The sequence below is a fragment of the Chrysemys picta genome, chromosome 9, assembly GCF_011386835.1.
Source record: "Chrysemys picta bellii isolate R12L10 chromosome 9, ASM1138683v2, whole genome shotgun sequence".
NCBI classification, from domain to species: Eukaryota; Metazoa; Chordata; order Testudines; family Emydidae; genus Chrysemys; species Chrysemys picta.
The window spans coordinates 61,082,824-61,319,301 of record NC_088799.1 but is presented as its reverse complement, the minus strand read 5'-3'; the positions used below and the strand labels follow the sequence as shown (position 1 = coordinate 61,319,301).

At 53.4% G+C, this 236,478-nt stretch overlaps 5 protein-coding genes across 23 annotated transcripts in view; 2 read left to right on the top strand and 3 right to left on the bottom strand.

Moving 5' to 3' along the window:
- The window catches only part of OCRL (OCRL inositol polyphosphate-5-phosphatase), a 33,492-nt gene extending 8,465 nt beyond the window's left edge, over positions 1-25,027 (bottom strand). The window contains exons 1-19 of one of the 5 annotated variants that reach the window (XM_065557212.1): positions 24,876-25,027; positions 24,581-24,653; positions 22,090-22,169; positions 19,460-19,498; positions 18,067-18,177; positions 17,896-17,991; positions 17,225-17,351; positions 16,975-17,136; positions 16,150-16,251; positions 15,533-15,647; positions 13,812-13,928; positions 13,378-13,565; positions 11,685-11,796; positions 10,472-10,581; positions 8,931-9,066; positions 7,816-7,926; positions 6,006-6,171; positions 5,532-5,767; positions 3,333-3,356 (exon numbers count right to left, since the gene is read on the bottom strand). In XM_065557212.1, the coding sequence (XP_065413284.1) occupies positions 3,333-3,356; positions 5,532-5,767; positions 6,006-6,171; positions 7,816-7,926; positions 8,931-9,066; positions 10,472-10,581; positions 11,685-11,796; positions 13,378-13,565; positions 13,812-13,928; positions 15,533-15,647; positions 16,150-16,251; positions 16,975-17,136; positions 17,225-17,351; positions 17,896-17,991; positions 18,067-18,177; positions 19,460-19,498; positions 22,090-22,169; positions 24,581-24,653; positions 24,876-24,912 (2,142 nt within the window). In that variant the 5' untranslated portion in view covers positions 24,913-25,027. Of the gene's footprint in view, positions 1-3,332; positions 3,357-5,531; positions 5,768-6,005; positions 6,172-7,815; positions 7,927-8,930; positions 9,067-10,471; positions 10,582-11,684; positions 11,797-13,377; positions 13,566-13,811; positions 13,929-15,532; positions 15,648-16,149; positions 16,252-16,974; positions 17,137-17,224; positions 17,352-17,895; positions 17,992-18,066; positions 18,178-19,459; positions 19,499-22,089; positions 22,170-24,580; positions 24,654-24,819 lie in introns of all 5 variants that reach the window. The other 4 variants (XM_008175168.4, XM_065557213.1, XM_042853375.2 and 1 more) reach the window with 4 other exon arrangements.
- A 10,444-nt stretch (positions 25,028-35,471) lies between these two features.
- Positions 35,472-42,077, top strand: ERCC6L (ERCC excision repair 6 like, spindle assembly checkpoint helicase). Its single transcript, XM_024111683.3, has 2 exons — positions 35,472-35,627; positions 37,871-42,077. Exons 1-2 carry the CDS (start codon positions 35,593-35,595, stop codon positions 41,664-41,666), a joined length of 3,831 nt encoding a protein of 1,276 aa, XP_023967451.1. The 5' UTR covers positions 35,472-35,592; the 3' UTR covers positions 41,667-42,077.
- A 6,506-nt stretch (positions 42,078-48,583) lies between these two features.
- On the bottom strand, positions 48,584-56,081 carry PIN4 (peptidylprolyl cis/trans isomerase, NIMA-interacting 4). 4 transcript variants are annotated; one of them, XM_065557217.1, is made up of 5 exons: positions 55,817-56,081; positions 55,146-55,219; positions 54,469-54,588; positions 51,117-51,231; positions 48,584-48,765 (listed from the first exon to the last, which is right to left on the bottom strand). In XM_065557217.1, exons 1-5 carry the CDS (start codon positions 55,845-55,847, stop codon positions 48,680-48,682), a joined length of 426 nt encoding a protein of 141 aa, XP_065413289.1. In that variant the 5' UTR covers positions 55,848-56,081; the 3' UTR covers positions 48,584-48,679. The 4 variants fall into 4 exon arrangements, with proteins under 4 accessions (XP_065413289.1, XP_065413288.1, XP_042709312.1 ...); XM_065557216.1 differs by having other exon boundaries at positions 55,808-56,052; XM_042853378.2 differs by having other exon boundaries at positions 51,135-51,231; positions 55,808-56,050.
- A 6,132-nt stretch (positions 56,082-62,213) lies between these two features.
- NHSL2 (NHS like 2) lies at positions 62,214-236,157 on the bottom strand. 12 transcript variants are annotated; one of them, XM_024111679.3, is made up of 10 exons: positions 235,794-235,932; positions 209,651-209,789; positions 91,581-91,733; positions 89,164-89,300; positions 88,462-88,657; positions 83,022-83,153; positions 77,581-79,884; positions 76,078-76,210; positions 71,811-73,285; positions 62,214-64,283 (listed from the first exon to the last, which is right to left on the bottom strand). In XM_024111679.3, the coding sequence occupies exons 2-9, from the start codon at positions 209,664-209,666 to the stop codon at positions 72,970-72,972; spliced, it is 3,387 nt and encodes a 1,128-aa protein (XP_023967447.2). In that variant the 5' UTR covers positions 209,667-209,789; positions 235,794-235,932; the 3' UTR covers positions 62,214-64,283; positions 71,811-72,969. The 12 variants fall into 12 exon arrangements, with proteins under 12 accessions (XP_023967447.2, XP_023967443.2, XP_065413278.1 ...); XM_024111675.3 differs by lacking the exon at positions 209,651-209,789 and having other exon boundaries at positions 235,794-236,157; XM_065557206.1 differs by lacking the exons at positions 209,651-209,789; positions 235,794-235,932 and adding an exon at positions 199,479-202,820.
- On the top strand, positions 98,178-100,800 carry LOC135973525 (uncharacterized). The gene is made up of 2 exons (XM_065557215.1): positions 98,178-99,303; positions 100,132-100,800. Exons 1-2 carry the CDS (start codon positions 98,766-98,768, stop codon positions 100,632-100,634), a joined length of 1,041 nt encoding a protein of 346 aa, XP_065413287.1. The 5' UTR covers positions 98,178-98,765; the 3' UTR covers positions 100,635-100,800.
- Positions 236,158-236,478: the final 321 nt, after the last annotated feature.

Below are 236,478 nucleotides of genomic sequence, written 5' to 3'. Positions count from 1 at the left end.
CGCCCCCTTTTCAGAAAAAAAATTACTCAGCGCCCCCCTTTTCAGAAAAAAAATTACTCAGCGCCCCCCTGGAAATCTACCTTCTTTAAGCGAACAAACAGAAAGATGCAGTGACAAATTTGTGTTCTTTTATGTATCTATATTTCTACCTATGTCCTACAATATAGTAAAGAAAGATGTGTTATTAGAATATCGCCCATGACATCAGGTATACAGTGGTTTTTGCGTAAGATGGCAAAAGACAACCAAACTAAAATACTAATGAAACTAATAAACTGGGTTTTGTTCTTTGTTCAGCATTAGATATATGTATTTGATATTAAACTGTCAAATATCAAACTAAATTTATCAAGAAATAATTAATTAAAAAATAATATGCAATTAAAAATCAGTTAATAGTTTTAATTTAGTTTGCCCTTATTTAAATAATTGTTCCTTATTAACACACGCCTTATTTACCAATTAACACAGATGATTCGATAGATATAAATAAATGTTAATAGTTAACAGTTTTTTTACGATTTCATTCCCGTTTTCGTTAATATTGTAATAAAAAATGACAAATATATTGACTGTACACTTCAAATAGTACTGTACCGCCACAAGCCTGCTACGATTTTATTATTAGTAAGCACTAGAGACACAGAAACGTACGGTAGATATGTAAGAAAATGTATAAAAATACTCACGTGTAAATTGCTGTTTTATTGAAACAACAATAATACAATTTGCTTTGTATGTGATCCGTAATCCGTAAAGATCGAAGGTATTGAATATGAATAAAAAATTTTAAATACTTATTGCACTATTGTTAACTGCTTTTTACACAATTAAGAAACAATCTAAATTAGATTTCATACATGTTGCCTATTTATAGTATCGTATTGTAAACAAGTCATTACACGCACATATTCCTGCCGATGCATGCTGGACTTCCCGACAATGCGCGACACGCTCGCCTGCCAACACTTGCTTGTTAAGAGCTGTTGGCGGACTTGACACCTGATCTGTTATAATTTGTGAATTTATTTGGAAAATAAAGTAATCACTACAACTTTAACTCTATGTTACACAACATATGAAACATGTACGAACGGTTTTTCAAAATTTTCTTATATTCTTTCTTTATGCTTCCACCGCCCCCTTATTTTTATTCAACGCCCCCCAATTGCACCCGAGGCTACTACTGCCCCCCTGGATCATTCCAGCGCCCCCCAGGGGGCGGTATCGCCCACTTTGGGAACCTCTGCTTTAGACTCTCCATTCACTTCCCAAGGGAAAGGGCTTCACCCACAGTGTGTGTTCCCGGTTTTAGATCACCCTGGAGGAGTTCTGGTGCAGCGCTGACCCGCAGGCACTGTTGTTGGGAATGCACCTGCCATCCAGAGCAAACCCTGCCCTCTACACACACGCACGTGGCAATCCAATCACCAAGTGCACTTGCTTGGCAACTGCCCTTTTCCAGCCCTGCTGGGTAGGGTTTCCCATGCGCAGCCGTAGGGATTCCCCACAATCACAGGACGCACTTTCACAGAGGCTGTCTGAATAAGCAGGACTCATTAGCTTTACAGTGCTAGAAATCTAGGGTTACCATACGTCCGGATTTTCCTGGACATGTCCGGCTTTTTGGGCCTCAAATCCCTGTCCGTGAGGAAATCCCAAAAAGCCGGACATGTCTGGGAAAATAGGGAGGGAGGGCCCGGCGGTGCTCGGCCGGGGGTGTGGGGCCGGGCTGGCAGTGGTGCCAGGCCGGGGCCAGGGCCGGTGCCAGGCAGGGGGCGGCGGTGCTCGGCCGGGGCCAGGGCCGGGCTGGCGGTGCTCGGCCGGGGCCAGGGCCGGGCTGGCGGTGCTCGGCCGGGGCCAGGGCCGGGCTGGCGGTGCTCGGCCGGGGGCCAGCGCCCCAGGGCCCGAGTCGAGAAGGAGACGCCGGGGCCAGAGCCTCTTGGCCTGGGCCGTCCGTCCGCGCCGCACCCCGCCCCAGCCCCAGCTTACCTGCTGCTTCCCTGTTTCAGGCTTCCCGCGAACATTTGATTCGCGGGAAGCAGGGGAGGGGACAGAGCTTTCAGGGGAGGGGGCAGAGTTGGGGCGGGGACTTTGGGGAAGGGGCGGGGCTGGGGCCCCATGGAGTGTCCTCCTTTTTTAAAACTAAAATATGGTAACCCTATAGAAATCATGTGCAGGTGAAGGCAGGCTCGCTCGCTCTCTCTCTCTCTCTCATGGCTCTAAACACGCAAGGCCACAGATCTGGAGCAGCATGTTCACTGCAGTGAGCATGCTCCAACTACAACTTTGATCCTGTAAAGCAAAGGCCAGAGCTTGAAATCCTTATCCCAGGGCTGAATCTACACCACAGGCTGTTACGAAATATCCCATCTAAGGGCTCATCTACACTTAGCAAGCAGGAGGAGTTCTCCTGTTGGCATCAGGACAGGTTTCAGAGTAGCAGCTGTGTTAGTCTGTAGCCGCAAAAAGAACAGGAGTACTTGTGGCACCTTAGAGACTAACAAATTTATTTGAGCATAAGCTTTCGTGGGCTACAGCCCACTTCCCTGACAGAATTCTCCCATCAACTAGTGCTGTCTACACCAGGAATTAAGGCAGTTTAACTGTGTTGCTTGGGGGAGTTGATTGTTCACACCCCTGAGCGACAGTTATAACAACCTAATTTCCTATTGTAGACCAGGGCTAAGGGATTACATGGATGTGATGGCTGCATAACACTGGCAGGTGCCAACTCATGCCAAGACCCAGGCCTCACTGAACACTGAAAAATGCATAGCTGGACTCTGGTTCGCCTGTGGGTTAGTACAGTTAAAACAGATAGTGTTACAAGAATGTGTTTAGTGTTTGTGGAACAAGAATGTGTTTAGTGTTTGTGGTTTGCTTGTAGGATGCTGCATGTATTAATCCTACTTAGAACAGCTGCTCCCATGGTACAAGGTAATGTTTAAACATTTGCTCAGACTGTAAATCCCCACAGGCAGGAGAGAAGCATCGCCCAGTGTGAATTACTCATTCACCACAAGAGGTGTTATCCCCTGCCCATCAGGAAGGATTACTGTGTCCAAAAGTGTCATTGTGGAGTAAGGACTTTGACTGTTTCCCCCACAGCTCTGAGGAGGGGACGCAGGGGCTAATTCAGTACTGTAGAGTGTACCTGTCTGTTCTAGGCCCACAGCAGTGCCTTCTGGCACGTCTGGAGCCGACACTCCCTCTGCAGCAGTCTCCCCCTGCCCTTGCCAGGAAAATGGGGAAAGTCTGAGTTCTCATTTTTTACAGCGAGTACAAACAAAAACCACTGAGAAAGCCCCCTCAGCACTGGCTTGCATTACCTTCTCTAGGAAGCTGTCTTCTCCCTGAGAGGAGAGAGAGAGGAGAGGAGAAGAGGAGAGAGAGAGGAGAGCATCATTAACAGAGAGAACCTGATTTATGATTAAGCAGAAAAGAAACAGAGTCGGCAACCTGAGACCCCACCAGCACTGACTGGCAGCTACTTCTCACATGTTTTGCTGACACCACTGCTGTTAAAGCTGAAGCAGGAGATTTAGATCCCAATTAGCAGGAATGCTGCTCACATGATGTAAAGGCCTGTTAGGACTTCAGTGAGCACCCCTAGTGACCCTGTAGCACTGCTTAGCACACAGCAGACACCCATGGCCAGAGGTGGAAACAGGCGCCTACCTGGAAGATTTCTCTGCCCACTCCCCGAGTCTTCACAATCAGCATCAAGTGTCCCTGTAAAATCTGACCTGCCCAGTTTCTCCTGTGACTATTTCTGCATGCCTGGCAGAGGGTGAATTAAAGACGGCCATGAGGAACTTTGTGCAATTAGGGGCAGGAAAAAGCATGCTCCAAAGGCCCAGAGCAAGTCAGCCTCAACTTAACAGTACTACATGATAACGCCTCCTCTTTCAACTAGCAGGGTTCTCCCGCACCTTCCAGCCTGTGTACATAGGGACCCCTCAGCCACCATGGAAAGGCAGCAAAGCCCAAGGGGGCCTGGGGTCAGGAACCCCCAAAACCTAGAAAGTGGGCTCCCCTTCCACAGCACTAGGTGACTGGAAGCAGAGATAGGCAACATAATCTTAGGCTCTGGCAACACCCGACAGCCATGTATTTATACCTGCTCCTGTATCTTTTACTTCATACATCTGATGAAGTGGGCTCTAGCCCATGAAAGCTTATGCCCAAATAAATTTGTTAGTTTCTAAGGTGCCACAAGGACTCCTTGTTTTTTAATCGCAGAGAGAGAGTGGCTCACTTTACTGCCTGTCCCATGAGGGCACTGGCCTTCTGCTTGCCTGCCCCTTTCTGTGGTCAGTACAGTTACAGTTTTTTTATTTTTTCAATTTTGCTGTGTGAACGCCATCTGCTCCTGTGGATGCAAACCCTCCAATAGGCTGCTCTGGGTCCTGGACTGGCATTCCAGCTGACAGCAGAAATGGTGCGGGTTCTTAAATCACAACAAATCATTATCACCTGGCCCCTGCAAGCACATTCAGAACTGGAGAGAACCACGCACAAACACGTCTCCAGATACACTTGCTATTCCACACCAATTCAATTTCCGGACTCTCCTTCAACCATTCTGTCCTGTTGTTTTTTAGAGATTATCTCCATTCTGGGTCACAGTCCAAGTCAAATTGGCCTTAATCTGAGTAGAGCTTTTGATGCAGTAGGCTAGTTTCACTATCTAAACCAAACAACACCAGAGAGATAACAGATCTCCTCTCATGACCTCCTACAGCCCAATTTCTGGATCTATAGGAGGAACTCAAGATCACTCTGCTCATACATCGAACAAGCACATCTGCCAAATGTGCATGCTTGGTGTGAAGCCATCATGTGTGTTGAGGGTGCTATCGATACTGTCTGTTGCTATCACTCTCTCTGAGCTTGTCTCTTAGCCTCGGGGCAAGCCCCATAAGTCCAGAGCCAGAATAAATATGGGGAATTGATTTTGGCTTTAGAAGCGCCCAACAGTTTGTTCAGGTAAGTCACTGGCAGCATTTGGAAAAGACCTGTATTTCCTTGTGCACCCAAATCAGGGCCAGACTCTGGCATTTTCTGACAGCCTCTCTAACAGCTACTCACAGGACTGCTTGGAGGCAATGTCTGGAAATGACAGACTCCTCTTACACTGTGCCCTGAGCTGATCATAATCAGCACCCCCTAAAATAAAAGGTTTCCATAAGGAAACCCAGGCAATTCTGAAGATGCAGCAGGAACATGACCATGAGGGTCTGGATTAGCTTTTCAGCCCATTAAATATTAGAAGCGAAGCCATCAAGAGAGGGTGGGATTGAAGGCACAGAGCAGTGAATAGTCCTTAGGGGAATGTGAGGAAAGCCAGGGTGCAGCATGTGGAGGGGAAGCAGTGGCAAGCCAGGACCATTACCCCAGTGAGGGAGGTTAGCCCTTGGTAAGTGCAGCCATTTTTAGGAGGGGGGCAGTTCAGTGTCTGGTTAATAAACCACAGTGCAAATCTCAGGGAGCAAGCTCCTAGGAGCTTCAGGACCACTGCTCCTTACCAGATCGACAAGTTTGGTGACAGGAACTTCGCGGATTGGTCGTCTCATTCGGCACAGAGCCTCCAGGGAGGTGCCGAAGCAGCTGGGTAGGTAGCTCCCACTGATGGTGAGGAAGTAATCCTTGCCTCGGTCCAGGTGAAGGACAAGGATATCCTCAATTCTGTCCTCACCCGAATTTAGGAGGGTCACAGAGTCCTTACTGACATACACATCCAGTGAGATGTCCACAGTCTCATCTGAAACAGGCAAGGGGCACACATGGACGCACAGAACCCAACAGTGGAAAAGTAATGGAGACCTCCATGGACAGACACAGCACAGGAGAAAGCTGGTCAGAGTGGCAGAAATCCAAAGGGGAAAGGAAGACAGACGGTGCATGAGGGTGGGAATGGTGACAAACAGCAGGAGAGAGGGAAAGGACAGAATGGTGGTGGCCTTAGCCAAGACACTACAGAGACAGTGCATAAAACTCACTCGGCTCCAGATACCCCTCACAGGGCTCGGCCCGAAGCCATGGTTTACAGTACTGGCTATCATTGAGTTTGGGGATGAAGGAGAAGTGACAGGTGACCTGCCCGTTGTTGGTGATCTGGAACTTCTCCTTCTGTAGCTGCCGGAACTTCACCTTCTCAAACACAAACTGCAAAGAGAAAACAAGTCTTATTACCTTCAGGGAATATAGTTAGGTATAAGGACTCCGCATCTCCATCAACAATGGGAAGTACAGTAACTCCTCACTTAAAGTTGTCCCAGTTAATGTTGTTTTTATTGTTACGTCACTGATCAATTAGGGAACATGCTTGTTTAAAGTTGCGCAGTGCTTCCTTATAACATCTTTGGCAGCGGCCTGCTTTACCCACCGCTTGCAGGATTCTCTGGAAGAACAGCCCCTCCTTGTGGGGATTAGAACCCCTAAATTCCCTGTAAGGTATGTGGCTTGGCAGCTGCCCAGCAGCAGTTCAGCTGTCCCTCCCCCCCACTGCCGTGCAGCTCCTGACCTGCCCTCTGCCTTGGAGCTGCTCCTGGGAGCTTCCTACTTGCTGGAGGAGAGGGGTGCTGATGTCCCCGATCCATACCCCCTCTCCACAAAGTGGAGGAGGGGGACAGGGCTCAGGGACAGAAAGGAGGGAGCTTGCTGGAAACTGTTGCTTCCCGTCTGAACTGGCTGATCTGCTTAAAAGGGCAATGTACTTGAAGTGGGGTCAGCGTACTTAAAAGGGCAATGCACATCTCTCTCTTGCTCACTCTCACTCATGCATGCACCCCCGCCCCAGCACTTTGGAAAGTCAGCACCTGTGCAGCTGTGCATGTGCTGTCAGGAGGAGGGATTGGTGCGCTCCAGCTGGATAACGTGGGCTCATCATCATGTTCAGTTTTTGCAGGGAAGTGTTTGCAGCTACTGCCCTGCATCTATTGTGTTTCCTCCCTCCTGCCTCAGTCCATGCTGCCTTGTAGACTGTGAGGCTACATTAACAACAAAGTATTAACCCTTTAGGGCTCAGCCGAGTGCTAGTTCATCATTTAGCAGCAAGACATTCCTGGGAAATATTCCACCCTCTGACTCCACCATCTCAACCAAGCTTCACAATCATTCATTGCTGTGTACAATATTAAACTGTTTGTTTAAAATTGTTTAAAACTTATACTGTATATGTATATAATGTCTTTTGTCTGGCGAAAAAAATTTCCCTGGAACCTAACCCCCCATTTACATTAATTCTTATGAGGAAATTGGATTCGCTTAACATAGTTTCGCATAAAGTTGCATTTTTCAGGACCATAACTACAACGTTAAGTGAGGAGTTACTGTAAGTGTACCCTACCAGCGTGCTTGCTGAGAGGTCTGGGCAATGCACAATTTCTAACCCAATATCTGGTTGTGGGGAGGTAACTGAAGTTAGTTTTTGGCACATTTGTCCACGTTGGAGTTTAATAAAACATTATCAGGCCATGTCTACACTATAGCTGCTATAGGCTGTGCAGCTGTGCCACTGCAGCACCGTAACGTAGACGCTTCCTACACTGATGGAAGGAGCTTTTCCATAGGTGATAACTAGGTTGACAGAAGAATCTTTCTGTTGACCTACCTGTGTCTACATTGGGGTTAGATCAACCTAATGGTGGTACTCACAGCGTGAAATTTTTCACAGCCCTGAGCACTGCAGCTAGGTCAGCCTAAGTTTTATGTGTAGACCAGAGCCTCAGAGTCCTTTTAGAGAAATTCTAGTCCTTCTGCAGCTGCTGGTCTTCAGGAAGCAGACAAAGAATCCATTTATGTTCTCACCTCTCTCCGGCTAAGCTCCAGTGAAGGAAGGAAGTCATTCTCCATTCTGTCCATCATGCGAACAATATCCTCAAACAACCTCCGGTACCTCTGCTCATCCACAATCTTCACCTGCAGGAGATCAGATCATACTCACTGAAGGTATAGGCCTCAATAGTGTAAACTCCCTTAGTGGTTTGTAAATAACTGCAGCAGAAGCTGAGGAGATTCTTGGGCATTTCGCGTGTGCAGCTTTGAAGACTGAAGATTGGCCCAGTTGCTCCTCCAAGTCTCATGGGTAATTTCATGCAAGTTATTATACCTGCAGTAATGGTGTCTTTTTCTGGCCAGTGGGCACCAGGAAGGATCTGCTATTTGCAGGAAATGCTCTAAGGGCAGCCTGCAACTAGTAGCACAGGCACTCTGCAGTCTTACCGAAAATTCCTTAGGATTTCAGCTTGCTTGATTGGGTAAGAGGAGAAAGCAATGAGATGTCTAGGAGACCACCCTAGTTCAGAAGTGGGGGAGAGGAATACTGGACACACATGCTGGCTCCACCCAACAGGCCAGGGATCTCAAGTCTCTTCCCTCCCACAGCATATATTCAGCCATTCACAGCCGCACCAAGCCAGAAACACCCCAGAGTTCCTGTTTCTCCAAGCAGAGCAGAAGCAGCATCATGGGAGTGGATGCAATTGTTTACAGGTAGCTCATGGCCATAAGGAGGAGCCAGCTGCAAACAGCTCAGCGCATCAGTCCCAGTGGCAGACACGTTGGGTCACACCTCAGAGCCTAAGAAAAACTGCTAACGCAATCAAAGGCTGGAGCCTTCCTGCTGAATACTCTGCATGTCTGCTGTGTAAACTCCAACCATTGTCTGTGTCACCATGGCACAAAACTGCTCTGGTTGCACAGCCAATCTGTGCTGCATATGAGAACAGCAGCTCTTGTGAGTCCCCTGCTGCAGAAACTGAGGTAAGTGAGGCTGCCCAGCGGCTATTACTCATTTCTGCTCACCCCCCTCCTTTTTAAATCAATACAAACATGGTTGTTTGTATCCCTTGCTTCAGCAGATGGATCCTTTAACTTGGAACTTCAACCAAGCGTTCTCCCCCAGCACATCAAGTGACAGTTACCCCAATAAGGAACAGCGAGCTGACTGGCTTGTGGTCGCTGGTTTTCAGGTCCATGTGACTGCGGTACCGGAGCTGATTAATGTTCCCCCCTCTCCAGAGGATTCGATCGCACCAGGCTGGCACACGACACTTCCCGCTGCAGATATACAAGTTACAAGGCAATCAGACAGTCCTCCTGTCCATCTGACCATTCCCCTCCTCAGCCAGATTGGTCCCTGCAGGACACACTTTCTAAGGCAGCATCTCGAGTGATGGGGCTCTCACCACTTTCCTCATCCGAAATGGTACCGTTCTGAAACCGCATCCCCTTACTTCTGTTCTCTTCTCTCTGCCCCCTACCAGGGCTACAGTCCTACACTGGGGGTGGCACCCTCCTAATACCTAGTTAGGCTCTCTGCCTCAGTTGTCAGCTAGCCCATATACATGGATTTAGTGCCCCAGATCTATTCATTGTTCCCGCAATCACTGGGGTTGCTCTTCTTAGTACCTGTTAACATCTTGCTGGTACTGCAGTGATAAGAAGTGGAATGGGCTCAGCGGGGGCTATCACCATAACCTGAGGCTTTTGTATATGTGGCCCCAATTTGCATTAGCTTCTTTTGTTGCCACACTCCGGTGCAAGCTACAGTTTAATTTACTGCCCACTGCCCCCACTGCTGAATGTCTAGTCAGCTGTTCCTGCTTTCCAGGGTCCTCGAGTCTCTGTGTTTTGGATTATCTTTCCCCAGATGAGCTTGCATGGGCAACAGTAGCAGGGCAATCTTCCCCTTTAAGGGCCTGCAGAGCCAGGGAGCAGCAAGCCCTGGCCTAAGGAGAACCCCAATGGACAGGTGTTGGGATCCAGTTGAGCAGCAGCTAATGATTGGCTCTGATTCCCAGCTGGAAGATATAAGGACCCAGTTCTGTAAGGGAGGAGGAAGAGCCAGTAGAGAGAGAGACACTTTCCTGAGCAGCAGCAGAAGGCTGCAACGGGGCAGATAGGACCCGTGGTGCCCCTGAGGCTAAGGGAGGTCCATGATCCTTGAGCTACTGGGGGAAGAGGACCCTGCAGTGCCAGCCTAGGTCAGGACTATCATTTCTGTCTCCTGTTAATATTTCTTGCCTTTGTGTGGCAGAGGAATCAAAGAGCCTATGCTGAAGGCTAAACCAGAGTTCGGCATGGCTGACTCTTCTGTCTCCAGGCCCACCAGACTACAGCAAAGCTGACTCTTTCTGAGACTATCTGCACTTACTCCTAACCCCTCAAGTGCCTTTTGTGTTGTTTCTCTGTCCTCAGAGGTACTCCCCACACCTCTCAGAGGAATATCAACTGTATGTTTCATTCATTAGCCTCACTGACATTCTGCATCAGCAAAGAGCTCCGTCCCAGGTAATGTCTAGTCCATTTATGAGGGATCCACTAGGTTACTCAATGTGATGCTGATGGCTCCAGACGTGTTTCCAGGAGAAGGATCAGAGCCTAATAATTCAGCCAGGGAAAGAAGCTGTGTGCAAGATACTGTTGGCATCACAGGTTAACAGGCCATCATCAACAGACTTACCTGGAATCCCAGCGGTCTGTTTTAGAGTCAAATTTGTACGTGGGGATGAATTTAATTTCTCCCTCTGTGAAATCAGCAAAAGCTTTCTTATGAGTCCGCTGAATATTCAACTAGAGGCAAAAAGGTACAGCCTATTAGCACAACAGCAAAGTCTTCACAACTCCGCAGAGCAGAGTTACAGGCAGGGCCCTTTTACTCCACAGTCATGAACTCTGTCACAGAACCCACCCCTTCTGACAGAACCGTGCCCCCAGACAGACACATTCATTACAAAACAGAGCTACTCTGAGTGCAAAGAAAACCTTCGAAAGACAAACCAGGTGCAAACTGACATAGTGCAGCCTGCCTGAGTATGTAGACAGCATGAACCAATAGACAAGAGAGATATGAACTGCTCCGTTCATCTCAACCAAGTGTTAACTTTGAAACCTAATGATGACAGTTAAGCAACTCCATTGCTAACTACTTCACTGGTGATCATTTTAGCAGAAACCTACAGCTGGTGCACTTGGCTGACAATGCCAAACCAGCTCTCATAAATCTCCTATCCAGTTGCAAAAGCTCCTAAGTTCCTCTAAGAGCATCAAAAATTCAGTTTGTTATTTTCAATACAAAAATTCTGTGGCATCATGGAAATTAAGATGTAAGAGGCAGCATGAAGTCAGATTTACTATCACCATAAATGCTCTGAGGGACACTGCACTGAGTATTGTTCCTTTTGTGTTTCACTGGATAACCCCCCCTTTTTGAAATGTATCTAACGCTGCCCTGGAATTTCCAATGTGCTGCAGGGACATACTGCACAGCCCACGCCCGTCACAGAACTCAGATCCAGCTTGTTGAGGAGCACACAAGGCCTCAGTTACAGGCAGGAAACCCCAGTGCTCCTGCAACACACTTTCCAGGGTCCCTCCGAGCTGTGACTGACCTCTGTCATTGTTCCCCCTCTGTCCTCAAGAGCTGGTGAGAGGAGCTGTTGAGCATGCAGGGTGCATCTCTTAGCTTTCATACACATTCCTACAGCCTAAACATCACATTTTGGCCAGAGACACTTTTTAATATTTTTAATGGGAACTAAAACGGCAAGTAACAAAAACACCCGAGAGCCGTGTCTAGATCTCGTCACCACAGGATACATGCCAGCCCTCCCAAGCGCAGAGATATATTAAAACAGGATGACCCAATTTGACCCACATGGCTGAAGTTCACTCACCTGGTCATATGTCAACAGCTTCTGAAGCTCATTCTTACTGATCAGAGTTTTCACCTCACTGGCATCAGGGAGGCACAACCTGTAGTTTAGGTCTCCCAGCCAGATGACAACACTACACACAAAGGCAAACATGGAAAAGAAAAGCCCACAGTTCATATAGAACTCCCTTGGGAGAGAGAGATGGGGATGTCAAGTTGAAAAGGGGGTCTCTCGGGATAGCTAGAGCACAACAGAACAGATAAGAGAATCAAAATATGATAGTAGCTGTCTCTCCTGTAAGTGTCTACAGAGACAGCATCCCAAAGGTGGGTGATCTATATGGAATCGAGCAGTTAGCTAGCTAACAACTCAGAGATTCCAAGGACAGAAGGGCCCATTGTGACCATCCAGTCTGACTCCCTGGACAGCACAGGCCAGAGAACTGCCCCACAATAATGTTTGTGCGAAACAGAGCAGATCTTTTAGAAAAACAACCAATCCTGATTTAAAAATGCCAGTGATGGAGAATCCACCACGATCCTCGGGAAGGGCTGGTGACGTTTTCCTCAGCCTGAAAACAAAGTGGTAAAACCCACCAATGTTTTCATGAAATGAAACAAATAAGAGGTACAACACGATTCACTGCGCAGTGGTATTTATCCCACCAACACAAGGCGCACACATCACCCACAAGGAAAAGCTTGCACTTCTGTAAGGCATACATAAGAACAGTTAGGCCTTTTGCTTCTGGCCTTGGATCCCATACAAGTCTACTAGTTTGTTTGCTTTTCCAGTACTTAATACATTACCGAGATCTGACCAACCCAATGCACCTATGCTGAGAACAGACTGATGCTGAGCTGGTAGGACGCACATGCAGGTCTCTTAAAAATCCACAAAGATCTAAATGCAGTTGTCCTCAGGGCCGGCGCAACCCATTAGGCGACCTAGGCGGTTGCCTAGGGTGCTACAACCACAGTGGTATTTTGGCTGCGGGACCTTCCGCCGCCTCTGTGGGGGGGCAGCATTTTGGGGCGGGACCTTCCGCCGCTTAGGGCGGCAGAAAAGCTGGTGGCGCTCCTGGCTGTCCTATCTCATTGTTCCACACGCTAATCACACCCCTCTCTGTTGCCCTCACACATAGGCTTTCAGACAGTCCTATAGCCTTCTCATCACTTCCCAACAGGTATAACAAAAACTTTGACACTCAATTTTCTTAGCCTTTTACAACATTTATATTCACAGATTGAAATCTGAGCCCATTTCTGGAATCAAAAACCTTTCAGACTGAGAGAGCTGTTCATGTAAATCCTTCCAAGTAACAAGAGCTCAAAAATGAACAAACCAGAAAAACCTGGAATAAAACCCACAGTTTGTCTGTTGTTCTAGAAACACCCTAGGTTTTCCACAACTATGTAATAATCAGCCTTTGACTCAAGACTGCCAGCTGCTGAGATGAGCACATTACAGACTTCTTGCAAGGGAAGGGTACTAGAGACAGGCTGGCCCTGTGAACCACTACAAGAACACTGCCCACCAGTGCAATCACTGGTTCAACTGCACCAACAGGAGTGTTAGTGTAGACAAGACTCTGGCATTTTCCTCACCTTGTCGATTAATCTGCAGATTTGTCTACACTTGGGCTCTTGCTGGTAGCAATTTCTAGCTAAGATTTCCCAGACTTTGGAGAAGGAATGTGGAATTGGAGACTCACTCGTGTTTCATGATGCTCAGCTGAGGCAGGCCCTGGTCAGGGGGCAGGAAGCTTAACCGGGCACAGATATCCTTGTAATCCTGGTTCCGTCGCTCAAAGTCCTCCACGTGAGCAGCGAGGTGGGAATTGACGATGCAGAAGGTGGTGTTGTGGAATACAAACCTCACGGCCACACCGCCCTTGTTACCCTGGTGACAGAGTTACTGGTGAGACTGTTACACAAACACATACAAAAGAGGTTGGGTAACAGATTGAACAGGAGAGAGCTGGGGAAAGGCAAGGAGACAATGAAAACAAAAGGCATACTGACAGAAAAAGAGGCAGCAGGGATGAGAGAGTAAGGCAAGACACTGTACCACAGACCACATTTCACACAAACATACACCAGAGTCAGCTATTCAGAGGCCATGCACCCACTGACCAAGAGCACTCACCATTTTCCCCATTATTCCAGTCCCCACAGTCTCTGCCATGATATCTGTGATATAACTCAGTTGATCCTTCCTGGCAAACACAACCAGCATCATCCCAACCAGACGGACCACCTGCACCTGCAAAATAAATAAATAAAAATTCCATGAGTTTCCAGATCAGCTGTAATGCAATCCCTGATTTCTCACCCCCTGTGCTTATACAGAAGTACAACAAACTGGCATTGGAGCTCACTGTTTAAATTCGCAACTCTTTGCATGAGTGATTTCAATGTAGGGGAAACAGCCAGCAAGTGAAGCATCCACAGAGTCAGATATGCCTGACCTGCAGGCACCACAAAGCAGCATCTCTGGGGTCCTACGCACTGCCTGCCTCCCAGAGAGCATTTGCTCCTTCTGCAAGATGGAAGAAAGGAGATCATTCTCCACTGTTCAACTCATCCTACAACCATTAACATGGCACCTGTGTGCACCGTCTCTTGCTGAATGGATCCTGGCTCTGCCACTGTCTCTTCTGGGTGACTCGGGGCAAGTCACTTTACCTCCCAGTCCAGGAGTTCCCCATCTTCTAAATGGGGGTGTTACTTCCCTCAGCTCAGTAGGTTGTGAGGCATAATTGGCCAGTGTGAAGTGTTTGAAATGCTCACTAGAGAAGTGCAAAGTGTTATTAATGTTAATGGGAAGGAAACCTCCACATCAAGAGGGTGCACAGAAATGCCCCATCAGCAGGTGTTACAATCCCTCACTGGAGGAGGAGCTAGAGACATTGTAATATTTTGCAGGATTCTGAATTCTGCATCTTTAACCATGAACCTTATCTATGATTTCAGTCACTTCCACCTTGCCTGCAGCTATCTCCTGTGTGATCAGCCTTATACATGTGATGGAGAACACTGTTTTTAAATTTAAATAACGCAAGAGGGGGGAGACCAGGCCTCTTTTATCAATTCCCCAAGTGCTCAACTTGCCTGCTTTCCGCACCTGTAACTTGTGTCACAGGGCTCTACAAAAAATAGTAGTGCATGGATGTCACAGCAAAACATGGTGGGGGAGGAGAAAGGGGAAATTAATTGATGTCTTAAGACAGAGCCACCTGCCAGAAGGCCTGCTACGCCAGCAAGAAAAGCTGTAGTGACTCAGTCCTGACACGTCAGGAAGGAGCCAGCTAGCAACATTACAACTAAAGTTACTCTTTCCCAAGGCACAGTCTCCTAGCTAACTTCCCCTATACAAGCAATTTTGTTCCTTCAAGGAAAAGCTATTCACTTGGCTCCTTAGAACAAGATACACCTGTTTTTTATAGTTGCGGCGCTACCAGAACAAGGCAAATGTGGAATTTGACCTACCTCTGCCTCTTATTGCCTGCCTGTAGGAGGGCGCACATCTCACACTGAGTACATGTCCTGTCAGCTCTCTGGAGGCATTTTTTGGTTGTTGTTGCCCCACTCATGAGGCACCCACCAAATGGCCAGGGAGGTGTTATTGGAGGATTTTTCTGCCCTACAACTATCTCCAGATTTATTCTAGTCCCACAGTGACTCTCCCTGCCTGGAAAACTATTCCATTAGCGGTGTCAGGTACACATCCCTAGGGACTCTGCTCTTGGCCATTTTGGTTGGGTGACATATGGACAATCTGAGTTGGGAAAGTGTGAGCTTCATTCCTGCCCCCCTTCCCAGTCCCATCAGCTTGGATGCCAGAGGAGATGGTTGAATAGGACTTACTTTCTTATACTTCGCCTTGGGGTGCAAGGCCTTCTCCACAGCAGCCAGCCACTCTTGCTCCTTCACAGAGTCAAAATAGAAAAAAGCCTCTGTGCTGAGGTCCAACTCCTGGAAACTAAAAACAAGTCTATTTAGGACATTTCCCCTCTCCCCCAAACCAGTCTCCCCTCTGTACCCCCATCAGAAGATGGCACTGCAGGAGGTCCAGTCTGAATCTCTCTATGGTCATTCATCCTGGAGGAAGGTCAACTGGGCCTAGCTCAAAAGAAGGCACCATGGCTCTCTTGCAGTGTCTTACAGGCCCCTTCCAGAGACCATTTCCCTGAGGGGCATTAGTCTGGCCTGCTTTCCTAATGCCGGGGATGAGCTGGGTCTCTGTTAGCTCAAGAAATCTACTTGACTTTTGGCTGCTTCTTTGCATCGTTCTGACTACTCCAGCCCTGTGAAGGAGATTCCCCTCCCTTCTGAGTCCCAGGGTACATGCTAGGCACCAGTGTAAAGTTTGGAGTCCACTAGGAAGCCTGGGAATTTGAAATAAATAAAATCCACCAGTGTCCAAGGGAAGGGAGTGAGACTGAAGATGTGTATGTGTAAGTGAACAGGAGTTCACGCCTCACCCAATACAGTAGACATCTGGGGGGTCTGAGTCACAGACTAGCCAGGGTTCCAATCCACTGTCCGGAGATTGGCCATTCACATTCCACGTTCCCACAAAAAACCTGCAATACACACAAGAGCAGCCATGCTGCTGGGGCAGGGCTTTACTGAATAGGTCCAGACTCTCTAATGCACACAACATCAAGACAGGGAGTGTCTGAATTGCATGAGGGTCCTGTGTAAAAAGGCCCATGAACTAGCTAAGGAGTGTGAACTACACATAACATGAAGAGCTCTGTCAAAGACTGTAAAACACAGAGAATTCTGTGCATGCCACATTTCTAATGTACTAAGGATGTCACAGAGCTCTGCAAAGCAAGGGACACCTCACTGGGGGCCTAGCTACATGATACACACCAGGCTTTCTGCATGCTGAAAATGAATTCCATGTTGGCAAAAAGGCACCAGATTGGCAACCATGAAGCCCTTTGTCTTCATAGGACAATGCAGCATGGGCAACAGCAGTGCAAGCTCCAGTTACTGCACCTCTGCCAACATGCCTCAGTTCTGCTTGGGGGAATTCAACCCCCAGCCCCTGGGCTGCGATTACCCATAAGGACACCGGGAAGTGCCAATATGATGGCTGTAGGGTTGTACTGTGGCCACCTATGAACTGGACTGAAACCCCACTACTTGTTTCGCATAGGCCATCCATCAGCAGAAGCTGATTTTGAGACCTGGGCTGGGTTCAAGGCGGTAGCCCACAGAAGCTGGGAAAATCTCTGCTTCTCACTACTCCTACATACACTGTGCCTCGTGGCTATGGCTCTGGGGGCAGCGCTGACCTGAAGCTCTGAATGTTGACGTATTCCTTCTCTCTTTTGGCAAGCAAGTGTTTGATGAGACCCTCTCTTTGCCCAGACTGCGTGTTGGGCACAAACAGCTTGCGCATGGTGTTGGTTACTTTTGGCTGGTCTCTGGCCACACTTTCCCTCTCTCGATGAAACCTAGACAGGAGACAACCATAGACTTCAAACTGGGGTTACTGCCTAGGATACTGGAGAGTAAAGGCAACAGCTCTGGGATGCTACTTACTGCCTATTTTGCGGAGGAGGAGGAGGAGGGGGCGGGGGCTCCCGGCGAGATCCCATTTGCTGGTTTTGTAAGTTTCTTTTCTTCTCCAAACTTATGGCATTGAAATGATCTTCAAAGCCTAGAACCCCTGTAATGACAGAAGCTTGGCTGTTGAGATTGAGACCCAGGCAGATGTTCTTCAAAAAACAGCTTAACAAGAACCTAGAGGGGGCAACCTAACTCCAGGAGGGGGAAGAGAGATCTCCACAGGAATGTGGGAGGGGCAAGGGGTAGCAGTGTTATACCAACCCTGATGGTGCCAAGCGGGTGAGGGGAAGAGATGCTGACAGAAGCAAGGGGGAGCAGAGAGTGAGAAGATGAACAGACAAAGGGGTGGAGAGACAATTATGAACCAAGAGGGACTTTCGCAGAGGGAGATACAGTATGTCAATAAGACATCAATCCATGGTAACACCACACTAGGAGCAGGAGGTGGGTTTTTTTGTGGGAGTTAGTGGGGGGATGGGGGAAAAGCACTAACCAGGCTCCTACCTAACAGGAACAATGAAAATCAAAGCTCCTGCAGAGGCCATAGTTTTGTATGTATCTCACTCAACTATTCAAAACAAGGGCCCTATGACAGTGTCCTGAACATAGGGTAGTGACTGCAGAGGTGGGACTCACTCCAGTACCTGAAACAGATGACTGAGGAGGAGCTGGGAGGTTTTTCTCCACCTGATACCAGCTGGCTGGCTCGCTGTGCTCAGGAAAGGGCGCTTTCGATTGGGCTGGAGAAGGAAACATTGCTGTCAGAAACTGCTCTTGAGCCCCAGAGACACACACATGGCTGTAAGTGTGGTTACCTTCTTGTACATTCAGCACTTCGGTGAGGAACCCCAGGCAGCGTTCCTCATCGGGGATCTCAAAGAGGCGCTCTGGTGTGCAGTCTCCCTGTATTCTGATCTTGCAGCCAGCTTCAGACATACAAAACACACACACCAAGACACAGACAGGTTCGGCTTCTTGACCTTTAAGCCCCTCCAGTGAACAAGCCACTAGCTGCCATTTGCTCCTCTGGGCTCATGACTGAATTCCTCATTTATTTGCTGTTATCTTGACATTTAGTCTATTTTAAAAAGTGAGTCTGAGGCAGTCTCAGGTCCTCCTTGTGCCCGAGACTCCCACCAATTTGTGGGTGGGAGGGGGTTCCAATGCCATTTTCCTGATTTTTAAAACTACTTCTCTCCCTTGCTGCTGTGTGAAAGACACTCAAAAATAACAGGGGAAGCTGCCTTCACAAAGGAAACAGTGACACTGCAAGCACCAAATGCCGTGTCAAATGGGGACAGGGATCCAAGATGGTATTTGTAGCAGTAGACACACATTTTCAGACCATTAGAGTGATTCCAGATCCCCAAGACAAGCAGCCCACACGCTACAAAGATAACCTAATCATTAATTGCATCTGTTCATAGAATCATAGAATTAGGGTTGGAAGAGACCTCGGGAGGTCATCTAGTCCAATCCCCTGCTCAAAGCAGGGCCAACACCAACTAAATCATCCCAGCCAGGGCTTTGTCAAGCCGGGCCTTAAAAATCTCTAAGGATGGAGACTCCACCACCTCCCTAGGTAACCCATTCCAGGGCTTCACCACCCTCCTAGTGAAATAGTATTTCCTAATATCCACCTCCCACTGTGCAAAGCAAAGTAAAGACTACCTATACCTGTCTATGCTGCATGCAAAGCACCATGGGACCCTGCAAGGTATGAAAACCTCCTAAGAAGCCCTGATCGGGTTACACTTCCAATGTGGGCATCATCTACTGCCCCTGCACTCCAACCATGGGGTTGCTTCTGTGGCAGCACGGAGTAGAGCAATAATATAGTACAGAAGCAGGAAAGCGAGAGGCTGGCAAGTTAAGTTCCGGGAAAAGTCAAACAGCCTCACAGGGAGGGGTTTTGGGAGAAGCATTAAGGGAGAAGTCAAAACTCAGCCAAGTGACACCTTTTGATCTAAGTATTTAGATCACACTCCCTGTGGCAATGAGCATTTTCCAAAAGAGTAACAAAGCCAGCCAACCCTCTACAGCCTTTCAATCCATAACTAGCACAGGGACAGCAATAGGGGTAGAGCAGAGGGCACAAGGGGAAGAGACAAGAGGGGGAGGCAGAGTGGGTGAAACAGGAAGGAATGTGTGTCAGTGATGGAGAGATGATATATTTGTTGAAGAAAGCTCTCATCATAACAGACTCACTGTTTGTCGCTATATCAATCAACAGAGTTTCTTCAGCCTCTGGAAAACAAGAGAGAAAGATCAGGAAAGTTCACCCTGTCCAGGAGCAGAGACTCAGTACATACAACACAAGCACAGTGCCTGCCCTCAACACAAGGAGATCCCAGGCCCCAGCAAAGGAACCAATCCATGTCTCTCACCACTAGTAGTGGCACTACTGGAGAGAGTTACGACCCCTCAGGCTGGGCCAGACTGGACAGAGGTCCCCCTGCAAATGGGTCTCCAAATTCAGGGAAGTTATAAAGCGGTGTGTTTAAAATGAGAGGTACCAGCCTGACAGTCCTGGAGATTGACTCCCCAAGTGCAGCATGAGCAGTAACAGCAGTGCTAGCTCCCCACATACACAGGTCCACCAACAAGTCTCTGGCTTGTCTACATGGAGAAATTTACAAGCAGAAACATACCATAACTACACTGGTATAATGCCCCTTGTGGACACTTACTGCAGAAAAAGTGTTCTCTCCCCCCCCCCCCCCCAGGAAGTATCACAGGAAAATTATAAGGTATAGTTCTGCTGGTAAATGTTCTCATGTAGACAAGCCCTCAGTCCGTTCAGACCCCATTTCCCATACTATCTTTGGCCTCTGTGGAGTTGCCAGTAGAGAGGGCCATTTGATGCCATTCCAGGCAGTAGTTTCTGACACCAACACCAAGGCTCCCCAACCCACATTGTCACAAAAGGGGACAAATAGCCCCTGATTTTCAGTCACTACTGATTCATGCTGGATATTGGGGTGCTCACAGCATGGAAAAAGGCAAGCACACGTGGTATGGGTTTTAACCAGGTCACAACTTTATTAGTCAAATTACATAAGGTTGCACTGGGGGAAGCCCAGGGCAGTCACTGGCACCCCAGTGATCCTTTGCCAATTCTTGGGGGCTCCCTGCACAGTGAGAGCCAATCATCACACTAGGATGGTCTCTGGGCACCTCCACTTGCCCACTAGCAGCCCACCCCCTTTCAGAGGCTGAAACAAGAGGGGACCTCAATCCCAAGGCAGTACTGCCGTCAAGCACATTGAGATAGTTCCCCGGCCCCTGCTGCCCACAGGGGGCTAGACACGATGCCCCCCTCTCATAAGGAGATGCCCTTGGGATGCCCACTATGTTACCTTTTTGGATCTGGAGCCTAAATTAGCGAGTTCCTGCACTGGGCACCTGCCAAATATGCAACAACTAAACAATGCTCACATAGGTCCAAACTGTGCCTTCTAGCTGCCCAACCCCAAACCCAAGATTTCACTGTGAGGAAAGTGAAAAAAGCCAGCCAGCCTTGGCAAATCTGGAGGCATGAGGAAAAATTCCATCCCCACCCCAAAGCAGTGACTAGCATAAGCCTGCAGCTACAGGGATAAGAGAGCGAGGGTGGGCTGACTGCTGGAAACCAGCACACAGGAAGTGGCTCTGAACACATAGCTCTTTTCATGGCTCCAAATTGTGTGCAAAATCCGGTGAGCTCTTGTCACAGAGTGGGAATTTTCTGTAATCTTTTGTATGAATACTGTGCCTCAGTTTCCCCTTTATTGTTCTCTAGGTGGGAGAAAAGAGCTGTTTGCTCTTTGGGGAGGCCCAGTGAGGCAAGTGTGACTGATGCCTAGCTATCTGGGGTTGGGGCCCCAAGTCCATGAAGGCAATAGCAAAGCCAAACACTGGGACATTTGGCACATAGCAACTAATGACCTTGGATGGCCCACCCCCTCTACAGGAAGCCAGCCATGTTTGACCAGCTGGACAACAGAGGCCTAATGAGGGTCCAGGTGGGACTGGCCTGGGAACTTGAACACGGAGGGTCAGAGCAGGAGCCAAGGGAGGGGACATGGTTTGGCTGGGGTCCTGGGCTAACTCGGACGGACAATGCTGTAACTTTCTTCTCTCTGTCCTTACCAAGGACTTTTTATGCTGTATTCCAGTTGACTAACAAACCCTTCTGTTTTTGACAACGCTGGCTGAATGTCACTGCAGATGCTGTTGGAGGGGCGTTGCTCCCTAAGATTGTACAGGGGTCTGCCTCAATGGGACTCAATGAATGGAACTCACAATGGGGAGCAGGAGTGCTGAAGGACCAGAGAACCAGCCCAGGGAGGTGGTGAAGCTGCGGGGCTTACCCTCAAGGAAGAGTGAGACCCTTAGGGAGTCTCGCTCACTGATGGGATCCTCCCAGAGGCTGTTCCAAAGCTGGGGTCATAGCACCGGACCTGTGGATCCATGAAAAATCTTATGGCTCCAAATCCCAGGCCAAATCCCACAAGACCTCAAGCCTACCCTGAAAGTCCTGTGGGGACTTGGAATCTCATGAGACCCAGCCTGTTCTGTGCTTTTTGCCCTCTCCCATCATGGGAGCCACCAAAACGCACCCCTCTAAGGGGTGCGTATGCCATCCTTCATGCTGACAGCTGAACTAGCCAAGTATCCACACATCAACATTGATATCAAGATGGACCAAATCGCCACACCGGTTTGGGAGAAGAAAGAAGTAGGAAGCTGTAATTGTAAGTTCTGACTTTTAGTTCCATGGGGAAGTCCCCATCTGTACAGCTAGGAAAAACAGCAGTGGATTTCTGGCTGAGGAGCAGGTGTGGGAGGGTCAGTACCTTGCACACATCTAAAACGGCTGTTGATGGGAATGTTATCCTGGTCAGATGGGTCCTTTTCCTGTGAATGGATAATCAACCTGGAAACAGAGAGAAGCCTCACAACAGCACAAAAACTAAAAGATTCTAGAGCAAAAGGTGTTGCTGACCTCATGACTGTATTTCTCCTGGAACCAAATAGACCACAGGCCCTGCTCTCTATCTCTACGTTGCTGGGGACAGGGAGGAGGAGCATTTATCACATGATATACGGCAGGGGTAGGCAACCTATGGCACGCGTGCCGAAGACAGCACGCAAGCTGATTTTCAGTGGCACTCACACTGCCTGGGTCCTGGCCCACCAATCCAGGGGCTCTGCATTTTAATTTAATTTTACATGAAGTTTCTTAAACATTTTTAAAAACCTTATTTACTTTACATACAACAATAGTTTAGTTATATATTATAGTCTTATAGAAAGATCTTCTAAAAATGTTAAAATGTATTACTGGCACGCAAAACCTTAAATTAGAGTGAATAAATGAAGACTCGGCACACCACTTCTGAAAGGTTGCTGACCCCTGACATACGGGGAGATGCATGCAAATATATGCATATGGAGGAACCGCTCCCAAAGATGCTCCCTGATCCGCACATGATAAAGGAAGCATGCTAAACTCCCTGGCCATGGGTCCACAGACTATACCAGAGGAGCTGGGGAGTTGACTGGGCACCCAGCACCAGGAAGCAAGGCCACTTTTCTATCTGTTTAGAGCAGCGGTTCTCAAACTGTGGGTCGGGACCCCGTTTAAATGGAGTTGCCAGGACTGGCATTAGACTTGCTGGGGCCCAGGATCAAAGCCAAAGCCCAAGGGCTTCAGCCCTAGGTGGTGGGGTTCAGGTTACAGGCCCCCCACCTGGGGCATAAGCCCTTAGGCTTCAGTTTTGGCCCCACCAAGCTTTGGAATTGGCCCTCCAGCCCTGGATAGCGGGGCTCAGGCTTCAGAAGTCCCCTCCTCCTAGGGTAGTGTAGTAATTTTTGTTGTCAGAAGGGAGTCATGGTACAATGAAGTTTGAGAACCCCTGGTTTAGAGGACAGCACTCCAAAGTGAGAGGGAAGACTCCAAGAGCAAATATGCTGATAGCAGAGGGGCCATTCAATTTCTCAGGCCTTTGCTACCCACAAAAGTTGTATAGCTTTAACTCTTCTAGTGATATAACTGCCTCCACAGTAGAGGGGTTGTATTGGCATAAAGGGCCTTTACACTGGTAAAGCTATTCCTGTATGGGAATAAGTTATATGGACACAAGGTACCAGTATAACACTATGGCTGTAGCCACACTAGCAGAATAACGACTTTAGTTTAAAAAAAATCACTTTGTTAAGTAAACTAGTTAAATTGGCACAAAATCGGTTTGTAGAGCAAGCCTCAGTGCTGTTCCATCTACTTGTATGTGGTGCAGGGAAGATCTACCCTTAAGTCCTGCATGGAAAGGGCGTTTCCTGGGAAGCTCCAATATAAGTTCCTATTTTCTCCTCTTTATGTTCCTCAAAGAAAAAAAAGTCAAAAAACCTTCAATCGCCTTTTCAGACACGCGAGTGATCTTCTCTTTTCACATGGATTTTAATGTGGTTTCATGAACGTTAAAGCTTTAACTATTAATTGTAATAGGCTCACAACAATAGTTGTCAGTCTGACATTAAGAGTTCCATCTCAGCACTCAAGAGCATAGGGATGATCTGATTTTAATTCCAAATGCAAGACAGGAGTTCAGCTACCCAGAGCAAAGCATCCCCAAGAGTCACTGCAAACTTTCCAGATAGTTGCCTACCCACTAACAGCAAGTAGGAAAAAAAAATCCATCTGAATTTTCTTTTCTTTACTACTATAAAGAGATAAAAACCAAAGCAAATAATGAAATGTTTCCTGTAACCTCCAGTATGACATTACCCTGGGGGTGACACCATGGGGATTTCCCTGATGCACCCCATCTCCCAGAGAGCAACACTCCAGAAGACTTCTCTTCAGGAAACAATATTCACATAATGCTGCTGAGTCTATTCCAGAAAGACATAATTGAACTAACCAATCACCCAGGCCCACACACTGGAAGTAAGGGAGACTAATGGAATCAGAGCAAGGGCAGAGATGCCCAAACAATAAAGGAGAGGAACACAGTCCCACCAAAGCCGACTCACCCCCTACAATAGCATGGGATATGCCAACCTTCTCCCAATACACTAACCCCTGGTGGGACCCTCTACACAGCCACCCCTGCCAACACAGCCCAGGTGAAGACTGAATAATTCCTGTGCTTCACTCTGCCAATGGGCCCCGGAGGGCGGGGGAATGAAAAGGCCGCGCCATGACTCCAATCTGTCAGTATGCCCCAAAGAGGGTCCCTGCCACCTGCCAGCCTGGAGCCGTGTTCAACCCTGCACCTGCGAGCAAGAGTCACGGTGGACAGGCAACCTCCCTGCGGAGCCGGGGCACCCGTGTATGCTACTCACTCGCACTGCCCGTGGCGTTGGGAGAGGCTCAGGACACAGGGCTCCCTCCGTCCTGCTTTCACCTCCACAGCATAGGCACACAGCTAAGGAACTCAACAATGCCACGGGCACTAGTGTCCCGCCAGCCAGCCAGCCAACCAGCCCCTTCCCCCGCACCCTTCCCCCAGACACCGGGGTCCCCCCCAGCCAGTCCCGCACCCTTCCCCCAGACGCCGGGGTCCCCTCAGCCAGTCCCGCACCCTTCCCCCAGACGCCGGGGTCCCCTCGGGCTTCCCTTCCCGGCCGGCGGATACATGGAGGCTCCAGGCCGCGGACGGTGGCGGCGGCTCCATGGAGAGCGGAGAGATCCGGACCAGGCCACTCCCCGTCTCCCGGCGACTCACACCCGAACCGAGCGCGCAGCGAGCGGGGCCGGACAGAGCGGCGCCAGCCGGGCCGGCGGTGGCCGCTTCCCCCTGCCGGACGGAGGAGCTCACCGCACCGAGCCGCGCCGCGCCGGCTTCTCCCGCCCTGCCCCGCCGCCCCAGCCTCAGTCAGATCTGGGCCCGCAGCTGTGATGTCCTTGGCACGGGGCGTCGCACGGGGGCTCAGAGCAGGGCGACCCAGCCACCGGCCCGCCAGGCAAGGCCCCCTGCCTCAGAGCCGCCGGGAACATGCTGGCTCACATCAGGGCCACCCAGGCACAGGCTGATGCCACAAGGCCCTCATCTCACCAGGACTGGTTGCAAAGCCCTGCTACAAACATGGAGGCTCTAGAACTCTCCCAATGAGCCTGCCATGCCACCTACAGCAATGATAATGACGTGTGTCTCTGCCCTGCAGAAATGGGTGCAATCGCTGAGTGATTCCCAGGCAGTGCCTGTGAAATGCTGGGTTCCTACAGCAGGATTTATTACAAAGCTTGAAGTCGCTCTCCAACACCTCATTTAAGCTGCCTTTTGGGTTTCCATATTTAATAGGGATTAAAAGCTTGGTAACCCTGCTCTGAAATGAGAACCAAATTGCAGATATTGGCTCAGCTGTTCAAACCCTAGGCAGCCCTGGTGATGACTTGTGGAAATATTTGCAGTTATTACCAAATAAAAACACTGCTACATCCTATCCAGAGACTCCTGACAAATTATTCCCTGGTTCAGTCACAATGAATTGGTGACCTCCCAGAAAACACCATCCTAGCCACCATGGATGTAGAGGCTCTCTACACAAACATCCCACACACAGATGGAATACAAGTGGTCAGGAACAGTATCCCTGATGATGACACAGCACAACTTATTGCTGAGCTCTGTGACTTTATCCTCACGCACAATTATTTCAAATTTGGTGACAATATATACCTCCAGACCAGTGGCACCGCTATGGGCACCCGCATGGCCCCACAACATGCCAACATTTTTATGGCTGACCTGGAACAACACTTCCTCAGCTCTCATATACTCATGCCCCTTCTCTACCTACGCTATTGATGACATCTTCATCATCTGGACCCATGGGAAGGAGACCCTGGAAGAATTCCACCATGATTTCAACAGCTTCCACTCCACCATCAACCTCAGCCTGGACCAATCTACACGGGAGGTTCACTTCCTAGACACCACCGTACAAATAAGCGATGGCCACATTAACACCACCCTATACCGAAAACCCACCGATCGCTATGCCTACCTTCATGCCTCCAGCTTCCACCCCGGTCACATCACATGATCCATCGTCTACAGCCAAGCACTGAGGTACAATCGCATCTGCTCCAACCCCTTAGACAGAGACCAACACCTACAAGATCTTCACCAAGCATTCCCAAAACTATGATACCCACACAAGGAAATAAAGAAACAAATCAACAAAGCCAGCGGTGTACCCAAAAGCCTCCTGTTACAAGACAGGACCAAAAAAGAAACCAACAGAACTCCACTGGCCATCACCTACAGTCCTCAGCTTAAACCTCTCCAACGCATCATCAGTGATCTACAACCCATCCTGGACAATGATCCCTCACTTTCACAGACCTTGGGAGGCAGGCCAGTCCTCGCCCACAGACAACCTGCCAACCTTAAGCATATTCTCACCAGCAACCACGCACCGCACCATAACAACTCTAACTCAGGAACCAACCCATGCAACAAACCTCGATGCCAACTCTGCCCACATATCTACACCAGCAACACCATTACAGGACCTAACCAGATCAGCTACAACATCACCGGCTCATTAACCTGCACGTCCACCAATGTTATATATGCCATCATATGCCAGCAATGCTCCTCTGCTATGTACATTGGCCAAACTGGACAGTCACTACGCAAGAGGATAAATGGACACAAGTCAGATATCAGGAATGGCAATATACAAAAACCTGTAGGAGAACACTTTAACCTCCCTGGCCACACAATAGCAGATGTAAAGGTAGCCATCTTATAGCAAAAAAACTTCAGGACCAGACTCCAAAGAGAAACTGCTGAGCTCCAGTTCATTTGCAAATTTGACACCATCAGATCAGGATTAAACAAAGACTTTGAATGGCTATCCAACTACAGAAGCAGTTTCTTCTCCCTTGGTGTTCACACCTCAACTGCTAGCAGAGCACCTCACCCTCCCTGATTGAACTAACCTCGTTATCTCCATACTGATTTATACCTGCCTCTGGAGATTTCCATTACTTGCATCTGAAGAAGTGAGGTTCTTACCCATGAAAGCTTATGCTCCCAATACTTCTGTTCGTCTTAAAGGTGCCACAGGATCCTCTGTTGCTTTTCATAAAATCATCTCTGTGTCATTCAAGTAAGTATGAAGGAGTGAAACTAATTTTTATCATTGTAGGTTAAAGTGTTCCTGGAACCACCCACCCCCAAAGGTGTTGTTTTGTTTTTTTATTATTATTATTATGTGAGAAGATGTAAAAGGTGAAAGAATGGACAGGTATTTTAGGGAAGCTCTTCCTGGTGTCGAGACTTTGCAAACACGTAGCCGGATCTTCACCCCGCTCTCTTTGGCTGCTTCTTTTCCTGCTGTTGCATCAGCTCCTGCTCTTTGATAGTTTCCTTTCCTTAAGCTGCAGCCAGTACTTCTCCCTCTCCAGGTTGCCCTTATCTTGGTCACTGTGCCTAGGGGAGTACTGTGCTGGGTTTGAGATGCAGATTTTTAACAAGAGGTAGGTAGTTAACTATTGGAACAGCTTCCTGAGGGATTCTCCAAGCATTTGGAGAGTGACTATCTTTCTAAAACATGTACTCTAATACAACCACTAGTTGTGGGAGCTGATGGAGGAATTTCTATAGCCTGTGTTACGTAGAAGGACAAACTAGATGACTATAGTGGTCCCTCCTGGTATTAAAATTAATGAACCATCTTGGTCTGTTTCTATAGCAATTTTGTAATGTGGCTGAAAACCTCAAATCTCCCCCTGCAAAAAAATGGTTTAGAGGTTGGCTTATGCCCTGATTCACAAGAGTTTAACTCCCTTCCGAACCACTGCATTATTTGATTATTTGGCACCCTCACCACTCTAACTTTGGATAATCTTGCTATGCAACACTGCTTTGAACACTGCTAAGCTCTTGGCCTCCTAATGTCTATCTCCTAATGCCACTGCCATTCCCTTGCTGAGTGCTCATTCTGGATGGAGCTGCATCCTGTACGTCCAGGGATCCTGATGACAGTTGGAAGGCACATTGTTTTAGGAAGATAAACTGGTGGGAAGCCCAGTGGTGTCACATGAGTCAGTGTGGTGGCAGAAGTGGACAGGCAGGAGGGCTGGCCTGAAATAAATCATCCCCATGCCATTTGGATGAGTGGGACGGTTCCTGTCCCTCGTAGTTACATGGTCAATGGCTTGTGCCCATGAGGAAGTCATGGCTTGGTGGGACTGTGAGGTCACAAGAAGTTCCCCTCTCCTCCCCCTCCCCCGTCCCCTGCTTGTTACTTATTGATGACTGGCAGGATACTGAGGTCACAGGTACTCGGCAGCGAGGCTGGCCCTTGCTCAAGAAGCAGAGCCGTTGTTTGTGACTGGCCTTGAATTGTGAATCTGAAGCCATACTGAACCACCGCGCCATCCACACCCAAGCTGGTGAAGAAATGGCAGAGCCTTTCATTTCAAATTGACTCAGGCCCATGAGGAAAATGATCAAACAGGGTCCTGACATGCAGCTTACTCAGTAAAACAAGGTTCTCCCGCAGTGACCAGTCAGTGAACAACCCCAACGGGACCGTGTTAGTGGCTGAAGATGTACAAATGCAGGAGATAGCTCTGGCACTGAGAGCATGGGGCAAATCACTGCAGCCCAGCAGGTCACATCCTGCAGCTAGGTGTCTGCTGATGCTACACTGATCTGGGACACCCTGGTGTACGTACACACACACACACACACACACACACGTTACATGCACATGTGTGTGTGCACATCACTGCCAGGTTCTGAAGTTTTTCACTGTCCTCTGAAATGTTACAGTCTCTCTCTCTCTAAATAGTTGTGGAAAGTTAAGTTATTTATGATTGCAAGAGTGAGGGGCTAATAGCATGGACTAGAGACAGTTACAGGATGTACCACAGGAGGGTGCTATGCATGCAGCTCAGTGCACCTGAATCCTGGCCTCATAGCATCCCTGTAAGTGCAGTCTTGGGCTCCCAGAAAAGCTCTGCCCTCACATCTGTCCTGAGATACAGCAGTGTGTATGTCCTCCAAACTGCTGCCAGTGCAAACACTGTCCAGGGCCACAGCACTCCCTGCTGTTTCCATCTTGGTCCTGTGACGTGGTGTACCCGGCCTTCTCTGCCCCTGCTGGAGGCGTCACTGCCCTGACACACCCACCCACAGAGAATTGTCATGTAGGAAAGAGGGGCAGTGAGTTCAGAACTCCAAGCTCTGGTACTGGCAGAACTAACAAGACTTGGTCCTCTGGTGGCTGAAAGGGCTGGGAGGAAGCAGTAGCCAATCAGGACCCATTAGGCAAGATAAGAAGGCTTGCCTACTTCTTAAGGGAGAGGCTGGGTCACTGGGTGGTGGATGAGCAGATCAGCTCCCTGGTCTTACCCCAGAAGCAACTGCGTCAGGCCCTCAAAATCCAACAGCACCTTTGATTTAGGCCAGGTCCCCACAAACCTTTGCTAACGTACCTCAATCCTGACTTACAGCTCCTTTCATGGGGCCTCACAAATGTCTCCCAGTGCCTCTGACTCCCAGCCTGCTGTGCTCTCCCTGCCACTGAGTCTTTTTTGCGTCTCTTATATTACTCAAAGTCCATGGTCTCTGCCTGAAGAGCCAGGAAGTCTTCCTGGGGTGCAAATTCTGTTGAATAGTTTTCTCCCCCACTTGTTTAGTTTGGTGGCTTTGTTTACCTTATACATAATCACATTTTAATTGTTCTTTGCCTGTAACCAAGCCTGTCAGACAGGTAAATACACATTCATTTATCTAGGGTAGGTTAGTTTTATTAAGAACATATTTCCAGCACACATCTATAACTCATGCACAACCCATATGTACATCATGCAATGATTTTGGGATCAGTGTGTCACCTGTTTACATCTCATACCTTACATGACACCTTTGTGATATATTTATGATAAGAGTGTGTTGAGGCAATGAATGTATCAGATTTGAGGTGAGTTACGGTATGGGGAACCCTCTGCTAGTTGGCATTTAGGGGTTCCTGGGATCACAGAAGCCCGAGGATCAAGCAATTCCAGCCAGTTTGTCTCCTGCACTACTGGAGAATCCAGCATCAAGAGACAGAGCAGATGCCATGCTGCTACATAGGCCTCGGACGTTTCTTGGAACTAGGGGTGCAGCAGCACCCCTGGCTTGAAATGGTTTTTCTGATATCCTGGGTTTACAGGTTTGTTTAATAGCTTTCAGCACCCCCACTATAAAAATTGTTCCAATGCCACTGCCTGGTACTGAGAGATTTCCCTGCTGCTGCTGTTGTATCATTGAAGGGATCGGTACCACAGCAGGGGTCAGCCTTAATGGCCCAGGCACCAGTACCAGGTCGATAACCCTTGACTAGGGTTCTGGGCAGAGTCTCTTCACAGGGGATGCTTTGCCTTGTGTTCCTGCTTGTTTCCTGATGGACAGTACAAGGGACCTTGACCTCCTAGAGTGGCTTGGCTCCTTTGAGGAATGTGGTCTGTGTTTCTTTCTCTGCACTGGACAAGGGGCTCAGTGCTGACTCTCTGCAATGTCTGGAGGGGCACTCCTAACTGAGCTAGAAGTACTCAGTACCTTCCCCAAGCAGGAAGGTGTGACGCTGGCAGACCAGGTGCCAGCTCAGGCCAAAGCCCCAAGCCAACTCACTTGTGTATTAATATAGGTCAAAGTAATTGTTAAATGTATAAGAGTGTAGTTGGTGTTTAAACTTCATGAAAACAAACGGGATGTTACTTGCATTGTTTTTACTTATCTGTATCCTGTTATAATGTAGTAGCAAACATTTTCGTTGTGTATACCACTGTAACTAAACAACCCATGAAACAGGAAGAGGCCTTGTGGCATAGGTGCCGACTCCGTGGGTGCTGCGGGGGTGCAGGACCCATGGGGAAAAATTAGCGGGTACTCTGCACCCATCGGCAGCCAAGCTCCCCCCACCCCCATCCCTTCCTCCTTCTCCCCAGAGCTCACCGCATCCCCGCTCCTCCCCCCCTCCCTCCCAGCACTTCCCACCCACTGCCTAACAGCTGTTTGGCAGTGCTTAGGACTTTCCAGGAGGGAGGGGGGAAGCGGCGCGCTCTGTGGAGGAGGCGTAGCAAGGACGGGGACTTGGGGGAAATGAGTAGAATTGGGGCAGCGCGAGGGTGGACAGGGATGGGACTATGGGGCGGGGGTGGAGCACCCACAGGGCAGAGGGGAAGTGGGCACCTGTGCCTTGTGGAATGCAAATGAAGAACAGAAAAGAGCTAATTTCAAAGCAAGTGATCATTGTGTGTGATGACTGGAGGTTAAAGACTCAAAATGTGTTCCTCGCTCTCTGTCATCAAAGGAAAAGCCCATGTGGGTAATGAGCCTGTCAGCTTGTTTTCTGTGAGAAGAAGCTCGAAGTATGAATTCAGGGAAAGACTCTTCATCTCTGGACTGTTTGGACTTTTACAGAGAAGTGTACCAAATGCAAAACTGATATCCCCAGAGACAATCTGGGAACCCTAAAAGGACTTTTTGGAAACTCACAGTTTATTACATCACTGCCACCATTTGGAATTACAGTGACTTACCTATACATATATTTTACCTGCTTTAACCTCTCACTCATTTCCTTTTCTTAGCTAATTAACCTTTAGTTAGTTTACTATAGAACTGGCTATCAGCATTGTTTCTAGCGTAAGATCTAGAGTACCAATTGATCTGGAGTAAATCACTGGTCTCCTGGGACTGGGAACAACCTTATGTGGTGTGATTTTTGGTTTAAGTGACCTTTTATCAGTTCTCAACCTGTGGCCTGCTTGAAGCCCAATCAGCACACAGCTGCGGCCCATGTGACATCCTCAGGGTCATACAGGTAGTATTAGATGTGGACTACATAACACATTGTGGACAGCATATGGGACCCACAATGGTAAATAGGTTGAAAACCACTGAGAGTCTCAGGGGACTGTCTGTGACTCCATGGTAAGACTGGTATAAATTTCCAGGAGATTATATCTGTTACTGGCTTGGTGAAATCTAATTATAGAATATACCACCAGCTGGAGGTATCTGCCCTGTTTTCTGACAGTATGCCCTGAGGTCGGCATTCACAGTTGTGAGCCATTCCAGACAGCGTGACAGAAGGTGGATGCAGGACAGCCTCCATAAGAAGGTGACACAGTCACACCCCCTATCTTGCTTCATCAGGGGTTGGAAGTCCCTGCATATCAGGCAATGGTCTCAGCTGTGACCCTCATCAAGGCACTTTAAGTACCTGGAATGAGGGTAACTCATCGGCATAAATTTTTTACAGCCAGCACAAGCTTAAAGTGCAGAGATTGAGACATACCCCAGTACTGGTCAACGGTACTCCTTGTATAGTAGGGATCCGATGTCCAAAACTGATAAAGAAAAAATAAAGAAAACCTGCACTGAGTACTACTAACTATTTACAGACAGGAGATAAGCCCTCTGGAAGGAGAAAATTCACAGTAGCAAGCTGACATGCCCTTGTGACGGGTTCGGTCACAGAGACTCCCCTCAAGACTGTCACTCGATGAGCTGGGATACCACGGAGAACAACCCTCCTGCCAGAACAGGTGCCCCTCCACTCCTGTCTTGCTGAGTTAGACACTCCAGTCAGCTCCAGCACAGACCCAGAGGTTGGGCCACGCCTCTCTGCAGTTCACTGAAGCTGAGATTCACTCAGCCCAGGGGCTTTTCAGTTAACAGGGACTTTCCCAGTGTTCAGCCTTTCTGGGAGCCTGAACTCCAAATAAATCTGTTTTACTCTGTATAAAGCTTATACGGGGTAAATTCATAAATTGTCTGCCCTCTGTAACACTGATAGGGAGATATGCACAGCTGTTTGCTCCCCCAGGTATTAATCACTCTAGGTTTATTAATAAACAAAAGTGATATTAAGTATAAAAAGTAGGATTTAAGTGGTTTCAAGTAATAACAGATGGAACAAAGTAAGTCACCAAGCAAAATAAAGCAAAAACATGCAAGTCTAAGCCTAACACATTAAGAAACTGATTACAGGTAATATCTCACCCTCAGAGATGTTCCAATAAGCTTCTTTCACAGGCTAGACTCCTTCCTAGTCTGGGCCCAATCTTTTCCCCCGTTACAGTCCTTGTTAGTTCCAGCAGACATCTCAGGTGGTAAGCAGGGGTTTTCTCATGACTGGCAGCCCCCTTTGTCCTGCTCCACCCCCTTTTATAGCTTTGGCACAAGGTGGGAATCTTTTGTCTGTGCTTGTCCCCATCCCCACCTCATCAATGGAAAAGCACAAGGATTAAGATGGATTCCAGCATCATGTGACACAGTCACATGTCACAGTGAGATCCCAGCTTCCATTCTTCCTGGGCTGGCCTACATGTACACAGGAAAGTTTGCAAGTAAGCAGAGCCATTTACAGTTCATTGATTCTGAAGCACCCTTAATGGCTTCCACTTAATATGTTTACATCAGTAATACAAGTTTATATCTTATTCTCCTAACTCCAGACATAGAAATAATACATGCAAACAAATAGGATGAACACACTCATAGATAAACTTTGTAATGATACCTTACAAGAGACTTTTTGCATAAAGCATATTCCAGTTACATCATAGTGACATTCATAAGTGTATTTTCATAAAACATATGGAGTGCAACGTCACAGCCCTGACTACCAGTCTCGAGCAGTAAGAAGGAATTGATGGGGGGTCGGGGATGGCTCGGTCCTTTTCTTGATTGTGCAGCAGCACAAGGATGCAGAGACCAAATGCACCACCCCAACGGGTATCGCTAAGGGAAAAATCTCCGACTCTGGTGCACTGGGTGTGCACGTACCTGAAGTAGAATGGATATATGTAATCACTCGAAGGACTAATGATTATATTCACAACTTTCTAGCATTCTGGTTCCTAGGGCCAAAAAATCCTCTATTTCAGTTACTATTGCCTTTTGTACCATGGCCAACCTGGGACTTTTCCAAAAATGACCATGGCAACACTAGAGCTTATGCTCAAATAAATTTGTTAGTCTCTAAGGTGCCACAAGTACTCCTGTTCTTTTTGCAGATACAGACTAACAGGGCTGCTACTCTGAAACATGGCAACACTGTAGCTTTCTCCTTTTAACCCTGCCCTCCTATCCAGATCACCTACACCAGTGGTTTTCAAACTTTTTTTGTGGCGACCCAGTTGAAGAAAATTATTGATGCCCATGACCCAATGGAGCTGGGGATGAGGGGTTTGGGAGGGATTCAGGGCTAGGGTAGAGGGTTGGGGTGCAGGGGTGAGGGCTGCAGGGTGGGGCCAGGAATGAGGGCTCAGGATGTGGGAGGGGGCTCTGGGCTGGGGGTGCAGGCTCTGGGCTGGGGCCAGGATTTGGGATGCAGGAAAGGGCTCCAGGTTTGGGGAGGGGCCTCAGGGCTGGGGCAGGGTATTGAGGCATAGACTTACCTCAGGCGGCTCCCGGTCAGTGGCACAGAGCGGGTGCTAAGGCAGGTTTCCTGCCTGTCTTGGCACCACGGACCACGCTGCACCCTGGAAGTGGCCAGCAGCAGGTCTAGCTTCTAGGCAGAGGTGCGCAAGTGGCTTTCACCTGCAGGGACCCCCCACCTCCCATTGGCGGGTTCCTGGCCAATGGGAGTGCAGAGCCAGTGCTCGGGGCAGCACATGGAGTCCTGCGGCTCCCTTGCCTAGGAGCTGGACTTGTTGCTGGCTACTTCTGGGGGCAGCGCAGTGTCAGAACAGGTAGAAACTAGCCTGCCTTAACCGGGCAGCACCTCCAACGGGACTTTCAACTGCCCAGTCAGCAGTGCTAACCAAAGCTGCCACGACCCGCTGCCTTACATTCCATAACCTAGTTGCGATCCACAGTTTGAAAACCACTGACCGACACCATTTCCCTCTTTTGGGATCACTCTCGTCAGATCCAGGTGTGTGCTGGGAGACCTTGAGAGCTAGTCTGAGTGACATTAGAGAACACACCGAAAGGAACAATCTGGTCCAGATACTCAAAGGTACGTAGGCTCCTAACACCCACTGGTTTCTGACTGAAAACCTAAGGACATGGGTGGGGAACCTTTTTTCTATCACGCTCCATTGACCCACAGAAAATATCAATCGCAGTCCACACAGCCCCCTCTGACCCCTTCTCCTTCTTCCCGCGTCCTCTGCCCCCGCGGTCTTCCTCCACTCCCTTGCCAGGACTCATCGTGGCTCTTCCCCTTGCGGCGGCCGGGAAGCGCCGATTGGCTGATGTTACCGGCTTTCATTTGCATGCCGCGGATGATAGGCTGACGGGGCGGCCGCACGCAGGGCAGGTCGGGAAGGCGGCGGGCATTTTGAAAGATCGTGCGGCGACTGGCGGGCTGCTGTCTTCCCTGAGCAGCGCGCTATGGCGGGGCCCGGCCCGGCGGGGCTTTACGAGAGGTGAGGCCGGGGCGCCGGCAGGCGGGGCTCTGGCGTCAGCGCCGCGGGCTACCCGTTTCCATCGCTCTGCCTCAGCCTGGCGCGTGCCTTCGCTCCCTCGCGTGTGAGCAGGGGCAGGGCTGGGGTCCCCCTGGGTCCGCAGTGGGGCTCACGGAGCTCTACTGCCTTCTCCCGTTGTACAGAGAGGAAACTGAGGCACGGAGAGGCTACTTGCCCGAGGCCACCCAGCCGTAGAACCTGGCATGGTCCTAGCTCAGTGCTCCTTCCGCTGGGAGGTGGGGCTGGTCTGTGATTGCTCACAGAAATCTCATCCGTGCTCTATGTCCCAAATCCTGACAGATTTATGGCAGGCTTGTTACAGTAACTGTCACACCAGCCTGCTTTCACCTGCTATCTCCTCCACTCCCTGCCCGCCCCTCCCCGTCCCACTAAGCCAGGGGGTCGGGACCCCTCAGGGGGTCATGAGGTTATTACATGGGGGGTCGTGAGTTGTCAGCCTCCACCCCAAACCCTGCTTTGCATCCAGCATTTATAATGGTGTTAAATATATAAAAATGTTTTTTTAATTTATAAGGGGAGGGGTCATACTCAAGCTTGCTGTGTGAAAGGGGTCGCTAGTACAAAAGTTGGAGAACCACTGCACTAAGCCATGAGCTGGCCCTGCAGAAACCAGGGACATGTCTGAAGTTGCTCCTTGTTGTCTCCTGCCCAGCGCTGCTGCACACACATCTGTCACAGACTATTACTGGAGGGCCTCGCGCTACCTGGTTATGTAGCACAAGCTGAGCACTCCGCTGGGCCCCTCACTCCCTCTCCTCACCCCCAGCTGGGACTCCTTCCCCTGCTTCAGCCAGGCTTCCCTAGCTCTCCACCTGCATCCCTCCACCCCACACAGGGGGAATATGTATCTTAACTATTTATTTTCTGGATTTCAGATGTTTAAATTTGTTACCTTCATTCCCTGTGCCCCAGATCCCAGCTCACATGGAGGGGCAGGGAGAGGGACTCAGACATCCCAGGGGGAGCAGGGTCCCCCAGACTTTAGAACATATAACAGGTAGGGGGCTCAGTCCCCCTGCAGAGGGGTAGGGCTCCCCCAATCCCAGCACATACAAGGAAGGGGAGAATTCAAGACTGACAGCCCCACCCCTAAACCCCCAACTTCCTCTGCTACACCTCATATTCCCCAACCTCTCCTGTCTTCTCCCCTCCTACTTCCCCAATCCTTCACCTGAGTCCCCCAACTCCTTCCCTCCTCTCCCACCCATTCTCATTTATCTACCTGCCATAATACTCCCATTGCTCACTGGAGACCCAAACCTCTCTTCCCACATACTCTTGCATCCCTAATCACCTTCCCCTCCCAGTGACCATTTGCATGTGTAATTTATTTTCTTTCAAAAACAATTTCAGCATCTGCTGAGTATTCTGCTGTACTTAGATTACATTTCCCAAAAATAGAAATCCCCCTTTGATGGAGGCAAACTGGAGCAGCATGCCTGCTTTTTTACTTCAGATATTACTCTGGGTTGGATTTGAAGAACAGTGCATGGGTTGGTGCACAGATTTGATTACTATAACATATCCTCACAGACACCCAGGTCCTGTGATATGGAAGTGGTTTTCCAGATGGTTAGACCCTCTCTGCACATATTCACTGTAATTCTGTAGGTGTGTAAATGGGCATGTGAGCTGTAGTGTGCAAGAGTGGAGAGACAAACTCTTTTTCAAATAATATTTTAGTTTGACTTCCCCCTCAAAGTGCTGTTGGGTGCCATGTGCTCTGTTGGGATACTCTCAAATGTTTTTAACCCTGGTGTGATAATCTGAGCCCTGGTTTGATCTCTAGCTATGGGCAAAAAAAGTTGCCAGATCATGTCAACTTTAAAAAAATCGGTTTTGTTTTTATTTTCCCTTAGCAACCTCTGGGTCAAATGCCCTCAAATTTGGATCACTGACTGTATCCTGTGCCCCCCATGAGGAAAACTAAATTTCAAGGCAATCTGATTAACTGTATAGCGTTTAGAGCACTTAGAACAGTCAATCTTTTAAACAGAAAGCCGGTCTTCACCTTAACTATGGCAAAGCAGCTGTTCTGCTATAATGAAGTTCTTGGATAGTTAATATATTCAAAGTGCTGTACAAACAACAGACTTAATAATGTTAAAACAAATGGACTTGTGCATGTTTGTGTTAATTGTTTGACTCCTGCAAATATTGCTCCTTTGTTTTGTGTTCTACAGGTATGTGACTCAGGCAAAAGAAGAGGCCAGGAATGGAAATCTGGAAGAGTCTCTTAAACTCTTCAATCTTGCAAATGAAATTCATCCCAGTGAAAAGCTGAGGAGCAGAATCAAAAGGCTTGAGGAAACACTTGCAGAGCTGGCACTTGCCACAGAGGAAGAGCAGGGATTTGTGGATGTATGTAACAGTGGTCTAATGATCTATGGAGAGATGCACAACAAACTCTTTGAGTATCAGAGAGAAGGTGTGGCCTTCCTATACAGCCTCTACCGTGATGGAAGGCAAGGAGGTATATTGGCAGATGACATGGGTTTGGGAAAGACTATCCAGATCATTGCATTCCTTTCTGGGATGTTTGATGCTGAACTCATAGAGTTTGTATTGCTAGTCATGCCAACCACCCTTGTTAGTAACTGGATAAGAGAGTTTGCCAAGTGGACTCCAGGACTGAGGGTGAAAGACTTTCATGGCACCAGCAAGACTGAGCGTAACAGAAAACTAGAGAGAATCCAAAGAAAGAATGGCATAGTGATCACAACATATCAAATGCTGATCAATAACTGGCAGCAGCTTTCTAGCTTTAGTGGACGAGAGTTTGTCTGGGACTATATTATTCTTGATGAAGCCCATAAAATTAAGTCCCCATCTGCTAAAACCACTAAATCTGTATATGCTATTCCTGCAAAAAATCGCATCCTCCTCACAGGGACACCAGTCCAAAATAATCTGCGTGAGATGTGGTCCTTGTTTGACTTTGCATGTCAGGGGTCCCTCCTAGGAACAGCGAAGACCTTTAAAATGGAATATGAGAATCCTATTACAAGGGCAAGGGAGAAAGATGCGACTCCAGGAGAGAAAGCACTTGGACTTAAGATCTCTGAAAATCTAATGACCATTATAAAACCATACTTTCTCCGAAGAACTAAAGAAGACATACAAAAGAAGTACAAGTCTGATGAAGTGAAAACCCATCTTCCTGAAGTTCAGAGTAAGAACATTGCTCCTGTAATGCCTTCTCTTACCAGGAAAAATGACTTCATTGTGTGGGTGTATTTAGCACCAGTTCAAGAAGAAATATACAGGAACTTTCTCTCTTTGGATCATGTGAAGGAGGTGTTAATGACAACGCGGTCACCTTTGGCTGAGCTGAATGTCTTAAAGAAACTATGTGATCACCCCAGGTTATTGTCAGCACGAGCATGTAGCCAACTTGGCTTGGAAGGAGGTGGTTACTCTGAGCAGGATGATGAGAATGAAGGGGATGCATTTTCAGGAGCTAACAAAATTGATCATCTCTCTGATGAGATTCTGATTCAGGAGTCTGGGAAATTGCTGTTCCTCATGGGACTTCTAGAAAGGCTGCAAGAGGAGGGGCATAGAACTTTGGTATTTTCTCAATCAAGAAAAATGCTGGATATCTTAGAGCGCATTTTAACTCACAGAAATTTTAGGACCATGCGTATTGATGGAACAGTGACACACTTAGTGGAACGAGAGAGGAGGATTGGTGTGTTTCAGAGTAATAAGGATTACTCTGTCTTTTTGCTTACTACACAAGTAGGTGGTGTTGGCATAACCTTAACGGCAGCTAGCAGAGTGGTGATCTTTGATCCCAGTTGGAATCCAGCTACTGATGCCCAAGCTGTGGACAGAGCTTATAGGATTGGACAAAAAGAAAATGTAGTGATTTATAGGTTGGTTACCTGTGGTACAGTGGAAGAAAAAATATATAGGCGACAAGTCTTTAAGGATTCATTAATAAGACAAACTACTGGTGACAAAAAGAACCCATTTAGGTATTTCACTAAACAGGAATTAAGGGAGCTCTTTACATTAGGAGATACTCGAACCTCTGCAACGCAGATTCAGCTGCAGTCCTTGCATGCCACCCAAAGAAAGACTGACTTAGAGCTGGATGAACATATTGCTTATCTGCACTCACTGGAAATGTTTGGCATTTCAGATCATGACTTAATGTATACACGAGAAATAGCTCAAGAAGAACAGGCTGAGAATGAAGAAGCTCATCAGTATATTAAACAAAGGGTACAGAAGGCCCAAGAACTGGTCCAGTTAGAATCTCAGCTCAAAGACCAATTGATGGGGAGAATCAAAAGTGATACTGAGGGAGCGTGGCTGAGACAACCAGTATCGTCTTCCCAACCAAAAAAGAAATCACCAGAGTTTAACACAAATCACTTTATTTCACCACCTGTATTAGTTGAACCTGCAAATGATGAAGCTGTTGATCTTACAGAGGATGAAGATGTTGCTAATGTCAGTGCTAGAATGACAAGTTTGGTTATTGTAGATTCAGGGGAAGCGAAGCCGGCTCAGGATGTGTCTAATATGGATGTTAATGAATTACTTACTAGCAGTAAGGTATTGAAACAATCCAATATACATGAACCTGAACAAAAACTTGATCCAAATTTTATACCATCTTCCCTTGGAGTTCACTCATTTGCTAACAAAGGGAGTCCTAGTCCTGAATCAAGAAGACACTCTAATTGCTCACATAGCATAAACGATGTCCAAATTACCTCTTCACTGTTTTCACAACCTTCGTTTAATGGATCTGTCATTGCCGATCCTAAAAGATACAAAAAAGCAGAAATGTCACTTCAAACTCATGATCCTCTTACTAACCCAAAAGATGATGGGAATGAAAATCCTGAGATAGCTTCTCCAGTAGCATCCAAAAGTCTATTGAACGTCATATCAAAATTCCCTAGTGGACTCCAGAAGTCTCATGTGAGTGAAGCCAGCTTGGAGGCTACATCTGTCGCATCTTCTCAGTATCAGGCTGACTTCAATCTTGTTTTGGAAGACTCTGAAGATGGACAGCAAGACGTCTCAAAAAGGGAAAAATTACTGGAGTGCACAGAAAACACAAGCTTTCATCTCCAAGTAGGAAACCATGGCAGTTCTGCAATGAATTCTTGGGTAAGAGAACATGATGATTTTGAGAATTCCTGTAACGTAGCCATGGATAAGCTAAATGACTCTCTACCCGTGAGTGAAAGTGGTGATGACATGCCTATTGGCAAAAAGAAGCGGGTTCAAAGAATTATTTCTGATAGTGAAGATGAAGATAATTCAGTCATGATTTTGGATGAAAATCTGCTTGAAAAAATGTTCTCACCCTTAAACAGCCCTCTATGCCCATCTCTGATAGGGATTACTTCATCTACTCCCAAATGTGATACATCTATAGTAGACCCCATTTTTTCCCCAAGAGGAAACAGGTCTACAGCTTCTAGAAGATCTCTTATTAATGTAGTGTTGGACCAGGTTGAGGATATTGAAGAAACCATAGGAGTTCTCAGCCAAAGAGAGGATAGTGATGAGGTGCAAGAAGAACTTGTGGTAGAAGAAGCTGAAGAGCATAGTGTGGAGTCTGTGGAGCCTGAGGAAGAACCTATTGGAGAAACACTTGATACAGAAAATACAACCAGTTATTTAGACGATACAGAGTCTGTCATATCTGAGGCAGATGAAATTGAGGAAGAGCCTCAAGAGGAATCTACTGGTGATCCTGAGCTGCTATCTGGTGAGCAAATGGACTGCTTTTCAAAGGAGAGTGCAGGCCAGAAAGCTAATCAGACTACTGTGGATTCTCTTCATGCACCAGATAATTATGATGCCCTGATAGAATGTGGGAAGAAACTGAAAGACAATGGAAAACTACAAGATGCATTGAACTGTTTCCTGCAAGCTCTTGACATAAAAAATGGAGATCCTGAAGTTATGCTTATAACCTTAAATTTGTATAAACAACTATCACAGAGTTGAGGATTTTGGTTACAAGTCAATTCCCAAAAGAACAATCACAAACCCAATCTCACTTTTTCTGAGGGGAAGGACCAAAACAAAACTTTGATCTAAGCTACAGAATTTACTTGGATAATGGACAAGATTTGACTTTTTAAAAGGCTGGCACTGACAGAAGCTACAGTGAGGTGAGACTAAAACTACAAGAGAGACTTGGGAGGTAACCATACTCAATTTTTTTTTAAGAGGATAGAGCAAATTTTACAATTGCATCTCTGTGAGCAAGGTATTGTTTCAAGAGCAATTTGTAACTAGCACTTGGGTGCTGGAGAGAAGGGTCTTCATTTTGCATGCAGTTCACAAAGGCAAAAAGTCACACTAATTGTATGTTTAGAAAAATGTTTAAAAAAAAAACACCTACTACTTTCTATACTCCATGTCTGTTTTATTTGCAATATACTAACTTCACAGTTACAGCCTATGTCGGTCATTGAAGCATGTGGTCATCTGATTTAATGCTGGGAAACTGTTTCAGCTGGGCCCCTGAACTAGACTAGGACAAGGGTTCTATGGTACCCATTGCTACTCACTTGTGTCCTTGATGTTATGTCTCATTAACTATGCTAGGAGTGCTGTGTATCTGCCCCAAACTTCCTATGGGGGGATTACTGAACTTTTCATCTTGGCACAGACCTCTTCAGAACAGTCAAGAGTAGCTTCAACCCATCTAGCTATGCTGTGGATTTAACTTGCCTTCCCTGGGAAGATGGGAGAGAGCAAAGCACTGCCAAGTTGGGAGTATCTGGTGGTGGGAGCAGGCTGGTACACTGTCTTGGTAGATGCTGCCTTGTCCTATGGCTACCTCTCTAGCTATTGGGGAAGGGCGATGTGGGACAAGGGTTCTTTTCCTAAATCCTTGTAACCAAAATACACAATGTTTGTTGTAACTAAGCTACATCTCTTTCCAGGGTTAGGCTCATGCTCTGACATGAATTCAAATGTGGGACTAGGCAACAATCAGCATGTCCCCTCCCATAAGAGGCTCAAATGAGAACAAGCCTTCTGGCTGCTGTGCCCCCTTGCGGTCTGTTTGGAAGAGCAGATGTGCCTTCTCCCCATACCACATTAAGGGGGGCATCTGCCTGAGCATAGTTACTGAAGTAATTCATATGTTTACTGAATAAAAACAACGAGGAGTCCTTGTGGCACCTTAGAGACTAACACATTTATTTGGGCATGGGCCATAGCCCAGTTTTCAGTCTTTGCTTAGACAGACCAGTGCAACATCCAAGCAGGAATTAACTTAAATTTCACTTGTGTGGACTGCATTTGTAGTTGTCTTGTGCTGTGAGACAATAGGTGTGTGACTTTTGCCAGAGGTAGTGAGCAGCCATGCATCTTGATGATCAGAGTCTCTGAAAATTAGGCACAAGGATGTCCTAAACTTGGTTGCCAGTTTCATAGATTCCAAGGCCAGCAGGGACCATTATGATGATCTGCTCTGATCTCCTGTGTAACACAGGCCACAGACCTTCCCCAAAATAATTCCTAGAGCAGATCTAGGAAAAACATCCAATGTTGATTTAAATATTGTCAGTGATGGAGAATCCATGTTCCTTGGTAAATTGTTCCAATGGCTAAAAATTACACCTTATTTCCAGTCTCAACAAGTTTCTGACTTGACAAGGAAATTTAGCTGGGTTCTGGATGTCTTGGTTTCCTAACAGAAGTGCTGTACAGCAGTGGTTCTCAACCTTTCCAGACTACTGTACCCTTTTCAGGAATCTTATTTGTCTTGCATACCCCAAGTTTCACCTCACTTAAAAAGTACTTGCTTACAAAATCAGATATAAAAAAACAAAAGTGTCACAGAATGGTGCTACTGAAAAATTGCTTACTTTCTCATTTCCACCATATAATTATAAATCAATGTAATTGGAATATAAATATTGTACTTACATTTCAGTGTAGAGAGCAGTATAAACAAGTCATTGTCTAGATGAAATTTGTTTGCACTGATTTCGCTAGTGCGTCTTATGTAGCCTGTTGTAAAACTAGGCAAATATCTAGATGAGTTGATGTACGCCCTGGAAGACCTGTGTACCTCCAGGGTATGTGTATCTCTGGTGGAGAACCACTGCTGTACAGCCCTGCTTCCTGCATGGCTGTGGTAAGTATAACCATCCTGGTTCTTACAGGTGCACAAATAGCTTGTCATAGCTACACAAATCAGTGGTAGAGCCAGCTAGCGGCTCAGTTAGTCCACTGTATCATAGTACCTGTGTGCTTATCTAACTCATCTCCCATATTAGATAATGTGACCCAAATTCTGCTCTGGGACATGTGGACAATTCCTGTGCCTTCAGTGGAAGTTAAGGGTGGGGGTTTGAGATCAAAATCTGGCCTGTGGTTGTGGGGGCAGGTGCTAGCTACCTCTCACTCATCCATGCTCTTCTGGCTTGAGATGGCTGTGTCTAGTCCACGCAATCCAAGATAATAGATTTAAAAATATTAAGATGATAAAAAAAATGAACAGAGTTTGAGCATAGAAGTTTCTGGTTATCAGGGAATAACATACAGATTATCAAGGGTGCAAAGTTTGGTTTAACATCGGGTGGCATAAGGAATACATAATCTGCAATATCCCCGATTTGGGGTAAAACGTTGATGGGTCAAAGTACAGGCATTGAGATATGAGGATATGAAGTTCATAGAGTGGCTATATTCGGGTGTGGTGTATAATGAGTGGATACGATGATGAGGATGGATTGACCCTCATTTGGTGAGATTTAATGTTCAGGGAGTTTATGGTTCCAGTTCATATGATCCAACGGAGAAGGTCTCTTGGTCCCTTTCTCGTAGTGGGAGAACAATGTCACTCTGGCTCACGCCTACTGGTACTGTCGGTGGCCGGTGATGTGCTCGATGTAGATGTCCCTGGACCATCGGATGGTGTCTGAGACCATGAGGTGCCACATGAGCCATGCGTTGCGTCGACTGATCCGGCAGGTCCGCAGCACGCACTCGTTGCAGGGGTCCCAGGGCTCCGACAATCAGGGTGTCCATCTGCACCTCGTAGCCCTTCGCTCTCAGGGTATCAGCCAAGGGGGCGTACTTTTCCAGCTTATGAGCTCTGGCTTCGCAAAATGCCGGGGTCCTGTTCTCAAAGGAGACCATGACGTTGACGAGGATGAAGGACATAAATCCACACCGTGTAGAGGTCAAGCATAGGAGTTTATTACACGCAGCACTGGCGGAGTGTCACCTGGCTTATTAGGCTCAGAGACACTGTCAATCAATTGATTACAATAGAATATATAGATTTTCCATGGGCGGGGGAAAGTGACAGGGTAGGCAGTTCCACACCCCGGGATAGGTTTTGCAGCAAGACAAGATAGCACATTAGCCAATGGTTAAAAGGTTACATAATGTCTCCACCCATGCTCTCAAGTTAGCAAGTTAACATTTAATTAATACTTTGATCAAAGGTTATTAGTATAAAATATATATATATATATATATATATAGAATTCTGATTTGGGGTCCATAGGAAAGGAGCAACTCCTTTGATTGTCCAACAGGTACATTCCTAGGGGTTAAAGCAAAGAAACAGTGAAAGGATATGGTAATACAGATTGTCTCCTTTATGTCTTAAGGCAGGGCATTGGTTCCTTGGAAGGGAGGTGGAAGGATGCCATATCTTATACTGACGTGCCAATTTTCATAAACTCAAGGTTGGATTTGTGGGAAGGCTGTTTTCCCTTCAGGAGAAACACAATAGGAACAGGGATCCTTTGTTCAATTTGAAACATTGGATGAAACATAATTATTCAGTTATTGCTTCAACATCTGGCATTTCTACTGACCAAGTATATCTTAGCAAAGGCAATGTTATCTTGTTTATTGTGCTTTTCTCTTAGTTAATCACTATTTGCTAGGCCTCTGGTCTCTTGACCAAACTCTGGACTTTGGGTCTGGAAAAGAGCTGGCACAATCCATATACCAGGTTGTTATATAAAATGCACAAGGACTTTAACCCTTCAAGGATGATCTTTTTTATGCCATCTAAGCACTGAGCAGGGCCCCTGTGCCCTGACAGCAATGAATTGCACTGTTCCACTCTGGTACTCCCTACCACTCCAGGCCATCTCTGCCCAACTATGCTTGGTTTATTTCCTTTGTGCTATGGAGTGAAGAAGGGACATCAAGGGGCAATGCAGAGATGCCAGTGTGAGGAAAATGATGTCCCACATTGCAAAGGGTCACTTTCCCTTATTGTTATGGAGAAAGTTCATTGTGGCAGTGGGACACAGGAGTCAGAAGCACCATGTGGTAGAAGTACATTAACCAAACGTCTCTGCCTCCAATTGCCAAACTCTTCCATGGGCATCTGATGTGCTTCCATCACACCCCTACTCCAGTTGCCAAAACTGTTCTCTCTGCCCATCCTCTGTCCTTCCCATTCTTCAGTGGCTTTGCTCTAGTCACCTATTCTGCTGAGGGAATGGTGACAAGACAGTGATGCAGCAAATGTTCCCCAGGTCCACTGCAGAACACTTAGCTGTAGATGGTTCTTCAACAGCTGAAAAATCTCTTGGAGTACCATTAATCAACAGCTACTACCTGCCCTATTAGAACTAGTTCAAAGGCCAAACTAGATGCAAAGGGGTCCTGTCACTGCAGTGACCACTCACAACTGAGCTGTCCTGCCTTCCACAGCATTTCAGCACTATGTTCAGTTAAGCTTGGTTAACTAGAGTTGTATAGTTTTTACGTTAATTTGTGGTGTTACTCATTTCTGAACCACCTGTCTCACTGATAATGACCTTAGTGAGAAGCATTGTGGCCATACTACTTCACAACATTATTGATGTGAATAGCAAGGACTCTTAGGCATGTACACAGCTAGGCCTCCTAGCTTGAGCAATCAAGTGAAATATTTTGTAAACTCATCAGTGCGGAGGTGGGGCCCTGAGATTACTTCCCATCTGGAATGGGTCATACTGAATGCAAAAGGTGCTAACTTATTCTATTCTTAAGAACAGTGCTGGTGGTGGAATCTCAGGGGGTTGAATTCAGGGGAGGCCAGATTTCAATTCCCCCTGAGAAACCAATGTTGGGGAAAATATGTTAGACCCAGGCAGTCTATTTTGCTATATGTAACCTTTGGAAAGGCAGTCTTCCCTCCTTTCACAGTTCCTGCTCATGTGGCTAAGCCCTTGCCTCCAGTAATGCACAAAGCCAAAGTGACCACTTTAAATATGCTTCTATTCTCAGCACCAACATCTACATGGCTGGCTTCTCATTTGCACTTTGCAAAAGCAACAGCCAACACACTAATAAAGTACTCCTATGTATTAGATTCAAGAGATAGGAAACCGATTACAAATGTGTTACAAGAGGGTTGCACATTTAATTGCTCCTGGAGGCTGAGCTCTAAGTGCATGCAGGTGTGGGGCGGAGGAGTGTGCGCTCTGGAGGGTCTGAAGGGGATTGGTGGGAGTTGAGGGAAAGGATATACAGCTTTACCTACATAAGCAATTAAGTGTGTGATGCTCTAGTTACTGCTGCCTGTGATGTATGTGGGCAGCAGCAGCAGAGGGTGCCAGAGCGCTTCCTCTGCCTGCAGTACCAAATAGACACTCTGTGGACTTGACTTGAAATCAGGCTTTTTTGGTTTTCACCCAAATCAATAGGATTTTGCCTATTAATGCTTGGAATTGATCAGATGTGGTTTTCAAAAGTTATCACCTTATAGACAAATGCCATTAAACAGAATGTAGGGCCTCAGTTTAGCTGGCTAATTAGTGATCATAGCAACACTGGCTCACAGACACTTCACCCAAAGGATGTTCTCTCAAGCTGATCTATACTTGGGTATTTATAGCACCTCTCATTGCAAACCATTTACAAAGCCAGTCCAGAATCCTCCTTTTCAGAATAAATCCAGAGCACTCCCCACTGGCAAGAGAAGCTCCAGTGATATGATGGGCTCCTTAAAGTCCAGTGCTTTTAGTTTTAATTTCTAAGAAGAGGGGATTCTCAGCAGGAATGCTGGGGTCATCATGTTCCCCTCTCTCTGTCCTGGAGAGAAATGGTTGGGAACCACAGGGAAGTGCTGAGACAGGGCTCCTTTTTAATTCTGTTTCCTGATGTATGCAAGGACTGTTGTTTTTGAGTTCTTGAGTTTAATACTTCCCCCTTTGCTGGAAAAGAAGGAAGCCAGTTTATATAATGGAGTGAGTGTGACTGTTTCTCCCTATGTTCATTAATTGCTCCCAGTGAAATCTCCTTCCAATCTGACTGCTTTGCATTGTGGTGCCTCTGATTTGCCAAATCCCTTGCATGGAAATGGAATGTGAAACTACTGCACAACTGTCATACAGCTGATAAATCCACTGTAGGGAAACCTTTACTACTTTAGACCATCTAGGTTTACAAACTGAGGCTGAATTAGACTTCTGGATTTTCCTGGATAAACTAGGCTGGTAAAATGCCTTTCTCCATGGACCCAAAGTTGCAACTGCAAGGAGATTTTTTCCATGGATTTTATATGAAGTCTACTAATACTATTCCAACAGGTCAACCCATCCACGTCAGCAGTCCAGGAAAAGCAAGGGCTACTCAACTGCTCCAGTTCTCATGAAGTAAGAATCTCACATGCCCCACACAACAAAGGAGATTTCAATAAGTGCCTGAAGACATTACGTGGAAGTGCTTTGCTAGGTACCGACAACTTCTTTCTGTTGGCTCCCACCCTGCCACGTCTATAATCTGTAAACTGGGGTAAAATTGTACAAAAGAAATGGTGTGGACACCATCACCAAACATGCTGCATGCATGCACATACACACCTGAGTCCTATAGATCCCCAACCCTAACAACTCCCACAACAAATCTGCTGGCAAGTTCCTAATCAGTGAATAGAACAGTAAGTGTCAGCTTCACTCTTTTTTGTATTTTATTTTCTCCCTTCAATCATAATTATGTGGTATCCAAACTTCGTTTTGACAGGAGGGTCTGTGTACACTGGCTTATCCATACTGCTGACAGCCAAGGCGAATGCTGCTTCCTGGAAAGGTCCCACCATAGAACCTCTGGTCATCCAGCCCAAGTCTCCCTGAAAGAGAGCCAACAAAAATGGCCAGGTCTGAAAAACCCATTTCAAAACATGCCCAGAGCTGCATTGTGAGACAGAGTGGGTAACATTTCTATAAAGCAGAGAGAAAAATCCAACAAACAGGGTTTTTAAGAACAAATGACCTTTTTCCATTCAGTGCTTGGAACCTTAAACTTTGCAGCTGTCTACTACTGCACAGATGTGCGTGGAATGACAGTATCATCAGATACTATGGCAATGTGCGCAGTATAAAATCCTATATAAAACAGAGCATAAGAATGGCCAAACTGAGTCAGACCAATGGTCCATCTAGCCCAGCATCCTGTCTTCCAACAGTGGCCAATGTCAGATGCTTCAAAGGAAATGAACAGAACAGGGCAATTATCAACGATCCATCCCGTCATCCAGTCCCAGCATCAAAGTCTTAGGGACACCTACAGAATGGGTGCATCCCTGGTCATCTTGGCTAATAGCCAGTGATGGACCTATGCTCCATGAACTTATCTAGTTATTTTTTTAAATTTAGTTATGGTCTTCACCACATCCCCTGGCAACAAGTGGCACAGGTTGACTGTGCAGTGTGTCAAGAAGTACTTCCTTTTGTTTTAAACCTGCTACCTGTTAATTTCATAGGGTGACCCTGTTTCTTAAGTGAAGGGGCATTTAATACTTCCTTACTCACTTTCTCCATACCATTTATGATTTTATAGGCCTTTATCATATCCCCCCCCTTAATTATCTCTTTACTCCTGGGGGAATTCTGTGTCAAAGTATTAAAAATTCTGCACCAAAGAAATTAAAATTCTGCACATTTTGTCAAAATAATGCAATATAATCATGCCAGTTTCAATTATTTTGGTGATTTATTTAAACTACAATACAATGGGTGGAGAATGGGAGTGGGGAGCACTGGAGGAAATCCCCAAACCCCCTTTGTCTGATAGTAATGTAGACAGGTTTGACCCTTTATTTCTAGTTATTAGTCAACAAATATATGCAGCCATATGGTCAGTGTTGCATCATAGGCAACTGAAGAGCAAGTGAGGACTGGGGAATGAAACTCACAATTTATATTGGCTACTGACCATCTCCAGGAAGGTAAGTACCAAACAGTTAATGGAGCACGTTTTGATAGGAATTTTTTTCAGTCCAAAAATTTAGACCAGTTCTAGTCACTAAAGCACCATAAGACTTTATAAGGCCATGCTGTCCTTTACACCACTCTGGCAATGTAAAGGAGCCTTAAAACTTTTACACCTGTTTTATACTCCTGGGGGAATTCACAAAGACATTGAGAACAATTCACTAAGCAGGCAGGCTGCTACATTCTGTTCTGCCCCATGCCCACCTCCTCAGAAACACCCCACAGCCAAAACTCTCCACAGCGAACGTGCCGCAATAGCGAGCAAGAGGGACAGTGTCTCTCTCCCTCTCACATGCATGACTGCCCAGCCTTCCGACCCCATCCCAGTGGTTATTTACGTCTCTACTGGCTGCTCTGGGCGCCCGAACCAACCTGCCTACGCTGCCAGGGAAGGGTACATGACCGCTCTTGTGGGCTTCCCTTTGTTTCCGCATCAGAAGTCATTTTTCTGCGGGGAAGCAAAGAAATCCGCAGGGAACATGAGTTCTGCACATGCGCAGCGTGCAAAATTCCCCCAGGAGTATCTCTTTTCCAAGCTGTACAGTATCTTTTTAATCTCTCTTCATATGAAAGCTGTTTCATACCCTTAATCATATTTGTTGTTTGGACCTTTTCCATTTCTAATTATCTTTTTTGAGATACGGTGACCAGGATTGCATGCAGTATTCAAGGTGTAGGCGTACCATGGATTTATATTGTGGTATTATGATATTTACTATCTTATTATTTATCCCTTTCCTAAGGGGTCCTACATTGTTAGCTTTTTTGACTGCTGCTGCATATCAAGCGAATGTTTTCAGAAAACTATCCACGACTCCAAGATGCCTTCCTTGAGTAGTAACAGCTTATTTAACCCCATCAAAAACATTTCCTGAATCTTTGTTGTCTGTATTGTTAGAATACAGAGGGGTAGCCGTGTTAGTCTGTATCCACAAAAACAACGAGGAGTCCGGGTGGAATTCTTCAAGGGCCTCCTTCCCGTGGGGCCATATGATGAAGATGTCATCAATGTAGCATAAGCAGAGGAGGGGTACTAGGGGACAAGAACTGAGGAAGTTCTAAGTCAGCCATAAAAACATCTTGGGGACTCTCTTTCTGCCCCACCACCCCCACTCACATGATACATTTCTGCGGTGATCTGGAAGCCTACTTCCACCATCTCCGACTCAAAGAATATTTTCAATACACCACTGAACAGAGCACTGACCTACAGGAACCGTCTTACCAACACTACAAGAAGAAGAATTCTGCGTGGACTTATCCTGGTGGTCAAAATGACAGACTGGACTTCTACATAGAGTGCTTCTGCAGATGTGCACAGGCTGAAATTGTAAACAAACAGCATTACTTGCCCCATAACCTCAGCTGTACAGAACGCAATGCCATCCACAGCCTCAGAAACATCTCTGACATTATAATCAAAGTGGATGACAAAGGAGGTGCTGTAGTCATCATGAACAGGTCGGATTATGAACAGGAGGCTGCCAGACAACTCTCCAAAACCACATTCTACAGGCCACTATCCTCCGATCCCACTGAGGAGTACCAAAAGAAACACCATCTGCTCAAGAAACTCTCTGCTACAGCATGGGAACAAATCTACACAAACACACCCCTAGAGCCCCAACCAGGGGTATTCTATCTACTACCCAAGATCCATAACCCTGGAAATCCTGGATGCCCCATCATCTCAGGCATTGGCACTCTTACAGCTGGATTATCTGGCTATTTGGACTCTCTCCTCAGACCCTACACTACCAGCACTCCTAGCTATCTTCGAGACACCACTGACTTCCTGAGGAAACTACAATGCATTGGTGATCTTCCTGAAAACACCATCCTGGCCACCATGGATGCAGAAGCTCTTTACACCAATATTCCACACAAGGATGGACTACAAGCTATCAGGAACAGTATCCCTGATGAGGCCACGGCACACCTGGTGGCTGAACTTTGTGACTTTGTTCTCACCCACAAACATTTCAGATTTGGGGACAACTTGTATCTTCAAGTCAGTGGCACTGCTATGGGTACCCATATGGCCCCACAGTATGCCAACATTCTTATGGTTGACTTAGAACAATGCTTCCTCAGCTCTAGTCCCCTAGCGCCCCATCTCTACTTTTGCTACATTGATGACATCTTCATCATATGAATCCACGGGAAGGACGCCCTTGAAAAATTCCACCAGGATTTCAACAATTTCCACCCCACCATCAACCTCAGCCTGGACCAGGCCACTCAAGAGATCTACTTCCTGGACACTACAGTGCAAATAAGTGATTGTCACATAAACACCACCCTATACCGGAAACCTACTGACCGCTATACTTACCTACATGCCTCCAGCTTCCATCCAGGACACATCACACAATACATTGTCTACAGCCAAGCCCTAAGATACAACTGCATTTGCTCCAATTCCTCAGACAGAGACAAAGACCTACAAGATCTCTATCAAGCATTCTTAAAACTACAATACCCACCTGGGGAAGTGAGGAAACAGATTGACAGAGCGAGACGGGTACCCAGAAGTCACCTACTACAGCACAGGCCCAACAAGGAAAATAAGAGAACACCACTGGCCATCACGTACAGCCCCCAGCTAAAACCTCTCCAGCGCATATCAACGATCTATTCTGGAAAACAATCCCCCACTCTCACAGGCCTTGGGAGGCAGGCCAATCCTCGCTTACAGACAGCCCCTCAACCTGAAGCAAATACTCACCAGTAACTACACACCACACCACACAAACACTAACCCAGGAACCAATTCCTGTAACAAACCCCCTTAGCCTTCTCTGTCCCCGTATCTACTCTAGCAACACCATCATAGGACCCAACCACACCAGCCACACAATCAGAAGCTCATTCACCTGCACATCTACTAATGTGATATATGCCATCATGTGCCAGCAATGCCCCTCTGCCATGTACATTGGCCAAACCGGACAGTCTCTATGTAAAAGGATAAATGGACACAAATCAGACATCAGGAATGGTAGAAAGCCAGTAGGAGAACACTTCAGTCTCCCTGGACACACAACAACAGATTTAAAGTAGCCATTAAACAAAAAAAACTTCAAAAACAGACTTCAAAGAGAAACTGCTGAGCTACAATTCATTTGCAAACTTAACGCCATCAATTTGGACTTGAATAGGGATTGGAAATGGCTGGCTCACTACAAAAGCGGTTTTCCCTCTCTTAGTATTGACACCTCCTCATTAATTACTGGGAGTGGACAACATCCACCCTGACTAAATTGGCCTTCAACATTGGTTCTCCACTTCTACGGTAACTCCCTTCTCTTCATGTGCCAATATATATTTATTCCTGTATCTGTAATTTTCACTCCATGCATCTGAAAAGTGGGGTTTTTTTACCCACGAAAGCTTATGCCCAAATAAATGTTAGTCTTTAAGGTGCCACCGGACTCCTCATTGTTTTCGTGTATTGCTAGACATACTTGCTGACAGGTATTTTGAAATAAATTACTAAAATAATTGAAACTGGTGTGATTATATTGTGTTATTTTGACAAATAAAATATGCAGAATTTTAAAATGTGAGCTGAATTTTAATTTTTTTGGTGATGAATTCCCCTAGAAGTAAAGAGCTAGAGATAGTGTTCTGTCAAGGGGGTCTGGCTATGGATTGAGTTTCCTGAGAGGATCAGATTAATGTGAAGTCGAAGTACTTTGAGTGCATACTGTAACACCCTCCTCTGTGACAGAGCATTTCCCTGCAAAACTAGATTGATGGGGCAGGTGGAGAAATATGGCCCACGCAAAGACTTTTATTTCAAGGAAGGGGGAAGAGCAGGAGATCCAAGAAGTCAATAAGAGACTTCTTCCGCCTTCCTCCGCAGCATGGGGCAGGGGTCGCTTGCTGGAGGATTCTCTGCGACTTGAAGTCTTTAAATCATGATTTGGGGACTTCAAACAGCTGAGTCAAGGGAGAGAATTATTCCAGGAGTGGGTGGGTCAGCTTTTGTGGCCTGCATCATGCGGGAGGTCAGACTAGATGATCATAATGGTCCCTTCTGACCTTAAAGTCTATGAGACTTCCCAATGCAATCTCATTTATCTGCTAAGTGCTATGACACCACTGATAAGTACTAGGGAACTTGGTAGATTTCCCAGAATCCCAGTCTCCTGCTAACGACTAGATGAGGGTGGCCAAACTTACTGACCCTCTTCAGAAGTTCAAGAGCTGGGCGTGCCTGCTGGTGCTCAGGGCTTCAGCCCCAGCAGGCTCCTCCTGTAAGGCTGAAGCCCCAAGACCTCCCCCTGCCCCCCAGTAGGGCAGAAGCCTCTAGCCCCACAACTCTGCCACAGGCAGAAGCCCTGAGCTCCCCCTGCCCCAGTCTGGTAGGTGGAGAATGGAGGGAGTGGGTGTGGGTGGGGAGGCTTCGCAAGCCACACTTTAACTGTAAAAAAGCCACATGTGGCTCACGTGCCGCAGTGTGGCCACCTCTATACTAGCCAATAGTGCCTCCCTGACATCAGGTAGTCCACCTAAGAGCTGTCAGCACAAGCCTGACAATCAGTGATATGTACCCCTTGTCTGGCTTTATCTTCACTGTACTGTGAGGCTACTTCACTGAAGCGCACTCCAGACTTCAGCTTCTCCATGGCCTCCATGATTTTGCTGTGCTTTTCACATAGGATGTGTCTAACCTAGAATGCAAAAACAGAGGGAAGTTACATTTTGGGGGCTTGGCTCCCTACAAAACAGTCATTTTATTGCAGTTAACTGAATAGGTTCCCGTCAGCGTGTTTCTCAACACAGTAAAACTGAGTCCATTGGAGGGCTTCCCACCTCCACCCCAGGACATTCCGTTCAATTGCTGTCCCAAACAGCAGCCAGAGCAGAGCGGATGAGTCCTCTGCCCAGCATGCCTCCTGCTGCTGCAAGTGGCATACCAGCTTGGCAGTGGCCCAGTCCCAAGCACTGCACCCAGTCCCAGAGACAGACTGCACTTAGCAGCTGCCTCTGAGAGGCACCTTCATCCCTCTGGATCTTACTGAGCAGTCAAGGGTTGCTGCCATGTGGGCCGGAACACACCCCTCAACTCCGGAGCCAGACCAAACTCCAGCCCCTGGCTGGGCACACACAAACTGTGGTATCCTTCATAGCTGGCCTTGTGCCACCTGTGCACACCACGTGCTTGGCTGAAGGTGGCAGCTGGGAAGATGAGCCTATAGCCCTGCTACCCCTCCATGTCCACACTCACCTTCACAGAGCTACCCCCACCCTTCGGGGCCGGGGCCTGCCTCTCAGCACTGCCCCCGCCGCCAGCAGCTCCTCCTTAGGAACAAACCAGACCATCGTTAACAGGGCTTGGCTCCTGGGGTGGCACCATGGTCTGCCACAGACCAGGGCCAGCCTGGAGAGGACACAGACTGTCCTGGGCTGGGGGAATGGACTATGGTCACCCCATCAAGGCAACTGCCCATCTTCCTCTATCCCTCCCCTGGCCCAGGGCGCTACAGCCTACCCACCCATCCCTCCTTCCTCCGACCCGGGGCGCTACAGCCCGCCCACCCATCCATCCCCCCTTCTCCGACCCGGGGCGCTACAGCCCGCCCATTCATACGTCACCCCTTCCCCGACCCGGGGCGCTACAGCCCGCCCGCGCGCCCACCCTTGCTCCGACCCGGGGCGCTACAACCCCCCCCGCCTTCCTCCAACCCGGGGCGCACATCCCCCCTTCTCCGACCCAGGGCGCTACAGCCCGCCCACCCATCCATCTCCCCTTCTCCGACCCAGGGCGCTACAGCCCGCCCATCCATACATCCCCCCTTGCTCCGACCCGGGGCGCTACAGCCCGGCCGCCCGCGCACCCATCCCTCCCTCCTTCCCCGACCCAGGGCACTACAGCCCGCCTGCCCTCACCCTTCCCACTTTTGCCGCCGCTTTTCCCTTTGGGGGGCATCTCCTCAGCCAGGAGTCGCGCACGTGACGCCGCTGAGAGCTAGAGGGCCCCGCTCAGGACCCAGCCGGCGGCCTAGCGCGGCGCACCCCGAGCCCGGGCTGTCCGCGCTAAATGCCTGGCGGGGACACGGCGGCTCGCCTCGTGGCCCGCTGGGAACGGCCGCTTGCCGGCTGGGAGTGGGGATCCCGGCACAGACCCCCCGCCCTCAGCGCGGGGAGCGCCCGCGGAGGCCCCCGCCCGCTGCCCCCCATGGGACTCGATTCCGGCCAGCGCCCTTCCCCGCTCTGCCCCCCCCATGGGACTGGGCCCGGCCCCCCACAATGGGCTGTTGCAACGCTTGGATTGAAGTGGTTCAATGGCTCTCACTGCCCAACTGTACAGATTATCTGGGCAGGGTGATGAGACAATGAGAAGAAAATGTTTCCTGATCTCTTGTATGGCGTTGTATTGTATCCTGAGTCTGCGTCTTGCCAGTCCTCTAACGCCTGAGTGCCTCAACTCATTAGGAGGCTGTAGAGCACTTAACGCACATCTAGGTGTTCTAGAAATAAAAACAATAAGCATGACTAGTGTGGTGTTTAGATGCTGCATGTGATTATTAGAACTGGGAGCACTGGCTGTTGGAAGTCTGAAAGGACAGGAAGGAGGGGGGAGGAGTTGAGGCTGAGTGAGAGTTACAGAGGCTGCAACTGCAGCAGCTTGGTAAAGAGGTTTCCACTGTAAAAATAAAAGTCCTGTTGAAGTTTGTTAGTACCTTGCCTGGTTGATACAACAACTAACATATTTTATAACAAGTGATTCCTTATATAATCATTCCTCTTCCTCACCTTGGGAGAACTGTATTTTGTCAAGCTTTACTTTTCAATAACTAAAAAAATAATCTTAAGCGTTCACATTTTTATCACACTTACTACAAGGGCACCTTACAATCTCAGGGAGATTCTTTATATTTACCTGCCTTTTTCCCTTCTTTACTTCCTTTTTTTTAAATTTAGAGACTTGTTTGCCATGTTGCAACATGTGTACCGCACCTGTAAAGGATGTGCTATTGGGTAAAATTATTGCCATGCTTTCACTATTGATATCTTGCTTCTAGGTGCTGCTGAGGGAAGGAGAGAAAGCAGCTATGTAACTATCTAGGTATGTAGTGGTGTATATAGGGGACTTTCAGTGAGTGGAATTTCTGCTCAGCTCACCTGACTCCTGAAATGGAGGCCTTATCTGTCTATCTTCCCATGGACATTCCTGCTGATTTGTCCCTATCTCAGAACCCCACTCTGTGTCTGGTGGGTTATTTTTAGCGAGGCTGACCAGAACTGAAGGGAGTATTCCAGCTGAGGCCATTCCACTAGTGTACATGGAATGGCATTAGAACATTCTCAGTACTTTGTCCCATTATTTGATATAATATACCAACATTTTGTTTGCCTTTGTGACTGCTGGTGCGCGTTGAGCAGAATTCTGAACTGAACTGCCCACAGTGACTCCCAGCTCATTTCTCTGAATGGTCAGTCAATGTAGCTCTCAGAATCGTTGATGCATAGTTCAAATGATTCCTTCTGCCTTGCATCTGTTGCTATTGAACTTCATCTGCCAGTGCTTCCAATTCTCCTACCTTGGATAGATCCATCTGAAGTTCCTCTGAGTCTTCTCCAGTCTTGACTAATCTAAATAATTATGTCAACTGCAAATGTGGCCACCTCCCCATTCTCTCCTTTTCCCAGATCCCTGTTTCTGGGTGGCTCAGACTGACAATGAAATGCACATTCTCCTATTCCATACAGTTCCGATTTATCACACTAGAGCTGACTTTACACTACTCTTCACAACTCCAGAACCTTAGGGCCCCAGTCTGAGCCTTTTGCCATGTTGAAAATCCATCATTTATTCATAGAATCATAGAATATTAGGATTGGAAGAGACCTCAGGAGGTCATCTAGTCCAATCCCCAGCTCAAAGCAGGACCAACACTAACTAAATCATCCCAGCCAGGGCTTTGTCAAGCCAAGCCTTAAAAATCTTTAAGGATGGAGATTCCACCACCTATTCTTATTCTTTTGTTTCTTGGTCAATTTCTGATCCAGACAGAACTTTGCCTCTCACCCCAGATTGCTTAGTTTCCTTCATAGCTTCTTCTGAGGGACGTTGCTTCAGGCTTTTTGAAAACTCCAAGTGAATTATGTCAACTGGTTCTTCATCTACTCGTTTGTTGATAAAACCTCCACTAATCCAGTGGGAAGAGTGAAAATTGTAGCACAGTGGTCAGAAAATGCCCAAACAAAAGTTGCTATAGCAATAAACCCAGGGTTGTGAGTTCAATCCTTGAGGGGGCCATTTAGGGATCTGAGGCAAAAATCCATCTGGGGATTGGTCCTGCTTTGAGCAGGGGGTTGGACTAGATGACCTCCTGAGGTCCCTTCCAACCCTGACATTCTATGATTCTATGATATTAACGCAGCCAGATTGTACCTAATGGAAACTAATTTAGAGCATATATAGCATTCTAACCAATCATATAAAATGCTCCCTCTGTAGGAAGTGGTTGGGTTCCTGTTGCCTGGAAAAAAAACCCACCTTTACTTTTCCTGATTGTTCTATGTATGTATGTATTTTTTGAGTTGGGCAGCCTTGGAGTTGCACTGAGCTAGATGTTTGCACTTCTGTTTCTTGGAGTTTTAAAAGCCTGGGGGGGGAAAAAAAAAGCTGCATTCCCAGCTATGACCCTGTGGAGTTGTGCAGTGAAAAAACAGCTCTAGGCTGATCTATCTGTACAGAGTAGGAGAACACATATTAGGGAAAGGGAAAAAACATTTTTAGTAGTTATTGGTTAGCGATTTCCCAGGAAAGACACAAATGAGAGGAAGCCTAAAGACTGATTGAATCTGAACCTCTGAATTGGTGTGAGGAAGGGACCCTGCTGTCTCCTAGAGCTGCCCCTCATGATCCTCTCTCCTCTTCCCTCCCATCCCAGCAGCACCTCATAAAGTGCTTGATCATCTCCTCACCTCACTGAGGTCAGCCTATGTCCCAGTTTTGCCCAGCTGGGTCTCTGAGACGTTCCCAATGTCCTTGGCCAGATGCTGATGGGCCAGGCTGGCTGCTGCTCCCAGCTCTGATCTCACTGTGGGAGGCCAGAGGGGCTGCTCTCAGAGACAGCAGGGTCGTGTCCTCTGTTCACACCAATTCCCAGGCTCGGATTCAATGGGTCTTTACGTTTCCCCTGCTGTTGGGTCATTCATGGGAAAGGTGCTGCTGACTCTTGCACTTTTCCTCTCTGCTCCTACCCCTTGCCTTCTAGTCACCCTCTGCAGTGTCCCTGTATCTCCTCCCAGCAGATGTTTCCAGCTGCCACTGAACTCTCTGGTCTAGATGCCACTTATGGTTGTGCTGGCTAGGGGAATGTAAGCCCAGTGATTAAATAGGCAACAAGTCCCCTCCCCAGTATATCTGCTATCTTGAGCAACACATGAGAAGCGAGGGCTCTGTGTTGCCAAATGCCAGGACACTCACTGGCGAGCAAGGAAGGGCAATTCCTGAGGTAAATGGAAAAACGCCCACTGGCTTAAATGGGGTCGGGACTTCAAAGAGCATCTCCATAGGAGTCAGTAGCTTCAGCTCAGGCTCCCAGTCATAGTTGAGCAGGTCTGATTCTGTCCAGCAGAGGGCAGCATGTACCTGCACACACCAGCCTCTTCAGCCACACTGCCTAGAACAGCTGTCCCGCAACGGTGGGGTGCACCTCCCCTAAGCCGGGGGGGGGGGGCAGAGGGACATTTTGGGGGCTCACAGGTGGGCTGGGCCAGCCCCCCCAAAGGGTGCGGAGGAAGATCCCCCTCACTCCACCCTGAGCCCAGCTCTGCCCTTATTCCTCTCCGCCCCCAGGCCAGTTACTCCCTCATCCCCAGTTCAGCCCCCAGCTCCAGCTCCTCTGCTGAGCCAACTATGCAGTAATGAGGGGTGGGGGGTGGTTTGTGGACAGATTCCATTACTGGACCAACAGGAAAAGTTTGGGCACCACTGCCCGAGAAGCAGGGTGGCTCGTACTCCCTGCCCCTGGAGCCCCAGCTTGCTGCCGACAGTATGTGGCTAACCACTGGAAGCTCAAGGGTGGCGGGGTGGGCAGGGTGGGGCAGGGGAGAATCTGCCACAGGGTCACTGCTTACTCTGGGTCTCCCAGGAGGCAGCCAGTTCAGTGCACTTGGGGGCTGCTCTTGCCCATCAGAGGTGATGGAAGTCTCTCCCAGTGGCAGCGGTGCTGCTCCCCCCAGGCAGTGCATGGGATGGGTTCCTAACCCAGCAGGCCTGGCCTCCACAGACATAGCTCTGTCCTGCCCCAGGCCATACCAGCATGCCCAGGACCTACCCCGTGTGGGCCATTATAGATGCGTAATCAGATTGGACTCCTATGATGTGTCAGGTGCATGCAGGGCCGCCGAGAGCGGGTTTGGGCCCCGGTGAAAATTTTTTTTCGGGCCCCCCAGCAAGGGCGGACTGGCCGGGCCCCATTCCGGACCGCCAGGCCCCGGTAATTTGTAGGCCCTGGGTGCATGCAGGATGCCTAACTTGGCTACTGACTCACTAAGGCTGTGTGTACATAGCAATGTAAGCCTAAGGTTAGTGGGACTTGGGTCAGCTGACCCATGTCAGGGAATCCTGGGCTGGAGTGTCTACACTGGCTTTTAACCCTAGATTAAGAATTTCCTGACCCATGCTTGAACCTAGGGTCTGGCAGCCACACTGCAGTGCACATACCCCGGGCAAAGCAACCATATCCCAGCATGCCTAGTGCTCACCCCTCCCCGCATTGACACTCTAGGCCTAGGAACGTGGTGCACTGTGGGAAAACTCTACTGTCTATGTTCATGGGCCAGCTGGGCCACTATTCCCACCAAATGCCATTGAAATAAATGGTGTTATGAGCTGGGGGGGCGGGGGAGAAGATGGCTCATTTTTGGCAGGAGGGCAGTGCTGGGGGGAGGAGGGGAGTGGGTCTTGAGTGCCATGTAGTGTAAGACAGAATGACATGATGGAAAATAAATGTATGGTTGGGGGTAGGGTGGAGGGGGGCACAATGGCTTTACAAAATGGCTCAAGCTTATCGGTTTGCACTGAAACCCTGGAGGCTCTGAGTGTGCGTGTGCCAACCACAGCTCACCCCCACTGCAGAGGAATGCCCCGAGTGGGACATACACTGCATCAGAAACACCGCATCTGACTAATGTCCTGTAGCCTGGCCCAGCTGGACATTGGTGCAGAAGCAGCCCCTAGTGTGCCTTCTGACTCCCACTTTACTGACAAGTCTCCTGAAGCAGCAACATGGTTGACCCATGGGTCTGCCTAATAATCAAGGTCTTCAGTGCTTGGCACTCCCCCCCAGGAGCCCCAGAACTAGCTACTTCCTTCCTGCTCCACTCTGCCCAGGATGTGTGGCCCCAGCCCACATGACACAGCTGGGGGATCGCTGCACTCCTTCTAAAGATCCCGTCCCTTAAACACACACCCAGCCTGGCTGCTGCCAGCTGCGGAGTGGTGAAGTGCACCCCCAAGGATTGGGGTGCAGTGTGCTCCAGCACCTCTGCCCCACTCTCTTATCCCTGCCCCCACTGCACCCCAGGAGGTTGCAAGGAAGTTTTGGGGCTAGCGCCTGGCAACTTTGATCCCTGCTCCAGGCAAACTCCAGGCAACAGCGAGTTGGAGCAGGAAGGGAGAGCAGGCTCAACCAGGCAGCAATGGCACTTCTGGCCGCTGCGTTGGCTGCCTGCAGTGCACTCTGCCCCCAGGAGCTGTGGGATACATCCGGACGACACCCGGGATCTGAGTCAAGCCAGGGCTGTGCGCACAGGAAAGCACTAGGGCTCAGACCCTAGGTCCCAGCTTAACTCAGGCTCAGTCCCTCCAGCCCTACAGGGACCTGGGACCGAGGCCTAGGTTAGCACAATTACAGCACAGATGCAAGGGGGGATTTGCCTTGAGCTCAGGCTCAGAACTGGGCTTACCTGGCTGTGCAGACATACCCTAAGTGGTCTTGGCCAAGCTGCTTTACCTCGCTGGATCTGTTTCTCCATCTGTAAAATGGAGCTAATGACACCAGCTTTGGAAAGCTCTGTGAGGTCTTTTGGCTGGACAGTGCTAGCTAAGTGCACACTATAACTGCTTTTACACACACACACACACACACACACATAGTTTACACTTCACACAAGTGCACCTGACAAGGCTTGGGATAGGAACTGTGTAGTCAATAGGGTTTTAATATTTCCACTGGGTTTAAAATGTCTGAACCCCCTCTACCCTGCCCTCTCAGAGCTCGACTCTAGGACCTTTGCATGCAAGGGCTCTGAGGAAGAAAAGCACACACACAGCCAGTGGATCTGACAGTTATTGGAGTTTACCAAGCTTGCAATAGTTAAAAAGTACAACATTCAGAAATATAAAAATGTGGTTTCCCCATCTCTGAGGGCTGTCGGGGGCAGGGATTGGGCTGACATTGCAAAAGAGGCCACTTACGCGGGGGGTGGGGGGAAGAGGAGAGGAGAGGGGAGGAAATGTTTGCATAACACACAAAAATAGTTCACATTCTTTCATCTCGCCCATGGCTGGCCCACTTAGGACAAACAAGTCCTATATATCTATAGGGCTTACTTCAGTCTTTGCTGCACAGAACCAGTCTGAGAATTTCATCTTAAGTTCAGTTGGGTGGTACATAAGGAAACCCATCCCTAGCAATCCAATTAATTCCCTGTAGTGCTCCAGATCTGCAGTGACAGTTCTATCCTAGGTGCAGATGTTGAACTTGGCAAAACAAGAGCCGCGTTCTCTGTTAAAGCATTGTGTGGGGGATGCCCTGGCCCCACTGAAGTCTAGGGCAGACCTCCCAGTGACTTCACAAGAGCCAGGATTTCACCCACAGGTTTTTAAGGCTGGGATGTGGTGATTCAAACTTTTATTTTTTTGTTTTAAAAAAAGTGAGTTTTTGATAGTGAAGAAAATCCAGGGAAGATTCTTTTTCTGAAGCAGCTATTTTCATTAGAATCGCTTTGCAAAGTCCCTTTCTCGCAGGACATTTACAATCCAAGTGCTAAAAATCACACCTCAGTCACGTCATACAAAGTCATTGCTAACTGCTGTGTGTAGCATCTTTTTCCTGAGCAATCGTGTGCAATACTGTACATGGTTATTGGCATTTTTTCTTGGACATAAATTCCAGCAGTAGCTTCTCTTTAACTTTATGCAACTAAACATGTTATTTGTTAAGCATTCAGATTTTACCCTGCAATATGCAACACTTCCCTAAGGACATGTTGCTTCTACTAAGGCTTACGTTTCTGCCTGGCCAAAAGCCAATTGAGGAATAAATGTCTATGGAAATGCTGAGGCATCTATGAAGCTCATTGTATAACAACTTTGCACAAACTGTTCGAGTTGTTCAAGGACTGGAACCCAGGTGGTGCTGGTTTTCGCAGCCACAAATCCAGGTACTGGAACCGAGCAGGAATATCAGATGACCTCAGACTACATTCTAATTGGTCAACAGCATGTTAATAGGGCGAAGGAATCATTTTTCATTTGTTCCACTGACCGAGTGAGGGGACGCTGGCAGCAGACGGGCTATGGCACATTCCCAGGTGGGTAGCAGTTCCAAGAGAAATCTGGGTTCTCATCTCACCTGTTCTTCCTACGCCAGACACCATTTCGGAGGTCCTGTTTGGGCAAAACCAAAATAAAATTGGGGCCTTAATTGGGGGCAGACATGGGCCTCAGCAGGATGCTGATCTGCTGCCAAAATCCTGCAAAATGCCACAGTTCAGTGCATGAAATTGAAATGAAGAGCAGCGATTCTAAACTCTGCCCTGGAGGAGCCATCTGGCAAATCTAACAGGAAGCTCCAGTGCTGTCTCTTTTGCCTTCCTTTTAAGGTGGAGATATTAGGCATAGACCAATTGCTGGGCCACATTTCAAGCCCCAACCCATGATGCTTGGACCCAGTCAACACAAATGAGACCAGGTAAATAAGCCAGCTCCTTGGCACTGGAGTCAGCAACCATGTGAACAGCAGGAGCCCATGCCATGGTGACAGACCCAGCTGACTGATGTGTGTGTAGTGACTCTTCGCCTGCCTTCTCAACATGGCTGTGATTACACGTGGCACTTTATAACCTTGAGGCAGGTGCGCTTATTCAACAGAGCACAGTGATTGGCTTGCCTCGCTTCATGTGACGTAAGCAACTTTGTGAGTCACATTCCATGTCTCAGATACACAGGGGACAGAGATGGGAAAGTCCTTCTGGGCCACTGAATCCATCTCCAGGAACATGTGGGATGTGAACTCCAGAGAGAGGAGGTCTGCGATGGGAGACAGATACTACCATGCAGCTGGGAGAATCTTCAGCCTCAGCGGCATCTGAAGTCTTTCTACTGGAGACAGCAGGTTGAAGACTATTGGTGGCAGAGGCAGAAGAAACAACAGTGAAGCTTAGAAATTTTTATGATCTATTTTTCCTGAGTTTCTCAGTCTGGATGTTAATTACAGGCTGAAATTCTGCAATTCCATGACAATGGAAGGAATAACATGTAATTAAAGAGAACAGAACTGGCAGCATGAAGAGCTGAGCCTCCTTTAGAGCAAAGTACAAAGTCATCTTGGTAAAAATGGGCCAGCAATGCTTCCCCTGGGATAAAGACAGAGCGAGGTGTCAACACAAGAAAGCCTGGTGCTTCTCCAGCAGGACTTCCCTGCCGAGGGAGAAGAGCTGGCTCTCTGCTCTGGGTGAGCTGCGTTCCCAGGAAAGCAGTGGAGGTTCTAAGACAGGGTCTAAGAGTATAATTTTGCTCTACAGACTGGTCCTCCAAAGATAACTGTCTAGTGCTGCTTCAGTCAAATCAGAGTGGGGAGGAAACTGTCCAACACCAAATGCAAGACACCCAGGTTTTGTCAGGTCTCATCTGGAACAGGGGCACCCCCCCCACTCGTCCCGGAATCCAGTTCAGGTTCTGCTACAGCCACTCACGTGGGTTATTCCCTTCCCCAGAATGATGGGTCAGGCACCAATCCTCTGTCTGCACCCCCAGGGCTCAGAACCAGCCGCAGGCGTAGGCCATGTGAGTGCCCGCCAGGAGCACTGCAAAGATAGACACCATCACCATGCTGTGTGGACCCCTCAGCTTGCAGGGGACTGGAACTTGTAAGATGCAGTGGGGCTGTTGCTGGGGATTGGAGCTCAGAACTCTTGCCAGTGCTGGATTCAGCAGCCTATTCACCTGAGAGTGGCAGTGAAAACTGAGCCTGATCACAGCCCCACCCCCATGTCATCTTCCCAGGCTGCAGGAACCCACCTGTTGCTAAGGACACATGGCCTGCCATTTTCACAGCCTGACTCCCCCACTTCCTCCCTGCTGAATGGGCACAATCCCAGCTCCCCCTGCACTGAGTTTGGAGCCTGTTTTCCTGACAGAGCCGCAGGGGCCTGATTCTCCTCACACAGCCACCAGGCTAGCACAGTCAGCTGAGTACAATCCATTAGAGAGAGAACAGAAACAGGCCCATTGTGTCAATCATGTACCACACCCTGTGCCAGAGAGGGACTGTTCATTCATTTCAACACAGGAGCCTGTGACACCAGCTTGGTTGCTTTTCCAGAGACATACCACATCACCAGAGCTCAGTTCAGGGCAGCTGCTGTGCTGGTGACAGGAGCAGCACCTTGCATGGTCAGGTACAGCAAGGAGAGGTAGCAAACAGTGACTGGTGAGCCAGGAAACCCTTCAGCATGAAATCTCCCAGCAGGGCTTTTAGCATCATGTTACAATCCATAGTTGTTCATGGACTGAGGGCTGCCATAAAGCTAACGCCCATGCTCACTGCAGAGTGTCCATGGAGCGTCCACTCCACAGGGCCTTGCCCATGGTGCATGCTGTGAAGATGGAAACATCTGCTATCCCCTGGGCTGGCTGATAGGTGAGTAGCCTAAGAACTCATGGAAAGGGCACGATTCTGAACAGATCCTGGGGGTGCTGAGGGAAGCGGGTCGAATGATTCATTGTGAATTTAGCCCTTTTACCGGTTCACAAGCAGTTCCTGGGTTTCTGGCCTTCACAAATATTTGCTGATTAGTTTGGACCAAAGATTTCCAGCTGGGTTGTGAGCAATTTACTGTGACTGGCCACTAGCTGTTATTCGTGGGGTGTGACTGGTCCTTGAAGTCACATGGCATCATTTTGACTCTGATTGGATACCTGAAACTTAAAACAGAAGAACAGCACCCACCACCTAACGTGTCCTTCACCTGCATGACTATCCAGACAAACCCCCCACCTGTGCCAAAATGCATGGTGCCACCAGGACTGGTGTCTTCCTGCATACCCCACTGGAATCCAAATCTTCACCAGCTGGCAATAACGGCCCCACAAACCCAGCATTTTTGTCTGTGAAAATATCACAGCTCTTTGCATTATACAGCCAGCTCTGGTGCTAAGTGCCAGTGCTCCTGCTGGAATCAGCGTGACAAGATCAGGACCTTGAGTCACTGTCGTTCACCATGGTCTGCTGCAGGGTCCTCCTTGTACCATCACATTCCAAAGGGAAGGCCACTCATGGCAGGGCATCCCTCTCGGATACCCCGCACCTGTTTTGCCTCAGCCGGTCCTGGATGAGGTGGGGGAGCTTCTGGACATGTGCTCACTTGCTGCGATGAGTTCCTTTCACCACGTGCAAAGGGTCATACACAACAGCACATTGGTATTTAGAAAAATACAGAAGGAAGCAAATTCCAGTTCCCCCCCTCCCCAAAATCCTCCATTAAATGTCAAGTTCTTGTCCACCCATTAGTCATCAGACAGCAACTACTAACTACCCTGTGTCCCTCAAGTCACGGTTTGATCATTAGGGATCAGGTAGATGTGTATGGGCCATGCAAGGTTCTTATTGGTGCCTCACACTCTGGGTGCTTCCAGCTGAAATGTCCTGTCCTCCAGGGATCGTGTGTGATGCAAGCTCTGAGCCAATGGACGTTTGGCCCTGAAGTCAAGCAAGGAAATGTTTAGATAGAGAACCCCTGGATTTCAGTGGAGACCCTGCAAACTGGGACAGGTAAATGAGCAAGGCAAGTCTTGCTGCTACCAGTTTGCCTAGCAGGGGTTGGGAACCCCCTGGTCAAGCCAGTTATTCATGCTGTGGTTTGCGCCCCACAGTTTGTGAGACCCACTTTCAAACACTGTGTCTATGTTTTGTCTAGAGCAGGGCCTGAGAGGCCAGGGCCACCTCAGGGGTCTGGGCCTGGTGAATCTGGACTTTGCTTTTGAGCAGGTCTCTAGTTTTCCCCTTTGGCGAATGCTGGACTCTGAATGGGGATGTTTGTAATGTGAATGTCTGCCTGCCTTCCCCCACCCGCAGCTGGCCCACACTGTGCTGTGTGTGGATTGTGGATGGTGTCTTTGTGGGTACATCTACACTGGAGCTGGAGAGGGAATTTCTAGCTCAGGCAGCCAGACCTGCGCTAGCTGGAATCGAGCAGGCACACTAAAAATAGTGGTGTAGCCATAGCACCGGGCCTGGCAGGAGGGGCCAGCTATTTTGAGTGCACTGCCATCTGAACCCTAGGCCGGGCTTCAGTGCCTGGCCCCCACTTGACACTGCGGCTACACATAGGCACTAATTTAGTCACTAACACCTCCTGACGTGCCCGGGGCCTGGCTGTGGGGAGCTCCTGGCAGTAGGTTTTAGGATTTACAGTACAATTGGCTAACCTGGCTAGGTTTTGGGGGTTTAATTCTTAGAAATGGAAGGAGAGATTCCAAAGAAAAGCCTGGATAGGGTCAAAGCCCGGAGCACTTCCCATCCCATTAGCACAGCTGTAATGCGCCTGTTAGGACTGTCTCCCCCATGTTGCTGGGGCTGCTAGTGGGAAGGTGCCAGGCACGGACATTGCACACAACATAGACATGAAAGTTACTGCTGTGACTCCGTCCTCTCCAGAGCTGCAGTGCAGGGACAGCACAAGGCGCGTGCACGGCCCTCCTCGTGGGAATTGAACCAACAATAGGTTTGTACAAGCGCCCCTGAAATGCTGGGCTGAGCTGGCTGAGTGTGGGGATCCCTGGAACTGGCTCTCTGGTTTGCGAGCCCTGAGCCCTATTCTAGGAGCTGGTTTGTTGCTTGTGACAATGCCCAAACCGGAGGTCACTCCCAGGCTACCTAATTTGGCTTGACCTCGTTTGTGAGACTGGGCACATGGCAGTGTTTTTGGATGACAAACTATTTAAGCAGGCGACTCAGGAATCACACCATTTGCAGGGTGAATAAACCTTGGTGCTTCAATCCCTGGGACACTGTATCCGTGAGGCATTTCCCGAATGCCTGGCCATTGCCAAATGCCTACCAACAACGGCCCCCTTGTGACAGCTTTGCTTACACAAACAGCAGCCTTGAAATTACCAGGCAGAGTTGTGCTGCACCAGAATAAATAACCCTATCACAGCAGGTCAGCTCTGACTTCGTTGCCCCACTGATTTCCTGTTCCTCACAAGTCTGGCCTGCGCGCAGTCACAGGAAAGTGCGTGGATCTCAGCAGAATCCTGGCTCCCACTACATTCACCTGCCTTGTTTTTAGTTATTACACCTCTACCCCGATATAACGCTGTTCTCAGGAGCCAAAAAATCTTACCGCGTTATAGGTGAAACTGCGTTATATCAAACTTGCTTTGATCCACCAGAGTGTGCAGCCCCCCCCCCCCCCCCCCCGGAGCGCTCCTTTACCATGTTATATCCGAATTTGTGTTATATCGGGGTAGAGGTGTACTTGACCTAGCTGTGATGTCTAGTTCAGTGGCAGTAGGGTTACCATATTTCAGCAAGCAAAAAAGAGGATGGGAGGAGCCCCGCCCCTGCCCCTCCCACTTCCCGCCCCCCCTCAGAACCCCCAGCCCTCCCCCCGCTCCTTGTCCCCTGACTGACCCCTCCTGGGACCCCTGCCCCTAACTGCCCCCCAGGACTCCACCCCCTACCTAATCCTCCCTGCCTCTTGTCCCCTGACTGCCCCCTCCCGAGACACTCCCCCCATCCTAACTGGCCCCCTAGGACCCTACCCCCTACCTGTCTCTTGACTGCCCCAACCCTTATCCACACCCCCAGACAGAGCCCTGGGACTCCCACGCCCCATCCAACCACTCCCCACCCCCTGACAGCCCCCCCCAGAACTCTCGACCCATCTAAACCCCTCTGCTCCTTGTCCCCTGACTGCTCCGATCCCTCTCCCCACCCCTGCCCCCTGACAGCCCCCCCCAGAACTCCCAACCCCCACCCCGCTCCTTGTCCCCTGACCACCCCTCCTGGAACCCCTGCTCTTAACTGCCCTCCAGAACCCCACCCCCTACCTAAGCCTCCCTGTTCCTTGTCCCCTAACTGCCCCCTCCTGAGACCCCCCACCCTAACTGCCCCCCCAGACCCTACCCCCTGTCTGTACCCTGACTGCCCAAAACCTTATCCACACACCCCCAGAAAGCCCCCCCCACTCCCAAACCCCCCCCCCCGCTCCCTGTCTCTTGACTGCCCCCTCCAGAACCTCTCTGCCCTTCTCCGACGCCCTGGCCCCCTTACTCTGCCGCTCAGACCAGTGTGCTGGGGAGGAGGAGCAGGGGGAGGAGCTCCAGACTGCCGGTGCGAACAGCCGGCTGGTGATCTGCGAATGCAGGAAGGGAGGGAGGGAGTGCTCTCAGCTGCAGGGGAGAGGAGGGGGAAGTGGAGAAGGGGGCTTTCTCTGGCTGTCGGAGCCCCATGTAAGTGGCACCATCCGGCTGCCCTGTCAACCACGCGCGCTCTGCATGGGGGGGGAGTCCGGACATTTACAAATTCCCCCCGGACGCTATTTTTAACTCTAAAAGCCGGACATGTCTGGGGGAATCCGGACGAATGGTAACCCTAAGTGGCAGACCCAGCTCTGGTCTGTAGAGGGCTCAGTCTCTGAGCCTTTCCTAACAACTCATGGATTTGCCAATTATGTCTGCTTTTCCTTCCTTTTGCCACTAGGTGTAGCCAGAACAATTCACTGCTCGCGCTGACCCTGGCTACTAGAAGCTCTTTCTCGGTGGTGTGACAGCATCCTGGCCTATCAGCAGGGAGTTCTCTCTGCACCCCTGTAGCCTCACACACATGTCCACTGTCTCTGCCTCTCTGCAAAGCATCATGCATAGCAAGTGCTATATAACCAGAACAGGGACATGATCACCCATTGCTGCCCACTCCTTCCGGGCGTCTCCCCAGGGCCTGGATCTCCCAGCTGCTGCAGAAGGGCTGCCTAGGGAATCAGACCCAGCAGCTAGTTCTGGGGGCATGCTGAGGATTGGGGGCTGCCCTCAGATGAATGTGCTGCTGGCTCCTTCCATGCTGCCAGCTCCTTCATTGCTGCCATCACCCCATCTCCTGCTGTGTGCTCCTTGCATGGAGCATGCCAGAGCCTGGCGGGGGGGGCTGATGGGAAGCAGACAGCTGCACCTTTGATCACAGCACTGGCAGGTTGTTTCCCCCCACTTTCATTATTATTATGTTAAAAATATTAAGTGAGCAGGCTGGGTGTCTCTGATCAGTATGTTCCTTCGGTAGCAGCTCTTGGGACTGACAGGGAGTGAGGGGAAAGCAGGCTGGGGAAAGCATCTCATTTGGTAAAATATCAATACAGGCCCTTGGGACTCTGTAAGGGGCTGAGTCACCAGGAGTGCAGGGCGCTCCCAGGATTGGGCCCCGACTCAGCAATACAAAGACCGCACTTGGTGCTGAGAACATTTCAGTAGCTTTGCTTTAAAGCGAGCAATTCCCCAAACCCACTGCTGATTCACTTCCGCGAGAGCACAGGGGCTGCGCGCGAGGGAGCTCACAGAGCTATGCGTGTGAAGGGGGGGACCAATGCATTCACAGAAATCGGACTTGTGAAAGCCCGTTGTGATTTGGGGGCATTTTGTATCCAACCCAGGTCTGCACAGCAGGAGGAAGCTCAGGAGAGGGGAATCTGTTATCTGAAAGTCAAGAATGGGGCCAGAGCAAACCCCTGACCCAACACCCCTCACCTCGGAGGGGTCTGAAATCCAGTTATGGCTCAGGCACCTCTCAGACAACCCAAAGCTGTCTAGCAGGGAGCAGGCCAGCCAGCCCGGGGGCTTGCAGTGCAAGTGCCAATGGGGAGTAGGGCACTGCCTGAGTGTGTGTTGGGGGCTGGGGATGGAAGCAGGCTGGGACCTCGGCTCTTCAGTGATTGTCACCGCATTCAAGGGGGGTTGGGCTGCTGCCAAGTAGCCTGTACACGACTTGGCCAGGATTTGTGCATCCTTGTCACATCAGCAGCACCCACTGTGCGTGTGACAAGTTTGCACGGAGCAGGATGGCCCAGCTGTGCGCACATACAATGCTCCTGTGTCGCAGGAACATGGCACCTGGCTCAGCCCAGGCATAACTCCACTGAACGGCAGCCTGCCTGCGTCGGAGGGACACACCAGAACATGGGTAAAGTGCGTTTAGTGAGCAAAGTGACGGACTCCTCAGATATCCTAGAGGGAAGGCGGGCGGGCCGGTGGGAGATAGCTGAGGTCAGATCAGATTGATAGGTAAGAGTTTGTCTTACGAAGGAAAATAAGCCATGCCTAGCACCTCCTGAGACACGACTCTCATCTGATTCACAGGAGAGGAGTTGTCTCATTCCTCAAGGCCAGCTACAATATGGTTTGGGCAGAACTCCCGGGGCTGGTCCCTGGGATGCTTGGTGTCTGGGCAGGGAGGGCCATGCCGTGAGTCCCTCCCGTGCTCCATGCCTTTCTCAGTAGGACCCTAGACTCTCTAGACTGTTTCCAGCAGGGGCAGGAGGAACCAGGCTGTGAAGATTCCTGGTGAGGCTGAGTCCATGGCCTCCTATGATGCCCTTCAATCCTATGAGACACACAGAGCCAGCGGAGGGGAGACAAGCCATTTTGCCAATGACTCACCAAGTGTCTCTAGCTAAGTCGGTCTTCAGCAAGTTGCTTCAGCCTTCACATTTCCTTTGCAGAAAAGCACCTCCTTTCGTAGGTGGACTGGGCCAAAGTCATCCTGAACAGAATCCCAAGGGTAGCCAGGCTACACCAAGGATCAGTTTGCCCCAGGCACTTGCCATTTCAGGCCTTGGTCCTGCTAAGAGCATGTGGCCCCTTGTGCCCAGACAGATTCCCACTGGGCTGAGTATACAGCACTCATGGCAGAGCTGGGCCTGGCCTGGGCTTGCTCCCTCTCTGAGCATCAGTGCTGGATGTTCCTTCCTTTTGGCTGACAACAGGCCCAGTTCTCTCCCTGCAGCATCACCAGGGGCTGGTATCGAGTTGACAGCACCGGTGGAAGCTCTCAGAAGAGCGTTAGAACCTGGCCAGTGAGTGACTGAGGGTCAATTTGGTTGAACAATGGGTCTGAAGCATCTCCGTTTTTCCAAAGCAACCTACATTCTAACTGGCCCTTCCGTCTCTGCTGCCGGGAATTTCCATCTGTTCAGCTCAACTCAACACTGGGGACTTTGCCCAGGGAATGAAAATTACAAGATCAAATGAAAGAGAAAAAACATCATCAACATTTTGCATGATCAAAGCCATTTAAAGTACCACTTGCCGAAGCGACTGAACTGTTTCAAGCTAGCTTCGTCGTGGACACTGGGTTACAACGGGGGCTGAACTGGAGTCCGTTTGCAGAGCCCCAAAGAGCAGGAGGGAAGTCCACACTTGTCATCAGACCCTGGGAATGAATGGGAAGCCCACTATCATCTGATGATGGCCCTGCTCATGATGACCGATGTCTGCCTTCTCCATTCCACAGCCATCTCCTTCCACTGTATCTCCACCGGAAACAATGCCAGGAGCTGACTGCACAGGGGGGCAGGCTCTGTAGTTAAGACATTTACCTTCCATCTGCTGGAGTCCCCAGGGAGACACAAAAAAGATTCGTAAATTGCCAATAAAGAAAGGAAAAAATTATACAAATCCCAGCAGGACAGGATGTCCTCACAGCACCCAGCCTGGGAGGGTGCAGCCCCTGCAGCTGGAGCTGGGCTTTGAAGAGCCAGCATAAAACTCCCAGCAATGCTGTCTCCACCCCTCCCTGGCCAGGATGAACTCGGGGTGGTCAGGGCTGGGTTCTGGCACCGCTTGGGTTGTCTAACTCGGGGACAAACTCCATCATGACCCGCCGAGCCAGTGGATTTGTGCTCTTGAGAAGTTCTGCTGCGGAGGTGCGAGTCCCGGGACTGGCCTTGCTGCCTTTCTTCTGTAGCAGGGCCTTGAAGTCTTCATTCCGACTGGAGGCTCTGCCGGGGCCACCCCCCGCTGGGGGGGACTCGCAGGCCGGGAGCCCGGCTGGGTTCTTCACTGGGGAGTGAGAATTCTGCCTGCTGCCAAAGGCGTCTCCTGGCTCCTTCCAGCCCAGCAGCTTCCTCTTCGACCTAAAGACAAAAGAAGCCTGTGGTTGGCGTGGCTGTGGCAGTGTGTGCCAGCTCCTGAGGTGGGGGCGCTCGCAAAGGGGCATTCCCCACAACCCCCAGGCAGGTGGCTGCATCCCACCCATAACTGTGGTTTATGCTTGACCCCCAGACATGTGGCCGTGCCCTCACTGCAACCCGGAAATGTTCCATCCACTGGAAACTTACGTATAACAGCAAATCCAGCATGGCCAATCAGTGCCGAAAAATGCAGAACCCAGTTACTTCACTGAGCTCCATGGCATAACATAGAATCACAGAATCATAGAGAATATATATACATCACCGAGAATAGGCCAAATTCACCCCTGGTGCCAGCCCTTGAAGTCAGTGGTGCTGCTTTAAGTATGAATCTGGCCCAACACTGCCTGCAAAGGACTCTCAGGCCGGTGAGAGGTCCTGGCCTGGCAGCTCTGGACCCTGACCCTCTTCCCGCTGGATGCAGAGAGCAGAGGCAGAAGCAGGGAGTGCTAAATTCTGCCATGGTGCTACCCTCCTGCTTGACCCAGTGCCCGGACCAGGAGGGGAGGGGAGTTCAGCCTCTAGGTCACTTGGCACATCCAGTGTTTGGCCAGCAAGGGAGACAACTGGTGCCACTGGTGATAGGAGGGATGCGCTGTGGATAGCAGGAACTGCATTGAACACACCCACTTCCCTTCCAAGAGGCCACAGAGCAGCCAGCAGGTGGTGATGACCAGCGAGGAGCTACAGACTTCCCAGTCTCCGAGTGCCCCACAATCCCGCCAGCACAGAGACGTCCAGCTCCTGTGACAAGCCCTGGCTCCCTGGCAGAACTGAATGGGGCCTGGCCAAAGGGCTGCTGCCTCAGCCAGTGCAGACAGACGGGAGCCCTGGCCTGGTGCCATTCCCAGGGTCATCTCTGTGGCTGGGCCAGTCCCAGGCACAAAGGGCTCCTGGGGGCACAGGGTGAGACTCAGGTTCCATGTCTGGTCCTGTGCTGAGAGCGGGCCAGGAACACAAGCTCTGAAATAAAGGCAGCTGGCTGCCCAAGGCTCTTCGTGGAGCGCCGCCCAGCGTCCTAGAGAGAAATCCGTCCAGGCTTTTGAGCTGTGTGACAGTGCACTCTATATGGTTTTATGAAAGTATGCTGATGAGTGTGAATATAATGTAACTAAAATATGCTTCATGCAAAAGGTCTCTTGTAAGGTATCATTACAAAGCTTATAATCTACTGAGTTTGGTCATCCTATTTGTATGTCTGTATCATTCTTGTATCTGAAACTAGAAATATGAAATATAACTCTGAGGGCCTATTGTAATTATGCAAGATGTGGGCCATTAATGGTGGTTTAGAATCTTGATGGTTCCCATCAACCAGGACAATTAACTGTGGATGGCTCTGTTTGCAGGCTTTCCCGTGAGTCAGGCTGGGAGGAATGAAGGCTTAGGGTCTTACAGTGACATGTGATCACGTCACCTGAACTGGAATCCATCTTTAACCTGGTGTTTTTCCATTGAGAAGGAGGTGTGGGAACCCAGAGGGAAAAAGGATTCCTGCATTATGCAAAAGCTATATAAGTGGGTGGAACAGAACAAAGGGGGGTGGCCATCATGAGAAATCCCCTAGCAACCACCTGAGCTGGAACAAGGGCTGTACCAGGGGAAAGGACTGTGCCCAGACTAGGAAGGCGTCCAGTCTGTGAAAGAAACTTATTGAAACATCTCTTAGGGTGAGATTTTATCTGTATTGAGGTTTCTTACTGTATTAGGTATAGACTTGCATGTTCTATTTTATTTTGCTGGTAATTCACTTTGTTCTGTCTGCTATTACTTGGAACCACTTAAATCCTACTCTCGGTATTTATTAAAATCACCTTTTACTTATTAATTAACCCAGAGTATGTATTAATACTGGGGGGACAAACAGCTGTGCATATCTCTCTATCAGTGTTATAGAGGGTAAACAATTTATGAGTTTACCCTGTATAAGCTTTATACAGGGTAAAATGGATTAATTTGGGGTTTGGACCCCATTGGGAGTTGGGCATCTGAATGTTAAAGACAGGAACACTTCTTAAGTTGCTTTCAGTTAAGTCTGGCTCAACTGGCATGTCTGGCTCAACAAGACAGGGTGCTGGAGTCCCAAGCTGGCAGGGAAAGCAGGGGCAAAAGTAGTCTTGGCACATTAGTTGGCAGTTCCCAAGGGGGTTTCTGTGATCCAACCCGTCACACCGGCCTCTCGATGAGCAACAGGCCCAGCACCACCAAAGTGGCTAGGGCTTGCTGCAGAAGACCCCAAGTGCCCTGAGACAGACAACTAGAACCGGGGTGCCATGGCCATCTCTCTTGCCCTGGTCTGCTCAGGGCACTCAGTGCTTGGGGTGAGGGCCAGGCCAGTAGCCCTGGAGACAGAGGGGCCTTGTTTATCCTTGGAGCCGGGACTAGCCTCACCCAGATGAGTTTATCTGTATTCAGGCTTGCTCAGTCCTTGGCTCTGCAGAGACCAGCCCCCAATAATTGGGCTGGAGACTCCCAGAGGCCAACAGTGGGGGGCGGGGAAGGATAGCTCAGTGGTTTGAGCATTGGCCTGCTAAACCATGGGGTTGTGAGTTTAATCCTTGAGGGGGCCATTTAGGGAACTGGAGTAAAAATCTGTCTGGGGATTGGTCCTGCTTTGAGCAGGGGGTTGGACTAGATGACCTCCTGAGGTCCCTTCCAACCCTGATATTCTATGATTCTATGGTGGGTAAACGCGACGGGGGTGTGGGTTTTCCATTCACAACGTGGGCTGGTACCTGTGGATGACGGTAAATAGATCCTCTGTCGTACGGGTCGTCACAAATACATCATCATCCTCTTCCACTATCGACTCGGCTGTTTTGTCACTTACAAAATTCCTCTCATCAGCGCTGAGCTCCACAGAATTGCCTAGACAGAGGGAAGAAGAGCCGTGAGCTGGGCTTGCTGAGAGCAGGATGGAGGGGAATGTCCCCAGCGTGGCGGTGGCCTTTCCCAGGAGATGCGTGGAGTCAGCCCGTTGGAGCAAGCTGAGGATACCTGTATCCATATGTGTACCTGGCTCTGCACATTCCTGTGGCTCAACAGGAGCAGAATCCCAGAGTTAGTAACAGCAGCACCTGTCCTGCCCGCCTCCCTGGGCGCTGCGACTGACCAAATGGCATGAGTGTGTAGCTCCGCTTCCTGCACACACGCACTGCCTGGGAGACACCTGGGCTACAGTGAGACTCAGGCAATGAGCAGGCAGGGCTCTGATCCTGCAGTCCTCGCACAGGCAGCTCTGGCTGCTGGCCATGGGAGGTCTCAGGCTGGGCGTCCCAGGGTGCCCTGGCCACATCCTGGCATGGGTAGCTTCCCACCTTTATACCCCCTCTGGGGAACGCACCCCACCCTGCGTGGGCTGTGGGGAAACGCGGCAGAGAGGAGCCAGTCGCTGCAGCCAAAGCCCAGGCTCCTCACGTGCACAGAACCAGCTGCGGCGCGGCTGGACATTCTCTGCCCTGTGCTCACTGACTGTTTGTCCAACCCCCCCCCTTCCTCCCTCAGCCTCACTCCACATCCGCCCTCTTACCCTTCCTCTCCCACCGAAGTAGCTGAACCCTTCTTGAGTGCCGCCCCACTTGCTGCCCTGCCATGGGTCATTCTGCTGGGGTGTTCTACCCCTTCCCCATGTCTGCCCTGGCTAATGGACCATGAGAACTGTCTGCAATGCTGTGGCTGTACAGCGCCTAGCACAGCAGGGCCCGTCGGCACCATTGCAATGGACATGTTAGCTAATAAAACCCCCTTCCCCTCCTCAGCCGAGGGAGCCTTCCAGTGCCCCTGGGGCGGGCAGGCCAGGAGAGACCTGCTGACAGGAGCCCAGCAAGCCAGGACCAGGGCTAGATTAGTCAGCTGCTACCTGCCTGCCGGCGCTTACTCCACCCTGCCCTTTGGGGCAGCCCACTTCTCTTGCAGACACATTCCTCTCTCTACCAGGTCTGTTACATCTCTGGGTTAGTCAGCAGCTGTCATGCTCTGCCACAGAGATGGCTGCTTTTCAGGGCTGGGTGGGGCGATCCCTGTGCAGCGGTGTGGGTGGAGCTCTGGGGTCTAACACCAACGCTGTCGAATGGTGTCTGGCCATGCCGCAAGGAGCTGCGTGGCCAAGGCTGTATGCCCGGGTGTGCAGTGAGCCATGCAGAAGCAGCAGCCAGACGCCCTGGCTAGCTGCACATGGCAGTGATTCCCAAGCCATGCCCGGGCTGCTGGGGGGGAGGCAGAGCAGCTGTGACACTGACCTGCAGGAATCTCCCTGGGCATGGCAGCAGCTGGGGGGCTCGAGTTCTTCCCCATGGCCTCGGGTGATGGCAGGTAGTCTGCGTCTGGGTCGCAGCAGCTGGTGTCCTCGTGCAAGGTGATGATGGGGCTGGGCGTTAGCCTGGGATCCCCCGGGCAAGCTCCTAGGTGGGGTGGAGGAGGGGTGAGTGGCAGGTACAGCACACTGGGCTTCTTGGGGACAGGGGGTGGGACTTTGGCTTTCCTCTTCTCCCCCTCGGGCCCACGGGGGGCGCCACTCCTCTCCGGCTGGGCTCTGGGCTCCTCCTCCAGGTTGCTCTGGGACAGTCGCCGCAGTCCTGAGAAAAAGATCCCTGGGCAGCCCTGGGAGGGCTCCAGCAGAGAGGGGGGCTCTCCGGGGCTCCTGGCCTCTGGGCTCCTCTTAGGCTTGGGTTTCCGAATGACCATGTAGCTGTCCTGCAGCCCCCTCTCCTGGGCAGAGATGCCCTGTGGCGTGGGCGGGGAGGTGGGAGACACCAGGGGAGACTCCTCCTGCAGAGGCGGGGGCTTGGCCATGATGTTTGGGGGACGTTTGGCCAGTGGTGGCTTCTCTGCAACGGGCGGCTTCGCTTTCCTTCCCGGAAGTGGTATGGCATCGCCCCCATGCTCCTCGGCGTTGTCTGGGCTGTCCAGTTCATCCTCTGGCTCGGACCTGCTGACGGAGCGCAGGCGCACGGACCTCAGGTCTGACTGGGTGACCACGGGCATGACGGGCTGGATCGGGCTCGTCTTTGGGCCAAGCTTGGTCCCGAAGGTGGAGTCTGAATGATGCCTGCTCACCTTGGTCTTCCCCTTGAGTGAGATCTTCAGCCCAGAAAGGTCCAGGTGCGTCAGGGGTGTGACGGGCAGGTCGAAGGAGAGCCGGGACTTGGGGCTTTTTTCCCTGGGCGATGGGGGGGGCAGGGACGACTTCCTTTCGGGCACCAGCGGCCTCACCCTGACAGTCTGGTGGGGGGAGTGCCCGAGAATCGCCGAGGTGGGGATGGTGGGTGTCGGGGTCTCTGACTGGCTGGAGTAGCCACTGGAGGGGGACATCAGCCTCACGGGCCGCCCTGGGGAGGAGATTTTTAGCTCCACTTCCGTGGAGAGCTGGGAGGGCGTAGTGGCCCTGGAAATGGAAGGGGAGGGGAGGGACTCGGAGCTGCCCTGGGCCTTCGTGCGTTCGATCACTGTGGTACCCGTGGCAGTACTGGAACCGGACAGGGACCGGTAGGGATCGCCGGCTTTCCAGTCTGCGAGGCACCAGTGCTGGGAAAAATGCCCGCCGTCCAGGTCCCTGGCAGGAGGCACTGCTGTGTTACCCTGGGTGTCCGTGGGCACCATGCCACGGCCCTGAGGATCTAAGGGGAGACAAAGGCTCTTGGGCCGCAGCTCCTTCGGCAGCGCTGTGCCAGGCTCTGCGCTGAGCCCCTGCCCGTCTTTAATCAGTGAGACGCTGCGCATGGGGGGAGACGGTTTCTTCTTCGCCTTCTTGAGAGAGATGCTCTTGGAGCGGCGCCTCTGCTGGGCATCCTGCTCCACCCCCAGGGAGACATTCTCCGTGCTGGTGCTGCCCTCGGAGCTGACGCTGGGGTAGCTCAGGGCGTAGGTCCCGCTGCCTCTTCTGTTCTCAGGGTAAGTGATGTCCACGGAGCAGAGCGAGCCTGAGTCTGTGGGCACAGACAGCGACCTCTCGCGGAACGGGCAGGCCCTGCCCCCCAGCTCCAGCCGGGAGGGTGCAGCCTCCTCTGTGCCACCGGCCAAGAAGGTCACCTTGGCCTCTCTCCCCTCAGGCATCTGGCTGCTGGCAGCATTCAGTGGGGACTCTGGAGCAGTGCAGGAGAACGCATGGGGCCCATTGCTTCCTGGCTGCTCGTCTTTCGCGATGAAGAAGGAGGCCACACCGTCGCAGTGCTCAGGCGAACCCAGGGCTGGGGACCTCGGGGAGCTGCTGGGCGAGGGATACGCTGCGTCCTCCTCAGCCGGGCTCAAGCAGTTGAAGGAAGCTGTGTTCCAGGGAGGAGAGAAGGTGGTGTCCTTTGGCCCGTTGCAGGCAGGGCTGGTGCAAGCCGTGGTTGTGTTCTCCATCCTGGCAGGAGGCTGGTAGCAGCGTGCCTGCAGGCCTCCCCCAAGGTCACTGAATGTCTTTCTCAGTGGCGCTGCTGGGGGCGGTGGGGTGCAGGGCTGCCGGGGCACGCTCTTCCCATTTGCAGCCTCGGGGACAAAGCTGCAGGAGACTGACTCCCCGATGGTTGCGTGCGGCGTGAATGTGGGGCCGTTGCTGCTGCCTGCAGGGACAGACACAAGGACAGATCAGCGCTGAGCGAATGGCTAGTGGAGCTCTGGCCGCAGGATGGGCTAGCAAGCTGCACACTCACCCACTGCTCACAGAGAGCCCTGGGAACGACATTCACACCTATCCGCACCACTCGGCAGGCGCGGGTCTGCACGGCACCCAGAGCCCCGGCTGGCCTGCACTCTGACCCGCTACCGGGTGTCAGCGTGGTGCTGAGCTCTGCCTGGCCTCTGAACAGAGCGAGAGCTGGGCCCGCCCTGAACAGAGGAGACCCTCCACACGACAATCTCCTTCTTGCCATGCAAGGTGGGCTCAGCCATCTGCAGCATCAGTGCCCCACTCTCCACAGTCCTGTGTTCATGTACGGGAGGGGTGGGACAGGGCAGGCAGGGGGATGGATGAGCTGGGGTCAGGGCAGAGGCTCTGCAGAAATCGGCCTGGGAACCTCTCTGTCCTCCTGTCCCAATAGTGGAGCAGAGACCCTGGCCCTGCTAGGTCAGCTGCAGTGGAGCCAGTGTGGAAGGCCAGGGTTCCTGTAGGAATGACCCCTGTTCCCTGGGGTCCAGGCAGACCCTTAGGGATGCACCAGCTTTGGGAGCCTGCATAGAGGGTTCCCCTAGGGAGGATCTGACCGGCGGGTTCCAGTCTGGACAACCTGGCTATGCGGGTCTAAAGGCATAGCTGGTCTAGAGCTGTGCCCAGCCCTTGCCTTGCAGCAGAATGTGTGGCTGGGGACTGCTGACTCCCAGGGAATCAGAGCCACTGCTGGAGGTGGTGGGGAACAGAAGTGCCCCAAATCCACCAGGGGCAGAGAAAGCAAATGCTGGGGAAAGCCAAGGGCTCTGCACTGGCACCTGCAGCTTATCCCTGAGCATTAGGAAGGGGCACAGGAATGAACCCCCCAGGTGCCCCCAACATTGCAGATTTAACATGGCTGGATGCAAGCCCCATTCCTGGGCGCAGGCTTTGGCATCGCTTCCCTACCCCAGGGATGGGAGAGCACCCATTGTCCAGTACTGTCTGCTGGGCCTTGCGGTCCCCCGCGGTGAATCCACGCAGGTCTGCAAGTGCCAGAGGGGCTCCCCCCAGCCGGGCCAAAGCAGGGGCCTTTCCAACGGGGGTGAGGGAGGGCAGGAGCCCTGATAAAGGCATCAGCCCTCACTTTCTGCCCCCACTCCTAAGGTGGGAGGTACTTCACCCCACTGGTGAGACCAGACTCAGAGTCGCCCTCCCTCCTGAGTTAGCTGTTCAGAGCTCCTGGCAAAGCGAGGCACCCTCCTGTGCTCTGCTCCCTGCTCATCCCTAGAGCTTTCAGGGCAGAGCTCCCTGCACAGCACAACAGCACCTGGGCTAACGAGGGGCCAGGCCTGAGAACCGTGGAGCAGCCTCTGCTCCCAGTGACAGCTGTGCATGCAGCACCTCGCAGGACCGGGTTCCCTGGGTCAAGCACATGGAGCCATGTAACTGCTGCTCCCCCAGCTTCTCCTGCCCTGGACTGGTTGGGGGTGGGTGGGGGTTTACAGCTGCAGTCAGGTTAGGGGCAGGATCTGGCTGGGCTGAAGTCTCACAAGCTGTTCTCACCAGGTTCTGGCCAAATCCAGCTCCAATGCTCTTCTCAATGCATCCTGAGCCGTGGGGTGGGGAAGTCTGATTGCTGTCTCCCCAGGTTCCTGTCTCTGAGATGGGTCCCAATCCCAGCCACAGCTTCCTCTGGGGCCGGGCCTGGCCTGGCCCACACAGAGCCCAATGTGAGTGGGGTGATGGTGTTATCATGAGGGGTGTGGGGAGCAGGACAGGTCCCGAGACCCAAGGAGCCTCCCTTCCCATGGCTTGCAGCATGCCTCCTCACTCCTGACCTGCCGGGTGACTCCCGCCCTGCAGCCCACAGCACAGCTAGCAGCTCCCTCTGGCCTCTCTGGAGGGTGGTGCCAAGGCCTCTCCCCTCTGAGCTGGAGTACAGGCCAGCCGTGAGTGATTTCCCATCCCAGAGGAACCCTCCCGCCCTGCTAACTGCTGCCCAGCCCAGCCCAGCCAGCAGCACCAGCCCTGGTGGTGAGCAGAGCCAGGACTGGGCTGGGCTGCAGCGAAAGGGAATTCTCTGTGTCCAGGCTGCAGGACTCACCCCATGAGGTTCCCTTGGGCTCCCTAGAACCAGCCAGTGCTGCTGGGTGGCTCCCGACATCCTGCTCTGGAGTCATGGAAGAGGCTGGACTCCAGGGCTGTGAGGTGCAACTCTCTGGGGAAGAAGCTGCTTGTGCACCAGAGATCTAGCTGTCATTTTACCTCCACTCCCTTCCAAGAGCCAGTGTGAACAGAGCCCAAATTATCCCTAATCGCTTGTCAAGAGAGCATTTCACAGAGGAGCTGTCAGGAGCGTGAGCCCAGAACAAAAAAGACTGGCTTCCTGGCAACAGCTCCCCTCACACTCCCAGCAACTGCACTGCCAAATCCAGCAGGGAGCCGGTGCTGCAAACCAAGGGCCATCAGGGCAGCAGACCCTGAACTCTGTCCTCAGCCTGGGCTCCCCAGGGCTCAGATCCGAGAGGAGCTGCACACCCACCTCTCCTGGTGCTCAGCACCCTCCAGCCAGGCCCCTGGTGCTCACCCGGGGCACCCGCACCCAGGGCCCTCAGAACTAGTGGGCACTTCAGAAAACGGTCACACGGCAAGGCCCAAGTGAGGTCAGGAATCCCACCCTGGGTACCTGTTCCAGCCTCCTTCACGATGGACCAGCCAGCCCTGCTCCCCAGCTCAGGGTGTCAGGCTGTAGCTCCTGGGCTGGGGCAGCCAGGGGAATGTAGGACATGCCCCTGGAAGAGGGGTTCTGGCTGCCTGGCCTCAGAGCTAGAGAAGGCTGATCAGATCTCTGAGTTGTCCAGCCTGGCCTGAGCTCCCTAGGGTGTTAAACCAAGGTTCTGTGTGGAGTCCCAGGCTGCTTCTTCAGCCAGCACATCTCTGGCAGCGGGAGTGGCCCCGCCTGCAAATGAGGGCAGCCTGCGTTCGGCTCTGGCTGCACGGCCCCTAGCATGGCCTGGGGACACCTGCCCTTAGGAGCCACGTTCCTGGCGGTCTCGGAGTGCTCTCTAGCCTGGGACAGGGGGAGAGCAGCTGTACAGTTGTTGTTGTCACCTTGGTCTCGCAGCGCGAGGTTAGGGAATCCGATAATGGTCCGTCTCCGCCGCAGCGTGGACTTGGGGTTCACCGCGGTCTCTGTGTTAAACAAGGAGTGCCGCACACTCGCGTGCCTATCAAAGTGCTGTCCTGTAGCCAAAACAAACACACTGTACGTGGCAGCAAGCAGGGGGTATGGAGAACGCCCAGCCCGGCCCTGGCCTGGCTGCTCAGGCCACGTTCTCCCTGCGTTAACACCCCAACTCACTTGCATAAGCCTGCGTTGCACTGGGGTGAATTTGGCTCTTGGGATTTATAACAAAGGGCTCTGCCCTTTCCCCTGTGTTGTTCCCATTCCTACGTGAGCTCGAGGGCTCTCTGCTGGAGCATGCAGGCAGTCGTGGGGCAAGGGCCGGGCAGGGAGGGGGTGCCAGGGTTCATGAGTGGTGTTTGGGGAGGTACCAGGCATGTGCGGGGGAGTTGGGGGGGAAGAGGGGAGTCACACTAGGAAACTGCAAGCACCAGCACAGCAACACAGATGGTGAGCCACAGTCCTGGAGCCAGCCAGGCTGCAGGGCAGCACATGTGGCAAGGTGTGGGGACACGCACAGAACAAGGCGTGTGGTCACATATGTGCATATTTACACGTGTGTGAGTGTGAGGTAGACACATGCTGCTGGGTACAGCGTTTTGGGCATGTGCTTGGGACGCATGCCTCGGTTATGAGTGACATACTCCAGGGGAATCCTACGGGTCACCCACATACTGTCTGCCCACCCCCACTCTGCTTTCGCCAGGAACTCCAGACAAGCCGCTCTGCAGACCTGTCACTCAGCCAGAGTGTGTTTATGGGCATTATCTGGAGGTGCCGGACTCTCATGGGCCCCACTGCATGGCCTCAGGAGAGGAATATGAAGACCCCCAGAAAGGCACTGACGGGGCAGACACCAGGTCACAAGCTGCAGGGCTAGAAACCAAGGCCTTGTCCCACTGGAAAGGGCACTGCTGGCTCCCTACGGCATAGAGCTCAGGTGTGTGTTGGCAAGCGGCCCTCACACCCATTGCTGGTTCGGAGCGCTGGACTTTGGGGCAGGCGCCCTCACCCCATCTCCCCAGGGATCACACCGCACCTCCTGGTGGCAAGCCAATGTCCATTTTATAATTGCCTGCTGGACAAAGGGGGAAGGCGGTCAGGCCAGTCCCTGCTCTTTGCTCTGGGAGCCAGCCCTGGTGGCCCAGGGCAGGCCCCACTGGGCGGGGGAGGGTCACTCTTGGCCATGGCCAGGCAGTGCTGCCTGAGGGGGCTGTGGCTGCCAAGGGCCAGCAATGGCAGCGCCAGAGAAGTAGGTCACCCCTGGCGTGCAGCAGCGTTGCATCCCCCCTGCCTGCCCGTGGCTGTCCAGGAGGCTGAGGGCTCGATGCCAGGATCAGGTTGGCGCTCAGGGAGAGGGGCTGGTTAGCAGTGAGACGCAGGCCTTTGGAGAGAGATGGAGTGATGGATGGGTGAATGACTCCCGTGGGGCCTCACACATGCTGCTGGGCAAGCCAGCCAGGGGGAACACGGAGACAACGGAGATGTGTTGATGGAGACACGATGTATCGGAAACCACCGAGACCCGTCCCCACCCTGCTTGGAGACCCTGGTGCTGGGCAGGAGGGCTCAGGGGCAGTCCAGGGACAAAGGGCCAGAGACATGCTCGGCAGGTTCTCCCCACAAGAGGGGCTCTGGCCACATGGCTCAGAGCCCCCTGGGCCGGGCTGAGGGCCTGGCTCCAGGAGTCTGATGGGGTGTGAAGGGAGGAGTCAAGGGGCCGAGCAGGCTCCTCTGGGGCTCCATACAGGTCTCGTGTGGCTCCAGCCCTGATCTCCAACAGGGCCTTATGGCAGCCTGGACACTGCTAGGGAGGGGCAGGCGCCTCAGCAGGCCAGCAGGAGGGTGCAGGGTGTCATGTTATTGATTTGAAGTGGGACCATATAGAACATGGTTGCAACCAAAGTCTTGTAGTGGCACCAAATCTTGCAAAAAGGGGGGGGTCAAATGAGGTGTCTAAGACAAGGTTATGGTTTGCTGGTTATGATTATGCTGTCTATATGTGTGTATCAATTTTGTAGTTGAAGTTATGAATTGGCACTCTCAGTTGGGTCCCGCCAGAACCGCATCGTTACAGTGGCGTAGTCGTGCTTGGATCCACAGAACCAGGTCAATTTAACTTTGGGTCAGAACCCCACGCTATCCAAATTTGAATTTTGGTATTGAGAGCTTTGTTGGTTAAAGATCAATGACCATGAGCCAGAAAGCACCAGCAAAAGCAATGAAACTGCAAGCCCTAATGGACAGCCTGCAATTTGAACATGAACAAAAACTGGCAGAAATTCGAATGGAAGAGAAGCAAGCCTTGGCCCAGCTGGAGAAAGAAGCTGATGAGAGAAAGAAAGAAGCTGCTAAAAGAGAAGAAAAAGCACGTAAGGAGCTTCTGGCTGCTGAGAAGAAAGCTCAACAGATGCAACAGGAGACAGCTAGACTCCAGCTCCAAGTCAAAAAAGCAATGGAAGAACAGCAGAAACCGTATCCTCTTGAAAATCCAATTTATAACTATGTTGATATGTGGTATTACTCTGGGCAGTTTTCTGTGTTTAACCAGTTTTGCTATGGCCACGGAGAGGGGGATTCTAACCTGATGGGTAATAGCTGTTTGTCTGTGCAAGAAAGCAGTGTGTCTGTGAATGGAGTTTCTGAATGTCTATCTAATGTCTCAGAAGTGAATCTGGAATTAGATCAAGCACAGAAAGAGATAATTGGTCAGGAAAATGTTTCTCAGGAGCAGATTAAAGTAAATTGTCAGGTGGAAGCCCTAACTGAGGAAGGAAAGAGTAGATTTTTGATGGGTGAAATATTGGGGGCTAGTACAGCTTGTAAAAGTGAACCTGAAAAAGGTGACTGTGATTTGCTAAAAGTAGCTCAGTGTAGTGAAAAGAGCAGCAGTTTATCTGTTAGGAGTAGCTGTATGTCTGGTAAGGAAGAAGGTGTCTCCAGCTCTTCTTTGTCTGTGGAGCAAGCAGAGAAGTGTTCCTTTAGAGCAAGCCCTAGGTGAAGAGGGTAAGGGCAAAATTTCTGTGAAGGCTGAACTGTTGCTTAGAAAAGCTCCTGGGGAAAGGAACCTTCATGGTAATCTGTGCAAGCAGTTTACTGCAACTGAAGGGTGTGAAAGTGATTTAATCAAGAAACTTTCAGTTCCTAACAGCCAGAAATTTTCTGTTGTGAATGGATCCACTGACATTCCTTTTGAAAGATCCAGTGTGGGTAGCTTTGAAAAGGTCTCAGATGGAGTAAAAGCTATTAAGAAAGTTAAACAGTCCTATAACCAAGTGGCTGTGTTTGGCCAGCTTGTCAGGGAGACAAGGTTGTTGAGAGAGGAATGTCTCCATGCTGATTCTGTAAGTGAACAGACTGTGTCTCTGGTTCAAAGGGAAAACTGGGTAGCTGCGTCTGCAGAGCAGAACAGCTGTGTAGTTAATCTCTTGAGAATGCAGGGGATGGTAAGTGTACTCTCATCTCTAGACACTTTGGATATGACTTGTGGTCTCTCAGTGAACTTAACATCTAACCCCTTGGAAGCAAAGGTTGCTAAGGGAAGTCACAGAGTAACCCTAAAAGGCCCAAACCCCAATGGTATTGAGCCAAAGGTGTGGTATGACAAACATGATTGTAAATGGACACTTGCAATGAATTTGTTGGTATTGCTAATGGTAATTTTTGTAACTAATGTGTTGCTATTACCAAAAACTGTAAAAATATACAATGTGCCTAATCTTTTGGAAAATCCCTTGAACATGTTAAAAGGAGTACATGAAAACACACTTTATGTTAAAAGGCCTTGTTATACTGATGTTTCACAGTTAATGCCTGTAAACAGTATTGGAACTTTTCACAGGGGAAAAGACATTCCAGACCTAATGTGCTGTTTGAAAAGGGAAACTGAGGCACACTACCATAGTGCTTTCATGGCTAAATGCCAAAATTCCTATGCTATAAACAATGTTAATATCTACATTGATTTGATGTTAATTGGGTTCCAAACATTTGCCAGAGCTTGTATGGATAAAGTAGCTGTTTTCTTTAGTTCTTGGCAAGATCACATAAGACATACAGGAACCATGCTGCAAGAGCAGATCCAATCCACTATTGTTCTAACTAAGTTTTACCTTGAGTTTGTAAATAAATTCAATCATGTTATTGAACATGACTTTGATGAACCATTTCTGTTATACACTGGTGCGGCTTCTAACCCAATACTAGCTGTAGTGAGACAGACCCAAGGATGGGGAGCTCTTGGGATGCAGTCAGTGATGTTTGTGTCATCCCTTCCTGCATCCATTTTGCGTTGGGGGTGTCACGTTATTGATTTGAAGTGGGACCATATAGAACATGGTTGCAACCAAAGTCCTGTAGTGGCACCAAATCTTGCATAAAGGGGGGTCAAATGAGGTGTCTAAGACAAGGTTATGGTTTGCTGGTTATGATTATGCTGTCTATATGTGTGTATCAATTTTGTAGTTGAAGTTATGAATTGGCACTCTCAGTTGGGTCCCGCCAGAACCGCATCATTACACAGGGGTATGTGCCCTCTCAGCCAGCTGTGGAGCAGGGTGCTCATGCAGTGCCTGGGGAGGGAGGGCATGGGCGGGCGGAGCTAGTTTCCTCCAGAACCCAGGTAGTTTGGTGCTGCTGAAGGCCCCATGCTGAGCAGAGCTGCTGCCCGCAGCCAGTGCCCTGCAGCCTCCCGTTCCTGCCGAACACACGTGTTCCCCTGCACGGATGGATGGGTCCCAACCACTGGGAGAACCAAGGTGACAACAGAACACACCAACCAGTTAGCTCGGAGACACTCGTTAGCTGATGCAGATGAGACTGGATTAACTTAATGAGAGTGGCTAGCAGCTCAAAAATGAAAGGTGATGTTACGGGCGGTAAAATACATGGGCAAAAACAAAGCACAGAAATGCTGCCCTGCAAACTGCCCCCTGAGCGCTCCCCTCGGCCTGGCTACTGAGCGTGATCCCAGCATCTTTATAACCCACAGCACATGTGGGCCAATAGCATCCCTTCAGGCCAGCCCCACCTCCCTGTGCCTGGCCCCGCCTCCCCACATCGCTGCAGGCCAGCCCCACCTCCCTGTGCCTGGCCCCACCTCCCCACATCGCTGCAGATCTCCCTGTGCCTGGCCCCGCCTCCCCACATTGCTGCATTTCGGTTTTACAGGACCTATGCACTTTCCCTGGCGGTGGCATCACAGCGCCTGGGGCTCAGAGCCAGCGGCACTTGCTGTGCCCAAAGCCGCCCCGCGCAGGCCACAGAACCCCAGCGCCGCTGCTGGGAGCTGACTGAAAAGATTTAACTCCTTGCCCCCCATGCTTCTACACACACTCCCAGGGGGGCCTGGAAGGGGCACAGCCCTACCAGAGACATTGATGGGGACAATGTTGGCTTGGATGGAGCAGGATTGGTGCCACCTCTTCTCCTCCACGGTGGGCAAAGGGAAGGCTCGGGTCCAGGCCGGCTGCTTGTCTGGGGTGGTGGGCAGGCTCAGGAATGGCTCTGGGGGCCTCACCCCCAGTGTGGTGGCCTCGTCCTCATTCACGCGCCGGGCTGCGGGCTGCCAGGGAACAAAGGAAATGGATTGAGACACCAGTGTCCTGGTGGGGCGATAATAAGTGTGGGGAAGGGAGGGATTGTGGGAGTGTGGGGGAGGAAGGGGGGATGTGGGGAGCAGGAGGTGACTGTGTGTGTGTGGGCAGGAATCTAGTGCTCAGAACAAGGGACTGAGTGATGGTTTGAGTCAAAAACCTTGTAGGTAGGATTATCCCCTTCCCTCCTGTGCCACTCCCGACCCGTAGTCCCTGGCAATCCCAGCACAGGGCCAGCTCTTCGATGCCCCTCACTCCCGACCCAGAGCCCCCCACTACCCCAGCCAGTCGCTCTCCCCTATCATCAGCTCTGCCGATGACTCACAGCTCCCCCCCGCCCCCACCTACTGCTCTGCAGTAACCTCTCTGGGTGACATCAGGCAGAACTGATACCCTCTATCCCTGAGCCCATGACCGTAGGAAGGCTGCTGAGACACAGCGCCTTGGGGTTGCCTCTGTACAGAGATGGACTCACCATAAACACGAACTCCAGGCGCTTGGCGGGCAGGGGCCTGGGAGAGGGCTCAGGGGGCGTGTCCAGGGGCAGGTGGCTGGCGTAGCGGAAGGTCTGACCAGTGACCCTAGCCTCTGTGTACTGCTCCTCATACTCCTCTGAAATACAAGCAGCCAGGGCATTTCCATAGCTGGTGGATTCGGATGCGCTGTGCCCTCCCCACCCCAGTGCTGAGCCAAAGGCTAGTGGGACATGCACTGGGCATATGCCAAATATGCACTCTCTGGGCCCCTCTCACAGCAATGGGGCCCTGCTCTCTGCCCCCCCTTGCACATGGAGAGAAGAGCCCAGAGGAGCTCCCAGCTGCTTCCAAGCACTCCACAAAGCGCTGCCCAGCCTGGCTAGTTGGCAGCCCTGCTGCGGGCAAACCTCTGCTCGCTGCCTGTGCTGGACACCTCATCCTCCCCTCCCCCGGCCTGTATTTGTGTCACTGTTGGAGCTGTGTGGGGTAGGGCCCGGCCTAGTGCTGCCTGGCTGCCCTAGGCGCTGGACAGGTGCCTGCAGCGATGCACATGGGAGCCACTGCTCCAAGTGCTCCCAGGTCTCTCTGGGGGCAGCAGCAGCTCCCGAGGATCACTGGGCACAGCAGCCTTGTGCTGGCCTCGTGCAGCTGCATGGGGGGAGTGCCAGCGCCTGGACATGGCTTCTGGCCTCTGGGCACTGGCCCCATGTGGGTATTCTTCCTCCTTGGCTAGTAAGCTACGTGCTTTAGCAGGCAGAGGAACCAGACAACTGCCCTGGCTGGAGGAAGCAGCTCTCGCTGGGACCCACATGTCTTTAGAATCATAGAATATCAGGGTTGGAAGGGACCTCAGGAGGTCATCTAGTCCAACCCCCTGCTCAAAGCAGGACCAATCCCCAACTAAATCATCCCAGCCAGGGCTTTGTCAAGCCTGACCTTAAAAACCTCTAAGGAAGGAGATTCCACCACTTCCCTAGGTAACCCATTCCAGTGCTTCACCACCCTCCGAGTGAAAAAGTTTTTCCTAATATCCAACCTAAACCTCCCCCACTGGAGCTGCCCAGCCTGGCTAGGAGACCATTACTACTTGTTCTGTCATCTGCTACCACTGAGAACAGTCTAGATCCATGCTCTTTGGAACCCCCTTTCAGGTAGTTGAAAGCAGCTATCAACCCCCTCCTCATTCTTCGCTTCTGCAGACTAAACAATCCCAGTTCCCTCAGCCTCTCCTCATATGTCATGTGCTCCAGCCCCCTAATCATTTTTGTTGCCCTCCGCTGGACTCTTTTCAATTATTCCACATCCTTCTTGTAGTGTGGGGCCCAAAACTGGACACAGTACTCCAGATGAGGCCTCATCAATGTCAAATAGAGGGGAATGATCATGTCCCTCCATCTGCTGGCAATGCTCCTACTTATACAGTCCAAAATGCCATCAGCTTTCTTGGCAACAAGGGCACACTGTTGACTCATATCCAGCTTCTTGTCCACCGTAACCCCTAGGTCCTTTTCTGCAGAACTGCTGCCTAGCCACTCGGTCCCTAGTCTGTAGCAGTGCATGGGATTCTTCCGTCCTAAGAGCAGGACTCTGCACTTGTCCTTGTTGAACCTCATCAGATTTCTTTTGATCCAATCCTCTAATTTGTCCAGGTCCCTCTGTATCCTATCCCTACCCTCCAGAGTATCTACCACTCCTCCCAGTTTAGTGTCACATCTGCAAACTTGCTGAGGGTGCAATCCACACCATCCGCCAGATCATTAATGAAGATATTGAACAAAATAGGCCCCAGGACCGACCCTTGGGGCACTCCACTTGATACCGGCTGCCAACTAGACATGGAGCCATTGATCACTACCTGTTGAGCCCGACGATCTTGCCAGCTTTCTATCCACCTTATAGTCCATTCATTCAATCCATACTTTAACAGACCCACATGGCCCCATACCCTGCATGAGGGCGTGTGTGTGGGGAGGATAAGAGAAGGGAGCAGCTGACGCCAATTGCACAAGGGGACAGGGGGAAGAGAGCACTCTGCCCCCTCCAGACAGCAATGGGTCAGTCTGTTCCCTGCTCCCCCCTCCACCCCTGTGTGCAATGGGTCAATCTGCTTCCTGTCCCCCTCCCCATGGGTCACTCTGCTCCCTGCTCTCCTGTCAGCAATGGGTCAGTCTGCTCACTGCTTCTCCCCCCCCCCATGCGATGGGTCAATCTGCTCCCTCCTCCCCATGGATCACTCTGCTCCCTGCTCTCCCCTCCCCTCCTGGCAGCAATGGGACAGTCTGCTCTCTGCTGCCCCATGTACCAGGAGCTGTGGAAACAGCCTGCCCCCCACCCCATCCCATGGGTGTGTCATGCCCCGAGAGCCAGGCAGGCAGCGTTCCTGCTGCGGCCCAGCCCTCCCCTCAGCGTGGGGTACCTTGCAGCAAGCTCTGGAGATTGAACTGGGCCTCCTGGTGCAGCTCCTCCACGCAGGGCGACCTGCCCGCGGCCAGGAACACGTTCATGGGTTGTTGCCATGGCAATTTGGAGTGGGGCGTTTTCTTGCTCTCCAGGTCCAGGTTAGAGGTGGCTGCAGAGAGGAGAGGAGGGGTGAGACATGGGCTGCAGCTCCCCAAACCCTCTCATCCCTCCCCAGCCAAGGGTGCAAGCCCGAGGCCCCAACGTGCACACTCGGGACACAGCCCTTCATCAAGGGCAAGTTAAGCCTGGCAGTGGTGTTATCCCCATGCTTGGAGAGGGAAACTGAGGCAGCGAGGGGTTGGGACCTGCCCACGGATGATTCAGCTGGGAACAAAACCCCGGTGCCCTGAGTCACGGACCCTGGCTCCAGCCCACACCCCCTCCCTCCCTGTGCACCAACAAGCCTCTAACCCAGCACCTGAAGCAGCAGCATGACCTGACACTGGGCACCAGACTATGAGCCAGGAGAGCTGGGTTCTGTGCCCAGCTCTGTTACCGCTCACTGGGTGCCTCAGTTTCCCCTCTGTAGCATGGAAATTCTGGGCTGTCCTGGCTTTGCAAGGCACTTTGGGCTTTAGGGATGGACAGTGCCAGCTGTTATTATCCAGCCCCCTCCCAGAGTGCAGGGTCGGGCCTCATGTCAACAGAAAAGAACTGCAAAGGATTTGAGGCAGTCACACCAGCCAGGCACTGGCTGTAATAAATAACGCACATACGGACTCTCGCTAGCAAACAAACAGCCTCCCACCGACACCCCAGTTTGACCCTACACCACAATGGTATCGGAGCTTGCTTTGGGGTTTCCTGCCTGCTTTTCACCCTGATGCCACTAGATGGCACTAAATAGCAGCAGACCAAACTGCAGCCACAATCTCTCCAACGCGGAGAGGACAGCTACACAGCCCCTGAAATTCAACCACCACACAGTGAACAAATCAGCAGACAAAGGGGTGCCATCACAGTCCTCAACCACGATGACTACGGCAACAAGGCCAACCAACAAGTCTCCGACACTGCCTACTATAAAGAACTCAGAGACCCCACGCCACAGTCCACCCAGGAATTTAAGGGATATCATCGAATCCTTCCCCAAACAACTCCAAGAGAAACTCGACAACCTCATCCCCAGAGACCTTCTATAGACAAAGGACCCCCAGGCAGACCCATCATATCTGGCCATGGAACCCTTGCTGAAGGGATATGGGGACTCATAGAACCATCCTCGGACCACTCACCACACAAAGGGCTGGCTTCCTCCAGGACTAGGGTGGATAAAAATCAATGATTTTTTTTATTTAAATCAGATTTTTTTTATAAAATGCTTTTTGAGGAAAAAACCTTAAGATACATTATAGCTCAAAGATATCTCATCATGGAATAGGGATTATAAATTCTAATTCTCTATTATGAGACAATATATTCATGTAACATTTAAGAAAAGTTTTGTAAATGAGTTCCAATAGTTCATGGATTAGGGACCCAATCTTATGGGGTTCCACAGGCTTCTGTATAGATTATTTAGGTTAATCTTTCTATCTACCCAATGGGACTCAGTGCTCAGACTAGAAGATACCATCAGAGATGCTTAGTTTTGCAGTTCTCAAACTGTGGATTTGTGTCTCCAGAAGTAACGTGCTTGTTAACAGCAAAAATGTATTTAAATAAACAAATAATATATAGAGGTGAGAAAAAACAGACCTCAACTCTATTGTCCCGCTGCAAATTTGTGTACACAGAGGCAATACCAAGGAGAAGAAGTCAGGAGATAAATGTGAGACGCGAGGGACATATGCTTGTTTTGTTAAAATATTATATGTTTGCTGTTGAAGACAAAAATCCAGAATACTTAACGTTGTTGTTTTAGTTAAATAAAACTATTTAAATATCTGTCTGGTGATGTTCTCCTCCTAATACAACATGGCAAGAAAATCCTCCAAATATTAATGATTAACCTGTTGAATTGGAGATAGTTCACCTCCCAATCACATCATAAATATCTGCTTCTATTACCTTTGGTAAATGAAATAACCAAACAATCATTCATTTTCTGATATAGCTGTAAAACGAATCTGAAAAGTTTTCAAAATAAATTACTGTTTAATAATGTATAGTGTTTACCTTCTAAAAATGAAAGCCTACATCCATCTCTGAGTTGTGAAGAATATGTATTAAGGTTATAACAACCAACAAGAATGCACTTTTATGTAGAAAACCATGATTAAATCAAGCCTTTTGGACTAGTGATTTAAATCAAATCCACCCTGTCCAGGACACAACTGACTTCCTCCAGAAACTCTGCAACATTAATAACCCTCCTCAGAACACCATCCTCGCTACCATGCATGTCACCTCCCTATACACCAACAGCCCTCACAATGACGGCATTGTTTCCTGCCTCAACTATCTACAAAACAATAGACACCCCTCAGAAAGCACCTCAAACACTGCGCCAGACTCATCCATTTCATCCTCATTCATAACCATTTTACATTCAACAACAGCACTTTGTCCAAACCATGGGAACAGCCATCAGTACTAGGATGGCTCCCCAATACGCCACACTTTTCATGGGCCACCTTGAGGAAGAATGTATCTCCTGGACAAATGCACCATGAAACCCGAAATACATCAATGATATTTTCATGCTCTGGACAGAACATCTGAACTCCCTCATAGATTTCTACCACAACTTCAACCACCACCCTGCATCCATTAAACTCTCTCTGGAACACTCCCACACTAGCCTCAACTTCCTGGACACCACAGTCAGCTTCAACAATGCAACCCTACAGATAACCATATACAAGAAACCCATAGATCATCACGCAGATCTGGTAACCAATCCAAACACAGCAAGAAATCTTTTAGCTACAGCCAGGCACTCAGATATCATAGATTATGCTTGGAGGACAAAGTCACAAATATACACCTTAACACACTTAAAATCGCCTTCACCAAACAAGGAGACTCCATCATGAGAAGATCGCATCATGGAACGGGCCACCCACATACCCAGAGAGAACCTTCAATACGGAAATAAAACCCCTTCTGACCACACACCCCTAATGGTCACCTACCACTCCACACTGGAACCCAGAGGGGGTATCATTAAACAATTACAACCCATACTCAATGGGGACCCCATCCTGAAATAAATCTTTCCTGAACCCCCTATTCTGGCCTTCAAACAACCCCCCAACCTTGCCACGCTCATCATCAGAAGCAAGCTCCCCACAGACCAGGACCCACCAACTCAAAGCTGCACCAAACCCTGTCAGAACAACAGATGCAAAACCTGCAAATGTAGCTCCATTGCTGCGATTATAATTTCCCACAACACACCTTTCAAGATCAATAGGTCCTACCTATCCATGCCTGTCACAACGTGTGGTGTACCTCAGCTAGTCACTGACTGTCCCAAACAAAAACAACTAGGTGGGTGAAGCCAGACAATCACTGCGCTCTCAAATTAACTCACACAGACAAAAACACCCTATCACCCATGGGCCAACACTTCTCACAAAACAACCACTGTATCACTCTCAGTACTCATTCACCAAGGAAACCTGAACAACACCTTCAAAAGACAAGCCTGGGAGCTTAAATTCATAACTAAACACTAAAAATCATAGACTCAACAGACACAGTGGATTCATGGCTTATTACAACAATCAGATATCCGCCCACTAACAACTGCCTTTTTCATTTCTTATGTTTCTCCTCTCTGTTCCTTTCTTCCCTGTGTCTGGAGGGGTGTTTACAGGCCACTTCTCCTTGAATGGTCCCTTGAAATATGTACTAACTACTTATGCTAAACAATGTGTTCTATCTTGTATTTAGCTGTGACACTCTGAATACATTTCCCATACATGAAGAACTCAGTGTAGCTCGAAAGCTTGTCTCTCTCACCAACAGAAGTTGGTCCAATAAAAGACATTACCTCATCCACCTTCTCTCTCTGATCAGGGCTGGCTCCAGGCACCAGCCCACCAAGCATGTGCTTGGGGAGGCGCCTGGAGGGGGGCAGCGTGGCGGGGCGCTCCGGCCCGAGAGCGGGGCCGCGACTGGGCTCGCCGCCCTCCCCGCGGCGCTCCGGCCGCCGGGAAGAGCGGAGAGCCCCGGCCGGGCTCGCCGCCCTGCTCCCGGCATTCTGGCCGCCAGGCGCTCGCCGCCGGGGAGAGCGGAGAGCCCCGGCCAGGCTCGCCGCCCTCCCCCCGGCGCTCTGGCCGCTGGGGAGAGCGGAGAGCCCCGGTCGGGCTCTCCACCCTGCTCCCGGCACTCTGGCCGCTGGGGAGAGCAGAGAGCCCCGGCCGGACTCTCCGCCCTCCTCCCGGTGCTCTGGCCGCCGGGGAGAGCGGAGCCGCGGCGGGCTCGGCGCCCTCCCCTGCCGCGCTGTCTCTGATATCCTGGAACCAGCATGGCTACACCACCACTGAATACCACAGCACCGTGCATTCATAGGTTCATAGATTCCAAGGTCAGAAGGGACCACTGTGATCATCTAGTCTGATCTCCTGCATGACACAGGCCAAAGACCTGCCCCCAAAGAAATCGCAGAGCAGATCTTTTAGAAACAAATCCAATCTTGATTTAAAATTTCCAGTGATGGAGAATCCACCACAACCGTTGGTCAGTTGTTCCGATTGTCAGTTACTCTCATGATTATAAACGTATGCCTTATTTCCAGTCTGAATTTGTCTAGCTTCAACTTCCAGCCATTGAATCGTGTTAGACCTTCCTCTGCTAGACTAAATAGCCCATTATTAAATATTTGTTCGTATAGGTACTTATAGCCTGGGATTAAGTCACTCCTTAACCTTCTCTTTGTTAAGCTAAACAGGTTGAACTCCCTGAGTCTATCACTACAAGACACGGTTTAAATCCTTTAATTATTCTCATGGCTCGTCTCTGAACACTCTCCAGTTGATCAACATTCTTCTTGAACTGTGGACTGCAGAACTAGACACAGGATTCCAGCAGCGGTCGCACCAATGCCAAATACAGAGTAAAATAACCTCTCTGCGAGATTCCCCTGTTTATGGATCCCAGGATTGCAATAGCTCTTTTGGCCACAACGTCGCATAGGGAGCTCATGTTCAACTGATTATCCATCATGACCCTCAAATCCTTTTCAGAGTCCCTGTTTCCTGGGATAGAGTCCCCCATGCAATAAGTATGATCTACATTCTTTGTTCCCAGGTGTGTACATTTACATTTAGTTGTATTAAAACGCATATTGTTTGCTTGCAACCTGTTTACCAAGAGATCTACATCGCTCTGTATCAGTGACCTGTCCTCTTCATTATTTACCACTCCTCCAGTATTTGTGTCATCTGCAAACTTTATCAGTAATGATTTTATGTTTTCTTCCAGGTCATTGATACAGATGTTAAATAGTCTACAGCCAAGAACCAATCCCTGTAGAACCCCATTGGAAACAGACCCATTCAATGGCAATTAGTTGTATACATTTATATTTTGAGACCTACTAGTTAGCCAGTTTTTAATCCATTTAATGGATGCCATGTTCATTTTATATTGTTCTAGTTTTTTAATCAAAATGTTGTGCAGTACCAAGTCAGTATCTTACAAAGTCTAAGGATATGACATCAATACTATTACCTTTTTCAACCAAACTTGTAATCTCATCAAAAAAGCTATCAAGTTAGTTTGACAGGATCTATTTTCCATAAGCCCATGTTGATTTGCATGAATTACTTTTAGTTCTTTACTAATTGAGTCCCATATCAGCTGCTCCATTATCTTACCCAGGATTGATGTCAGGCTGACAGGCTTATAATTAGCCTGGTCATCCCGTTTACCCTCTTTAAATATTGGCACAACCTTAGCTTTCTTCCAGTCTTCTGGAACTTGCCCAGTGCTCCAAGACATTTGAAAATCAACATTAATGGTCCAGGCCATCGCTGCTCCCGCGGGGTGAAGGGCAAAGGCAGGTGAGTTGCGCCAGTGGATCAGACATTCCACCAGGGGGCGCCAGGCAGCCCAAGCCTCCCTGGAGCAGCAAGGGGCCACAGGGTGCTCTCAGAAGTGCCATAATCTTCTGGCTCAGGGCATCACAAACACCAATCTCCTGCCCCCAGGGCTGCTCCAGGCAAAGTAGAGGAGGGCAGTGCACAGACAGGCTGCAGCTGACATCAGCAGTGACCCCATGTGACACCCACTCAGTGCCTGCAGGCATGGCTGTGTCCTGCCTCCATTAATCCCTCCTGCAGGTTCAGCAGGATACAAGAGTCTTTCTCATGTTGTGTGCGTGGCTGTTCCAAGCTGCTGCGTGCCGCCCCGAGGTGGGTGCATGTCCCTGGGGCCCCTGGCATGCTAGATATGCTCCGTAGCAGCGTCGGTGCCCTGCCCCCTGCAGGGAGTGACTCCTGGGACTGACTTCGCCCCAGGACGAGGACGGGGCCATGCACAGAGTTCTCTTTGCAGGGAAGTGGCTGGACAGAAGGGGAAGCGGATTTCCTGGTGAGAATGTTTTCCTGCCAGTGTGATTAGCACTGGGATGGCCAGGGGGGAGGGCATGAGAACCCTGCCCAGCGGTCTCTGGGCCCAGTGAGCCCAAGGGAGGCTATCCCTCTGACCCCGGCAGCCCAGACCCGGAGGAGATTCGTTGCTTGCTTTGCTTCCACTAGCCTGGGTGGCCCCCGGACAGTAGAACTCCAGTGAAAACAGTCAGCTCCCAAAGTGCTGTGCAATCCACAGGATTTGTGTACAAAACCCACCGCCCTGAGACACTGAGGCCTGGTCTACACTACGGGTTTAGGTCGACTTTAGCAGCGTTAAATCGAATTAAGCCTGGACACGTCCACACGATGAAGCCCTTTCTTTCGACTTAAAGGGTCCTTTAAACCGGTTTCTTTACACCACCTCCGACGAGGGGATTAGCGATAAAACCAGCCTTTGCGGGTCAGAATTGGGGTAGTGTGGACGGAATTCGACGTTATTGGCCTCCGGGAGGTATCCCACAGTGCTTCATTGTGACCACTCTGGACAGCACTCTCAATTCAGATGCACTGACCAGGTAGACAGGAAAAGACCCGCGAATGTTTGAATTTCATTTCCTGTTTGCTCAGCGTGGAGAGCACAGGTGACCACGCAGAGCTCATCAGCACAGGTAACCGTGATGGAGTCCCAGGATTGCAAAAGAGCTCCAGCATGGACCGAACGGGAGGTACGGGATCTGCTCGCCATATGGGGAGATGAAGCAGTGATAGCTGAACTCCGTAGCAGTAAAAGAAATGGCAAAGTATTAGAAAAGATCTCCAAGGCCATGAAGGACCGAGGCCATAACAGGGACACACAGCAGTGCCGCGTGAAAATTAAGGAGCTACGGCAAGCTTACCACAAAGCCAGAGAAGCAAACGGAAGGTCCGGGGCAGAGCCGCAAACTTGCTGCTACTACGCGGAGCTGCATGCGATCCTAGGGGGTGCAGCCACCACTACCCCAACCGTGTGCTATGACTCTCTCACTGGAGAAACACACAGGGAAGACGGTTCGGGGAACGAGGAAGATGAGGATGGAGGTACTGTAGGTAGCTCACAGCAGCAAGGAAGCGGAGTAACCGGTTTCCCCAACAGCCAGGATATGTTTGTGACCCTGGACCTGGAACCAGTAACCCCTGAACTCACCCAAGACCCTCAGGGCACACAGGAGACCTCTGGTGAGTGTACCTTTGTAAATATTTGTAAACATTACACATGGTTTAAAAGCAAGCGTGTTTAATGATTAATTTGCCCTGGCAATCGCGGCCAGTACATCTACTGGAAAAGTCTGTTAACGTGTATGGGGATGGAGCGGAAATCCTCCAGGGACATCTCCAGAAAGCTCTCCTTTATGTACTCCCAAAGCGTTTGCAAAAGGTTTCTGGGGAGGGCTGCCTTATCCCGTCCGCCATGGTAGGACATTTTACCACGCCAGGCCAGTAGCACGTAGTCTGGAATCATTGCATAACAAAGCATGGCAGCGTATGGTCCTGGTGTTTGCTGGCATGCAGACAATATCCATTCCTTATCTCTCTTTGTTATCCTCAGGAGAGTGATATCATTCACGGTCACCTGGTTGAAATGGGGTGATTTTATTAAGGGGACATTCAGAGGCGCCCGTTCCTGCTCTTCTGAACAGAAATGTTCCCCGCTGTTAACCACGCGGTGGAGGGGAGGGGTGAAGTGATCATCCCAGAGAATCGTGTGTGTGTGTGTGGGGGGGGGTGGTTTACTTGGGTTTGTGCCGCATGTTAACCGGGAAACCGCAGCCCCTCCTTTTACACTGAAAACCCATTTTAAATGGACAACCCAATTCATCCTTGATATGGGAAATGCGCTGCTGTTTGCAACCTTTCCCGCATGTTAAGAAGGTTAAAAAAGCCAAAACACTGTGGCCCTACCATGGCTGCCTGCAAGCCGAAATATGCGACCTTGTAATGAAAGAGTGTACCCATTGTTCTCTAAAATGTGTCTTTTTTAACCACCTCTCCCTTCTCCTCCACCAGCTGCAAATGTTTCTCCTTCGCAGAGGCTAGTGAACATTAGAAAGAGAAAACGTAGGACGAGGGACGATATGTTCACGGAGCTGCAGATGTCCTCCCACGCTGATAGAGCACAGCAGAATGCGTGGAGGCAGTCAATGTCGGACATGAGAAAAGCACAATATGAACGAGAGGAGAGGTGGCGGGCTGAATGGCGGGATGAAAAGAGCAAGTGGCGGGCTGAAGACGATAGGTGGCGTCAGCTTGCAGACAGACGGCAAGAGTCAATGCTCCGTCTGCTGGAGCATCAAACTGATATGCTCGAGCGTATGGTTGAGCTGCAGGAAAGGCAGCAGGAGCAGAGACCGCCGCTACAGCCCCTGTGTAACCAACAGCCCTCCTCCCCAAGTTCCATAGCCTCCTCACCAAGACGCCCAAGAACACGGTGGGGGGGCCTCCGTCCACCCAGTCACTCCACCCCAGATGATCGCCCAAGCATCAGAAGGCTGGCCTTCAATAAGAGTTAAAGTTTTAAAATGCAGTGTGTCCTTTTCCATCCCTCCTCCCCCACCCATCCCAGGCTACCTTGGCAATTATCCCCCTACTTCTGTGAGGAACTAATAAAGAATGCATGAATGTGAAAAAACAATGACTTTATTGCCTCTGCAAGCGGTGCTCGAATTGGGGAGGGGAGGGTGGGGTGGTGTGGTTGGTTTACAGGGAAGTAGAGTGAACCGGGTCGGGGGGGGGGTTTGGAGGGTTCATCAAGGAGAAACAAACAGAAGTTTCACACAGTAGCCTGGCCAGTCACAAAACTCGTTTTCAAAGCTTCTCTGATGCGCACCGCGCCCTGCTGTGCTCCTCTAACCGCCCTGGTGTCTGGCTGCGCGTAATCAGCGGCCAGGCGAGTTGCCTCAACCTCCCACCCCGCCATAAAGGTCTCCCCCTTACTCTCACAGATATTGTGGAGCGCACAGCAAGCAGCAATAACAATGGGGATATTCTTTTCGCTGAGGTCTGAGCGAGTCAGTAAGCTGCGCCAGCACGCTTTTAAACGTCCAAATGCACATTCCACCACCATTCGGCACTTGCTCAGCCTGTAGTTGAACAGGTCCTGACTCCTGTCCAGGCTGCCTGTGTACGGCTTCATGAGCCATGGCATTAAGGGGTAGGCTGGGTCCCCAAGGATCACGATAGGCATTTCAACATCCCCAACGGTTACTTTCTGGTCCGGGAAGAAAGTCCCTTCCTCCAGCTTTCGAAACAGAGCAGAGTTCCTGAAGACGCGAGCATCATGTACCTTTCCCGGCCATCCCACGTTGATGTTGGTGAAACGTCCCTTGTGATCCACCAGGGCTTGCAGCAGCATTGAAAAGTACCCCTTGCGGTTTATGTAGTCGGTGGCTTGGTGCTCCGGTGACAAGATAGGGATATGGGTTCCGTCTATGGCCCCGCCACAGTTTGGGAATCCCATTTCAGCAAAACCATCCACTATTGACTGCACGTTGCCCAGAGTCACTACCCTTGATATCACCAGGTCTTTCATTGCCCTGGCAAATTGGATCACAGCAGCCCCCACCGTAGATTTGCCCACTCCAAATTGATTCCCGACTGACGGTAGCTGTCTGGCGTTGCAAGCTTCCACAGGGCTATCCCCACTCGCTTCTCAACTGTGAGGGCTGCTCTCATCTTGGTATCCTGGCGTTTCAGGGCAGGGGAAAGCAAGTCACAAAGTTCCATGAAAGTGCCCTTACGCATGCGAAAGTTTCGCAGCCACTGGGAATCGTCCCATACCTGCAGCACGATGCGGTCCCACCAGTCTGTGCTTGTTTCCCGGGCCCAGAATCGGCGTTCCACGGCATGAACCTGCCCCAGTGACACCATGATTTCCACATTGCTGGGGCCTGTGCCTTGTGAGAGGTCTATGTCCATGTCAATTTCCTCATCACTCTCTTCGCCGTGCTGCAATCGCCTCCTCGGGTGGTCCGGGTTTCACCTTGGCATGTCCTGGCTCTGCATATACTCCAGGACAATGCGCGTGGTGTTCATAGTGCTCATAATTGCCGCGGTGATCTGAGCGGGCTCCATGATCCCAGTGCTAGCTATGGCGCCTGGTCAGAAAAAAGGCGCGAAAGTAGTATCTGATGGACCAGGAGAAGGAGGGAGAGCGGGAGGGAGGGAGGGCCGAGTGACGACATGGCGTACAGGTACAGGAACAGGGAATTAAAATCAAGAAAGGTGGCTGTGCATCAGGGAGAAACACAAACAACTGTCACACAGAATGGTCCCCCCAAAGATTAAACTGAAAACCCTGGGCTTAGCAGGCCGTTGATTTCACGGAGGAAGGGGAAGCAAATGAATACAGAACAAATCTATTTTTTACATCTTAAGCTGGCAGCCGACGGTGCAGCATGAGTGATAGCCTCTCCAGTATGATGATGACGGATACCAATCATAATATACCATCGTCTGCAAGGGGCTGCTGCTGTGTAGCAATGCAGCCCCAAGTCTGCCAGCCCCACGTCTGCCAGCACCCAGCATCGCCCTCGGCCTCTTCTGGGTGCTTAGCAGACAATACTGGGCAATTGGCAGAAAATAGTATACTACGACTGGTAGCCATCATCATCGAAACAGTAGCATGTCTGCCCAGGTGGCCATGATTGACAGCCACTCCAGTATGACGACGATGGGTACCAGTCATAATATACCATCGCCTACCAAAGGGCAAGGGGCTGGTGCAATGCAGCCCTACGGCTGCCAGCCCCATGGCTATCACTCATGCTACACCGTCTACCGCCAAAAGGCAGTTAGCAGCTGCTGCTGTGTAGCAATGCAGTCCCACGTCTGCCGGCACCCAGAGGACATATGGTGACGGTGAGCTCAGCTGAGCTGAGCGGGCTCCATGCTTGCCGTGGTATGTTGTCTGCACAGGTAACCCAGGTAAAAAGGCGCGAATCTATTGTCTGCCGTTGCTGTGATGAGGGGGGAGGGGCCTGACGACATGTACCCAGAACCGCCCGCGACACTGTTTTGCATCATCCGGGCATTGGGATCTCAACCCAGAATTCCAAGGAGCGGCGGAGACTGCGGGAACTGTGGGATAGCTGTGGGATAGCTACCCATAGTGCAATGCTCCGGAAGTCGACGCTAGCCTCGTACTGTGGACGCGGTCCGCCGACTAGAGCACCTAGAGCATTTTATGTGGGGACACACACAATCGGCTGTATACAACCGATTTCAATAAAACCGGCTTCTATAAATTCGAACTAATTTCGTAGTGTAGACATACCCTGAGTGCTCAGGAGTCAGGAGCTGCAGGCAAGGGGAAAGCTCAGCCCCAGCTCTGCTTCCTGCGCTTGTGCCTTAAAACATGGCCTCTTTTACAGCAGGAGAAATTGTTCATTAATCTGTTGTGCCAGCCAGAATCTCCCCCTCACCCTTAGGTCCAGTAAGGCCCAGCCCAGCCCAAGCTGTCCTGCCAGGGTTCTTGGGTCTTAAGGAGATCTACAAAACAAGCCAAGTTTGAAGCAAGTCAGTGGTGCAGCTGGAGAGGGCTAGAGGCAGGTGAGAGTGTTGTGCGCCATTGGTTTGATCGATTAAAAAGGAGGCGGGGCTGACAGGGCTCAGTGGTCCCACCTGCACCCTCAGGTCAGAGCAGGGATGGGAGTGACAGCCAAGGCACTCACATGCCACCGAATCCCAGTGCCCCCATGGGTGGGGGGCGAGCTCCCCCTCGATCCTCACTTATCGGAGCCAGCAGAGTTGTCCAGGACTCTAGCCCCACCCCACGCATGGCTGGAGCCGGAGAGAGGGAACTTGGAAAGTGGCACCCACTGGTGCCAAGAACAGCCCGTCATCTACCACCTTGGGGACCCTGTGCCAGAGGCCCCATCTTAACAGCATGCACCCAGGCTCCTCTGCCAGGCAGGCCAATGCCCCTCTGCACATGCTGCTGGGCTCCTCTGCCAGGTACGCCCAGGTCCCTCTGCCAGGCATGCACACCCCCCTCCTGCATCCTCTGCCAGGTAAACCCAGACCTGTCTGCACCCATGCCATGTGTGCAGATCACAGCCTCTCTGCAAATATGGCCACTGACCTGGCACAACCCAGCACATCTCTCCAAGGCAGGCTCTTTGGGGACCACCCCCAGCTCTCAGCCTGAGGCTGCCCCACGGCTCCTGGGCTATCACATCTCTGTGCGCTCGCTGGGGGGGAGACAGGGGCTCTGCACTGACAGGAACGGGGGGTGGGGTCTGAGCACTGCCACACTCAGCACACTTCTCTGGGTGGGCTTGCCTGAGTTACACCCCAGCTTGGCCGAGGCTTGCTGTGGCTGCTGGCTGCCCTGATCCCAGTCCGATTGCTCAGAGACAGCCAAAGCAGAGCCCAATGCCCTGAGCCTGGGAGACCCATCCCCCATCCCACCTGGCAAGCTCCAGTGGCTCAGAGCCTGCACTGGCCCCCTGTGGCCAGTCTCTGTCTCCCAGAACCCTGACTTTAGGAGGTGCTGGGGGCTGACACGTGTATCTGGGGGTCCCCTCCCCCTCTCCCAGCCTGGTCCAAGGATGCTGAGTCCCTCAGCTGGGAGCTGGTCCCTGCCACTCTCTTCCTGTTCTGCGTGGGCTCTGAGCTCTGCAGGGCAGAGGCATGGTGCCAGCTGTTGTGGGAGGGCTCCTGGCTCATTGTCACTGCAGGAAGCCCAGCACCGGGCTGCCATGCATGGCTCCCCTAATGACCACCCAGCATGTTTACAGCTGCCGCACCACCGGCGCATGGAGCAACAGGCCTTGCCCCACCAGGATACTCACAGTCGCAAGCAGGGTCACATGAGGCCCCCTGGAAATGACCTGGTCTGCACCCTGCCCAGTCAAGAGTGGGAAGGAAAGGGTGTTGTTCCTGCCCACAATGCACCGGGCCCGGGCACAGAGCTGCCCTTAGGGGGAACAGGACAGTCTCTAAGGACCCTTCCTTTGCCCTCAGGTCTTCACCACACGCACCTCCACACAATGTACCCTGCACACACACACACGACAGGCTTGTCCTGAGACACGTGTACATGGAAATACATGCACAGAACACACATGCGTGTGCAAGTGCACACACACACACCCATTCACACAGAGGTATAATCACACCCAGAGACATGTATTCACACACACAGGTATACAGACACACAGGTATACACACTCATTCACACAGAGGTATACATACGCACATGGGTATACACACACACCCACTCAGACACCCACTCACACAGAGGTATACACACACATTCACACAGAGGTACACACACAGAGATACACGTGCACACACATGCAAATCGTGGATGTGTGTGTGTTTGTGTAAGTGTCTCCCACAAACGAGCCCCTTCGGCATGGCTCTGCTCACTAAGGCCTTGTCTACCCTAGGGCTGGCTGTCGTGGGATGCCCAAGGGATGCAGGGCTCCTGACAGCAGCACAGGGGCAGCTGGGGCTGGATGCCACATGCTGGCCTCACTTCCCCATGTAGCCCACAAAGGCTAAGAGGCAAGGGGGAAAAGAAGCCCAAGCTGCACTAGCAAGCCAGGGCCACAAACATAACAGTGAGGGATGCTTGGGAGCCCTTGGCAGCCCCCTACAGCCCACGCACAGCCCACGGCAGCAGGGCCTGGACAATTCCCCTCCCATTCCATGTCAGACCACTTAGCTGTGGGTAAAGCCAGGCATTCAACGAGTCACTGGCTGTCCGGGAACCTGCTCCACTGCTGAGTTAACCAGGGCACTGTCATCTTAATGGCACAGACACCCAAGTGAGCATTAAACAAAACAAACCAAAGTGCGCGGCCCTGCCAGCCTGGGGCATGGGCCAGGAGAGAGCAGGGCGAGCCCAGGGCCAGCTGATGCAGAAAACAGGCCCCACCTTTCAGTTGTGGTGCAGCAGAATGTAAACGATGTCCACACTTGAACTCTGAGCTAAATCCAAATGCTGAGCCAGGCTCACCATCTCCAGAACAAAAGCCCACATCGACTGCTCCCCTGCACCCTGGTTGCTGATCAGTTCAGCAGCATGGCCACTTCTCACAATCTTATCACATGGCTCGCAGGATGTGGTATTTAATGAAAGCCGCAGCTCTGGGAGTCCTGTGATTAGGTGAGAATTTCAATTGCACCAAGAAGGGTATGTTCCTAGCCCTCTGGCTGCACAGAACCCCATTCGGGTCTGACAGCGGAAGGCCAATACAAAAACCCAGCCTTGATTATTGTTAAAATCTCCTGACTTTTAAGCAAATCTTGGGAGCTGGGGGCCCTGACTCATGATTTTTGCACACTTGGGGTTGGCAGTTCTGAGCCCATCTCCAAGCAATACTTAGCAGCTCCCAAGCCAGCCCTCCTGCCATGTGGAGGAAGCCTACAGGGGCCAGACGTGGGCAGACTGGCCTGGGTAAGGGGGATCAGGTGCTTTTGATAAATAGGAAGTGCCAGGAAACTGCCCCAAACCACAGCACCCTTGGAAACCCGAAACTCCTGCGTTTATTCCCCGACCCCCTCCCCTTGTAATGTTCCATTGTCATGAGCCCCTTCACTTTTGGGAGCCAGCTCCCTCCGCAGGGACTGTCCTGCCTCTCCCCCACCCCAGAGGTATCAGGCTGAAACCCCATCCAACGCGAAGTGTCCTCATGGTAGAGCAGGGGCGGGCTGCAGTGAAGAGAAAGGGAGCACTGTCCAGGGGCTGTTGGACACAGACACACCTGTGGGGCTCACTGGCTGTCCAGGTCCCAGCCTGCACTAGCCGGGATGCAGCAGTCCTGGGTGTGCCGGCTCCCTGTCCTACCAGCCACCCACACCTTGCTGAGCAGGAGCAAGGAGTCTGGAAAACTATCCAAGAAGCCTGTTCCAGAGAGGCTGATCCTGTGAGTGCTGAGCACCCTTGGCTCCCACTGATGTCAATGGGAATTGGGGGTGCTCAGACCCCTGTTGGAGAGGTATCAAACATCACAGGATCAGGCCTGCCTTTTTGCAGAGTCTGGTTCAGCGCCTGACCTGGGTCCTTCCCCCAAACCTAGAATCGGGCCCTGCACCGCTCCTAGCCAGTGTCTCAGAGGCGGCAGCGGGAGGCTTGGGTGCACACAGAAGGCAGGATCGGGCCCTGGGTCACTCAGCGTCAGTGCAGGAAACCCCTCCTCGGCAAAAAGCAGAGCTCCTACCACTAACCCTTCCCCTGAAACACACTACTCAACCGTGGCAGCCAGCGAACTCTGCAGTGAGCCACATGGGCAACCAAGCTCACACGAGTTACTGATTGTGGAGGTGTGGTGCTGGCAGGGGCCATGAGAACAGTGCCCCCAGGGGACAGAGCAAGTCCCCACCTCACTGCCAAGGACTTTGCAGTAGCCCTAGAAGGACGCAGGCCTGACAGAGCATGGAGATGGGAAGTGGCCCGAGTGGCCTCTAAAGCAAGCCTAAAGGAGGACAGATGGTCCCATCTTTCCCTGTGTGGCCTTGGCAGACACAGCCAGGCCCAGTCACTAACCCAGCCCACTCCAGCTCCCACCCTGCTGGTATTTTCCAGACTCCCTGACCCGAAACCAATGAGTTCAGATGCAGCCACCTGACTGCAAGCAGAATTAGGCAGCCTACTGCTTTGTGCTGCCTGCGGGGAGCCCTTCCCCGCCCCGCATGCCTGACCCTAATTAGTGCCAATGGCAATAGGGAAGAGAGCCCACCAGTCCTATTCACAGACTGACAGCGCACCCTCCGCAGGCCTCAGAGTGAGGTTCAGAGTTACAGCCTCACTCCAATGAGGTGATCATGTCACTGTCCCCATGGATGAAAGGCAGCCACCTCTGGGGTGGAACGCAACAGCTGGGTAAGGGCACACCCCCTGGGAGGGTTCCGGAGAGGAAATGTGGGAAAGCAATTCCACATGTGGCTGCTGTGGAGCAGAACTCACTTGTGGGAGGCAGTTCCAAAGAATGGCTACTGGTGCTATCGTATGGCCCAGGCCCCGCTCCCCCAGGCCGGGCGCCCCAGGGGAGGCAGACTGGCTTCTGAGCACTGAGATGGATAAAACCCAGTCGGCCCAACCCTGCTCTGTCAGTGCCGGCCCCCCTCGACCCTCTGCTTGGGTGTGTGTCAGCCCCAGGCAGACTGGGGTGCGCCCAAACTCCAGGAGGGCTGGCCCTGTTTCTATAATGGATGAACCCCAACCCTGGAACCCTTGGGTCCCCCAGTCTCAGAATCCCCTCCTCCACATTCCCCCTGCTAATTCGCTTCACCCAGAGCCTCACCCTGTAGCGACCATCCTCTGACCTGACTAGTCTAGACAGGGCATGGTTCCTCCACAGCCTGGCCATCCTGTTCCTACAGTGGCCAGAGGGGGTCGCTAGACAGCAACGTGAGGAACCTCCTTCTCTGAGGGCCCAGCGCCTCCCAGACCCCTTTGCTGGGAGAGAGAGAGTGACACCTTGAGCTGCCGGCCTGGGCATGGTTTTCACAAAAGTGCTATTCTGCTTGGCTGCAGGGACACCCAGGCCTGGCCAGGGACAGGGACAGACACACAAACAGGGACACCCAGAGACAGAGACACCTAAGAGACAAGGACACACCCAGAGACAGGGACAAACACACAACTACACAGGGACACCCAGAGACAGGGACACACCCAAGACGGGACACAGAGATACCCAGAGACAGGGACAGACAGTCAGAGACAGGACAAACACACACAAAGAGGGAGACACAGAGACAGGGACACACCCAGAAACAGATGCACAGAACCACACACCGATACAGGTGCACGCACACACCCTGACACACAGACCCACAGGTTGTACTGATACATATGGTTCATCCTCCCGCAGTGGCCCCAAAGCATTTGACATCACTAACACCTGCCTCAGCTCCCACTGGAGTTGGGGGTGAAAGGGGGGCTGGGCTGACACTGGGAACAAGTGCAGGCCCATCATGGGTCATATCTGTTACATACACAGGTGCTTCACCTGGGCTCTATCCCCTGCTTCCCGGGGGCACAGGACCCACAGCAGGGTGGGAGCATATCCTCAAAGCACTGCCACACCAGCACTGGGCACAGTGGACATGAGAATCAGCATCAGAAGCTCTGTGCTCCAGAGACCATCCAGGCCTCCCCGGCCCTTCCTCCCCTTGTCCCCACCAGGCCGCAGGGCTGGCTTTATGAACTGCGGGGCCTGATTCGAATACCCGGCAGCGGTCCGGGGCTTCAGCGGCGGGAGGTCCGCTCTGGGGTTTCAGTGGCACTTTGGCGGCGGTGGCGGCGGTGGCGTGGGGTCCGCTCCAGGTCTTCCATGGCACTCAAGGACCCCCCACTGCTGAAATGCCACCGAAGCCCCAGAGCGGACCCCCCGCCGCCGAAGTGCTGCCGAAGACCTGGAGCGGACCACCCACCGCCGAAGTGCCGCCAAAGCCCCGGAGCAGAGCCCCCCGCTACCGAAATGCCACCGAAGACCCGGAGCGGACCCCCCGCCGCTGAAGTGCTGCCAAAGACACGGAGCGGACTGCCGCCCCGCGAGTAAAAAAAAATTAAAAAATTAAAAAGGCGCCTAAGGGGCCTGATTCTGGGGAATCGGCCTAAAGCCCTCTCCCTGCCATTTCTGTGGGGGTTTTGCTGAGCCATGGAGTATGTACAAAACTTGGGATCAAAAAGCAACATGCCATCTCCTGCGCCTAGCTACTGCCACAATTCATGTTCCCATGACGACGGCACCTAGCAGATGACTTTTTATTCTTTAAATAATTTGACTCGTTTCCATATCAACAGAGAGATGGGTGCACATGTAGGTGTACGTGTGTGTGCATGCATGTGTGCACATGTGCATGTGTGTGCGTGTGTGCACGTGCATATGTGTGCGCATACACGTGTGTAAAAAAACACGGAGCAGAATGGCCTTTCCCCAGTCGGGACATGTCCATGAGACCCGCGCGGGGGAGCGAGTGCTCTTGCCCCGCAGAGCAGAGTTGTGCGACCCGGATTTCGTGTCACAAGTGTTTGGCCAGGGGTAAAGTGGGAAGGGCAGAACGTGCTCTGTATAGTTCAATATGGGCCTCCTGCATTTCTGCCAGGAACGTGGTTTCTCACGGGACACGTAGAGACCTTCTGCCTCACACAGTGAGCTACTGGCTCTGGGCAGCATGCGAGGCTGCCCTCTCAGCACTGTGGCGAGAGGACAAGATGCGCGGTGGCACCAACCGACAGGAAATCCTTTCCGCTCACGTGGGAGAGAGATGGTGTGCGGGGAGTGGGGGGAGAGAAAGGGGGAGCAGGGCTGAGCCTCTGCCTGCGACGGCTCCTGGGACTGTGTCAAGGCATCCACAGAGCATTGCGCTAGGGTTAGAACCACCCCAGGCAAGGGCGTAGCTCTGCAAACATCCGCTTGGGGCAAAACCAGAGCTGCCTGCTGGCGATGATGGAAACTGCTGACACATCTGTGACCAAACCCCATTAACTTGCTCCTGCCTCCTGGAGCCTGCTCCTGCACGCCCGCCTGACAGCGCCCCCTCCTGCACACCCGGCCGCCCCCCTGGCATCCGTTCCTGCACTCCGCGTCTGCCCCCCAGCACCCACTCCTGCATGCCCACCTGCCAGCGCCTGCTCCTGCACACCCGCCTGCCCCCCTGGCGCCTGCGCCTGCACTCCCCGCCTGCCCCCGGCACCCACTCCTGCACGCCCGCCTGCCAGTGCCCCCTCCTGCACACCCGGCCGCCCCCCTGGCGCCCATTCCTGCACTCCCCGCCTGCCAGCGCCCGCTCCTGCACTCCCCGTCCGCCCTACTGGCACCCACTCCTGCACGCCCGCCTGCCAGCGCCCGCTCCTGCACTCCCCACCCACCCCACTGGCACCCGCTCCTGCACTCCCCCAGCACCTGCTCCAGCACTCCCTGCCCGCCCCCCTGGCGCCCGCTCCTGCACTAACTACCCGACCCCCGGTGCCTGGTCACAGAATCACAGAATATCAGGGTTGGATGGGTCCTGCAGTCCCCATCTGCCCCTGCATTTCCCACACTCCTGCCCCCCCGTGCCAGCTCCTGCACTGCCCGCCTGCCCTCCGGTGCCCGCTCCTGCACTCTCCACCCACCTTCCGTTGCCAGCTCCTGTACTGCCCGCCCGCCAGCCCTCCGGCGGCCGCTCCTGCACTGCCCACCTGCCCCCCGGCGCCCACTCCTGCACTCCCCATCCCTCGGTGCCCGCTCCTGCACTCCCTGCCAGCTCCTGCACTCCCTGCCCACCCCGGTGCCAGCTCCTGTACTCCCCGCCTGCCTGCTCCTGCACTCCCCGCCCGCCCACCCCCGGCGCCCGCTCCTGCACTAATTACCTGCCCCCCGACACGCGCTCCTGCACTCCCCGCCCGCTCCCCCTGCACCCACTTCTGCACTCCCTGCCCACACCCCAGCACCCACTCCTGTCCTGCCCACCCACCCTCCGGTGCCCGCTCCTGCACTCCCTGCCCACTCCCTGGTGCCCACTCCTGCACTAATTACCTGCCCCCGATGCTCGTTCCTGCACTCACCGCCCGCTCCCCAAGCGCCCACTTCTGCACTCCCTTCCCGCCCACCCCCCGGCACCTGCACTGCCCACCTGCCCGCCCCCCCGCCCCGCCCCTGCACTCCCCACCCTCCCCCTGGCGCTCGGTCCTGCACTAACTACCCGCCCCCTGGCACCCGCACCTGCACTCCCCACCCGCCCCCCCAGCGCCTGCTCCTGCACTTCTCATCTGCCCCATAGCACCTGATCTTGCATCCCCTACCCGGTCCCATAGCCTTTCACTCCAGTGGGAGAGCTGGTGCCCACAGAATGCAGGGGAAGGTGCCAGGGAGCAGTAAGGTTCTGTGAAAGTACTTGGTAGGCATGTTCCTTCTTTGGTCAGTGCCAGCTGGTGGGGTCCCACCCTGGGAACCGAACCATCTCAGGACGAGGGCGAGGAGACTCACGGAGCATCGCCCACGGGTTTGTGAGGAGCAGTGTGTGTCTGCGCAGTGCTGCTCCCAGTGATGGATTAAAGCAGCGGTAGGGCTGCCACATTCTCCCGCTGGGCCAGCAGGATGGCTGGGCACCGGGCGTGTGTGAGGCTGCTGCACTGCAGAGGGGGATCAAACCGTTTAGGAGGCAGGTTGCGGCCCACAAGCAGGTGAACAGCAGCTCCTGGTAGGTCAGGGGAAAGGGCTGCAGGTACTTTGCAAGGGGACGCACTACAGCCCCATGGCATGCTGGCCGGTGCGTGCGCAGCACTAACATGGCCCTGGCCCTGCTTGCACTAGCCCTGCACTGGCTAGTGTGTATGTGCTCCCTGCCTCTGCTGAATAGATCACACCTGGGCATGTGTCTCTACCGGTCAGTGAGAGCTCGAGCAGCACGTCACGAGCGTGGGCCCAGCTGCCCTGCTTGCTAGCTTAACCATATAGCTACCATCACTCTAAATGCCACCGGCTCCAGCTTTCCCAGGTAGTCCGGCAGCAGTGGTGCTGAGCCCTGCCTGCTCAGGCAAATCTCTGCAACCAGCCCCTCTGGGGGGTCTCTGGGTGGCTCTGCTGTTTAACCCGCACTGTTGGGCTCCACCCAAATCATCCCTTGTGGTTCAGGTCACATGGGAAATGCTGTCTGCCATGACTGGTTTGCTTCAGCATCACAACAGAAACCCCACCCTCTAGGAGCCCAAAGAGCGGGGTTGATTCTAGCAAGTGGGACACAGAATGCGGTGGAGTCCAGGGTTGCAGCCCTGGCACCTGTGGCAACTTCGAGAGGGGTGGTGGTAGGGTCTGCAGCTGTGATGCAGCAGCATCAAATGCTATCCTGGGGACAGAGGGCCCATGGCTCTGCCTCTCCTCCCAGTCGGCACAGACTAGCTGAAGTCTGGCTCCCTGCAATTTGAACACGGATGGAAGCGTTGTCTTACATTCCCCCAGTGACACAGCATTACTTACAGAGTTTTCTCCAGCAAATCTAGGCAAGCAGGGTTTTCCAAAGAAACGCTCCCTGGACAGGGATAGCAGGGAGCATGCTGAGGTCGAGGCAGGGCTGGGAGCTCACATGGAACAAGGGGAGAGCAGTGGCAGACTGGCAGTACATTCCTGGCCCAGGGCACCCCCAGGATGGCAATACCCGGTCATTCTGCGCTAAGCTCTCTGCAGCTAGGCACACTGATGACCCAGGCTGAGCACAGGGAGCCCAAATCGGTGACACTGGCCTATGGGCCGGAAACCGGCATTTACCAGTGCCCAGACACAGGACCGCATTCCAGAAACGAACCCCTCATTGGCCGAGAGCAGCAGCCTGGCACTGCTTGAACCCTCAGAGCTCCCTGCCAGCTGGTAGGGGTACTCACCTCCCATGTCCTCTTGGGACCTTCAAACCTTCAAACACCTAGACACAAGCAAGGAAGCTGCAGCTACCTCAGCTGGGATGTGCAAGCAACTACCCTCCACCACAGGAAGCAGGGTGTGAAAGTTCTAGGGGTATTGCTTACGTGTCCACTGGCCCCCGATCCCGCTCGGTCCTGGACTCCCTGCGAGCCCTAGCCGCTCCGGGCAACTCTGGAGCAGGGGTGGCAAGTGCTGCAGGGCAGTGGGCTTCCTCCAGCCCCACCCTCAGAGCTGGTCATGTGTGCAAACCGCAGCGCTGAGCCACGGTCCTTCTTGTGCAAGGAGAAGGGGGAAGTAGGGCACTGCACAGGATGCAGGGAACATCCGACAGCTGCAGTGTTAGCAAAACAGGCTTGCAACTGTCTCTTCAGCCCCACCCTGCTGACCCCATCCTCGGAAGCAGGACAGGGCTCAGGACTGCCTCCCTCTGTGGAGGCAGCTCCTGTTCATTCCTCCGACAGCCCCCCTCGCTCTGCAGGGTGTGACGATTAGAAGGGGCAACGCAGCTGGAGATAGGGCAGGAGGTGCTGAAACGCTACAGCCAGCAGCCATTTTCTATTTCCTACCTCCAAAGGGTGTATCCAACATGGGAGAATTCAAATACAGATCGCAGTCTGGAATTAATCACAGAACTAAAAGTTAAGAGTAACTGAGGGCTTGGCTACACTTGCAAGTTAGAGCGCACTAAAGCCGCCCAGTGCACTCTAACTCACTCCCTGCCCACACTGGCAAGGCACGTGGAGCACTCTGAGTCTGTGGCTACAGCGCTGCTGGTACTCTACCTCGGTGAGTGAAATAATGTTTGCTGCGCCCCTGCTGGAGCGCCGCGGCACCAGTGTGGACGCCCTGGTCCTATAGTGCGCTCTGATCAGCCTCCAGAAGTGTCCCACAATGCCTGTGCTAGCCACTCTGGTAATCACTTTGAACTCTACTGCCCTGCCCTCAGGTGACCAACTGTCAGACCCGCCCTTTAAATTCTCTGGGAATTTTGAAAAATCCCTTCCTGTTTTCTCAGCAAGGCGTGGAGTGCTCTCAGCGAATCTTTCCAGGTGACCATGTCTCCACGCGCCAGGCGATCCCCAGTATGGAGCAATGGCGAGGTGCTGGACCTCATCAGTGTTTGGGGGGAGGAAGCTATCCAGTCCCAGCTGTGCTCCAGCCGTAGGAATTACGATACCTTCAGGCAGATATCAAGGGACATGATGGAAAGGGGCCATGACCAGGATGCACTGCAGTGCAGGGTTAAAGTGAAGGAGCTGCGGAATGCCTACCATAAAGTCCGTGAGGCAAACTGCCACTCCGGTGCTGCCCCCATGACCTGCCATTTTTACAAAGAGCTGGATGCGATACTTGGGGGTGACCCTACCTCCACTCCGGGGACCACCATGGACACTTCAGAGTCCAGTCCAACAAGGCAGGAGGAGGAGGAGCAAAGCGGGAGCGAGAGTGCTGAGGCGGAGGAAGACACCCCGGAATCCCTACATGCATGCAGCCAGGAGCTGTTGTCAAGCCAGGAGGAAGGTAGCCAGTCGCGGTGGCCGGTGCTTGGAGCAGGACAAACACCAGAGGCGGTTCCCGGTAAGCGGCTTTTATTTTGGGAAGGAAGTTATTCAGTGTGGGCTCTTGAGGCAAGGAGGGTTAGGTCTGCATGCATGATTACATGCGGAATAGGGCATTTATGTGCTTTCTCGCATTGCAGTAATCAGCCTCAGTGATCTCTTCAAAGGTCTCATCCAGAACTTGGGCAATGCACTGTGGTCCTTGTCCCAGTCAGGCTAACTTGTCCTCGCCACTGTGCCATGAGGGGACCATTGCTGCACACAAGCAAGCTGCATATGGGCCAGGGCGGAAGCCGCTTTGCAGCAGAAGACCCTCCCAGGGTCACCCTCAGCAGCAAGATATCTTCTAGGACAAACTCCTGTGGAAAATGTGGGGACAGTGTTCAGTATAGGGGCCCCCTGCTGCTGTTGGCTCTCCCCAAGGCACAGAAACCCAGAGGACAGTACGGCTGTGAAACAATCAGTCACGCTTGACCCTGTGCTTACTCACCATTTTGGGGCTTCCGTGGGTTATGTGCACTCGCTTTGGGATGGGCAAATTATGCTATTGTGTAGACTGTGCTTGCCCTTAAGTATGGGGGAATCATTGCTCTGTCTGGTGTGAACAATGCTGCCTCTGTTAAGTGTTGAATTTTGCCTTTACAGATGCAACCTTGAGATCTCAGCCGTCCATGTTATCACCGTCCGAAAGACTCCAAAGAATCAGAAAGAGGCCACATAGAAGCAAGGAAGACATGTTGCATGAAGTAATGCAGCATTCAAGTAATGAAAATAAAAAAGTCCAGGAGTGGCGGGAGAGTGAAAGGAGGGTCCGCCTGCAGAATGCAGATCGCCGGCACCAAAGCACAGAGTGGCTGCTAAGCATCATAGAGAGCCAAGTTTCAGAGTAGCAGCCGTGTTAGTCTGTATCCGCAAAAAGAAGAACAGGAGCCAAGCGGACTCGATACAGGCGCTCATAGCAATGCAGGCGGAGCACTACCGCGCCCCCCCCTTGCAACCCTTGTCCCAAAACTCTTTGCCTTGTGCCCCGATATCACCGCCAACCCACTTTCCCCAACATCCAGGTTCTTACCGCCACCAGCTGCCTCCAACACCTGTAGCTTCATCACCCAGCCCTGAAAACTACGACCCTTACCCACTGCACTCAACCACCATCACCATGAATTATAGCCTTCCTGAAGTGCAGTACTCATTGCACAGCACTCCAGACAGGAAGGTTGAGTATGATAAAAGGACATACGCAAATCTGTGATTGTACCATTCCCCACCCCACCACCTTGCCCTTTCTGTTTCCCAAGCAGTTGTGTTTCTTTTCAATAAATGGATTTTTTGGCTTTGAAAACATTTTTTATTATTGCATAAAGTAAAAGATACCTTAGCCCAGGAAAGAAACAGGCACTGCAAGTCAGTGTAGCAAACAGATTCCTACTAATATTGAAACCACTGCACTTCACTCCCGTGCAAGGCACCAGACATTACTGGTGGCTTTCAGCCTCAAATTGCTCCCTCAAGGCATCCCTAATCCTTACAGCCCCGCGCTGGGCTCCTCTAACAGCCCTGCTCTCTGGCTGTTCAAATTCAGCCTCCAGGTGTTGAACCTCCAAGTTCCATGCCTGAGTGAATCTTTCACCCATCCCTTCACAAATATTATGGAGGGTACAGCACGCAGATATAACCGCGAGGATGCTGTCATCAGCCAGGTCCCGCTTCCCATACAGACAGCACCAGCAGCCCTTTAAACAGCCAAAAGCACACTCCACAGTCATTCTGCACCGCTGTCAAGGCCCCCTGTGTAGGGTTTCATGGCATTAAAGGGTAAGCGGGATCGCCAAGGATCACAACTGGCATTTCGACTTCCCCTACGGTGATCTTCTGGTCTGGGAAAAAAGTCCCGGCTTGCAGCTTCCTGAACAGGCCAGTGTTCTGAAAGATGCATGCATCATGCACCTTTCTGGGCCAGCCTGCGTTAATGTCAATGAAACGCCCACGGTGATCCACAAGCGCCTGGAGAACCATCAAGAAATACCCCTTCCGATTAACGTACTCAGAGGCTAGGTGGGCTGGTGCCAGATTTAGAATGTGCGTGCCATCTATCGCCCCTCCACAGTTAGGGAAACCCATTTGTGCAAAGACAGCCACAATGTCATGCACATTACCCGGAGTCACGGTTCTTCTGAGCAGGATGCAATTAATGGTCCTGCAAACTTGCATCAACACGATTCCAACAGTTGACTTTCCCACTCCAAACTGGTTAGCGACTGATCGGTAGCTGTCTGGAGTTGCCAGCTTCCAGATTGCAATAGCCACCCGCTTCTCCACAGGCACGGCAGCTCTCAATCTTGTGTCCTTGTGCCGCAGGGTGGTGGCAAGCTCCTCACACAGTCCCATGAAAGTGGCTTTTCTCATCTGAAAGTTCTGCAGCCACTGCTTGTCATCCCAGACTTGCATGACGAGGTGATCCCACCACTCAGTGCTTGTTTCCCGAGCCCAAAAGCGACGTTCCACAGTGGTGAGCATGTCCGTGAATGCAACAAGCAAACTCGTGTCATATGCGTTACTCGAGTCGATATCATCGTCGGAGCTCTCACTGTCACTTTGGATCATCAGGAATAACTCGACTGTCAAATGTGACGTGCTGGCGAGACTCATCAGCATACTCCTCAGCAGTTCAGGCATTTCCACAGACCGAAAGAGAAGACAGAGCGCACAGTACAAAAAATGTTGAAAGATGGTGCCAAATGTGGATGGAAGCAAAGGGAATGCTGGGATGCAAACCGATGCATCATGGGGCATTGGAACAGGATCCAGAATGCCCGGCACTCCACGCCCCCTTCCCACAAGCCACAGCACCAGAATGGGAAGAGGTGCTCTGTAGGATAGCTGCCCATAATGGACCATAATGGATCGCTCCCAATGCTGCTGCAAGTGCTGCAAATGTGGCCACGCCAGTGCGCTTGCAGCTGTCAGTGTGGACAGACTGCAGAGCTTTCCCTACTGCGCTCTCCAAAGGCGGGTTTAACTCACAGCGCTCTACATCTGCAAGACTAGCCATGCCCTTAGGAACAAGTGACCATGATGTGATCAAATTTATAATGTGCAAACAGAATAAATTCCAGACCAGTGATATATGTACTCGGTGCTTTAAAAGGGGCAATTTCACAAAGCTCAAAACAATTATGAGACAACTGCAAGGAAGAAGTTAATCAGAAAATGTGAATGATAATTGGGAATTGTTTAAGAATACTTTACTATACATCCAAAAAGCCACAATCCCACAATTGAGGAAGTTTTCCATATTGGTTAAAAAATCCATCATTAGTACAAGTTACACCCACTTTCATCAACACTTGTACCAGGGATGGACTTGGCTCCACATGGTTAAATGGAAGACGTCTCCAGAGACAACCCAAAATGTGCATACAAGGGGGTCTCTGCACGCACACCCGCATGCATGCAGCTAAGGATAAAGCCATGCTAGAGGTACCAACCACAAACATAGACTCAGGGGTCTTGCACTGATGTCGCTATCATTAAATGGGTTACCAGGCTAACAGTCCAGCATGCACTGCTTTGCTTAATAGGTACTGGCATGACAGGTGTCACCAGATGGTGCTGCTATACATAGTCTTCCAAGTTTTTTATCGCGGTGTTCAAGCAAATGTTCAGTCTTTGGAAGATGCACTGCACTGTGGTTTGTGAGGCATTGGGCAGGGGGAGCTGTGTTAGCAACAGGTGTGTGTGCTCTCTGCCTTGGGCTGTGATTAGGGTCAATCCTTGAGGAGGCGTTGGTGCCTGGGGCTAGGCACTGGTGCTGGGCTGAGATTCCTGGCAGAAGGGCATGCCCTGAAGGCTGGGTGACCATCTCATTCCTGGACTGGTGTATGTGTGTGCCACGGAGTTCCCGGGTGATGCTCTGGAACTGCTCCCTACAAAACCAGTCAGGACTCTGGTGAAGTCTCCTCTCTATGAGCAGACTGTCTTCTGGGCAAGGAGCTCACACGGCTTCCACCTTCCTGGGTCTGACCTTTGGAGTATTCAGCATCCTCTGCCCCTCCGTGCACTTCACACAGCGAGTCCACCCTGGCGGGGTCCTGGGGAAGCCACAGGGTCCTGCACCCCCACTTCGCAGTCAGACGTGACTCTTAGCCAGCCAGTAAAACAGAGGTTTATTAGATGACAGGACCATGGTCTAAAACAGAGCTAGTAGGTACAGAGAACAGGATCCCTCATCCAGGTCCATCATGGGGGGCAGTGAGCCAGATACCCACGTCTGCACTCCCTCCTCGTCCCCAGCTAGCTCCAAACTAACTCACCCTCCAGCCCCTCCTCCTCTGGGCTTTGTTCCTTTCCCGGGCCAGGTCGTCACCTGATCTCTTTGTTCTCCAAAGCCTTTAGCTATCTCCTTACAGGGGGGAAGGGCCCCGGCCATTAGTTGCCAGGAGATAGAGTGTTGGCCATTTATGTGCACTGGCCCTTTGCTCTGCAATAATCTCACCCCCTAGAGCCTTAAGAAATGCATAGGGCAAACTGAGGCACCCACACAGTATTCAGAGGAAACATTAAGAACAGTCCCACTTCGACACAGTGTGTATCCCCCCCCCCCCCCCCCGAGGGTTCCCCTGGGAATCACACCCACAGGACTCTCCAAGCCTTTGCCTAGTGCCTGGGCATCACCAGTTCCTAAAGAAAAGCTCAGCAGAGTTCTTGAGGGTCATTTTAATTCTGAGTAATGTTAACATTTGATGGTGTCACTCTACAGTCGTTGCCCGTACCTCAATCTGAATTCAAGTAATGGAAATAAAAGGCACCAAAATGGGAAGCCATTACGCTCACCCCCTTCCTGCCACTCGCTCCCACTGGGCACGCCAAGGCAATAACAGGCCTTCTCTTCCTCCGGTATGCCCCACTGATTTCAGCTTCCTCCAGCATAAGCGAGAAGAGAAGCAGCCCCAGCACTCCGTCAGCAGAGCTGGACTACATTCACTGAGATACCTGAGCTGAAACGCACACACTGCAGTGCCCAGTGGGAGAGCAGCAGAAAATAGGAACCAACAGGATTTGGAAGGGATTGCACAGAACGCTTCTCATCTGAAGCCTGGCTCATGCTGAACTCATACACAGGCTGGTGCAGCTGCCCCACTGAAATGTGCCAGGTTACCAGCCCTGGATGCTGAAGATCGTATCATAATCCTGAGGTAAGTGGGGAAATGGGATCCTGGGAGGAAGCACAAGCAGGAGAGCGCAAGAGGGGAGAACTCCTGTCTCATGCTGAGAAAGAGGGACGATAGATGAGTTATCTTAAGTGCCTATACACAAATGCAAGAAGCCTGGGAAACAAGCAGGGAGAACTGGAAGTCCTGGCACAGTCAGGGAACTATGATGTGATTGGAATAACAGAGACTTGGTGGGATAACTCACATGACTGGAGTACTGTCATGGATGGATATAAACTGTTCAGGAAGGACAGGCAGGGCAGAAAAGGTGGGGGAGTTGCATTGTATGTAAGAGAGGAGTATGACTGCTCAGAGCTCCGGTATGAAACTGCAGAAAAACCTGAGAGTCTCTGGATAAAGTTGAGAAGTGTGAGCAACAAGGGTGATGTCGTGGTTGGAGTCTGCTATAGACCACCAGACCAGGGGGATGAGGTGGACGAGGCTTTCTTCTGGCAACTAGCAGAAGTTGCTAGATCGCAGGCCCTGGTTCTCATGGGAGACTTTAATCACCCTGATATCTGCTGGGAGAGCAATACAGCGGTGCACAGGCAATCCAGGAAATTTTTGGATAGTGTAGGGGACAATTTCCTGGTGCAAGTGCTGGAGGAACCAACAAGGGGCAAAGCTTTTCTTGACCTGCTACTCACAAACAGAGAAGAACTAGTAGGGGAAGCAAAAGTGGATGGGAACCTGGGAGGCAGTGACCATGAGATGGTCGAGTTCAGGATCCTGACACAAGGAAGAAAGGAGAGCAGCAGAATACGGACCCTGGACTTCAGAAAAGCAGACTTTGACTCCCTCAGGGAACAGATGGGCAGGATCCCCTGGGAGAATAACATGAAGGGCAAAGGGGTCCAGGAGAGCTGGCTGTATTTTAAAGAATCCTTATTGAGGTTGCAGGAACAAACCATCCCGATGTGTAGAAAGAATAGTAAATATGGCAGGTGACCAGCTTGGCTAAACAGTGAAATCCTTGCTGATCTTAAACGCAAAAAAGAAGCTTACAAGAAGTGGAAGATTGGACAAATGACCAGGGAGGAGTATAAAAATATTGCTCAGGCGTGCAGGAGTGAAATCAGGAAGGCCAAATCACACTTGGAGTTGCAGTTAGCAAGAGATGTTAAGAGTAACAAGAAGGGTTTCTTCAGGTATGTTAGCAACAAGAAGAAAATCAAGGAAAGTGTGGGCCCCTTACTGAATGAGGGAGGCAACCTAGTGACCGAGGATGTGGAAAAAGCTAATGTACTCAATGATTTTTTTGCCTCTGTCTTCACAAACAAGGTCAGCTCCCAGACTGCTGCACTGGCCAGTACAGCATGGGGGGAAGGTGACCAACCCTCTGTGGAGAAAGAAGTGGTTCGGGACTATTTAGAAAAACTGGACGTGCACAAGTCCATGGGGCCGGATGCGCTGCATCCTAGGGTGCTAAAGGAGTTGGCGGGTGAGATTGCAGAGCCATTAGCCATTATTTTTGAAAACTCATGGCGATCGGGGGAGGTCCCAGATGACTGGAAAAAGGCTAATGTAGTGCCCATCTTTAAAAAAGGGAAGAAGGAGGATCCGGGGAACTACAGGCCAGTCAGCCTCACCTCAGTCCCTGGAAAAATCATGGAGCAGGTCCTCAAGGAATCAATTATAAAACATTTAGAGGAGAGGAAAGTGATCAGGAACAGTCAGCATGGATTCATGAAGGGGAAGTCGTGCCTGACTAACCTAATTGCCTTCTATGATGAGATAACTGGCTCTGTGGATGAGGGAAAAGCAGTGGATGTGTTATTCCTTGACTTTAGCAAAGCTTTTGATACGGTCTCCCACAGTATTCTTGCCGCCAAGTTAAAGAAGTATGGGCTGGATGAATGGACTGTAAGGTGGATAGAAAGCTGGCTAGATCGTCGGGCTCAACGGGTAGTGATCAATGGAACCATGTCTAGTTGGCAGCCGGTTTCAAGCGGAGTGCCCCAAGGGTCGGTCCTGGGGCTGGTTTTGTTTAATATCTTTATTAATGATCTGGAGGATGGTGTGGACTGCACTCTCAGCAAGTTTGCAGATGACACTAAACTAGGAGGCGTGGTAGATACACTAGTGGGTAGGGATCGGATACAGAGGGACCTAGACAAATTAGAAGATTGGGCCGAAAAAAACCTGATGAGGTTCAACAAGGACAAGTGCAGAGTCCTGCACTTAGGACGGAAGAATCCCATGCACTGCTACAGACTAGGGACCGAATGGCTAGGTAGCAGTTCTGCAGAAAAGGACCTAGGGGTCACAGTGGACGAGAAGCTGGATATGAGTCAACAGTGTGCTCTTGTTGCCAAGAAGGCTAACAGCATTTTGGGCTGTATAAGTAGGGGCATTGCCAGCAGATCGAGGGACGTGATCGTTCCCCTTTATTCGACATTGGTGAGGCCTCATCTGGAATACTGTGTCCAGTTTTGGGCCCCACACTACAAGAAGGATGTGGAAAAATTGGAAAGAGTCCAGCGGAGGGCAACAAAAATGATTAGGGGTCTGGAGCACATGACTTATGAGGAGAGGCTGAGGGAACTGGGATTGTTTAGTCTCCAGAAGAGAAGAATGAGGGGGGATTTGATAGCAGCCTTCAACTACCTGAAGGGGGGTTCCAAAGAGGATGGAGCTCGGCTGTTCTCAGTGGTGGCAGACGACAGAACAAGGAGCAATGGTCTCAAGTTGCAGTGGGGGAGGTCCAGGTTGGATATCAGGAAAAACTATTTCACTAGGAGGGTGGTGAAACACTGGAATGCGTTACCTAGGGAGGTGGTGGAGTCTCCTTCCTTGGAGGTTTTTAAGGCCCGGCTTGACAAAGCCCTGGCTGGGATGATTTAGCTGGGAATTGGTCCTGCTTTGAGCAGGGGGTTGGACTAGATGACCTCTTGAGGTCCCTTCCAACTCTGATATTCTATGATTCTATGATTCTATAATGCACATGCACAAAGGGACCAAATTAAGGCTGTAGGGCAACCTTCATTTTGGCATTTCCTACGTTTTCAGTGCTTGGCTTTGCAACCTTAATAATGTTCTTTAATGTAAGTGTTTTGGATGCAAATTCCAAGGTTTTTTTTAACCCCCAAATTGTCATTCTGTGAACCATACAGACGGGGCGAGGATCTTTAGATCCATGACTTGAGCTAAGGGAGTGACGGGTAGCAGGAGAAGACTGGGACCTGCCACTAGAGTGGAATGAGAGACACGGATTTCACTGCTAGTTGCTGACAGCAGAGGACTGGTGAGACTCAGAAACGTTACATTCAATTCCAGACTGGGTAGGAAAGTGCATTCTGGTGGTTACAGACCCTTTTGCCCCTGCACATCAGGCTCTCCCTCTGCTCCTGTCCCTTCACTGCTGCTCTCCCCACTAGCTCATGCCCAACTCCTACCCTTCCCGTCTCCTTCTCCCTGACTCCTGCCCCATCACCAACCTATCCTTCCTTTCTTCCCCTACTCCTATCCTTTCCCCACCCCCAGATCCTGCCCCACCTCTCCCCAACCCCTATCCAAGCTTCTGCCCCCCTCTGCTCCCCCCGCACTCCTTCACTTAACCCCTCTCCTCTTCAGGCTCCTATTCCCCCGTCCCCTTCATCTTTTCCCCTCCATTCCTCGCCCCTCCGCATCCCCGTCAAAGCTGTTACCTCCCCCTTCTCCAGGCTGCCTGGGTGCCAGTCGGGGAGTCTCAGAGCACAGGACACAGACTCCCTGCTCTTAGTTCAACAGTCCAGGACAGCAACTGCAAAGTAGTCCCGCTCAGCCCCTGCATCCCCAGGCTTGAGAATGCATGACCTGATCTGGGGATGGAGCAGGCCTGCACAGTCTGATCAGCACTAGGAGCTGGGAGGGGCTAGAGCACGCTCATCATAGGTAGACTCTTGGGAGAATTTAGCTACCAAACTCTTAACAAATTTCTACTGAGCATGTGAAAATTGAGATTTTTCAAAGGCTTGGCTTAGTTTGGGCATTTCCCCAAGGGGATAGTTAATGCACATCCCTGACACAAAGGAAACTTCTTCACCAAATTTCAAGCCCCTGCTCAACAGCATGGAGGTGCTAGACGTTCCCCATGAAATTTGGAAGAATGGTTTAGCACAGGCAAAACAGCATATTTCCCCCTAATCTCAGAAACGGCTGCACTGTTTGAGCTGAAACTCAGCCAGCCTAAGTCAGACCCCTGGCATGGGACATTTCAGCCTGGCTGGTTAAAGTCTTGCAAAGGTATAAGCAACTGAAAACAAGGGCTTAGAAAGTATCAGGCAGCAACCAGTGGGACAACCAGGAGCACCGATAATTCCATGGCAAAATCACTGCATGCTGCAGGACTCCGATGCAGTGGGCTGGAACTTCTGCACCGGCTTCATTTCAATTAATCAATGGAGCTTCTGATGCAATTCAATGACAATATTAATACAATCCAGACAGTGGGCCCTGTGCTATTTAATCTACTGTTCAGTTCAATGGTGTGACAAAGTGGGAATGTTCTTAATGTTTTCTCTGAATACTGTGTGGGTGCCTCAGTTTCCCCTATGCATTTCTTAGGTATCTAGGTGGGGGGATCAGGGTGTAATTGTTGCAGAGCCGAAGAAGGCCCCTGTGATACTGTCTGCACAGAGAATGGTCGGCTCTTTGTCTCCTGGCAACTAATGGCCGGGGTCCCTCCTCTGCAAAGATGCCAACTGAAGGTGTTGGAGAACAAAGAGATCAGGTGACCTCCTGGCCCGGGAAAGGGACAAAGCCCAGAGGAGGAGGGGCTGGGGAGTTAGTTTTGGAGCTAGCTGGGGATGAGGAGTGAGTGCAGAGGTGGGTGTCTGACTCGCTGCCCCCCAGGATGGACCCGGATGAGAGGTCCTGTTCTCTGTACCTACAAGCTCTGTTTTAGACCATGGTCCTGTCATCTAATAAACCTCTGTTTTACTGGCTGGTTAAGAGTCACGTCTGACTGCGAAGTGGGGGTGCAGGACCCTGTGGCTTCCCCAGGACCCCACCAGGGCAGACCCGCTGTGGGAAGCGCACGGAGGGGCAGAGGAGGCTGAATGCTCCAAAGGTCAGACCCAGGAAGGTGGAAGCCGTGTGAGCTCCTTGCCCTGAAGACAGTCTGCTCACAGAGAGGAGACTTCACCAGAGTCCTGACTGGCTTTGTAGGGAGCAGTTCCAGAGCATCGCCCGGGGACTCCGTGACAACTGGTGGGAGCGGTGGGATGTTCTGCAGCCTGTGAATGGCGTTTCTTGCAGTAAGTGACTGGGGAGCAGTAAAACGAAGGGGGACTGACGAGGACCAGGCGTGCTGAAGGCTCAGAGAGGGGCGGTTTCAGGGGGCAAAGGAGCTACGCTTAACCCCTGGGAATGTGTGACCAGCGAGAAGGACTGTTGGAGTAACAGGGTCCCCCTGAGGACTGTGGTGAGCAATCTCAGGGGCGGAGAAGCCTGCAGCTTGACCCTGGGAGAGAGAAGGACTTTTGCAGTAACAGGGTTCCCCTGGGGATTGTAGCGAGTACTCCCAGGGGTGGAGGAGTCTGCAGCTCGACCCTGGCAAAGAGGTGATGACCTCGAGAAGGGCTGGCACCCTAGGGGTCTTCCTGGAAACCGTGGGGGAGCTAAGAGCACACAGGCCTGTGAGTCCAAAGCAACTTGGGAACAGTGAAATGATGGCCACCATCTCCTTAAGAAGGACATTGTAATCCTGTGCAAAAAGAGAGGGTTATGCATTGGGAAGTTCACCAAGGCCCAGTTAATCGTGCAGCTAGAGGACAAGGACCGCTCTAAGGAGCAGATTCCTGACCCAGATGGGACTACAAGAGGATCTGGGAGCAGCTGGAGCAGTAGCCAGGCATCCCCAAGAGTCTGGCCCCCAACCAGACAGGGGTCTTCACGATCGGGTTCCCCATCAGGGAATCGGAGACAGATGGGACTGGAGCTGAGTCCAAGAGAGCGAGAGGACCGTGAGAGACAGCAGGAGCCCGAGAAAGAGCTGCAGAAGAAGCAGCAGCAGCATGGACTAGCAATGGTGGAGCAGAGAGGCATAGGGGACTTCCCAGGGGTGAGTGGGGATAGACGCTGGGCTGCCAGTTCCACAGAGAACCTCGATACTAAATTGCTGCCCCTGGTTAAGGAGGGAAGGGATGTGGGTGCCCACTGCACTGCCGTCGAGCAGGCTGGTGATTTGAATCAGGGGGACCCTGCGGAAAAGCCCTGGTATCTAGCTCCCTTGCTGGGACCCAAGGCCATAGACGCTGTCAGCCAGATGTTTGGGGTGGTAGACAGGCTTCCACTCCTGGCCCCGGCTTATATGTCTGCGTGGAGTCTCCTGGGCTCAGGCCCCTCGGACCTCCAGTGGGAGCAGAAGGTGGTGGTCAATGGGGAGACATTCCTGGGATGGGGAGATCCTGGGACAGAGAGAATGGTTGTCAGGCCCTGGGTGATGCAGCCTCACCAGGTGCTGAAGGACTGTGTAACCTGAGTGAAGGTCCCCAGGATGAAGCCCCTCGCCCTGCCTATGGCCCGGATCCCTGGGCAGACCCAAGAGGGGTTGGGCTGGCTGGTAGTTGGGGCTCTCCAGGATATCAGCTGTGAGGTCCTGTTGGGGGCTGACTGTGTCTCTTTGAGACAGGATCCAGGCCCTGCTCCTGTAAAGGCCAAGGATTTGAATTTGAATCCAGGGAATCAATTGGCTAAGGTGGAAATGGTCAGTGAAAATGCAAATGACCTGGCTGGCAGGGGGAAGGAGCTCCTAGGATCAGGACTCCTGCCTACCTGTAATCAGACCCCTGGGGCTGAGTGGGAAGGAGAGATGGTCCCCGCCCCGCTGCACATGGGAGAGGAGGCTCACGCTGGCTCACAGAGCAGGCTTTAGCAAGTGCGGGGCCCAATTCCTGGGGCGGCACTTTGGATTGCTCCGGCCGGCACTCCAGCCGGGGTTGCGGGGCTGCCACGCTCCGGCCGGGGTCGTGGGGCTGCGGGGCTGCTGTGCTCCGGCCGGAGCTCCAGCCGGGAAAGCAGGGCCGCGGGGCTGGCCGCGCTCCGGCGGAGCTCCAGCCGGGGTCACGGGGCTGGCCGCGCTCCGCCGGAGCTCCAGCCGGGGTCACGGGGCCGTGGGGCTGGCTGCGCTCCGGACGGGGTTGTGGGGCCATGGGGCTGCCATGCTCCGGCCAGCAGTCTGGCCAGGGTTGTGGAGCTGCGGGGCTGCCGTGCTCCACCGGAGCTCCAGCCGGGGTCACGGGGCCGCAGGGCTTGCCGCATTCCGGATGGGGTTGCGGGGCCGTAGGGCAGCCACGCTCCGGTCGGCGTCGCAGGGCCACGGGGCTGCTGCGCTCTGGCTGGAGCTCCAGCTGGGAGAGTGGGGCCGCAGGGCTTGCCGCACTCCGGCCGGCGCTCTGGCCAGGGAAGAGGGGCCCCCGAAGACGACCGCCGCCGGGGTGAGTGCGCGGGGCCCTCTTAGGCGTGGGGCCTGATTCCGGGGAATCAGGCGAATCGGCCTAAAGCTGGCCCTGCTGGCTCTGATGCTGTAAGGAGAGCAGAGGGCTTGCTGCCTGCCCCCACTGGGACAGCAAGGGCAGTGCTGAGCATGGTGGGAGCTGAGACCCCAGGTGAGTGGGGGGACACGCAGGCAGGGCAGGTCGGCTGCCAACCAGGTTTGCCTCGTCCAGACATGCTGCTGGGAAGTGATTCCACAGCAGGGAGGGAGTTACCAGACACAGGGCTCAGGGGGGCTGTGACCCCAGGCCCAGCTAGCGAGAGGGAACAGGTCCCACTCCCTTCCCCAGCAGCTGAATTCCAGACAGAGCTGCAGAAGGATCCCTCCTTGGAGAAGCTGAGGGAACTTGCTGGCCACAGCGCTGCAAACCCCCTTGGGGAAGGCTGCAGGAACAGAGTTCTGTGGGAGAAAGGATTCCTGTACCGGGAATGGGCTCCTTTGTGCTAGAGATACAACATTTTTTTCAATGAAAGCTTTGATTCAGCTCAGTGGTGGGGAGACATAGAGTCTGTCTTTATCCATGGGCCAGGGACAGCTTCCACCCTACCCGTGAGCCTCAGCTAGGACTTTGGTCTCCATGGCCTGGTGAGTCCTTGGCCTCTCTGCTGACACGGGGTCACCAAGTGCCTCCTCCACTGACCCCTAAACTATCTCCAGCAATCCCTGACCAGCTGTACTAGCCTGCGCCCCGGCCCCCTGCGCATTCCCAATGCCCCAAGCCATCCGGACCTCCAATGGCAGGTGCCCTATGTTCAGGCTCCACTGGGCTGGCCTGAAACCCGCGCCAGCTCAGCCCTCCTTCCCAGAGCCCTGGCAGGAGCAATGGATGCCCGGAGGCTCCCCAATACTCGGGAGCGGTCACCATGGCAATGGGAGCACTGTCACTTTCTCAGGGACAGAACAGCCATAAAAGGTGAAAACAGCGACAGCCAAAGAGACGCTGCCAGTCAAGGAGCTGGGAGCCTCCTGGGATACAGTTTTAGAGACCACACGGCACAGTGCAGCTGGACATGGCCCCACACAGGCCAGCTGGGCGACTGCCCAGGGGAGGCGCAGTGCGGGGTATGGAGGGTGGGAGAGGAGATTATCATAAAGGAGACAATAAAGATTGATTTCTTTAACAGGAAGGGGGGTCTAGTGGTTAGAGCTGGGGGAGCTGGGAGTAAGGACTCCTGGGTTCTATCCCTAGCTCTGGGAGAGGAGGGGGGTCTCGTGGTTAGAGCTGGAATGAGTGAATCAGGAGGCCCAGATTCTATCTGCAGCTCCACCACTGACTCCCTGGGTGATCTTGGGTGAGTCCCTTGCCCACTCAGTGCCTCAGTTTCTCCACCTGTAACATGGTGTTCGTGATTCCGTCCTATCTCACAGAGTCAGGAGAATTAATTCATTCCTGTCAGGAAATCGGAACAGACCAAGGCAGGTTTCCATCCTGAGGGTGCTCCATATGAGGCAGCTCTTTTAAAGGACCCAGATCCTGCTTGGGTCTCAAAATGGTCCATTCTGTAGAGCTCCAGACGCTCCATGGTCACCATTAGAGAGGGAAAATCTGGTTGTCCTCCTCGTCAAACACGGCATTTTTACAAAATGTAACGCCTGGCAAAGTTCACGGGCCCTGTGTGGACTGTGGCAAAGCCCCACCATCCTCACTGCTGCTTGCTGTGAGCACTTCTTCCACCACTCTCTGCTCAGCAGTTGGATTAGGGAGGGCAGCGACTGGCCTGACTCAGAGCACTGCCTTCTGACATTGTCCAAACCCCTCCTGCAGCTCCCCTGCTCCCCAGGGGAGGGGAAGGAGGTGAAGTCATGCACTTTCTCACACCCACCCTCCCGAATCTGGAGAGCAGAGGAAATGGGACTCCAGATTCTGTTCACATGCCAGGCTGGATGATTCACTCCAATATGGGGGATGTGTGGGACAGCAAGCCACAAACGGTCTTCTCTCTGCCTGCCCTGCAACCTGGGTTGCTGGACGCTGCACCCACCCCAGTAAGAAACTGGAAGCCAACACAAGGAAAACAGTATTTTACTTCTAGGCATTTGAATTGTGCTCCCAACAGTACCATCCTCGTGCTTCACAAACATTAGTCCTCAATGAGCCTTGTAATGTCCCAGTGCATGCTGTATTTTACAGGTGGGGAAACTGAGGCACAAGACGGCACTGGGACCCGCTGAAGGCCACAAGCAAATCAGTATCAGAGCCAGGACTAGAACCTAAGAGTACTTTAACCACAATGCCATCCTCTCCGGGTGCTCACACAGCACAGTGTAGGAAAGAACTCAGCACGCCCCTGCCTGCTCCCACCACTGACACCCCCGCTTGGCAGAGAATAGCTGTAAGCTGACCCCACTTTCAGGGATCCGTATGTAGCTAAACAGCCTGGCATACTCTGGGAACTGGAGGCTCTCCCCAGCCCAGGTGTTTCCACCACAGATTGGCCCAACAAAATCCCAGCTCTAGAGACCTCCCATGTTTGACCTTCAGCCCAGACTTTACGATGACCCTGATCTCTGTAAATGAGCCAGAGCTAGGGTTGCCAACCCTCCCAGTTTCGCCAGGAGTCTCCCAGAATCGGGCTCTATCTCCCGGAGGCTAATGAAGCCAAACCGGGAGATTTTAAGCCACTAAAAGTCTGGCAGCGCAGCGGGGCTAAGGCAGGCTCCCTGACTGCCCTGGCCCCACTCCTGGAAGCAGCTGGCTCGTCCCTGTAGCTCCTGGGAGGGGGGAGAGGAGGGAGAGTGATAGGGAGTCTCCGTGCGCTGCCCTCCCTCCGAGCGTTGACTCCGCAGCTCCCAGTGGCCGGCAACTGCAGCCAATGGGAGCTGCAGGGGCAGTGCCTGTGGGCACGGGCAGCATGCAGAGCCTCCCTGGCCCCTCCCCTAGGGGCCGCAGGGATATGCCAGCTCCTTCCGGGAGTGGCCTGGGGCCAAGGCAGGCAGGCAGGCAGGGAGCCTGCCTTAGCCCTGCTGCATCGCTGACCGAGGTACGCACCTCCCAGCTGGAGCCTGCACCCCAAACCCCTGACATTGCCCTGAGCCCCTTCCCAGAGCCAGCACCCCAAACCCACCCCCACACGCCAATCTCCTGCCACAGCCCTGAGCCCCCTCCTGCATGCAAACTCCCTCCCAGAGCCCACACTCCCTCCCGCACCCCAACCTCCTGCCCCAGCCTGGTGAAAGTGAGTGAGGGTGGGGGAGAGTGAGCAAAGGAAGGAGGGGGGATGGAGTGAATAGGATGGGGCCTCAGAGAAGGGGCAGGGGGCGGAGCAAAGGTGTTTGGGTTTGTATGATTAGACAGTTGGCAACCTTAGCCAGACCTCACCCCTAGATCTGAACAACTTTCAACCAGAAGCCTCATGCTGTAGGGCAGAAGCCAGCCATAACCCTCCTGGGTTAACAGGAGATTTGGCCATAGGCAAATTAGTGCACCTTAACCCGTAACAGGAGTGATGCGCAGTGAGGATGTGCTGCTGGGTGGGGGGCAGGGAACTTTGGTGGCTGTATGGTCACTGCCCCTTTAAGGGGAGTGTTGTAGGTAGAGTATGAAGAATCACTTAGCAGCTGGAGCTGGTAAGGGGCTGAGCCTAGGCAGGGAGTAGGCTGGGTGCAGCTTGGGAATACGCCCCCCTCTGCTTGCGCGAACAAGTTGGGCATTAATTTTCCTGCTGCTCAGATCCTGTTAAGAGTCCCTGTAGCTTACTGAAATGCCACAGTTGGCTTATCTGAGTCTGGAGCCACAGACCCTGGCTGGGGTGAACTGCCACTGATCCATGGCTTCACCCCATCCGAGTAGCTGGCCCAGTCAGCCAATGGCACAGGATCACGCCCAGCATGTCTTGTGCTCTTGCTGTGTGAAATGGAAGTGGCATGCATCCTGACCTAGTACTGCGGCCATTAATCAAATTACCTCGTTCAGCCCCTTCAAGGGAGCAATGGCCAAAAGCTACGAGGAGGGGGCCTGATTCTGTCCCACGTCCAGCCAGAACCGGAATAGCCGGGTGCAGGGCTGCTGATGGCACTGCAGCTCACAAGTACTGGGCAAGATCAAGCTGCACACCGGGTATTACCAGTGCTGGGACAGGGCAGTTCTGTGCCGCTCTCATTCTGAGTGCAAAGGAAGGCTGCGTATGCAGGGAGCTCCCACTTCTGTCCCCTGGTTTCTCATCCTCCCCTGTCCCCTGGGCAGGTACCAGGTGCTGCAATCCCCCAAGACAGGAAAGCCAAATCGAGCCACTCATCTCCTGTACCCTCTCCTGCTACCCCGTGGATCCACAGACCCAAGGCTTGCATTAGGGGGGCTGTGTTGGTGAGTATCTGAGTGCCTGCTGCTGGGACAGTTGGTCAGTTTGACCGTGTGCTTGATTGCTTGCTTGTTTGTTTGAAAAGTGTGAATTGGGAGTGCTTTGTTCCAGGTGGGCCTTGAGTGGGCCTGACTGGTATATAAGGGCAGTCAGCAGCGAACCAGCTGAGCGGCAAACAGCAGAGGCTAACAGCGGGAGTTTGCCTGGGAGTTGGCGTGGGGAGAGCGCACTGAGGCTTTCATCTGCAGGTTTCTCTGACTAGTTCCTGCAACAGTTGAGGAAGCTCTTAAGAGGACGGTGATATGGAAGGTGAGCGATCAGCTGTTGTAACCTGCACAGGTTGTGCCATGTTTGTCTTTCTTCCACAGGACAGAAGCGACTTTGTCTGCACAAAGTGCAAGCTGGTCTCCATGTTGGAAGAGAAGGTTCGAGGGCTGGAGAAACGAGTGTCGACTCTGCGTTGCATAAGGGAAAATGAAAATTTCCTGGACAGACGTCGGGAGATGCTTCTACGGCCACAATGTTCTGAAGATTCAGAGCAGGCGCAGCAGAGACAGAAGGATTGTGAGGAGGTTTGGCAGCATGTGACCTCCAGAAGGAGAAAGAGGAGCGTCCATGCACCAGCAATGGAGATACAGGTGAGCAATCGTTTCCATGTTCTCTCTACAGGTACTAATGCGGAGAGTGGACTAGATGACCCATCTGAGGGAAGGGAGCAGAAGGAGACTCCACCGATTGGAAGGCAAAAGATGCACTGTCCTAGGGATGGGGGTTCCACGACCACCACTCCCAAGAGGAGGAGGAGGGTGGTGGTGGTCGGGGACTCCCTCCTCAGAGGGACTGAGTCATCTATCTGCCGCCCCGACCGGGAAAACCAAGAGGTCTGCTGCTTGCCAGGAGCTAGGATACACGATGTGACGGAGAGACTGCCGAGACTCATCAAGCCCTCGGATCGCTACCCCTTCCTACTTCTCCACGTGGGCACCAATGATACTGCCAAGAATGACCTTGAGCGGATCACTGCAGACTACGTGGCTCTGGGAAGAAGGATAAAGGAGTTTGAGGCGCAAGTGGTGTTCTCGTCCATCCTCCCTGTGCAAGGAAAAGGCCGGGGTAGAGACCGTCGAATCGTGGAAGTCAACGAATGGCTACGCAGGTGGTGTCGGAGAGAAGGCTTTGGATTCTTCGACCATGGGATGGTGTTCCAAGAAGAAGGAGTGCTAGGCAGAGACGGGCTCCACCTAACGAAGAGAGGGAAGAGCATCTTCGCCAGCAGGCTGGCTAACCTAGTGAGGAGGGCTTTAAACTAGGTTCACCGGGGGAAGGAGACCAAAGCCCTGAGGTAAGTGGGGAAATGGGATCCTGGGAGGAAGCGCAAGCAGGAGAGCGCAAGAGGGGAGGACTCCTGTCTCATGCTGAGAAAGAGGGACGATCAATGAGTTATCTTAAGTGCCTATACACAAATGCAAGAAGCCTGGGAAACAAGCAGGGAGAACTGGAAGTCCTGGCACAGTCAGGGAACTATGATGTGATTGGAATAACAGAGACTTGGTGGGATAACTCACATGACTGGAGTACTGTCATGGATGGATATAAACTGTTCAGGAAGGACAGGCAGGGCAGAAAAGGTGGGGGAGTTGCGTTGTATGTAAGAGAGGAGTATGACTGCTCAGAGCTCCGGTATGAAACTGCAGAAAAACCTGAGAGTCTCTGGATAAAGTTGAGAAGTGTGAGCAACAAGGGTGATGTCGTGGTTGGAGTCTGCTATAGACCACCAGACCAGGGGGATGAGGTGGACGAGGCTTTCTTCTGGCAACTAGCAGAAGTTGCTAGATCGCAGGCCCTGGTTCTCATGGGAGACTTTAATCACCCTGATATCTGCTGGGAGAGCAATACAGTGGTGCACAGGCAATCCAGGAAATTTTTGGATAGTGTAGGGGACAATTTCCTGGTGCAAGTGCTGGAGGAACCAACTAGGGGCAAAGCTTTTCTTGACCTGCTGCTCACAAACAGGGAAGAACTAGTAGGGGAAGCAAAAGTGGATGGGAACCTGGGAGGCAGTGACCATGAGATGGTCGAGTTCAGGATCCTGACACAAGGAAGAAAGGAGAGCAGCAGAATACGGACCTTGGACTTCAGAAAAGCAGACTTTGACTCCCTCAGGGAACAGATGGGCAGGATCCCCTGGGAGAATAACATGAAGGGCAAAGGGGTCCAGGAGAGCTGGCTGTATTTTAAAGAATCCTTATTGAGGTTGCAGGAACAAACCATCCCGATGTGTAGAAAGAATAGTAAATATGGCAGGTGACCAGCTTGGCTAAACAGTGAAATCCTTGCTGATCTTAAACGCAAAAAAGAAGCTTACAAGAAGTGGAAGATTGGACAAATGACCAGGGAGGAGTATAAAAATATTGCTCAGGCGTGCAGGAGTGAAATCAGGAAGGCCAAATCATACTTGGAGTTGCAGTTAGCAAGAGATGTTAAGAGTAACAAGAAGGGTTTCTTCAGGTATGTTAGCAACAAGAAGAAAATCAAGGAAAGTGTGGGCCCCTTACTGAATGAGGGAGGCAACCTAGTGACCGAGGATGTGGAAAAAGCTAATGTACTCAATGATTTTTTTGCCTCTGTCTTCACGCACAAGGTCAGCTCCCAGATTGCTGCACTGGCCAGTACAGCATGGGGAGAAGGTGACCAACCCTCTGTGGAGAAAGAAGTGGTTCGGGACTATTTAGAAAAACTGGACGTGCACAAGTCCATGGGGCCGGATGCGCTGCATCCGAGGGTGCTAAAGGAGTTGGCGGGTGAGATTGCAGAGCCATTAGCCATTATTTTTGAAAACTCATGGCGATCGGGGGAGGTCCCAGATGACTGGAAAAAGGCTAATGTAGTGCCCATCTTTAAAAAAGGGAAGAAGGAGGATCCGGGGAACTACAGGCCAGTCAGCCTCACCTCAGTCCCTGGAAAAATCATGGAGCAGGTCCTCAAGGAATCAATTATGAAACATTTAGAGGAGAGGAAAGTGATCAGGAACAGTCAGCATGGATTCACGAAGGGGAAGTCATGCCTGACTAACCTAATTGCCTTCTATGATGAGATAACTGGCTCTATGGATGAGGGGAAAGCACTGGATGTGTTATTCCTTGACTTTAGCAAAGCTTTTGATACGGTCTCCCACAGTATTCTTGCCGCCAAGTTAAAGAAGTATGGGCTGGATGAATGGACTGTAAGGTGGATAGAAAGCTGGCTAGATCGTCGGGCTCAACGGGTAGTGATCAATGGAACCATGTCTAGTTGGCAGCCGGTTTCAAGCGGAGTGCCCCAAGGGTCGGTCCTGGGGCTGGTTTTGTTTAATATCTTTATTAATGATCTGGAGGATGGTGTGGACTGCACTCTCAGCAAGTTTGCAGATGACACTAAACTAGGAGGCATGGTAGATACACTAGAGGGTAGGGATCGGATACAGAGGGACCTAGACAAATTAGAGGATTGGGCCGAAAAAAAACCTGATGAGGTTCAACAAGGACAAGTGCAGAGTCCTGCACTTAGGACGGAAGAATCCCATGCACTGCTACAGACTAGGGACCGAATGGCTAGGTAGCAGTTCTGCAGAAAAGGACCTAGGGGTCACAGTGGACGAGAAGCTGGATATGAGTCAACAGTGTGCTCTTGTTGCCAAGAAGGCTAACGGCATTTTGGGCTGTATAAGTAGGGGCATTGCCAGCAGATCGAGGAACGTGATCATTCCCCTTTATTCGACATTGGTGAGGCCTCATCTGGAATACTGTGTCCAGTTTTGGGCCCCACACTACAAGAAGGATGTGGAAAAATTGGAAAGAGTCCAGCGGAGGGCAACAAAAATGATTAGGGGTCTGGAGCACATGACTTATGAGGAGAGGCTGAGGGAACTGGGATTGTTTAGTCTCCAGAAGAGAAGAATGAGGGGGGATTTGATAGCAGCCTTCAACTACCTGAAGGGGGGTTCCAAAGAGGATGGAGCTCGGCTGTTCTCAGTGGTGGCAGATGACAGAACAAGGAGCAATGGTCTCAAGTTGCAGTGGGGGAGGTCCAGGTTGGATATCAGGAAAAACTATTTCACTAGGAGGGTGGTGAAACACTGGAATGCGTTACCTAGGGAGGTGGTGGAGTCTCCTTCCTTGGAGGTTTTTAAGGCCCGGCTTGACAAAGCCCTGGCTGGGATGATTTAGCTGGGAATTGGTCCTGCTTTGAGCAGGGGGTTGGACTAGATGACCTCTTGCGGTCCCTTCCAACTCTGATATTCTATGATTCTATGATCACTAGGAAAGGAAAAGAACGAGGGCTGTGCCCTTTTAACTCCTGGAGGCTTTAGGCCTAACTGTTTTTCAACCTGATTTTACATAAGAAAAAGCAGGTCTTTGCTGAAGGACCCTGTGGACAATCAGAGAGCTGCAGGATCTCACTGAGCACTGCAGAGGGGGAGTCGTTTTATTCAGGCTGCTTCAAGCTGTTTGTTTCATTATTAGAAGGTTTGTTGCCTACAACTCCTCCCTTGGGAGAAAAGCTCTTTGGGACAGATTTCACCTCCCAGCCCTTGGACGGCAAGGAAAGCACCTCCTCAGACCCCTGATCCTCCAAGGACAGCTCCAGCAGAAACAGGCAAGGCAGGACGGGTCACCCTGGTATCTCCAGCGCCAAGCAGCCCCCTTTTCCGTGCACAGGGAAGGCACCTGTCCCACTGCAGCCAATCCCCTGTAAGGGATACGGAACAACCCTTTGCCATGAGCCCCTGGGGAACAACCCCTGGGGGTAGGGGGATAACATGTCCTCCCAGGCAGCAGTGCACCAGGGGGCTCCAGAGCTTTGCACGAAGTGCTGGACAGTGCCCAGCACAGAGCAGCGGTGGGCACCCTGCTGGCCATCCCGCCTGGGGCACCTTGCTGAGTTGCAGCCCGTGCACAGGGCTGGTGGCAGCTCCCGCCCCTGTGGGCACAGGCAGCCCCGTGGCGCAGGGCACGGGAAGCCCCATTCAGCTCTTGCCCACAAACACTGGCAGAGTGACTGCCATCCAGCCAACAGCGAGCCAGGGCAAGGCATGCAGCGAGGGGTGACCTGGGCCGAAGGGCCTGCTGGGCCTGCCTGGGAGCCCCAGACTGGCCCCAGGAAGGAGCTTACCAGCCCCCAGGGTCAGGGCTGGGCCAATGGCAGTGAGGCCAGCTTGCATTCTCATTGTCTGAGGGCGTTGTCACTTCACACCCTGCAGCAGCTCTAGGGGTTGAATTTATTGGAAACTGAATGAGATAAAAGGGTCAGTCTGCACCCTGCCCCCAAGCTCAGGTCCCCACTCCGCCAGATCAGGCTCCAGGGATCCCCCCAGATTAGCCCCAGGGGGGCAGTGGGAGTAACTAATTTTATGAATTTAAAACAAAAAACCGACACCCACACTTCCAGCTGGTTTGGCACCACTAAGAGGTTCCCATCTCCTCCAGGGAACCCGGCGGTCACTGCCCTCCGCCTTCCCCAAGGGGCCTTTGGGCGCTGCAGCCACCCCCCTACAACCAACAGCAATCTATTTACACCAACTTCTCAAAACAGACCACAACCAAACCCCAGGCCAAAGGTAAGAGTCCATGGCCAGGTACACACAGTCACCCCAGGGTTGAACCTGAGAGCTCCAGGGAAGCCTACAGAGCCCTACCACTTTGTCATAGGAGAGCCTTCTAGCTGCAGCGTGCTGTCACAGGGCCAGGGCCCAGCCCCTAGAGGGAGATGTGACCCGCTCAGGGCAGGTCTAGATCTGAACTCTGCCTGGGCACATCTCAGGCCTCGCCTGCAATCCCCATGGCACTGCTTTCACTAATGCCAGGATTTTCAACTGGTTTCGGTACCATAGTGCAAAGCCCTGTGTGGACACTCAAATTCAATTTAAATCTGGCTCCTATTGACCTAGCTTCACTTGATTGCTTTCTATAAAAACCAGTTCATTGGGAAACTGGTACAACTCTGCACAGAGACCAGGCCTCAGTTGCTTGTAGCACATAATAAAAAGACAGCTGTTGTATTTTTAACTCACCGCATCATGCTTTTACGGTCACACAGCACAGAGCGACTCAGGCTGTCCCAGCCAGGCCTCGCTGTCCTAGGCCTGGGTTTATTATTGTGAGGAGGAGGCTCTTCCTAGATCTCCCCTTTGCACCCCCTCCCCAGTGCCAAGCAACGCTGTCTGTGTCTCAAGTGCACAGAGAAGACAGAAGAGTCTCTCCCGTGCACAGAATCCCCAAATAGCTTTGTGTAGAGAAAAGTGGAAGCATGCTGGTGGGGAGGGAGCCGCCAAAAGGGCTGCTTGTCAACTCGTCCATAGAGGGCGGACAGGGGAAGGAGAGGATGTGGGAGCTGTCCGCAGGCTGCACTTCCCAGTTCCCAAGCAGCACGTACCCTACCATGCCAGTACCAAACTGGCCAGCAGTGAAAGCCTGGCTTCTCCTGTCATGATGGAATGGGGGAGGCTGACAGCTGTGTTGGGCATGGGCCACACGCCAGCCTCATGGCCTAGCAGCAGCACAGGCTCTGCACTGCCATGCTGGAGACCTAGGCTCATGGGCAGGGACTTGGGTGAGGGACTCCTGGGGCTGGGCGTATGGCATGGAGCTCAGGCTGGAGTCACTGCTCAGGTTCCCAGTGCCCTGTGGGATGGGAGGGCTCAGTGCAGATCCTAGATGGCAGGTGTCCATGGCACAAAACCACCATTGGCTGTTTTATCAGTCTTTGCTGAGGCTGGACTCTCCTCTCCCCCTAGAGATGTCCCCAGTCATGGCTGAGGCGCACTGGCAGGGCAGTGTGCGGGCACGATGGGGGTGCACCCCCATCACTGGACAGCTGCTCTCGTGGGCAGCACTGTATCTGCCCTGCCACAAAGGAAGGATCCCCCAAAAAAGCGCTGCGACCACAGTCACTGCTGAGCTCTGCCCTTGCAGAGGTGCTGGCTGCTGCTGACTGGGGGAGCTGCAGCTCCTGGGCGCTAACACGCTGCGGGGAACCCGAGGCTCCAGGAAGATGGTGCTTCCCCGTGAACCTTGCTACCCTCACGGCAATGCAGGCTCGTCCGTCCCCAAGGGCAGCATAAAGAAGTTCTGTGTTAGAGGAATGAGGCTGGGCAATCGGACCAAGGGGCACGACACGTGGGATCAGAAAGGGCTTAGGAGGGCAGGGCAGACACCTGACCCCGCAAGCAGCTGCTGCAATAACATCAATCCCCAAGTCTATAGCAAAGGGCTCTGCCTGAAGGTCCTGCCCCCCATCCCCTCCCCAGCCCTGCAGCTGCCTCTGGGGGATGCAATGGCTGTTAGCAGCATGCAGCACAGGACAGGAAGAGAATGCCATTACCCAACAGAAAGAGAAGTGGGGCCTGTGGGGAAGAGCATGCAGTGTTAGCACCCAGCTGTAAGGACAATCGGCTGGAAGCCATTAGCAATGCCCAGCACTCAGTCAACCAGAGCACCCAGGGCAGACGCTCTACTGCCTGCACCTTCCCAGCACCCCCTCCCCACCCCAAATAACACAGCCCTGCACTCCCAGCCCAGCCCAGGAGGGGAGCCAGGACACAGGGGCTGCAAACCCTGTGCTCTGGGACCCCAGCATTTACCTCCCACAGGCCAGGCAGCCAGCCAGCCAGCGCCTCAGACACATACACCTGTCCGGTAAGCCAGATGACACCCAGCCTAGGACACCCCACTCACAATGCACACACGCCTTTCCAATTGGCCATCACACAAGCACCCCCACCACTGGTGATCACACAAACTCCTTGCTCAGCCCTTGCACTCCCTGCAGGTCCCACATACCCAGCAGGAACGCACTTGCCTTTCAGTGACATTTGGGTCTCTTTCATGGAGCCATATTCTCCCTTTTCTTCAGTTTATTGTGTAAGCTGTTTCAGGGCAGAAGCCCAGAGTCCCAAGAACCTCCTTGCTCATGTGCCCTGAATGCCAATAGTGCCACCCTCCTCTCAGCAGCAAGGGGGCACATTCCCATAGCTATAAAGAGCTTCCTTCTCTCGCCTCCCATCTCTGGATCCTCCCAACACGATTTCAGCTCTGACTCCCACTCCATCCCCTCTGACTGCTCCATATCCTCCTCCACTTTGTATCCCCCTCCTCCTCGTGCCCCACAGACCATGGGTCGCGGCACAGAGACCACCCTGTGCTCCCATTCATCTGGACGCAGGAGTCCCTGAGTCGGTCACTGTTGCTCTCCCGGTCAAGGTGCTGCCATGTACTTTACTGCACATCCACACAGTATTGACAGTGCAATGGCACAAGCCATGAGTGCAGGAGGGAGCCAGTCCCTGATTCAGAGTTCTCAGACCCCCACCTGTGAGCCTGCTGTAGTGCTAGCGGATGGGTGGAAATGCATGCTCGGCAGGGCTCCATGCCATTTTCACAGCTGCCAGCAGAATAATTACATCCCATGGGGCTGGGAAACACAAACAAGCACTTGAAGGAGAAGGAAAAACTTCATGCTCCTGGCAAGGTTCAGCAAGGCAGCATTGAGCTACAACCGTGGGGCATGGGGGCAGCACTAGAAAGCAGGGCAAGGACTACAGCAGGGCTTGCCTGCACAGCCAAGCACCAGCCCCATCACCTGGCTGAGGAGGATAGTTCCACAGGCCCAGAGGACAGCACAGCTGGAGAACTGGCAGCTGGTTACTTCTGGCAGCAGGCAGTGCTCCACCCCTGCTCCGAACCCTCCTGCTGTGGTAATAGGTAACCGTTATGCTCTTCTTGATACAGGAAAGAAGGAATCACCCCCTACAGTAAAGGAGGAGAAGCCTCGTACCCCTAAGACTGGGAGGTCTGCTGCCACCACTGCGAATAGGAAACGTAGAGTAGTGGTGGTCGGAGACTCTCTGCTGAGGGGGACGGAGGTGCCCATCTGTCGCCCTGACATTTCATCTCGGGAGGTATGCTGCCTGCCGGGAGCCCGTATCCGAGACGTTACGGAGGCATTGTCGAGGATTATCCAGCCCTCTGACTACTACCCCATGCTACTCATCCATGTGAGCACAAATGATACTAAGCGGTGTGACACTGAGCGGATCAAGAGTGACTACAAGGCTCTGGGAGTAGGGGGGAAGGAGTTTGGAGCGCAGGTGGTATTCTCTTCGATTCTTCCTGTCAAAGGTAGGGGCCTGGGCAGAGACAGATGCATCATGGAGGTGAATGCCTGGCTGCGAAGATGGTGTCGCCAGGAGGGCTTTGGCTTCCTAGACCACGGGATGCTATTCGAGGAAGGACTGCTAGGCAGAGATGGCGTTCACCTTTCGAGGAGGGGAAGGACCCTATTTGGACACAGACTGGCTAACCTAGTGAGGAGGGCTTTAAACTAGGTTCGACGGGGACAGGTGAGCAAAGCCCACAGGTAAGTGGGGAACATGGAGACCTGGGAGATGGGTCGGAAACGAGAGGGAGTGTTGGCTATATTTACAGAGAGAAAGGAAGGTCAGGGCAAAACTGGGAGGCAAGATCAAATCAGTATCTTAGATGCCTATATACAAATGCAAGAAGTATGGGGAATAAGCAGGAAGAACTGGAAGTGCTAATAAATAAATACAACTATGACATTGTTGGCATCACTGAAACTTTGTGGGATAATACACATGATTGGAATGTTGGTGTAGATGGGTACAGCTTGCTCAGGAAGGATAGACAGGGGAAAAAGGGAGGAGGTGTTGCCTTATATATTAAAAATGTACACACTTGGACTGAGCTAGAGATGGACATAGGAGACGGAAGTGTTGAGAGTCCCTGGGTTAGGCTAAAAGGGGTAAAAAACAAGGGAGATGTCATGCTAGGAGTCTACAGGCCACCTAACCAGGTGGAAGAGGTGGATGAGGCTTTTTTTAAGCAACTAACAAAATCATCCAAAGCCCAAGATTTGGTGGTGATGGGGGACTTCAACTATCCGGATATATGTTGGGAAAATAACACAGCGGGGCACAGACTATCCAACAAATTCTTAGACTGCATTGCAGACAACTTTTTATTTCAGAAGGTTGAAAAAGCTACTAGGGGGGAAGCTGTTCTAGACTTGATTTTAACAAATAGGGAGGAACTCGTTGAGAATTTGAAAGTAGAAGGCAGCCTGGGTGAAAGTGATCATGAAATCATAGTGTTTGCAATTCTAAGGAAGGGTAGAAGGGAGAACAGCAAAATAGAGACAATGGATTTCAGGAAGGCAGATTTTGGTAAGCTCAGAGAGCTGATAGGTAAGGTCCCATGGGAATCAAGACTGAGGGGAAAAACAACTGAGGAGAGTTGGCAGTTTTTCAAAGGGACACTATTAAGGGCCCAAAAGCAAGCTATTCCGCTGGTTAGGAAAGATAGAAAATGTGGCAAAAGACCACCTTGGCTTAACCACGAGATCTTGCATGATCTAAAAAATAAAAAGGAGTCATATAAAAAATGGAAACTAGGACAGATTACAAAGGATGAATATAGGCAAACAACACAGGAATGCAGGGGCAAGATTAGAAAGGCAAAGGCACAAAATGAGCTCAAACTAGCTACGGGAATAAAGGGAAACAAGAAGACTTTTTATCAATACATTAGAAGCAAGAGGAAGACCAAAGACAGGGTAGGCCCACTGCTTAGTGAAGAGGGAGAAACAGTAACAGGAAACTTGGAAATGGCAGAGATGCTTAATGACTTCTTTGTTTCGGTCTTCACCGAGAAGTCTGAAGGAATGCCTAACATAGTGAATGCTAATGGGAAGGGGGTAGGTTTAGCAGATAAAATAAAAAAAGAACAAGTTAAAAATCACTTAGAAAAGTTAGATGCCTGCAAGTCACCAGGGCCTGATGAAATGCATCCTAGAATACTCAAGGAGCTAATAGAGGAGGTATCTGAGCCTCTAGCTATTATCTTTGGAAAATCATGGGAGACGGGAGAGATTCCAGAAGACTGGAAAAGGGCAAATATAGTGCCCATCTATAAAAAGGGAAATAAAAACAACCCAGGAAACTACAGACCAGTTAGTTTAACTTCTGTGCCAGGGAAGATAATGGAGCAAGTAATTAAGGAAATCATCTGCAAACACTTGGAAGGTGGTAAGGTGATAGGGAACAGCCAGCATGGATTTGTGAAGAACAAATCATGTCAAACCAATCTGATAGCTTTCTTTGATAGGATAACGAGCCTTGTGGATAAGGGTGAAGCTGTGGATGTGGTATACCTAGACTTTAGTAAGGCATTTGATACGGTCTCGCATGATATTCTTATCGATAAGCTAGGCAAATACAATTTAGATGGGGCTACTATAAGGTGGGTGCATAACTGGCTGGATAACCGTACTCAGAGAGTTGTTATTAATGGTTCCCAATCCTGCTGGAAAGGCATAACGAGTGGGGTACCGCAGGGGTCTGTTTTGGGACCGGCTCTGTTCAATATCTTCATCAACGACTTAGATATTGGCATAGAAAGTACGCTTATTAAGTTTGCGGATGATACCAATCTGGGAGGGATTGCAACTGCTTTGGAGGACAGGGTCATAATTCAAAATGATCTGGACAAATTGGAGAAATGGTCTGAGTTAAACGGGATGAAGTTTAACAAAGACAAATGCAAAGTGCTCCACTTAAGAAGAAAAAATCAGTTTCACACATACAGAATGGGAAGAGACTGTCTAGGAAGGAGTACGGCAGAAAGGGATCTAGGGGTTATAGTGGACCACAAGCTAAATATGAGTCAACAGTGTGATGCTGTTGCAAAAAAAGCAAACATGATTCTGGGATGTATTAACAGGTGTGTTGTGAGCAAGACACGAGAAGTCATTCTTCCGCTCTACTCTGCTCTGGTTAGGCCTCAGCTGGAGTATTGTGTCCAGTTCTGGGCACCGCATTTTAAAAAAGATGTGGAGAAATTGGAAAGGGTCCAGAGAAGAGCAACAAGAATGATTAAAGGTCTTGAGAACATGACCTATGAAGGAAGGCTGAAAGAATTGGGTTTGTTTAGTTTGGAAAAAGAAGACTGAGAGGGGATATGATAGCAGTTTTCAGGTATTTAAAAGGGTGTCATAAGGAGGAGGGAGAAAACTTGTTCACCTTAGCCTCTAAGGATAGAACAAGAAGCAACGGGTTTAAACTGCAGCAAGGGAGGTCTAGGTTGGACATTAGGAAAAAGTTCCTAACTGTCAGGGTGGTTAAACACTGGAATAAATTGCCTAGGGAGGTTGTGGAATCTCCATCTCTGGAGATATTTAAGAGTAGGTTAGATAAATGTCTATCAGGGATGGTCTAGACAGTATTTGGTCCTGCCATGCGGGCAGGGGACTGGACTCGATGACCTCTTGAGGTCCCTTCCAGTCCTAGAGTCTATGAATCTATGAAAACCCTGCACCATCCATCAGTGCGAGCCCTGGGCGCCAAATACGTCCCCAAGGCACAATGGACAACCCAGGGGATGCACCACAGCAGCTGCATGAAGTACTAATTGCTGCTCCATACCCACTGATCTCTCAGCTCCTGCACAGATCAGACCTCTGGCCCATCCAGCCCAGTAGCCAACTCCAACCATTCCCAATCAGATCGCTGACACAGCTGGACTGGAAACCTGCCTCCTGCCAAGTGACCAGACTCCATGTGGTCTAGCCCTGGTCAGACCCCCGGCCTATCTGCCCTGCACCCCACCAGCTGCCACATCAGACTGGACCCCTGGTCCATCCGCCCTGCACCCCGCCATCTGCCACGTCAGACTGGACCCCTGGTCCATCCGCCCTGTACCCCGCCAGCTGCCACGTCAGACCGGACCCCTGGTCCACGTAGCCCAACGTTCTGCCTCTGGCCTGTACCAGAACATGAAGGAACACCCCATAGAATCCAGAGCAGCAGGACCCTAAATATGAACCCTCATTTAACTGGAACATCCAAAATCCTGAGTGTCCACAGCACAGTGCCACCCACAGTAACTAAAGTTAACTAGCCAGACCAACTGCCCATTGACAGGGCAACGCTGGAGCTGAATGGACCTGGCTGGGCTCTGGCGGGTTCAACCATCCCATTTCTAACTCTGGTTCTAAGCAGCCTGTATTATGCCCCGCCCCACCAACCATCTGGCCCGGAGATCTTCCCATTGCATATGCAGGAGAGGGGCTCTGGGAGCAGCTGCCAGTTCCCAGCCAGACAGGACACTCTCCAAGTGGTGTTTCGCTGCACTTGCTTGCTGCTCACACCACATCCCGGCACTGTCCCCACCCGCTAGGATCAGTGGGGCAGAATGAACACAAGTTATGGTGTGTCAACATAGCCACAGCCCCCAGTGCAGAGGCCACTCTGGAGACAGCAGCCCATTGGAGAGATGGAGGCGAGACAGGCTGAGGGCAGGTGGCTTCCCCGCCCTGGCTGCCAGTGAAGTGAGGGCTATTCGTGGAGTCTGGAAATGATTAGAGGGGCAGGAGGAAGCAGAGGCAGTTTGCATTCTGGGTGTGTGACTCACTCACTGCACCTGGATCCAGGACTCTCCCCACTTTCCCCGACAGAGGAACACCCAAGGCAACGGGCCATTATTACTCTGTCTACCCGGCAGCTCCGCAGTGTCCCTGGGAGTGGGGGCTTCCAGTGTCATTTACCTGTTGCCCTGCAGCGGGGGTGACGTGCTGGGTGCCATGCCTGGCTCCAAAGCTGCCTCTGGCATCAAGTTCACCTCGCTATCCCAGCTACTCGCCACCAGGTGCAGCCCTCAGCACACAGTGAGCACCATCCTGCCCAGGACTCCAGCCCAGTGCTGAGCACGCCCCAGAACAGCTTTATAGAGAGGGGCTGGTTTGTGCACACCAATGCCCCCCTTGCCCTGCCAAGGGAACCCCTGGATTAGGACCCAGTGCCATGTCACAAACCCCCAAAGCTGTTGGCAAAGGCAGGGAGACAGCTGCCTCCCTGTGCTGCATCCCCCACACCAGCGGTCGGAACCAGCCTGATGGCTTCGAAACTGCCTCCAGGCCAGGTTCAGTGATTTCTGTCTGGGCCCAGTCCAGACAGAGGGACATCCCACCAGATTCAGAGTCTACCCCAGAATCCTTGGAGGGGCCCCAAGTCCATGCTGCCCCACTGGAGAGCAAGATGCCCCTGTATGTGCCATGTCCAGTGCCAAGCTCATCACAGGCACCTAACCAAACCATCCCCAACGCTCCAGGGTTTCTCTGGTGCCCTACCCGTACTCCTCACCAAACGCCGAGCTGGCCTCCACCCCACTGGCATGGGGCTCACCGCGATGCCATCCTACCTGCCCTGTGCCGGGAAAGGACCAGCGACTCGGACCAGTCCATGGTCGCACGGCAGCTGCCCATGACTCCACATAAAGTGCTGACGCCCTGCGGCAGAGCAGGGATTATGGGAACATACGATCCAGCACGACAGAAGAGTCTGCACCGGAGACCCCTGGCCACACCCCACAGCTCGGGTCAACTTCGCTCTAGCCAGGCACGGAGAGGAGTGGGGGTCCCCCAGCCGGCCCCGGCAGCCAAGGCTCCTCTGGCTGGGGGTCCCCACAGCTCCGCTCACAGGCTGGAGGGCGCTTGCCTCTGGTGCCCACAGGGTCCTGTGTCATAAACACCACGAGGGGTGAACTTCCTCTGTCTCCCCGCCCCTCCCCAGCGACAGAGGGAGGAAATGGCCAGGAACTGGCTGTTGGAGTCAGTTCCCTGCAGCCCATTGTCCTGGCCCCGGCCCCTCTTCCTTCCCAAGTGCACAGGAGGCTGGGGGAGGGGCCTTGCTTTGCAGTCTCTCCCTCCCTCCCTCCCCTAGTCCTCCCTCCTCAGACACATCTGGACCCTGCTTTGGGCTGTTACCCCCGGGCAGAGAAATCCCTCCCAGGGTCCCTAGCTGGAGCCAGCCCCTGTGCGAGGCTAGGCCTGTCCATAGTCCTACACTGATGGCCAGATGGCCAGCCACTGGGAATCAGGGAAGCTCCACCCACGGCAGCAGAGCTGCCCCTCACCTGATCCCCTGCCACAGCCACATCAAACCTCCCATCCCAAGCAGCACCAAGGGGCTGGCCCGGCCCGCAGCAGAAGATCAGGGATGCAGCCTGCTCTGCTCACCCCAGGGCTGCCCCTAGGGCCAGTGCCCACAGAACAAGAAGCATGCCCCTGAGATCCCCGGCGCCATGGACAGCACCACCCCGCTGCAGCATAATGAGCTGGAGCACTTTGGACCCCGGCACCATCTCGTTGGCACTATGCACTTCCCTAGCAATGTCAGCAGAGGGGTTCACATGTCAAACACCCCGGATTGAGCAGTACCGTGCCCTGGGACATGGGTCCCCATGTTGCAGATGGGGAAACCGAGGCACCAAGAGGGGCAGGGACCTGCACAAGGCCACACAGGCAGAACTGGGACTAGAACCCAGGACTCCTCACACCCCTACTTGTGCCTCAGTCAGGACGCCCCCTTTCCCTCCTCTGTCCTATGGCTCCAAGCTCATCTGAGGCTCTGCAGTGAAAAGATGCTCTCAGGTAGGGTGACCAGACATCCCAATATTATCAGGACAGTCCTGATTTTAACACATTTGTCCCACATCCCGACCGCACATCGGTCGGGACGCCCTTTGTCCCGATATCGGGGACCGCTCACCATCACTGCCAAAGTCCAGGGGTTGGTGTGACGGCGCTTCCTGGGGCAGCTCCCAGTGGTGGGGGAAGCTTGCAGTGCTGGCAGCCCGTAGGCACAGAGGCAGAGGGGGTCTCCGCATGCTGCGCCGGCTCCCTCCTGCCCAATCAGAGCTGCGGGGGCGGGGCTTGCAGGCACTGGCAGCAGGCAGAGAGCCCTCTGCCCCCCCATCTTCCCCACCCGACCCTAGGGGCCAGAGGGACATGCCGGATGCTTCCCAGGAGCCGCCCCAGTTAAGCACTGCCGAGACTCCCCATCTTGCCCCCGGCAGGTCCCTCTGGCTCTTAGGGTCAGGGCCCCATGCGCAGCGCAGAGCGCCGAAGAGCACCTCCCCGGGCTCCTGCCATCCCGGGAAGCACGCAGCCACCCTGCCCAGGCCGCTGCCTGCCAGCAGCCGTGACCCAACGAGGGCGTTTGGCCGGGGATTGCAGCCTGTAGCAGCTGGAGGCAGGGAGGGCACCGAGGCGTCCGTGGCAGAGAGCAGGGGTGGGTGGTGCCTCGATGTGGGGCAGTTTCCCATGTGCGCCCCTCCCCCCACAACTATCTCCCGCAGCAGGCGTGGGGGTGATTATAAAGCCAGGCGGGAGAGTCAGTTGCCACTTTGGGTGAGTCTGCACCACAGTTTAAATGCAGGATTAGTGGGACTTGAGTCAGCTGAGCTGTGTTAGGGAGCCCTGGGCTTAGGGTGACCAAAGGTCCCAATATTAGAGGCTTTGTCTTATATAGGTAATTATTCCCCTCCTCCCCCACCCACCCCCAAAAAAGTGTCCTGATTGTTTACACTTGCTATCTGGTCACTCTACTCTCAGAAGACTGGAGCAGGACCCTTGCATGGAGGGGCAACTCCCTGCAACTCAGGCACCAGGCTCCGGGTGCTGTCTTATGCGGCAGGAGTTTGGTCGGGGGAGGGGGATACAGGAAATGCTTTACCCCCTCCTTGAGTCTAGGTCAAAGTCCCACAGAGTAACCGTTACCCTCCCCCTCCCGGCTGCTGGGCAATGCTTCCTGGCCTGCGGCTCTCCCCCAAGGAGCCCATTGCCAGCTCCCAGAGCCATAGGTTAATGCCAGCCCTTGGAACTGGAGCCCTCCTAGTGCCCCAAAATGCTCCTGTCGACTCCCAGGGCCATTTCTCTGCACCCAGCTGCCACAGCGATGGGTGCCCTAGGCAGGGGCTGGGTGCTGAGCACCCTCAACCCCAAAAGTCAGTGGGAGAGAAGGCTGCTCAGCACTGTGTGTGCAGGGGATGGGGTGGGGAACGGCAGTCAGGTGACTGCGTGACTGGCGCAAAGACTTCTGGGCCAATGTGGGGAGTCGCACGGCAGCGCAACCACCCCTTCTCTTCCCAGAGGTTCAGCCCCGTTGGCCACCCCAGTTTGTCCCATCCTATCTGCACATGCCTGACCTCCTTGCGGGCTATCCATGGCGCAGGAGGGAGCAGGGAGCACCACAGCACTCACTTGGCCAGGCTGTCTCAGGGCTCCTGCTCTGTGGGTTGTTGGCCTGCAGAGCATGAGGCAGCCCCTAGAGCGGGGATGGCCAACCTGAGCCTGAGAAGGAGCCAGAATTTACCAATGTACATTGCCAAAGAGCCACAGTAATACATCAGCAGCCCCCACAGCAGCTCCCACCATCCCGCTCCCAGAGCCTCCCACCCACCAGCAGCCCCTTCGATCAGTGCCTCCTGCTCCCTCCCCCACCTCCCGATCAGCTGTGGCATGCAGGAGGCTCTGGCGGGGTAGGGGTGGGGAAGGAGTGAGGGCACATCAGGTCAGGAGAGGGGGTGGAGTGGGGGCAGGGCATGTGGCAAAGCCAGGGGTTGAGCAGTGAGCACCCCCACCTACCCCCCGAAACATTGGAAAGTTGGGGGCCTGTAGCTCCCAGTCCCGGAGTCGGTGCCTATACAAGGAGCCACATATTAACTTCTGAAGAGCCGCATGTGGCTCCGAGCCACAGGTTGGCCACCCCTGCCCTAGAGAGATGCAGGCACCACCTTCGACCCTGGGTGAGCGGGGGTGGGGGGCGCTCCATGCAGCTCTGGAGTTGGGAAGTTCAGAGACCTGCCAAAGCGTTAGGCCTCTGCCTGGAGCGTGCTACTGGGAGGTTGATCCCTGCCGAACCCCTAGCACTGCTGGTGCTGGCGACTTGCCCACTTGGGAGAACCCCAGGGCCTCTGTCAGCCAGGCTGTCCCTCCACGCAGGGTGGCAGTCACAGCCCCCCTCCAGTCACTCCAAAGGCATGCTGCAAACGCAGGGCGCAGCAGAGCCCGGCTAGCAAAGCCATGACCCAAATGGCCCTGTCCTAGGTATAATCCGGCCCAGGGAGGAAGCGGTTGGAGAAGCGTGCAGCTCTCAGAGGAGAAGGACCCAGAGCTCCGTGGGCCAGTGAACCAAGCCCTCACTCTTCATTAGCCCCACATCACATGGCTCATTTGCCACCCCCCAGCCAGCCAGACGGGGTGTTCAGCTGGCTCCCTACCCGCATTCACCTACCAGCAGCACCCAGCCTGCAGGCCCCTCACCCCAGAGTGACTGCACTGCAAGGGGCACTGAGCACCAGGGCGGGAGCCAGACTGCCAGCCCTGGAGAGGGAAGCCTGTGAATCCCTAGGGCACGGACAGCACAGGCAGGGCACATTCTGCCTCTCTCCATGGCTTTTCCGCCTAGGAATCACGCCTGGGGAAGTAGGAGTCCCGGCTCTGGAGCACGTTCAGTCCTTGGTCTCTCTGTTGATGCTACCCCTGATTAATGCCGGCATGAGGTGTGGCTGGAGACTGCTCCAGCGCAGCTCCCACAGAGCTCAGAACAGCTTTCCAGTGGAAGCCAGCCAGTCACTCCAGACCAGGCCCAGGGCAGTGAGAGGCCCAGAGCCCATTCCCAAGCTCTCTTTGCACTTCCTCCTCCTACAGCCCCTCAGCTTGGGGGGTGGGGGGGGGACTTTCTTGCTGGAGGAGCTGGGGAACCGCAGCTCACCTCCCAGCAAAACAAACAGCCACATCCCACAGCAGCTAGGCCTGGGTCCAAGCCCTGGGCCAGGATCTGAGCTCCAGCTGTGGCTCATTAGTAGAGAGGGGACCGAATCCAAACACACAGCTCAAAAGTCTCCCTTGGAGGGGTGCTGAGTTGGGTCAGGATTCCAGCTTGCTGCAGCCAGACAGAGTCAGACCTGGGGTTTAGTTGCACCCAGTAAAAAGGTTCCCCCTCCCCTCCCCCCTCTTTCATTTGGGGTAATCTGCTTCCCGCTCTGCTCTGTGCAGTGAGAAGAGAGGGGCATGGACCTTGCCAGCTCTGTATCTGTCAATCACTTTCATAGCAGAAATGTGGAGGATGGGCATGGAGCACATCACTCACATGTGACTGGGATCCAGAGGGACTGATAAATGGGTGTAGGTTAAGCGATGCAGACTCAGATCCTTTCACGGGGCACGTGTACTTTTTAGTGTCATTCCCCTTTAAATGTGAGATGACAGCCGGTTGGGAGGGGGTGCAGGAAGGGTGACACACACACTAGAACTGTGCTCTCAATCACTCTTCTGGAAACTTTGTATTGGTTCTTTCTTGGCTACTACACATCCCCGCCAGGCAGTGTGCATGCTTAGCTCTGTGTGTGTACAGGCAATACAAGCTTGGAGGACCCACAGCTAGGTGGAGACATGGGAACAGGCTGCATATGCTGAAAGGTGCGAGCTGCAGAATTGGAGAGAAATTATTTGGGGCGGGTCAGGAGGGTGGAACTAAAGGGAAATTTAGGCCAAATATTGGAGAAGTCCTATCCAGCCGAGGGGCAGTCTCTCCAGGAGCTCCAATGCTTGGGACAGTTCAATCTAGGCTGGACAATGCAGTCCCCTGGTACAGTCAGGGATCCTCCTGCACTGGCAGGGTCAGGAACCAAATGGGCCTTTTCCTTTGCTAATTTCAGTGGTGCCCCCACGTAGGACTGACTCCTGCTTCCAGTCCTGCCAACATCACCAGCTCCTGCTGCCTGGGATGATGCTCCCATTTCATAACTTGGGCAGCAAGTGCCTAGTCCCCGATCGCTGGGGCCAGGTGCTCGGTCCCAGCGGGGACAGACCAGGGAGCCGCCTTCTCATGGGGCTTTTTGCTACCAAGTGGCAAAAAACACAGGAGAAGGAGTTTTGAACTCTGACCAACTCCTCTATCTTTAGGTTGCACGAAACCAATCACCCCTGATCCTGCCTCAGCCACAGACCAATCTCCCAGCTGTGAGGCCAACAGGCGACATTTCTGAAAGCACCTAAGTGATTCAGGTGTCTAAGGCCTGTTTCCAAAGATACTTGGGCACTGCAACACCTACATCTTTTCCTAGCCATCCGCACAGCTAAAACCCTCGCCCAGGCTCTCATCTTGCATCTCACCCACTGCAACAGCCATCTCTCCATCCTTGACCAATGACGCCCACTCGTCCCACTCATGCCCATTCAGAACGCTGCTGCAAGGTTCCTTCTCCTAGCCTGCAGCTTTCACCATGTCAGACTCTCTCTGCATCCCTCCATGGGCTCCCCCTTCTCCACTACATCAGACAGGATGCTACTTGTTTTCATTTCCAAGCACCTCCACAGACAATCCCCACCCAACCTCTCATCATGACAAGGCTCACCTCCAGCCGAGCCATGAACCCAGCCTCCATCGCTCACGGGTTACATGTTCAAACAAGCCCTTCATGCTTTCCCCCCTGCTGTGCCCACATCTGGGAGGAGTTCGCTGTAAACATCTGCAAAAGTGACCCCTTCTCTTCCTTCAGATCCCGCCTCCCAGCTTTCCTTTGCCATGATGCCTACTCGAAGCTCTCAGGGGTAGACAACATCTTTCTGTTCTGTTTGCACAGCACCTAGTGTAATGGGGTCCTGCCCCATCACTGGGGCTCCTAGGTGCTACGGTAATACAAAGAAATACCAGTGTAGTGGCTGAGGTGTGGGGAAATACGAGCAGAACCCATTTCCCATTGACACAAGTTATCCAGGCCGTAGTTTACATGTGACCATCACAGCTCAAACAGTTTAGCTAGCAGGATCTGCACCAGTGTGGGACAGGAAGGGGGCTCTTGTCCTGCAATTCATCTGGACATAGACTAGGGACTGGAACTGGATTCCTTTGCCCACCTGGAATTGATTCTCAGCACATACCCTGCTTGCTGCTGACTTGGTGTTGCTGAGCTAGTGTTTGCTGCCATGTCCCCAGCATCCTTCCACAGGTTACGGCAGGCCTAGCATGCCACGTAGCTGCAGGACTGAATCTTCCTCGCTGTTCTTTGTTTTTCTCTGAACCAACTAACATGACAAGCAAAATGTCAAAAATACAGAGAAGGGAAGCAGCTCCCTGGATGCGACCTCTCTGCAGGGCTCACAATGCAGTGCCGGAATTCCATTTCCAACCCTGCACGAGCCCTCATGCTCCACAGCTGCATGGCTTACCTTTGCAATCAATCTCTTAGAATCGAGCGACCCTGCGCCCAGGCAGCAGGCGAACGCTGCAGCGTGTCCTCAGACAATCAGGCAGAACACACACACACACACACCACCTCCCGGGCGCCACCACCTTCTTCGGTCACTTTTTGCACACATTTGCGTGAGCAAAACATTGTCCTCAAGGAAGCCTGTGGAAACTAAAAGCATTGGGCATACTTGCACATGAGGGTGTGTGCATCATTATTCACAACGGCCATGTTCCTCTGGCCATCTTAAAGTTCTTAGCAGGCCTGGCAACACTCAAATTGGGAAGTTGAAACAATACCATGCAACTCTGTGACTAACCACCCCGCACAAATATTCAGCAATAGTGGCAGTGAAGCATTCACAAGCATTCCACAGGCTGAAATAGGTTTGCACAGCCACTTGTGGATTAATCAACACATCCGTGAAACCAAAGCCTGTTTGGGGCTAATCCACAAACAGGGAGAGGGGCTAATTCATCCCATGAACTGCTCACTGCAAACAGTCTGGGAGAAAGGCAGCTTTCCCTAATCAGCCCCGGCACACACTAGCAAATCCACAAACAAACAGCATGCATGACATCAGCCATAGAACCAAGCCACAAGCTCCAAAACCAATAGCTTCTCACTCAGCCTCTTCCTCTTTGCAGGCCTCCAGTGACTAGAGGGAGACAGATTCTACCCAGAGTGAGCAGAACTGAGTCCAGTGGAAGGCAGCGATGCATGTATATTATTTGATCGGGTTTGGCTCTCGGGCATACGCTATAATCTCTGTTCCAGGCTGTTTGCAGAAGCTGTGCCGTCCAGGACCCTGACACAGGAGAGAAGTTCCAGGTTCGTACAGGAGAAGTGGGAAGGAGAGGGAGCCTCTGCAATACAACAGATCAGTGTGTGGAACCTCAAAGGGAGGGTTCCTGCAGAGCTGATGCAGAGTCAAGCTGATACAAGGACTCCTGCAGATCCACACAGCATCCCTGGTAACGCTAAATCCCTTACAAGGACTGTCCTTTGGCACTCCCGCTTCACAAAGCCACCCTAGGAACCATCCACTAAGAAATTTAAGGAGACTTACACACACCCTTCCTGGTGAAGTGGGGAGGAGCTGTGAGTGTACTAGGCCACCAGGCCCTGCACCAATCTGTGATGCTTGTTACAGACCTCTCTCTACCGGATACTGAGGACACATGGGGAGGTGGAGAATGGAGAAGGGCAGAGTTAAGGTTACCAGAGGGTCCCAAACAGTGACGTTTGTTTAAGGTGTTATGCTAACTTAGAGTGTCCTGGCTTTCCAACGTAGGTTTTTAACCCCAATGCATTCTTGTAAGGCCTATGCTTTACCTTTAGTTAGGATATGTATTTTACAACGTTAGCTCCACCTTGCGGAGGCTGTGTCTGAGCATGTATTCCTGGCTAAGCCAGCCATTACTGGGGAATAGCTGTAAATGTGAGTGGCAATATGAATAGTGTAAAAGACTCCTTCCTGCATTGCTCTCTGTCCTGGAGTGAGGCATGCACAGAGGAGCTGTCTGCAGAGGCTGTTGTGCACTTCCACTCCCCCCCCCTCCCCCATAAAGGACTTTAAATGTAAGGGATTAAGCCGTGGCTAGATACAGATGGCCCGATTCTGCTCAGTTCCACCAGTGTATCTCCACTGACTGCAGTGGTACAGTTCGCCCCAAAGTCTATCATTCAGCCGAGCAGCCAGCCCCATGCACTGTCAGGTCAGCAATCTCCAGCCTGCTCAGCCAAGACATCTCAAGGCTAGGCAGTGAACTGTGGCCCAGAGCTTCAGCTGCAAATGACAGCCTCACAGTCAAAAAACGGCTCTGCTTCACTCACTCACCCATCAGAGCCAGAGACTTGAGGCCTCCACCCATCCCACCAGTCTCCATGGGTCTGTCTCACTTTGGGGGCTCTAAGGACAGTTACAGCCTGCCTACACAACAGCTGGAGGTGGGATTCCCAGCTTGGGTAGCCATACCCGCGATAGCTCTGCTCGAGTGCTGAAAATAGCAGCGTGGCCGCAGCAGCACAGGTGATTCAGGCTAGCCTCCCAAGTACATACCCCACGGATCGGGTGGATTGGACTCCGGTGGCTAGTCCAGGCTGCCGCAGCTACACTGCTGATTTTAGTGCGCTAGCGTGAGCAGAGTTAGCACATGCACATGTGCCTGAGGTGGGAATTACACTTCCAGCTGCAGTGCAGACATGCCCTTAAAGCCCTAGGTCCCCAAGGTGACACATGGTAACCAGGGTCACTCTGTGCAGCAATGGATTACACAGACACTGCACAAAGATGCCTGGAGTGTGCAGTCACTGTCCATGCATGCTGTGTCGCTCTGCAATGAGGCCACAGCATATATGCAGGAATGCAGTGTCACGATGCAACCTGAATTGCAGCACTGACCTCCTGAGGGGCTGAGGTCAGACCCCCAGTGCTGGATGTCCCAGCCATTCATCTCAGCCATGAAACAACCTGGGGGACATGTCACCAGCATTTCCCTGCCCTCACGCTGGTGGACAGGCGGTCACTGCACAGTACTGGGGGGGCTGCACGTTACTGAGAGTTCTGGAGCCGTGGTTAGTAACTCCCACAGACCATATTACTGTGACCAGTTACAACAGACAGATCCGCTCACTACAGAGCCCCTCCCCTTCAAAGCTTTGGCCTTTCCCTGCCAGTCACTTCGTCTTTATAAGGACATAGGAAATTCCACACTGAGTCAGAACACTGGCACAGCCACCCCCTGCTGTACTGGGTCAGAAGTTCGGCACAGTCATTTCCACAGCTATCCCCTGCCGCACCGGGTCAGAAGTTCGGCACGGCCATTTCCGCAGCCACCCCCTGCCGTACTGGGTCAGAACATCGGCACAGCCATTTCCGCAGCCACCCCCTGCTGCACCGGGTCAGAACATCGGCATGGCCACCCCCTGCTGCACCGGGTCAGAACATCGGCACGGCCACCCCCTGCCGCATTGGACCAGACAGAACATCAGTGCAGTCCCTGCCATACTGGGTCAGGCCACATACTTGCTGTTGTCCACGTGGTCAGAACTCAGCCTGCGACAGTATCTTGGGTGGGGGGCGGGGTCAGTTCTGACCTGGGTTCCCCTCAGCCAGCAGACCTTAGCCCCTTCCGTCCCCACCTCTGCTGAAAAGAAGGCAGGTGACTGACAAGCTCTCTGGGGGATAGAAGAGTCAGAACCAATGCATATTTGATGAGAACAAAGAGCTGTTTAAGGAGAGAACAAGGAGCAAGCACAGCACACAGTACAGGCTGCTTGTGTGAGCACTGGACTTCACTGGATAGGGGAGGCCAGCCAAGACATTTCCTACCCTTAGCCAGGACTTTTCCTGGGTAGTGGTCAGCTGCAGGTCGGACTCCAACCATGCATCCTGCCCTGCTGCTCCCAAGATGGATCCTTTCTCCTCTGCTCCCAGGGGCTGGTTTAGGGCTTTGCCCACACTGCTGGAAAAACCCCTCCTAGGTCAGGAAACATGTCCCCACCCAACCGGTCCATGGAAGCCTCCACAGCCCATCTGAGACTGGTTGCAGTCCCACTGGTCAGCCCTGTGATTAAGGTGTTGCAATCACTTGATCTGATTCTGACCTGTCTGGGGAGGGGACTCACCAAAGTCCTGCTTTCTGCTGGGGACGTGAGGCACTAAGGGCTATCGAGTTTCAATGGCTTCTTACTCAGCAGATAAAGCTTTGCCTTCAGCCTAGGTTTTAGGGCGGTACCTTTCTAGAAGGAATGCCTGGGCCATCAGAATCCTAACAGCCTTCTAGCACTAACAGGACTGGGTGTGCCTCAGTTGTCTCCACTTTACATATGAGATGAGTGTGAAAATTCTCTAGGGTCCAGCAGGCAAATTCACAATTACGACTTAGCTAAAACCCTCAGCATAGCACATCGACCAGGATCCAAGGGCAGCTTTGCTGTGAGAAGTTACCCAAAATTAAACCACAGCACTGGGGAGGGGTCATGTTAGTGGGGGTGACTCCATGGGATACATGTGCTCAGTTAACAAGTAAAGAGATACAGGTTTGTTTTCTAAATAGCTGGCCCTGCACGCTCCCCAGGGATCTGAGGCAAGCCAGGCCCTTCCCTTCTCCTGCATCTAGCCAGACTAGCCTCCAGCTCCCCCTCTCTCAGCTGTATAGGCTCTGCAGTGCTAGCACCAGCCAGGACTCCTAGGCATGGGGTTCTTCCTGAGCCGTCATATTCCCATTCACTAGGTATCCGTAAGAGACAGGGCAGCATTTCGAACTCTAAGGATGGGCTAAGCTGAATGCGGAACAGTCTGAGGAGACCTGACCAAGGTTAGCCCAAGCACTGGAAAACCAGCAAGATCTGAGCATGTGCAGAGCTCCTCCTCACATCTCCTGGAGCCAGGGATCAGAAAGAGGTGGAGGCAGGATTCCCAAGTTGCTGAACTGCCGAGGTCAGCCCAGGGGAAGGCTAGGGTGACCAGATGTCCCGATTTTATAGGGACAGTCCCGATTTTTGGGTCTTTTTCTTATATAGGCTCCTATTACCCCCCACCCCAGTCCCGATTTTTCACACTTGCTATCTGGTCACCCTAGGGAAGGCAGAGAAGTGAATAGACAGGTGCTACTTGTTTATAATAATTAATGGAGATATCCCATCTCCTAGAACTGGAAGGGACCTTGAAAGGTCATCGAGTCCAGTCCCCTGCCTTCAGTAGCAGGACCAAGTACTGATTTTGCCCCAGATTCCCAAGTGGCCCCCTCAAGGATTGAACTCACAACCCTGGGTTTAGCAGGCCAATGCTCAAACCACTGAGCTATCCCTCCCCCCATTTCATACAGCCCTGTGTGAAGTAAGGTCAGGGCTAGACGAGGTTGGACTACTGTGCTAGTCCAAGAGCTCTGCAGTGAATCCCGGTAACCTGCACACAGGCCCCTTGGGGGTAGGTTCTGTCACTGCCTCCTTGCCTGTGGGCCTCTCCAGTGACACAGTGAGTCGTAACATACCCTCTACGGTGCTTGACTCAAGCCCAGGAGTCGGCAAGAGACTTGCACTCACACAGTGGGGGGATTCAGAGTAGCAGCCGTGTTAGTCTGTATCCGCAAAAAGAACAGGAGTACTTGTGGCACCTTAGAGACTAACAAATTTATTAGAGCATAAGCTTTCGTGGACTACAGCCCTACAGCACCTGAAGAAGTGGGCTGTAGTCCACGAAAGCTTATGCTCTAATAAATTTCTTAGTCTCTAAGGTGCCACAAGTACTCCTGTTCTTTTTACAGTGGGGGGAGAGAACAACAGATCCCAGGCCCTCCAGCTGGAGTTTCCCTGCAAATGACCAGTGCTGAGATATGGACCCCACATCACACTGCACATGTGCAACAAATTCAAGTGCCGCAGACGGCCCAACTCCTCTCCGAATCGCCATTGCCCCAGCGCATGAGTCTTGGTCAGCTCCAAACATGTAGGAGAGCTCCCTGAGCAGGCAGCAACAGCAGTGCCTTATCTTCTCTGCAAGCCCAAACACCAGAGGGCATCAGCAGTGCATCTCTCTCTCCCACACACGGTGTTACAGCACAACACAGAGAAGCCTTCCTCCCTCCTAACATAGCTGGGCTGGTTATGGGTGACCCTGGGCCACTGAAGCAGGTCACCCATATTCCAGCCAATAGAGGGCAGCAGCAAGCCAGCACTTGCGCACACACAACCTGGAGGTGACATTCTAGTTAGCGGTTGGGCCAAGAGCAAAACCCAGGTGTCCTGGTTCTGACTCACTGCGTGACATTGAGCAAGTCCCTTAGACCTTTCTCCAGATGTGACACAGCTAGAACAGGGGGTTGCATGCAGCAGGCTCAACAGCAAGAGGGAATGAAAGCTCCCTGGGGAACCTGGAACACACAGCCCAATGTCATTCCTGTTGCTATAGCAAACCCCAGAGCACCTGTAGATACTCAGCATGTATTGTCAGCCGCCCCTCACCACTGCAACTCAGAGCACTCCAGGGAACAGATCCTGCAGCCCAGCTAGGCAGCCTCCCCACCTGTCCCTGTCCGGCCTGAGGAGGAGGTGGAGGAGGAGGGGTCTCCAGGGAGGGCGCCAAACAAGGGGAGGGAGTGCTCCGCCTGTGACCTGGCAGGAGCATGTGTGAGGTGACAGCAACAGGACGGCAAGCTAGGTTGTAGGAGGAGGATTAGGGCGCAGGGCACGGAGCGCACGGCAGGCAAGGAGCAGCCTGATAGGAGCCCGGTGCCTGGGCTGCCAAGGCTGGGGCAGCCTCACCCGGCACTGGTGCTGGGCTGGGTAACACACCGTGGCAGAGGCAATATGGGAGGTAGATTGTGGTGCTGCCCACACCCTCCCCCAGGCAGGTGCAGGATCCCACCTGCATGGCTCATGCCAGAGGGAGGGGGGAGAGCAGGGGCTTACCCTGCACCCGCAGCACGGGGCAGGGTGGGGGGGGAGGCTACTGAGTGCTGGGGGCGACACAGCCAGAGAGCGAGGGTGTGATGGGGGCCAGGGGTTGTGGAGCGCGCCCAGGCAGGGTCCCGGGGAGCCGGACACGGAGAGGGGCCCCCGCTCCCCCCCAACCCGGGCGCCGCGGCGGTACCTGTTGCCGAGTCCATCTTGCAGGGCCGGGGGCTCCGCGGCGGCTTGCGCTGAGAGTTGCCCATCCCTGGGCGCCGGTGGCTCCGCCCGGGGGGGTCACCGCGCCTCGGCGCCTCAGTGCCCCGGCTGCATCATTCCCCAGCTCGGGGGTCCAGTAGCGCCGCGCCGGGCTGAGGGGAGCGGCCTCGGGGGCGGGCGGGAGCCGGGGCGCGGAGCGGGCAGCCGGCCTTCATGCCGCCCCAGGCCAGGCCGGACCAGGGTGGCCCGCGGCGCGCTCCCCGGCCCCCGCGCCGCGCTCCGGCACGTCGGCGGCCCAGCACCGGACCCAGGCAGGGGGCCCGCCAGACTGCGGCTCCCCAGCCGCGGCACGTTCACACCATGGGGACCTGCCGCCGAGCCGGACTCGCGCCGAGAGCGAGGGTCTCTGCAGCGCTCACGCCCACGGCGCCGGGGACTCGCCACTTGGCGCCGGAGCAGTCGCTCCGGACTGACACCCCATGGCCACGCTCCGGCCAGGGACACCTGGGAGGAGCCCCAGGGGAATCAGGTGTGGAACTGGAGTGAGATCGGAATCAGACCCTGCCCCTCTCCGGGGAGCCAGGCCGGTCACTGCTGTGCCGAGGGAGTCTCTACTGTTCGTGGAGCTGCGAAGCCGGATACCCAGGAGCTGCATCGCTGGCAGCCAATGGCATGGCTCCGTTCAGCAGCCCCATTAGGAATGTAAACGTGTGAGAGTGTGTGCACACCCCCACACCGAGCTCTGCTCCTCCGGGGCCGCTGCGGGCTTTGTAGGCTCGGGGGGCTGGGAGGTTCGGCTACTCCCTGCCCTGGCAGATCTGCGGGGGGCAGGACCCGAGCCTGGGCTGCTCCCCAACACTTCCAGACTTTGGTCTTGGAGATACCTGTGCCGTACTGGGAAATGGTGACCCTACAGCAAGTCCCATGGCCCCACCTGCTGCTCCCCCCAGGGCAAAGGCACAACTGAATTGAACAGGGATCAAGCTGCCCAGCCTCTAGGGACTGAACAGAAACCACTGTATCCATGTTTATCATTTGTCTAGCAGCAACCAGGTGAGACCAGGGCCCAGCACAGGCACCCAGCCAGGGCTCCTGCCCCAAAGAGCTTCCACTTTAACAGACAAAGAGGAGGAGGGGAAATGGAGACAGGAAGTGACCTGCATATAGAGCTCGGTGTCATGAGACCCAGTCTAGTGCTCCAGCATGGCAGGATTGTTCTGTGGCCAGCCCATGCCAAGGGGCATCATCAGCTAGAGAGCAAAAGGATGGCTCTCTGGAGTTTTACCCCTTGTGTTGGGGAGCCCATCCTGAAGATGTACTGCCACTGGCATGGGGAAGAGCTGAGGCCATGAGCCCAGAGATAAGGCAGTGGGTGGGTTTGGAGGTCACTGGGGTCTTCTCTCCCTGTGGGAGCAAATACCCTGCAAATAAGAATGGACACCCCTGCATCTGTGTGGGTGTTGAGTTAATGGTGGGCCTGTGCTGGGGAGAATCACAGGGTGCCAGGGTCCCTAAGAACTGCACCTGGGGGTTATTCCTCCCAACACTAGTGCCGTTGCTGGGTGCCCTGGTAGCTCAGTGGATGTCAGGGGCAGGCCCAGCACATGCTGCAGGATCAATGGAAATACATTCAAAGGTGCCAGTCTCCTGCCATCCAGCCTGCCTGGTGCTGAGCATGCCCAGCCAGCACCCCCATCAGCTCCATATAGCAGGGTCACTGGTCAGAGGCATGGCCAAGGCTGCCCGGCCTGGACCTGATGTGAGCCAAGAGCTCAGCTTCTACCTGGGCTAGGAGAAGGCAGCCAGCGCAGATCACTGAGCACAAGAGCCTTGCGGAGCATGGGAATCCTTAGTGCTCTTGAGCGCACCCTCCTAGCGTCCCTTGGGAAGATCTGCATCGGCACCCCCTTCAGAGATAGGGGCATGTAGACAGAGGGGGGTTCTGGGTTATGCAGTGAGCTGGGCACAGAGCCCAGGAGACATCACTTGCCTCTCTGGGGAGCCCGGTCACTGCCTGGGACTCGTGTATTTGATAGTTCACCCCACAGCCCCCCCTCATAGACAGAAACACCCCACACTCAGAGGAACTCTGGAGGCCTATGCAAACATCAGTGGATTTAACTTTCCCCTGACCACTTCCAATAGCTGTCCGACCCCCTAGGTGGCAGTTACAGAGTTAAAATACACCAGACAAAACTCTGCCCTCAGCCCCTCCAACTGGAGGGGCGGTGGGCTGCAGGCAAGACTGAGAAGCACTCACACAGCTGGGGGGAGGGAGGTCAGTGCTGGAATAGCAGGGGCTGTGGTTTGGGACTGAGGGGCACCGACAGAGCTGGGGGCTGCGGGGAGCCCAAGGGCCTGCAGGTAAGGACGACGGGTGCCGTGTTGGTGGGGAAGCTCCCATTGCCCCTTCCCCCGGAAAACTGGGCACTAATCACTGCTATTAGCCTCTCATCTTCACAATCTCTAAAACTCGTCAGCTCCACTCAGGCATGCAGGGAAGAAAACTAGACTAATGCCTTCCAGGTGGGCGGTGCAGCAGCAGCTGAGCCAGAATGATCTGAACTCACCGGCACCGCCCCACAGGGCAAGGAGATGGGGGGGCTCACTGGCAGAGGTTGGGCCCATTCCCAGCCTGCAGGGTCTGGGAATTATTATTTGTTATCAGAGCCTGACTCTCTTTCCCAACGTGATGAATTTTGTGGAGCACTTAGACGCCAAATCTCAGCGTCTCTGTAACAACAGAAAGGACCAGAAAGCACTGGGAGGTTGTTATGGAAACAGGAACAAATTGAATCAGTACTTAGCATAAGTTGGCAAAAGAAATTTCCTCTTTGACTGACGTGGGCACAGGTGGGCGTGAATGGCTGCAGGTGTGCGTGGCAGCCCTGCACCCGAGCATGGGTGCGGCAGTGTCACCCAGCCACAGGACATGCTGCACCAACCCTCTGCCCCACAGGATACTTCAGTACAGCAACTTGCAGCTTGATTTCAACAACGATTGCCCATCTTTGCAGGAACCTTCTCCCTCCCCCAGAAAGAAAGCGGCACTGGGGCTAGACAGTCTGTATGTCCCATTTAAACACTCAGGCCTTGAGACTGAGCAACACTCAACCAGAGAGCCTGCAGGCAGGCTCAGACCAGTCCCAATCAAGGCCAATCTCAGCCCAAGCCAGTTGGCCACTCCTTACAGCAAGGAACACTCAGATCTGCTTCCAGTCGAGGGCAGCACAACTCCCCAGGCTGTCCAGCATCTGGGGGACTCCACCCAGACAAACCTGCGCAGATGCTCGCGTGGAGGAGAGGAAGCTGCTTCTGCCTCTCCCATATCATCAGAGTTTGACAATTGCTCTAGGCCATGACTGATCAGCCTTCGGAAGCAGCCGCCACTGGAGCTCTCCCCTCTGGCCTGTACACTTCTTCTGTTACAGGTTTCTACCCTTGGGGGCAATGTACATGGGAGAGGGCACAAGGGAACCATTGTGGAGAGTCTAGGAGCAAAGAGTCGCGCTACCCTGCGAGGTCATCAGCTGAATGAACCTTCTGCATGTTGAGGAGTTTGCAGCCATGGTGCAGTGTCCTGTCGAAGGTTCACCGCCCACACAATTGGGCAATTCAGTCTGCAGTTCAGGAGGCCTCTGGACTCCTCGCTGGTGCTGAGCTCTCACATAGCAGCACCTGTGAGGAACGCTTTCTGTCACTTCTGGTTGGCTAGGACGCTCCAGCCCATCCTGTTGGATGTTGACCCAGCCTCAGTCATTCATGCCTTCATCCCCACTGGGCTGGGCTACAGCAATGCAGGGCACCTGGGCAGGAAGCCATCAGTACTTAGGAAACACCAACTAATACAAAGCGCTGCAGAGCATCTCCTCAGCAGCACAAGCTTCCTCCGAGCTGTCCTCCCATAGACTAACCCTGACTCCCCATAGAATAGCAAGTCAAGGTCTCGGTCCTGATCTTCAAGGGACTCCAGTCAGCCTCACCTCAGTCCCTGGAAAAATTATGGAGCAGGTCCTCAAGGAATCAATTATGAAACATTTAGAGGAAAGGAAAGTGATCAGGAACAGTCAGCATGGATTCACGAAGGGGAAGTCTTGCCTGACTAACCTAATTGCCTTCTATGATGAGATAACTGGCTCTGTGGATGAGGGGAAAGCAGTGGATGTGTTATTTCTTGACTTTAGCAAAGCTTTTGATACTGTCTCCCACAGTATTCTTGCCACCAAGTTAAAGAAGTATGGGCTGGATGAATGGACTGTAAGGTGGATAGAAAGCTGGCTAGATCGTCGGGCTCAACGGGTAGTGATCAATGGCTCCATGTCTAGTTGGCAGCCGGTTTCAAGTGGAGTGCCCCAAGGGTCGGTCCTGGGGCCGGTTTTGTTTAATATCTTTATTAATGATCTGGAGGATGGTGTGGACTGCACTCTCAGCAAGTTTGCAGATGACACTAAACTAGGAGGCGTGGTAGATACACTAGAGGGTAGGGATCGGATACAGAGGGACCTAGACAAATTAGAGGATTGGGCAGAAAAAAACCTGATGAGGTTCAACAAGGACAAGTGCAGAGTCCTGCACTTAGGACGGAAGAATCCCATGCACTGCTACAGACTAGGGACCGAATGGCTAGGTAGCAGTTCTGCTGAAAAGGACCTAGGGGTCACAGTGGACGAGAAGCTGGATATGAGTCAACAGTGTGCTCTTGTTGCCAAGAAGGCTAACGGCATTTTGGGCTGTATAAGTAGGGGCATTGCCAGCAGATCGAGGAACGTGATCGTTCCCCTTTATTCGACATTGGTGAGGCCTCATCTGGAATACTGTGTCCAGTTTTGGGCCCCACACTACAAGAAGGATGTGGAAAAATTGGAAAGAGTCCAGCGGAGGGCAACAAAAATGATTAGGGGTCTGGAGCATATGACTTATGAGGAGAGGCTGAGAGAACTGGGATTGTTTAGTCTCCAGAAGAGAAGAATGAGGGGGGATTTGATAGCAGCCTTCAACTACCTGAAGGGGGGTTCCAAAGAGGATGGAGCTCGGCTGTTCTCAGTGGTGGCAGATGACAGAACAAGGAGCAATGGTCTCAAGTTGCGGTGGGGGAAGTCCAGGTTGGATATCAGGAAAAACTATTTCACTAGGAGGGTGGTGAAACACTGGAATGCGTTACCTAGGGAGGTGGTGGAGTCTCCTTCCTTGGAGGTTTTTAAGGCCCGGCTTGACAAAGCCCTGGCTGGGATGATTTAGCTGGGAATTGGTCCTGCTTTGAGCAGGGGGTTGGACTAGATGACCTCTTGAGGTCCCTTCCAACTCTGATATTCTATGATTCTATGATTCTATGATTCTTGGTCTAGGCCCAGGGGATCTAAATGAGCCTCAAGCTCCAGGATGAAGACTGTGGCCACTAACTCCGCTCATCTGATGGAACTCTCTACAATAACTTTCTTGGGAATCAGTCCAAGCCTGGGAAACAACCTCCCCCAGGAAGCGAGGGCCACCCTAAACCTCCCCACCTTCCACTCCAAGAGCTAGGCGTATTTCCTTGACCTTGCCTCCTCTAATCTAAACACATAGCAATATGCGTGTGATTCTCCGCGTGTGAGAGTCTGTGTGTGGCTCTACATTATAAAAACAAATTCCAAACCAAAACATTCCACTGGGCAGAGGATGAGAGACCAACCAGATATTAGTCATATTGCTTAATGCATGGCTGAAAGGGGCTTGGATACTACAGTGATGAGCACGGTATGAGAACCTCTATAGAACAGACTAGGACTCGCTGACTATAGGAACATCAGAAAGTGACTGGGATCGATCAATCTCCATGGGTGGTGGAGCAGGGAAAACCAAAAATTGGTTGGTCATTGGAACCCCGCAGCGTGCTCTTGGCTTCCAGGAGTATGAGCAACCTGGACACACCTGGGATGGTTCATTTAGAACCAGGGACCTGAACCGTGTGGAAATGTCTTTCTCCTGATTCCCCTCCACAACAAGCTCTGAGGCATGTGCTGCTCTCTGATAAGTAACTCTATAAATGTCATCCTTGTGGCCTCCAAGTTTCTCACCTCCCAGTGACTCCAGATCAGACGCGCTCAGCGTACAAGTGCAAACGCTGCTTGGATCAGAGCCGAGGTGGGTTATTTTGGGCTCATGCATCCTCTCTGATAATAAAGATTCTTTGGTTCAGATGCAGCCCTTGGCCCTCCCTGCCCTGTGACGTAGGTAAACTCAGCACTTCGGTGCTATTTAGCCACATGCTTGCCCAAGACCAGCTCCCTGGGTCCTTCAGGCCATACAGGTTGGAGATCACATACCACATGTGATTAGGGTCTGAGCTCAGCCCCTCCCTCTCCTGAACCCTGACTGTGCGATGCCCCCCACCTGGAGAATTCTGTGATGCACACAACGCGCTGGCAGGACATGAATCCGAGGAGCCGTGTCCACCCCAGTTTGACCCAGCATATCACCCCGTGGCACCCTTTGGGGCACAAGCTTGCATGAATGGACATGCCTCAGCCCATGACCTGAAACAGACAAACCATCTCTGGGGAACAAGAGGGGAAGGGAATTCTGGACCGAGGGCTTCCTGCTGATGATGCCCCGCTGCCAGCCCCAGGAGAGCACCTCTGGGGACTGGCAGCAAAGCCCCTGCGGGCCTGCACTGGTGCAGCAATGCCTAGGGATGAGAGGGAGGCGGGACCCACACCAGAGATGACCCCACTGTAAGGCCAAGCAATTTGTTTCAAATGCCCAGTGATCAGAGCACAAGACTGGGAGTCAGAAGATCCTGCTTTAACTCCAGCTCTGCCAAGGACTCATGCAGCCTCAGCCCGGTCACTCCACCCATCTGTGCCCATTTCATGGGGGGGGGGAGGGATGGCACTGATCCACCATTTTCACAGGCCTGCAGCTCAGTCCACGTTTGGTGGTGCTTGGGAACGCTCCACAGGGCAGAGTGATTCCCTCTGCGTGCACCTGCATTCTAGCGGCCGCAGGAGAATGCGGGACGGCGTTTGGGAGGCAAAGGGCTGCCCACCCACAGCTTTCTAGCCTTGTTTCAGATTGTCACAGGCTGTGCAGTGTTTACACAGCTCCTGCCTGCAATGTGCCAAGATCGTGTCTGAGCCCCACTGGGTCAGGAAACCCTACTGCCTTCAGCTGGCTGCTTATCCTGGGGCTTAGAGACCAGTTGCTGGAAGGACAATCGGATCACAACAGATCGGTGTTTACTGCCTGCAGGAAGGGGCACTTGCTGTTCAGATGACCCTGACCTAGCCAGCCTCCCCTGGTGTCCCTGAGCCACTGGTTCTCTGCCAGGAGATGGGCCCTCTGCCGGGATAGGTCTGCAGAAGGGCTGTTTGCTTGATCTGAAAATAGATTTCCTCCCAGCCTCCATCTATCCAGCTGCCCATGTGCATGGGAGCCAAGAGGCACTGCAGAGAATGAGACGCAGGCAGCTCCCATCTGCCCGTCCAGCCCAGTCACCTTTACTGTACAGGCCTGGCCCCTTGCACAGGAGTTTGAACCAAGGAAGCGGCCCGGCTGGCAGAAGCTGCTAGGGAGACGCTCTGGGTCAGCATGTCCTCACCCTGTCTCCTGGCAGGTTGCCTTGGCCATTTATTGGCAGCAGACGGGATTGCAGATAAGCCCCTACCTCCAGAGGCCCTGTGCTTGGGATCACGGGTGGCCTGAATCTCAGCCTTGGTGTCTGAGATGAGACAAGGCTGGAGAGCAGGTGGGCAGCAGCATCCTGCCAGGCTCCCGGCAGTGCAGAAGCGATGGGGAGGGCCAGCAGGGAGCCAAAGTGCTGTCGCTGCAGGGGAACAGGAGGCCAGCCCTGGAACGTGCACTGCAGGCTCCTGACGTGGGGATCTGCCTAGACCCAGTACGTCTCCAGGCTGTTCGGATGTAACATGCACTGTGCATGATACAATCATTGCACAGAAAAATAAGAGCGGCTGGAGTGAGGGGACATGTGCATGAAGGACTGGGGAGCCCCTCGCAGCTGGCCAGGCTCTTGGCTCTCTGGCAGGCAGAAGCTGCTGGGCGAACTCGGCAGCTGGGTGCTCTGAGACAGGTGCAGGCCAGGGGATTCCCACAGCTCAGGAGAGAAGTGCTGTCAGGCAGGGGCTGGAGTTAGACTCTTGGTCATGTGACCCAGCATCTGGCAGACATCCCTCTCTACTTCAAGTCCTGGCTGGAGGGAGCTGTTCTCTGCAACAGGCCTGAATGAACAGGGCTGGAGCGGCCTGACCTTACCTGACATCTGAGCGCTTGATCTTGACCTAAGGTCGTATTAACTTCAGCGCTGCACTGAATGTGCAGAGATCATCCCCTGTACAGCTCCCACCTGGCAGCTTGGAGATACGCAGAGCCCCTCTCCCCTGCAGACAGCCGGACCCCCAGGCCGAGATAGAGCGAGAGTGGGTGGGTCTGACTCTGTATGTCAGTAGGCCCAGAGGAGCCCCGCCACACACACACACCTCCGTGTCGAAAGCAGCCTTGCAGACTTCTGAGCTGATGGAGAAAGCCATGTCTTTGAAGAAGTCATAAACACCCTCTATGTGCACAAGCAGAATTTTCTGCCAAGAAACGATGTTAAAAACGAACAGAGAGTGAAATGAGCTCATTTGGAGAACAATGGGCTGGGGTGTGAGCCAAGCGCTGCAGAGAAAGAGCCTGGAAAGCAGAATTCCACACACATGTTCCTGAAAGGGAAAGGACCGTGCTCCAGCGTGCTCCGGCCTTTGGGGCCGAGATGCAAGACCCGGCATCACCCCGGGGGGTGGAGGGGAGGGAGTGGAGACTGAGGAGTGATAGGCAGACCTGCTTCCTCCAGAATCTGCCTCTCCCAGCCACTGCCCCCAGAGCCTACCTCCCTGGGCTGTGACCTGCCCTGCTTCCCCAGGCTGTGCCCTGCCATGCCCTGCTATCCCCACCAGAGACCACCTCCCTGGACTGCACCCACCCGGAGCAGCCTGGTGGAACCCTACCCTGCTCCACCAGGCTGAGCGCCACCCCACCTCCCTGAGGCCACCCCATGCTCCACACTACCCCTCAGGGCCGTACCCCACCCTCCTCCCCGGGCCTAACCCGGGCCATGCCCACCCCATTCCAGTTAGCCCATCTCAAATATTATCTGTATTAGAGAGGAGGAAACTGAGGCACACAGAGGGGACTGGACTTGCCCAGGGTCATGCAGTGAATCAGTGGCAGAGCTTTGAATGGAACCAGCACTCCACACTCCGGGTCCTGTGGCTTAGCCACAGAGCAGCCTCCCCGTTCCCCTGCCCCGACGTAGCAGGAACAGACAGAGCTGTACATCCATCCCCTCTTGTACCTGCTCTGCACACAGTGCCGGCCCTAGACCAAATGGCACCCTAGGCAAGGAGCCTCTTTGGTGCCCCCGCTCCATTTATTAAACTTTCAAATACCTTATTTTTAATTGCATCTGTAGCCCACTTCACAACTTCAATGCACAATTTGCATGCATGTCAATTTTATCCGTCATATAAGATGATAAATTTGCACACTAGGGTCTGTACAACAAAAACAGCACTCCGAGCCTGGTGCCCCCCAAACCCAGCACCCCAGGAGGTCACCTGCCCCTAAATCCGGCGCAGTCTGCAGGGGACCAGCTGGGTGAAGGAGAAGCTGCAGCCAAAGGCAGAGGCTGCTCTGCCACCTTGTGCTACCTCGGGGTTCTGCACTCCTGGATTATCATAGAATCATAAAGATTAGGGTTGGAAGAGACCTCAGGAGATCATCTAGTCCAACCCCCTGCTCAAAGCAGGACCAACACCAACTAAATCATCCCAGCCAGGGTTTTGTCAAGCCTGACCTTAAAAACGTCTAAGGATGGAGATTCCACCACCTCCCTAGGTAACCCATTCCAGTGCTTCACCACCCTCCTAGTGAAATAGTTTTTCCTAATATCCAACCTGGACCTCCCCCACTGCAACTTGAGACCATTGCTCCTTGTTCTGTCATCTGCCACCACTGAGAACAGCCGAGCATCCTCTTTGGAACCCCCCTTCAGGTAGTTGAAGGCTGCTATCAAATCCCCACTCACTCTTCTCTTCTGCAGACTAAATAACCCCAGTTCCCTCAGCCTGTCCTCGTAAATCATGTGCCCCAGCCACCTAATCATTTTCGTTGTCCTCCGCTGGACTCTTTCCAGTTTGTTCACATCCTTTCTGTAGTGTGGGGCCCAAAACTGGATGCAATACTCCAGATGTGGCCTCACCAATGCTGAATAGAGGGGAATAATCACTTCCCTCAATCTGCTTGCAATGCTCCTACTAATGCAGCACAATATACTGTTAGCCTTCTTGTCAACAAGGGCACACTATTGACTCATATCCAGCTTCTTGTCCACTGTAATCCCCAAGTCCTTTTCTGCAGAACTATTGCTTAGCCAGTCAGTCCCCAGCCCCAGCTTTATTCCACCAGCAGAGCCCCAATTGCTGGCCAGGTTCAACGGAGCCTCTGGGATTCCCAGGGGACAAGAGTGAGCCAAGAGCAGGTTGCCCGGGCACCCTGAGCTGCAGCAGGATCTGTGTGCGGCTGGGGACACAGCAACTGAAGCAGCTGCTTCCCGGGCTGTCCCCAGGCATCTGTCTCTCGGCGTGGTGTAGTACGGGGGGCGTGTCACAGGGTTCACACCATTCCCCACCGTGGCACCTCCTTGTGGCACATCTGGGGATTAGCTCACCGCTGCTTTGACACAGTCTCTTGCATTTCTCTGCACCTTGTCCCAATCTCTCCATGGGCACCTCTCTCCTGCCCATGAGTTGCAGCACTTCTTCTCCAGGGCTTGGCCCCCCAGTGGGTCACTAGAGTTTCCCCCTGTGGGGTATCAAAGTCTCTCTAAATAAACTGCCTCAAGAAGCAGCCTGCAAAGTCCACTGGCCTGTCCCATGCCAGCCCCCATGGCTGGAGGGAACTGAGACCTGCCCTGTGCACTGGGGACCCTACACAATCAGTAGCTAACACCACTGCGGCCTCACCTTTGCTGCTGTTTTCCCTCTGCTCCTTCCTAGTGAGAGTGAGGGCTGACGCTCTCCCCCACCGCCCCCTTCTGCTCTCCTCTCCCTGGTTTCTAACTGCCCAGCTGGGGCTGAATACCCAGCCCACACTTCACCCAGGGGCAGCCCATCCTGTCAAGTCACTGCTCCTGAGCCATTTTAACCTCTCCAGGGTGTGTGTGGGGTGAACACACCATCACAGGGTGTCTCAGGAGTGCTCTCATTGATGCCGGGTGTCTGAGGAGCTGGGGCCGCTCTGGTTGATGCCAGGTTCTCAGGAGCTAGGGGCACTCTGGTTTATGCCGGGTGCCTGAGGAGCTGGGGCTGTTCTGGTTGACGCCAGGTGTCTGAGGAGCTGGAGCGCTCTGGTTGACGCTGGGTGTCTCATGAGCTCGGAAAACAACAAGGAGTCTGGTGGCACCTTAAAGCCTAACAGATTTATTTGGGCATAAGCTTTTGTGAGTAAAAACCTCACTTCTTCGGATGCATAGAGTGAAAGTTACAGATGCAGGCATTATATACTGACACATGGAGAGCAGGGAGTTACTTCGCAAGTGGAGAACCAGTGTTGACAGGGCCAATTCAATCAGGGTGGATGTAGTCCTCTCCCAATAATAGATGAGGAGGTGTCAATTCCAGGAGAGGAAAAGCTGAGCCAGCCACTCCCAGTCCCTATTCAAGCCCAGATTAATGGTGTTGAATTTGCAAATGAATTTTAGTTCTGCTGTTTCTCTTTGAAGTCTGTTTCTGAAGTTTTTTTGTTCAATGATAGTGACTTTTAAATCTGTAATAGAATGACCGGGGAGATTGAAGTGTTCACTTACTGGCTTATGTATGTTACCATTCCTGATGTCCGATTTGTGTCCATTTATTCTTTTGCGGAGGGACTGTCCGGTTTGGCCAATGTATATGGCAGAGGGGCATTGCTGGCACATGATGGCATATATAACATTAGTGGATGTGCAGGTGAATGAGCCCTTGATGGTGTGGCTGATGTGGTTGGGTCCTCTGATGCTGTTGCCAGAGTAGATATGGGGACAGAGTAGGCAACGAGGTTTGCTACAGGGATAGGTTCCTGGGTTGGTGTTTCTGTGGTGTGGTGTGTAGTTGCTGGTGAGTATTTGCTTCAGGTTGGGGGGTTGTCTGTAAGCGAGGACTGGCCTGCCTCCCAAGGTCTGTGAGAGTGAGGGATCATTTTCCAGGATAGGTTGTAGATCGTGGATAATGCGCTGGAGAGGTTTTAGCTGGGGGCTGTATGTGATGGCCAGTGGTGTTCTGTTATTGTCCTTGTTGGGCCTGTCCTGTAGTAGGTGATTTCTGGGTACCCGTCTTGCTCTGTCAATCTGTCAAACTCACAGCCCCACTCTGCTATCCCAGCCCTGGGCTCCCTGCACCCAGAGCTCTGCTGATGCCCCTCACTCCTGATAGCATCTAATCGCTGTTATTCTAGTCCAGGGCCTCTCTTGAGCAGAGAGCTCTAATCACACCAGATGGCATGCTGCTTTAGTGACATGGACACAGTTCCACTAGTGACTAGACCGAGACTGCCAAACTTGCTTCACTTGTGATCTGAAATGGGATCTCACCTCATGTTTCTGAGGCCACTCCTCCATGGGCCCTCTCCTGCCAGCCCCTTGTTCCCCTGCCCCAAGACCAGTCCTGCTTTAAGCATCTCCGAAGGAGTTTGCAAACTGCAGCTGTTTCCAATTTGTTTTGGTTTTTACTAGACAAGATCCTAGCAAGAGGAGGAAAATATCCGTGTTCCAAACATGCGGCTACAGGCTGCATCCATTTCAGGAACAACCTCACTGAATTATCACATGACAGAGTATTTATTATGGGGGAAAACTCAGGTTTCAGGCCAGAAATCTGGAGGCGGTTTCCCAGGAATGAGCTGTTCTCCTGCCTTTCTTTGCTTGTCTGTGATATGGACTGAGCCACTGACCCAGCTGGCAAATGCTTTGGAATTTTATGATCGTCAGTAATAAGAATGCTGATGACTACAATATCAGAGGGGTAGCCGTGTTAGTCTGAATCTGTAAAAAGCAACAGAGGGTCCTGTGGCACCTTTGAGACTAACAGAAGTACTGGGAGCATAAGCTTTCGTGGGTAACTTGCATCTGAAGAAGTGAGGTTCTTACCCACGAAAGCTTATGCTCCCAGTACTTCTGTTAGTCTCAAAGGTGCCACAGGACCCTCTGTTGCTGATGACTACAATAGTACCTAGAAGCCCTGATCAGTATCACTGGCCAGCCCCTGCTTGAGAGAGCCTACAGGCATATACTCTGGGGTTCACTGCAGTTGAATTAGGGCTCTGACACTTCAGAGACCCCTGAGTGGCCATTTATACTTGTATCCAAGACCCCATGACCAGGTGGACAGCATGCACAGCTGGAGCCAGTAACAGGGACCAGTAAGAGAGTTGTTTCTGTAACGTGGAGAGAACTTCCCCAGGCTCAGCATTTCTGCTGACACCTGTCTGTAGGGACAGCCCTGCTGTTAGGTCGCTGGGTATTTGGGATAAAAGGAAATGTAGACTCACCTCAGAGCAGACCAGAGTCATCCACACTGACAGTGGCCAGTGTCTGATGCTGTCAGCTTCCCATAGTTCATGTCTATTTAACCCTGTGATTGGTTTCATTATTTTTTTGTTTGTGGCCTTTTAATCTCTAAGGCCTCTGCTGTCGGCAGACAGGCAGCCCCACTGCATTGAGTTCAGCACAGATTGTTCCTGAGTTGACGCACACACTGTGCTCCCTCTCAGCCAGACTTGACTGACATTCTTTTAATGTAAAATAAAAGTCATTCATGCTGAAATCATCCGGCTGCTCTTGTGTATGGCGAAGCCCCACATATGTGCAGTATACAAGGAGGGGGTTCCTCCCTGACCCTGGCTGATGATCTATTTACACCCCAAAGCCAGGCTCCTGTATTGCTATATGAGTCAGAAAGTGGATCCTCTTACAGGCAGACTTGGCATGACTCCAGAGGAGCTGTCAGCACCAAATCCTGAACATAAAGTGGTTTGACTGTGAAAAATGTTACAGTCTTGCAGAGCTCTGGCCTTCCTTCAATCGCTCACCATATTCAAAAGTGACGTTGCATACCCAGCACACCGTGCTCTCAAACGCTCCATCAGCACGCAAAAGGGCACATGCCCTGACTCTGTCTGGGGCCGCCTGCAGGGCCACCCCAGAGAAGAGAGTCACAGGATTGAGCCAGAGCTGGGAACCTTACTACACAATGCCTGGTGCAATGCCGTCAGCTGTGGTCGCTCTGCCTGGCACAATGGTCTGTGGACTATGCATGTTTGATGATGATGCATGAGGCTCCAGAGCCCCTGTAGCCTGTCTCCTAACTAGTGTACCCGGAGGCACAATCCTTACTCATGTAAATAAAGCACAGCTAAGACTAGGCGCAGGCAGAGCTGTCAATTGTCTCTACTATGCCAGGTTGCTAATAACCCTGCATCTGATCCAACCATTCAGCTAAAGCTGCCACTTGCCAGGGAATAATGAATGTACTGTGAAATCTGAGGCAAATAAAATAATTACAGACCCCAACTCCCACAGCTTACCGCGATCTGATCACCAGTCAGGCTGGGGTTTATGGGCCCATTGCGTGGTGAGCGGTGTCTGTAACCATGGAAGGGGGAGGCACTGACCCGCCAGCTGTTGCAGGGCATGACACTAATGGGAATCCCAGCTTGTTTTGATGATGGTGACAGGCTTCACAGCCCAGTGACAAGGGCTGGCACTAGGAATCACCATTGGACTCGCAGCTACAGGGCCATGCCATACTCAGCCACCCACGCACTCCCCAGAGACAGCTGCCCACAACCCCCATTGGGGGATGGAGGCACTCAGCCCCTTAGGCATAAAGCTGTGATAATGCGGCCCCCTCCCTGCACTGAGACCTACTCTACACGCCCCCTTGATAAGCTTCTCTCTGGTGGGGTAGTGCATAGATCCCCTGAGCTGCTGACTGGGTGCAGCTGTACCTTCCCCATCTGGGGAGGGGCACACCTTGGATGGCCATTGGGATGTGAGGAATGCAGTACCTCACCCTGTGACCCCCTGCAAGACAGCACCCATGCAGGTCACCTGCATCCAGCGTCTGAACAACAGGAAACACAGCCTGATTCCACCAGCCTGGGGGATTGCAAGAGAGCAACTGGGACTCCAGCACCAGGGCTGGGAGCCACTCCCAACCACCAAGAGTTGGGCCCTCTGTCCACCAGCTTCCTCACAGTGTCCCCTGCCAACGAGCCTCAGCCCTGACCCGCAGACCATGCACCAGGAGGCCAGTACCCACGGCCAAGCCGGTCCTGCTGCAGGTGCCAGGGCAGGCCAGATGCATGCCAGTTCTGGGGCTGGTGTTAGTGCCTGAGCCCCCTGGATTCCCAGCATGCAGGTCCCCAGGACTCACACAGGGCCCCTCTGCAGCGAGTGAGAAATGCAGGAATGTGCTGCATTCTTGGTGGAAGTCCAGCACTGCTGAAAGACCCCCGTGATGAGCATCTGGAAATGGAGGATGCGTGCCAGGAGCTAGCCTCATGCTCGCTGAAGCCACGGGGAGGGGAGGCAGCAATGCCAGCAAGTGTACTGAGGGGCTTCATGTCCCCTCCCAGGGATGGGTCAGAAAAGGATCCCCAGCTAGGACAGGGCATGGGGATGGGGGAGCCCAGATTGAGCCAGTCTTGCAGAGAATTCATGAGAGTCGCCTATTACAGACTAGGATCTGCAAAGCAGCATGGCACAAACCCATTACAGGCCTGAGGGTGCCAGGGGATGTTACACTGAAAGTGCCATGGGAATGCAGAGGATCTCCCACCTCCCATCACAGAAGTTGGCTCTACTGGTTAGACCATAGACCTGGGAGTCAGGACTCCTGGGTTCTGTTCCCATCTTTGCCAGTGACATGCTGTGTGACCTAAGGCAAGTCCCTTCCCCCCCTGGGGATCACACCAGTGCAACGGGCTGATGCCGCTGCCCGTGGCAGTGGAGAGCGTGCAGCAGGATTGTTCCTGAAACAGGAACATGCGGCGCAGGGTGCTCCCCGTGACACATGTGGTGGTGGAGCTGATCTCTGGCACGAGGTGTGTGCATGTTGCCGCACAGCTCGCCCTGAGCAGCAGCAGCTGAGTTTACATGACAGACCTGACCCCTCTATGATCACTCCCAAGCTCCATCTCACTTAGGTCCCTGTGCAGCCCAGCCCAGCCTGGGAGCCTCTGTTGTATGGAGATTCCAGCCGCCACAGCAGCTAGGTAAGAATCCTCCCACGTCCACAATCCTGACAACCAGCTATTCCTCTCCAACCCAGCGCTTTACAACAGGTCCTCAAATTCCCCTCACTAGTCCCCACTGCACCCTACGTGAGCCCCAACACTACCGGAGTCCCGCACAGCCCCTCAACGCCAGCCTCCATCCCCACTCACGAGTACTCAGCTCTCTCACACATGCTAGTTCTGTGAGAAGCACACAGGAAACATGCAAGAAACCAGAGTAAGCGGCTCCACATGCACCCAGACCCCACCATGGAGCCACAAAGCCAGGGCGTGGTGCCCCCTCCCCTCTGTAAGGGTGACTGGCTGACAGGTCTCACCCCTGTGCCCATAGGTGTGAGGCACAGCAGTTCTGCCCTATGCCCATGCCGGCCGCTCTGTCATGGCCGGAATCCTTTCACAGATCTGGCAGACCAAGTCTCAGAAGGCAGGGGAGGAGGAGAAAACTTGTACGTACCCAGCTTCTGGAGCTCCTTCCCCTCCAGGAACCCGGCACAGGCAGCAAGTGGCAGCAGGGGGAAGAGGCTGTCCTGTGCCCAGCTGGTTCATGTAACCTACCATCTGACCCCGGGCCATGTACCGAGGCTATGCAAAGAAGCAGCAGGCTGCTGCTCACCATGCCTGAGCGCAGGGCGGGGGAGCGGCCAGAGCGCCTCTATCCCCTCTGCTCACTTCCTAAACTCAATCCAGATTTGCTTTAAGGGAAACTGCATGAAATTGATTCCCCCACCCCCTAGCCCGGGCCCTTCTTAAAGATATAGCCTCTGCATTTCCGCCAGCACAGACACATACCGCCAGAGATAGCGTCGGGCCATGCTCTGTCATGACGGCCCACTCCATGCACCGTGCAACAGGCCTGCACGGGCCATACGAGCACTATGAGCCACGCCCAGAGCCAGAAGGGGATCTGCTGAGGTGAAATGGACGTTGCTGCAGGGAGCAGCCAGCACAGAGATGTTTACCCTTTGCCGGTCACCAGCTTCAATGGTGCCTGCTGCTGGTGAGCACGTCCCTGGAGGGTGCCGCTCGGAACTCAGGAATGTATTTCTGCACTGGCCGCATGCAGAAAATATGCCTGAATTTTCTTGGACAAGCTCGACTGGGGAAATGCTTTGGCCATGGACCCCAGGCTGCTCCCAGTGAGGTATCTGGGACCTTTTCCATGGATTTTATAGCAAGTGTGCTCAGGGCCTAGTAGGGCCAAAATGTCTAAAGCCAAAGAGGGAGAGCAGCTTGGAGTCCTTGTTATCAGCCTTTTGATACTATTCCAATAGATTCTAAGACCAAAAAGGCCCACTGTGATCATCCAGTCTGACCTCCTGGATAACACAGAGACCTGCCCCAAAATAATCCCTACAGCAGGTATTTTAGAAAAAAAATCCAAACTTAATTTAAAACATTGTCAGTGATGGAGAATCCACTATGAACCTTGGTAAGTTGTTCCAATGGTTAATTACTCTCACTGTTACAAATGTACTGCTTATTTCTAGACTAAATTTGTCTAGTTTCAACTTCCAGCTGACAGGCCAATAATAACCCCAGTCATCCTATTTATCCATTATAAATACCAGCACAACATTTGTTTTCTTCCAGTCTTCTGAAACTTCCCCAGTGCTCCAAGACTTATTGAAAATCAACATCAATGGTCTGGCAAGCACCTTGGGCAGCTCTTTTAAAACCCTTGGATTCAAGTTTTTTAAACCTGCTGATATACAAGTGTCTGACTTTAGCAGCTTCTGTTTAACATCCTGCAGAGATACTAGTGAAATGGAAAAAATGTGTGAATAGTTGAATGTTGTGCCCTTGGCAATGTCTCATGAGGTTGAGCAGGCCTGTGCTCAGGAGAGAGAGGAGGGGAGGGGATGAGGGCAAGTGGAAGGTTGCCAGAGATTGCACAGACCAGTCCATGCAGGGCAATACCATGCCAGCTTGAGGAGTGTCATACTGCACCCTCCCCCTGGGAGCATGAAGTGTCCCTCCCCCATCGCCTTTAATAAAACGGGATCAGGCAGCAGGATCCAGTTATTTACTTGGGACTTTGCCCAGCTCTTGTGACTGGAGCCCAGAGGCAGCATTTCCGTGAGAGCTGCATGCTCATCCAGCCCTGACCTCCATCTGGGGGGGAGACCCGAGCAAGCCCGCAAGCCCAGTGCCCTGCTGAGGGTTTGGCCTAGCATCCCAGGAAACATGACCCAGTAACAGGACCAGAGAGGGGACTTTTGCCCCAGCCAAAACCTCTCCCTGCCAGGGCCTGATGCCGGGCTCCATATCCAGCCAGGAGGCTGAGCTAGCATCCTGCAACACACCCCCATGTGGCTCACGCCAAACTGCAGCATCCTCTCTCCCCCTGTTAGCCCTGCTTCCCACACTCAGGTGGTTCCCACTGGCATCTGTGGCTGGGGATGCCATAGGGGGAAGAGCCAGCGCCACTGAGTCTGTCATTACAGCCCCCTGCACCTGCCTCCCCCCAACACAGAGCACCCGGCCTCAGCAGGAGCCAGTAGGCCAGCGGCAGTCAGCCATGGTCCACACCCTCACCCACGCAGCCCAGGGCAGGGGGCTGACAGGGCCCAGCCCTTCCTGCAAGAGACCCCGGGGGCAGGGAAGTGGATGTCCCCCTTCCCCTTGATCAGCCAGTTCAGTGCTGCTGACGGCTTCTCTCTGTGGCACAGGGCAGCGACTTGGCCACCGAGGGACGAGGCCAGCTCAGGCTCCATGGCCCATTCACACCTAGGCCCCTCCCTGGGCCAATGCTGCAGGCCAGGGGGCCAGTCAGTGAGTGTGGGCTTATAGCCATGTGGATGCCTCCCACAAGGGCCAGGCCTGAGAACCACAGCTCAGCCAGGCCAGCACTGCCGTTCCTGTCCTGGGCACTGAGTGGGGGCAGCTTCCAAAGCTCAGACACAGCCCCAGCCCCTGCTGGCATGGGGGGAGGAGCAGGCAGGACCCTGGCTTTTGGTCCCAGGCCCCACCCAGGGAACACAGCCCCTTGTCCCACACTTGGGGGAGGGGACAGGAGGACACTCTCCAGGGCAGGTAATTCCAGAACTGACCCGATGGCCTCTAGAGCAGGGGTCTCAAACACGCGGGACGCGGGATGATTTTCTGTGGCCCGCAAGCCCCTCGCAGCCCCCCAGTGTTTGCCAGAGTGGCCGGACGAGCACCAGGAGCAGGGCAGGCTCCCTGCCTGCGCTGCGCAGCTCCGGGAAGAGGCTGTTACTTTAGGCAGCGCCCCCAGCAGCTCCCATTGGCCGGGAACGGGGAACCGCGGCCAATGGGAGCTGCTGGAGGCAGTGTCTCAAGCAACAGAAAGGCACAGCCCCTCCGCCCCTCCTTCCCCACGTTCCAGCCTCTTGCGGGGGCAGGGCAGACAGGCAGATAGCCTGTCCTGCTCCCTGCCCTGAGCCCCCTGCCACACCCTGCACCCCGACCCCTTGCCTCACCCTGCACTCCTCCTGCATCCCAACCCACTGCTTTGAGCCCCATGCCGCACCCCTCCTGTACCCTGACCCCCTGCCGCACCCTGCACCCCCTTGCATCCCAACCCCCTGCCCTGAGCCCCCTGCTGCACCCTGCACCCTGACCCCTTGCTGTACCCCTCACCCTTCCTGCACCCCACACCCACACCCTGCCCTGAGCCCCCACCACACCCCTCCTGCACCCCCTGGGGGCAGGAAGGGGGCAGAGTTGGGGTGGGGATTTCGGGGAAGGGGTTGGAATGGGGGTGAGGAACAGGTGGGAAGAGGCAGGGCGGTGGGGGGCCTCGTGGAAGGGGTGGAGTGGGGGCGGGGCCGAGGGCGGCGGTGGGGGGAAGTGTCAGTTCTGTGGCCCTTGGGCCAATGTACTAGTCCTCATGTGGCCCTCATGGTCATTTGAGTTTGAGACCCCTGCTCTAGAGCCTTCCTCTGAGCAGCAGGGGCCACGCACTGTGGGAGGCCAGAGACGGGGCTGCACAGAGCCCAGCCTGGTCCTGGCCCTGCTGCTGCACTAAAGCCAGCCCTCTAGGCTGAGGGCAGAGGGACAGGCGAGATCCCAGCGAAGCTCTCACAAGGTATTGAACTGCCTGGCAGCAGCAGTGAGCCCAGCCACCAGCGGCCTCTCCATGCCAGCCTGGCCCCCATCCATGCTAGCAGGGGCTGGTCACACGTGAGCCACTTGCAGAGGAGCCCAACACTCCAGCTGACTCAGTGCAGCTCCCCAGGGCACAATGGGAGAGATGAACCTGCCCCTGTATCATCATTCCTGGCCCTTGTTCTGCGGTGTTTCAGTGACCAGGAGCAGGAGGGGCTGGCTGCTTTGATCACTGCCTGGTAAGGGCTGGCAGGAGATGGACAGGCTGCTCCCTGGTATCCCCCCCAGCTCTGCCAGGGCGATGTGCCTTCCCCCTGCTGCTCCCATCCTGGGGCCCTACTCACAGCTGCAGTGCTGCTCATTTTGACTGCAGGTCCCCCATTCCTGGGATCCCCTATTGTTCCATCAATGCCCTGCTGCAGTCCTGATCTATAGCTCCCCGCCTGCCCCAGGTCTGCCGCTGCCCCTCAACCCCGACCCGCAGTCCCCTGCTAGTCTAATGCTGGGTTCCTCCCCCAGCTCTGCCGTTGCCCCTCAATCTAGACCCACAGCCTCCCCATTCCCCCTCATTATTGCAGTGCCAAAATCCTTCCTGCAGAGAAGTGCTTGGGTGTGGAATGGATTGTGGATTCTCTCTCTGTTCAACTTGGGCCGGGCCACTGTGTTCGCCTTGGGGAGTGGCCGTGCCTAAGCCGCTCGGGCTCAAGGGAATGGCCAGGTTGCAGCCCAGCATCAGTGTGGATTTGACCACAGAGTGACCCCCTCAGAGTCCTGTCCCCCAACCCACAGTCTCAGAGCCCCCAGCAGCTGTCCTGGGGCAGTGGGGCTCTCTCCAAGCAGATGCACTCTGTGGCTGGCACTTTGGAGGCCTCTGAGTATCCCTGCATGGTGACCATGCCCTGCCTACACGAGTTCCCTGGGGGGCCCTGGAAGAGCTGGCTCCAAGGACATCAGAACTGGGCACAGGCATGCACGCGCAGGAGCTCTGGGGATGCGGTTCCGTGTCTGCTCTGCTCTGTGCATAGCAGCAGCCCCACAGGCGCTGGTGCTACTGGATCGGGGCCCTGCCCTTGAAAGCAAGGCTGAGTTCTGCCCTGTAGCATGCCCTTACCAACGCTGCCAGGCAATGAGTTTGGGGGGCTACCCTGGTGTCGCACAGCCCCACCGCAGGGAGTGGCATGTTACCCGCCTACCCTGGGGCTGCAAACAGGACAATACAAAAGCTACGGCTGACATGGAACAGAGACGCCCTCCAGGGTCACACGCCAGCCAGCTGCCATCACCACACAGACCAGAGTCAGACACCAGGAGATCAGCCAGATGCCACATCCCCCCTTCCCTCCAAATACACTCCCCCCCCCACACACTACATCCTCCCCCACCCACCACACCCTCCCCCACACATACACATACCCCACATCCTCCCCCACAACCCCATATCCTCCCCCACCACACACACACATCCTCCCCAACCACCCCAGACCCTCCCCCCACATACACATACCCCTCATCCTCCCCACCTCACCACACACACCACGTCCTCCCCACCACCACACCACATCCTCCCACCAACCACACATACCACATCCTCCTCCCACACCTAGGGTGACCAGACAGCAAGTGTGAAAAATCGGGACAGGGGGTGGGAGGGTAATAGGAGCCTATATATGGAAAAGACCCAAAAATCGGGACTGTCCCTATAAAATCGGGACATCTGGTCTCCCTACTCACACCACATCCTCCCCCCTACACCACACACACCACATCCTCCCCCCCACACCACAACTTCCCCCCACATCATCCCCCCTTTCAGCCACACCATCCTCTCCCCCACATCCACAAACACATCACCCCCCCCACACCACGCCATATCCACGTTTCCCCCCACACTGCCCACTTACCTACCCTCCACATATATGCGTCACACACTCATACATTGCATCCACACAGCCATCACATCCACTCCACACACACCCCACATCCAACCCTCACACATCCCCCCACATCGCTGGGTTAATGTGCTCGGAGCCTGTGCTTGGAAGGGAGCCTCGCAGGCAGGGCCACTGTTCTCATGACATGATACACAATCGCCTCAGACCCATCAGGCCCAGACTCAAGCACTTGGGGTACCACACTGATGCCCTGGGAAAGCTTCCTGTCCAGGGGGCTCTGGGGTGAAGGGAGAAGTGCAAAAACAATTGCCCAACGAGTCATCTATGCAGTCAGGGAGTGTCTTGGGGGTTTCCACCTACCACCTCCAGGAGTGGCTAATGCAGCCTGGCACACGGCAGAGCTACCTCTGCTGGGGGCACTGGGCTTCCAGGGGGAGACATGCACCCCATGGTGCTGTAGGAATTAGGGTTACCATATCTCATAAATAAAAAAAGAGGACCCTCCACGGGCCATGGCCCCGCCCATTTCCCCACCCCTAGCCCTGCCCCAACTCCGCCCCTTCCCCACCCTAACTCCGCCCCCTCCTCCCTCCCACTCCCAGCCAGGGGGAAAGGGCTGCCCCAGTGCTACCAGCATCACGGTTTCCCGGGCAGCCCCCAGACCCTGCGCCCCCAGCCGGCGCTTCCCCAGCGCAGCTGGAGCCCGGGAGGGGAAGTGCCCAGCCGGGGGCGCAGGGTCTGGAGGCTGCCCAGCAAACCGTGAAGCCGGTAGCGCTCGGGCTTTGGGCAGCCCCTATGCCTCCGGACCCTGTGCCCCCAGCCGGGCACTTCCCCTCCGGGGCTCCGGCGGCTCTGCGTAACTTACACTGTATAAGTTACACAGAGCCGAAGAGGAGCAGAGCCCCCGCAGCTGGAGGCTCTGCTCCTCTTAGGCTCTGTTTAAGAGCCGGGCTGCCCCAGCGCTACCGGCTTTGGGCAGCCCCCGTGCCTCCGGACCCTGCGCCGCCGGAGCCCGGGAGGGGAAGTGCCCGGCTGGGGGCGCAGGGTCCGGAGGCAAGGGGGCTGCCCAAAGCCGGTAGCTCTCGGGCAGCCCGGTTCTTAAACAGAGCCTCCAGCGGCTGGGGCTCTGTGTAACTGACACTGTGTCAGTTACACAGAGCCCCAGGGGCTGGAGGCTTTTCTCCTCTTTGGCTCTGTGTAACTGACACTGGGTCAGTTACACAGAGCCCCAGCGGCTGGAGGCTCCAGCCACCCTGGCTCTGTTTAAGAGCCGGGCTGCCCGAGCGCTACCGGCTTCGGGCAGCCCCCGCGCCTCCAGACCCTGCGCCCCCAGCCGGGTACTTCCCCTCCCGGGCTCCGGCGGCGCAGGGTCTCGAGGCACGGGGCTGCCCGAAGCCGGTAGCGTTCAGGCAGCCCGGCTCTTAAACAGAGCCGCCATTTTCCCGGACATGTTCGGCTTTTTGGCAATTCCCCCCGGACGGGGGTTTGACTGCCGAAAAGCCGGACATGTCCGGGAAAAAGAGGACGTATGGTAACCCTACTAGTAGGAATAAAATGCCAGCAGTTTGTGGGTGGGAGAGAGACACCCTTCTACTTCCCAGGAGCTTTAACACTGCAGTGCTCCTGCACCTGCAACATGACAGCTGCATGCAAGTTTATTGTATGAGTGCACGCAGGGGAATACACGCACATTCCCATGCACATGTGCACACAGCCATATGCACATTCCATGCTGTACACCTGTGTGCATGCACACACATGAAGAGCAGTCCTTGTATAGACTCAGAGCATCTTAGTCCTGCTTGGGAAGAAAAACCAGCCTGGGGTGCACAGTAGCTCTGGACGTCTGCATGAGTGATGTCGCTCGGCCCACTGAAAGGTCTGGGGTTCTGCTTTTGCTCTCAGCTCAGGGCAGTGCTAATCTCTAATTTGCGTGTTAGTGGCCTGTGCTTTGGCAAGTGAAGGATCAGCATTTGAGTGCCGGCTCCCAGTAGAGGGGTGGGTGGATGTGCATCGGTGGCTAATCTGGTAATTATGTCTGTGGTCTCTGCACATTGGTTCATTACACTTGTGTTGCCTGACCAAGGTGATAGGCAGCTGGCAGCTTACAGAGTTTAAAAACACCTTTGAGCCCCTTTCGATCTCCCCTACCCCCTGCTCCCCACAGCATTCCTATGTCCTGACAGAGCATTTGAGATCAGGTCTTGAGATCTGCTCCGGATCACTCCACTGTAATAGCTTGTGGAGAAAGGACTTTCTTTTATAATGGCACCACACATCATCCCCCCAAAGCAACAACCTGTCTACACCAGCGGATACAGGGCTCCTGAAGAACTCCAGAATTGTGACAATGGTATCTGAAAACAGGACAACATTGAGAGCAGAAGTGGCCTTATTTCACAGGGCGTCCTGCCGGGCTGGCTGTGTCTGGGATTGGGCACAGGCTACTCAGCCTTCAGGTTCTAGCAGACTGGCTCTCCCCTGTGGGTTGCATGCAGTGCTGTATGCAGGGCACAGGGAAGGGCAAATTGCAGCAGAATTCTCCACTCACCCTGGAGGTTACAGTTCACACCCACTCTGCACTGGTGGAAGTGACAACACAAGGGGTAAGATGGAGCAGGAGAATCAGGCCCGAGGACACCACAGTGAATCGACACTGGGCAGCAGTGGCTGAAAGCTGTGATCTCCCATGCATTTCTTGTCACAGTCTAGTCTAGCCTGGGAAAGGGTGAGCAAACCTGCTTCTGCCACCACAGGGCTCAGGCCCCATTTACAGCCCCACCTGCACTTTCACACCTGCCTGAAGCACAGCTTTAAAATCTGTGCTGGCAAAGAAGGCTCCAACCCAGGCTGGCCTGGCCGTGGAGATGGGCCCAAGCTGCCTTACAGCAGCTGGGTGGGGACAGAGACTGGAGCATGTTTGTTGAACACCCGCCTCGCACAGTTTGAGCCCATGCTCACTAGCCTGAAAACCCGTTTGAGTGCCCCTCAGATGTGTTCAAACAGCCCCACAAGGCTGCCCTGCTGGTGGAGAAAAAGCCTCTGCACATGATTGCAGTGGCAGTCTCACTGGCCAGCAAGGCCTGAACAGACCCAGGAGACCATCCTGCCTTCTCCCCCTACCCGTATCCCTGCCAGTCAGGGCTGGCATGCTGCTACATGAACTCTGCTCTGCTGGGGATGACCAGAGGCCTCCAGCTGTCCGGCACTTTTCCCCAGCACATTGCCTCCTTTCAGCACAGCAGCAGCTGCCGAGGCTGCATCCATCTAGCCAAGAGCCCCATGTAAACAGGAAAGGAGCAATTTCCTTGCACAGTATTGTTGTGTTTACTGTCCTGCCCGTCCAAGCTATAATGACCTGGATGGAATGGGCTGCAAATTCCATGCAGTGCGTGTCCCAGCCCAGCCCAGCCATGGACGATGGTAGTGGCACATGGCACATCCACACACCTCATTAGCAGTGCGGGGATCTGGGGACACGGGAGGCTTAGGAAACAGCGCAGTCTGCACAGTGTTGCCCACCCTTATAAAACATACAACCCAAGTACGTGAGCAGTGCCGGTTTCAGTGCATGCTGCCCTTACTCCATCCCTAGATTTCATGAGGCAATGATGGCATCTCCCCTCCCACTGCACACTGACCACCAGGCTGCACCACCTGGTTGCCAGCGGGTGCCTGACGTCCACATGAAGCATCACAGGCTGGCTGCTGTAGTGCCCAAAGGTGGCACCTCAGCATAAGCCATGGGGGCAGCCCATAGAGCCCGGCGTGATCCGGCTGGGCTGGCCCCTGCCGGGGGTGCTGCCCTTTGAGGTGAGGGTGGGAGCCTCACTCTGCTGAGGGTAGCAGGCCTGTGACTGAGGCTGATGACAGCATTGCAGAGAGTCACACGGGGCAGGGACAGACACGTATGTTGGGGATGCCCATCAATGATCCACTGGCTCTCTCGCCTCCTGCCTTGATCACTGGACACCACCGCTCAGGCCTGCAACCTGGGCCTCATCCTCAACTGGGCCCTCTCCAGGTCCTCACCTCCAAGAGCCATGGGACTCCTTACTGACTTCCTGCAGAGCGTCTCTCAACTCATGTCTCCATTAAGGACCTTGACAAAGGCACCCTGTCCCACTCAGATCCATTCAGAATGGCACTGCCATGCTTCTCTGTCCATCCCTCCGCTGGCTCCCCCTGCACCATTGCATCACATGCGAGCCATGTCTCTTCACTTCCAAGGCACTTCACAACCAATCCCCACCCGACCGACCATCTCTCATTTGCTCCCGCCCATGACACCAGCCTCCATTGCCCACTTCTTAAATTCTCCAACAAGCCCCTGCGTGCTTTCTCCCCTCCTGACCCTCCCGCTTGGGAGGAGCTTGCTGTAAGCATCTGCAAAACCACCTCACTACTCTCCTTCAACTCCCTCCTGGAAAGTTTCCTTTGCCGTGAGAGCTGCTCATGGCTAGGCTGCTGCTGTGCGGAGACTGCCAATATTGCCTCATTGTTTCCTTGTACTCCCCCAACCGTCTGTCTATCTCCATCTGTTATCTCTTGTCTTATACAGCGGCAGCTCCAGGCACCAGCGCTCCAAGCGCATGCCTGGGGCGGCAAGCTGTGGGGGGCGCCCTGCCGGTCCCTGCGAGGGCGGCAGTCAGGCAGCCTTCGACGGCTTGCCTGCGGGAGATCCGCCGGTCCCGCGGATTCGGTGGCAAGTACGCCGAAGCCGCGGGACTGGCAGATCTCCTGCAGGCATGCCACCGAATCCGCAGGACCGGGACCTCCCGCAGGCATGCCGCCGAAGGCAGCCTGCCTGCCGTGCTTGGGGCGGCAAAAAAGCTAGAACCGCCCCTGGTCTTATATACTGTAAACTCTGGGCCAGGGCACGTCTTTTAGTTCTGTGTTTGTACAGCGCCTGGCACAGCAGGGTCCTGGCCCATGACCTAGGCGCTATGGTAATACACATAATAAATAATAATAATCAGCCATTTATTTAGCATCTGCTATTGCCCAGCAGTGCAGCATTCTCCAGCAAAGGCAGAGGCTTTCTAAGAGGTCACTGTTCTCTCTTATAATGCTGCTCACTGAGCTAGGACCAACCTCCTGTCTCTGTTCCTCCAAAGGGACCAGCTGGGAATGGTCAGGAAAGGTCACTAACACCCCAGCCCGAAGATCAGTTCCCAAACATATACATTTGGCTTAGAGACTGAAATCAGCCTTTACATTGAGAGAGAGGAAACAGAAGGGAAGATTTTAAATACATGCTTTGCTATTTCAGTTATTTTGAATGCAAATACCAACTCCCCTGCCAGCTGAGCTGGAAAAGCCCTCACTGCTAGTCTGCAATGAGATCCCTCCGGCAAGTTCCCAATCGGGGAGGGGGGGCATTTTAGTCCAACCCCCAAATCTGCCTGGCTCAGAAGTCCCCAATGTGGGTGGCCATGCTGGGAAGAACCATTTCCACAATCACTGGTTTGATCCTTCCTTTAATCTGATCACAACTGCAGGCCCCGAGTCATTTGTACTACAGACACCACCAGGTGTGCCCTTTGCCGGATCCCGGTGGATCCCCGGGGCAGATTTCATTGGATAATTCTATTGGAGGCTAGAGACACCTGATAGGTGATCAATGAGATGGGAGCAAAATTGTGAATGAGTCAGAAGAGCCCAAGGAAAGTGCATGTGATGATAAAGGCCACTGACCCCAGCTGGCTCTGTTACCTAGACACTGGCAGTGATGTTTAGAAACATGTTTAGAAAAACAAAGCCCAGTTCTGAAGGCCAAAAAAAAAAAAAAAAAGGTGAGTGCAAAACCGCATTGTATGGACAAACTCCCTGATGCCTGAGCAGTCATCTGCACACACATAATCTTGTTGCTCATGCAGGGTGTGTGTGGCCTTTTGCACACACATTTTTTGCACATGCCCTCCAGCTGCTAGTTTTAACCATTTACAAAGACAACCCTGTGCTCTGCAAATTGTAACATGCACCAGCCTGGTGGGAACATGGAGAACAAGAGCCCTCCCTTACTCCAATCAAAGAGCTAGGGACAGTGTCGACCAAGATAAGGGGAAGAATCAATAGGTCACTTGCAACCATCTCTAAGCCCTTCTGCTGATGTCCTTATAACATCCAGCATAAGAATGGCTATACTGGGTCACACCAATGGTTCAGCTAGCCCATTGTCCTGTCTCTGACAGTGACCAGTGCCAGGTGCTTCTGGCAGTGTCAGAAGTTTAGGGACATCCATAGCATGGGGGTTGCATCCCTGATCGTCTTGGCTAACCGCTATTGATGGACCCATCCTCCATGAACTTATCTAATTCTTTTTTTTAACACAGTTAGACTTTTGGCCTTCACAACATCCCCTGCCAATGAGTTCCACAGGTTGACTGTGCCTTGTATGAAGAAATACTTCCTTTTGTTTGTTTGAAACCTGCTGCCTGTTAATTTCGTCAGGTGATCCTCAGTTTGTGTGTTATGTGAAGGGGTAAATAACACCTGCCTATTCACTTTCTTCACACCAGTCATAATTTTATAGACCTCTATCCTAGTGCCTAATTAGGCACCTCTGGGCTTGGCAGTTCAGAGCCCCAGCACATATGGGCTTGCTGCATCAGTTACGAATGTAAAAAAATTGCTTTTGTTACAACTTAAGGACTGCTCTATCATACCCCCTCTCAGTCATCTCTTTTCCAAGCTGAGCAGTCCCAGTCTTTTTAATCTCACCTCACACGGAAGCGGATAGTATTGGAACTGCATTCCAGCTTCACCACGCCACTGTTAAATCCCTCCTCCTCAACAGCCTGAATTGGATTGGGGCCGCATTACTGTGTCCCAGAAAGTCTGGTCTATGCACCTCTCTCCCTTCGCTCCTCTAGCTTAGCCACTCTGCTGTGAAAAGCCCAGACTGTGTCCCGGAGGGCCAAGAGCTGCTTGCACTCTATGCACATGTACGCCGCCTGCCCACACTTTGCTCCTGGCTGCAACGTGCCTACTGGCTACTCAGTATTCATTAACCCTTTATAAACAGGACCATTCTACAAAGAACATGCCTGCTGCCCCAGTGAATGTCTCTGAGTGGTGGTTGCTTAGCACAGAGCTGGGAGCCAGGGCATCTCTGCTCCAGTGTGGGCTCAGGCTCTGGCTCTGGGCCCTCTGGGCCCTTGAGCAGGGTGGCAAAGCCAGTGTTCTCCAACAGAGTTCTCAGCAGGTCAGATTTTAGGTGCCCAGCCTGAGACACCTTCAGAGGCCTGACAAATCAGAGACGAGGAGCAGTCTCTGCGCCCTCAGGCTCAGCCCTCTGCAGCCTGCCCTACCCCGGGCACCCAGTGTCAGTGCCCACTTCTGGACATGCTGGTATAAGGCCTTCCCCAGGCTATGAGCTGCGATGCCCCTCTGACAATGGGCTATAGCTGCTGGGTGCCGTGCTTTCGTCCCTCTGTTTGACCCCCCACTTCTTTTCGGCTATAACCTGCCTTCCCCCCACACCTGAAGCAGTCGGGGTTGTGTCTCCTTCCCAGAGGGCAGGGAAAGCCAGCCCCAGCCCCTGTCGCAGAAGGACCCAATCCCCACGGCTGACTGCCAAGGTCTCTCACCTAGGGGCAGGGGCTGTGCCCTCCGGGGAGAAGCTTTGGCCAGAGTTGCTGCTCTCCTGCCTGACCTTCCAGAAATGACATGGGTCGCAGCTGTCTGATCCCCTAGCTGCCCCCAGCCCATTGCACCCCGCCACCGCCACACAGCCGCCAGACAGGCCATTCTCAGAACACCACTCCAGCTGTCAGGGGCCACTTTGGCTGGCCTCCCTGCACATGCCGTAACCTAGCTGGGCCCACACAAACAGACCCCCATGCACAGCTTCCCTGTTGGAGGGACCACCCAAAGAGACAGCAGGGTCCCCCATCTACCCTACCGGGATGAGGACACACTGCTCAGACAGAGCCAGGTTAACAGAAGGCTAGCGGGGGGAGGGGGGTGGGCAGCCTCTCCTGACAGCAGCAGCCACTGAGAGGCCCCAGCCTCACACTGGGAGGTTCAGGGCCCTCTAGCCCATCGTGACCCTGCATGACTCTCCGGTGTCCGTGGGGCCCATGGGAACCAGGCTGAGAGGAAAGGAGGCGCGGGACACGTGGGCTGGTTTCTTTGGTGCCCTAAGGGGACTGGACTGCTTGCCCTGACACCGCAGGATGCCAGGGGTGAGCTGGCAGGGGCTAAGGATGGACCAGGACAGCAGAAAAGCAGGTGAAACTCGTCCTGCAAGAGGAGGAAGGGAAAGAACCTAGGGAACCATGGCACCCAGGGAGCTGGAGTTGAGAAGGGCCCATGCTGGGTTCTCAGCCTCTCCTTAGCACTTCCATTCCTGTTTCTCAGAATGCCTCCCACGCACGAGGGGTTAACCCTCTGGGGGCCATGCCAGCAATGATCTCCCTGCAGGGGCACATCCTGTCATTCCCCCACTCAGCTCTGCCCCCACACAGGGCCTTCACTCCTGGCTGGCTTCAAAGCACTTTACTGAGAACAACTCCAGGCACCCCGGCTGCTCGGCAATTTCCTCCGCAGTCCTTCCCGCAAGCCCTCAGCTCCCCGCACGGAGGCTGCCTGCACACTGTGCCCTACCTCGCTTGGAGGAGCAGGGCGGGGGGTAAGATGCTGCCATCTCCTCGCAGTCTGACCTCACAGCGGCTCCTGCACAGTGCCAAGGTCAGTCAAGCCGCGTCTGCCTCGATGGCGCACAAGCTGGGCTTCCTCCAGCACTGCAGGGGCCTCCCAGCATGGTGTGGTCCTGGTTCAGCCCTGGGCCTGCAGGGCCTGCATGAGTACACGCTGTCACTGAGCCTGGCCCTGCAGCTCAGGGGCTGTTGGATGAGTGTGGCAGCTGGACATGGCAGGTCACACCCACCGGCTGAGGCATATTGTGCTGCCAGAGGGGATAATGCCGGGCCACCACCATTGTCCACCCTCTTCTCACAACTCCCCACCTGGGTAGCCAGCTGGACCCTGTCCGTGCCTCAGTACCCTCCCGTCTGCCACCCTGCAGCCTGCACGTGGGGTGCCCAAAGCAGTGGTGCAGGCCCTGCAGCCAGCAGTGCACAGGAGAGAGCTGCCAGCTGAGCTCGCTTGATTAGCTCCTCGCATCCATGGGGGATGCTGCAAATCTGCTGTCATGTGCTTCACCCGGCACACTATGACCCTGCAGGGGTTTGGTTCCACTGTAGTGCCAGGACTCTGGCACTGCCCAGAGGGGGAGCAATGGAGGGAGAGCAACTGGCAAGGAGAGGGGCAGGACAAGTGAGAAAACACTGCAGGTAAAACCAGCCAGGAGACAACACCCTGATATCATCCAGCATGGGCCTTCTTCAGAGGAGACCTACAGCCAAGGCCGTGGCCACTAATGATACCATGGCGCTGTCCTTGGGAATGGGGATGTTAGCTCCAACATCTGGCCAGATTCAGATTCAAGCCCTGACAGTCCCCTGCACTCCCAGTCTGGACCTGCCGCAGATCAAAGAGCAAGGTGGCACTTCCTGGGGCCCCCAGGGCTGTGGGGCACCTCGCCAGCACCTGCCCTTGTCTGTGCCTGCTAGGGGGTCATCTCCCTGACACCACCAGCCTTTGGCACAAGTGCTGCCTGCTGTGCCTCACCGGCCTCACTCTCTGCACAAGTAGCGATAGGCACACGCCAGCCTCCAGCATCCCCCTGGAGTGCCCAGCCCCTGGCCCACTGGGCACACACAGAACTCACCAATTTTCTACTCCTTTGGGTACAGTACACCCCAGTATCCCCACTCCCCTTAGCACACACTTAGACACACCTCTAGGAAAACAAGCCCGAGGTTGTTATCAAAGAGCAAATGAGAGTAAGTGAGAATGTTGGAAACAAACAGTCACATATAAACAAAATCATAACATGCTTTCTACAGCATAAACTTAACTCGTGTCCCCCATGCCTGCTCAGTGTGGCGCTCTTTCCCCCTCTAGTGGCAGCTTGACCAGATAACGATTGATGAGCCTGTTACAGCTTTAGCTAAGAGAGATGTGTCTTGTAGCTCATGCAGTAGCAATTCAGGCATTAAGCGCCAAAGGTACCAGGTTTGATCCTGGCTACTACCACCACCTGGGGGCTGTCAGCATTACACAGGGGGAGCGTTTCTTTCTTTTCTCCACTTAGACTCTGTGCTTGCGGGAGGGGAAATATTGCCTCTCAGAGGTGCCCAAGGGTGGGTGGGGGCTCGAGCCGGTTTTGTGTTGTATTGTTGAAAAGGAACCCCTAGATACTGAACCCGGCCCTTGTCACTGCCGACTGCACCTGGCAGAAGGGCTATACTCACAAGACTCTCCCCTGTCTCCTACAGGATACTTCACCCAAGTCTTTTTCCCAGCATTTTCCAGCCAGGAAGGTTGAGATCCCCCTTTCATAAGATCAAGCCCGCTGGTGGCTTGCCTTCACAGACTGAAGGATACCTGGAGTTTCATATGCACCCTAGATAGACCAGACCAGACCACTGAGCTTCACCTGAAAATTAGCTTCTTCCTCCACTACCTCCTGCTGGTCATCTGTGCCTGTTCATTTCCTTCTGAAGTCACTTCAAGCTCTTCATTAGCATGTAACTCAGCATGCTAATAGACTGCCCCAATATACAAAGGTCCACAGGGAGAAAGGTGTCTCCCATTTCCTGTCTGGAGAGGTTTCTCTCAAAGCATGCTGCCTTCGAGTGCTCTGCCTTTAACTACAAGGCCAGAGAACATAATGTCCAGCATATATACAGAACCCCTCATGTATTCACATACAGACGTCTCACAATGTTTATGATGACCAGTGTTACACAAGCTTTCAGCAGAGACCTTGCACGTCCCTTCTGGTGAACTCAAGCAGGGCTTTGGAGCTGTGCTCCGGCTCTGCTCCTGCTCCAGGCAAAAACCTGCAGCTCCGCTGCTCCAGAGCTGCTCCGCGCTCCAGCTCCGGGCTCCGCTCCAAAGTCCTGAACTCAAGGGTATCCCTGTATCCCCCTGTGCCCTCTCCCAGTTGGCACCAAGAGGTCCTTGCGTCCCAAGCAGCAGTTTCCAACACAGAGGTGGGAGCATTTTGGTGGGGGATGTTGTTGGCAGCCCTTGTGATGAAAGGTGCTCGCCATAAGTGTTATTGGGAGGAAATTAAGACATGGAGTGCATCCCCAAGAAGGTGCAGCTCACTCATCTCAGCCCAAAGGGAATTGTAACACCGAAGTCCTGGCACAACTGGAGACCCCCTGGAATGTCCCGTTTGGCCACACTGAAATGCCCACGTCTCCTGTGCCTACTAAATGCATCATTGAGGAGATGCTGCAGGCCATCAGTGCCTGTGCTAATGCCTCTAGGCCTCCAGCCTGAGCAACCACCTTGTGTGACTTCACCCTTACTACCAATCCCGGGGGAAGCTGGGTGTATATGGGAAGACTCCAACTCAGGCTAGAGCTGGCTGTTGTGTGCTGCCATGGTAGATCAGTATCTGACTGATTTTCTTTCAACACGTTATATCTGGATCATGTCCAGCCTTCTCTGAGCTGCAGACAGGTGCGGCCCTCCCTGCCTAGCAGAGATGCACACCGCCCAGCCTCTCAGAGCAACACAGCCTGGGAACAAACAAGTTCAGATCCAAGGGCTGTGGCAGTCTGCCCGTGCCAGTACTGAGCCTGCCATTCATGGCCAGGAGAAGGCAACTGACGGGACCTTTGGCCTCCTTAAAGGCCACTGGACACAGCAGGTCCATGTAGACCCTCTTGTGACTTGGTGTCCCAGGTACATCCTCGGAATGGACATGCCATGCAGTCATAGAGTGAGGGCAAAGCCTGGGATACATCTTTTCAAATCCCAGCTCCTGGTTCAGAAGGAAAGTTCAGGGTCAGGAGGTTCCTATCAGCATGGAGCTGCCAACTCCTGTTGGAGGACAGGGCAGCAGCACAGGGGATGCCTGGAGATCTGAGAGCATAGTTCAAAGTTCAACCAGCCCTGGGGAAGGTCCTTGCAGGCACTCAATAACTTAGTGCTTCTGAAACCTGGTGGGAGGATTCCCCTGACTGGAGTGTTAAAATCAATGGTTACAACCTATTTAGGAAGGATCGAAGACAAAAGGGAACGGGGAGGGGCACTCTTGTGTCAAAAATGGCATTACCTGTTTCTGAGTGTCTGACAACTCAGAAGAAAAGGATCCTGAATGCTTATGGGTCAATGTCCTACTAGAGAAAGCACAAGACTGGGTATTGGTTGGCGTCTGCTACAGACCAAATCACACTAAGGAACCGGCTTCACATTCATTTAGTCATAAAACAGAGAAAACATAAATCCTCACTGATGGAGTTTGCAGATGACACAAAAATCAGGGGTTTGATAGATAACGAAGAGGACAGGTCGCTGATAGAGAGCGATGTAGCTTGCTTGGAAAACTGAGTGGAAGCAACAATATGTGTTTTAATACAGCTAAATGTAAATGTGTACCTCTGGGAACAAAGAATTTCGACCATACTTATAGAGTGGGGTACTCTATCCTGGGAAGCCAGGATTGAAAAAGATTTTCGGGAGGGTGGGGATGGGAGTGGATAATCAGCTGCACATGAGCTCCCAGAGAGATGCTGTGGCCAAAAGAGCGAATGCGATCCTGGGATGCATAAACAGGGGAATCTCAAGTAGGAGCAGAGAGGTTATTTTACCTCTGTCTTTGGCACTGATGCAACCACTGCTGGAATCCCGTGTCCAGTTCTGGGGCCCACAATTCAAGAAGGATGGTGATAAATTGGCGAGGGGTCAGCCAAGAGCCACAAGAACAACTACAGAATTAGGCTTTACAGTGATAGACTCAAGGAGCTCAATCTATTTCGCATAACAAAGAGAAGGTTAAGGGGAAACGTGATCAGAGTCTGTAAGTACCTACATGGGGAACAAATATTTAATAATGGGCTCTTCAGTCTAGCAGAGAAAGGTTTAACTTGATCCAATGGCTGGAAGTTGAAGCTAGATAAATTCAGACTGTAAAAAAGGCATAAATGTGATCACAGTGCTCCCTTCTGGCCTGGGAATCTATGAGTCAGGCCAGCTGTTCCTCTGACACTATTAGCGCTGTATACTGCACCCTCTAGTGGCCTCCCTTCCCCACAGCAGTGTCAGGCACAGTTGGCTGGCCCAGGACCAGCTCTGTGTGTTGGCACTAGCAGCAGCAAGGAAGTGCACGCTGGGGCAGTGTGTAGAGTTGCTGGGCACTCACACACAGGGTGCGTCCTGGACTGTGCATTAGTGTAAGGTCATTCACCTCCCCAGACTGGGCTGCCTACTGTCGCTGGTCTAGGTGTGTGGCGTACAAGAGAAAGTGCAGAGGGGCACAGAGGATCGGGCTTAGCACCTAGTCTTTTCTCACAAAGACTTTACCCAAGTGGGACTCCAGAGCAGTGACTCCTAATTTACACTAGTGTCACTAAGAGGGGATCAGGCTGGTGGGAAGGCCGGGAGTGGCAGGGCGAACATTGGCCAGGCAGACAAAGGGATAGATAATAAGACAGAAAATATCAATGCCACTATATAAACCCATGTTACGCCCACACTTTGAATACTGCATGCAGTTCTGGTCACGCCATCTCAAAAAAGGTATGTTAGAATTGGAAAAGGTGCAGAGAAGGGCAACAAATATGATCTGGCATATGGAACAGCTTCCATAGGAGGAGAGATTAAAGAGACTCTGACTGTTCAGCTTAGAAAAGTCTAGAATCCTGGTTCCATTGGAGGGAAGGGGTAACTGCCTCAGTAAAGTATCAGAGGGGTAGCCGTGTTAGTCTGAATCTGTAAAAAGCAACAGAGGGTCCTGTGGCACCTTTAAGACTAACAGAAGTATTGGGAGCATAAGCTTTCGTGGGTAAGAACCTCACTTCTTGCATCTGAAGAAGTGAGGTTCTTACCCACGAAAGCTTATGCTCCCAATACTTCTGTTAGTCTTAAAGGTGCCACAGGACCCTCTGTTGCCTCAGTAAAGACTCCTTCCTGATCCCTGCTGCAATCACCCTGCTGTTCTGAAGCATGAGATTTGTTCAGCTACCAAAGCCATGACTAACCACACCATTATCCAGTCCCTTTTCAAAGCCAGCTGAGAGGAAATAGTCTCGCTCCAGTGGAGTCCTTTGACTTGATCCCCCCTGCAGCAGTGAGTTCCATAGCTCTGACTACTACCCCCCACTTAAAACAGCACTTCCTTTGATCTGGTCTAAGTGTCCCCACCATTCATTTCATCCTGTGGTCTCTTGTTCTCATGGGCAGGGGATGACAGGGAGGAGACGCTGAGCAGCGCTTGTTCTGCCAACTCATAACACTGAACACCCCTTGAGCTCCCCTGCATTGCCAAGCAACCTTGAATTCTCCATGTCTCCTCCTGATTGCCAAATAACTCCGGCTCGGAGGCCGGACCAGCCCTCTGGCCCTTCTCAGTCTCAGCAATCCCGCATATTTCTTAAGCTGAGGTGCCCCACAACAGACACAATGCTGGGGCAATCCATGGTTTGCTATCTAGGCATGGTATCGAGTAATGGGCATTATCCATGCCCCTGGCCCAAATAGCCCAGCCCTTGGGGACGGTCTCTCAGATCTCCAGGGCGCTCCCTGAGATCTGAGTACTGCAGGATAGTATGGTGAGCCACTGACACATGGAGTGACACCAGCGCATCAGGACCTGGCTCCGTGAGTCCCTTCGAAATGCACTAAACCAACCCAACTGGTTGTCCCCAGTGCCTGTCCATCAGGCTCAGCCCCACATGTTCAGTCTGATCCCTCTCCCACTCGGTGCACTGCCCTTGGACCGCCCCATGATGCACGGTCCCTCCTGTTACCAGGCTGGGGGAGAGGCAGCGCTAGCTCCCGGCCACTAGCAAGGGGAAGCTGACTCACTCTCAGCACTTTGCAATCCTTGGAAGGAGATACTAACTTCCTGCCCAGAGAGGGAGGGTCCCTCCAGCCCCAAATAGGAAACACTCCAAACTCAGCTTCCCCGGGGACCCAGGTAGGTGGGAGCCTGGGGTGCAGCCATGGGGCAGGTGCCTACTTGCTACACACAGCTCCTCAGTCCCATGGCACCAGCCTCGGGCCATGGCATCTGCCTGCAGATGCTGCCCTTTCTACAGCCCCAGGGCAGCATATTCTCAAGAACAACATCACCTGCCCTTTCCCTAGCACCTGTCACCCCACAGGACCCCAAAGGACTTCTGGAGAGACTGGGATCACGCCATGCACCACTGAAATGCAGCTGCCTCTGGGGCACCACATGGCAGCTGTTCAGCAGCGCACAATAACACGGCACCAGTTTGAGACTGTACCCAGCTGATGCTGCAGCAGACTTCCGGGGGACAGAACATAATAACCAGCGCTGGGGTTTGCCGAGGACAAACAGCCCCAGCTCTTGTGCAAATCCCCGGGATCTTTAATGATCATGGGCAGACAGGCCCTTGATTCCATCTCTTACCTCATGCCCGGCATCTCCTGCAGCACAGCACCCCAAGCACCAGGGTGGGGCAGCACCAACGTGGAGAAATGCCCCCTGTTGGACACCCACCCCACTGCCTGCCCTTAGGCATGAACTAGGCCCAAACCCCACCTAGCTGGTGAGATCTGACCCCGCCAGCATGAAGTGAGAGCTGCGATGCGTTAGGGGCACCTGGCTTCACCCAAAGCAACCTCTCCCCATCTGCCTGCCTGCAAGGAAGAGCTGCCACTGCCCTGCGTGGTTCCTGTCCCGGCTCCAGTCCCAGTCATAGCAGGGTCCGTGGGAGCCACCCCACTGCAGCTGCTCCCAATGGCTGCGGGTGCAGCTGAGCTGAGGTAGGAGCTCCCCCCAGCACAAGACTGCCTGGCCCCTCCTGCAGGGTGGCCTTTGTCACCGAAAACGAGTGCCAGGGAAATACAGGGAGAATGGGAAGAACCCAGGGGCTGGGCTGGGGAAGGGGGCCAGGGCTGTCCAGAGAGCCCGAGGGAGAGTGTGCGCAGCATTGTGTCCGAGACACAGGTGGCCAGTCAGTACCTGCCCCCCTTTGTGTGCCTCCAGCCTCTCCCCCAGACTGCAGTGTGCACAGGAGCAAGGGGAGCCATCAAGGCGAAAGGGGAACAAAGCTTGCACACACACAACACCCAGCACCCAAAGGAGTACACAACTCCGTACACACCCAGCAAAGAACTCCTCCACTCTGCACCTCTGTGCACACAACCCTCCGGTACACATATACACACACACACATTGCTGCTTCCACTCCCTTACGCACACAGAGACACAGAAACGCGGGACCGGGAGGCTCCTTGACAAGTCCCCAAGTCCAGCCCCCTGCATCAAGAAAGGACATAGTGACCCTACCTAGCACCACACAGATATCTGCACATGAGGGACACAGAACAGGGGCCGCCACAACTCTCCCCTCCCAGACTTCAATGCTGGGAGAATCTCCCCTGTCCTGCTCCACGAACACAGGGTGTGTGCGTGTGTGTTCACATGTGTGTGCATGCATGTGCAGAATCTGCATTTAGTTCACAAATCAGGACGATGACTTTGGCACAGCTCCATTACACTCGTTGCGCCGGATGCCCCTGGCTGGGTGTCTTTTCCCCCTGAGCATGCTGAACGGACACATAGACTTCTGCACTTCTCCTGGCAGTCGGGTCTGATGCTCATTTGCAAAGACAACCCCAGGTGCAGGGAGGGGAGAAGAACTGTCCATCAGTGGCTATTACAGAAACCCTTTCTGCTTCCTGGGGTGGGAAATAACATGTGCCTGGGTCATTTGCTAACTTGTTACCATTTATGAATTATGGAAACTTGGCCTTTGGGCTCCTGCCATCGCTGGTCATGTCCCAGCAGCATACACCCCTGCTGACCTGCTGCAGTGTTCTCTTGATTTGAATATCCCACTAGGGTGCCTCCAGCAGTCTTGCTCTCCTGGTCCCAGGGCAGTCGGCACACTGCATATGCGTTCACCCAGGACCCTGCTAGCGCCGTGTAAAGCAATTCAGTAATTCGGTGCCTCATGGAGTTGTGAGACCGGCAACTGCGTTGCTGAGTTAACGGAGGGAGTTAGCTCATTCCCGCTAGTGGCTCTGTTCCACCTTCATTAGACTCCCACCCAGCCATGCTGCGGGTCGGGCCCCTGCTCGTGCAATCTCCTTATTGTTCAAGTTCCTCAGAGTTACCAGGCTGCTGTGGGGCTGCTCTGCTCACATTCACCAGAGTGCAGGGGACTCTCACCTGGCACCGCAAAGCAAAGGGCCAGGTTTGTACCCACAACAGGCACTTGGGTTAAAGCCTCTTGGCAATGAACACATACACACAGAGAGATCTGCACACAAACACACACACACATGCGCTTGCACACACACACACCTGCCCCTGCACACACACACACACAATGACCCACACATGCACTTGCACACCCAGATCTACACACACACACACACACACAGACATGTGCTTGCACATACACAGAGATCTGCACACAAACACAATTACCTTTAGTCCAGGATCCACCTGAGCACACATGGCCAGTCTGCTCCTCTGACACATGCATCCCAGGCTGGCCAGGCAGCGAGCCTGGTAAATCTATGCAGACAGGTGTCCTCTCTATCACCCCATGTGCTGTGTCTTGGCTCGACCAGGTCTCCAGTGGCCAGGCTGCTCTGTCGGACAACCACCCATTCAGTTCCCCTGGAGCTGCTCCGGAGGAGGGGACCCAACCCCGACACACACACACACACATGCGAGAAGAAGAGCCAATTCTTCTGGAGCACATACTCGCTCCCATTCAGCGTGTTGCTGCTAGCGGAGCCTGCCAGCCAACTCCTGCTTAATCCCCACTTTGTGCTGCCAGCCAATGACCTCTGTATGCACGCCCAAGCGGGCCTGCTGCCTGGCACAGGGCCAGTGGGCACACTGTGCTTGGTACTCTGTGGAGAAATGCCCCTTGCTTCAGGACACTGGTAAATAGAGTCAGGTCAGAGTCCTGAAGGTTTGAATTGAGTCATTATTAACTCTGCCCTCTGGGAGCAGGGTCCTGATGCAGCACAGCCCTTAGTTACACTCAGAGCCCCCACCACGGCAGTCTCTCTGGAGACATCCTTCTGCAGGAGGCCTGTCTCTGGTGCAATAGGTGGGCACATCGCTCCCTGGACCGCTGCCCCTGCAGCCGGTAGGGCTGCAGCTCATCCCTGGAGGGTGATTCAAGCCTCCTCTGGACTCGCTGGTATGGCTCCACATTTCCCCGGTGGAGCTGTGCTCGGAGCAGGGCCTGGTGCTTGGGGCTTTACAAGCACCACAAGAGGGGCCTGCCCCGGAGGGTCCTGTGGCAAAGGAGACGAGTGTCCGCTGGGCTGGGAGGTGTGGGGGAGGGCAGTGCAGGTCACAGTGGGCGAGTCAGTGAGACCGACAGTTTCACCAGATGCTGGAAGATGCTGTATCCTGGTGCCGCACAAACCGCGTCCAGGCTGTAGCGCCCCCGGGTGGGCTGGCCCCAGACAGGAGAGTCTCTGGCTCACTTGCTGGCTCCCTCAGAGAGGCCAAGGCCAGGAGGGCCCATTGTGATCCTGCTGCCCCTGGAGCAGATCTTGCAGAAAAACAGCAGAGCTGGACAGAACCATTGTCAGTGCTGGAGCATCGCCGGCGCTCCTGGGTATACTGTTCCCACGGCTAATTATGCCCCTGATCCCAGGGTCCAGCCTTGGCCCTGCCTGCCACTGGGGAGACAGGGACAGGCACAGGCAGCACGGCGAACTGGTGACTGCAGTGCCTGGTCTAGCATGGGGGGAGGCTACCCAGTGACAGGTCCCTGGTGAGCCTGGCACCATACCAAGCACTGCCAACCCGCTGTGTCCTCAGTAGGTGTTCGGAGAGTGGAGGGGTCTTTGCTCACCTCTTCCCTTGGAACCACAAACATGGATGTCGCAGACTCACTGATCTCCTTCCCCTGGGCAGTGTGACGGCCAGGCCTCCCCTTCCCCCAGCCCCCCAACCACAGACCAGCCCAGCTCCCCTCCAGCCAGGTGCATTGGGAAGCCTGTGCCTGGCTGACAGCGCCATGGCCCTGACAATCAACCAGGCAAGCCCCACAAGTCTCCCTCCACTCCAGGAGCCAGGCATGGGGAGAGAGAGACACCCGGGGGAGAGACAGACCACCCAGCTGGAGCCCTCTCCAGCAGACAGCTGGATTGGAAGCAGCTTCTGGCAGGGCCCTTTGCCTCCCAGCACTGCCTGATCCACATGGTGTGTCTCTCTCTCACACACATAGGGAACAGCTATACCCACACACACAGTCGCACCCAGAATACACACACACACACTCTCCACATCCAGAATAGCTCTACACACACACATGGAATAGCTATACCCATGCACGCACCTGCATCTGGAATACACACACACACACCAACACACACCCCTCCGCATCCGGAATAGCTACACACACACATCTTCCTCCATATCCGGAATAGCTACATGCACGCACGCACACACACAATAGCTATACCCATGCACACACCTGCATCTGTATTATACACACACATACACCCCCTCCCTGCATCCAGAATAGCTACACACGCGCACACACACAGAGAATAGCTACACAGACAGACACAAACACACACCCCTCCGCATCTGGAATAGCTACACACACATCTGGAATACACACACACACATGCACATCAGGAACAGCTACAGTCCTTTAAACGCACACCCTACCTTAACTCGGGTTCCCTTCGGAACGGAGACAAGCCCTCCATCGCTCTCCCCACATGTGATGATAATCCAGTGACCTGGGAAAGGGCTTTGTGCCAGGGAGCTGAGGGGAGGGTGGGCAGGGTGCAGCCATCCATCTGACGTGTGCACACATGGGCTGAGCCATTCCTTGCCCATGGCCTATAGCTCCCATGTGATTCCCACCTAGCCGGCCACCCTGCACCATCTGGTCGCTCAATGACACCCCAGCTACACCAGTGATCCAAGGCCAAGCAGAGACGTGCCCAGAAGGTCCCTCTGATCGGTGTTTTGGGAGGGGGGTTCTCATTCCCAGCCCCCAAACCAGAGCCCCAGAGCCAAGCCCCTGCCCAGCACAGACCGCAGAGGAAGCCTTTGTCTTGCAGAATTGCCAGAGCTCCCTAGAGAGTGCACTCCCAGGCCCGCTCTGCCTGCATGGGGCTCGGGATGCAAAGAACCTGCTTTAACCGTGTCTGTATGGAGGATGAGGCGGGTGGCAGAGGCTTGGCAAGGTCTCCCCTCCTGGCTGCACTCACAGAACATTAGCTGTGAGCTCGGCTACTCTAAATACTTGATTTTCCACATGCGGACGCAGCACGCTGCTCTCTGTCACTGTGGGTCACATCTGGGCACCTCCTGGGGGTGTGGGAAACAGAACCCCCCAACACACCCTTTCCAAGCCAGGGTTCTCCAACACCTGCCCTGCCTCTTCCATCGCTGCTGAACTCCCAGAGAGACCCCAGTGCAGCTGAAGAGACGCCCACTGAGATCCCACGGCTCGGAGCTGCAGGAATGGGGCACAGATCCATTCAGCCCCCAGGTCAGTGAATGTGTAGCTCTGCTATCTCTCACCCATCAGGCCAGGGTCTCCTGTAGAACAGCCAGGGTCTCCTGTAGAACAGACCGGGTAGTGACAGGGCCCAGGGGCATGCTGGGAACTGTAGTACCAATCGGCTAGCACAAGAACTGCTGCATTCCTGGTCATCCCTGCCAACCCCGGGATTACATGCAGAACTGGCCAAACCCCAGGGGAGTTTCACCTGAGTAAGGATTGCACTGCATACACTCAGTGTGAGTGAAAATGCAGCCACTTCTGGGGAGGAAGGCAGCAACAGCACACAGCACATGAAGGGGTTGGGGGAAGGCGGCTTTAGGAGTGAATTAGTGCTGCAAGCCCCGCCCCCAGGACCCGAGCCACGCCGCCGGGGGGGGGCCGGGGGGGCCCGAGCCGCGCCGCGCCGCCGGGGGGCCGGGGGGGCCCCGAGCCGCGCCGCGCCGCAGGGGGGCCGGGGGGCCCCGAGCCGAGCCGCGCCGCAGGGGGGCCGGGGGGGACCCGAGCCCAGCCGCGCCGCGCCGCAGGGGGGCCGAGGGGCCCCGAGCCGAGCCACGCCGCGCCGCGCCGCAGGGGGGCCGGGGGGGACCCGAGCCGCGCCGCGGGGGAGGACGGGGGGGCCTGAGCCGCGGGGACCGGGCCGGAGCCGGGCCACGGGGGCCGTGCTGGGGCCTGCGGGAACGGGCCGTGCCTCCCCGGAGCCCTTCTCCCACCCCCACCCCAGCTTACCTCGTGCTGCCGGCCGGCCCGCCCCTGCTGCTTAGTCTCAGACTTCCCGCGAATCAGGGGAGGGGGCGGGCGTGCAGGGGAGGGGGGGAGGGGGAAGTGAGCTGGGGGCGGGGTGAACAGCTGCAGCGCGGGGCCCTCTTGGCGCGGGGCCCAATTCAGCCGAATCGGCTGAATCGGCCTAAAGCCGGCCCTGATGAGGGAGAATACCTGAGCATGTAACATGAGAACTCAGGAAGGGGTTAGAGGCCAGGTGACACCTTTGCCTGGGAAACTGAAGAAAGGGGAGAGAGAGTTTCAGGGCTGGCTGGGGGAATGGCTAGGAGGCAGACAGGACTCTGACCTCCCAAGGGGGCTGTGGTGCCCTGGGACCCCGAGATGCACCTAATTGGGGGGGGGGTCCCGTTGTCTGTACCTGCAAGACCTGTCTTGGACTGTGTTCCTGTCATCTAAATAAACCTTCTGCTTTACTGGCTGGCTGAGAGTCATGGTGAATTGCAGGAAGCCGGGGGTGCAGGGCCTTGTGTCCCCCCACACTTCGTGACAACTGGTGGGAGAGGTGGGATCTACTGCACCCCGTGGACGGCGCTTCCTGCAGTAAGTGTCTGGGGAGCAGTAAAACGAAGGGGGATCGACAGGGACCAGGTGGGTTGAAGAGTCAGAGAGAGACTGTTTCAGGGGGCGATTAACCCCTGGGAATGTGTGACCAGAGAGAAGGACTTTTGCAGTAACAGGGTCCCCCGGGGGATCACAGCGAGCGGTCCCAGGGGCGGAGGAGTCTGCAGCTCAACCCTGGCAGAGAGGTGGTGACCTGAAGAAGGGCTGGCACACTAGGGGTCTCCCTGGAATGGTGGAAAGCGGAGAGCACAGGCCGGTGAGTGGCCAGCAGGAGGATGTATGCTAAACGCCTCAAGAGCGACCTGGTGGAGCTATGTAGGCAGAGGGGGCTGCGCATTGGGAGGTCCACCAAAGAACAGCTAATTGCCCAGCTGGAGGAGAAGGATCGCTTGGATGAACAGCCTTGTCCCTGAGGGAAGCCGACCGGCGGATGCAGCGGGGGCCCCGGGGCATGACATGGCTGGGAGGGGGCAGACTGCTGTCGAGGACATCCCGAGACCCTGCCTACCTATACCTAGGGGAGGGGTTGGGGAAAGCCCAGCGAATACCAAGGGCACCCTGACCCTGGCGGCCAGCAGGGGATCGTCCCGGCGGAGTTCCCCGTCCCTGGAACGGATGCGGCTGGAATATGAATGGGAGATGAGACGGGAAGAGCTTGAGTTAAGGAAGCAAGAACTGAAGCAGGAATGGGAGGAGAAGGAGAAACGACGTCAACATGAGGAGAACCAGCGTCAGCATGAGCTGGAACTGGCCAGGCTGAGGAGCAGTGGAGCCCCAGCTGCGGTGAGTGAGGGGGGACCCAAGACTGCAAAGAGCTTTGATAAGTGCTTCCTGGCCCAGCGTAAGGAGGGGGAGGACATGGATACCTTCCTGACGGCCTTTGAGAATATCTGCGAGCTGCACCAGGTTGACCCTGCAGACAGGCTCCAGTTTCTCATTCCCTCACTGGACTCCACAGCCAGGGAGGTGTACAGCCGACTGAAAGGGGCGGATACAGGGGACTACGAACTGCTCAAAAAGGCCCTGCTCCGCGAATTTGGGCTGACTCCTGAGATGTACTGGAAAAGGTTCTGGAGTCAGCGTAAAACCCGTGAGGTCACATACCTACAACTGGCCAACCGGGCGCAGGGGTATGCCCGCAAGTGGACAGCTGGGGCCCAAACTAAAGAAGACCTGCTTGACCTATTTGTACTGGAGCACGTGTATGAGCAATGCCCATCTGACCTGAGGTGATGGTTGATGGACCAAAAACCAGAGAACCCGCAGCACCCAGGCCAGCTAGCCAACGAGTTTGTGAACCACCAGGCAGGGGATAACAGGGAGGAGTCCCAAAGGAACAGTCCCACCACAACGCAGAGAGAGAGTCACCAGGGGACCTCCCAGCGGGGAAATACGGAGAACCCCCACCAAAGGGGAACATCCAGTGTCAGGTCCGTCCGACCCGCTCGAGGAGACCCACGGGACATGGGCTGCTATCACTGTGGCCAAAGAGGCCACATAAGGGCCCAGTGCCTCAGGCTCTGGGACAGACGGAGCGGACCCAACCCACAGAGGGTTGACTGGGTAGAGACCCAGCCGGGCGAGAAGCAGTGTTCCCAGGAAAGGGGGGCTGGCAGCATACCAGCTGCTAAGGAGGGAGGAGAGCTTCAGGCCAGCTCCTCTGGGGCGCTGGATGCTCCAAACTCAGGGTTTTTGGTTTACAGGGTGGGTGCGGGGATGTCCCTCCGGAGAGAGTAGCTTGTTCCCCTGGAGGTGGACGGGAGGAAGATCAATGGATACTGGGATACAGGCGCAGAGGTGACGCTGGCCCGGCCCGAGGTGGTGGCCCCAGATCGGGTGGTGCCCAACACCTACCTGACCCTGACGGGGGTGGGCGGGACTTGATTCAAGGTGCCCATGGCGAGGGTACACCTGAAGTGGGGGGCCAAGGAGGGCCTCAAGGACGTGGCGGTATACCCGTATTTGCCCACTGAGGTGTTGATGGGGGGGGGGGGACCTGGAGGACTGGCCAAGCAAACCCCAGGGTGCCCTGGTTGTGACCCGTAGCCAGAGCCAGCGAGGGGCACTGCGCCCTGACCTTGGGGAGGGTGCCTTGCCTGAGGCGCAGGACCCTAACCTGGTGGGGAGGGAACGCCCAGGGACACGGCTCAGGGAGGCTGCGGCTTCAGTCCCAGCTGGCGAGAGAGAGCAGGTGGCCATCCCTGTCCCAGCCGCTGAGTTCCAGGCCGAGTTGCAGAAAGATCCCTCCTTGCGGAAGATAAGGGACCTGGCTGACCTCAGTGCAGTACAGACCATGGGGAGAGGTTGCTGGAAAAGGTTCCTGTGGGAGAAGGGGTTCCTGTACCGAGAATGGGCTCTCCCAGGGAAAATGGAGTCAGGGGGAATCAGGAGGCAGCTGGTGGTACCCCAGAAGTATCGCCGCCAGCTGCTGTACCGGGCCCATGACATTCCCCTCTCAGGGCACCAGGGAACCTGGTGTACCCAACGGAGGCTGCTACGGAACTTTTACTGGTCTGGGGTCTTTATCACTGTCCGACAGTACTGCCAATCCTGTGACCCCTGTCAGAGGGTGAGGAAGGCCCGGGACAAGGGGAAAACGGCTTTAGGACCCTTGCCCATCATAGAGGAACCTTTCCAGAGGGGGCCAGGGTAAAAAGGGGGGCTCTGAACCAAGAGAGCCCGAATCACAGATCTCCAGACTGGAACGCTGGGAAAAGACCCCAGCCCAGTTGGAACCCCAGGGGTATTGGGGTGGGAAAAGGGCACGGGCCGCATAAACCTTCCCACATGCGAATTATGAGTGCCATCGAGCACACCCGACCTAATGGGGGGTGTGAAACTGGAAGGGCCTGGTGTAATTCTCACCAAGGAATGGGAGGGATGCTGGGGCATCCACGGGAACGGGGGTAGGTTCGAACTTCCCCAGGTCATGGGCTGAAGTGACCCCGCTCAATTCGGTCTCAAAGGGGGAGAGACATGACGAACTGGGACTGTTCTTAATGTGATCTTTGAATGCTGAGAGGGGAGTGTGGCTAGGATGGTCTGCATTGGGGGATGGGAGACTGGCCGTGAGGGAGAATACCTGAGCATGTAACGTGAGAACCCAGGAAGGGATTAGAGGCCAGGTGACACCTTTGCCCGGGAAACTGAAGAAAGGGGAGAGAGAATTTCAGGGCTGGCTGGGGGAATGGCTGGGAGGCAGATGGGACTCTGACCTCCCAAGGGGGCTGTGGTGCCCTGGGACCCCAAGATGCACCTAATTGGGGTGGGGGGGTCCTGTTGTCCGTACCTGCAAGATCTGTCTTGGACTGTGTTCCTGTCGCCTAAATAAACCTTCTGCTTTATTGGCTGGCTGAGAGTCATGGTGAATTGCAGGAAGCCGGGGGTGCAGGGCCTTGTGTCCCCCCACACTCTGTGACACACCCCTACTCCCTCCTGCCATGGCCTCATGCTCCCTGCAAAATCCAGCAAAGCCACTGCCTTGTTCCCGTCCTCGTGCCCTCTGCCTTCACAGCGCTTGGCACTGGCTGGGCAGCTGGTGTGCTGGAACCGCTGCCATTATGCTACCTGGAGCCATCCCCCACTGAGGCCTTCAGGTGCTCCCTCAAGACAAAGCACCACAACTTTGGCATGGTCTCTTAAAGGCACAGCAGGGTGTGTATACGGGGAGTGCGAGTGCACACACACACACATGCTGGGGCGACACCAGAGCTTTATGCATGGCACAGGACTGGCACACTCTCCTGAGCAAAGGATGAACGAGAGAGAAATGTCCCCAGGAGTGAGCTGGGTTTCTGCGAGCGCCGGGTGCTAATGCTCTCGCTGCTCTCAGGAATTCACCCCCAGAGCAGAGACCAGCCCCTGCTTCATGGCTGTACCAATGCCCAGGCCAGTCTGGGGCCTGAGAGGGGAGGCAATGTGCCCCAGACTGACTGCCAGGGCTCTGGCACATCCTGGCAATGCCCTCTCCCACTCTGTCACACCCCTGGTGCCAGAGGAACCAGCAACCCTAGCTCGGCACCTTCCCGGGAGCCCCCTCCATCAGAGGCACTCCCAGGGCAGGGCTTACAGCAGGTGGGAGCCCCCAAGTGCCCATGGCAAAGGGGCTGGAGGACCCTAGTCCAGACACTGGGCACCATCCATTATTAATATAAAGTGCAATGGCAGAGACCAGCTTGGCTTTTGCCTGAGTTCCAGACGGCCGGATGCCTTGTTAACGAGACACAGGGAAGAAACAGGTCTCACACCTCACAGCCTGCCAAGGCTGCCCTACCCCAGCATCTTCCACATGAACCATCTAGTTCCCATGTGACTGACCCCCCCTCCCCCAGACAATCAAGTGAATCCTTACCCACCAGGCTGCTCACTTCCTGCCCTTCCCTGCTGGGCGGGAAGAGGAAGGTATCAATTTCAATTTCTGTTTTCAGGCTGGTTTGCTGCAGACTTTCACATGCTGGTGCCCAGGGCCCATTGCCCAGGTGAACAGACCCATATAATCTATGTGCTGCAATGCAAAGTAACCCCACCACCCTGCAGCCGTTCACTGCACAGGAACAGAGGGTTTACTTGATGAAACCAAAATTTTGCCCTTGGAGTCTACAACAGGCAAATCCTTTGGCTTCCCATTTCAGGGTGTGCGCCAGTCCCTACCGACTGTGACGCCCACAGAGCAGAGTTGGCTTTCACCTCCCCCAGTGCGACCATCACTGGCAGCATCACTTCTCCCGATTGCATCCACAGGAGGGAGCAGAGCCAGGCCTCCCGTCCTCCAGAGTGTCTCCTTTTCCAGTTGGCCAGTGCAAACGCCACCCTGCACAGCAGGATGAAGTTGAAATTGACACGCTGCGTTGGACATTCTCACGGACCCGGCTAGCACCTTCTCATACCAGCCCAACGCGTCGGTTAGCGAGGCCGCCCAGCGATCGAGGCACAGGGAGTTACTCTAATGCTTCTGCCAGAGCCTCCGGGGGGGCACACACCTTGTTCTGTGCCCCTCCTACATGGTGTCTTTATTCTAAAGGTCCAGATGGCGAACATCACGCTCCTGAATGGCAGAGACCAGGGCACGCACCCTGTCAGAGCACAGTGACTGTCCAGGAGATTCAACTGGTGTCAAGACCTTGGCCTGAATCCTCAGCAACTGTCCTGCAGAGACTTTACAAAGCCACCATGTCTAACCACACCAGCTCTCCCACCAGCTCTCCCGACCTCAGCCTGGAGCCTGGCTGTGGAGAGTGGGCCCCTGGGGCTCATCCCAGAGATAGCTGGGCCACCACGATGCCGTAGGCCAGCACCCCCGTGATTCTACTGCAGAGATGATACTCTGCCTTGGCCTGCTCCCTGTAACAAACAGCACAGAGGGCTCCTCACACAGAGCCCTGCCGGAGGAGGAGCAGGGCGAGTGCTCCCTGCTGGGCTACTGTAGCACACCTGGCACTTAGCGCCCAGATACGACACCAATGGGTGCTGCTGACACAGACAGGAACCGTGCAGAGCTCCTGGCTTCGCCAGCACTGCATTGGGAGCCTGTTCTACCAGTACCATGTGCCCTTCTGCCCCTGACAGGCGAGTGCCACCCAGCGAACTGCAGATCACCGCAGCAAGAGAGCCCAGAGATGCATCTGCCGGGGAGGAAAGGGACTAGCCAGTATACAGGTGCCCACTGAATCCCTGGGGCTAGAGTGGTGTGTGCCACAGGTGGCATGTGTCCTCCCAGCATGGCCCCACAGCCTGGCTGCCAGCCCCAGGCCCATGGCGTTACCTTTGGTCCGGCGCATGGATCCAGTTCCCGGTTCTGCGCTGCTGCTCGGGGGATTGGCAGCAAAAGGAAGGAGCAGCTTGGCTCAGCGTTGCGGCTCCATTCACCTGCTGCTCACAGCACAGACGAGCGGAGCCTGGCTCTGCACACGGAGAGGAGACGAGGGGGTGGTGAGACAGTTGGGCTGGGGGTGGCATGGGGGGCGGCTGCAGCGGCTCGGCTGTTGGAGCCCCTGGCAAACACATGCTGCGCTTCCCCAGCGTTGCACAGCGGGAACTGCAGACGCCCACACGAGGAGCAGGAAATAACGGCAGGTGAAGAAACATTCTGCCCAAGGATGGAGACATTCACACTCATTCTGCAGCACCACAGGGAGACTGGGTGACCCCAGGGACCCTCGCCCTTGCCCAGGGCTGGCAGCATGAACAGGAGGGTGGGGATCAGGCAGGGAGCTGTCTCTGTGCTGGTGGGAGAGATCTGGTTAGCCAGGGAATGGGGAGAGCCAGGCCTCAATCAGTCACCTTTGCTGCTTGTGCGTAGCCCAGCCCTGGTGGAGCGGCTGCAGCTCAGCCATGAGTGACTGTGGAGGGACAGCATCTGGTGTGCGGGGTTGGTCAGATAGGTGGCACAAGCCTGGGCTCAGAGGCTGGTGTCACCAGTAATACCAGGGTGATGAGCTCGCTATGAGTTTTAGAAATCCTTTATCCACATCAAAAAACAAACATGCAGCTCAGCACAGATGTGCACCTTCTCTGAAGAGGAACAAGGCTGGAATAGCATGGAGGGGACTATGGGTCAGGACTGAGGGGCACCTGAGGGGCAGAGCTGGGGGAGGAGAAGCCCAGGACTCGTCCAGACCTCTTCTCACACCATCCTTGTGCAGGTGGCTATGTCCACCCCCACCCAGGGGATGTCCAATACCACCAGAGCTTCTGTCGCCCTGGGAGCATCAGCTGTGGGTGGCACCTCTCTGCCTCCTGCCCATTGCAACCAGCACTGCCCTCTTGTGAGGGGGCGTGAGCAGCAGGTGGCAGCGAGAGGAAGGGCTACACAGCCCCAGCCCCTTCCAGCCACTCTCCCATGTTTACCTGCCCAGCCTCAGCATGTGGGGCCCGCAGACCGGGTGCCATGGCAACCTGCTGCTAGCTCTTCCCAAGGCTGCTCCAAGCAGCAGGCTCCATGGCAGCGGGAGGGGGCAACATCGTGGCCTGCGGGGACAGGACTCTGCCCAGGGATGCCCTGCCAGCCCATGCGGGGCCTGGGGGCCAAGCCCAGCTGCCCCACGGGGGACCTGGCTAGTGGGAATGGGAGTGTGCACAGGGTCACCTAGCTTAGTGATTAAATGCTCCTCTCTCTGGCTAGTTCATGGCATCAACATGCATGGTTTCTGATGTGCCCCGGCACCGCCCAGCCCAAGTGTGCTCAGCCCCGGCACCACTCAGACTGCGTGTCCCTGCCCATCCCCCCGGCACCACCCAGATTGTGTGTTCCTGCCTACCCCCCAGATCCGCCCAGACCGCGTATACCTGCCTATCTCCCGCCAACACTGCCCAGATCACGTGTCCCTGCCCATCCCCCCAAGTCCACCCAGACAGCGTGTCCCTGCCCATCCCCCACAGCACCACCCAGATCGCGTTCAGCTCACGTGTCCCTGCCCATCCCAGGCACTGCCCAGACCGTACATCCCTGCCCACCCGCCCTGGCATCACCCAGACTGTATGGAGAATCATAGAATGAGAGGGTTAGAAGGCACTGCAGGGGTCATCTAGTCTAGCCCCTTCCAAGATGCAGGATTTGTTGTGTCTAAACCACCCCGACAGATGGCTCCAGCCACTTCTCGAAAACCTCCAGCAAAGGTGCCTCCACGATTGCTCACATGCCCACCCCTGGCACTTCCCAGACTGTGTGTCTCTGCCCACCCCCCTGCTCCAGCGCTGCCCAGACCGCACCCGTGAGCCCACCCTCCTAGCACTGGCCAGACCACATATGCCCATCTTTCCTGGCACTGCCCTGACCATGCATCTCTGCCCATACCCCCAGTGCTGCCCAGACTGCACATGCCCACTCCATGTGTGCCGACGCCCCTGCCCTTCTCACAAAATAACCCCCCCGGCTCTCCCCACTCCAGATGTGTCTGCTGCAAACACTGCCCTGAACTCTGCCCCATACCCATCTGCCTGCCCTCGCCCAGCGGAGCCGCCGGAGTGCCCCAGCCACATGCCCCTCCTGGGTGGCAGAGGCTGTATTTTTGTCATGGCTCCGCGGTTACTGCCTTGTCCCTGAACACAAACCCTGTTGGACTCGGCCCTTGCTGCAACCTCCCTGTTGGGGCACCCTTGCCCTCTCCATGCCATGCAGGGCTCTGTACCAGCTGCCCCCTTGCCTCATGGGCTCTGGGGCTGGGATAGCCTCACTGAGCATCCCAGACAGGAAGGACCAAACAGGGCAGAGTTGCTCCCTTGGGGTCATGCCCAGGGCTCTGCACAGCCCCAAGCAATGGGGCTCCCAGCCCTCCCCCGGGGACGCTGCTCCACAGACCTCGCTGCTGGACGCTCGCCATGCTGGCAGCCTGCATTTCGCCCAGCAGTTTAACCCCCTTCTGCCTAGTCCTGCCCCCTTTTGCCACCTCCCACAGATCCTTGTGGGTCCGGTGACCCCACCCCTCATTTGCTTGGCACTGGCAGGGGTGTCAGCTCAGCCCCCAGTGCCAGGAGCTGGGCAGCCCCCTCCCCGTGAGCAGCCAGGGAGGCCTCCCGGGAGCTGCAGATCATTCACATGGCGTTTCTTCCTTTCTCCTTGCTGGGTCCCGCAACCACGAGGCACGTAAGGCTGCCAGGGGAATCCCCCGTACCCAGCTGCAGTCTCCAGCCTCCAGCCATGCCCAGCCCCGAGGGGCCCACGGCTGCTCCCACTCCCGGACTCTTAGCTCCAGTCCTGGGAGAACACAGGCTCGGCTCCCTCCCAAGGCCAGTGGGTCATTGTGCTTAGCTGGCCTCTCCCTTCTGCTCTGCTCTAGGGACCTGGGCAGCAAGTTGGAAGCCAGGCACCTGCTAGCTCCTGTGCATGGGAGCCAGGCCAGCCCTGTCCCCCACAATTTGCCTGTGACCCCCAGGGCCTCAGCCACACCTTCTCCCATCGCACCCCTTCTCTGCAGCCTGCCCTGGCCCCACACACAGCCACCATGGCACATGCCCAGCGCAACGGGATCTGGGCCTGGACGGTGCCCCTGGCCCTGCTGCAATCTACGGGGTTAACTGTAACAATCACAGCCTGCCCACTACCCTTATATGCAGCCACCAGCCCTGCAGCTCCACTTGCCCCCATTCATTTCAGGGTCCAGTTCAAAACTGTCCCCTGCCTCGCTGCCCTCAGCACACCTAGCACTGGCCTCCACTCTCCCCCTTCCCCGCTGCAGGTGGTGCAAGAGCCTTCTCCTCCGCAGCACCTGGCGCAGACACCCCATCCGCGCTGTCCGGAGTTATGAGCCTGCTGTGTGTGCTCACGGCCCCTCCCTTGCTGCCGGGCTGGCACCTGTGCTGCAGATGCTACCTGGCCCTGGGTACATGGGGAAATCAAGCTAGGGAGAGACCAGTCTGGATGCTCTTCTGGTGTTTGTACTGAGGCCAGGCTCCCTCCCTTTGGCAGGTCTGGGGCTGGGCGCTGAGAGGCTGGTGAGAGGGCCAGGGACCCTTGTCCAAGCAGAACTGATTCCCCCTCCTGGGGTGAGCCATGGCACAGACGGCGAGGTCAGAGCGAGGCTCCCCCCCCACACACAGGCGAGACGGGGTACCCTCCTCCTGCTCTACCCCTGCTGCTGGCTGGAGCCATGGCACTGATAGCACCATGGCCGCCGGAGAGATGAACACCCCAGGCCACGGGTACTGCTGGCCCACACTGGCTCTGTGAGCATAACCCGGCAAACGTTCCTGGCCCCTGAGCACACTGCCCTATCAGCAGCCCCATCCCTCGGAGGGCAAGCGAGCCAAGTGCTCTGAGTGGCACAGGAGGCAGCGGGCGGTGGGGGGTGTGTGGCAGAGAAGAATCTACACTTCACCCCACAAAACATCAAGGAGCCCGATGGCACCTTAAAGACTAACAGATTTATTTGGGCATAAGCTTTTGTGGGTAAAAAAACCCACTTCTAGTCTTTAAGGTGCCACCGGACTTCTCGTTGTTTTTGTGGATACAGACTAACACCGCTATTCCTCTGATACTTCACCCCACGTTACCGATATCAGAGAGCCAGGCCACACAACACCCCTGGAACGGGGTCAGTATCCAATGGGAAACTGAGGCACCAAGCGGGGAGGGGACCTGCTCCAGGTCAGGCAGAAGTGGGGAGGGGGCCCAGATCCCCTTCCTTACAGGGAGGTACAGCCCCCCCCCCCATATGCTATGCCCCAAACCCTGCTTGCCAGCTTCTCCACAGAGCCTGCTACCAGCCCCATCTTTAACCCGGAGTAGGACGCAGTCTCTGGAGAGCACAGCTCCCAACATGCAGCAGTCGGGCCGACGTGCATGCTGGGAGCTGCACTCTGCACAGCTGCGCCCTGATCCAGACAGGAGGTGGGGCCCATGGCCAGCTATGTAGCAGAAGCTGGCGAGCTGGGGTGGGCACAGTGTGTGCCGGGGGGGCGGGGAGCGGCGCCCGCCCGCTGAAACAGCTGGGATTCTAACTGCACAGAAGGCAGGAGGTCGGGGCCAGTCCGTCTCCATGTCCCACAGCAGAGCAGGGTGAGCTCCCAGAGCCCCAGGCCTAGCTGCCCCTGCAAGCGGAGGAGCCGCAAGTGCACAGTACCAGGCCCAGGCTCAGGCTCTGCACTGTGTGTGCAGATACCAGCTCATCCATGGCAGGTGCAATTACTGCTGATGCATGTGTTTTTCCAGTGGGCCCAGCTATTCACAGGGATCACCACAACCTCGTTAGTGTCTACCAACAAGCAGAGAGGTCTCCAGACATCTACGGCTGCGTTCTCCTGGTGCCTGGCCGCTGACCCTGCAGTGCAGTGAGTTCCTCGGCTGATCTGCCAGCAACCAGCAAGTCTGGGGACCTGAGCCTGCAAGCTGACCTGCAGCCCATTCCCCACTGCGGCAGAGTCCCTGCCCGGTTCTAAGTGAACCCTGGGCCCACACCCAGCATGGGTCCTGGAGAGGCTTCAGCGCAGCAGTCAGCCTCCCTCTCCTGCATGGAGCTGCTCTGCTCCCTGGGCCAGGAGGCCCATGACCTCTGGAGTTAGTGTCCCTGGGATGACACTGGGGCAGCATGTGCTACCAGTAGCCCAGCTTCCAACTCTCCCCATCTTTTTTTTTTTTTTTCCATAGAATATCAGGGTTGGAAGGGACCTCAGGAGGTAATCTAGTCCAACCCCCTGCTCAAGGCAGGACTAATCCCCAGACAGATTTTTACCCCAGTTCCCTCAATGGCCCCCTCAAGGGCTGAACTCACAACCCTGGGTTTAGCAGGCCAATGCTCAAAACACTGAGCTATACGTGGCCAAGCCAGTGACCCACAGCCCTTACAACCCCGGGCCACTGTTTCATTGGCCTGTGATGCAGCCACTGCCAGGAGGTGGGAGACTCTTGGCTCAGGCTCACGCTCTCCATGGGAGAACACAGAAAGCTGGGGGCCCACTTGCTGGGGATGCTGGAGCGGCAGCCTGCAATTTGGATCCAATTCAGGCCTGGCCCAGTACACAACTCTCCGGAGCTTGGAGCACCCGATCCCTTCAGCCCCCACTAACTAACACCCCACACAGTCTGTGGCTGGGCAGCTCCTCTCCTTCCAAAGGCTCTGGCTTTGCATCATCCCTCCCAGCCGCATGCTGGGCCAGCCAGAGCTCCTGAGCCCCCCTTGCTCTGCAGAACCAGCCCACATGCCCCTCCTTCTGCCCCTGCCGCCAAGAAGCACTGCTCTGTCCAGGCACTGGAACAACAGGGCCAGTGGGTCCCTCTCCATTGGACTTGCTCCCCAGCTGCTATCAGGGAAACCAATGCTGGTAGGGCCAGTGCCACAAATCTTTCCTATACCTGCCACGCATGCAAGGCCCACCGGGAGCTTCCCAGCACTGCGCCCATCCAGGGATCTCTCTGCTGAGTGAAGAGCTCACACCACCATCAGGAGGCAGCAGCTATCTCCCAGCTCCGCAGGGATGGGCGGGGGCAGGGACTACCCCATGGAACTGACTCATCACTTCACTTGCTGCTGTGAATTGGCTCTGACTGCCCCTCTCCTCACCCCCCTGGGATCCCAGCATAGAGTGGAGAAGGGAGACAGCACCACAGAGGTGGAACAAAGGACATCTGCCCATGTTGATCCAGGGGGAGTCGATCGGGATCAGTGGGAAGGTTGTTGAAGGGGTGATTTCACAAAAAAGTTGGTCCAAAGTTCTGGCAGAAGCAGCTTTTGCAGAACCTCAGAACAAACCCTGTTTCTATGGGGGCAAGGGGATGTAACTGCAATGGAAATTTTACTAACCAGACCTTCCCCCACAACTCTCCCATTGCAGGCCTAGACTGGGCCCCCTGAAGTGAAACTGGCCAGAATACCAAGTGCACTGACTGGACTATTTTCTCCCTTCAGGTGGAATGCAAAAAGGCAGCAAACCGCCTTAGCGGTGAAAGGTCAATGCCCCCTCCACCCCCACCTGCGTGCCCTGCCCTTCTACACATGTGAGGCATGCACATGTCCCTCCACACCGACTAGCAGTAGGGCACCTGCTAACAGGTGCCTTGCGGTTAGAGCACTAGCCTATGACAATTCCTGGCTCCTCCACAGGTCCCAGGACCAGACCCTGGAAGGTACAGGGGCACTGAACTTCTATTGAGTTCACTGGGAGTTAGGTCCCTAAATACCTTTGGGGATCTAGGCCTGAGTCTTTCTGGGCCTCCCTTTCCCCATCCCCATAACAGCCATACCCTGAAGCACGGGTGTGTGTGGCTGTGAGGTTGACGGGGGTCATCTAAAGCACTGAAGATAAGGTAGATGGATTAGGATCTGTAATGAGGAGGAGCTTGTCACAGTTTCAGGGTTCACTGCATCTTTGACCCCTCTCCCCCTGGTCTCCTTTGAGGGCACCTGCTTGAGGCTTCCCAGGTCTCACTTCCTTTAGACTTGCAGTGCTTCTGCGCATCACTGTGACTTGCCAGCAGGTTGGAGCAGGGTCCAGCCCCTGTGATTAACTCTTTCTCCAGGCCCATGGGCTACCACAGTGCACACCAGCTACCAACCAGCCTTCACAGAGCACACTGCCTTCATTCTTAGGTCAAAAGCATTATAGAGACAACATTTAAAAACAAGAAGAGAACCTCCGTGCATGCTAAAAGCTTACCAGAGGTTCATAGAATCATAGAATCATAGAATATCAGAGTTGGAAGGGACCTCAAGAGGTCATCTAGTCCAACCCCCTGCTCAAAGCAGGACCAATTCCCAGCTAAATCATCCCAGCCAGGGCTTTGTCAAGCCGGGCCTTAAAAACCTCCAAGGAAGGAGACTCCACCACCTCCCTAGGTAACGCATTCCAGTGTTTCACCACCCTCCTAGTGAAATAGTTTTTCCTGATATCCAACCTGGACCTCCCCCACTGCAACTTGAGACCATTGCTCCTTGTTCTGTCATCTGCCACCACTGAGAACAGCCGAGCTCCATCCTCTTTGGAACCCCCCTTCAGGTAGTTGAAGGCTGCTATCAAATCCCCCCTCATTCTTCTCTTCTGGAGACTAAACAATCCCAGTTCTCTCAGCCTCTCCTCATAAGTCATGTGCTCCAGACCCCTAATCATTTTTGTTGCCCTCCGCTGGACTCTTTCCAATTTTTCCACATCCTTCTTATAGTGTGGGGCCCAAAACTGGACACAGTATTCCAGATGAGGCCTCACCAATGTCGAATAAAGGGGAACGATCACGTTCCTCGATCTGCTGGCAATGCCCCTACTTATACAGCCCAAAATGCCGTTAGCCTTCTTGGCAACAAGAGCACACTGTTGACTCATATCCAGCTTCTCGTCCACTGTGACCCCTAGGTCCTTTTCAGCAGAACTGCTACCTAGCCATTCGGTCCCTAGTCTGTAGCAGTGCATGGGATTCTTCCGTCCTAAGTGCAGGACTCTGCACTTGTTCTTGTTGAACCTCATCAGGTTTTTTTCTGCCCAATCCTCTAATTTGTCTAGGTCCCTCTGTATCCGATCCCTACCCTCTAGTGTATCTACCACGCCTCCTAGTTTAGTGTCATCTGCAAACTTGCTGAGAGTGCAGTCCACACCATCCTCCAGATCATTAATAAAGATATTAAACAAAACCGGCCCCAGGACCGACCCTTGGGGCACTCCACTTGAAACCGGCTGCCAACTAGACATGGAGCCATTGATCACTACCCGTTGAGCCCGACGATCTAGCCAGCTTTCTATCCACCTTACAGTCCATTCATCCAGCCCATACTTCTTTAACTTGGTGGCAAGAATACTGTGGGAGACAGTATCAAAAGCTTTGCTAAAGTCAAGAAATAACACATCCACTGCTTTCCCCTCATCCACAGAGCCAGTTATCTCATCATAGAAGGCAATTAGGTTAGTCAGGCACGACTTCCCCTTCGTGAATCCATGCTGACTGTTCCTGATCACTTTCCTCTCCTCTAAACGTTTCATAATTGATTCCTTGAGGACCTGCTCCATGATTTTTCCAGGGACTGAGGTGAGGCTGACTGGCCTGTAGTTCCCCGGATCCTCCTTCTTCCCTTTTTTAAAGATGGGCACTACATTAGCCTTTTTCCAATCATCTGGGACCTCCCCCGATCGCCATGAGTTTTCAAAAATAATGGCTAATGGCTCTGCAATCTCACCCGCCAACTCCTTTAGCACCCTCGGATGCAGCGCATCCGGCCCCATGGACTTGTGCACGTCCAGTTTTTCTAAATAGTCCCGAACCACTTCTTTCTCCACAGAGGGTTGGTCACCTTCTCCCCATGCTGTACTGCCCAGTGCAGCAATCTGGGAGCTGACCTTGTGCGTGAAGACAGAGGCAAAAAAATCATTGAGTACATTAGCTTTTTCCACATCCTCGGTCACTAGGTTGCCTCCCTCATTCAGTAAGGGGCCCACACTTTCCTTGATTTTCTTCTTGTTGCTAACATACCTGAAGAAACCCTTCTTGTTACTCTTAACATCTCTTGCTAACTGCAACTCCAAGTGTGATTTGGCCTTCCTGATTTCACTCCTGCACGCCTGAGCAATACTTTTATACTCCTCCCTGGTCATTTGTCCAATCTTCCACTTCTTATAAGCCTCTTTTTTGCGTTTAAGATCAGCAAGGATTTCACTGTTTAGCCAAGCTGGTCGCCTGCCATATTTACTATTCTTTCTACACATCGGGATGGTTTGTTCCTGCAACCTCAATAAGGATTCTTTAAAATACAGCCAGCTTTCCTGGACCCCTTTGCCCTTCATGTTATTCTCCCAGGGGATCCTGCCCATCTGTTCTCTGAGGGAGTCAAAGTCTGCTTTTCTGAAGTCCAGGGTCCGTATTCTGCTGCTCTCCTTTCTTCCTTGTGTCAGGATCCTGAACTCGACCATCTCATGGTCACTGCCTCCCAGGTTTTATAGAATCATAGACTATCAGGGTTGGAAGGGACTTCAGGAGGTCATCTAGCCCAACCCCCTGCTCAAAGCAGGACTAACCCCAACTAAATCATCCCAGCCAGGGCTTTGTCAAACCGGGCCTTAAAAACCTCTCAGGATGGAGATTCCACCACCTCCCTAGGTAACCCATTCCAGTGCTTCACCACCCTCCTGGTGAAAAAGTTTTTCCTATTTTCACCCCCAACGCCACCACAGGGCGCGGGTATGAGTCAGTCTTTCAAAAGGGTTTGCCCCCTTGGTTACAAGTTCATGTCAGCTTATAGATCAGGAACAATTTGACCTGGACAATACAGCTGGTTCTTTATCCAGGTTGGCTCTTTGATCTCCAGGCTCTTGGCGCAGGTAATCACCAATCAGTGGCCCTCTCCTCAGGGCATAGCTTCAAAAGGCTGGGGTTTTGCATAATTGGGGTTGTGTAATTTGCATTACCCACTCCCCAGGGATTCCCCAGGAAACCCACTTAGCACGGACCTTCCCCAAAGTGCAGGTATGTTTCAGTCTAGTAGTTTGAACAACTCACACTTGCCAGGTCTCACATCTGCTCTTTTTCAATTTCCCTGCTTTGTATGCTTGCTGGGATTACAGGTTTGAATCATTTAAAAACCAGAATAAATAGAGTTCAATACAAGTAGAGTAACTGTTTAACTGCCTGTCAGGGATAATTCTCTAGGACAGGCCTGCACAACTCGTAAAGCGGCGAGGGCCATATTACTCCAAAGAAAACAGGTGAGGGCCGAAACCGCCTGAGCGCTGCCAACCCCCCGCCCCCCAGCGCCACCCAGCCCCCCTGAAACACAACACACACCCCAGCGCCGCCGAAACACACACACAGACTCCGCGCCACCTGCCCCATGGAAACAAACCCTCCTTCCCCAGCGCCGCTCCACTGAAACAGCAGTATTGAACCTCGGAAATATGTTATAGCGGGCCCCTAAGATAGTATAATTAAGGTAAAAGAAAAATGTCTTTTTGCTAGAAGTAGAATAAGATCTTCCCCCCACTTTGTAATCAATTGCCCTGTTGAATGAATGAGGTGTGAATAAGGAAGGCGTGGAAGGCAGGCACTTCCAGACATCTGCAACCCTTGGAGAGGGCTGGGCCGGCTCTAGGATTTTTGCTGCCCCAAGCAAAAAAAAATTTGGCCGCCTCCCCTTTCTTTTTCGTGCCCCTCTGCCCTCGGCCCCACCCCAACTCCACCCCTTCCGAACCCCTTCCCCAAATCCCCAGCACCGCCTCCTCCCCCCGGCGTGCCGCATTTCTCCCCCCCATTGCTTCCTGCGGCCCCCCCGTGACCTCCCGTCCTAGCTCACCTACGCTCCGCCTGCTCCCCCAGGCGTGCCGCCGCTCTGCTTCTCCCCCCCTAGGCGAGGGAGGGCGGAGAAGTGGAGCAGCAGCACGTTCAGGGGATCAGGCGGAGCAGAGGTGAGCTAGGGTGGGGGGGGTGCAGGAAGTAATGGGGGGGTAGAGGAACCGCTTCCCGCTCCAGCTCACCTCTGCTCCACCACCACTGCCTCCCCGAAGCGCCCGCCACTCAGCTTCTCCTCCCTCCCAGCCTTGCTGCGTGAAATACCGTTTTCTCACATGGCAAGCCTGGGAGGGAGGGGGGAGAAGCAGAGAGGGGGTGCGTTCAGGGGAGCAGGCGGAGCGGAGGTGAGCTAGGGTGGGGGGGTGCAGGAAGTAACGGGGGGGGGGTAGAGCAACCACTCCCTGCTCCAGCTCACCTCCGCTGCCTCCCCCGAGTGCCCCGCCGCTTGGCTTTTCCTCCCTCCCAGCCTTGCTGCGCTAAACAGCTGTTTTGCGTGCGGCAAGCCTGGGAGGGAAGGGGGAGAAGCGGAGCAGCGGCGGTGCGCTCAGGGGAGCAGGCGGAGGTGGAGCGGAGGCAAGCTGGGGCGGTGAGGGCACTTTTTCCCCATGCCCTGGAGTCAGCACCTAAGATGGCCGGCGCCAGAATGCCGCCCCTAGAAATGTACTGCCCCAAGCACCTGCTTGTTTTGCTGGTGCCTGGAGCCAGCCCTGGGAGAGGGGATGGGAGCCAGACCTGATCAGTAGAACAGGTCAGTCACCGATTCGCCGCCCGCCTCCTCAGCCCCCCTCCCCCGGCTCGCCTACTCACCCCCCGCCACTGTCGGCCCACTCGCCTCCTCAGCCCTCCACCCGGCCGGCTCGCCTACTCATTCCCTGCCACTGCCCGCCCGCTCGCCTACTCAGCCCCCCTCCCTCACCCGCCACTTGCCTACTCACCCCCACGCGGGCCGCACAGTGAACCCATCTACTCAACCCCCGCGGGCCGCACAGTGAGCCCACGCGGGCCGCATGCGGCCCCCAGGCTGCATGTTGTGCAGGCCTGCTCTAGGAGGTGTTATCTGCAACACTGTATGTAGGAACTTGTTTGATATCATCTGATCTTTACCCTGATGGTGTGCCTCTAAGGTATATCTACACTGCAGCTGGGAGTGGGCTTCCTTGAACTTGTGTGTGCAGAAGGGCACCTGAGATTGCCCTTCACCGCCTCCTGCGAGAGGACAGGAAGGGAGGGGCATCCGAAAGCAGGCAGGGTCCTGGCCCAGGGACAATCAGTGATAGCAGTAGCAGGGCAGACTTGGCTGGGGCCAGCTCAGCAAAGCAGCTGGAGCAGCCAGGGCTCCGCTCCTGGTTCCTTTGCTTTTCTTTGAGCATGCTGAGCTTGCAGTGCACTGACTCATCTGCACATGGGACTGGGCTGGACAGCTGCTTTCAGCCCCCCTCCCGCTGGCCTCTCCCTCACAGCACCAGAGAACGGGCTTTGGCTTTCCCATAATGGAGAGGCAGGGAAAATTAACCCCATGAGGCCGGGGTCCGGGAACATTCTTCCCGCAGAGTGGCGGTGGGAAGTGAGGAGTACAGGCAGGACTGGGGGGCAGGACTGGAATAGCAGGGGGAAGTGAGGAGCACAGGCAGAGCTGGGGGGCAGGACTGGAATAGCAGGGGGAAGTGAGCGGCAAAGGCAGAGTGGGGGGCAGGACTGGAGTAGCAGGGGGAAGTGAGGAGCACAGGTAGTGCTGGGGGTCAGGACTGGAGTAGCAGGGAGAAGTGAGGAGCACAGGCAGAGTTGGGGGCAGGGGACAGGTCTGGAATCGCAGGGACGCTTCAAGCCAGGACTGAGGAACATCGGCAGAGTTCGGTTGGGCAGGAGCAGACCAGCAGGGGAGCTGTGCGGTGAGATAAAATAAATAAATTAATAGAGATATCCTATCTCCTAGAACTGGAAGGGACCTTGAAAGGTCATCAAGTCCAGCCCCCTGCCTTCACAAGCAGGACCAAGTACTGATTTTGCCCCACATCCCTAAGTAGCCCCCTCAAGGACTGAGCTCACAACTGTGGGTTTAGCTAGGGTTACCATATTTAGTGCCTCCGAAAGGAGGACACTCCACGGGGCCCCGCCCCCGCCCCCAGCCCCGCCCATGCCCCCGCCCCAACTCCGCCTCCTCCCCAAAGTCTCCGCCCCCTCCCCTGCTTCCCGCGAACATTTGATTCGCGGGAAGCCTGAAGCAGGTAAGGGGGAGTGTGGGGGGAGGAGGCACGGCCCAGGCTGGCCCCCCCCCGGTGTTTCCAGCCTGGGTCAGCTCGGGCCCTGGGGTGCCAGCCCCGGGCCCGGCCGAGCACCCCCGGCCCGCCCAGCACTGCCGGTCCCCGGCCCGGCCCCCGGGCCCCCGGCCGAGCACCCCCGGCCCCCGGCCCCGCATCGCCGGTCCCCAGCCCGGCCCTCGGCACCGCACTGCTGTCCCGGCCCCCGGCCCCGCCGGCCCGTCCCCCGAGCCCCCGGCCCGTCCCGGCCCCGCCGGCCCGTCCCCCAAGCCCCCGTCCCGTCCCGGCACCGCCGGCCCGGCCCCCGAGCCCCCGGCCCGGCCCGGCCCGGCACTGCCAGCCCGGCCCCGGAGCCCCCGGCCCCGGAGCCCCCGTCCCGTCCCGGCACCGCCGGCCCGTCCCCCGAGCCCCCGGCCCGGCCTGGCACCGCTCCGCCGGCCCGGCCCCCCGAGCCCCCGGCCCGGCACCGCACCGCCGGCCCGGCCCCCGAGCACCCGCACGGCCGGCCCGCATGTGCCGATTTTCCCGGACATGTCCGGCTTTTTGGGATTTCCCCCCGGACGGGGATTTGGAGCCCAAAAAGCCGGACATGTCCGGGAAAATCCGGACGTATGGTAACCCTAGTTTAGCAAGCCAATGCTCAAACCACTGAGCTATCCCTCCCCCCAGATAACAGTGTATGGGGAAGTTGGCATGGTGTTTGCCTGGGGTGTATTTGGCTCTGTTGTTAGTTATTCCATGTCATTCATTCACTACACTCACCCCATTTCTTTTTTTAAAGAAAAGACAATGACAGCGTTTTTGGGGAAGAACCTCCACGGCCGCACATTTACCAGCCACCTGGGTTCCAGCCAGGAGTGCCAATGGAAACCCATCCTGACTATCCCTGGCCTGGGGGCGCACACCCCACAGGGCAGGGGGAGGCTGTATCGCACGGCTGCTGGAGGATATTCCAGCCATTTTGGGGCATTGGAGCTGACCTCTTGTTCTTGCTCTGCTTGTTTAAATGTTTGCTTCGAGGCCCAGGCTGGGAGGTCAGAGGGCAGCCAACACATCACATATTTTCTACAAAACCGGTAAGCAGCTCATCTCTGCGAGCACAGACTGGGGTCTGCTCCCCTACGGCTCCTAGGGACTGGCTGCCTTTACGTTTAAAGCGCTTGTGTGATGAAGTGGGACTGTTCTTAATGTAAGGTTACTGTGATGGGTTGGATCACAGAAACCCCCTTGGGAGCTGCCACCAGATGTGCAAAGACTACCCCTGCTTCTGTTTTCCCTGTCAGCTCAGGACTCCAGCACCCTGTCTTGCTGAGCCAGCCACTCCTGTCTGGCTCTAACACAGATCCAGGGTCTGAATCACTTGTCCCAAAGCTGCAGGTTTACCTGAAAACAGCTCACAGTAGTGTGCTTGTCTTTAGCACTCAGATGCCCAACTCCCAATGGGGTCTAAACCCAGATAAATCCGTTTTACCCTGCATAAAGCTTATGCAGGGCAAACTCATAAATTGTTCGCCCTCTATAACACTCATAGAGAGATATGCACAGTTGTTTGCTCCATCAGGTATTAATACATACTCTGAGTAAATTACTAAATAAAAAGTGATTTTATTAAATACAGACAGTAGGATCTAAGTGGTTCAAAGTAGTAACAGACAGAACAAAGTAAGTCACCAAGCAAAATAAAATAAAATGCGCAAATCTATGCCTAATCAAACTGAATACAGATAATCTCACCCTCAGAGATGCTTCAGTAAGTTTTTTCTCAGACTGGACACCTTCCAGGCCTGGGCACAATTCTTTCTCCTTGTACAGCTCTTGTTGCAGCTCAGGTGATAGCTAGGGGATTCTTCATGATGGCTCCTCTCTCCTCTCTGTTCTCTTCCACCCCTTTATATATCTTTTGCATAAGGCGGGAACCCTTTGTCCCTCTGGGTTTCCACCCCCCCTCACTGGAAAAGCACCAGGTTAAAGATGGATTCCAGTTCAGGTGACATGATCACATGTCACTGCAAGACTTCGTTACTCACTTGCCAGCACACACATATACAGGAAGACTCACAGGTAAAGACAGCCATCTGCAGACAATGGGAATCATCAAGATTCCAAACCATCATTAATGGCCCACACTTTACATAATTACAATAGGCCCTCAGAGTTATATTTTATATTTCTAGTTTTAGATACAAGAGTGGTACATTTATACAAATCGGATGATCACACTCAGTAGATTATAAGCTTTGTAATGATACCTTACAAGAGACCTTTTGCATGAAGCATATCAGTTACATTATATTCACTTTTTACCATATTTTTCTAAAGCTATCCCAGTTACATTATATTCACTTATTATCATGTTTTTATAAAACCATATAGACTGCACAACGTCACATTTACCATATTTCCACAATGAAAAAAGAGGACATGTGCGGGGGGGAGCCCCGCTCTAGCCCCCCCCCCCACCCTGCCCCGCCCCCATCCACTCCCTCCCACTTTCCACCCCGACTGCCCCCCTCAGAACCCCCAACCCCCCCCCGCTCCTTGTCCCCTGACTGCCTCCTCCTGGGACCCCTGCCACTAACTGCCCCCTAGGATCCCACCCCCTATCTAAGCCTCCCTGCTTCTTGTCCCCTGACTGCCCCCTCCTGAGAACCCCCCTCCCTAACTGCCCCCCTAGGACCCTACCTGTCCCCTGACTGGCCCGACCCTTATCCACACCCCCACCCCATATTCACACCCCCGCCCCCAGACAAACCCCCGGGACTCCCACGCCCTATCCAACCGCTCCCCGCCCCCTGACAGGACCCCCAGAACTCCTGACCCATCCAACCCCCTCTGCTCCCTGCCTGCCTCGACCCCTCTCCACACCCCTGCCCCCCTGACAGCCCCTCCAGAACCCCCAACCCATCTAACCCCCCCTGCTCCCTGTCCCAACCCTCTCCACACCCCTGCCCCCCTGACAGCCCCCTCCCGAACTCCCGACCCATCCAACCCCCCCCGCTCCCTGTCCCCTGACTGCCCCCACTTCTCCAACTTCCTGGCCCCCTTACCGTGCCGCTCTGCTTAGAGCAGGTGTCTGGCTCCGTGCCCCAAGGAGCGCCCCGCCCTGCCCGAGCACTGCCGAGCGGCATGCTGAGGCTGTGGAGGAGGGGAGAAGCGGGGGAGGGGCTCTGGCCACCGCTGCCAGCCCTGCCGCCGCGTTCCCTCACAGGCGCACAGCCCCGCCCCCCAGTGCTGCCGAGCGGTGTGCTAAGGCTGCAGGGGATGGGGGGAGCCGGGAAAGGGTTTTGGCTGCCGAGGCCCCAATGCGAGCGGCGCTTGGCTGCCCTGTCAGCCGCTTTTCGGTCGATAAATAGTCGACCAGGGGGAAATCCCGACATTTTTAGATTTTTAGAAATCCCCCCCGGACTGCTATTTAAAGAGCGAAAAGCTGGACATGTCCGGGGAAATCCGGACGTATGGTAGCCCTATCTTAATGTTTCCTCTGAATACTGTGTGGGTGCCTCAGTTTCTGGCCAACCTTCTGTCGCCTAGCAACTAATGGCCAGGTCCTTCCCCCCTGCAAGGGGATGCTAAAGGTGTGGGAGAACAAAGAAGTCAGGTGATCTCCTGGCCCGGGAAAGGAACTCAGCAGAGAAGGAGCGGCTGGAGGGGGTTTCAGTTTGGAGCTGGCTGGGGACGGGGAGTGAGTACAGACGGGGGTGTCTGGCTTGCGGGACTCCAGAATGGACCCGGCGGAGGGATCCAGTTCTCTGGACCTACAAGCTCTGTTTTAGACCATGTTCCTGTCATCTAATAAACCTCTGTTTTACTGGCTGGCTCAGAGTCACGTCTGACTGCGAAGTGGAGGTGCGTGCATGACCCTCTGGCTTCCCCAGGACCCCGCCTGGGCAGACTCGCTGTGGGAAGTGCATGGAGGGGCAGAGGATGCTGAATGCTCCAAGGTCAGACCCAGGAGGTGAAGCTGTGTGAGCTTCTTGCCCTGAGGACAGTCTGCTCCATGGGAGAGGAGGCTCCCCAAAGTCCTGACTGGCTTTGTGGGGAGCAGCTCCAGAGCATCGCCCGGGGACTCCGTGACAGCTTGTCTTTGACAATCTGTGTGCCCAGTCACTTCAATGGGCGTGGGGAGAGAGGAAAAAATGGGTGCCTTGCTCTGCTGCTGTTATACGGCCAATGCCAAGGGACTCGCGTCTCAGCCTCCAGACCAGAACCTCAGTGCAGGAACCCGCAGTAAAAGCACGAGAGCTTAAAGGTACCTTGCTTTTCTGAAAGGGTGAGTTCAGGCTGAAGAGCTGTCAATCAGATTGCAGCTTTTCAACTCAGCCAGTGCACAGCACTCATTACGTTACAACAGCCTCCATCAGACAAACTAGGCTCTGCAGGCTACTGGTTGGAGGCAGAGTCAGAAGTCCTGAGTTCTAGTTCCACATCTAGCAGGCTTTGTCTAGGGCTCAAGAGCATAGCACTGGGAGCCAGAACTCCTGGGTTCTGTTCCCAGCTCTGCCACCAACTAGCATGACCCTGGGCAAGCCTGTTAGCTTATCCGAGCCTTCTCTTCCCTGCCTGTAAAGTGGGTAGATTGACAGGGCAGCTGAGATAACAAATGTCTGTAAAGTGCTTTGAGATCATTGGGTAAGCAGTGCGAAGTCTCATTACTAAGCAACAGTGACAGTAAAAACAAAGTCAGTGTCTTCAACCCTGCAGTGGAACCAGCACCTGCCTTTTCGGAGTCTTTGGTTCTGATTAAATGCTTGGCCTTCAGCAGCACAATTCTTTCCTCCTGCAACCATGTATCTATTCTGTCATTTCAGTCTCTTAACTAGTAGGTTGAATTCAAGCTCTGCAGCAGAACCCTGCTCTCCCATTTGAACAGTCATGATGGAATGACAATTGAGGCACACAAATGAAATCTTAAGTGCAGTTTCAGAAACACACATGCACTTCCATTCTGGACCAGGGTAACAAGAGGACTGGATCCCATGGCTAAGAACATGAAATTGCCCAGATTGCTGGAAACGACCTCTGGAATCTCTCTGATCTGCCATATATGGCTGCTAATGGGGAATCCAAATTATGAGAAGGACCCAGAGAGCCAAGTGGCCTCACAGGAAAGAGATGGAAGTATCTTTAGGGGAAGTGAAGAAGATAAAGTTTAGTATGAAACTGATCAAGTGGAAAAGAGAGGGAGCACCATTGTTAAATCTCTGCATGGCTGATAAACAACCTGCTTTTTCACAAGTACTTGAGGATTGTTGTTTTACAGTTAGAGTTCTGCGGCATCTGGATAGAAACACACACTGTATAACACCACAGAAATATCTGATTGTTCCCATATGGGATCAGATAAAAGCCAGAGGATGTGACAAAAACTGACCACTAGAGATCTCTGGAGAGTCTCCCAGAAACTAGAAGTGGAGAAAATGCCTGACTAAGCACGGAACTGAGTGTATACAGGGCAAGCTGTATGAACTCCCCTGCCTCTCCTAGAGGTGGTTCTTTCCCGGAGAGAGTGGGAGTGTACATGTGCTGGGAGTGTGGCCAGGAAGCTTAGTGGGATGCCTGCCTTACTGTATCTACGCTGTGCATGGAGTACTTCATTCACCACAAAAACAACAAGGAGTCTGGTGGCACCTTAAAGACTAACAGATTTATTTGGGCATAAGCTTTCGTGAGTAAAAACCTCACTTCTTCGGATGCATGTCTCTATGCATCCGAAGAAGTGAGGTTTTTACTCACGAAAGCTTATGCCCAAATAAATCTGTTAGTCTTTAAGGTGCCACCAGACTCCTTGTTGTTTTTGTAGATACAGACTAACACGGCTACCCCCTGATACTTGACTTCATTCACCACAACTGTCAATCAGCAGCTCACACCAGTGCCCCCCTCATGCCCTTAGTCCATGCAGGACAGGGCACATACAATGAGCTTCTAAACTTATTTCCCAAATGTTTCCCCTTTTGGCAATAGTGCACAGGCAAAGCAGAGGTGCACATTGGTGCATCATATGCAAAGATAAAAAGCCAGCTGTTTCGGCCTCCAGTGCATAAAGCCTTCGGTGGGCCAGGGTGCAGAGAACAAAGTTCTCCTAAAACCCTGTCTGTTGGGGCTGTAGGGCCGAGTGGGGCGCAAAATCTGCTCTTTAGCACAATGGAGCAAAAGCCGAAGGGCATGTTCCTTAGCTGCAAGGCTCCTGCTTCCTAAGAGAGTTCCAGGAAAATGACTTATCAAATAGATTAAGTGTCCACAGTACATGCCTTGGCGTAGTCCTATTGAAATCCCTGGTGCTATTCAAGTGTATCAGAACGTGGCCTAGGGAGATTGTTTCCTGTGTTTTTTGGAAGCAACACATGTTCTTTCTACTCTGTTCTGAAAAGAGAACCCCTCATTTCCCACCCAGTGCTTCCTCCTCAAGATGGGACACTGGGGTATAAAAGCAAGAGGCACGCTTTGAAGATGGAAGGTTTTGCATTGCAATCAAACACCTTGGCCCGTAGACTCGTTACTAATTCAGGCAACTTGCAGACAGCAACACTGTCTTGTGTAAAGCATTTCTGGACATGCTGGAGCTCTCGCCTGTTCCTACTGCACTGCTGGGATGCTAGCAGAGTTACAGGCTGCCTTCCTCCTCTCTGGAAAGCATCCAGCAACTAGATACCAAACGCTTGAGCTTTAGAAAAACAAAACTGCCCAAACTAACATCAATAGAAATGTTTTCACGATTTAGGGTTTTTACTGAAATAAAGACAGTGGGAAAGAGGTTGGGATTTCAGTGCTCCCTTCGGGTGACATAAATTCCCAGATACCTCAGCATCCTTCCAGAGAGTAGGAAGGAGTTACACCAGATTGACTAGGAACAGACAGAGAAACTCACCACTCAGATTCCCTCTCCGGGCTGAGTGAGGTACGAAAACCAAGCAAACAGCCTCAGTGGTAAAAGTGACAGAGGGTTTAGAAATAAAGAATGGAGATCGGGGAATGTGCACAGTGACTTGGACCCCTTCCGTTTGAAAAGACTGAGTTAGTAACAACGGCAAGGAGATTGGACTAGTTCAGATCTATACTCTTTGTCTTGATTGCCAGCCTTAAGAAAGCAAGCACTTCACATCTGCAGACAAGGGATATTAACCCCACCCTAAAGAGGAGCAGCTGCCTGGGCCCCACTGTACTTTCTGATTACATCATACACAGGACTGACACAGGGCTTTTATATTACAAGTTTGTTGCAAAAGAAACTCCGCCCCGAGGACCCCGTCTGATGCCCTGGGCGCTGCGACACCACATTTAAAACCACAACAAGGCAGGAGTTAGAGCATAAACCCTGTAAAGCAGCAGCATTCTCCTCCCTGCCCCCTCACCCCGCTCCTCCCAAGCTATGTGACTCATACAGTGCAACACTCCCAGCACACTCCGCTTTCCCCCCCGAAACCCACCTTCCCTGCCCCCTCCCCAAACACCTGCTCAAACAGATGGGCTTGGGAGTGAGCCCGACAGACCTACAGACTGAGGCTATTTCAGACCCTGGGAGCCGGAGAATTCCAAAGGAGGGGACCCTGGCAGAGAGTACTCTGCCTGCAGACGCTGCCTGTTACAACAAGGGGATTGAGTTCAATGGCCTCTGCTGCTGACCGAACTGCTCGGGCAGGGAGGCAGCTCCACTAGGCCAGTCCCAGGCCACCTAGGGCTTCAAGGATCAAACCCAGCAACTTAATCTCCAGCCAGAAGCCGGGAGGCAGCCCAGTGAGGATTACGGAGCATTAATAACACATGCAGCCCTGAGAGGTGCCGCATAGCACGAAGGTGCTACATTCCACACCAGTTGAGGATGGATTTAGACTGTTCTCAGTGGTACCTGATGACAGAACAAGGAGTAATGGTCTCAAGTTGCTGTTGGGGAGGTTTAGGTTGGATATTAGGAAAAACTTTTTCACTAGGTGAAGCACTGGAATGGGTTACCTAGGGAGGTGGTGGAATCTCCTTCCTTAGAGGTTTTTAAGGTCAGGCTTGACAAAGCCATGGCTGGGATGATTTAGTTGGGAATTGGTTCTGCTTTGAGCAGGTGGTTGGATTAGATGACCTCCCGAGGTCCCTTCCAACCCTGATATTCTATGATTCTATGAGTTCAAGGTTGCTGGATTGACCCCAAAAGCAGCCCCACCCAGAAGCATGAGGAGAGATTAATAAGCCTGGGACTTTTCAGCTTGGAAAAGAGATGACTAAGGGTGGATATGATAGAGGTCTATAAAATCATGACTGGTGTGGGGAAAGTAAATAAGGAAGTGTTATTTACTCCTTCTCATAACACAAGAACTAGGGGCCACCAATTTCAATTAATAGGCAACAGGTTTAAAACAAACAAAAGGAAGTATTTTTTCACAGAACGCACAGTAAACCTGTGGAACTCCTTGCCAGAGGATGTTGTGAAGGCCAAGACTATAACAGGGTTCAAAAAAGAACTAGATGCATTCATGGAGGATAGGTCCATCAATGGCTATTATCCAGGATGGGCAGAGATGGTGTCCCTAGCCTCTGTTTGCCAGAAGCTGGGAATGGGCGATGGGTTGGAGCACTTGATTACCTGTTCTTTTCATTCCCTCTGGGGTACCTGGCATTGGCCATTGTCGGAAGACAGGATACTGGGCTAGATGGACCTTTGGTCTGACCCAGTATGTTCTGTTCTTATGTTAAGCATTGCACTAATTCGTCTCCAGGTGATAAAGGCTTGGGTCATGGGAGCAAGCCCCATCCATGAGAAATGGTCGCAACCTCCTGGAGGGACACAGGTGGTATAAGCTGAACTGGTCATGGCTACAATGTGATCATCCGCCAGCAGCAGAGGATCCACCACCATGCACACATGTATGCAGAAAGTGACATTGCGCCTATGCTTGCAAGTGGCTTGGCCTCACAACTGACACACTGTGCGATTTTGACATGGAGCAGCGGTGACTTGACGCTGACTGCAAAGCCAAGTGTGGTGATCAGAGCCAATCCAGAGACAGCGTGGTCATGACTCCACCGCCGTCTGAATATTCACCCCCAGAACTAGTGAAGGACAGAGCCACACACGTGCAGCTGCCAGCCCTCCTCCTCTCTCTCCAGTTTCCCACAGCCCTGCCTGCTTCCCTGCTCCTTGCCCCAGTGAATGAGAACCCAGCCCTCCTATCTCCCTGTGTCCTGCAGGCAAGGACACAGCAGCAGGCGCATTCCCTCCCTTGCCAGGCAGCTCTCCAGTGCGGTACTGGCAACCTCCACACCCAGCATCCCCGCCCCCAGCTGCTGAGGCTGCTCCAAGCCGGTCACCTGCCTTTATAGGAAGAAACTTCCGAATCTCCTCTGGCCCAAGTTGGGTTAGACTGCTAAACTCACAGGGCATCCTCTGCTCACCCTTGCCAGCTGAAGTCAATCTCACTTGGTTGGCTGGAATTAAATGCAGCGTATCACAGTTTTGATGCAAGAAATACTCAGTGAAATTCTCTGACCTGTGCTAAGCAGGACATCAGAGTAGATGACCATAATGGCCCTTAGCCTTAAAATCTATTAATCTGTCAACGCTTTGCCTCAGAGTTTGTACCCGAGATTAAAGATTTTTGCCCTTTGTTTCTGCTTGCCCTGGTAGCTTTTTTAATTATAACACTAGTGTCTGCAACACAAACATGTCTCAAAGGCCAACTCTGAAAACTTTGGTTTGCTCTCTGCATACAGGAAACAAGCTGCAGGATCCTGGCAGCTACTTCCCTTGGCTCCATGCAGAGCCCTCCAAAGTAGCAACAAAGAGCACATGCAAGAGAATGCGGAAAACACAAGATGCACAACCTTTGCCAAAGGGCCTGAAGAAAGTGCAGAGTCTGCAGAGGGAATGCGCTTGACACAATTTTAAGAAGTATTTTCAAAGAAACCTTTACAAGCAAATCTTAAATGAGCGTATTTAAACTTGTCCAAAACACACTGCCCATTTCTGTCCCAACGCAGACATCTGTGCCAAAACTTACCATTTGAAAGTGAAAATAAAAGCACTACAAAAACAAACCCACCAGTACAGCTCCAATGCAGAGGTGATCAGATGGGGGCACACAGGACAAATAGGGTACAACTTGTCATTTTAAGCAGCAGCACAAGACTCCAGCAAAAATCCATCCTCCTTAGTAGAAGAGAGCCCTCAGCTACAGGTTGAATAGCTAAAGATGGACACACCTTAGGGAGTCTTTAAAGAGAGTGATTTAGATTGGGCGTTGTCTATGGGAGAAGTTTACCTCTATATCCCACACCAGGGCTTTGGGACAACCAGGGAAGTAACCCGCCCCACAAAATCCAGCCCAGGCTTTATGCTGCATCCGGTGCATGGCAGGACGGGCTGCATGGATGCCCAGCAGTGCAGACAGAGTATTAACACTCAGAGCTACAATACACACCTTGCTGTGGAGTCACTAGCAGTGCTTTGATCTAAGGAGCTCCCTGTACTGCATTCATTTGGCCAGCAGCCTGGAAAATGCCCAGTATTTGGACAACTGTCAAAGAAAGGCAGGATTCAGATTGCTGCTGTTGCTCTGTCCTCAGCCCACCCTCACTAGGCCTTGCTTCTGCACCGGGCGAGACATGCCCGGGGTCCTGGGTATGTTACGGGGCAGGACAAGGTGCCGGTTAGTGACGGAATGCCTGTGCGTCTCCCTCTTCCATGTAGTGAGACACTTGACATCACATGAAGGCAGGTTGGGGACTGGATTTGGCGGGCGTAAGCCAAGACGCGAATCGGAATCGTCAGTGTAAGTGTAGCAGTTGCCCACTGAGATGGTGTTGCCAGCATGATGGATGGGTGCCAGGTGCTAGCATGAGAGGCAGGCACAAAGTCTGAGCATAGCATGTACCTGTGCAAGGCCCAACGCAGCTCCACTGCAGGTGGGGAAAGAGCAGATGGGGCTTTGCAGGCCCTGCCCCTCCTGGAGATGAGTGGCGGGTGTCCTGCCAATCTCCCAGAACAGGGTGTGTGGGTGTTCTGGGCGTGTGCCAGTGTGACAGAGCACACAGCGGATCTACGTGGCAACCGACACACTAACAGAGAAACACTGGGCTGTACCCACTGCTCGCTCTGCTCCCAGCACCAGCAGCTTTGCCTGATTGCAAGGGCTAGGATGCCCCAGAGCTGCCTTGCGCAATGCTCTGTCACTGTACTCAGATTTTACTAGGGCTACGCTTGAGCCCTCAGGCGATTTCCTTCCTGGCGGGGCTGAGCCAGGGGCTAAGGGTCCAGTCCTGCCCCCACATAAATCATGGGGAGTTTTGCTACCTCCAGCGCTGCCACTTCCTCTGCTCAAAAAACACCCATCAACACCCCTCGTAAACAAGCCCCCCACTCCGACCGTAGTTGAGCTTTCACTACAAAAAGGGGAAGGGTGAGAGAGACAACTAAGCCCATTAGAGACTTTGCTATTGCTACTAAGACACAGAAGGTGCTCAGGTACAACAGCAGGGATGGGCAAACTATGGCCCGGGGGCTGCATCCGGCCCTTCAGACCTCTTAATCCGGCCCTCGAGCTCCAGGCAGGGAGTGAGATCGGGCGCTTGCCCTGCTCTGCGCGAGCCATGGCTCCATGAGGCTCCCAGAAGCAGCAGCATGTCCCCCCTCTGGCTCCTACACGTAGGGGCAGCCAGGGGGCTCCACACGCTGCCTCTGCCCCACGCACCACCCCTGCAGCTCCCATTGGCTGGGAACTGAGGCCAATGGGAGCTGCAGGGGCGGCGCCTGTGGATGGGGCAGCCCGCAGAGCTGCCTGGCTGCGCCTCCGCATAGGAGCTGGAGGGGGGACATGCCACTGCTTCCGGGACCTGCTTGAGGCAAGCGCCACCCAGAGCCTGCACCCCAACCCACTCCTGCATCCCAACCCCTTCCACCCTCCAAACCCCTCCGTCCCAGCCCGGAGCACCCTCCTGCACCTCTAACCCCTCATACCCAGCTCCTGCACCCCCAGCGGGAGCCCTCACCTCCTCCCACACCCCAACCCCCAATTTTGTGAGTATTCATGGCCTGCTATACAATTTCCATACCCAGATGTGGCCCTTGGGCCAAAAAGTTTGCCCACCCCTGTACTACAGCCACAACAGGTGATAGGGTAAATTCTTAGGACAATCAGACAGAGACTTCAAGGAGCCCATTCCCCACAGGATAGCTGCCCATGGCAGCTCAGCAGGGATCTGGTTAGTATACAGAAATAATCATAAAGCCAGATCCAGATGAAGGCGACATCAGGAGCAGCCCCTTCCTGGAGATCTGAACTGGATTGTGCAGTTGTTTTTAGCCACACCAGAGACAGTTCCAGTTTTTACATTAATCCCTTTACAAATTAAAGCAGGTTAAAAAATCTCAAAGCCACCAGAACGTGGCAGCTTTGCTCCAACAGAGACTATGGGTGAAGCCAGGACCAGCCCAGGAAGCCTCACAAAGGGCTAAGTGCCAAGGCCCTGAGTACTAGGTCTAGGGAAGAAATGACAACCAGCCCCTCCCCAGGAGGCCACAGGTGCCTCCACCATGCTGCATGCAGCCGTACCCCTTCGGACCCAGGCACACCCCTGCGTCACCCCCGTGCCCAGCACCACCAGGGCTCAGCAATGCCCACGAGTCCTGCGTTCAGGACAGCCACACGTCAGCCCGGGGAACCTTCGAAGAATAGCCCCTTGGCAGGGGACGTGTGGATCCAGCAGGATCCCGCACTCCAAGGGGCAGAGAGGGACAGAGCTGGGACACGAGCTGGCGGCAGCTCTGCCCGGCCAAGCTGGAAGAGAAACCCATTCCCCGGCCGAAGGAGAACCGGGGGGCGCGGAGAGGAGAAGGGAAGTTGCTTTTAAAGGGAAACAGCTCCCGAGAGAGAGGAGGAAAGGCGAGGGGGGCTCGGGTCCGGGGCGGTGGCCGGGGAGGGGCTGTCGGAAGGGTGGGGGCGCGCAGCAGGAGCCTCCCGGTCTCTTACCTGGCGCTCGTGGGTGAGGGCGCCCGTGCAGCAGCCCCTGCAGGCGGCTCATGCGGTGGCGCAGCCGGCCGGCTCGGCGCCCCAGCGCCAGCAGGTGCCCCTCGATCTCGCCTAGTAGTGCTAGCGAGTGGCCGCACAGGTCGGCGAGCTGGCGGAGCAGGGTGAGCGAGGCCAGGCTGCAGACGTCCCGCAGCTCGGCCAGTTGCAGCGTGGCGCGGCTGGGGCAGAGACTGCGGGGCAGCACCGTGCGCCGGTAGAACGGCATGGTCGGGGCGCCGAAGCGCAGCGCAGCGCAGCGCAGCGCCCTGCCTGGCCGAGCCTCTGCGCGCAGCGCGGAGTCCAGGCTGCTCTAGCCGGCGGGGCTTCCCGAGCCAACCTCGCGGCGAGGGAGGGGTGTGGGCTGGCTGTAGCGCCGGGCCTGCCAGGCCGCTCCCTCCCCCGGCGCCGGGCGCGGGGACACTTGGGGGCGCGGCGCCAGGGAGCCCCTCTGCCGGAGGGGGGGGTAGTGTATGTGCCGCCCTTTGAGATCCGCGGAGACATGAGTGCTGTGCCCACTGCGCTCCGGACCAGCCGTGGGGTGGATGAGGCGCTTCCCAGCCTGGGACGGAGGCAAATGCCCGATCCTGCAAGCCCCTGCCGCAGCAGCACTCCCTCCCATTGAGCTCAAGCCAGCGAGGCTCCCTGT

Bases quoted from the DNA above. Each gene is read 5' to 3' on its own strand.
- PIN4 (XM_065557216.1), bottom strand. From the start codon at position 55,847: ATGCCCCCCAAAGGGAAAAGCGGCGGCAAAAGTGGGAAGG. The intron at 55,220-55,807 runs GTGAGGGCAGGC...TTTGTTCCTAAG, and splicing joins CGGCGGCAAAAGTGGGAAGG to GAGGAGCTGCTGGCGGCGGG. The intron at 54,589-55,145 runs GTGAGTGTGGAC...TTTGCATTCTAG, and splicing joins GTGGGGGTAGCTCTGTGAAG to GTTAGACACATCCTATGTGA.
- NHSL2 (XM_065557206.1), bottom strand. From the start codon at position 199,770: ATGGGAGCGAGTATGTGCTCCAGAAGAATTGGCTCTTCTTCTCGCATG. The intron at 89,301-91,580 runs GTACCCCACGCT...CTTGTATTTCAG, and splicing joins TCTCCAGAGCTTGCTGCAAG to AGGAGTATGAGGAGCAGTAC. The intron at 83,154-88,461 runs GTAGGGCTGTGC...TTTTGGCTACAG, and splicing joins TGTCCCCATCAATGTCTCTG to GACAGCACTTTGATAGGCAC.
- LOC135973525 (XM_065557215.1), top strand. From the start codon at position 98,766: ATGGAGTCCCAGGATTGCAAAAGAGCTCCAGCATGGACCGAACGGGAG. The intron at 99,304-100,131 runs GTGAGTGTACCT...CTCCTCCACCAG, and splicing joins GGGCACACAGGAGACCTCTG to CTGCAAATGTTTCTCCTTCG.
- ERCC6L (XM_024111683.3), top strand. From the start codon at position 35,593: ATGGCGGGGCCCGGCCCGGCGGGGCTTTACGAGAG. The intron at 35,628-37,870 runs GTGAGGCCGGGG...TGTGTTCTACAG, and splicing joins CCGGCGGGGCTTTACGAGAG to GTATGTGACTCAGGCAAAAG.